Raw genomic sequence first — 288,358 nt, 5'->3', positions numbered from 1 at the left:
TAATTTCTAAGAGCAGAAATAAAAAACCTATTTGTAAAAACTAGGAACCCTGGGAGAATTACTTTAATTACTTTATAACTTCCCAATTAAAATATATAAGAATGAGATGAAGCTCAAATATGGATGGTTGAGATACCTTTAGTATCTAGAAATCCTTTAAAATATTTTCTTTTGGTCTACTACTCTGTATTTTGAATTCAGAAATTTATCTGTTTTTGTTCAGCCATTAGCTAAAAATGATAGGATTGCTCAAGTTCACAAAAAAGAAAAAGCCTAAGAAGAGTCAGAAAGGACAGATATTCACACAGGGAAGAATTCAGTTCTGTAACGCAGACTCAGGTGTGGCCTCTGAATCTGCTTTACTCTATTTGGATGAAGATAAATTGCTTCTTGACTTGAAGATGAAGAATTTAACTTTTGTTATGAGGACAGGACAGGTGCCCAGGGAGGTGTTGGGGTGACACTGAAGAAGCACACAAGCAACTAATCTTGTGTTGTTGAAGGTAATAGCAAATAGTTTCCCAGTGATTTTTTGGAGCCTGATTCCCGGTCCCATCTCCTACAGGTTAGAAATTAAACTGAGCACAGAAGCTTTAACAATGGCTTTTTAGAGTCCTCAAGAAGATGGAGAGGAATGGGTGCCACTTGGTCCCTAAAGCCAGGCGTGGCTTAGGTTGTGAGTACCAGTTGGGCACTGAATGTGGTTCAAGTTCAGCAATAACTTGTGACTGGTAGACACAGTCTGTTGCCTTTTTAATCAGGACAACTATCATGTCACCAAGGTTGCATTATCCAGGCTTGAGAATGTTGAGTGAATTTAGAGCAAATCAGAGGAACCACCAGCCCCTTTACATGATCTATAATGAAACCATGGAATGTCATCCCAAGAGGAAGAAATTGAAAGTATCCTTCTAAGAAGGATGTAGATAAATTCCAAATGATGGAGTTAAGTGTGTTCATCTGAGGAAAGAAAATATTTTGGGATGTGACTTTTGTTTTCTCTTCACACAGTGTTTCTTGGGCATGATAACCAATTGGTGCACATCATTCCATGAGCAGAGCATAAGGAATGGCCATCTGACCCACCAGCTCTGCCACCTGGCTGACAGTGAGGCTGTATATAGAATTATATAGAAATAGGCGGAAGGGTGCCTCCTATAGTCCCAGGGATCCCACAGCAACTTTTGCTGAGATGATCACAGGGCTCCAGTTTTTCTGTGGTATCTTTCCATGGAGGAGATATCTGTAGCATCTGAGCTCGGTTCTCCTAGAAGACTGTGACTGTGTCTGCTGACTAGCAAGAAGTCTCTCTAATAAGGGCTAGTGGAGTTGAGGGACCCAAGTGAGGAGGGCAGTAACTGTTGTCTAGTTCTCCTGTGGCATTCTTCCCATTCACCTTAAACTTCACCAGAGGCATGGACCTACCTCCCTATTCCCCTGTTGAGATGTTTAGAACTGAGCTGCCACAACTGAGAACAATGTGTTCTTCCCTCCCTTTCCTTAAACATGAGTTTTAAATGATCAAACCCTGACTTTACCAGTATCCCTCTTGTAAACAGAGGGACATAGGACTTTACCAATGTCCCTCTGTTCAGAACCCTATTCTGGGGACGGTTGGAGGAAATGAGTGACTAGAAACCTCAGAATAGGCTTTGTAGCACTGCTGGAAGGAGAGCAAAGGCAGCAAGCAGAGCCACCACTGGACTCTGGGTAACTTGTCTTTATTCGAGGTTTCTGGAACACTAAAATGTAAAAATTTTCCAAAACAGGATTCCAAATATGGCAGCACATTTGGGTTACATCAGAGAAAACAAATAATGCTTTTAAGATCAGAAATCTTACAAAACCCTATGTAATATTTCATTTGGAGAAAAGGTTAAAAGTTTACTTTTGGGCCCCCTGGCAAGAGTGATGCCTGAGCTAATTGGCCTAGCTCCTCTTGTGATAAGCCTGGGCAGTAGACAGTTGGGCTGAGCCTGAATCTTTTGTGAACATATGGAAGAAGGATCAGTGAAGATTTGGAGTGTTGGCTGAAAAAAAAAAAAAGATACCCAAAATAACATTTTAAACAAGATAGTTTATGTTTCTCTTACATAAAAGAAACAGAGATAAGGCAACCCAGGGTTGGTATGGCAGGAGCAACGTCAAGCAACTTCACATATTTTTCTGTATTCTGTGTGTGTCTTCTGTCCTCAAAGCCACCTCACAGTCTACAATGGCTACTTGGTTCTAGCCATTATATTGCCATTTCAAGCAGCAAGGTGCCGGAAGGTGAGAGAAGAAATGTACCCTTGCCTTACAAAAAGATTCCTTGAACTTAGCACAAAACACCTCGTCATTCAGCTCATTAGCCCAAACTAGTTATGTCCTAAGTTGACTGAAAGGGAAGCTGGGACATGTCATCTTTTAGCTGGATTACAAGGTGTCCTGCTTAAAATCAGTTCAGGGTTCTTTTACAAGTAGTGGGGAACAGCTTGCGGGAGGCGACTAACAGTGTCTGCCACAACCAGCTAACCTTCATGCTCTGCTGTGTCACAAGTTCGTGGATGAAAGTTCTCTTTAATTTTTAGTTTCTGAGTTTATGGAATCAAAAGTACCCACATCAAATATGACTTTCTTTATTCCAGTCTCACATTCACTTTCTCTCCTTCCCTGGGCATGGGTCATATCTCATTTCTGTTTTTCTCTGAGTTTCTCTAAACCATTGTTTGTTGCTTATCTGATAGTCAGGTTACAGGTAGAATCCTATCCAAAAGCCTGGTATCTTAGAAATGGGATGTTATAATATAACAACTCTATGTGCCCATTCTCTTAGGGAAATCAACTTCTAGTGTTCTTTAAGGACCCTGCCTCAGAGATCTTACCTAGCACCAGTAGCTAAAGTGGTCTCACTAGGAGAAAAAATGTTTTAATTTTTTTCTGCCTTACTTTGATGCTTCCTGAAACCAGTTTGTTGTGTTGTGGATGATGTCTGACTGATCTTTGCTTTATTCATAGACATAGTCCATCTGGCACTAATCACCTCGTGCAATTCAGAGGCTGCCAACTAGGAAAGCAGGGTGATACATTGTATAGTCAATTAATGTTTCATAGTAAAATTGTATTGGTGGAATGTGTAGTTCTTCAGGTCCCTGCATTTTTTTAGTCTCTATTCATTTTAAGTGAATTAATGTAATCACATAGTCCTACCAGGGGACTATGTTAGAAAGAAAAAAGTGCCATGTGAAATGAGTACAGAGTCAAGGTCAAAGGACCTTGGAGGAGAGAGAAAGACTGACTGCCCAAGTACAGATTGTCTGCAGGTTGTGGGGGTGGGATAACCACCTGGTAACCAGTTTCCAGGTATACAACTGAGCCTCGAGTCCAGAACATTTGGAACTCTTGCTTGGTCTGTGCCTGTACCTCAGTCACCCATTTGCTGTCCAATGTAATTTCTTTGATGGGAGAGGGAAAAAAAAGTAGAATTTTAGGTGTGCTTCTGGAAATATCACAAAAACTTGAGTATGCCCAGGGGATATTATCGGAATATTATCTGTCAATGCCACATTAAAAAAAGAATCATGGGATTGAAGAATTATAGTAATCTCTATTTGGGCTTCATCAAGGTCCTTGACAAGTTTACACATGATATTCTTGAGGATAAGAAAAACTGTAGCATATTTGAACCTGATTGAATTAGCATATCCAATGGGTGCTGATTAATGGAGGTGGGTGTCTAATGGGTGTCAGTAGTCTCTGTCCTTGCCTAATGAAGATATAGAAAGTATGCTAATAAGGTTTTCAGATAACACTAAATTGGTAGGTGATAGCTAATATGCTAGAGAATACGTTAGAGAATCAGGATCCAAAAACATCTCAGCAATCTGAAATGATAAACTGAACCTAATGACATGAAGGTTAGGATGCGGGATAAAAGTAATATCCTCTCTGAAATCCAAAGTGCCACAATTAAAAGTACATACTGAGGAAACATAACTTAGGTGCACCATGACTGAGCAGGATTTTGACTGCTGTTATTTCATTCCTTCAATCATTTGTTCGACAATCATTTTTCAAGTTCATTCTTTGTTCAGTCCTGGGGTTTTAATGAGGAACAATAGAGAAATAATTTCTTTCCTTGTGGAAACAATTAAGTAAGAAATAACAATAAAGGAGGACAGACACATGCAATGGTAGACTAAAATCAGTATCCTATGGAATATGTCACTTTGACATTCAGGGATGCTCACCTTGAGAAAGTGACATCAAAGTTGAAATCTGAAGGGTGAGTAGGAGTGAGCTCACTAGGCAATGGGGAGAGGAAGGAATGTGTCAGTAAGAGGGAGCAGCATGAAGGCCTGGAGGTAGGACGACCTAGAACACTGAGGGAATGGGAGGACATTCGCTAACACTGTGGTGTAAGGGGTGTGGGGTAATTAACAAGGGCTGAAGTTGAAGAGGGAGGACTAGGGCAGATGTCAAAGGGTTTTGCAATTCACTTAAAGAGCTTGGATATTATTTTTGTGGGATGGGAAAAACCAGGAAGTGACTTAATCAGATTTTCATTTTGGAAGGTCCCCAACAACATCACTCCAGAGTAGGTGGGCAAAATTTGGTGACCTCGTTAAGAAGCAATTATAGCCATTTCAGATGAGAAGTTGGTTTCCACCAGTGACAGTTCAGATGGGAAGTGGGCAGAGATGAAAATGACAGAAGAGGAATGAAGGACTTGGTGGATTTGGACATGGGGACAGGAGGAAGATTTAAGGTGACTCTCCAACTTCTGCCTTGAGACTACTAAGTGGACAATGAAGCCACCTTCTGATTCTGGAGAATAGCAGGAGAGGAGCAGATTTGGAAGAGAAGATGATGTATTCAGCGTTGGATATATTGAGTTGGAGGCAGTTAGGAGTTGTCTAAGTGATTGATGTCTAGTGAGTTGTTGGATGTAAGAACCTAGGATGCAAGAGAGAGAGGTGTGGGCTGAAGATACAGATTTGGGAACAAATTCTGTGAGCCACAAAAAGAGCAAACTTGGTCTTCATCCATATTCATAAAAGTAGGGAAGTGATACTTCTGGATTCGGATGCAAGGTAGCACAGGGGTCAAAAGTTCTGCCCTGATCAATCCTGGCTCTGTTCCATACAGGCCACACGAACCTAATGGTAGCGACTTACATCTTTGAGTTTCAGTTTCTTCATCTGTGTATTGGGAGTATTAAAAGTGTTCCATGAGACTGTTTTTTTAAGAGTGAAGTAAGATGATGAATGTGAAATGCATAGCAGAGTGCATGGTACATAGTGAGTGCTCAGGAAATAACAAGCACAATTATTTTTGTTGCTGTGATTGTATTTTACCTATTGTTTGGGTGAAGGGCAGTGAGACTGTTTAATTCAGAGGAGGGACTGAAACTTAGTCACAGGCAGAGTGGTTAGGGAGACTGGGGCAGGTCAGCTTGAGGTACAGGAGGTTTGGATATAACTGTTTTCAAATACACAGAGGACTCTAGAAGAAAAAGGAGCTAGAATTACCTTGTGGGACCCCAGAGGGAGAAATAGGATGAACTGATAGGAATCTGGGAGAGACTGACCTTAGCTGAATGAGATGGGAACCATCTAAAAGTTAGCAGTCTCTAAAGATGGAATAGTTTGGTTTTTAAAGTTGATTTTTTATTTGTTTATTTATTTGTTTTAGGAAGCAGGGACTTCTTTATCTCTTCACTAGAGACTCTAGGATTGCAACTGGAAGAGTTATCCTTGTTATTGGGTTTGCAGGTACCCTTACTGCAGAACCAAGTGTGAGTAGGGTATTTACTTAGGGCCTGGCATCCTCAACAAGTTCATTAAAATTTATGAATATTACATTATAACATTCATCCCCACATTTATTCTCTAACCATAAAAGAGATTACTTCTTCACTGAGTAGGGTAGGGGCTAAGATGTCTTAGAAACACCTCCCTCACATGGGACTGTGTTCTACAATTGCCGGGTTTCCCTTTCCCAAAGGCATAGGATGCAGCATTGTGTGTAAAGAGCACCCACTGTCCAGGAGAGCCACATGAGGGTTTGCTTTCTGTTAACCCCTCTTGCTCCTGAATGCATCCTTATCCTCCCACAGCCCAGCTGAGGAGTCTCCTCCCCTCTCAGCCTTCTCTTCAGGGTACAGCTTCAGGGAATACACAATGCTAAGTAATAAATTAGAAGAGGGCAAGATTTAAAATTTCACTGCCTTGGGTTTACTTTCTGATAGTAAAATGGAAGGAAAATGGAGTGAAACCTCTATGAATTATGGGCTCCCTTCCCTTCGGAGGTTTTCCAGTTGCATCTTTGTGCAATGCTTGACATTATGATATAAGGTATTAATATCGGGAAAGAAGAGCTGCTCGTGCTAATTATTCAGACCTGCTCTGACAGTGAACGGGTGAGCAACACTCATATGTCAGATCCCATCTATGCATTAAGTCCTTCACTTAAAATAGGTGGGAATTATGAGGCACTATGGGCTTTAGCTGTATAGATTTCACAGAAAGTCTGTGGGATGTATTAGTAAATCAACCATGATAGGGTTGCTGAAAAACAAGTCAATACCTGTCTGATAAATAGAATCCTCAGGAAAGTCTTTGAATCAAGAAGTGTGCCAGAGACATGAAAATAATATGAGGGAGGGAAAATGCAAATGATGGAACTAAATTTTCTTAATTCGGAAAGGAAAATGCTTGCCTCCTCTTCCAATTCTTCAGGTTGTCAGATTTGCCTTGTTTCTAGAAGCTATTTGTAATATTAATCATTTTAACAGTATCAAACAGACTGGGTTTTTACACTTGATAAATTTTTGATGTTAAACCTTTGAAAAATGCAGTGGTATGATTTTTTTTTTCTCAAGAGTTTCTCCCCAGAAGCCAGTTAATTTGCAGATGACAACATATGACTAATAGTTTTATCTCAAAAGATTAATACACATTAAATTAACATAGGACTGAGGCCTCATGACTGTAGAGCCTTTTGTCACGAGGGAGTCTGGATTGTGTGAGTCTGATAGACATGTTGGCAGTGATGTCCTCATGAGGGATGGTGGTTGTTTAATTAATTGGTCAGTCAGTCAGCCTGGTGACCCTGTTATTGCCTACCCTATAGTCAATTCCCTATTTTTCCTTGTCAAAGAACAAGGGCTTTGTTCAGGGAATAATGTGATGTGATTGTTATACATTGATTATAGTGATCTAAATTCTCTTTGCCTGTGACTGGTCTAGGGGAAAAGAGGTGACCTAACTCTGGCCAATAAAATGTAATAAAAGGGAGGGATTTGAATAGGTTGGATTAGGAAGGGATGGTGACTTTCAAAAAAGAAATGAAAGAAGATAATGATGCCAGAGTTAGTCTTTTTTGTCTCTGCCATTTTCCTTCCTGATATTAGATATGGTTGTGCAAAAACTGATACCTGGAACCAGCAGCCATTTGGATCACGCCTGGAGATCCTCACCAGCACTTGGGAGGCAGAGCAAAACAATGGAAAGAGCCTGGGTCCTCAATGATGTCATCATGTCATCAGTTTATCCCAAATCACTAATTGTCTTACATTTTTCTTGTTGAGAGTAGAGAGTTCTTCATCATATCACTAAGACCATCAGTTTATTAATCATACTATTTGTTGAATGAACATTTTCTTAGATGATATTATAGTAGCCCCATCTTATCCACAGCCTCACTTTCCACAGTTTTAGTTCTCTATAATCAACTGTGGTCTGAAAATATTAAATAAAAAAATTCCCAAAATAAACAATTCATAAACTAATTGCATGCCATTCTGAGTAGTGTGATGGATTCTCATGCTGTTCCATGCTATCCCACCTGGGACGTGACTTGTCCCTTTTTCCAGTGAATCTATGTTAAATATATTTATATTTTAGTAGCTGTCCTGGCAGATGAATTGTTGTGGAAACATAGTGCTTGTGTTCAATGTAACTCTTATACTGAATAATGGCCCCCAAACACAAGAATAGTGATGTTGGCAGTAAAGATAAGCCAGAGAACCTGTAAAGTGCTTCCTTTAGGTGAAAAGGTAAAAATAATACTTTTATTATTGTATAATAGAATAGAACATAAGTGTTCTATTCTATTATTAGTTGTTAATCTCTTACTGTACCTAATTTATAAGTTAAACTTTACCTTAGGTATGTATGTATGGGGGAAAAAATCCCCTACATATAGGGTTTGGTACTGTCTGCAGATTTTGGCATTCAGTGGGATTTTAGAACTTATCCCTCATGAATAAGTGGGAACTACTGTATTTTCTTAGGTGTCTAACTTTCTACTCCAATTTGGTCCATACAATGTTCATGCAGAGGTGTAGAAAGATACTGGTTTGATCTTCCAACAATATTGGAGATGAGAAGTTTGATGTCAATTTCATTTTAATATGTCTTTAATTATTTTTCCTGATGCTTTTTAGCTTTCATGCTTTTTAAGTGTTCAATTCTATAAAAATGGTCTGGGGACTGAGAATCTATGTATTTACTTTCATCATACTCTTCTTAATCTTATTATTTTTTTGCATTTCTGAAAATTTCTTTTTACCATTTCTTTTTTAAAAAAATTCATATCTAATGCGTAGAAATTATAATTCATACTTTTGAAGCATACAATTAAATGGTTTTTGTATATTTGTAAATCTCTGCAACCATCACCAGTATCTAGCTTCAGAGCATTTTCATCACTCCACAAAGAAGCCTCATACCCATTAGCAGTCGCTCATTCCCCATTCCCTTTTTCCCCAGACCCTGGCAAGTCACTAATCTACTCTTTGTCCCTATGACTTTGTCTCTTCTGGATATTTCATATAAATGGAGTCATATAATATGTGGCTTTTGTGTCTGGTTTCCTCCACTTAGCACGTTTCCAATGTTCCTCCATGTTGTTGCATGTATCGGTACTTTGTTCCTTTTTATGGATGGATGATATTTCATTATATGCATATACTATAATGCACATTTTACTTATCCATTCTTCAACGCCTGCCTATTTCTTTAATGATTTTCTCCTGTATATTTTTTTCAGTTCTTTCCCTTTGGCATTTCTGTTAGGTGGAAGTAGGAGTTCTATTGATTCTCTATGATTTTTACTTTTCTTTCATGCATTTGATTTTTTCCCCCTTTTTCTTTTCTTTGCTCATCATTTTGGTAGATTTCCTTGACTTTATTTTTTGGTCTTTCTGTTGCAGGTAATGTTTTTAAGCAGCCATATTTTTAATTTTCAGTAACTCTTTCTTGTTTTCTGGTTGTTCCTTTTATTTTTTTCTTAATAAGAAGACTCTTCCTTTTTACTTTTATTTTCATATTATTTAGTTTATATTTATTGGGCACTTATTCTAGATGTTTTAGGTTGATGTAAGACATCCCAAATTGTCCTACCCTGGGAGATGAGAGATGTTTCACTAGGTAGATGCTTCCACTGTACTGAATTAAATAAAATAAAGTCCTTCAGAATACCTGGCCTGGTGTGTTCTTGGTATAGTCAGTGTTCTGTCTTCCTCCTGCTCTGAGTCAGCCCAATAAGCCTAATGCCCTGGCTAAGGTGAACCAGCCTTTCCATTCACCACTCCTCTGTGCTATCAGAAAAGCAAAATCTCCAGGGCTGCTGCAAACCATGATGGATGTCAAGAACTTAACTTCTTTATCCTCTCATGCTTTCTGCTTCTTTTCTGAAGTTCAGGTTTATTGAAGTAAAATTTATAGACAGTAAAATTTACCCTTTTAGGGTGTTCAGTTTGATGATTTTTGATAAATGCGGTTATAGCTTGGATCTGAAATGTTTCCCAAAAGCTCATATATTGAGGGTGTGGTATCCACAATGCAGCTGCATTCAGAGGTGGAATCTTTGGGAAGATGACTGAATCATTAGGGCTCTGACATCATCAATGGACTCATCCATTGATGGATTCATAATTTGATGACATTATTGGGAGGGGGTGGACTGCGGGAGGTGGAACCTCGTTGGAAGAAGTAGGCCACTGGATGTGTGCCCTGAAAGGGTATTTCTTGTCCCTGGCCCCTTCTACTTGCTCTCTCTCTCTCTCTCTCTCCATCCTCACTGTCATGAGGTGAGTAGCATTCTTCAGCCACACCATTCCACTATGATATTTTTGCCTCACTTCGGGCCAAAAGCAATGGAACCAGCTGACCATGAACTAAAACCTCTGAAATCTTGAGCCAAAATATATCTTTCCCCTTCTAAGTTGTTTTTCTCAGGTTATTTGTCAGGATGGAAAGCTGTATAGAAGTACATACCTAAGGTAAAGTTGACTAACATAAATGCACATAGTCATTTTACTACTACCATAACCAACATAATGAATGGTTTCATCAATCCCAGGAGTTCCCTTGGGTCCCTTCTCTAATCTCTCACCTTGACTGTGGATATCTTTAAGTGTTTAGAGATCAATTCTATGAACACTGTCATGGGCTTCCCCTGCTCTTGTGTTTTCTTACAAGCATCTCAGTTGACCTTCAGAGCTGAGAGGTCTGACTGTGAGCTCTCTGTGGGTGGGACATGATTTTCTTCAGGACATGTGAGTGTGGAGTAGGAAGGCAGCTGTTCTGCTGCTCAAATTCCACAGTCCCTAATTGCTTTGATGCAAGGAGAAAGGAATGCAGTGGGAAGGACTGCCTGGACCAGGTATTTCATAAATAGTCCTTTAATTAATTGCATTGATTACTGCTTTCCATTCTACTTTTGATTCTTCTTTTTTTTTTTTTTTGCCATCTACAGATTTAAGTTCTGCAAGGACTTTGTCATAAAAATTGACTGTTACCTGGGTTGTAGCCTTCTTCCAAATTGTATTCTGGGCCTCAACTTCTTTTGCTTTGGTTTATCCAATAATGTGGTTCTCCTGACTTCTTTCTTGCTGCCAAGAAATTCTTCAAAATATATTCCTCAAGAGTGCTCTTTCTCCAATGCAAATCAAAACCACCCTAAGATTCCATCTCACCCCAATCAGAATGGCGATTATCAAGAATACAAGCAACAACAGGTGTTGGCGAGGATGTGGGGAGAAAGGTACACTCATACATTGCTGGTGGGGCTGCAAATTAGTGCAGCCACTCTGGAAAGCAGTGTGGAGACTCCTTAGAAAACTTGGAATGGAACCACCATTTGACCCAGCTATCCCACTCCTTGGCCTATTCCCAAAGGACTTAAAATCAGCATATTACAGAGATACAGCCACATCAATGTTCATAGTTGCTCAATTCACAATAGCCAGATTGTGGAACCAACCTAGATGTCCTTCAATTGATGAATGGATAAAGAAACTGTAGTATATATATACAATGGAATATTACTCAGCCATAAAGAATGATAAAATTATGGCATTTGCAGGCAAATGGATGAAACTGGAGAATATCATGCTAAGTGAGATAAGCCAATCTCAAAAAACCAAAGGACGAATGATATCGCTAATAAGTGGATGATGACACATAATGGGGGGTGGGAGGGGTTAGTGATAGGGTTAGAGTTAGGGTTAGGGAGGGGGGCAAGAATGGAGGAAGGAAGGACTGTATAGAGGGAAAAGAGGGGTGGGAGGGGTGGGGGGAAGGAAAAAATAACAGAATGAATCAAACAACATTACCCTATGTAAATTTATGATTACACAAATGGTATGCCTTTACACCATGTACAGAGAGACAACATGTATCCTATTTGTTTACAATAAAAAAAAAATCATAGAAAAAAAAAAAGAGTACTCTTTCTCCTATTCACAATGGTGTCCTCCACTATTCTTATTTCTTTACTTTAAATGCCATGTGACTTTTGAGGGAGCCATCTTGAAGTGTGTCTTAAGGATTCTCCTCATAGGAATCTGTGGTTCATCCAGGAGGTCAGCAAGTGGCCATACTACTTAGTGTCTTTTCAGATGAAACATTTCTTCAGAAAAAGGAAGTGCGATCTCTACCTGCGAGTGAGTTCCTTGACTCATGCTACGTTGACATGCACTTTGGCTCTTTGCACTTAAATTAATTTTTTTTCCCCCTTCAGTACAATAAAGTCCAAATTAAAAGAAAAATAGACTCCTATAGGTAATTTAAGGACGTGTCCTACAGACACTTAATTATGGGCATTAGATATTAAGAGAAGTTTAGTTTAGTTTTGGCCATTCTACAAAATGGCCTGATAGGTTACCTCCCTAACTTCATATAACATTTGTGATGTGGATGGAAGCTACAATTTCATTTTTACCAAAGTGAATGCTGGAAGAGGGCAGCTTGACATGGGTCATAGATAAATTCTAAAAGGAGTCAAAACATTATATTAAAATTGACTAAAGCAGGTGTCAGTTGAGTCATTGCCCATGCTTTGCATGCTCCTCACTTCCTGCCCTACTGTGCCTGTGGGATGGCCCACAAGCTGATATTCTACTATGACAAGTACTGTAAGTACTAGCATTTCACATTACCCAGAGAATTTCCAGTTAAGTACCCCAAACCCATCTGATATCTGAAGAAGGCGAAGGAGATTTATTGTCCAAAAGAGTCTTGACTGGGTTCTTGAATTAGACCTGCCTGGTCTTCTCTTGAAACAACCTCTTCCACAAGATGAACAAAAGTGAAGTATACCTGGGAATTATCAATTAAATCTTTTTCAACGTTAATGTATATGTGTATATAAGGTAGTATTCAGTGAATACTTGAAAATGTACAAATCATTCATCCACCTGTGCATGAACTGTACTCTTCACAGCAGCAGAGCTTTGTTAACGCAGGGGGGGTTCTTATAAGACATGTAAGATAAAATTTCTTCTAGTCAGTTTTTCTCTTAAGTATCTGTTTGACTTTACCTGTTACTTCACCTGTCTTTATGTTGCATTAAAAATCTACTAAAGTAGGTATAAAAATATAGAACACACATTGATTCACTTTGACTCTTACCAAATTTTTTGAGAGAAATTTTTTAGAAAGGAGAATTCTCTTAAAAACAAAACTATAACACTTGTTTCTCATTCCAAACCATACATTATCAACAAGATAGCTTTCATATTTGGTCTTTTCTTCTCTTCCTTAAAAATTCAAGGGGGATTGGAGGTTCTATTTTTAAAAATCTGTATTTGAGTTGCAAAGAGAAGAGTTTCCTGTGGGCAGAAATTTTGGGCAAGTAGGCTGCAGCCTTTTCCTCACGAGCTCTGGCAGTTACAGTATTCTGGCTGTAAGGACTCAACCCATGGGGAGAGAGAGGACTATATCACATTTTTCAAATGTAAGGTATGTAAGATAAAGGGCTGTGCCCAGTGGGTCTGCAGTGTGACAGCGGTGAAACCCTCACATTCAGTGTCCTTTGTTTTTTTCTGGCCTCAGCTGTGATCTCCTTCCTTGCTCCTCCCTTGTAGCACCTGGACATACTGAGTGGCCTCAGTAAGGGCTCTATAGTATTTGAGGTGATGAGTAATCTGACCTCCATCTTGCCAAGTTCCTGCTAGGTGATTTTATATAGGTCAGTTGTGTTTGGGCAAACTTGTCACCCCAGCTCTGACATTAATGTCTGCAATTTGAGCAAGCTGCTTGACCTTCCAGTGGGCTCAGTGTTACCACCTCAGGGTATCCATAATACATTCCTGCACGAAGTAACAGGTAAGCCAGTATATTCTGAGTGAGGTTTAGGAAGCACAATGTTCTCTGTAAATGTTAAGGTGATGTTATTGTTGCTTCTCTCACCCTGGTTCTAGTTCCACACCTGGCCCTGCCCACCAAAACCAGCTGTTCCTGTTTCTCCTGTGACCCTTAGTGTCATCTTGGGCACTCGTGCCTTGGGCTCCGTGGTTCATTCGTCAATTATCTCCTCCCTGCCTGTGGTGCTTGGCAGTCCTCCAGCAGCCAGCCTCTCTGGAATTAGGCTCTGCTGGTGTGGTCAACCTTGTTATTGTACACCAAGCCCTAAGAGCGAGTCACCTCTTCCAGCCAGGGCCACAAGACCTGAGGGGCCAGTACAGGGTGGAGAGGTAGAAAGAGTCCACAGGCCTGTCAGCATGACCTTCAGGGAGGTGCCCAGTGAGTTTGTGCGTAAACTTGAAAGGGTGAGGCTGACATGAGCTCACAAGTGAAGAATTTGAAGAACTGGGTGTAGGGAGAGGATGTGCAGCAGGTCGAGGGAAGGTGAGGTTGCTGGGGACGAGCGTGAAGGCAACTACTACTGTTTAAGTCAGGAGGAAGCAAAAAGGCCAGAAAGGCGGTGTGTGACCTAAGTGGTGCTTGTTTCTCTTCAAGTCCCTCCTTCCCTCTGCTGCTCTGGCACATGGTTATCTCCCCCACATCCCCATTGTGTCTTCCCCCTCTGCCCTTAGCTGGGAGGGCACCAGAGGCAGTGTGTGAGGCTAAGGGAGGGTGGAGAGACTTGCACTGCCCTCTAGCTACCAGAGCAGAAACCACAGGGGTTTCTGGCTGGGTAGCAGAAATGTTTAAAAACTTTTTGTTGGACACTTGGAGAACTCTATTATTGGGAAACTCTTCCTGGGTGGGTGGGGGGAATGGATTAGTGAGATAAATGAAAAAGAGAGGCGTAAATGAAAAACGTGAATCATTGATTACTTAACTTTCAGTTTTGGGTAACTAAATGTGATGGATGCAGGAGCAGATAAGATCGTAATATCCCTTGTTGTGGTTTGTCTACCTTGTTCCTCTAAGTGTCAGACAACATGGTCATCAGCAGCAAAAAGACATATTCCAGGGGATGAGATCCTTTCCCTCACCAGGAGCTCAAGGTCTTCCTTCCCTTTTTCTTCTCAGGTGGAGTTCTTGCTGTTTGCGTTCTCCCTTCTCAGACCCATTGAACAGGGAGAGGTGTAGAAATCGAAGTTAAGCTTGAATGTCGAATACCTAGTGTTGATAACTTACTGTCCCTAGGCTTGATGCTGCCTGTGTTGCCTCATCCTGCAATACTTAGCATCCAGTTGAGATGACTGAGAGGTCCAGAGAGACCATCGCAGGGAGGAAGGGACACAGGAAAACTGTGCTCTGGGAGTCCTCAAGAGAAATTACTGAATCAGGCTGTACAAAGTGAAGTGAATGAAAGAAGAGAAGAAATAAAGCTGAGTCTGTCAGAAGGAGAATGTGTGATTAACTGTGCCATTATATTCCAGGGGCCTTACAGAATTATATAACTTATTCCTCTCAGCAGCCCAGTGAGGCAGGCCTCTTTGATGATTCCATTTTGCAGCTGAGGAGACTGAGGTGAATAAAATCAATGTGTCACAAGGCTTCATGGAGCTTTTATTTGAATCCCAGCTTCTGTCATTCCAAAGCTTGTGCTGTTTTCCTAAAGGAAAGCAAGGAAAACATAGTTAAGCCCTAATATTTGGTAAAAGTGTTATGTTTTAGTGCTGAAACATTGTCTTGGTTTATCCCATTTCTCTCAAAAACTTCATTTCAAATTTGAACAAGCCAAATTGCCTAATGTTAAACAAGACAGGTTTGGAATGTTTTCCTATGTTAGTAAAGGGCACAGCCATCCACACAGTCTTCCAGCCAACATCTGGTGCCATCTTGGTGATTCCATCTGAAAGTCCTACAAATTCCAACTTCAAAGAATTGAATTTTCCCCTCTTCTCTCTCTGAATTTATGTAGTGGTCTCTTAATTGCTATTTCTAATTCTACTATCTACCTAGTAATCATAGATATACTTTAAAAATTAAATAGCTTCATGCCTCTGCTTAAACCACATCAAATGCATTCTCTACTCTTAGATAAAAGTCTAACTCCTCAGCATGACTCCTAGGTCCTCCATGAGCTAATCCATTTCTGTTGACCTAACCAGGTCCTTCTCTCTATCCTGCTCCTAGTTCTTGCCACACTGGCCTTTTTTCTGTGTCTTGAGCCCATTAAGGATGAGATGCCTGAAATGATCTTCCTTGGAATTATCACCTTTCCATTCATCGGGTCTTTCCTTAAATATCAAAAAAGTTTCCCCTCACAGCCACAGTCCAAGTGCCCCTCTACAATGACTATCACATCACCCCATTTATTTCTTTCATAGCTTCTGTCTATAATCTCCTCAATCGGCTATGTACTTATTCATTATCCTCTTTGATGAGATGCAAGCTCCTGTGAGCAGACATTTGACCATCTTATTCATGACTGTTTTACAGAGCTTAGATCAATGCCAGACACATAACTAATGGTCAGAAATATTTGCTAAATGAATAAACAACCAAATTAGCTCAGGTGTCTTAATTGCAGGCCCCATCAGTTTACTGGCTCACTGTGAGATAAGATGTGTGACATACCTGGGAGATTGAAAACAGAAAGGGTGCTCTCAAAGGCAAGTAGTCAGCAGAATGATGAACTGGAGAGCAAGAGCCCGCACACAGGCTGAGAAGAGGGAGATCAGGAATTCTGTCTCTACTGTGGCCTGTGCCAAGATCTCCAGTGTTGTTTGTTTCTTTTTAAAGTTTTTTAGTTGTAAATGGGCACAGTACATGTATTTTATTCATTTGCTTTTATGTGGTGATGAGGATGGAGACCAGTGCCCCTCACGTGCCAGTCGAGCGCTCTACCACCGAGCCACACCCCCAGCCCCCAGTAAGTGTTTCCTGGTTCATCCGCAAACATTTATACAGGATCTTGTTTCACATAACAGTGAATTCCAAAGCAGTAGTAATTTCAGAAAAGAATTAAAGGTTAAGGAAGCAAACACTGGGAAGGGAAAGTGACTTTTGGAGAACAGTTCCTTCATTTCAGCATTTTCTGTGAATTTCAAGTAAGTTGCAATGTTTTTATTTTGCACATTTGCTTTGTAAATAAAAATGATGTATTTTCAAAATGGAAATGGTGAAACCGCACTTTTAAGTTTTCATGCTATTTTATTGTGCTCGTAAGTATAATAATGTTTGTAAGTGAAGCATCTAAAAGCTCCCTCCTCAACTCAATTATCTTCTCCATTCGGCTTAAATTTCCCTACGAGTAACTGAATGAAGCTTTAAAATGGTAGCAATTAATATGGATAAGTACTCACTGAGAATTTACTATTTACAAGCCTGTGAGCCTTGAGCATAATCTATAGACTTCTAGAATCTTAAGGACAGATTCCATGTTCTGTTCATTTTATGTTCCAGGATCCAGAATACAGATTCTTATGAAATATTTGCTAGATAAATAAACTGGAAAACAGTCAATGTCTTTAGGGTACATAGCAGATGCTCACTGAATTTTTAAAAAGGTATATATAGGCCAGGTGTGGTGGTGTACTCCTGTAATCCCAGTGACTTGGGAGGTTGAGGCAGAAGGATTGCAAGTTTGAGGCTAGACTCAAAAAAAAAAAAAAAAAAAAAAAAGACTGGAATGCTGAGGATGTAGCTCAGTGGTAGAATGCCCCTGGGTTCTATTCCCAGTACCAATACACACACACACACACACACACACACACAAGCACACGTGCGCGTGTGTGCATGCACAATGAGGGAGGAGATAGAAGATTATCATATTGTTAAGAAAAATGAAACATTTTCACCTTATTCTTTCATCAGGTTAAACTTTATCTTTCATTAGGTTAATGAAGAGAAAGAATGGAAAGCAAAAAGAAAATGTGGCAGAGGATGCTGGCTGGTGGGCACACTCTTACTGGAACTCATTTATCACAGCCTGATAATCTGGATGCCAGCCTTCTTTATCCCCACAGTTTCTTTAATCAAAGACTGAAATAGGAGGCCTTACTAGCAACATTGAGAGGTTTCCTGTTGCATCTAGGTGGGAATCAACTCTTCCATTTTTCCTGGATATTATGTTAACTACAGGGAGTTTTTACTTGAGACTATTTTCAAATAGGGCTTCTATGTGGGTAGAAATTTACCAAAACCTCAAGAAATAGAAACCCAGAAAAAAGTGAGTTAAGAAATTAGGGGTTTTTTATTCTTATTTATGTCTGGAAGCAGGAAGTCCAGGGTTAACACTGAGGCTTCATGAAGTCCCTAAGATCCTCCTATGTCTGCATTCAGTAATTCTTACCATGTTCTTGGGGTGATCACAGTATATTTACTCTAACAACACCACTGTGTTTCTGGGCAGGAAAAAGGGCAAGAGCAAAGCATTCAGTTAGCTAAATCCATACGTGCCTTTTCAGTAGCTATCCCCAAAGTGCCAGCCACTGACTTTTGCTCCTATTTGCATTGGTCAGAACAGTGTCAAATGGCCATTCACAGGTACAACAGGAACTGGGAATTGACGTTTTTGGCTTGGCACATTGCCACCCTGAGAAAAATTAAGGTTCTTTTAATAAAGAAGGGGGAACAGATATGTAACAAGAAACCAGCAGTGACTGCCACATTCCATACTACTTTTATTCAAGTTAGTGTGCCTTCTGGGAGGGCAAACCAAATTTTGGAGAACAGAATATATAAACCCTTCTCTCCTCCATTCATCCACAAAGATATGTATATGATTTTTGCATTGGTATTTAATATTACACACATTATAAACTCCCTTTATTAATATAGATCATCTTGAATTTATTTTGTCTGTAGATGCATACATTCAGTTATTGATACAGCTTCCTCTAATAACCAGCTTTTTACTGTGTCCTTCAGTGATTTCTTCTTTCTTCTTTCATTTTGTACTTCTTAATTTGGACCATCATCTTATCAATATGAAGTGGTTCAACCACCACTCTTTTCCAACTCCCAAATCTTTATATCTGAACCAGATCAGGACTGAATAGACCTATATACCCAACTTTATTCAGAATTATTCAGAATTATTTGGTTTCACAGATTCTTTAAATTTGCTATGCCCAGCTGATCTTATTGATTTTCTCTCCTAAACTTCTACCTCCTCTGTGTTTGCTCACCTCAGTGAACATACTTGTCCAGGATAGAAACCTGGAATTGTTCCTGAATCCTCCCTCACATTCCTTGCAACCCACAATAATTTGATGTTTGAGTTTTGTCCAGATAGTGTTCTGAATATTCTCAAATATGTCCCCTTCTCTCTAATCCATTGCCACTTAGGTTCATAGTTTTTAACTGAGTTGTTGTACCACCAGTATCTGACTCATAGATTTCTTCAGTAACATCTTTGAAGATCTTGGTGGTAATTTTAAAGTTCTTATGTTTCCATTTGAATGACATTTAAAAAAAAATATAAGCAATTGTGGATTACCTGAGACCTGTCTTAGAACTGAGTACTGACAATTGATTTCAGTACCTGTATATACATGTGTGTTTTCCTTGTATCAATGGGAAATCTAATATGCAAATTTTCATAATCGTAAGAGCTATAAGCATAAGATGCTTCCACCTAGCTGTAAGTTTGTATATATCTATGTAACAGCATGCTAAAAATATCTAAGTGGCACTTTAGGTCTATGAAAACTTTTAATTAACTTTTCCTGGGTTGGATACATTTCATTGTTAAAATTAACATTTATTGCTTGGGAAATATTAAGGCTGGTCATCTAATTGTGAAGATCAAATGTTTTTGCCACCCAAACTAGTTCTCATTATTTGATGGTGTTAGTGATTTTATATAAACATTGACATTTTATCATATTGTATTTCTATCAAGGTCCAAACTTGAGACAGTAGCTTTTATAAAGAAGGTCTATGGTCTTCCTTTAGTCAACATGGAGTTTTGGAGACCTTCACTAGAAACATTGCTATCACCAATATCACACCATTGATAGCTCATTATGTGCTGGACATTGCACACCTAGCAACTCAATGCTCATGCCAACCATGTGCGTTCTATGATTACCTATGTTGCTGACATGGAAAAAGATACAGAAAGGCTAAGAAGCTGCTCCATATCACATAGGTTTAGCAGAAGGACCAGGATGTCCACCTGGTAGTCTGGCTCCTGAGGCCGTGCACCTCATCTTCACATTTCACTCCTCTCAGGATTCTATTTCCCAGGCGAGCTGATTTCTCCTAATTGTTGCAGAATATTCAACCCCTAGGGGTGTCAATTTATGATCTATATCCTCCTTTCCTGAATAAAACTAATAAAGCTCTGTCTGTATAAATGACCTGTGTAAATGTCTCTTGGCATGATGGCTCATGAGGAAATAGAAATTATATTTTGCAGTCCTTGTCTGGTTTCCTCGGTAATGGATTATGTCTACAGGATATGAATTCAATCGGTTGAAAAAGTGAAAGAATCATCATTAATAATGATACAACTGACATCATATGGTTCCTGATGTGATACATTGAGGACACAGCATCACCTATGTGATAGTACTGCTAAAAATGTTTCATCTGAATGTAATCATGAGGAAACAATCAGACACTCTTCAAAGGACATTCTACAGAGCAACTGGCTGGACCCATCAGATGCATCAATGTCATGAAAGACAAAAAGGCTGAGGAACTCTTAAGATTAATGCAAACAACAGGCACAGAACAGCAAAATGCAATGCATGATCTTTGTTTTAATCCTGAATAGGGGGAAAAACAGATGTAAAGGACATTTTGGGGACAAATGGGAAATTTTGAATATATGCTGTATGTTAGATAATGTTAAATTTCTGGAGTGATAATTATATCATAGTTTTATACAAGACTGTCTTTTCTCTTAGGAAATAAATTATGAAATAAACAAATAATATATGCTTGTCATACACACATATTTGCATAATACAAAGTTAGCAAAATGTTAGCAATTACTAAACATAGATAAACTATAAATGAGTGATTATTGTACTCTTTTCCCAACTTTTCTGAAAGTTTGAGATACCTCTTTATCAATCTCCATGATAAAAATCAATCAAGATTAATTCAGTGTTGGCTGTTACTGAATCTTCACGTCTAGTATATAGGAATTCATTATATCATTCTGCTTTTTAGATGTTCAAGATTTTCCCCAATAATAGGCTCTAAAAAAGAGAATGATTTGGATTTCACGATGCTGATTTTCAATAAATGTTCCATAGGAAAGATAGATGGTTTCTCTTTCTGTATCTTATAACCACTTACATTACTCCTACTCAGATCCAGCTACCATTTTCCCTTGATTAGATCCTGACCCCGCCCCACTTCATTTCCAAACTGGAGGCCAAAGTGATTTTTTAAAAATGCAAAATTGATCATTCCAGGCCCTGCCCCCAAACTCTTCAGGGTCTGCCCATTGTGTTAGGAGGAAACTTTTTACCACCAAGCTCAGCCTGGGTCCTCCACACTCTCCAGCTTCTTTCACTGGATTCCCAGCTCGTGACTCCTTAGTGCTTCTTCTTTAATTATTACCACCTCTCATGAGTTCCTTCCCTGACTTATCTGCCTAGGGTGAGGCCCCAGTATGGGCTTTTATGGCACGGAAAAATTTCTCTGGTAATATTCCAATGGGAATTATAATTCTCTAGGATTGAATTAATGCTTTGCTCTCACTGGGTTGTCTGATATATCTATTTTGCTCACCATTGTGTCTGTAGTAGGTACTCAATGCATATTTTTATTAATAATTTTTTTCACTAAAAATCTTTAGAATTTTCATCTTTATAGTGTTCCATGTTGTTTTCTTAAAAAGGATAGAAGATGACCTCTTGAGGTTTAATTTCAGTTCTTAAATTTATGTGGTTCCCTCTCACAAAATAGAGACATTATTGTCATAATGCTCCTTGAAAAATTGGTTTAGTCACTTGGCTTCTGTTTCCCTTCACAATTGATATGACTTCATGCAAAATGATGCAGCCGTTCACATCATTCTGTCATCCCCCATCAAGGAAATATTGTTTTCCAAAATTAAAATTGTGAATCAACTCACAGGAGGATGTTGTCAAATAAACAAAGAATCATCACTTATATTGCACTGCCAAATTTTTGATAAGCTTAATTCCTCTAAATGCATTTAACTTTAATGAAGAGTAATACAATTTAATAACAACATAAAATGGAATCATTTATCTTCCTGATTCTAGACATTGGGCAGATGTCTTCTGCTTAATACATTGTTTCAAGATGCAAAAGTTTACTCCTTCTTCAGATTTGTCTCTCCTTATTTCTACATATGTAGCTTGGGAAGTGATCTGTATGTACATGCTTAATTAAATCACTTATCAGGCTATAGTATTTATGGTTGGAAATCTCTGGGATTTGTTGTTTCAAATTCCTGAGGCAAAGATATTTACATAACCCAATAAAATTTGAGTAATTATTAGTATATTATTCAGGATTATTTCATTTGCAAGTGACATAAAACCAAATTCAAATTGACTTAAGCAAAAAGGGGAATTTACTAGAACATGTTGCTGGGGAAAACTAAGGTGGATGCTGGTTCCAGGGGCTCAGATGAGGGAACAGGGGCCTCTCTTCAGCTCCTGACTTGCTTTTCACTTTGCTAGTGTCATTCTCAAGTAAGCTCTATCCTTATAGGTAACAAGAAAATGTTCATTAAGCAACACATAAGTGTTGATATAGGGTGACTTTTGGATGTTTACGAGTGAGGCAAGGGGTTTCAGCTGAACCTAAACTGGGATTTAGAATGTGCCTGGATGTCTATTTTGTGATATACTTTATTTTCTCTTTTATTTATATATATATTTATTTATTTAGCTTATGAAGAGATTTTGTTAAAAGGCTTCTGGGAAGAGAGCAAAGTGGGAACTATGTCTCTCGTGTGGTCTAGGGTCTAGGTAGAAAATAGGGTTATAAGAGGGTGAAATAATTGTTTTTTATCAAGAACTTCATAAATTATGAAGAGAATGTAGCACGATCTGGGTGCCTTAAAGGTGTGATAACTTTGCACGCCGGGAGGCAACGTCAGTGAAAGACAACACAGTCTCTCACAGAGAAACACTGATGAGTGTAAAGGCTATAGTTTCTTCCTTGAACATCCACTGGAGACTCCCAGAGATGTTTGGGTTCCTGGGGTTCAGCGCCAGAGTGATTATAGAAACAGTAACTTATCCCTTTATTTTAAGGAGAGTGTTTTAATTAGTTTTAAGGGATAAACTGCTAGACCCCAAAAGGTTTCTTACTGGGAGAAAAACAATGCAGAGAACATTGTCAGCATTGAGTCAGGGTAAGCGAATGAAAAGATCGAAGAAAACAGGGTATTGTATGTTGGCAAATATTTCAATTTGATGAAACACTAAAACAGGCAACTTATGTAGAAAGTCAGTGACATCATCACAGGATGTTTCTCATTTACTGCCTATCAGCAAGCCAAACGATTGCTCTGTATGGGCTTCCAAAGACAGCACCAGTACTAGAGCCATTTTACAACTGTTGGAAATAATTGAGCAATATTAAGATTCCTCACATTGAGAATCAGACACTACTTTCCCACGTGCATATGTGAATACACCACCAATGTAGTTCTATATCATGTACAATAAGAAGAATGGGAAGTTGCACTCCACATATGTATAATATGTCAAAATACAGTCTACTGTCATGTATAACTAATAAGAACAACAACAAAACGATTCCTCACATTGAGAACACTCTTCTTATATAAGCTTTTCTCAGGTTAAAAGTATTTGAAAGTTTTAAGAAACATATAAAATGGGATTGCAGGGACTTATACATTCAAATCAGTCATGTTGTCTGCAAAAGTTAACTGTAAATTGTTATCTAGGTAAAAACCTCTATTACTTTTGTTTGTGTAAGCTCAGATTCTGAATAAAACTGCTGCTAGCAGAATGCTCATTAAAGTGGATTTAAATTCCAAATGAAAAGTTATTGATTTCAAAAAGAGCAAACATAGCTAAGCTCCTGGAATCATCTGAAGTTATTAAATTACCAATTTAGCTACCATTATCATTTTTAAAATATTTTGCTTGTTTATCAAGTAAACTGTATAAAGTATAATGCTGGAAATGAAACTGAGAGAGATCAGCCAATAGCTACTTTCCACAGACATTTAAAAATTAATGGTCTGCTGAAAAATGGTGATGAGTTTTGGTTTCCTTTGCCCCAAATTCCTGGCCTTCATAAAAAAAATATAGCCTACTTCATGTCTCTGGGAAGGAAGGATTAAGATGGAGATCAGATGATAAATTTTTAGCCATCAGTATCTGGCCAAAGAGCCTAACTTAGCCCTATCACATTTCCCATGTATATTTATGTACTGTACCATTTGGGTATTATAATAAAAATTTTTTATCTGTCCCTGGAGGCAAAATTGAGTTATATATTAAATGGCTATTTTCTTTGTTTTCTGCTTAGGTATGCATGTAATGTGGTAGCATAATATATATTCCACACTTGTTTCATTCCGGCAGAGAGATAATATTTTTCCAGCTGACAGAGTAAAGACATCCTGTGCTCCCAGCACAAGAGAGAACATATTGGCAGGATAAAATACAGATGTTCCCAGTGTTTTTTCTACCTCATGGTTGTTTTCAGCAGAGGTTAACTTTCATGGGCATATTTCCCTGTCCTTGTTTGGGTAGTTGGACACAAAAATCTACAGTAAATTCAAGATTGTAAAAGATGGTTTCAAGGAAAGTATTTCAAAATGTTTTTAGTGGGGGAAGTAACTTAAAAATTCATCCCTTCCAAAACTATCTCTTTCATAAGAGTGTTGAAATAAAAATAGCTTTCCTACATCTCTATAAGGAAGGAATTTGAAGTATATCCAATTTTTCTTTTAAGGAATTTTGTTTCTCATAAGTTAGGAACAAATACAAAATTTCTGTTTTCACAATCTAGGAAAAATAAATGGAAACTTCTGTGCCAAAGATGGTATTCTAATTACATGTTTGATGCTTTCATTTTTTCTGTTCCAGAAAAGAAAACAGGCCATGAAACATAAAAAGGGTATAGCAAGACTGAGTATCATCATCAAAAAGTTCTCATCTTATCCATGAAACTGAGGAGTTTTGATTGGAAATGGTGGAGGTGGGAGTGACTGAGGGGGGCACTGACCAGCCATTTTTCACATTTTGGCTGTTCATGTAGGAAAAACTAATTCTTCCTCTGTAATGATAGGAGAAAAACTGCCAGATAAATTAAGAAATTCAGTGATTCAAATGAGGTGGATCAAATGTGTGTACTCAGATTAAATAACATCTATTAAACAGAGTTGCCATTAAATATGAACTTGGGAGGGGAGCTAATTTTCTTATATTCAAAAGGCTCCTATATTAATTTTTATAATTAAAAATTTCTATAAAAAAGTAAAAATCTAGCAGAAGTAGATCTTGGAAGTAAAAATGAAGAATATCTATGGAATATTATTCCAGAATACTGAGTATAAACTCCAAGGGTTGGAAATTTAAAAGAAAAGATTGAAAGAGGAGAAGCAGTACTGCCACCATAGGCGTTCCAGAAGGAGAAAACAGTAGAAATGGCTGAAAGGCAATAATAGAAGAAATGAAAGAACACAATTTCTCTGAGTTGAAGGTTTCAGTCTTCTCTTGGAGAAGTGTTATCAAAGACCAGGTGAGTGTAATAGAAAAGGAATCATATTCATAAGATTTACCATATCTTTGATAAAGAGCGAATGCTGGAAGCGGACAACTGGGGAAAATCTGTCCCCTGCCCCCTGCCCACATCTGAATGGCATTAGACTTCTTACTGGCAACACTAATGCTAGAAGATCTCACAGGAAACTTCTGAAAGGAAAGCATTGTACTCTAAGACTTATAGACCAAGCCAAATTATTATCTAAATGCAAAGGTAAATAAAAACCAGATTTGAATTCCAGAATTGGAATAAGATTTCAGAAGCTACATGATTCATGTAAGCTTTCTGGAAAAAAGAAGACACTTGAATAAAAACTATCTAAAATAATGGATTTAAGAAAGGCAAGGTCATATTTTATAAAAGTATAGGTGAGCAATAAAAACTTAGATTTAAGTCTGAAGGAGTGTTTGTAAGGTGGCTATGAAATGAAGTACAATTTATAACAAAACAGTTTTAGATCTATATAAAACTTATAATATTACAAAAGACCTAAAGTTCCCTAATCATGTAGGGTGAGGAGAGATGGGGGGAAAGAGCAAGTAAAGTGAGATAAAATTATTATCTCAAACCAGGAGAGTCCATATATATAACCATGTTCTTGACATCAGTGAAGAATAAGTTAAAACATATTTTTAAAAAATTTAAACAAAATGAATTAATGAGACTATTAGAGACTACTATATAAGAAAGAAGAAAAAGAAATACAGCTCCACATCATGTACAACCACAAGAATGGGAAATTATACTCCATGTATGCATGATATGTCAAAATACATTCTACTGTCATGTATAATTAAAAAGAACAAATAAAAAATAACAAATAATACAGACATTATTATTATTCCAAAGGACAGCAAAGTGTGTGCGTGTGTGTGTTGTGGGGGTTCAACAAGAAAAAGTGATTAGAAGAATGCATGAAGTGCCAGGCACGGTGGAGCATGCCTGTAATCCCAGCAGCTCAGGAGGCTGAGGCAGGAGAATCCTGAGTTCAAAGTCAGCCTCAGTGAGGCACTAAGCAACTCAGTGAGTTGGGCTGGGGAGATAGCTCAGCTGGTAGAGTCCTTGCCTCGCAAGCATCAAGGCCCTGAGTTTGATCCCCAGTACCGCAACAAAAAAAAAAAAAAAAAAAAAAAGAGACCCCATCTCTAAATAAAATACAAAATAGGAATGGGGATGTGGCTCAGTGGTTGAGCGCCCCTGAGTTCAATCCCCGGTACCCACCCCCCCCAAAAAAAAAAGAATTCATGAAGTAAGATGGAAGGAATAAAAAATGTATCAACTAGGTTTCTCTAATTTTACTTCCAGGCCATAATACAGTAACTGCTGTTGCATTTATCCACCCACTATGAAACTAAAATAAATATGTTGAGGTAACTATTTTTAGCATTGGAAAATGGGCAGTGTAGGCATTTTTTGAGACAGAAAATACAAGAGTTGGACTCTACATCCAATCTCCTTTATTGTCCGGGGGCACTTTCCTGAATGTGACACATAAAGGTGGATTCCAAGTGAACATGACCCTCTTTTAGTGCTGAGAAGGCAGATGTTGAAACACAGGACTGAAGAGGTAGCTGGGTTTTCAGGATGGGATTCCAGAGAAGAGGGAGCTGTACAGAAGGAGAGTGCAGGATCTTTGTGGAAATTCTTCTTGGCTCTTTGGATGAGAGCTGGTCAGAGTTTTGCATGTGCAGGTTGAGATTCTGCAAGATGTCAAGATTTCACAAGGCAGGGGCTGCTATAATGCATGAATGGAAATGCCAGAGGTCTGCAGTAGTAAGAGATATTGGAATTTTGATCCAAGTATTGTGAAAGAATTTATCAAGTACATCAGTCATTCAATTGAGACTTTAGAAAGGGCACTCTTTAGGGAGAAAAAAGTAAGATCTTACCTGAAGACTAAGATAAAAACAACCTATATAATTCAGCCCAAACAAAGTATATGATGAAGTCTGAAGGATCAAGCATGAATTGATTGTGTATTAATTGGCCAGAAGAAAACTCTCCATTTTTGAAAGAAAGGTGACACAAGCAGACAATCAAATTATGACATATGCAAAGAAACAGAAAAATGTGACCTATAATCTTGTTTTTTAAAGTAAGCAATAGAAAAATCCCAAGATGGTTCAGATTTGAGTTATCACACTTTTTTTTTTTAGTTCTTTATAGTTATACATAACATTAGGATTCATTTTGATATAACTATAAAAGCATGGAATATAATTTGCTCTACTTCCATCCCCAGTACTTTCCCTTTCCCTTTCCTCCTCCCTTCCCTCTATTATACTGATCTTTCTGCTATTTACTTATATATGTATTTTTAATTAGTGCCTTGTGGATATACATAAAGGTGGGATTCACTAGATTGCACCATTTTAAAAGCAATGAATATAAACATGTTTGAGGATTTAAAGAAAAACATGAACATAATCAACAGGAAGGAAATCTCAAAAAGAAATACAAGATATAAAAATAACTGATTAAAAACAGAAGTTATAATTTTTCTGAATGGCTAAAGAGGAGAATGAACACTTCTGCAAAAAAGGTCAGAAAGCTTGAAAACACATCAATAGAAAACGTCAAAACTGAAAATCAGAGTGATAATAGACATTTAAAAATTAACAGAACCTCAGTATTTTGTGCAGATGACATCAATTGTCCCACATGTAATCTACATCTCAGAAGAAAAAGAAAAGAGAGTGGGTCAGAACTATTTCAAGAAACAATAACAAAAATTAAAAACTGGGTGAAAAAAGTCAATTTTTGGTTTTAAGAAACCCATACAAACCAAAACAGTATCTCTTTCAAAATATTCTTCAAGACTAAAGGTTAAAAAATATTTTCAGATGACCATAAGTTGAAGGAATTTGTCTACAGTACTCATGCCACTAGACTGGATGTTGCAGAAAGTTCTGAGGGCTTTCCATAGGAAAGAATGAAGATCATTAGACATAGTGTATATGTAGAAAAACATAAATGAATTTTGTCTTCTCATCTTTAAATTTTTTTAAAAGATAAGGTATTGGTCCAAGTAAAAGTAATAACAATGTGTTGTGGCATTACTACCATAGCAATACTAGAATATGACAATATCACTAAAATTTGATGGGGTAAATGGAATTCTGCCTTTGAAATTTCTTAAATTTGATGTGAAATGTAACAATATCCATTAAAAATAGATTGTGATAAGTTAAGGATTTATACAGTAATTTCTAGAGTAATCATTAATACACACGTGTGTACACACATGCACACTCAGTGTGCAAGAGCAAGATAATGGGTGCAAACTCCATAAAATGGAGCATTAAGAAATACTTTATTAACCCAAGAAGGCAGAAAAGGACCACCAAAGAAACAAATGTGAGATGAGACAAATAGAACAAATTGCAAGATGGAAGAATTAAAGGCAACCATATTAATAACTATTCAACATAAAATGTACCAAATATAGAATTAAAAGCAGAGATTATTAGACTGGTTTCAATAATAGAAGCCAACTAAATGCTATCTATAAGAAGCACTCTTCAAATAATATCATGAAGATCGGTTGAAAGACATGAAAAATATATATAAATAGTAACCATAAAGTAATTTGTGACTGTATTAATATCAGATGAAGTAGATTTTAAGATGAGGATTATTACTACTACATAAAAAATTCATAATAGAAAAAAGTCAGTTCATCCAGGGGAATCAGTAAGCTTAAATGTCTATTTACCTATAACTGTTGAATATAGACCATGGCACATAGTAAGAATACATTGAGGGTAGCTATTACTAATGCAAAGATGACTCAACACTAGGAAATCCTTCAATGTAATTTACTAAATAAATAGATCAAAAGAATGAAAAATGCATGACCTACCAATATGGGCAAAAATTCATTTGCTAAAATTTGATAATCACTCCTTACTTGTTTTTAACGAGTAAACAATCAGTCTTGATAAGCTGGCAATAGAGGAAACTTCCTTACACAACAAAGATTAGCATAAACTGAGAGCAAAGATAATATTTGATGTAAAATACTGAGGTATTCCTACTAAGCTTAGAAGATGGATTTCTTCCCAGTATTGTCACCTTTTAACTTGCAATGGAGGGTCTTACTTTAAACAATGCAATAAGACAAAAAACAATAACATGACATGAATAGTATAAAGGAAAAATGTAGGTATAATTATTTACAAATGAAAATTTTCTTTGAAAAATCCAAGAAATTGCTTGAAAAAAATTATTAGAATTAATAGTCAAATATAAAGATAATATTTTGAAATATCAGTCCTTCCTAAGTCATGCAATACTAGAAATGTCATGCAATACTAGTCATTATTTGCAAAATGTAATAAGATGATCCTATAGGTCAAATGGTAGAGAAAATAACAATTCCAGCCTGGAAATTCTGGGAGGAAAAAAATGGGGAACTTCTCTTCAGAAATTAAAACACACTCAAAAAGATGATTGTAAAGGTGAAGGTTAGTGCAGGTATAGGCAGAGATATTGGTTAATAAGATTTAATACAATCTAGAAAAAGTAAAATGCACATCACAATCCAGTCAGGTCACGTAGTAACTATGCATTCCTGGACAAGTTACTGTCTTGCCTTAGTTTCTTTATATATAGGATGGGGATCATGATACTACCTACACCTTGTGGTTGTTGTAAATTTTAAATAAGCTAGTATACCTAAAGTGCTTAGAAGAGTGGGTGGAATATAGTCAGAACCATATGAGGGTAATTGCTATTAAGAATAAAGGTGGCAAATCAGTAGGAAGATGATGAAATTAGTCCTCTAATTAAGGTGAAGTTCGGTTGTCCATTTTGAAAGAAATAGAGGTGATTGATTTAAACACAGTTTTATATATATATATATATATACTTTAAGTCATACCCAAAGAGCTACACATAAAACTGTATGAAAACTAGATAAACTGACATAAAACTGAATGGAACTATAGGAAAAAAATATATTCATAAGCTTGGGATGAAGAAGCCTACCTAAGTAAAAAATAAAATGTTAAAGCCATAAAGGAAAAGAATCACTTATTTAAATACATTAAAAACTAAAAAAGATATTTCTGTATTTAAAAAAAAACAATGTACAATGTCAATGGACAACCTACATCTGGAAATGTGTTTACATTATATTAGCAAAGGATTGATATAAATATGAGTCAACAGGAAAAAGGCAAACACTAAAATGTAAAAATGAGAGAAAATATTAAAAAGTAATTTATATAAAAAGAAATACGAATGATCAGAAAACCCTACAAAAATGCTAAACTTTATTGGCAATCCTAGAAATGTAAATTTATGGGATAACACTTTAATCATTTTTTTACTCATCTAATCAGTTACAATACAAAAGCTTGAAAATACTCAGGATTGGTAAGGATGTGCAAATGGGCCCATTGATAACCTGTTGGTAGGAAGATAAAGAAAAAAGTTTCCAAATAATTCATCCATTTATTAGTTTGCACGTGTATGCGTGCACGCACACACATGAATGATGTGTTTATCTGTAAGTATGTGAGGGCATTAGAAAAATATTGGAAAGAAAGTACTAAACTGTTAACCCTGGTTAACTCTGGGGAAGGGTAGGAATGGGGAAGGGGAGGTAACCCTCATATTTTTAGTCTTCACACTTAGTTATGGTTTTAACTTTTTATAATGAAAACCTGCTGATGCATATTGTGTATTATAAAGGTCAATGAAACAGAATATTTATTGAAGAAGTTGAAGCAGCACTGTGAGGTAGACTATTTTCTTGGCAAATGCTCTTAACTTCACAGCTAATTCCTAGGACTAGAGTTGCTGCAGAGCAAAGACATGCAATATTTTAACTCATTAGTATGTTAACATAATGCTGAAACAGAACCTGACAGAGGTAACACAAAACATGGTTCATACTTGTAAACACAGAGGCAAGCATTTAAAATGAAGTACTAGAAAATCCCATTAATAACGAAGTGATACTTATTCCCCAAATGAAAAAATTGCTTAATACTATGACAAATACTAATGCTTTTCATAGGTTAACAGAGACAAAGCACCTGACCATCTAGAGGTGACTTCTAGTCATTGATCCATTCATTCAACACCTTTTTTATCGGGCCAGGGATTATTCTTAGTTCTGGTGTAAAACCAAACACTAATAAGTTAAAATATAAGGAATGTTTAGGTAAGAGAAGTCCTATAAATAGAGTAAATAGAAGATTAATATTCTACCAGATATTAATACAAAAAATTGCATGTTGGGGAAAACCAGTGTTCTCATTCAAGTTGGGAGCAATACAACACAATGTCCCCATTATTAAAGCTGTATTCTAACTAAGTTCTAACTAATACAACAGAATAAGTAATGAGTGATATATATTGGATAGGAAAATGATAAGACGCTATTATAATTACTTGCACATTATTGTAATTATCTACCTAGAAAATGGAAGACAATCAGTTGAAAAAATATTAAGAGATAAGCATTCAGTAAAGTGGGGTTCAATCCCCAGCCCATTTTTATATTTTATTTAGAGACAGGGTCTTGCTAAGTTGCTTAAAGTCTCACTAATTTATTGAAGCTGGCTTTGAATTCACAATCCTCCTGCCTCAGCCTCTTGGAGCCTCTGGGATTACAGGCGTGTGTCGACATGCCCAACTATATATTGTGTTTTGATCACCTCAAGTTACTTAGGTTATCCATCATCTTAAGCATTCATCATTTCTTTATGATGAGAATAAATCTTTATTTTTGTCAAAGATACAAATATCCACTTTAAATATGTTGAATTCTGCTAGCTTATAACAACAATCCTTAGCTTTAGTCTTTCCAGCTACTGATACCCACTTCCAAAGTCAACAATTTCCAACACTTTAAGCATTTTTTACTGGTATTTACATCTGTATTTTTAAACAGGTGGATTTTTCAGCTACTTAAGTTTCATTTTTCTCTTTTGGTTTTGAATGTTATCTATTGATTTCCTAATGTGGAAGATAGATTTGATTTTCTTACCCTCTTCTCAAACCCCAAGCTGTCTCTCTTCTACCATTCAAACATACCACACAAAGCCACAGGCATTTCATCTTCTTCTCTTCCCACTCTAATAATATTTTTGGTTCCATGCATATCCAATGTTAAAATTAGAATGTCCATTAAATATTATTCCCAGGTGAGTGCTGCAGCATCTTACAATTTTCTTTCATATGTAACTTGCTTTTCCAGGACTCAAAATTGTTCACTTTAATAAAAATGACACATAATAATTGTATATATTTATTGGGTACAAAGTGATGATCTCATATTGTTCACATAACAAGATGTAACTAGCATAACCATAACTTTGTACAGTTATCATTTCTTTGCAATGAGAGCATTTGAAAACCTTTCTAGTTTGGAATATACAATATATACAGTTAACTGCAGTCATCCTACTGTACTAAAGACCAGTAGTGCTTATTCCTCTCATCAACTTGTAACTGTACCTATTGTTAATTTGTTAATCATCTAGTTTTTGAACTTGCTTTATTATTGTTGGGGATAGGGAGTACTAGAAAGAGTGAGGAGGAGGGAGAGAGAGAGAATATGAATCTCTCAATAAATTCTCTCAATGCAGTTAAGCACTTGAGGAAAATCTAAGAATTTCATTTCGTTTTTAAATTTTTTTTTTAGTTGTAGATGGACACAATACCTTTATTTTATTTCTTTATTTTTCTGTGGTACTGAAGACTGAGCCCAGTACCTCACACATGCGAGGTAAGCACTGCACCACTGAGCTACAACACGAGCCCAAGAATTCCAGTGTTTGAGAACCTGCATTCTGGATCCATCCTTCCACTCCATAATGGAGTGCTCACTCTCTAGACTTGTTGCCTGTGTGCATGTCAGACCTCCCCTTAATTGTCATACTGGGCGCAGAACTTTTCCTTTTTTGATGTTGGAATTCCCATTCGCTGGGTTCTGTGTCTTCCTCTTTTATGAATTCTACTCTTGAACGTGGGAAGCACTTTATTCATCAGCATCCAGGGGACTGGGTGACAGAATTGGCTTCTTGTCCTACTAGGCAGACTGTTGTCACTCTGCCTCTTCCATCTCAGACGTACCACTGGTATCCTCTGGGGAACCGTGCTCCCGTCACTCCCCTGCAGAACCCAGAAGCCTCTGCAGCCATCTGTTCCTGCATGTCTGGAACTATATTTTAAAATTAATCTGTTAGGCCTTTTTCTTTAAATGCATCCTTATAATTTATGTTTCTAAATGTTAAAACATGTTAATGTTAAGAAAATCTCCTCCAGTCTTTTCACGTAAGTTGAAATAATTTGAGCTCAATCAGATGATATCCCAGTGGGTTAGTTGTAAATTGGTGGGTAAAACCACCTATTATGACAAACCCAGTTTAATATACACAGTTTTTTAAAAACAATAATCATTTCAATAAATGTAGTGGTAGACTCTCCTGTGACTGAAACAGTCAGGCTACTCTGCTGGACTAGGTTTGACCCTGGGCTTCCTTCCTCGTCCTTGAAGAATCCAGCATGAGTAAGAATCCTGCTAAGTCAGTTTGGAGAAAACCCTCCATTCTTGGTATCTGACCACCTTTGATATCACCCTGTTGCTCTTCCAGCAATAATCCTATCAAATCAGTTTAACAAGAAAACCATGCTCCTTAGTTTAAAGTCCTGTTTGAGTAGAATTGAGTCCAGTCTCACTCCTCTACTATGAGACTCTGATGCACAGGTACATATAGTGATAGTCCTGGCCTCCTTCCTTTGAATGAAATCTGCCTTGGTATCTTTAACAAGTGTCACTGATAATTTGTTAAAAATGTTAGCCAGTGACACATGGTATAAGTACATGTTTGGAATCAGCATTCTATATAAATATTAAAAATAAATGGGGCTGGGGTTGTAGTTCAGTGATAGAGAGCTTGCCTCGCATGTGTGAAGTTTGATTCTCAGCACCACATATAAAGAAATTAAAGGTCCATTGACAACTAAAAAGGCATTTAAAAAAATAAACATTTGAAGGTAAGTAAGCTCTGTCTTTAGGAAGCTAAGAAGAAACTCAGCTTTTTGGTGGAAAGTTACAGAATAAATAAAATTTTCATTTAAATTTCTTGGTAATGGGTATGTACATAATAGTTAACAGTTACTTAACTTGCTTATGAAGTTGTGAGAGCTAGCACAAAGAATAAGCTAATTTTTTCAAAATTTTTACAAAAATTAATATTTGTTTCTATGGTTTCAGGAACATTACCTACCAAGTATTCAACTAAAGAATATTTTTAACAGAGTGATTAAAGATGAAATTATTTTAATAATTTAAATTTAAATTTCTTTATTAGAAGTTTTTTATTTAATTTAATTTTGTTTTATTTTAGTAGTACTGGGGATTGAACCAAAGGGTGCTCTTTCACTGATCCACACTCCCAGTCCTTTTTATTTTTTATTTTGAGATAGGGTCTCACTAACTTGCCCAGACTGGTCTCAAACTTACAATCCTCTTGCCTCAGCCTCCCAAGTAGCTGGGATTATAGGCGTGGGACACAGCACCTGGCTTAAAGAGAAGTTTGAAAATAGGAATCAGATAGCAACCCATCAATATGATGTTTAGTTTTACTTTTCCAATTGAGTTTAGTATTCTTGTTCTCACAGCAAATTCTCTTCCTTGTGGAATAAAAACATGGAAAACATTTCCTCTCAGAATTGAGATATTTGTGTTAGCATCAGGTTGTCTCTCCTTAGGAACATTGAGAAAATGGGATTGGCTTTAAGGTGTTACTACACATAAATGAGGAAAGTAAAAGTTAAGAACTAAGGAATTACATGATGACAACAGTTGTTTCAAGACACTTAAATTGTACAATATTAACTAGGGAAAATAGTTGTAGGTGCTTTCATGTTCCGAATTAGACCAACTTTGAGTTGAATATTATGCATCAGTAGTTATGTAAAATGTATTCTTTACATCAGTTTTGGACCTCTATGACTTTGGAAGACATATAAGGAAAACACAAGATTGCAGAATAGAATTTATGGGCATTGCTCTCAATTTCTCTTACCTAGTGCTATGGATTGAATGTCCTCTCTGAAGTTCAAGCTGACTTTTAACTCCCACGTGACATTAGTGGGAGGGGGATCTCTAAGGGGTGTTTAGGTTCTCAGAGCTCCCCCCTCATGAATGAACCAGGACCATTATTGAGGAAGTGAGCTCACCCCACTCCTCTCTTTTCTCTCTTGTCCTCTCTTTGCCCTTGTGCCTCGTGATGCTCCTGCCAAGCATGATGCAGCAAAAAGGCCCTCGAAAAATGTCAGACTTCCCAGCCCCAAACCATGAGAAATACATTTCTGGTTATTATAAACCACCCAGTGGCAACACAAAATAAACTAAGGCACCTAGTTATGCAGCCATCTTTTGATCAAGAAGCCAGTGGTGGTGAGGGTTATTGGAGAGTGGCCAAGGGGCCATTCTATAAGCCCTGTGACCAGGGCCTATTTTGCAACATCAATTCTGTTGGTGAGACGGTCTGACCTTGAAGTCTGAAGAGTTCCAGATGAGAACAGGCAGCGAGGGAGGATGCAGTGAGGCTGACTGTGATTCTCCGTGAGGGTAGGTATAATTGGTAAAAAGAGAGTGGGGTGGGAGCTATTACAGATGACCAAGATAACGATGACTCCCCGCCATCCACCGACCACAGAATGAGTTCTGCCTAATTGCGATATATACTTCTAGGGTGTTAATTTCTCAACCTATAACTTTGTTTATTTTCTATGATCTAACAATCACTATTTTTAGCTTCCATTCAATTCATGATCCTTCCAAGGTTTGAGGATGGGGGCAGAGGTCTGGAGTTGCACCGACATGTCAAATGGAGAGAGTGTGGCCCAGGATATCATCTGTCCTGATTGCATTTGCCACGGTGTGGGCAACACCTGGTTCCTGGTCATTATCCTCTGTTGTGGAGTCGATTGTGATGCCCATATTCCTATAAGGTCTCTGGTTCTCTGTGATTTGTGCTGGGTTTGTCCCCTCATCATGGCTATGAGGGTTCTGCAGGACCAGCCCTCTCTCAACTATGTTGGTCAGCCTTTGGGGTTAACTTTTAGATGATATCTTGTGCCACTCTGGGACTGTGGGAAACTGGGGAGTTTTCTCAACCACCCTCTGCATGGAGAGGCTTCTAAACCATGGTGATTCAAAGTATCTGGTAAGATGTTTCCAGCTTTGAAAAACAGGAGACTCATCTCTACTGCCTTCAGGCAAGTTACTAGCTCATATAGGTCAAAAAGTGAGGTGGGCTTTAGGCAGTGTTGTTCCTATAGTTCAATAATGCACTTAAATGCCTAGGTTCTCTCTGATTTTCTGCCCTGCCACCATTCTGTCACTGTCATTCAAAAATCAAGCTCCTGTTTTGATTGTATTATAGCTGTCAGCAGAAATTAGGGTTTTCTCTTTTATGTCTAGTTGGTTTCTCGTGATCCTTACTTAAAAATGAAGAGCGTTCCCAGAAGTCTCTGGCAAAGACCCCTCTTCTTTCATTGAAATAGCCCAGCCACATGCCCTTTTCTGAAACAACTTCTAGTCAGAGAAATGACATTATCCTTTGACCAAAACCAGGCCAAATCCCGAAGCTGAGGGTGGAGTCACTGTCTTATAAGATCCTTGCGGGGGGGGGGGGGGGGGGGGGGTGGCGCGGGGAAATGAGGACCGAACAAATAATGTATTAGGCAGAGAAGAAGGAGAATGGAGGCTCTCTAGGCAATAATATCAATCAGAATCTAGTTAGGAAAACAGACCACTCTAGAGATTTCAATGAGAGTGGGATTTAGCACAGGGAATTAAGTGCAAAATCACTGGAGAGGATGAGGAGAAAAAAGGGAGGGGGTAAGAAGGTGATGTTACTCCACATTCATGAACTTGGGGAAGCTACTATTGCTGCTGCAGGAACCACACTTGTCTAATCCCAAATTTCTCCAGGCTTGTGCTCTTTGTCCCTTCAGAGCCAGTGCCGTTCCTCCAGGGGCATGCTGCTGCCAGAGCCAGGATGACAGCATGTGGTTCTGCCTTCTTTCTCCCTTGTAATCTGTGTGCTTAGCACGCACAAGGCCCTGTGTTCAATCTCTAGCAGCCCCTTTCCCCAAATTCCTACTGCTTTAAGAAATACATATGTCACAAGAGAGAGCTTTGAAGAGTGGGAACCAAAACACAGTCTCCAGCACATAATTAACATAAATACCGGGACTCTGTGGGAGCTTGCCAGCTCTTGGGTATCAAGACGGAAAGCAGCCAACAAGCCTCCTTTTATTCAAAGGTCCAGCCATCACTCTCAAGGATCACTTTATCACTGCAAGATCTTGGGAGGGGCACAGATGTAGTGCCCAACTTAATTATTCCATTTCTATCATCTCTGTTCCTTTCCCACTCTAGTCCAGAGAATTCTAAAATTGAGTCTAAGAAAAATTATCATATATCTTCCTAGATATTTCTGTCTAACGTGCTTTTGTTTTCTAGCTCTATCTCTTTCCTCTCCTAAATTGGATCCTTAAGTGAAATTGCCTGGACTGAAAAGGAAAGCCTTGGAAGAGATGAAGAAAATTTTATATCAATTAATACTTTGAAGTTTTATCCTGACATTCATGGGTAGAAGTAGAGACGAGATGGGTACAGGGTTAGTCAAATTCTTATGGTGCAGAAAGTAACAATAAGGACCATGCTAAGATAAAACAATAATAAGAAAAAATCCTACTGCTGGGTTAGGAGTGTAGCTCAGTGGTAAATGTGTGCTTAGCATGCGCGAGGCTATGGGTTCAATCCTTAGCACAACCCCCACCCTAATTCCTACTGCTTTGAAATATATGAGGAAGTCGGTGTTGCTTACCTTTAAAGACATATTGCATTGCTTTTCTTAATTTTGAAATATACTATGGTAAACTTTTAAAAGAATGAAAGAAAATCTTAAAGGTACAAGAAATTATTTTAGATATATTATTAGGCAATAGAAAGCAGCCCTTTGCCTGATAGATTGGGTAGATAGTTTCATGAATGTGGTATGATGTGTCAGAGCCAGGGATGAGACTTTGGGAAAAGGAGAATAACTGTCTAATAATTTTAGACAAGGAGCTAAAATGAACAGGTGAGCAGGGTATTCATGCCTTTGCTAGGGATTTCCAGTTATGACTAAGCAGGTATTAGGGGTGATTTAGCAATGATTTTACAACTGTATTTTTTAATGAACCACAGCATACTAATATATACCGAACTGTTTAAACATCTTGGAGACTTTAATTTATTCAGCTTAAGAGCTTAGTTGGAGCAAAAAATAAGGTAAAGTAAGCTATAGGATTGCTTTTCCTGAATTCTAAATTTAGTTTAAATATATTTCTAATCCTTTATGCCAGGGAGATTTTCTTAAAAAAGCGTTTGAATTCTATAATCTGATCACCTTTATTAACACTGGGATTTAGTTGGGCAGGAGCAAGCTTACTGTATTTTACTGTGTCAGTTTTTAGCCTAGGTAATCCTGTAAATGATTAGTTAATTCTATTCAGTCTGATTATTAAGCTACTTAACTTACATCTAGTATGATCATAAAAAGCAAGTAAATCTTCAGTGCTAATAAAGGAGATTCACAGACAGTTTCGTTTGAGAGGGCAAAAGGAATTGTATCATGTGACCAGAGCCTGCACAATACAATCCCCTTCAGACTGATGGCAGAAATCAAAATGGAAGAGACTGTGGGAAGATCACCATGAGTCCACAGTCACCATTTGGGGTTTGTATGACTCAAAGAAAATATCATTGCTCCCTAAACTGGTTCTCTGAGAAAGTAGGTGGGAAACATTCTGTTGCCAGTTGTTTGAAAAGTTCTTCTCCGTTTTTAATTTGGGCCCAGATGATCTCACATTTCCTATGGGTATAAACAGAGAAATTTTTAATGAGCAACAGAAAAAGAAAACAGTATGTGAGAGCTCAAGGATTTAGTATCAACATAACTCTCAAGGGAACTTCAAAAGGGGAGCTAGCATATTCGAAGCATCTCCAAAGTGCAGAGCATACCATCTCGTGTAGTCTTTATGACAAAGCCTAGGCCATCGTTATCTCTACATGTGGAAACTAGATCTGGAATTCATTAGAATCCAGTTTGTCTCATTCTAAATTCTGTGATCTTTTGTTTGCTACATTTTGACAGCACTCTTTCAGGTGCCAAAGATGGAAACACAATTCAAATTAGTTTAGGAAATATAAGATATTTATTGGTTTATAAATAAATATAGAAAAGGGTAGACATGATCTTCCTTAGTTTACATTATGGGATGCAGGCATGGTTGGATCCAGAGGATAAAAAGGAACTTTTTTTTTTTTCCCCTGTGTCTTACTTCTGCTTTCCTCTATGTTGTATTCTCTATCAGGTACTTGCAGGGGGTTCTGGCTTCAATATTTCCAGCCTCACTCTCAAAGAAAAAGAGAATCCTCTTTCTAAATTGGAATAAATGTTTCAGTATTGAATCTCACTGTTTTGGCTTGTTCGAAGTAGTTCTAACACCAGGCTATAAAGCAATTTGAAAGAAAAATGAACACACAGGAAATGTGTGTTTCAGAAAATGTGAATTTTAATCCATAAGTTTTATATACATGTGTTAAAGATATAGAATGCAAGTTGGGCATGGTGGCACACACCTATAATTCCAGCTAAAGGAAGTCTGAAGCAAGAGGATCACAAGTTCAAGGCTGGCTTCAGCAACTTAACTAGACTGTCTCAAAATGAAAAATATAAAGGGGTGGGGATACAGCTCAGTGGTAGAGCACCCTTGGGTTCAATCTCCAGTACTGGAAAAAGTATAAATATTTATCTGTCTATCTTCCACACAGTTATAGCAATTGATGCCAATCATGAAGATTCCTAAATAAAACAGATGCCCTTTGCTTGTCCTATTGAAAAGATCTTAATCACACAACAAAATCAAGCACACAGCTTTATTTGAAAATACAGGATAATATATTTTATAGTACACTTTCTTTAAAATTTATTTGGGAGGCAGAAGAGCTAACATTTATCTAATACCTACTTAAGTAAAGCAAAGTGTAGGTACTTTAAATTCATTTTTATATTACCCAAATGATTCAGCAGGCACTAGCCACATGTGACTATTTAAGTTTTAAAATTAAATCAATTAAAATTCAATTCAATTAAAACCTAGTTCTTGGTCACATAAGCTATGCTTCACGTGCTGAAGAGTTATGTGACTAGTGGCCACCATGGTGAACCACATCGATAGGAACTATTTTCACCACAACAGACAGTTCATTGAACCGCTCTGGATGTCTGCATCAATTCTTTCCCCTTGTTTAGAATGGACTTAGCAGTCTAAATCATGTTAAATAACAGCATGAAGAAATGATCAATCCAGAATGTGGTATTTTCTATAAGAAAAACTGATCTGAGCTTAGAAAAGTAAATGTCCTAAGAAAAAGTGGAAGTAGAGGAGACTATTCCAGATCTTAAAAGGTTTAAGAGAGATAACAATCAAATGTAATGCTCAATGCTGGTCTTGACAGAAACAATTACTATGTATTTTTTTTTATTTTGAAGAGGAGATTAAAAGTGAACCAGACATAGACGATGTTTTGTGATCAGTTTCATTAGGTGACAACGATATCATAATTTTGTAAGAGTATATTCTAGGTTTTTGGAGATCCATGCTGAAAAATTTGGGAATGATATATCATAATATTTTAAATTTGCTTTGGCATGATAAAACAAAAATACAGAGAGGGACAGACTGACTATGGCACAATGCAAATGATTTTTAAATCTAGGTGGTAGGTACTGTTGCTTCTAATTCTGATATTTTAAGATGTCCAAATTGAAAATATGTTTTTAAAAAAACCCTATCTTTAAAAAGTGGGTTTTGTGTTTAGCATCATAAAGTGTTCTCTCAAATAAGCACTTTAAAAGCAGTCACTGAGATTATCTTCTAGTATTTTATGGGTTGTGTCTTTTACCACTTAAATTTTTTATTTACCAATTTGGTTTGGAGTAATGTGTGAGATAAGATTACTTTTAGCTCAGTGCACTGGCACACACTTGTGATCCCAGTGGCTCAGGAAACTGAGGCAGGAGGACTGAATGTTCAAAGCCAGCCTCAGTAAAAGCAAGGTGCTAAGCAACTCAGTGAGACCCTATCTCTAACTAAAATACAAAACAGGGCTGGGGATGTGGCTCAGTGGTTGAGTGCCCCTGAGTTTGATCCTTGGTACCTGCCTCTCTCTCCAAAAACGATTACTTTTATTTTATTCAGTTTGGTGGGAGTGAATGTTTTGTTTGCTTCTTTAAGTTCATTTGCTCCCCCTCTTTTTTTAATTCATTTTTATTGTAAACAAATGGGATACATCTTGTTTCTCTGTTTGTACATGAAGTAGAGGCATACCATTTGTGTTATCATACATTTACCTAGGGTAATAGTTTTTGATTCATTCCGTTATTTTTTTTCTCCCCTCCCTTATCCTTCTACAGAGTCCCTCCTTCCTCCATTCTTGCCCCCTTCCCACCCCCTATATGTGTCATCATCCGCTTATCAGTGAGATCATTTGTCCTTTGGTTTTTTGAGATTGGCTTATCTCACTTAGCATGATATTCTCCAACTGCATCCATTTGCCTGCAAATGCCATAATTTTATTATTCTTTATGGCTGAGTAATATTCCATGGTATATATGTGCCACAGTTTCTTTATCCATTCATCGATTGAGGGGCATCTAGGTTGGTTCCACAATCTGGCTATGGTGAATTGAGCAGCTATGAACATTGATGTGGCTTTATCTCTGTAGTATGCTGATTTTAAGTCCTGGGTATAGGCCAAGGAGTGGGATAGCTGGGTCAAATGGTGGTTCCATTCCAAGTTTTCTAAGGAATCTCCACACTGCTTTCCAGAGTGGCTGCACTAATTTGCAGACCCACAAGCAATGTATAAGTGTACCTTTTTCCCCACATCCTCTCCAACACCTATTGTTGCTTGTATTCTTGATAATCGCCATTCTAATTGGGGTGAGATGGAATCTTAGGGTAGTTTTGATTTGCATTTCTCTTATTACTAAAGATGTTGAACATTTCTTCATATGTTTGTTGATTGCTTGTAGATCTTCTGTGAAGTGCCTGTTCATATCCTTGGCCCTTTGTTGATTGGGTTATTTGTATTCTTGGTGTACAGTTTTTTGAGTTCTTTATATATTCTGGAAATTAGTGCTCTATCCAAAGTACGAGTGGCATAGATTTTCTCCCACTCTGTAGGCTCTCTCTTCACATTGCTGACAGTTTCTGTTGCTGAGAGAAAGCTATTTAGTTTGAATCTGTCCCAGTTATTGATTCTTGCTTTTATTTCTTGTGCTACGGGAGTCCTGTTAAGGAAGTCTGATCCTAAGCCAACAAGTTGAAGATTTGGACCTACTTTTTCTTCTATAAGATGAAGGGTCTCTGGTCTGATTCCAAGGTCCTTGATCCATTGTGAGTTGATTTTTGTGCAGGGTGAGAGGGGTTTAGTTTCATTCTGTTGCGTATGAATTTCCAGTTTTCCCAGCACCATTTGTTGAAGAGGCTATCTTTTCTCCATTGCATATTTTTGGCACCTTTGTCTAGTATGAGAAAATTGTATTTATTTGGGTTTGTGTCCGTGTCCTCTATTCTGTACCATTGATCTACCTATCTATTTTGGTGGCAATCCCATGCCGTTTTTGTTACTATTGCTTTGTAGTATAATTGAAGTTCTGGTATTGTGACACCCCCAATTTTATTCTTCCTGCTAAGGATTGCTTTAGCTATTCTGGGTTTCTTATTCTTCCAGATGAATTTCATGATTGCTTGTTCTTTTTCTGTAAGGTACGTCATTGGGATTTTAATTGGAATTGCATTTAATCTGTATAGCACTTTTGGTAGTATGGCCATTTTGACAATATTAATTCTGCCTATCCAAGAACATGGGAGATCTTTCCATCTTCTAAGGTTTTCTTTAATTTCTTTCTTTAGTGCTCTGTAGTTCTCATTGTAGAGATCTTTTACCTCTTTGGTTAGATTGATTCCCAAGTATTTTATTCTTTTTGAAGCTATTGTGAACGGGGTAGTTTTCCTAACTTCTCTTTCTGAAGATTCATCACTTATGTATAAAAATGCATTGAATTTATGAGCATTAATCTTATATCCTGCTACTTTACTGAGTTCACTTATGAATTCTAAAAGTTTTCTGGTGGAATTTTCTGGTTCCTCTAAATATATAATCATGTCATCAGCAAATAGGGATAGTTTGAGTTCTTCTTTTCCTATTTGTATCCCTTTAATTTCCTTGGTCTGTCTAATTGCTCTGGCTAGAGTTTTGAGGACAATGTTGAATAGAAGTGGTGAAAGAGGGCATCCCTGCCTTGTTCCAGTTTTTAGGGGGAATGCTTTCAGTTTTTCACCATTTAGAATGATATTGGCCATGGGCTTAGCATAGATGGCCTTTACAATGTTAAGGAATGTTCCCACTATCCCTATTTTTTCTAGTGTTTTGAGTATGAAGGGATGCTGTATTTTATCAAATGCTTTTTCTGCATCTATCGAAATAATCATGTGATTCTTGACTTTAAGTCTATTGATATGTTGAATTACATTTATTGATTTCCGGATGTTGAACCAACCTTACATCCCTGGGATAAAAACCACTTGATCGTGGTGCACTATCTTTTAAATATATTTTTGTATGTGATTTGCTAAGATTTTGTTGAGAATTTTTGCATCAATGTTCATTATGGATATTGTTCTGAAATTTTCTTTCCTTGATGTGTCTCTGTCTGGTTTAGGTATCAGGGTGATATTGGCTTCATAGAATGAGTTTGGGAGGATTCCCTTCTCTCTTCTATTTCATGAAATATTTTGAGAAGTATTGGAATGAGCTCTTCTTTAAAGGTTTTGTAGAACTCGGCTGAGAACCCATCTGGTCCTGGACTTTTCTTTGTTGGTAGGCTTTTGATGACTTCTATTTCATTACTTGAAATTGATCTATTTAAATTGTGTATGTCCTCCTCGTTCAGTTTAGGTAATTCCTATGTCTCTAGAAACCTGTTGATGTCTTCGAGATTTTCTATTTTGTTGGAGTATAGATTTTCAAAAGAGCTTCTAATTATGTTTTGTATTTCAATCGTGTCTGTTGTGATATTTCCTTGTTCATCCAAATTTTAGTAATTTGGGTTTCTTTCTTTTTCTCTTTGTTAGTGTGGTTAAGGGTTTATCAATTTTATTTTTTCAAAGAACCAACTATTTATTTTGTCAATTTTTTCAATTATTTCTTTTGTTTCAATTTCGTTGATTTCAGCTCTGATTTTAACTATTTCTTATATTCTACTACTTTTAGTGTTGCTCTGTTCTTCTTTTTCTAAGGCTTTGAGCCGTAGTGTTAGGTCGTTTATTTGTTGATTGCTTCTTCTTTTATTGAATGCACTCCATGAAATAAATTTTCCTCTAAGAACTGCTTTCATAGTGTACCAGAGATTTTGATATGTTGTTTCTTTGTTCTCATTTACCTCTAAGAATTTTTTAAATTTCCTTCCTGATATCTTCTGTTATCCATTCATCATACAATAGCATATTATTTAATCTCCAGGTGTTGGAGTAGTTTCTGTTTTTTACTCTGTCATTTATTTCTAATTTCCATCCATTATGATTTGATAGAATACAAGGTAGTATCGCTATCTTCTTGTATTTTCTAACAGTAGCTTTGTGGCATAATATATGGTCTATTTTAGAGAAGGATCCATGTGCTGCTAAGAAGAAAGTGTATTCACTCTTGGTTAGATGGTATATTCTATAAATGTCCGTGAAGTCTAAATTATTGATTGTGTTTTTGAGATCTATGGTTTCTTTTTCAATTTTTGTTTCGAGGATCTGTCCAGTGGTGAGAGAGGTGTGTTAAAATCACCTACTATTATTGTGTTGTGATCTATTTGATTTCTGGCATTGAGAAGGATTTGTTTGACGTATATGGATGAGCCACTGTTTGGGGCATAGATATTTATGATTGTTATGTCTTGCTGATTTATGCTTCCCTTAAGCAGTATGAAATGTCCCTCTTTATCCCTTCTGACTAACTTTGGCTTGAAGTCCACATTTTCTGATACGAGGATGGATACTCTGGCTTTTTTGCTGTGTCCTTGTGCATGGTGTGCTTTCCCCCATCCTTTTATCTTTAGTCTGTGGGTATCTCTTTCTATGAGATGAGTCTCTTGCAGGCAGCAAATTGTTGGATCTTTCTTTTTAATCCAATCTGCCAGTCTATGTCTTTTGATTGATGAGTTCAGGCCATTAACATTCAGGGTTATTATTGAGATATGATTTGTATTCCTGGTCATTTGGCTCATTTTTTTTTTTTTTTTTTTTTGACACGACTTGATTTCTCCTTTATTTGGTTGTTCCTTTAGGGTAGTTCCTCCCTTTGCTGAGTTACATCTCTTCTTCATGGAATATTTTGTTGAGAATGTTCTGTAATGCTGACTTTCTTTTTGTAAATTCTTTGAGCTTTTGTTTATCATGGAAGGATTTTATTTCATCGTCAAATTTGAAGGTAAGTTTTGCTGGGTATAAGATTCTTGTTTGGCATCCATTTTCTTTCAGGGCTTGAAAAATGTTGTTGTAGGCCCTTCTAGCTTTTGGGGTCTGGATTGAAAAAACCTGCTGATATCTGTATTGGTTTCCCCCTGAATGTAATTTGGTTCTTTTCTCTCACAGCCTTTAAAATTCTGTCATTTTGTATGTTAGGTATTTTCATTATAATGTGCCTTGGTGTGGGTCTGTTGTAATTTTGTGTATTTGGAGTTCTATAAGCCTCTTGAACTTGATTTTCCATTTCATTCTTCAGATTTGGGAAATTTTCTGATATTATTTCATTGAATGGATTGTTCATTCCTTTGGTTTGTTTCTCTAAGCCTTCCTCAATCCCAATAATTCTTAAATTTGGCCTTTTCATGATATCCCGTAGTTCTTGTAGATTCTGTTCATGATTTCTTACCATTTTCTCTGTTTGTTCAACTTTGTTTTCAAGATTAAATATTTTGTCTTCAATATCTGTGGTTCTGTCTTCCAGGTGTTCTATCCTATGGGTTATGCTTTCTATGGAGTTTTTAATTTGGTTTATTGTTTCCTTCATTTCAAGGATTTCCGTTTGTTTTTTTTCAATATCTCTAACTCTTTATTGAAATGATCTTTTGCTTCCTGTATTTGCTCTTTTAACTGTTGATTGGTGCGATCATTTAATACCTGCATTTGCCCTTTCATCTCATCCTTCAATGCCTGCATTTGCTCTTCCATCTCCTTGTTTGCTTCCCTGATCGTTTTGATTATGTACATTCTGAACTCCCTTTCTGACATTTCTTCTGCCATGCTGTCATTGTATTTTATTGCTATACCATCTATGTTTGTTTGGGACATTTTCTTCCCTTGTTTTCTCATATTGTTCAGGTATCTACCCCTCTAATAGTGAAATTCTGGGATATCGCAGATTTCCTCTATTGACTAATATTGTCTCTGTAGATTTCCAATAACTCACCTCTTAGCCTTCGGTAGCCTGAAGTCTTGGAGGAACTTGATAATGTGGTGCTCCACTAGGAAGCTGGCCTTCTAGGGGTGGTGGCCTTCAGGTGGGGTATATTCTCCGGTGGCTCTGAGTTGGTCCCGAGTCTCTCAATACCTCCTCTTCTTGGCTCCTGGGTCTTGTCAATGGTCCTCTAGCTCCTGTAGGTGTCTCAGGAAGGGAGTTGCCCTTTCAGTGATGATGGCCATGCCCTCAGGAGTAATTCAAAATGCCTGCACCAGCCTATAAAGAAGCCTCTGGCTAGCTCCATGATGGCGACAAACCTCAGTGTGGTGGTCAGGCGGGGTTGTTCAGTGATGGCGTCTGTCTTTGGCCTGGTGGTTGGGTGGGTTTTCTACCCGCTGCCCAGCTCCGCAAGGCAGGCAGTTGGGTGCCTGCCAGCTACCTCCGCGATGCAAGTGGCCTGACTCTCGCTTAGTTATGACGTCTGTCCTTGGCCTGCTGGCTGGGCGAGTTAGCTGCCCACTGCCTACCTCCGCGATTTAGGTGGCCTGGCTCACCTGCCTGCTCACTCCGCAACTGCCCCCCTTTTTATTTTTTAAATAGAAAGAGCCCTTGATTTTCATCTAGGTACTCACACCCTCTTGTTTTCTGGTTATGTTTTTTGGGTAGTACAACACAATTATGAACTTAAAACACTTTAATTTGTCTTTGGCCAAGAAATAACTGGGGCAGAAGCCATAGCCCTTTTTGGTGGTTTAAAAGAAAATGTAAAGAATGAGAGTCTGCTAAGACATGAACAGGCAGCCCTGTGCTAGCCACTCCATCCTGTTAAACAGATAGGATAGAGCTTGGGAGTAATCAGCATGGGGCAACATGTTACCATGAAGTGAAAGGTAAAGGCATTTGTTTATGATTGCCTTACATCAAAAAAGTGGGGTCTCTATGTCAGTTTCCAAGAAGGGAAGAAGGTTTAGACTGGAACAAGAAAAGCACTGTAGGTATTTGAAGCAGAGGATTTAATACAAGACCTCAGGTGATTAGGTGATCAAGGGCAGAAGGAGGGTGAGTCAGGTGTCTACCACTAGCTTCTAGGTGCACCTCTGTTTCCCAGGGTCTGGAACATGCAGAGCTTCTATTTCTCTCATGGGACTTGCTCCAGAATAGGTGGAATGACTGGAAACAGAAGTCATTGTGGAGACTCATATCTGGAGCCTGGCCTGTGCCTTCCGCTGTGACCAGAGAAAGAAGAAAAATGATCTCTTTCTTCTGCTACCTTTCAAATAGCAAGTGAATTTATCTATAAGATGCAGTGTAGCAATGCATCCAGGACCGCGCTGACTGGAGCATTAGAGAAAGAAAATACTTATTGGGCTTGCTGCCTCTGAAATATAAAGGAGAGAGAAGAATTTATGAAGCAGAATGGGGGTCAATAGACAAATCCAATAGAGAAGGTGAAGAACTTTCCTATGATATTCAAATGTTAATTTTAAAAAATTCAAAGGATTTATACTGGAAACTTTGAGAATAGAATGTGTTTGTTACAAGAAAATATATTTGTAAGACTATCAAGGATGAAAGTAATTTGAAGTTGTTAAATCAGGTTTGTCACAGAGGACTGGATTCACCCACCATTTGAGAATTAACTTGCTCTGACATCCTCTGATCTCACAGGGCTTGCCAACTGATAGGTCAACCAGCCTGAGGGCTGCCAGTGGCTGCAGAGTAGGCTGGGTGACCAGAGACCCTTGCCCAAGGCTTCAATTCCTTGTTCACCCCACCACACCATACAAGCACAACTATCCTTTTCTTAGTGTGTTATGGGAAGGACTGCAAAACACTGAATTTTAGTAAAATAATCTGTCATTTTGATGCCAATAATATTCCAAAGTGTGAAGGTTCTAAAGTGAATTAACGTACAAGTCCTGTAAGAAGAGACTTTTCTAGGGAACTCACTGTTTGCCTTTTGTACATGTTGTAGCCATAGAAGACTGTAAATCACAGGATTTAATATTAATATTCCAGAGGATAATGTTAGGTAAATAACAGAGCAGGCTGATAGGAATTCCCTGGTTTCCAGAAAAGTTAAAGCCTTGATTAATTAATTCTTTGTCTGCAGCTCCTCCTCCTTTTCTTTGCTTTAATAGCAGAGTGAGATAATGATTATAATCTGAGAGATAAACCTGCCTCTACTGAGAGCTGTATTTTGGGCAACTCTGTGGATTGGGCAAATGTATTAAGTGAATTAAATAAATTCAATTTCAGAAGACTCTGATCTTAAAAATAATTTCCTACTTAAAAAAGATAATTTCCAAGTGGAAAATAAAAATCCTCTACTGAGTTGTAAAATTTTCATTTGAAATATGTTCATTATATTTGAGAATTACTATGCACCAGGACACCTCTTGGTGCTTGAGAATATCAGTAAACAAAATAGATAAAGATCCTTTCCCTTGAGAAGCTTATGTTCTAGTGGGGAAAGACGGATACCAAACAATACTTACAGTGAACAGGTAAATTATACAGGATATTATAAGGTGAAAAGGGATACCAAAAGAAAAACTAGAGTGTGGAAAAGGAGATCAGGTGGGTGGGGGAAGCCAGGGTAGGCGGTAATACTGAACAGGAAGTCTCAAGGAGAACTGGCATGCAGGAGGTCAAGGAGTAAACTGCACAGTCCAGGCAGAGAACAGCAAGGGCTGTAGGAGGAAACCAGTCTAGTGTGATTGAAGAAAAGTCAGAAGATCAAAGTCCCTGGAGCACAGAGCAACAGAAGAGCAGTAGGAGATAAAATTGAGAGGGCAGGCTACATCCCCCAACTCTTCCATGAATGGGATTAAAAATTAGATACCTTTGCCTCAACTCAAGACCACTCAGAAGGACCCATTGTTAACTGGTATTATTTTGGATGTGAGGCATCCCCCAAAAGCTCACGTGTGAGACAATGCAGGAAGGTTCAGAGGAGAAATGATTGGGTCATAGGCTTAACCTAATCAGTGAATTAATCCCTGATGGGATTAACTGAGCGGTAACTGGGGTGTGGCTGGAGGAGGTTGTTCATTGGGGGCATGGCTCTGGGGTATATATTTTGTATCTGGAGAGTGGAGTCTCTCTCTCTCTCTCTCTCTCTCTCTCACTCTCTCTCTCTCTCTTTTCTGATCATCATGTGAGTTACTTCCCTCTGCCACACTCTTCCACCATGGTGTTTTGCCTCATCTCGAGCCCTGAGGAATGGAGCCTACTGTCTATGAATTGAGACCTCTAAACTGTGAGCTCCTGAATAAACTTTTCCTCCTTTAAAATTGTTCTGGTCAGGTCCTTTCATCACAGCAGTGAAAAAGCTGACTAAAATAACTGTATTGCTGTTCACTGTTCCTTCTGCCCAGTTCTGCTTTGTTTGCCCACTTAAAGTTGCTGCTCCTTTCATTCTGTTGTAAACTCTCTCCAAATAGACTTTCAACCCTCCACTCCATTGTAGAAACTTTACAGACATAGCATCTGAATAGTCAACCAATCCAGAAGCATTGAGTGTGTAATATATGCACAATAGAATTGATCTATGAAGGGCAATGTTATGCACAAATCATTTAATTGAGTCAAATCTACTTTTCCCCATGATTAGTCAATAGGAAAAGATCTGATCAATCTGCTTGTCTTTTCTATTCCTATTTTTTTCAGAATAAAAACAGTAATAAGCACTAACTTATTACTGTTTAAATTAATAATACATATGTAGGTAAATGAGTTTATATGTTGATTATTATGTAGTAGTAAATAATTTCTGCCTTTTTCTTTCATAGTTGACAAAATTATTGTAATAATTGGGAACAAATGAATATTAATTTTAGCAAGTAAATATAAAAATTTTCCATCAATCTTTTTGGGAAAATTATTTTCCAATTCAGCAAGGGAGTTGATGTAAATCTTAACATATGCACCCTTAAACCTTTACTGGTTCCAAGTAACTCTGTGTGCTGATTCAGATGTTCCTACCCTCTCTTAATACCACTGATGCCGAGGTTTCAAGATGGCGGACTAGGGGGCGGCTGCATTTCACGTTGCTCCAGGACGCAGGATTCAAAAGAGGAGATAGTGAGAGACTTGGGACCAACTCAAAGCCGCTGGGTGAGTCTCTCCCATTGGGGAGGCGTCCCGGATGGGGCGGTAGCCCCGGAACGCAGGGAACTTTGTGAAGTAGAGTTGCTCGGCGAGACGCCCCTCCCCCCGCTGGAGCGGTAAACACGGACAACTGGGATCATTTTAGAGGAGGCAGCTCAGCACAGCGCTTGGACTCGGAGCAACCATTGGGGCTCCGGGCGGCTGCCTGAGGAGGAGTTGCGTGGCGAGCTGTTTAGACCCAGAACAACTGCTTCTGAACACCAGGGGATTGCCCGGAGGAAGAGGAGAAGCGCGGAGGGTCGCTTGGTCTAGGAGTGACTGCATCAGAGCCACAGGCGGTTACCAGAGGAGGAGTTGCGTGGTGAGGTGTTTGAACTCAGAACGACCGCTCCAGAACACTGGTGGCCTGCCTGGAGGAGGAGCGAGGGGGGTTGCTTGGTCTAGGAGTGACTGCCTCAGAGCCACAGGCGGTTGCCAGAGGAGGAGGCGAGTGGTGAGTTGATTGGACTAAAAGTGACCGCTCCTGAACACCGGTGGCCTGCCTGGAGGAGGAGCGTGGTGGGTCACTTGGTCTCGGAGCCACCGCTCCTGAACACCCGGGGGCTACCCCGAGGAGGAGGAGGAGGAACGGGGGGGATCACTTGGACTTGGAGTGACTGCCTAGGGCTACGGGTGGTTGGCGGGAGGAGGAGACCCGAAGTGAGTTGTTTGGACTCCTGGTGACTGCGTCAGAAACCCGGCCGCTGTCCGGAGGAGGAGGTGTGCGGCGGGTCTCTGGGTATCGGAGCTATTGTACGGGGCTCCAGGTGGTGGCTCAGAGGAGGGGCCGCATAGCCAGGCGATTAGGTACAGAGCAGGGTCCCAGGAGCTAGGTGGCTTCTTGCTGGAAGAGCCACACAGAGACACGCCTAGAGGCGGAGCGAAGTTTCCAGGACTGCGGGCAGATTCTCTGGGAGAGGCAGCCTAAGGAGACTTGCCTGCGAAGGGTGAGGCTCCCAGGCCCAGGAGGTAGGTCCGGGCCCCTGGGAACGTTGCAGAGGAAGACAGCCCAGCCCAGGCGGTAGTTGTAGATTGAGGGGAACCTCTAGGAGAGGAACTGATCAGCAAGACGTCCCCACCAAGTGAGTCTTCCCTGCCGGTGAGGTTTTCCCACAGGGACGGTAAAACCAGAGACACAGGCACAAACAGGACTTGCCTCAGCCCGCAGCCTAGTTCCCCGTTGGATGACCATTGGCAACAAGTGGAGGCACCTCTGCCCACTAGCAGGGAATATACACCACCTGAGGGTCACCACCCCTAGAGAGGCAGCTTCTTCATGGAGCTCCGCATTATCAACTTCCTCCAAGACTTCAGGCTACTGAAGGATAAGAGGGGATATACTAGCAATCTTCAGGGACATTATAAGTCGATAGAGGAAATCTGCAATATCTTAATGACCCACTGATTCCTGAACAATATGAGAAAACAAGGGAAGAAAATGCCCCAAACAAATCTAGATGTTACATCAATAAAATCCAACGACAGCATGGCAGAAGAAATGACAGAAAGGGAGTTCAGAATGTACATAATTAAAATGATTAGGGAAGCAAACGATGAGATGAAAGACAAATGCAGGCATTGAATGATGAGATGAAAGAGCAAATGCAGGCATTGAATGATAGCACCAATCGACAGTTAAAAGAGCAAATACAGGAAGCAAAAGATCATTTCAATAAAGAGTTAGAGATATTGAAAAAAAACCAAACAGAAATCCTTGAAATGAAGGAAACAATAAACCAAATTAAGAACTCCATAGAAAGCATAACCCATAGGATAGAACACCTGGAAGACAGAACTTCAGATATTGAAGACAAAATATTTAACCTCGAAAGCAAAGTTGAACAAACAGAGAAGATGGTAAGAAATCATGAACAGAATCTGCAAGAACTATGGGATATCATGAAAAGGCCAAATTTGAGAATTATTGGGATTGAGGAAGGCTTAGAGAAACAAACCAAAGGAATGAATAATCTATTCAATGAAATAATATCAGAAAATTTCCCAAATCTGAAGAAGGAAATGGAAAATCAAGTCCAATAGGCTTATAGGACTCCAAATACACAAAATTACAACAGACCCACACCAAGGCACATTAAAATGAAAATACCTAACTTACAAAATAAAGACAGAATTTTAAAGGCTGTGAGAGAAAAGAACCAAATTACATTCAGGGGGAAACCAATACGGATATCAGCAGATTTTTCAATCTAGACCCTAAAAGCTAGAAGGGCCTGGAACAACATTTTTCAAGCCCTGAAAGAAAATGGATGCCAACCAAGAATCTTATACCCAGCAAAACTTACCTTCAAATTTGACGATGAAATAAAATCATTCCATGATACACAAAAGCTCAAAGAATTTACAAAAAGAAAGTCAGCATTACAGAACATTCTCAGCAAAATATTTCATGAGGAAGAGATAAAAAACAAAGAAGCATATCAGCAAAGGGAGGAATTACCCTAAAGGAACTGTCAAATAAAGGAGGAACCAAGATGTGTCAAAAAATAAATAAATAAATAAATAAATAAAATTTTAAATATGAACCAAATGACCGGGAATACAAATCATATCTCAATAATAACCCTGAATGTTAATGGCCTGAATTCATCAATCAAAAGACATAGACTGGCAGATTGGATTAAAAAGAAAGATCCAACAATATGTTGCCTGCAAGAGACTCACCTCATAGAAAGAGATACCCATAGACTAAAGGTGAAAGGATGGGGGAAAACATACCATGCACATGGACTCAGCAAAAAAGCTGGAGTATCCATCCTCATTTCAGATAATGTGGACTTCAAGCCAATGTTAGTCAGAAGGGATAAAGAAAGACATTTCATACTGCTTAAGGGAACCATAAATCAGCAAGATATAACAATCATAAACATCTATGCCCCAAACAGTGGCTCATCCATGTATGTCAAACAAATCCTTCTCAATTTTAGAAACCAAATAGACCATAACACAATAATACTAGGTGATTTTAACACGCCTCTCTCACCACTGGACAGATCTTCCAAACAAAAATTGAACAAAGAAACCATAGATCTCAATCACAAAATCAATAATTTAGACTTAACAGACATTTATAGAATATACCATCCAACCAAGAGCGAATACACTTTCTTCTCAGCAGCACATGAATCCTTCTCTAAAATAGACCATATATTATGCCACAAAGCTAATGTCAGCAAATACAAGAAGATAGAGACACTACCTTGTATTCTATCAGATCATAATGGATTGAAGTTAGAAATAAATGAAAGAGTAAAAAACAGAAACTACTCCAACACCTGGAGATTAAACAATATGCTATTATATGATGAATGGATAACAGAAGATATTAGGAAGGAAATTAAAAAATTCTTAAAGGTAAATGAGAACAAAGAAACATCATATGAAAATCTCTGGGACACTATGAAAGCAGTACTTAGAGGAAGATTTATTTCATGGAGCGCATTTAATAAAAGAAGTAAAACTCAAAAAATAAACGACCTAACACTACAGCTCAAAGCCCTAGAAAAAGAAGAACAGACCAACACCAAAAGTAGTAGAAGACAGGAAATAGTTAAACTGAGAGCTGAAATCAATGAAATTGAAACAAAAGAAACAATACAAAAAATTGACAAAATAAATAGTTGGTTCTTCGAAAAAATAAACAAAATTGATAAACCTTTAGCCACACTAACAAAGAGAAGATGAGAGAAAACCCAAATCACTAAAATTCGGAATGAACAAGGAAATATCACAACAGACACGACTGAAATACAAAACATAATTAGAAGCTATTTTGAAAATCTATACTCCAACAAAATAGAAAATTTTGAAGACATCAACAGGTTTCTAGAGACATATGAATTGCCTAAACTGAACGAGGAGGACATACAGAATTTAAATAGACCAATTTCAAGTAATGAAATAGAAGAAGTCATCAAAAGCCTACCAACAAAGAAAAGTCCAGTACCAGATGGGTTCTTAGCCGAGTTCTACAAAACCTTTTAAGAAGAGCTCATTCCAATACTTCTCAAAGTATTCCATAAAATAGAAGAGGAGGGAACCCTCCCAAACTCATTCTATGAAGCCAATATTACCCTGATACCTAAACCAGACAGAGACACATTGAGGAAAGAAAATTTCAGACCAATATCCTTAATGAACATCGACGCAAAAATTCTCAACAAAATTTTAGCAAATCGCATACAAAAACATATTAAAAAGATAGTGCACCATGATCAAGTGGGTTTCATCCCAGGGATGCAAGGTTGGTTCAACATCAGGAAATCAATAAATGTAATTAACCATATCAATAGACTTAAAGTCAAGAATCACATGATTATTTTGATAGATGCAGAAAAAGCATTTGATAAAATACAGCATCCCTTCATGCTCAAAACACTAGAAAAAATAGGGATAGTGGGAACATTCCTTAACATTGTAAAGGCCATCTACGCTAAGCCCATGGCTAATATCATTCTAAATGGTGAAAAACTGAAAGCATTCCCTCTAAAAACTGGAACAAGGCAGGGATGCCCTCTTTCACCACTTCTATTCAATATCGTCCTTGAAACTCTAGCCAGAGCAATTAGACAGACCAAAGAAATTAAAGGGATACAAATAGGAAAAGAAGAACTGAAACTATCCCTATTTGCTGATGATATGATTGTATACTTAGAGGAACCAGGAAATTCCACCAGAAAACTTTTAGATCTCATAAGTGAATTCAGTAAAGTAGCGGGATATAAGATCAATGCACATAAATCTAAGGCATTTTTATACATAAGCGATGAATCTTCAGAAAGAGAAATTAGGAAAACTACCCCATTCACAATAGCTTCGAAAAAAATAAAATACTTGGGAATCAATCTCACAAAAGAGGTGAAAGACCTCTACAATGAGAACTACAGAACACTAAAGAAAGAAATTAAAGAAAACCTTAGAAGATGGAAAGATCTCCCATGTTCTTGGATAGGAAGAATTAATATTGTCAAAATGGCCATACTACCAAAAGTGCTATACAGATTCAATGCAATTCCAATGAAAATCCCAATGATGTACCTTACAGAAATAGAGCAAGAAATTATGAAATTCATCTGGAAGAATAAAAAACCCAGAATAGCTAAAGCAATCCTTGGCAGAAAGAGTGAAGCAGGGGGTATCGCAATACCAGATCTTCAACTCTACTACAAAGCAATAGTAACAAAAACGGCATGGTATTGGTACCAAAATAGAAAGGTGGATCAATGGCACAGAATAGAGGACACGGACACAAACCCAAATAAATACAATTTTCTCATACTAGACAAAGGGGCCAAAAATATGCAATGGAGAAAAGATAGCCTCTTCAACAAATGGTGTTGGGAGAATTGGAAATCCATATGCAACAGAATGAAATTAAACCCATATCTCTCACCATGCATGAAACTAAACTCAAAATGGATTAAGGATCTTGGAATCAGACCAGAGACCTTGCATCTTATAGAAGAAAAAGTAGGTCCAGAGCTTCAACATGTCGGCTTAGGACCAGACTTCCTCAACAGGACTCCCATAGCACAAGAAATAAAAACAAGAATCAATAACTGGGATAGATTCAAACTAAAAAGCTTTCTCTCAGCAAAGGAAACTGTCAGCAATGCGAAGAAAGAGCCTACAGAGTGGGAGAAAATCTTTGCCAATCATACTTCAGATAGAGCGCTAATCTCCAGAATCTATAAAGAACTCAAAAAACTCTACACCAAGAATGCAAATAATCCAATTGACAAATGGGCTAAGGAAATGAATAGACACTTCACAGAAGAAGATCTACAAGCAATCAACAAACATATGGAAAAATGTTCAACATCTCTAGTAATAAGAGAAATGCAAATCAAAACCACCCTAAGATTCCATCTCACCCCAATTAGAATGGCGATTATCAAGAATACAAGCAACAACAGGTGTTGGCGAGGATGTGGGGAGAAAGGTACACTCTTACATTGCTGGTGGGGCTGCAAATTAGTGCAGCCACTCTGGAAAGCAGTGTGGAGACTCCTTAGAAAACTCGGAATGGAACCACCATTTGACCCAGCTATCCCACTCCTTGGCCTATACCCAAAGGACTTAAAATCAGCATATTACAGAGATACAGCCACATCAATGTTCATAGCTGCTCAGTTCACAATAGCCAGAATGTGGAACCAACCTAGATGTCCTTCAATTGATGAATGGATAAAGAAACTGTGGTATATATATACAATGGAATATTACTCAGCCATAAAGAATGATAAAATTATGGCATTTGCAGGCAAATGGATGAAACTGGAGAATATCATGCTAAGTGAGATAAGCCAATCTCAAAAAACCAAAGGACAAATGATATCGCTAATAAGTGGATGATGACACATAATGGGGGGTGGGAGGAGTTAGTGTTAGGGTTAGAGTTAGGGTTAGGGAGGGGGGCAAGAATGGAGGAAGGAAGGACTGTATAGAGGGAAAAGAGGGGTGGGAGGGGTGTGGGGGAAGGGGAAAAAAATAACAGAATGAATCAAACAACATTACCCTATGTAAATTTATGATTACACAAATGGTATGCCTTTACGCCATGTACAAACAGAGAAACAACATGTATCCCATTTGTTTACAATAATAAAAAAAAAATACCACTGATGCCTTCATTCATCAGGGGCCAAATTCCATATATAATGCCAAGACAGATTCACCTCATGATGGTGGTTTAGTTTCACCTAGTGTGTGAAAATCCAATTTTTGCCAGGATTTGCTCACTTGCTTTGCTTCCTAACAGCATTTCTCTACTGTTCTTCACCAAGCTGCATGCTCATCATCTGTATTTGTCCCTGAGCTCGATGCTTCCCTCGGCTGTTACCTCAGTTGCACTACCTTTAGAGTTTGAGAAGTGTTCACCTTATTAGTGTTCACTTTGTGCATGGGGCACAGGCTCCCGGCAGAGAGAGAAGTGGGGCTGTAGTCAGACATGTTTTTCCCCCATACCTTGACAATAGCCTGTAACCACTGCAAGAAGGGAAGACTTGCTAATTTTGCTAACAAAGATGTATATTATTCTTATTTTGGACAATATACCAATCCTGCTTATGAAACTTGATGAGAGGAGACTTCCTTTCAGAAAAGAAACACCAAAAGGACAAACACTTGCTTCTTCAGACTCCTTTGCAACAGGGTCTTGGGCATGTGACTGGAACCTAATCAGGTGTATCTACCATAGACTTTGAATTCGGATCCTGGACAATGGAGAATTCTTTCTGGCAGCTCACAGGAGGCAACAACCCCCTATTCCTCAGAGTTGGTGTCTAGGGCTCGCGGTGTTGATGCTGACAACTCCAGTATCTGGCATTTGGTGATGGAACAGGGATTCCCAAGACCAATTTCAATGTGTGATTTTAGCTCTGGATGCAGAGCTGCTTTGTGTCCCTGTGCACCTAGTTCTTAAGCCTTCCACATTTTATATTGAGCTCCAGTGGCATCTCAATAAATTATTTTACTTATTGATTTTTTTTTGCCAAACTACTCAAAGTCACTTTCTTGTGCTGTATAGCCAGTTCCTCAGAGAGTTTGAACTCAGTGGGAGCTAGCAAGAAGTCCTTTTATTTTATTTCTCTATATTATGTTCAGGCATACTTTAATGTAGAGTTTTCTGTCCCCTCACATCATCCTGGGAAGCTCCTGCAGCATTCCAGGTACTTTCAGACTTTAAACAATCAAGGCTTTGACCAATGTTGCAGATGGCCCCACAGTGGGGAATTGTGTGTACTTTGCTTCTCTCCTCCTCGGTTTTCCTTCTCTTTCTTCATCTCTTGGGTCCATCTTTCTGCCTCTGAACACAGTATTGAGGTCCTGGAGGAGGAATGAGGGGAGAGACTGACATCTCCTGCTTGGCCACTGCTGCTGTAGGCCACAGTGGGGATCAATCCTGCCTGTGGCATATGTCTAGACACTGTCAAGGGCAGTGCATGGGTGGGCTCTTCAGAAGACCCTGGGGCCTAGTTGCACAGACCTTTGATGTGGGCGACACCACAGCCTGGGTTCTGCATTCTGCCCTGTCAGCTCCTGCTTCTCTACAACTAGCAACAAGATTAGACAGGGCAACAACAAGATTGCTTAAACCTGGATCCCTCCAGTGGCATCCATGTGGCCCTACGAACACTTAAGCTCTTGCCTCTTTAAACAGTGGGAACAGAAGCTTCCCATTGTTGTCTCTTTGCAATTCTTCTCCTGTTCAAATGAGAGAGATCTGCCTGCTTTATGTACTCAATAGAAGGCTGACTGGGGTGAAGGTGCCAGCTTTCACCTCTTCCTAGCACTCTTCTCCTGATTGTTTCTCTTGCTTCCTCTCCCTCCTTACCCTTTACAGAGAGGGAAGAAATACTGTCCTTGCCTCTCATATTGGGAAGGAAAATGTGACCAGTTGGGCAATGAGTTCTCATGGCTGAAATTCTGACAACTCTTCTAGAATTTCAGTTTTTTTTTTTCCCTCTGGGAGTAAAATAATAGGGTTGGGTTTTGTGGGAATAGGTGGCAGTGGTTGCTGGTGCTCTCAGAGCTGGTTTTCTGATGCCTTTTATTAAGTCCTGTAAAGTTTGGATTCACTCATTAGAATAGGGTCACTGACCCCATCCCCTTGGCTCTGACAGTAGCCACTGGAAAATCCCAATCATCACCATTACACCAGTGGTAAGAGCCCTGACTGAGTCACAGTGCTGTGTCCAGTATAGTCTACTGATGGCTGAGCATCCATTGCCTCTTTTCAATGGCAGCTTAATTACTTTGGGCATATTTCATCTCGCTTTCCTGTGCTCTTGGATGAATCATCTCTCAGATACCTTCCCACTATGGAAGTTTGAAGGGTCAAATTCTTTCCGTTTTCCCAGGACAGCCAGGAAGGAAGGTGAAACATAACTTCAACCAAGTGGATTCTTTCTCCTGTGACTTTGATCTCGAGAGCATGATGTGAAGATCAAGGAAAGAAATGGTTCAAGTTCATTAATCTTTGAGAGGGCAGACTGCCTAGGCTGCTCTGCTCTGAGACCATGGACCATGGATTTGATTCTTCCCTTCCAGTGTTCTAGAGGGGTTCTTGCTCATTTTCAACTTTGATTCCACAGCAGCCTACTACTCTTCTGGAATCCCTCAATAACTTTCCCCAGTTCTGTTTTTATTAGGTTAATCACAGTTGACCTCTGTTACTTGAAAACAAGGACCCTGACACAGGAAGCATTCATATTGCAGATGAAATATGAATTCTGTGGCCTCAGAATTTTTTTTCCTGATATGTATGTCATTGTCACAGTCACCTTCAATCATCTCCTGTGAACTTTGTTTCATTTACACAAGAGTCCTCATCATGCAGAATACTTACATTTATTTATTCCAAATCTTAAGAGATTTTTAAATTGTGTCAAATGTTGCAATTAAAAAAAATATCAAAAAGATATCCTTCTTTTTACCTCTATCATCTTTGTTCTTGGTATATGATACCAATCTACAGGAAGTCTACTTTTACAAGAACTTTCCAGAGAGGCATGTTGTCAACCTCAGAGCTGCTCCAAGCATGGTGTCACACCAGGAAATACACCAGCAATGCTTTTACAATCTGACAATACACATACATTTCAAAGTCATAAAAGTAATTTAGCATTTATATAAATTTAAATAGAACTTTGCTACTCAAGGTGATGTCCCAGAAAGAGAAACTTTCACCTCAGAGTTTGATAACTGCAAGCCCCACCCCAGATTGTGAATCAGAATCTCATGTTTAACAAATTCCCTAGCTGATTAATGTGCACATGAACACTCAAGAAGCACTGGTACAGAAACCATCAGAGAACATTGTGTATAGTAAGTGTTGTTTCATGAAACTTGCTTTAATCATATACATATGATATGAATTTGGTCATGATGATAGATAAATTCTCACTGTGGATCACAGTTAAAAAATTAAAGAAGAAAACACCGAACTAGGGAATGAATGCATATGGAGTCGCTTTGTTGCCTGCCATTCTTCATAAGACTACCAGGGTACCTTTTATCTGTGGAGATGTACTACATAAAGGAGAAAGAAAATTACCCACAGCTCCTGTTACAGGATCAAGTGCCACAAATATTATTTCCTTATCCTTTGCCCTCTCCTCCCTTTTTTTTATCCAATACCTTTAAAAGAGAGTGGTTTTGTTTGATTGTTTGGTTTTGATTTTTTATTTTTGGTGGTACTGGGGATTGAACAAGCACTTTATCACTGAGATACATCCCCAAGAGCGTGATCTTTTTAAAAAGCTGGACAAGCATCATCCTTGAGAAGGGAATGTTAAGAAAATCTAGAAGAGGAAGGAGGGGGTCAGAACTCTACTTTTCCAATTCTCCCTATCTGTGATTAAAGATACGACCTGGCTTAGTCTTGCCAGCGTTTGTATCATGAGGAGAGATGAAGCTGTGTTTACCCAAGAGCTCCTAACTCTCCTGAGCAAAGATTCTCTCTAAGAAAAATCAAACTCTACAAAGCAGATTTTCAATTTCCACAGGGAAAAATATATAGACATAGCACACGGGTGAACCATGGTGGGCAATCAGAAGACCAGAATAGATCAAGGTAGTTCTGAGGGAAGTGAAGTGGTGGAGACAGCCTAACCTTTAAAATCAGCTGGGATCAGACCTGCCTCTGTCTTTTACTAGCTTTGTGAATAGGGATAAATTAATTGATCTCCCTGAGCCTTTGATTCCTTATCTCTGAAAAAGAAATAAGGATACATACCTCTTGTCTTTATTAGGATTGAAAGAAGTAAAAAAAAAAGTTAACCATCAGTCATATTTATAAGCTTAACATTCTGCAATGGCCTCTCCTATTTTTATTTATTTGTATTTTAAAATTTGGTTTGCTAAAATTTTATTCAGGATTGTTGTGTCTATGTTTAGGAAGAATATTGGTTTGTATTTTTATTTTCTTTACTTGGGTAGAAATTCATCCATTTTTTTTTTCACCTATTCAAAGTATCAGTCTTTAGTTTCAAAAAAGGCATAATGCGCATTGACCTAGTAGACTTTAATACAATTAATAATCAATTCAATAAAGGTTACCAATTAATTCAACCAACGCAAAAAAGAGAGAAATAATAAAATAATTTTAATATATGCAGAAAAACATTTGACAAAATTTGAAAATTATTCATGGTAAAATAAGCAACTTTTAATGAAATAGTCAATAAAGGGTGTTTATGAAACATACAACATGCTAATGATAAGAGACTGCTTTTGACCTAAGATGAATAACAGTGCTAAGATAGTAACTCTTACCATGCTCTGATAGTGCTCTTGTGCAGCACTATACTGAGTATCCTACCCACTGCAGTAAGGCAAGAAAAATAAATAAAATAAGTAAAACTGGCTGGACATGGTAAAGCATACCTGTTTTCCCAGCTACTGAGGAGGCTGAGGCAGGAGGGTTGCAAATAAATTAGAGTAATTTAGTGAGATGCTGTCTCAAAATAAATTTTAAAAAGGGACTGGGAAGTAACTCAGTGGTAGAATGTTCACCTCGCATACATGAAGCCCTGGTTCAACCAGGGCAGTGCAGGGAGGTAAGACTATTTATTTACATGTGGAAAATCCTAAGAATTCTTTAAAAACTACAGGAACTAAGTAAATTTAGCCAAGTGTAGTTATACTTTGCTAAGTATGACTACTATATAAAAATCCATGGTATTTCTCTATACAAGCATTGCAAAATTGGAAACTAAGATTTAAAAATAATTCCAATTACAGTAGCATCAAATATAAAACAATGGTATAACTTTCAAGTATTTGAAAAATTGCTAAGCTAGAATTTATAAAATATTGCTGAGGTAAGTTAAAGAATATATAAATCAGTGGAGGTACATAGCATGTTAATGGATTGAAGGAGTCAATATTGTTCACATGTCACTGCTCCTTAAATTGGTCAGTAGGAAAAAAAAAGTGAGCAAACTAACAGAAGGAAAATAAAATTGTCAATTGATCCAAAAGCACTCCCAATTTCAAAAGTGAGTTTTTTAAAACACTGACAAATTAATTCTGAAAATCATATGGAAGACATAAGTCGAACCAAGGTAACGACAGAGTAGACGAGCTAAACAAATTTAGGAAAAAAGAGGAGCAAAGTCAGAAGACTTATTTACATCAAAGTTGGAGTTTTATTATAATAATCAAGACAATAGGGTATTTGTACAAGAATATAAATATATATCAAATGAAAGGAATAATAGGACCAGAAATAAACACACTCACATATGGTCAATTGATTTTTACTAAAGGTACCAAAGTCATTCAATGGGAAAAAGATAATCTTATCAACAAATAGTGCTGAAACAACTGCATATGCATATTAACAATAATGAACCTCTGCTTTTACCTTGTATCATGCACAAAAATTGACTCCAAAATCATCATAGACTTATATGTATCAGTTCATGACCTTGTGGTAAGCAAAGATTATTCAGATAACAAAACAAGCACAGCCACAAAAGAGAAAAATTAATAAATTGGATTTTATCAAAACACAAAACTACTGCTTGAAAGACAACTTTAAGAAAGACACTGTATAGATATATGTATCATATATCACATATCATATATAAATATACTATCACATATCTCATATATATATATATATATATATATATACACACACACACATATATAAACTCTGACAAACACCTGGTATTTGAACTAAAGAATTCCACAACCCAATAATAAGAATATGAATGACTCAACTAAAATTTGAGCAAAAATTTGGACACTTTATTAAAGAACAAATGGCACTAAAGCACATGAAATGGTAGTAAACATATTTTGATGCTCTCCATTATTACCATTAAGGAAATGCAGATTTAAACTACAATGAAATATCTGTACGTAGTCAAGAGAATAACTAAATAAAAAGAGCAAATACTAAGTTTTTGCTGAGGATGTGGAACAACTCTCATGCATTGCTGGTGGGAATGTCAATTGATAACAACCACTTTGGAAAACTGTTCAACAGTCTATTCTACAGTTAAATACTTGTGTATGAACTATTAATTTCACTCCTATGAGAGAAGAGAAACAACATCATATATCCACAGAAGAACTTGTATAAGAATGTTCCTAGCAGCTTTATTCATAATAACCCTACAGTGGAAACAACCCCAATGTCCATCAACATTTGGTAAATGTGCAAATTATGTATACCCATACGATGGAGTACAACTCAGCAATAAAAAGGATCAAACACTGGATACAAGCAAAACAACAGTATGAATTTCAAGAAAATGCTGAATGAAGGGATTTGCATTACATTATTTTATTCATATGAAATGCTAGAAAAGACAAATGTGTAGTTATAAAAACAACTCAGTGGACCTAAGGTGGGGTGAGGTGGAGGACTGACTTCAAACAGTGCCTTAGGGGGAGATGGAATTGTTCATTATCTTGATTGGGGTACTGGTCACAGGTGTGTACATTGTTTGAAACTCATCAGAGGATGCACTTAATATGAGGGCAATATATTGAATGTAAATTCTGTTGCAATAAAGTCAATTAAAGCATTCAAAGGAAAGCAGAGAACAAATTTCATAAAGCATAAAGCGGGATGACTTTGGGTAATAAGTGGTATGAACTACTTGCAGATATCCTTAGAAAACAGCCATATGGATCAATCAGCCTTAGGTTTATCTCTTTGGCTTTTCTGATCAACTTTCAGGTTTCAGGCAGAGAGGGCCTGAGGTGCCTAGTTTAGGTGAGGTGCCCACTTCTGAGCAGGGCAAAATCTGACCATCCTAAATGCCCTTCCCACCTGGACTGTACTGTGTGGCAGATGTGTTATCCCAAAGACAAATGGAGGTACTGTTACCAGAGAACCGGCAATGACGTCTCCTAAACCAACCATCTCACCGCCAGAAACGGTTTTCCCCAGTGTGTTTCCAGGGGAGAGCCAGGAGGATACGGATAGGCTTCAAACATGTTCATTTTTGTTAAAACGATGAATATGCTCATTCATTCCTGATATGCATTCAAACGTAATTTGGAGTGCGGACTCTTTTCCAGGAGCGGTTACTGAGTAGGGACACTTATGTACTTGAGGTCTTTCTATAAAGAAAGAGAGAGGAAGAGAAGCCTGGGAGGAGAGGATTATTTGGTATAAATATGGGGCCCAAGCCAGTTTGGGGTTTTGTTTGGGAGTGTGTATAATTAGCATAAGAAATAATAAGAAAGAATTTTCTAGCAGTTAAGCTTGTATCTTTCTGGGTCGTCTAGACTCGAAGAAATTCGTTAGTCTGGAAGCAGATTCCTGTCCAACCCACTGAGTAAATAAAGCGTATGCACGATGTGAACATTCCGTCACTGGGTCTCCCGGGACCTCCTCGCCGAGTCGGCAGAGGGAGCCATTCCCCAAGAAATCAACGCGCGAGGCCTCGCAGTGGGCCTGGGGGATTTTCTGGTGCGTCCCAGGAGTAGTCTTCCCCGCCCGCCTCTGTAAAGCGGGCGCTCTCCTCCTCCGCCCTCCATCCCCACCTCCCTGACCTAGGTTCACAACCACTTTGCTGCTGCGTAGCGCACGGTGGCACCGCGTGGCCACCCACCCCATCTCAGTCTCTTACTTGAGCTTCCTCCCTGACACTATTGGGGACGCGCCCGTCCACTTCAGTTGACCGCTCGGGCACTGGCCCTGTCCCCCAAATCCTTAGAGAGTGTATAGAACACCTCCCCGAGACTTTGACGAGGGGTTCGAAATCAAAGTGGGTCAGGACGAAGACCAGAACCACACTCCGCCACCAGTTCGTTCAACCCTTGCGGCGACCCCAAGGTTTGCCAACTTTGTGACCCGGCCATTGGCGGGGTCACCCCAAGCTGTGGAAGCTGTTCAGGGAGGGGAGACCTGCGATCCGGGTGAAGAAGTTCAGCCAGAAGGATTCTGTCGATTGCAATAGGGACCGAGAGCGGCGCCAAACGACACCCCCTGAGCGGCCACTGCCCCGGCGGCAGCAGCTGCAGCAGCCGCAACTGCTCGCATCCCGGCCCCGGCTCGGGTTACTCCCCTCCTCCTCCAGCATCTCGGGCCAGACAGGGAAGACCTTATTCAAGTTTGTAGCGAGTACTTTCTCCGGTGCGCAATACCGGGTCTGGAAACGCTTTGCGACCTACCTCTTTCCCGCGTCTCCATCTCTGCTCCTAAGGGAAGACTCCCAAGCATTGCTTTCTTCTGGGACGTTGCTTGGAGGTTAACTGCGCTGTTTGGAACAGATTTTCTATCTTGGCTGGCGTTGAGCGAAGACAGGGGGAAAAGGTTGCGCTGAGAATCTCAAGATCTCGGACCTGGGTAAGAGTTAGGCAAACTCAACTCTGGAGGCCTTTGGACCTGGCCGGACGCTGGGAGGCTTCTTATGGGCAGTAGGCACCTATCTCTCAGCCAGGGTACCCTGGTGCAGTGTGAAAAGGGGTTAGTTGGACTCAGTCAGGGTTGTTTATGTGTGTCTCACCGATTTGTTGTTATGGTATGCATTTGATTTTATTACTTGGGACAGTGTAGGGAGTTCTTGGAGTATTTTTCCTGGGAAGACATCTCCATTATGCATTTTACTTTGCATACTCTGCCTTTATATTGCCTAGCTTGTATTTGTGCCATGTTGACCTGTGCCATAACTGGATGTAGGGAGACTGGGGGGAGGGGGTGGAATCCTGGAATGAAAAGAGGTTTCAACTGGGCCCTTCTTTTTAGATCTGCTTCACTTCTCTGGGATCTTGACTTGTTTTCTAAACTTTTCTTTCTTTAGTACTTGATATTCAGGTTGTGCAGTTAACTCATCAGACTTGCAGGATGCTCCCTGTTCCTGCGTCTCAGCATTCTTTGGGGTGTCAGAGTTCCAGGCTGGGTAACTTGTACCAGGGGGTCCTTGTCGGAATGCTTGGCTCCTCAGGGAGTGCTGGAAGGACAGTTCTTCAAGTCATAGTTACTTTTTGAAAACATTTATCCTGTGTTGGTCTTTTTCTTTTAAATTCCTTTGATCTAGGACTTTAATCCCTGATTTAGGAAGCTTTTTTATCTATTTTCTTTCTGGAAATATTTTTCTTAACGACATCATGGAGTAAATGAAATATGGTGATATTTGCTGCTTCTTTTGAAAGTGTCTTCATATTGAAGATTCACATTCTTTTTTAAAAAGTATTTTTTAGTTGTAGGTGGACACAATTTTATTTTTATGTAGTGCTGAGGATCGAACCCAGTGTTCTGCACGTGTGAGACAAGCGCTCTACCTCTGAGCCCCAGCCCCGACCCCAGTCCAAGATCCACATTCTTTAAGGGGGAGTCAAAGTTTGGGATTTTATTAGCTTAAAATGGTCATTATTGCTATGTTTTCTATTAAGTTATTTTTTTTAGTTGTAGATGAACTTTTATTTATTTTTTATGTGGTGCTGAGGATTGAACCCAGTGCCTCACTGTGCTAGGGAAGCGCTCTATCCCTGAGCCACAACCCCAGTCCTCATTATTGCTGTTCTTAGGCAGTGATAACCTTGCTGGGCCAATGCAGATAATGACAGCCCTTCTTGGTTCTTCTTGCCTTATTTTGTTGTATCCTGGCTCTCACTTTATGTACAGTCTTCCCAAGTTAAAAAATCGCTTAATTCCTTATGGATGAAAAGACCAGGGCCAAATTTCATTATCCAGAAATGCCATCTTCCTGACGTGAGTGCTCCAAGGGCTCAGCTTGCAGGCTGATTTTTGTTTTCCCACAGAGAGGTCATAGAGTTTGGTTGGTAAACTCTCCACTCTGCCACTTTCCAAGTGTGTGGTTTTGTGTTACTTAACTTCTCTAGGCACATCTATAAAATAATAATAATAGCAGTGCTTACTCCAGAGGGTTGTTGCAAGGATTTTTTTGTGGGGGCATATTCTGGGATTGAACCAAGGGCATTTGACCACTTGAGCCACATCCCCAGCCCTATTTTGTATTTTCTTTAGAGATAGGGTCTCACTGAGTTGCTTAGCACCTTGCTTTTGCTGAGGCTGGCTTTGAACTCAGGATCCTCCTGCCTCAGCCTCCCAGGAGGCTGGGATTACAGGTGTGCGCCACTGCTCCCAGCATGTTGCAGGGATTAAATGAGTTAATGTACACAAAGCCCTGACAAACCGAACATGAAGAAGGCAAATACTAGCTATTATTTTAGTTTTGAGCTAGCACTAACTGTTGGTGTATTGCTATCACATAACTTTATGAGCCATCAGTAAGTGTTAGTTATTATTTCTATTTGGATGGACTTTAAAGACTGCTCCTCTGTGAGCTTCACTATCACCAAGGATATGATGGACACTAAAGGGTACTTGGAACAGGTGAGGAGGTGGGAAATCTACACTCAGTTCATATCCTGAACTGTTCCTTAGAAATGCTTTGCATTAATATACTTCCTTTAACCTATTTTTTAGAGGTCAGCCATTCATTTGATAGGTATTTATTAAGCATTTATTATATTCCAAGCACTGTTCTAGATTTTGTATTATTTAAGTTCTTTGGTTGATTTTAAAAATGGATGCACATAAATATTTGCCTTAATGACTATCTCCACCTCATTTCAAGTACGTTAGGGCTTCCTTTATGTGATGCTAGCACTCTTTAAGTTAAATCTCAGATACTTCTTAGCTATGATGATTTGAAAAGCTTTTACTTTTATTTATTTCTTGGTACTGGGAATTGAACCCAGGAGTACTAAGTCCCCAGCCCTTGTTATTTTTTATTTTGAGAGAGGGTCTCACTTAGTTTCCAAGGCTGACCTTGAACTTGTGATTCTCCTGCCTCTACCTCCCGAGGCATTGGGTTTACAGGTATGGGCCACAGTGCCTGTCTCAATAGCTTTTAAAATGCACATGAAAGTAATCTTGTTGAAGAACTGAATAAAATATTTGGTATGACTGTAAACCATGTTGCTTCTCCATTTAGACACAGGTTTCCTCAAGTGTAAACTTGTGTTGGGAGGTAGGGAAAGAGTAGAATAATCTCCAGTGTTCCTTCTTACTCTCAAATCTTAAATTGGTTGCCTTACCTCTTTAGTAGCTGTTTTTGGCCCCTCCCCCATTTCTTTTAAACATCTTAGTTACATTAATTATGAAACTTCCATCTTGGCACATTAATCATTGTGAGTAATGACAGTGGTAATTAATAAAAAGTGGAAAGCATTTAGCTTTGCTTGTATTTCACAGCTACGTTCAGACATTGATGTGTATCAGAAACATGGGGATGAGAAGTTGTTAAAATATTGGATTGAAATATGAGAAATTGCCAAAACTTGATCATTTTTGAGCTAAAAAACATGATTTCATGTGGTTCAGTCTAATATAAATCCTAGCCCCTTCCACCTTGCTTCACATGCAGTGGGTTTGGGTGAGTTGTGAAAAGTCTACATTTTTACAAGTTCCCCAGGTGGTCCTAATGCAAAGCCAAGCCTCAAGCTCACTTAGCAGCAATGGATCTGCCTTCTTCAAGACCATCTGCTTTGTCCAGAAGCATATTTTTAAAATACAAATCTGACTCCATTATGCCCTCATTTAAAAATCTCTGGTAACTCTCTCGATCATGAACGTTAGTGTTGTCCAGGTGCTTCTTGAAAATACTGATCCCAGGGCTTCATCCCAGATGTAAGGGCCAGAAATCAGCATTTCCAATCCATCTCCAGGTGAATCTGGTAGACATGACCAGAGATCACATTTTGACTTATAGCATAAGGCCCACCCTCTCTATTGTGGTACATGAGACCTTTGAACTCTCTTCTGAGGGATGTTTCTCTATAATCCTCTCTAGCCCTCCAGCCCACACAGATCTTGATCTTGTTAGTTTCCCAAATATATTGTGCATGTTCACTCCTCCGTGACCTAGGTATGCTGCTCTCTCTGCTGGAAATGTCTTTGCCCTTTTCTGTCTAACCAACTACCTACGTAGCTTCCAATATTCAGTTTAAATCAGATTTCCCCTCTGGAGCTTTTCCTAGTTTTTTCACATTAAGTCACTGGTATCTCATACGAGTCCCATTCCTCTTTGTGGATTGCTTTCATATAGCATCTATCACCTTGTTATTTGAATGTTTATCCCTGAAAGATTGGTGAATTCCTTGTTCTTTATTAAAAGCCCTTATCCAAGTGACTGACATATGGTGGTTACATAATAAATGCCCAGAGAATGTGGGAGAAGAATGAATAAGTGAATGACAGTTGATATTTTCTTAGCACACAAAGTGTTTGGGGCAGTCACTAGTACCTATGAAGTGTTGTGGAGAAACCGGTAGAGAATCTGCAGTTTGGCCAGAGGAAATGTCCCTTGACAGTCTGGTTAGGAGTCTCAGTGGGGAAGTGGCAGCATCAGTGACTAGTCAGAATCCAGACTGTTGGACCTAACACGGTCCTCTTAAGGACTGCCTGTACTCAGGTTCTCAAGGGTGTGTGTGCTGTAGTTTTAAAAATGAGCTGAGTTTTAAGAATTAACAGGATTCATTGAGTTCTGCCGATTTGTCTTTCTGCTTCCAAAATGAACTTTTTCTAGCTTAGTGTAAGTTCGTATCATTTTCTGCCTGGACTTTTGCATGATTTTTAACTGGTTTCCTAACCCACCCCTTTCTCCTTTCTTCCCTCTCTCCCTCCCTCCATTCCTTCCTTCCTTCTCTGTATCTGAATTTCCCCAAATTTTATATTTATCTCTTAACCTCTCTTTACCTTTTAAGTGTATTTTTCACTATGATCATTATTTCTCTTTTTAAACATAGTTATTATAGTGGATTAATTCAGGGGACTTAATAAAAGGATTTCTCATACTATGAAGAAAACTATTATTTGTATCTTATTAGATACAAAGCAGTGTTACCTTACCTTGAAGGACTTCATTTGTAGAACTACAAGTCACCATGTTTGATGCTGCATACTCTGTATCATTAGCCACCCTGAAAGTATGAATGTGATAATATATCCTGTTATTATCACCGTTTATTTCTACCAATTTCCTCTCTGGTTTCATTTCTAGGAATTTATTCTCCTAGATAAAAAAACTATGCAAAGCATTTTAACCACCTCAGTTTCCTGCACACAGGGTAATAAATTGTATCCCTCCCTACTTCTTAGACAAAGAAAATGGAATTTCAGTATGGAAAGCCTCATCTTTATAGGTTCTTTGCAGGATAGTAGCATCTGTTAAAAACATTTTATCTTTGGGAGGGAGAAGGCCCTATTGTAGGGAACCACCAAGTGCCTTGACATTTACATTATGTCTGATGCAGATGAGTTGTACAGATTTGGCTGGTTCTAAAACATAGCCATAGGTGGTAGTTCCTGTGGTAGATCTTTTAAATACTTTCTGGTAAAGACTCATGTTTGTCTTATAAAAAATTATGTGTTTGGTACTAGAGATGAAACCAGGGACTCCTGCGTGCTAACCATGTACTCTACCACTGAGCTATACCCCTGGCCCCTTAAAAAAATAATTGTTGATGACGAATTGAAAGCCAAAAGACACAAATTTAACTTGTTTCTTAGAGAATGAAATAGAACTATGACACCTTTCTTTGAGCCCTACAGACTAATTCTTTAATTAAAACAAAAATTTAAGAATCCATCTCATTGATATCTTGAGGAGGGTACCCTCTCAAATTTTGGATGAGAACTTGATGACAAGATTTGACTTTGGTTCTTGAAGAAATTAATTGGTTTGAGTTTTTCCCCCTCCATCAGATATTTATTAGGCTAAATATAGGGCACAGGGGTAAATGCTATGTGTAATTACCAAGAAGTTCTTGCCTTCAAAAAGAAAAATCTAGGTTAAAAAATACACCTGACCAGGGCTGGGGAGATAGCTCAGTTGGTAGAGTGCTTGCCTAGCAAGCACAAGGCCTTGGGTTCAGTCCCCAGCACTGCAAAAAAAAAAAAAAAAAATATATATATATATATATAAAATATATATATACACACCTGACCAGGTAAGGCTGGGTGCAGTAGGTGTCAGGTGGGAAGTTCTGAGAGTTACTCAGAAGTTCACTCCAGGGAGAGGGCTCTGTGTGCTCATCAGTTTTCCTGGCAGTGTGGGAGAGAGGATTTCAATGTATAGAGCTTCTTAGGCAGGGGAATGGACTTAGCCAACATATGGTAGCAGAAATTTGCAAGCCAACTCCAATTAACAGTGAGTGCTGTTCCACAGGAGTGCTGAGTTAACAGTTGAGAATCATTTTATGAAAACTACTTATGGGGTCCTACAACTGGATTCCCCCAGCCTTAGCACTATATGCATAAAGAAACCCTTCAGGTTTTACTGCTGTTATTTATTATATAAACTAGAGATGGTTTGGGACACCCTATTGAGATTGAAGCAAAATTTTTCTACAGGTTCCCCACCCCATTTCATGACAGGTTGTGAAATGGGAAACTGATTTTCCTTTCAACTGCTATGGGAATTCTTAGGGGCAGGGATGGGGACAGAGCTCTTGTTTTTTCTAGTGTCATTAGGATCTGAATTTATATTTGTCCTTAGGAAGTTTAAAGGTTTTCTTGCCACGTGACCGTACTGTCTCTTTTGGCATGAAGCCTCCCGCCCAACGACGAATGTCACTCTGATTCCTTCACTTCATAAAATGCCACCAAACATGGGGCTTGGGAGTTTACTTTTAAGGTTTGCAACTGTGGGAAAAGTTCATATCTTAAAACTTAGAATATTAAGCATTTATTTTTAAGTTCATCCTGCCATTGGAACTTTCTCAGTGTCCCTTCCTCTCTGTAGCCCTCCGCCTCCACCAGGTTGCTCAGCGCCCTCCCTCTCCTCTCCCTGCCCCTCCCCTTCTCTTCTGAATTGAGGACCCACCTTCCAAACCCTATTATCTTCTGAACAGCCGTTAGTATTTTAAAAATGTCCCTGTCTCCACATTCCTTGGTGCTCTTCTTTCCAGGTTGTGTTTTTTTTTTTTTTATTTTTTTTTGCCTCCCACACTAAGATTTGATAACCTTGGTATAATGTACTCATGTGCAAAGCCCTTTCACTATCCTCCCTACCTCTGGTTTGTCCCTTAAACAGATGTGCAACGTAAGGCCATTAATGAAGTTAGAAATGCTAGAGGTACCTATTTGGTCCAAGTTCTCAAACTTCCGAGGCATGAGAATCACCTACAAATACTGGTGTCTCTAGGTTTTGATTCAGTAGGTGTGCATTGGGGGACAGGGCAGGGATGTGTATTTTTAACCAGGTGAACTGATGCAGATAGTCCAGGAGTGCACCAGAATCCTGGTCCAGGGTTATCGTGCCCCATTGGAAAGGCATGCCTTTTTTTCCCCCATTTTTTTTTTTTTTTTCTTTCAAATTTTAGTAACTTGTCCAGAGGGATCAAGGAGAATAGTTGGTCTGTGAGAACCCGTGCCTCTCTTCCTTACTTGGAGGGACAATGACTGTAACACAACGCTGTTCATGTGACAGCCAGAGAAAGGGACCCATTGTTCCGGGGTTGGCTGATGCTCTACTCCTCTCTGTCCAGCCGTCCGGCTGTCCAACTGAGCTTGGTAGTCCCAAGGAAACAGACACACTTGATTCAGAGAGACAAAGAAAGGAGGTCAAGGCCTTCCGCAGTTAAACTACTTCAGCAATGTGTCAGAGGTAGGATTTGGGAAGGGAAAAAGGAACTGTAGAAGCCTCATTAATCTGCTGGGTTTGGAAACGCTGACATGGTGTTAGGGAGGCACAAGGCTGTTAGAACTCCAGTCAGTCTTTGGCCAAGGAAGGATTGTTTTCAGCCATGTCCACTGACATATTTGATTACAATTTTACTTTGATTTTTAAAGTAAAAATATTTTTATCTATGATAGGCATGGGTACACTTTTAACCTCTTTAACCCAGGCTTACTGAAGACAGGAGTCTGATCTGAGGGCTCACCTAAATCAATTCCTTTGACCTTAGAGGAAGATTCTTTGCTCTGGGTAATGGTCACTGCATGTATGAAGTATTATAAATTCCCTTACAAGTCTAGATTTGAAGAGCAGTCTTAAAACTGAGAATTTTTTGAGTTCAAAATACAATGAAATCTATTGATATGTTATTGATATGTTTGGATAGTTATGAGGTTGGGAGACTCACCAGATGCCATTTAGATACTACTCCTCACCCCCAATTTCCAAATTGGATTCCAGCCTGGAGGGAGAGTTGCAAACTTCCTGTGAAGATCTAATCCTGAGCTCAACAATTGGATACATTCTTTGTGTCAGAAGATTCAAATTCAAGGTCACAGCCTTTGCAAAGGTCGCAGACTTTTTGAACAGGATGGTTCTTTGAGCCTGATTACTCCCTTTATGAAAAAAGTATGTCATTCATTTAATTTGCCTTTGGGTTTCCTTCAAAGGGAGACTTAGTCCCTAGTTCCTGTGGGCATTTCTAGGTGGTGTTCCTTTTCATTTCTCCTCTTCCCCTCCCCTCCCCTTCCCTCCCCTCCCCTCTGCTCCCCTCCCCTCCTTTTCCCTTCCTTCCTTCCTTCCTTCCTACCCTCCTTCCTTCCTTCCCTCCTTCCCTTCCCTATTTTATCTTTCTTTTGCACAGAATATAGACTTAGGTTGGGCAGATTGGGGAAGGCCTTTCCTGGATGTAATGGAATCTGGAGAGCCCATTTATATGGAGTGTTGGGGCAGCTGGTGCTCATGGGCCAGTAGGAATTCTTTTGTCTCTGAGATAAAAGGTTTCCTGACTGGAAGTATTTGGCTTAAGTAGGTCTGTACCCAGGAGAGGGCAATATATGATTTGTTTGAGGTCACTTAGAGCCCTTATAATTAAGTCTGTTCTTGTACCTTGATTATAGATTATCATTGTAAATCCATTAAGGAAAGAAAAGCAAGTGACTTGCTAAGGGGCAAATGCCTTTGTTTTTCTCCTTATCTTCTCAATCCCCAACCCCTTGCAGTTTGTTTATCCCTTACTAAATGGATATTTGGTTTTTCCAATGATATAGATGCCTTTGAAGTGGAGAATGGGAAGCTGAGGCTTCACAGGTGGTCAAAGAATTGTGTTAAACAGTACCTTGATTAGTTAATTTTCAATTCATTGTAATTAGGCTTTTCATTTGGCTGTTTGTGTGATTTCTAGAGGGTATCTCTCAATGCTCTGAGGGATGATCACTATGCTATACTTGAAATTCTGCTTTGGTACAGCACTTGTTGAAAAAATAGGAACATTATATGGGTCTTTTTTTCTTGTTGTTTTTCATTTTTCTGTGTAGGGTCTCTAGGCTGCTGATAATATTATGTGCAATTGGGTGCTAATGGTATGGGTGTGTTTAGTTTATGAAAGATGGTTGAGCAGTCCAATTTTAATTGTGTCTCTTTTTGTATGTATCTCATACTTTAGTAAAAAGTTTAAAAATTAAAGCCCATGTTCAGTGTAGCTGTGGTGGGAAATGGTAAACTGGGAACCCCATCTGCCACATAATCTGGATTCTGTTGGGACTGGGTGGGTCTAGAGCTTTAGATACCCATGGTTCACCCATAGCCAGAAGAGCCAAGCGTCAGAGAGCACTGGGCCAGGGCTTTCATCGGCAATGGTCATACTCTTCCAGTCAGCAAATTTGGTGACTCAGAGGTCAAGAGTGTCAGAGGAACCCCACTAGAATCTATGTAAAGCACCCCTCCAAGTTGGCCAAGCTGTAAATCTCCTTCTCTGCCCTCTTCCATTCATTGTTTTCAGGTGCTTGGGACAGTGAGAGATGGGGAGTGAATGATGGATATTTAGTTTCCTTTCAGAGAGCTGGAAATGTTCTGGAATTAGGCAGTAATAGGTAATGACAATGGTTGTATATATAACATGCTACCATGATGAATTGTAGGTTATGTGAATTTTATCTTAATGAAAAAATATTTTAACCTCTATTTTAGATGTTTTGCATTTAGACAAGATGTACCTGCACTGTTCAGTTGCTCTGTGTTCATTATGCGTCTGCTGTAAGGCAAGACTTCACAGCATATTGGGGAGAATACTACAAATAACAGGACATGGTCATTCATTCCCTTTAGCACATTACCAGTCTGTTTATGAAGATAGGGAAGGATGAGCAACAGGTAGTATGTTCTGGGTGAACCCCTCTCAAAAAAAGGAGATCACTGGATTTGGTCACCAGAGAAGGCTTCTTGGAAGAGATGGTACTTTGAAAGATAAATGAGCTTCATGTGATGAAAGAAGAGGAACTGGTAGAAATGAATGTGGCTGGGGTAGGGATGGGGGTTGGCAAAGGCAGGAGCAGGCAGGGTTGGGCACAGAGGAATGTCTGTATAATGGAATATTAAGAAGTAAGGTTGGAAGTGTGTTTGGAGCCAAGAAGGGAAATCCTTGGAAGCTGTCTGCCAGTGCTTAAATTAGCCATCCGTAGGTAGCAGAGGTTTTACCATTGATGATAAGAATACAAAATGAAATAAAAATGTGGAAGAAAATGAGGAGACTATTGTAGTAATTTCACTAAATTTAATCTAGTCCATCATTTATTTAGTCAATAAATATTCAGCACTTACTATGTTTCGTGTGATTTTAAATGCTATAGGACTAGGGTAATATGTAAACAGGTTCTCTGTCTTCTGGGATGTGCATTCTAATATAGATTTCAAGCCTTGGCTTCTACTTTCAGAGGAAAAATGTAGTTGCAAAGTTAAGGCATGGATGTGCCATAGGGTAATGGTTTAGAGTGTTGGTTCTAGAACCAGATTTTCTCATTTGAGATCCTGGCTTACTTGCTTATTTATTATAATGTATGTCGTTAAGCCAGTTAAATATCCTATACTTCAGTTTCTTCATCATTTAGATGGGGATAGTGACTGTTGCTCCTTTATAGAGTTGCTATGAGGATTAATTGAGATTATAAGTGAAAAGGACTTAGTACCTGGCATGTAGCAGGTGCTCAGTAAATTTTATTTGTTCGTCACTGACTAATTTCTACCAAAGAATTTATTTAGGTCACTTCTGTTTTTAATTCAGTGAGTCTATTCAATAATCCTTGTATTTGTCAGGTCTAAGCTCTCTTTAATATGCCGTGCTATGTTGGCTATGAACTTGTTGAATTAATTAGCATACAAACCCTGCCTTTATAATTCAGGCAAACAGCAAAGTTCCTGTAATAAGCCAAAGTCTTGATCTTGGCTAGGGCAGAAGCCTCCAGATAATGCTCCCTTTACACTCTAAATCAAGAAGTCTTATGAAACATCCTGGCCTGGGAGTTACTACCCTTTCAGTGTTAGGAGTCTGAGGATCAGGAATGTGGTGGATGCCCTGGACCTTAGCACAGCTGACTTCCCTCTGGAAACACAGTCACAGTTTGAATGTAATGTCTTTGTGTTCCTTTATCAAAGGTGCCACAGGCTACTTCAGGACTCTGTGTTCCTTTCCACAAATGGGGTGAATAACGATACCGCAGCAGAAGATCCATTGTTGGGGTGCATCTAGAAGAAATCTTAGAGCTTGAGGAACAAACCGCATAAACCTCAAAGGCTCATCTATCTTTAACATAAATCGACCCTAGAATATAAGTTTCTTGGGCACAGGGAATCTATCATATTTTTCTTTCTGAATGGTGAAGCATAGTACTACAGACTGAATTGTGTCCCCCCTCAAATTCATATATTGAAGATCTAACTCCTGGTGTTATTATGGAGCTGGGGCCTTCCGAGAAACTGAGGCAGCGTGAAAACCCCCTCCTCAAACCCAGATTCCTGCCATCAAGTCAGAAAGATTTCAGACATGTTGCTCAGAGTAGAGGAATGAGTTTATTGAAGGGGTGGGAAAAAGGGAAAGGGGACACTCTGAAGGGAGAAAGTGGGTCCGCTCAGAGAGGAGAGGGACAACGTGCCTCTCCTGCACTCCAGTTTTGTAGGGGATCCCAGAGAAGTTTCCAGCGAGCCCTGATCAGGTCCACCTACTGACTTTTGACTGACAGCAGGTGACATCAGATTCTTAAGTCCCCACTGCCATGGCAACTCTAGGTCACCTTAGTCCATGCTGACTGGTTCTAAATGGATTCTTAGCCATATGTTCTTACAGATTTTTATGGTTAGGAGGAACTATCCTTATCTCCCAGAGATTTAGGATCTGGTTCACGAAAGTCTCCTGGGTTCCTCCCATCGATATCATCTTGGGCCTGCATTTCTCCTGTAGTTAACAGATAGTTTGCTGAGGAAGGTGACTATCCTGCCAGGCCTAAGTGGACAGGATAATCCACTTAGTGTGGGGGCTTAAAAATCCTTTCCATTATAAGAAGAGGAAGAGAGCAGAACCCTTTCTCTCTCTGCCTTATGAGGACACAGTGGGAAGGAAGCCATCTACAGGCCAGGGAGAAAGCCCTCACCAGACACCAAGTCAGCGGGACTTTGATTCCCAACTTCCAGCCACCAGAACTCGGAGAAATGAATTTCCATTGTTTAAGCCAGTCCATGGTATTTCACTGTAGCAGCTCTAGAGGCCAACCCAAATAGATCAAAACATTTAAAAAATATTTGTGGACTGGACTACTTTCAAGATTGTTCAGAACTGTGATGACTTATGAATAACTTGAAAAACTGGACCTAACCCATAGTCCTAATACTTAACTGCCCAATGCTGAAATGCTGACCATCTCCTGCGACAACCCAGGTGAGACTAAAAACTTGCATCATGGCTTGATTAAAACTCCCCCAGCCTGCCTTTTTGCTAGTAGAGGTGCTAATGCACAGGGACACAGTCAGAAGCTAATGTGCACTGTCCTTAGGAGGAACTAAGTAAGGAGAAGCCTGGACATGGAATATGCAGGACCCTTAGTGTTTGAACATGGCTTTATAGCTGTTCTTTCATCGGATGCAGCCAGACTGGCAGCAGTGAGGGAGGGTGAATAGCTAAGCAGCCATAGCCAGGGAGGCAGCACTTCACCTGGCCAGGAGAGGGGAGGTGGCTCTTGGCATCTCCTTCGAGGAGGGGGATGGCTGCACCTGGCCCAGCCAAGGGTTGGGGGAAGGGCCTTCCTCAGTACAGTAGAGTTCAAAGGTTTCCTGTATTATGGTGAAGACCAACCTGGAGCCAAGCCACTGCTCTTCTGCCATTAAGAAAACAATAAAACCAAAACAAAAAGGCTTGTGATATGGAGCTCTGCCAAGCTCCGGCTGGAAAAAAACTGCCTTGCCTTTCTTTCCAGGCAGTATGTAAATGATGCTTTGAAGTTCTATTGGTGCAGTCCCTGGGGATGGTTCAGAGGGCCTCTCTGCAACCCAGCACTGCTGTGGAGTTTGCTTTTATGATCGTGATGATCCTAGAAGCTAACCCTCTATTTCCAGTGTCACCTCTCAGCACTGCTGTCTGTGGTTGAGGGTACTGTATTGTTATGAAGTCTAAAGACCTTCTGAAAGCTAGTGTAACCTGGAATTTTAAGCTTGTGCATGTGTGTAGGCCTCTCCCTATAGGACAGGATTCTGATCTTTCTGGATTTTTCTGGTGTGACAGGCAGACAGTAACTCTCTCTATCCAAGGAGGATTTCTTGTAGCTTCACCTCAGGAGTACCTTGCCAAACTGGAGAATTTGGAAGAGCATTTTTCATTTCTTGGCTAGGTTGTACCATTTGTGAAAATGAGGCCATGCAATTAGGGCCACAATGGCATGTGGATTCACTCACTGGCACTAGGGGAGACCATGGTGTTTTTGTGGGTATGTGGCTGTGTCCTTCTACTTCCTTTGGTGGTAAATATGCCATTGCTGTGAAGGATGGCAACCGAGTTCCGACAGGTAGTTTTTCAGAACACTGTGTTAGGAAATAGAGTAAGGGCTGTTAGAAGCTGGGCACGCTTTGTCACTGAGTTCTAAGGATCACCTCTTTCAAAATACGAGAGGCTTCCCAACATCTGTCCATCAAGAGTAAAACTCAGGGAGAGCAAAATTCTGAGGGTATACTGGGATCCCCTGTGTGGCTCCACCCATGGTGTGCTCTCTCAAACCTGAGGAGGTGACTGGGTCTTACTGTCTGGCTCTGGTTGCTATGTCCAAGGAAAAAATAAAAAAATAAAAGGCTGTGGCCATACTGTCCATCCATCTGGGCCCAGCAGTGTTGGCCTCTGGGCACCCGGGGAAACAAAAGTACTCATGGTGGTGGTTAGCGCCACGTCTCAGATTCACTACTGAAGGTCCAGTGGAGAACTCACAGAGGAAAGAAGTCCAGATGAAGCTAAGCTCCTTAAGAAGAGGTTCGCTTTTAGGAAGTGTTACTTCATTGACTCAGTGCAAGGTTTATCTTAAATGTAGTTGATACTGAGTTGTGTGTGTGTGGCGGGGGGCGGTGCTGGAATCATCTGAGTTTTAAATTCCAGTGTTCCTCATGAGCATAGCTGCCAACTTTAGAATTGCATCAGTTTGAGGTAATGCTTTGTTTTCTAACCCTGGTACAATGAAAAGCATTGACTGTGATGCGGATCTCAAGGACTATGTCACCAATTCATTATTTTTGTTTTGTTTTGTTTTGTTTTGTTTTGGCACGACCTTGAGTGAAGTAAGAAAATGCTTCTAGAGTAAAGGAAACACATTTTCCCCTAGAGCTCCTTTGGAAAGCCCAAAGTAGTGGAAAGAGTACTGTACCGGGGACCCAAGGAGCTTGCCTTGAGTCCTAGCTCTGGCCCACTGTTTGATCTTAGGCACCTAAACAAGTGCTGCTGTGCTTCAGTTTATTTATGAGACCAAGAGATCAGGAAGGCCCTCCTCAACCCCATAAAAGTGACTAGGGAGTCCCAGGGCCTGTGTCCATGTTGTGGGGTACAGCTGAGCAGACTGCGGTTGCAGGTGAGGGCTCCCTACTGGCAGCACCTAGAGGAGAGCTGCCTTTGCCTGAGAGAGTGGTTTGCTTGACCCTGAAGCTGGACACCAAATGGAAGAGGGTCAACTGTGAGCCTTACAGAACCATTCCTTCTGCCCCTTCTGTGCTGTGGAGAAGCTGAGATGAGTTATAGGCAGCTGTTTTCTTAGGCTTTCCTGTGTGTCGCCTCATGGTTAGGGCACAGCCTAAACATGTCTGTGGAACCCCTTCCTGTGAAAGTGTACCTTTCACTGAGTCTCAAAACTTAGCTAGCTTCAGACTAAATCCAAATCTTTTGTCTGTGACAGACACAATTTCTTCTACTCCACCATGACGGTTCTTGGGGAAAAATGTATGAAAATGAATGTGTTCTCTCTTTTTTTGAATTTATACACACATTTTTCAAAAAAGAAATTGTTGCATTTAAAAAAGTTTTTAATGCCTGATATCTGCTTCTGTTCCCCAAGAGACCCTGAAGGGTGCCAGGTGATGGCAGAGAGCCTCGGTTCCTGAGCACTGCGTGTAGATCCAGTCCAGCTCCACCGGGTAATAGAGCCCAGGACTCTAATCCATGCCACATGTCGTGACCTGAGTAGACCCTGCAGAAAAACAGAAGTCTTACTGTCTCTTCACAGAGCAGTTGCTCAGAATCTCTTGTACAGCTGTGGCCTGCTTTGTTGGAAAGTGCAGTGTGACCTGATCTTTTAAGCTCTTTTCTCCCTATAGGTATTATAAATGACAACTGGTCTGTGGGAGTACCTGCCAGAAGGGCTTGACATTTGTATTCTATACTCAAAAAGCACTGTTTTCTATAATCCTAGCTTCGTTAGCAATTACCAGAGAGGAAGAACATGAAATCTGAAAGCAAAACTGCTTTGTTATGACCCAGAAAATCTGAAGTGAGGAATTAAGAATTGAAATTGAGAAAGAACAATTTCCTTTTAAATCTTAAATTCATTAGAACTTTTCTGTGACAATAGGGAGAGCAAACAGGTCCAGATTCCTAAGGATTTTCAAGTTCAACAATCAAGTCAAAGTTTGAATTCAGGAAGGCAGTGGTTTGGAGCTGGAGTTGCCTATGGAGCTGGAGTTTCATATCATGGCTTCATATGAAAACCGAGAGGGTTGATTCCCTCTTAGTTTCCATTTACTTGAAGTTAAGAGAAAGTTACATCACTCTTTTGGCTTCTGTGTCTGGGTTCTGAAGAGATTGCCATCTGTTCTAGAACTTTCTAGAAGCAGAGATCATTGAGACCCAATGTCATGAGCAGTGAGAGGAATCGAGTTTGGTTCCAACAAGTGTATTTTAAATTCATGCAATACATACTCAACTTACCATTACCAATAATAGCAAGTCGACTTAACATTTGTAATAATAGCAAGTAACAAATACATTAAAGAGTCACCCTCTTATTCACCTAGAGTCCAATCCCCACGAACTTACTCAATGCAACATCTCTTAGCCAAGAAGTCAGTCAATAAGACCAAAGGGATTCTTCTCAGCCTTAGCCTTTCTCAACTCTTCAGATGTCCTCTGATGTCCTCAGATTGTCCGATGAGTTGGCAGCTGGATGTTTGGGATGGCAGTCATTATCACTGGAGCAGTGGTTAGTTGTCCAGGCTCAGTGACAACAGTTGATCGGCAATCAGCGATGGTGTGGACAGCAGACGGGGCAGTCAAGTGACAGAGCGACATGGAGTCTTCTGGTTGCGGTACTGCTGACCATTTGCTCCAAAAATACAGGGATTTAAGTAGTGATTTTTAGCCTAGTCATGTTCTTATCTCATAGATAAAGGTTCATACCGACATTGGTCAGGAGTATCAACCTGCCACACACCTGCCATACTTGCTCCATACAGCAAGTGTGTAATGAGTTGACAAGGCACCTGGGTACGTTTTATAATTTTAACTTACAAGTCCAGGCAAATGCCAAATACAGCTTATTATCACTACATAACACACGACTTTAGTAATTCCTATTATTTTCCTTGTCTTGTTACACCCCTCCGACCCATTGACTGCTGCTAGGTTTTCCCTCCTTTCACTAAGGTTCTTGCAGCTGGATTGCCAGTCCCTGTGTGATCTCTGTGGTCCATGGAAGAATTCATGAGTGTCTGTCTTAATTATGCAGATGGACAGTGAAAAGAAGTGAACAAGGAGTCTCAACCTTTGAGGCAGATGTCTACTACTTATTCCTTAGAATTTGGCTTGCTTTTAGGTTTTGTTTTGTATTGTGATAAAATACATGTGCCATAAAATTCACCACTTGAAAGTGGACTGCATTTTAAGGCCGTTCCCGTTGTTCTGCAGCCATCACCATCATCCATCTCTAGAACACTTTCGTTATCCTGAACTGAAACTCTGTACCTATCAGACAGCAACTTCCCGTTCCCCTCTCCCTAGCCTCTGGCAACCACCATTCTATTTTCTGTCAACATGACTGACTGCTGTAGCTTCTGTGTAAGTGTAATCGTACAGTATCTGTTCTTTTGTGATTTGGCTTATATGTGTACCTCAGGGTTCATCAAGGATGAAAATTATTGCATTGTATGTACTTGCTACATTTTGCTTATCCATTCGTTCATTCATGGACATTGGTTTCATTTCCACCTTTTGAATGTTACAGATAATCCTATTGTGAACATTGGTGTATAAATATTCGTTCAAGTTCCTGCTTTCACTCCTTTGGGAATGTGTACCAAGAGGTGGAATTATCTCATTGTATGACAATACCACGATTTGTTTTTCTTATTTTAAGGAACTGACATCCTGTTCACAGCAGCTCCTCCATTTTACATTCCTACTCGCAGTGTACAAGGGCTCCAATCTCTCTGTATCCTCACCAACACTTAATGTTTTGGATTTTTTCCTTGGACTGGGTGGTGTGTGTGTGGCGGGGTTGTGCATAGCTATTCTAATGAGTTGAAGTGGTAACTCATTGTGGTTTTGATTTGTACTTCCCTAATGATGAGTGGCCTTAAGCATCTTTTCATGTGCATATTAGTCTTTAGTATATCTACTTTAAGGAATAACTGTGTAAAATGATAGCTATTGATATTTAAAAATAATTCCTTTTAAATGACATAAGTTATGTACATTTTGAGGCATAATTGACAAAGTCGGATCTAGTTAAAGTGTACACTGTGATGATTTCACAGTGTGAAATGATTACCAGATTCAAGTTAGTTAGCCACATCCATCACTTCACATGGTTGCTTTTTTTTTTCTGATGAGAATATTTAAGATCTCCCTTAGCAAATTTCAAGTATATGATACAGTGTGATTAACTATACTTGCTACACTGTACCTTGGATCTTCAGATTGACTCATCTTCTGTCTGAAAGTTCACATCTTTGACTGTTATCTCTCCATCCCCCCAACTCCCCTCCTCCAGCCCATCCCTGGCAGCCACCCCACAAACAACAATAACACCACTGAACTGAAGGAAATTGCACATTGCACAGAAGAGAGAGTTATACAGATTGGAACTTTGCTTTTAATTTTGAAGCTTTTTCTTTGAAAATATATAATAAGGAAATGAATTATAATGTATGGATGAAATGTTATGTACTAAAATTCCTGTGAAGTTTTAAAAAAACAAAACCTGGCAATAAAAAGTCTATGTAAGTCCTTTGCCCATTTTTAAATTAGGTTTTTTCTTGCATTTGTTGAATTGTAAGAGTTTTTATTCTGGATTCCGGTTCTGACTTACGAATGTTTTCTGCCATTTTGTGGGTTGTCTTTTCATTCTGAGGATGGTGTCCTTTGATGAAAAAAGTTTTTAATTTTGAGAAGTCCAGTTTATCTGTGTTTTGTTTCATTAGCAGTGCTTTCAATATGATGTCCCAGGGATCATTGCCAAATTGATTTTAGATTCTTTAAAAGTATAACTCCCTTCTCTGTAATACCACAAAAAGCCATTGTTTGTAAAAATTCATGGCTCTTCTTCCTCCTCCTCCTCCTCCTCCTCCTCCTTCTTGAACTGGGGATTGAACTCAGGGGCACTGGACAACTGAGGCCCAGCCCTATTTTATATGTTATTTAGAGACAGGGTGTCACAGAGTTGCTTAGTGCCTCACTTTTGCTAAGGCTGGCTTTGAACTCTCAGTCCTCCTGCCTCTGCCTCCCGAGCCACTGGGATTACAGGCATGTGCCACTGCGCCCAGCGAGATGGCTCTTCTTTGTTTGGAGAATGGCCTTTATGTGACTTTGGGATTGGTTGGTTTCATTTTTGCCATGCTCTATTATCTTCCCTCTTCTCAGTAGGATCCCAAGGGTTCCTTTATGAGTAAAGAGGAAAGGCTTAGTTTGAAAATAGCCTCAATTCTTTTTATTACAGGTGCCTAGGATAGAAAGGGCAGATTTCAGAAAGTCTGAAGAATATGGAGGACTCTTCACAATTTTACCCTGCTGGAAGTAGATGGCTCCAAACTAGGTGCCATTTGCCTGAAAAGACTGATACCCACTTCCTGAATCCCACTTCCCTACCATGCTCAGTTTGGATAGATTGTTAGAAGTAGTCAGTCCTTAGAGCACATCTCTAGGGACTGTCCCTCAGTTCCCATCCCAAAAGAGAGTTATTCCGTATTTGAATCTTCTCAAAGTGTATAGCCCATTAACTTTATAAGTGCTTATACCTTTTAATAAAGCACTGTATATTCCTTTTATTAAGTGTTGCGAAGATTCTTCTAAATAGAAAACCCTTTCCCTACTTGTCAATTTCTCCCACCTGAATTGCCATTATTTTTGAATTATCTTCTGTGTACAAAGTCACCATTAATAGCAGCCACACATCCAAAACACTATAGATATTGCTTGGGTTTGAAAAAGTAACTGGGGAGCACATCATAAATTTATATAGTCTCATTTCTAAGAGCAAATTAAAAACAGAGAACACTTGAAGGACATTTCTCTTTACACCTGATGGTTCCATTGGAATACATTTAAATGGTGTATATGTTTTAGTCTTTGCTCATTGCTTCTGCCGCATACCTTTAGACATCCAGGGTTGAGTTAGGTGAGTGGTTGGGTATTTCTCTACCCAGCATGTGTGCAGTTAGGAGGTTGCTTACTGTAGCTTTAATGCTGATGTGTCTGGTTGGAAGAGTGATTTTGTGTACCAGTAAAGTCCCTCTGCTTCTACCTACGCAGGAACTTGATTTAGGGATGCAGAGAGATGTGGGTGCCCAGATTTTTGTATTAAAAAAATTTAAATGATGGCAATCTTTTGCAAATGAACTGCAGTTTAATTAGTAAATTTCCCACTTGCCAGAATAACATACTTGGAGGAATCATTGAATAGTTTTACTGAGGACAAGAAACGATGGCAATAACTTTCTCTAATATGCAGACATTACATTCCTGAAATCTCATTTGGTTGTTGGTTTTCAGAAATAATCATCTTTGTTCATAGGGCCTAAGGCCTCTGAGGGATTAGGTATCCAGAGAAGCTGACTTCTTGATGTCATGTGAATGTTTTAAAGTCCTAATTACCTCAGGAGCTGGGAAATGCTTTAAATCTGCAGTATCCATCCTAATTCATACTTTTAAAGTCCACACACAGGCATCGTAACAAAACGGTAGCTCAGCCCATCCTGGTCTCACCTTGCTTCTTTGTAAGGTGCAACTTTTTATCATGGACTTCAGGAATGCGGGGTGAACACAAGTGTCGGAGGGAAGCTGAAGAGGGACAGAAGTCAGAGCAAGCAGCCCAGGCTCTGCTTCCTTCTTAACTGGCACTAGGATAAAGTGCCTTCAGCTGGCATGGGGGCTGTGGGCAGCAGGCTTTGCTTGTTTGCCTTGGAAATTCTGTATGTAACAGAGACTGATGCCATTCAGGCAGTGAGTGGGAAGTTGCTTTAATGGAGGCTTTTTGGCACTGTGTCTGACATACACTCCAGTCAATCATGGTAAAGTGCCTAATAACAGATGTGGATGTGCTAATTAAGCCTGAAGAACTCTGTCTCTATTTTTTCGTTTTTATTTCAGAGAAAAACAAACTGCCTCATCAGACCTCCGATCACACTGAATTTTGAGTTGGGCATACCAGTGTCATCAAAAATTACATCTGTGCAAAGGCTTCCTTGTGAAGTCTTTGTCAGTCAAGGATTTTGCCAGAGGAAGGTTGGACCTTGTGCTCTTCCTGGGCTTCCTTTTGCACTCCAATACCAAACCATGTACAGATTCCTGAGCACAAACTGATCTCTCTGAGAATGTTGGATATAAATAAATGGTTTTAGCTTTTATGTTTTTGGGTGGCTATAAAATGTTCATATATAAAATGCTTTTAGGTTCCTACAATCCTGTTGTAGCAAGAAGTTAACTTTAGCTTTCAATCTTAGAAAGGTCTCAGATAACCTGCAACCACAGTAAATTACCATATTTTAATAAGATAAATTATCTTGGAGAAAAGTTAATTACATCTGAAAAGGCCTGTCTTTGATTGTGGCAGTTTCTAAAGCAAATGTCTTCATTAAGGTTGTTTTCTTTCTTTTTTAAATGAATGTGAATCTGGCTCATCATTAAAGGAAATTGATCTAAGAATTTAATGACTTGGGACAGGTAGAAAGTGCACGTCCTCAGTACTAAGAGCACGTGCCATAAAACTTTCTGTTGAACTCTTCCTGGACTGTGAAGAGCTGGGACTATGTCTGTGGAGCTCTTGGTAAAGAGAGTCAAGTGCTCTGCCCATTTCTGATATGGCTCTACCTGGCTCTGTTGGATAGTGGAGATTTGGAAACCATATTTATATTATGGAGATAACTTTTTGGGATTTTTTTTTGTTCCTAATCCAGTTCATGCATCCATTTCATAAAATTATTCATTACTTATCTCTAAATGTAATTTTGAGTTTTCAGCATATTCCCCAAATAATTTATAGTTGACTAGATTCTTAATTTTATTTTTAAAGAGATGACTCAACAGAATTAAGGTTTAATTTAATTTTGATACTTGAATAATACAGCATAAACTTAACCAGCTCCTCCAGTTTGCTTGAAGGAGTCATTGTTGTGTATTTTGCATTTGTACACACACATATAAAGGCAGGATCAACCTTGATGGCATTTCATGTTTGTTTACTCATGGATTATAAACCTAATATTTATAACTCTCTTTTTACCATTGTTATCCATCAAAGCAATATTTTCTTCCATTATTGCCAAACACCAAGGCTGAATGTTCTCTCGGATATATGGATCCTAACATACAATTGGGAGTGGGACGGAGAATAGCAGTACTTTGGATTGGACAAAGGGTAATGAAGGGAAGGAACAGGGGGCTGGGAATAGTAAAGATAGTAGATGGAATTAGACATGATTTTCCTATGTTCATTTATGAATACACAACCAGTGTAACTCCACATCATGTACAACCACAAAAATGGGAAGTTATACTCCATGAATGTATAATATGTCAGAATATACTTTACTGTCAAGTATATCTAAAAATAACAAATTAAAAAATGTGGAAAAAAGAAACTATTCTTAAATACAGCATTAATCTAGAAGTGGAAACTCTTAGGTAAAGTAGGAAAGACTTATGGTTCAGGTGAAGATACTCCTCAGCACCATTGGGTTGCTGAAAAAGCAAAGCTTTTTTAAAAAAATAAGATTTAGAATAGTATCCTTATGTTTTTCCTAAGAATGGCAAGATGTTCTGAGCTGACACAGTTTGCATTCTAGTTTCAGTTCCAGTTCCAGTTGGGGGAAATATTTCTGTGAGTTCAGGAGATGCTTTTAAGATAAAGGGGACACTTGGTCAACCAAGAGCAGCCCTGAGTTCAAGTGCCACCTCTTGACAGAAGAGGTCACATCTGGAGTTGTTTCCTAAAGTCTTTAGCTCCCAGTTGAGGCATTTGTTTTCTCAGAGTGGATCCCACTCTCAGTTATTTATCTCTCACCTCCTCCCTCTGGACTCATAAGAATTGACTATGACTCACAGGATATGATCCCCTGACTGCCTGCAGCCTCTCAGCTCCCTGTCCAATAAGTTAATGTTTTGTGATCTCATAGCTCCTAGTTTCGATCTAACCCAGCAACCATTTATGCATCTGTTATATTTTTACAGACGGGGGAGACAAGTACAAATCAGGGAGGAGTGGAATGGGAGACAGGAAAAAACCATAGGCTTTGTTCCAAGGAGCTTAGAGTCTAGTTAAGGAGGTGGGATTGGTTATATCAAAGGATGACCAGCAGAACCATTGATTTGGGAAGCCAGCTGCAGGGATCTGGGGAAATAGCAGTAGGATGTGATTTTGAGCGGGAGCAACACCTGAGTCAGAAGCAGTGGGTTGCAGGGGACCCACCGATACTTCACCAGCACAGATAGCTGTGACTCCATAATTTCTCACTGCTCTTAAAGGTAGCAGCACAAATAAATCTGGAGTAAATCTTTGCCTGGAGCTCTGACTTCTGCCCTGAGCACCTTGGTGGAGAGGAAATTATTTTTTATTAATACTTTTTTGTTGTTGTTTTTCATTTGTGTGTATAGTTTTGTTTTCTTTAAAAAGTCCTTTGATACTTAATATTTTTATTTTCTTTTTCATCCCTTTCTGTTTTTTCGTTTTCTTACCTTTCTCCTGCTTTCCTCTTCTCCCTTTAATTTAAAAAATTTTCTTCTTTTCCACTTTTCTTCCTTTTGAATTTTTATTTTTAAAAATTATTTTTATTTTTATTACTCTTTTTAATTTTTTAGCTTATGCTATATTTTTTTTGTCCTTTGTTTTCTATCATTGGTGTGTTGTGATTGTTTTCATTTGATTTCTACTTGATTCCTTTTTCTGTTTTTGTTGTGATATTGTCATTTGGTTTCTTCTTTCTAATCAGTGTTAGGGAACGAGGATACACTTCTACTTACCTATACTCTCAGTTCAGCTCACAGAAACTTCATCTTACTCCATTCATGACTTAGCCCTTTTTGAACCTTGGGAGAAACTTCAACTTAAAGAATAGGGGAGATAAACAAACAAACAACAACAATGACAACAACAACAACAACAACAAAAACCGGCTGTTGATTCAGCCCAAGTACTCATAACTGGGAGGAGTGCTAAAATCCTGCTTCTGAACATTCACCCCCATAACAACAGCAGAGAGAAGTAATACAATGGTTGTGGACAATGCATCTACAAGATACCCCAGCATAAGTCACTCCTGTACCCTACACTGTGATGTACAATTGGAATTAATCTCAACACCTGATATCCCTGGGCACATCAGGGATAGAGAAGGCTGCTTACTAAGAAGGCTTTTGCACAGAGGTAGAAGAAACATATACCCCAACAGTTGGGTAAATTTCTATTTATAAACACAAGAAATGTGAAAAAAAAATCAAAGCAACATGACAATTCCTAAAGTTTGTAACTCTTCAGTAACTGATTTCAAAGGTATCAAAGTGAATGAAATGCTAAAGAATTCAAAAGGATGAGTTCTAATAAACTCAGTGAATTCCAAGCATATACCAATAAACGGCTAAGTGAATTGAGGAAGACAATGCAGGACATGAATGAACAATCCAATAAAAAGAGATTTGGGAGAAAAATGAACAAGCAGAAATCTTGGCAATGTAATAAAGTTAAATGGCCAGGTTAAAAACTGCTCAAAGCCTGTACAAGAAACTAGATCAAGTGGAAGAAAGATATAAGGGCCTGAATATAAGATTAAGGAATTATCACATTCAAACAGTAATTAGGAAAAAATAAGAAAGAATGAACAGAACATAAAAAATCTCTTGAACACCATTAAAAGACCAAGCTGATGCATAATTATAGTAAATGTGGGAGAAGAGCTATAAACTGAAAGCATAGAAAACTGTCCAGTGAAATTATAGCAGAAAATTTCCCAAATCTTGGGAAAGATGTGCACATCCGGATACAAGATACATTTAGAGCCCTAGGTAGACATAACCAGCAAAGAAACTATCCACAGCACATAAATTGCCAAAGAACAGAATGAAGAAAGAAAATTAAAAGTGCAGGAGAGGATCACCAAGTCACATTTAAAGGCAAAGTCATCCAAATAATGGCAGACTTATCAAGAATTTCTAAAGGCCAGGAGAGTAAGCAATGAAGTATTTCAAGTTCTGAAAGAAAAAAATACTTCCAATCTAGACTACTATACCCAGAACAGTTATCTTTCAGAATTGATTAAGAAATAAAGACCTGCTATGATAAGCATAAACTAAAAAAATTCATGACCACTCAACCAGCAGTATAGAAGACACTTGAGAAAAATTCTACACCCAGAAGAAGAAGAAAGACAAACACAATCATGAAAGAATGGGAAAGAATAAACCTCATTAGAAGAGTATACAAGCAAATGAGAATTAGGAAAGAACCAAACATAATTAATTCAGAAAACCATAGCCTCTGAGATGAATAAGAGAAATGAACACTGAATATTCAAAACAGCCAAAAGAAAAACAACAAAATGACAAGAAGTTCATATCATTCAACAATAATTCTGAATGTAAATGGTCCCAATTATTCCATTAAAAGAGGCAGACTGGCTGATTGGAATAAAACATAAGACCTGAAAATTTGCTGCCTGCAAGAAATTCACCTCACTGGCAAAGACATACACAGACTGAAAAGATAGAAATGATATTCCAAGCAAATGGAATCCAAAAACAGAAGTCTCTATACTTATATCCAGTAAAATAGATTTCAAGCCAAAATTGGTCAGAAAGACAAAGAAGATCAGTACATATGGACAAAAGGAACAATTCATCAAGAGGATATACTGGTTATAAATACATATGCATTGAATGCTGGAATACCTGATTTTATAAAACACTAATGGAGAGATGGCCACAATACAACAATAGTGGGTGACTTCATTACCCCTCTTTTACTGACAGATCATCTAGACAAAAAAGTCAGCAAAGATACATCAGAGTTCAATTACACTGTAGATCAAATGGATTTAAAAGACATACATCTACGGAATAGTCCATTCAATAGCTATAGAACACATGTTCTTTTCATCAGCACATGGAACCTTTTCCAAAATAGATCATATATTAGGCCATAAAGCAATTGTTAAGTTAAAAAAAGTGAAATAATTTCTTGCATCTTATCAGATCACAATAGAATGAAGCTAGAAATCAACAGTGGGAAACTACAGAAATGAAACAAACGCATGGAGATTGAACAATATCCTTTTGAATGCACAGTAGATCATTGAAGAAATCAGAAGGAACATTCAAAAATTCCTAAAATCAAATGAAAATGGAAACATAACATACCAGAATCTGTGGGTACAGGAAAAGAAGTACCAAGAGGGAAATTTAAGTTATGATTGTCTACATTAAAAAACAAAAACAAAACAGATCTCAAGTAAATAACCTAAGGATGTATCTGAAGGTCTTAGAAAAACAGGAACAAACCAAACCCTAAATCAGTAGAAGGAAAGAAATAATAAAAGTCAGGGCAGATATAAATAGAATAGAGAGTATAAGAACAACACAAAGGATCAATAGCTCTTGCAAAAAATAAAGTTGACAAACCCTTAGCAAAACTAACCAAAAGAAAGAGAAGATCCAAATGAGATTAGAAATGAAAAAAGGGATATTGTAATCTACATATACCACTGAAATTTATTAGATAACTAGGGAATATTTTGAAAAACTATATGCTAATAAACTGGAAGTCTAGAAGAAACGGACAAACTTCTGGACACATATGACCTACTAAAATAGAACGAAGGGAATAGAAAACCTAAATAGACCATTGATGAGCAATGAGATTGAAGCAATAATAAGCCTTCCAACAAAGAAAAGCCCAGGACCAGATGAATTCATTGCTGAATATTATTAGACTTCTAAAGACCTAATGCTAATGCTCCTCAAGCTATTCCATAAAACAGAAAGGAAAGAGACTCATTCTGTGAAGCCAGGATTAGCTTATTACCAAACATGATAGGGACACAACAACAACAATGACAACAGCAGCAAAAGAAAACTATATCCCCATATCCTTGATGAACATACCCACAAAAATCCCCAATAAAATGCTTACTAATTGAATTTAATGGCACATTATAAAGATCACACACCGTGATTGGGTTGTTTTTATTTCAGGGATGTTCACCCTACACAAATTAATAATAAACATGATTTAGTACATATATAGAATAAAGGATAAAAGCTACATGATCTTTTCAATGATGCAGAAAAATCCTTTGATAAAATTCAACTCCCTTTCATGATAAAAGCCCTGAATAGATTATGTCTAGAAGGATCATACCTCTACATAATAAAGGCTACATACAACAAACCCATAGCCAACATCATGTTGAATAGAAAAAAATGACAGGATTTCTTTTAAAATCAGGAAGGAGACAAGGCTGTCCACTGTCGCTACTCTTATTTCACATAGCCAGAGCAATTAGACAAGAGGAAGAAGTAAGAGGGATACAAGTAGAAAAGGAAGAAATCAAATTATCTTTCTTTTCAGATGATATGATTCTATACTTAGAAACCCTTAAGATTCCACCAAAGGACTTTGAGAACTGATAAACAAACTTAACAAAGTAGGATGATACACAATCAACTTACAAAAATAAAAACTTTTTTCTACACCAATAATGAACTTGCTGAGAAAGAAATTGGGAAAACAGTCCATTCACAATAGCTTCAAAACAAACAAAACAACCTAGGATAAACCTAACAAAGGAGGTGGAAGACCTTTACAATAAAAATCACAAAATAGTGAGGAAAGAAATTGAAGAATACACTAGAAGATAGAAAAATCTTTCATTTCCACAGATTAGGAGAATTAATACTGTTAAAATGGCCATACTACCAAAAAGATCTAGACTCAATGCAATCCCTATTAAAATACCAATAACATTCTTCATAGATTTACAAAAGTAATCCTAAAAATCATATGGAAGCATATTAGATCCCAAGTAGCCGAAACAATTGTGAGCAAAAAGAGCTATGCCAGAGGCATCACAATAACTGACTTCAAATTATACTACAGAGCTACGGTAACAGAAACAGCATGGTATTGGCATAAAACAGACATGTAGACCAATGGAATAGAGTAAAGAACCAGAAATAAATGCACACAGCTATCACCAATTGATTCTTGACAAGGTTGCCAAAAAGATACATTGGAGAAAAGACTGCCTCTTCAATAAATAGTGTTCAGAAAACTGATTATCCACATACTGAAGGCTGAAATTAGACCTCTGTCTTTCACCCTGTAGAAAAATCAATTCAGAATGGATCAAAGACCTCAATATAAGATCTGAAACTTTGAAACTTAGGGTTTCCACTCATTAAGATATTGGTCCAGGCAACATTTTCCTGAGTAGAACTTCATAAGCTCAGGAATTAATAAATGAATTATATCTGATTAGCCTCCACATGGCAAGGGAAACAATTCATAAAGTAAAATGAGAGACAATCTTTGCCAGCTATTCATCTGACAGGGAATTAATATCCAAAATATATGAAGAAGTCAAAAAACTAAACAACAAAAGAACAAGTAATCCAATCAAAATGGCTAAATTATTTGAATAGATACTTCTCGAAAGAAGAAGTTGAGCCAGGCATGATGGTGCATGCCTGAATCCCAGTGACCTGGGAGGCTATGGCTGGAGGATCTGAAGTTCAAGGCCAGCTTCAGCAACTTAGTGAGATCCTCAACAATTTATTGAGACCCTGTCTCAAAATAAAATAAAATGGATTGGGGCTGCATCTCAGTGGCAGAGCGCCCCTGGGTTTAATCCCCAGTACTGGAAAAAATAAAAAAAATAAAAGAAGTACAAATGACCAATAAATATATGAAAAAAATGCTCGATATCTTTATCCATTAGGGAAATGCAAATCAAAACTATTGAGATTCTATCTCATAATGACTATAATAAAAAAAATTGCTGGCAAGGATATGGAGAAAAAGGAACTCTTCTATACTGTTGGTGGGAATGTAAATTAGTATAGTCACTATGAAAAACAGTGTGGAGGTTCCTCAAAAAACTAAAACTAGAACTACTATATGAGCCAGCTATACCACTCCTGGATATTTATCTCAAGGAAACGAAATCAGCATACCAAAGAAATACCTGTGTACCCATGTTTATTATAGCACTATTCTCAATAACTAAGATATGAAGTCAGCTGGGATGCATGTAAAGATGAATGGATAAGGAAAATATATATATATAATATATATATATATATAATGATGGAGTATTATTCAAACAAAGAAGAAAATCATGTCATTTACAGAAAAATGGATGGAACTATAAGACATTATGATTAAGTAAGCAAAATAAGTCAGAAGGAGAAAGACAAGTATCACATTCTTTTTCTCATGTGGAACTAAAATAAATCTGGAAGTAGAAAAGGGACTTTGGGACTATTAGGGGAAGAAAGAGGGGAGGGGAGGAGGGGGATGAAGGGAGTGCAAGAGACAGTAGAAGATAGGTGGACGTGATGAAAGCATGATATCATATGCATATATGGAAATGGCACAGTGAAACCCATCAATTTGCATACTTTAAATGTGTTAATAAAGATAATAATAAAGAGAAGATGACCAGCAGCCCCAAATAACATGCAGGTATCAGATATTAGATGAAGGATGTGGAAAGTTGGTTCCATTAGAGATTTCTATGTAGTTTCTAGTAAAAAGTCTAAGGCACATTTTTACTTGTGTAAGGAATATTTTTACTTGTGCCTTGAACACATGATTAACTAGATATGGAATGAGAGAATAAATTATTGCAAAGAGAGAAAGAAGTTGACATGGAGCTTATATGATGGTTTGCATTTCAAACAATTAGGGATGCCTATGTGTTGACCTGAGGGAGTCACAGAAATGAACCCTAGACTGTGTCAAATTAGCAAGGTAGGAAAAGATATATTTCAGGCTGAACACTATTTCCATCCTCCATAGATCCTTTAATTGAGATAGTCTTTGTGTATAATTTAAACCCATTAGATTTTATTTCCCCTTTTAAGTTAAATGATTGGGAAGTTTAAAACCTTGACAAATCACAGTAATCTAGTTTATGGGGGCTGCTTTTCCATAAGAAGGAAATGAATGTACCCAGTGTGATGGGGTCCCTTTTTGGGCTACCTGTAGTTTCCAATATGTACAATAAAGTGAAGATGTTGCCATTAGAGATTTAGAAATAAAAATATATAGTAGGTGAGGAAGAGCATTCATAATAAAGGCAAAGGGGACAGGACATTTGGTAAGGACAAGAATGGAAGAAAAGAGATCAAGGAAAATGTCAATGGTTGCAAGGTCTGTGTGCCCTTGGCAAGTTCAGAACTCACAGCTTCAGTTCACAGAGCTTCAGCTGCCTTGGTTCAGATTGGCCTTTCAGAGATAGTAGGAACCTGCCTCAGAGTCAGTGTTTTTCCCCCATGGAAACTAATTATTTTGATATTAACACTACAGTTTATTTCTTTGTTGTTAATATTATACTTGGTATGCATTTATACCTACCTGTGCTTGAAGGAAATCCTTGCTTTCCTTGGGTAATGTCCAAATGCTTTCATACATTTGGGGTCCATTAAAACATTCTTTTACTTTCAGTCAGAGACCATCATATACCTTATCCACGTCTCAGAATTAAGCCTTACAAATATATGAATTCTTGTCTTTCCTTTTAGTCTTTATTTCAAGCATAGGTTTTAAATCACTTTGTAATAAAATGCTTCCTTTTTCTAAACTGTGTATGTACTAGACTGTATTGATACTTCATGAACACTTTGAAGCTGACTGCAGTCCTTTGTTGGTGTAGACTATCATAATCTGCTAATTCTTGAAGGTTCATTCTGGGTTCTCTCAGACATTGCTATACTGATGAAGTTTGTTGAAATGGTGTCTCTACCAGGTCACTCAGGCAGATCCCAGGAATCATGCTTTATAGCAATGGAGATGCAACATGTCAAAAAGTTCCTAGCACAGCAAAAGACTGCCTCTCTTAGCTGGTCTTTGTTGCTTCCTGCTGTCTGCTATTTCCTCACTGGCAGCACTCCCACTGGATGCTCCTTTAGCTGCTCTAAAATGTGTGCTCATCGTCACTTTCTCTTGCCCCCAACTGAGACAAATGCCAAGCCCCCAAGAATCATGACCAAAGGCAACAGAGCCACTTACTAAGAGTAGAGGAATGTCAATAAGAAGACATGCTTCAGCTTTTTAAATGAATTTGTAGAATAAATAGTAATTAAGCCCTAAAAGAGTCTAAAGGTTTTCTTCAGAGACTACATAATTTTTTCTCCAGCTAAAACAAATTTTTTAAGCAAAATGCTGATTGTTTTTTATATGTTTATAATCACGAGTATTGCAATCATTTTGTTTCAACTCTAGAATTTTTCACTGCAATTCTGTAGTTTAGCCATCAAATGGGATAATCTTGACTTTCCATTTCTTCCCTTTTTTATATTGGGAAAAATATTTTAATGCAGAACTTATTTGTATATTTATTTTTCCTATGTGTCCTTCATCACTCATTCATTAGAAGTGAAGAAATATTATTGAGCTTTCCATGTGAGCCAAGAGCAGGTAGAGATGAACAGTGTGCTATTCAGACATTAAGGAGTGAACCAGCTAGTGGACTGATGAATGCGAAAATGATGAACGAGATGGTGTGCGCTGCTACTCTGACAAACAATGCATCATCTACACTCGGGATGTTCCAGGGTGATATGGGAGCAAAGAAGGATGTCATGTCAGCCTGGGAGCCGTGCTAAGAGGAAGTGACATTTGACCTTTGAAGGATGAGTGACAACCACGTTGACCAGATAGTTGAGGGCATTCCAAAGCAGAAGGGATAGAGTGGGCAAAAACAGAGGAGTGAAAACCTAAAATATGTAAGGAAATTCAAGTACCTGAGAACCGCTCAAGTGAGGGTCCATGTGAGTTTGCTGCATTATGAGGCAGACTCAGATTATCTTGATCTTCAATGTCAGTTTGAACATGACCTCAGAGGCAAACTTTCAAAAGCTTCTTCTTTTTTCCTCTCTCTTTAATTGTGGTACTAAGTATTGAAGTATTGAACCCAGGGACATGTAACCACTGAGCCACAATCGCAGCCTGTTTCATTTTTTTATTTTGAGACAGCTAAGTTGCTTAGGGTCTTGCTAAGTTGCCGAAGTTGACTTTGAGCTTGTGATACTCCTGCCTCAGCCTTCCAAGTTGCCGTGGTTACAGATATGCACGACTGTGCCCAGCTCAAAAACTTGGAAGCAGGGGAGTGTGATGCTGTGATTTTTGACAAATTGGTGGTAATGTTGAGGATGGTTTGGAATTTGATTGATAAAAAGAATGAATTGATCAAACTGAGAAACTAGTCAACGTTAGTATTTCTAACCACTGGTTTTTAAAACCGTGCTGTTGGTAAAGGAATCAGTAAATGGAATTGGAGATCCCAGAGGACTACTTGAGGACACAGCCACATACCATCTAGGAAACAGGAAACAGGTCCTCACCAGACATCGAATGTGCTAGTATGTTGATCTTGGATTTTCCAAGCTACAGATCTCTGAGAAAAAAAAAATTTCAGTTGTGTCTAAGCCACCTAGTTTATGATGTTTTGATATAGTAGTTCAGGCTGACTAGGATTCCAGCTTTATCTTTACAATGAAAAAAAATCAAACTAAGGGATAAAAAATTCATGACTTTTTCAGGAATACCCAACCAAACTAAGGGAATTTTTTGTTTAAATATAAAAGTGTTGAACAGTTTAAAATGATGAGACCATGCTAAGTAGGCACCGAACTTCAGAAAAGAGATGAAATTGCCAAATGATTTGTTTAAAAAATTTGTAAGATCATCTTAGAACATACAAAGCTTATAAATACATGAAGTAAGCAACAGTTTTGCCATTGGAAAATTGACTTGAAAGTGCTTTCATTAAACATGAAAAATAAGCTAACAAAAATATTTCCAGTAAGCAGATCAAACATAACTGACTAACAATGATAAAGGAAAAAATAAAATGCCCCTAAAACTTGAAAAATTATTCCCAATTTAAAATGAACAAACAAACTCAGAGTCCTCCCCCAGAATTACTAAAAGACAAAAAAAGAAATGCATTTTTAAAGTATATAAGGGATACACAGTTGCATCATGGTACATAGAAATTACCATTCCTAAAAAGTCTGTGATTTGAAATGTACATTTACAATAATTTGTCCAATTCATTAATTCCAAATCTTGTCCCCAAATCCTTTTCTTCTGTTGTTTTTCTCATATCCTTTGTTCAAGTCCACATACTTCTCTATGCTTTTTGTTTTATAGATTAATTCCTTCATTTGCTGACTTCTCTGTCAGGTGCTGTTCTAGGTATTGAGATTACTGCCGAGAACTGAAATGGCAGCATTACTCTGAGGAAAATGGGTAGTGTCAGTTTCCCTTCCATCAACTCATTCACGTGGCTATTAGCAAAACTACTTCCATGCCTGTCTTATTTGCTCCTTTGAACATAGATTGGGTAGACATAATTCACTGCAAACTCCTCATTTTAGTAATGAAAAGGAGCATTCATAAGTTGCCTTATTAAAGTCTTTGGCCATCTAAGCAATTTTTCAGTGTTCAACTTTTATAAGCACTCCAGGGCTTATTATTTCTATATTTATACTCTATTTAAGGAGCTGCATCAGCCACAGAAAAAAAGTGATTGTTTATTTATTATCTTTGTGTGTAATAATTCATATTATTGGGCAAGACAAACTGACAGGATCTTAAATTTTGGCCCAGTGTCAGGATAAGAAAAAGTTCTTTAGGAAATGACTTTGTGACCTTGTACATACACTGAATCTCTAGATCACAGTATCATCATCTGTTAGAGTATCAGACCAACTTCCTGCTAAAGGTAATTTCACATAAAGTCAACGAATTTTAGGCATTGCATTCTAGGCTTAATAAAAAAGGCAAAGGGAAAACATAACTCTCATTAAAAGTTTACTTGCCATTGAAGCTGCTTTCCTGGCTGATGTTTCTGATAGAAAAATAATGTAGAGAGGGAGCAAGTGATCTGACAAAGATCAGTTTGATGCTGAGCCAGACCAGAATTTACCACCATCATTGCACCCTCCTGCTCCATGGTATCCAGTTCCTGAATTTCACTAGAGATGGAAAAGGAGGATACTCCAGGAGTCAGAGGGCAATTAGAAGAGAGAATTATGGATAATGTAAATGAAGGAAGTAGAATGGAGAATTGCTCTCAATTTCCCCATCAATATGAGGTTGTTTTCCAACTATTACTTGGAGTCAGACAGGGTCAATTCTTGAATGAAAGATCTGTCTAGATACCACAGGAAGTGGTGCTGCTAATTCAGCATGTGGCATTTATCTACAAAAACAAAGCCCTATTTTAAGGGTCATAAAGTTGGGGTTTGGTTGTGGCTCTTTATATTTGCATATATATGTGTTTAGTAAGGAAGCAGAGATGGGAGAAGAGGCTGCCTAAGCATTTTCTGTTGAATGTCCTAACCAAATTCAGCTTTGAATAATTATGCTCTTTTGCCTATGTACACTTTCTCAGCACTTTCCTTACATTTTGCCTCAAATCTTCAAAGCTTTTCACCATGTGGGCTTCAAACCACAAGGATAAAAATGTTCAGATTCCTTTTTGGCAATGCCTGCTGTAAGAGATACCTGTGGTTGCTCTATATCCTGGTCTAGATTAGTGGTTCAACAGTGTCCACTGGGAAGAATGGCAGCTGAATCACCAGTCAGTGATTACTTGAGACATCTGTGCAGTATAAATGTGGAAATACTTTATAACTCATATTTTCAGTTCTGACCAGTAAGTAGCTTAGTCCTTGGAGAATCTAACTTTTAATGAATTTATATTTCAAGAAACAGTTGTTATTATAGTACACAGAGGGACTCTTATTTTAGAAGGGCAATGACTGTTTTATCTTATGGCGAGTTGATTTGAGTGGAAGTGAATAGACCTGAGTTCTGTGTTCTAGTGTTGGACCACCCACAAACTAACTCTGTGATCGTGATCTATCGTCTTCACATGGAACTTCTGTTATTTCATCCAGAGACACTATTTGCAAATATTTTCTCCCATCTGTAGGTTGCCTCTATACTCTGTTGATTGTTCACTTTGCTATGCAGAAGATTTTTGGTTTGATGCAATCTCATTGGTCTATTTTGGCTTTTGTTTCCTGTGTTTTGGGACTTGTCCAAAAAATTCTTGCCCATCCTAACATCCTGAAACATTTCTGTCTGTATTCTTCTAGTAGTTTCATAGCTTCAGGTCTTACACTTAAGTCTTTAATTCATTTTTACTTGATTTTTGTTACTGATGAGTGAGTAGGGGTATAGTTTCATTATTCTGCACATGGATATTCAATTTTCCCAGCACCAATTATTGAAAAGTCTGTCCTTTCTCTGGTAAAATTTCTTAGCACTTTGTTGAAACTTTGCTATAGATGCATGGGCTTACTTCTTGGCTTTATTCTGTTCCATTGGTGGATATGTCTGCTTTTATGTCAGTACCATGCTTTTTTGATTATTATAGTCTTGTAGTTTGTTTTGAAGTCAGGTAGTATAGTGCCTCCTGCTTTGTCTTTATGCTAAGATGACTTTGACTATTGGATTTATTTATTTTTTCTTTTGGTTACATACATATTTTAAATTGTTTTCCCAAGTTTAATTCTGTGAAAAATGTCACTAGCATTTTGATAGGGATTATAGCAAATCTGTAAATAGCTTTGGGTAATAAGGGCATTTTAATAATATTGATTCTTCCAATCTATGAACATGGAATGCTTTCCATTTCTTGGAGACATCTTCAATTTCTTTCATCAATATTTTATTATTTTTATTGTAGAGATCTTTAATTTCTTTTAAATTTATTAGTAGGTATTTTATCTTACTTTTTTTCGACTATTGTAAATAGAGTTGCTTTCTTGATTTCTATTTTAGATAATTGGCTATTATAGCAATGTGACTGATTTGTGTATTGATTTTGTATTCTGCGAATTGGCTGAATTTGTTAATTAAATCTAATGGTTTTTGGTGGAGTCTTTGGGGGATTTCTATAGAAGATCATGTCATCTGCAAACAATGACAATTTGACTTCCTCCTTTCTGATACAGATGCCCTTTTATTTCTTTCCATTATTTGCTTGATTGCTCTGGCTGGTACTTCCAGTGCTACATTCAATAAAAGAAACTAAAGTGGACATTTTGGTCTTCTAGATCTTAAGCGAGAAAACCTTTACCTTTCCCCCTTTCCAGTAAGATGTTAGCTATTGACTCATTATATGTGGTCTTTATTATGTCCTCCAATATCTAATTGTCTAGAATTTTCACCACAAAGGTATGTTGCATTTTATCAAGTGCCTTTTCTATTACTACTGAGATGATAATACGGTTTTGTTCTTCCTCTTGATGTATATTTCTGTAGCGTATCACATTTACTGATTTGCGTATTTTGAAAACCCTTGTATCTTTTGAATGAATCTCACTTGATCATAATGAATAATCTTTTTAATGTGCTATTGGATTTGATTTGCTACTGTTTTGTTGAGAATTTTTGCATTTCTGTTCATCAGGGATATTGGCCTGTAGCTTTCTTTCTTTGTTGTGTCTTTGTTTGCTTTGGTATTAGGGCAATGCTGTCTTCATAAAGTGAGTTTGGAAGAATTCCCTCCTTTTCAATTTTTGGATCATTTAAGAATTGACATTAGTGCTTTTTTTTAAGCTTTTGGTAGAATTCAGTAATGAAGTTTTCTGGACCTGGACTTTTCTTTGATGGGAGAATTTTAATTATTGATTCAATCTCATTCTGCATTATTAGTCTATCTAGGTTTTCTATTTCTTCATGTCTCAATCTTGGTAAAATGTGTCCAGTAATTTTTCTATTTCTTCTAGGTTATCAAATTTGTTGCCATATAGTGGTTCATAATAATTTCTTATAATCCTTTGTATTTCTATGATGTCAATTGTATTGACGTCTTTTTCATTTCCAATTCAAATTTTCTTTTTTTCCCCCTAGTCTAGTTAAGATTTTGTCAATTTTGTTTACTTTTTTGAAGAACCAGCTCTCCATTTTGTTGTATTTTCAACTGTTTTTTTTTTTTTGTCTCTATTTCATTTATTTCTCTTCTGATCTTTATTATTTCTTTTCTTCTACTAATTTTGGATTTGGTTTGCTTTTGTTTTTCTAGTTACTTGAGGTACAGTGATATGTTGTTTGAGATCTTACACTTTTTAAATAATTTTTTTATTTTTACAGACTGCAATTTGATTCATTGTACACAAATGGGGTACCACTTTTCGTTTCTGATTGTATACAATATAGATTCACACCATTAGTGTAATCATACCTGTACATAGGGTAATGATGTCTGTTTCAGTCCACTATTGTACACTTTTTTTGATGTTAACATTGATTGCTGTAAATTTTTCTCTCAGTACTGCTTTTACTGTTTTCCATAAGCAACATGTACAATAGCAGATGTACATTCTGTTTCTGATTTCATTTGGTTCAAGATATTTTTCCATTTCCTTCTTAATCTTTTTCTTGACCCACTGATTATTTTAGAGTACGCTTTTAAAATTTCCATGTATTTGCATAGGTTCCAAAGTTTTTCTTATTTTTTGGTTCCTGGATTTACTACATTGTGTCCAGAAAATATATAATTTCAATTTAAAAAAAAAATTTTTGTGCTGATAATCACACGTAGGGCCTAAGTTTGTGTGTGTGCTAGGCAAGCACTCTACCACTTTGCTCTATCCCTGTGGCCTGATTTAAATTTAAAAAAAATTTTTTTTGAGATTGTTTTGTGGCCTAATATATTATCTGTCGTGGAGAATGTTCCATGTGCTATTAAGAACATCTATTCTTTAAGTGTTGGGTGGATTGTTCTATAGATGTGTGTTAGATTCATTTGGTATAGGATGCAGTTTAACTCTGCCATTTCTTTGTTGACTTTTTGGTCTGGATGACCTGCCCAACTCTGAAAGTGGGGTATCAAAGGCCCTTACTATTAAAAGTTTTGTATTTTTTAATCAGGGATAATCATAGAAAACTACTTCAAATGCAGGCAGATAAAAGGAACATTTATTAGTAGATGAAAAAGTAACTCAGAGTAGCTTGGAATCAATTATTTAATGTTCTATAAATAATCTGTAGCACAAAGTACATGATTAACTCTCCAAGTTATTATAAGGTAGGTCAGTTCTTGTGAACAGACACATGCTAAATGGTTAAGGATAAATGGCAGAACAATGTAGGCCAGTGCTTTGTGTGAAAAAAACAGCAGATGTGCCTCAAACACAGGCATTGATGAGGTCATGCCTCTAGGCACAAAATAACAAACTGTAATTAGAAGATGATGGGCTCTTGCCAGGATTTAGAATGTCAGGAAAAGACCAGAATCATCACAGGTGGTCTCCTCTGTGTAAAACTACTGACGATGCCAACAAAATGGCGGGCATTATTGGATGATATGTTGGAAGTAAAACAAAGTAATTTGGTATATAGGTATATTGCTATATCCTATTGCTACGTAACATTACCTCAAAATTTAGTGGCTTAAGACAATAACCATTTTTTACCTCACAGTTTCTGTGGGCTAGAAATTTGGTAGTAGTCTAGCTGGTGATTCGGGGTCTCATGAGGTTGTATTCAGTATATGGGCAGGAACTAACCTTGTCTAAGGACTTTACAGAGGCTGGAGGATCTGCTTCCAAAGTGGATCACTCATATGGCTATTGGCAGGAGGTCTCAGTTCCTCCCCATGTGACTCTTTCACTAGAACTGCTTGAAATGGTAGATGACTTCCCATAGAAAGGAAGTCTAGTTACAGAAACTAGTGTCTTTATGACCTAGTCTTTGAAGTTCTACTCTGTCATTTCTGCAATGTCTTATCAGTTACTCAAGTCTAGTCAATGTGGGGAGAGTTACATAATGCAGGGACCATTGGAGGCCATCTTGGAGACTGGCTACAATAATAGGGTATAGTTACTGTTAGTAGTAGAGCATAGTTTAAGAACAGAAGGAGAGAATGAGCAAACTTTACAAAAGGGCTATTTTTCCTTTTCTACTTTTCTTTTTCTTTCTTACTTTCTTTCTTTCTTTCTTTCTTTTTTTCTTTTGTCTAGTAAGAGATAGACTGAAACCAGAAAATAAAATTGGGATTCAGAAAAGTTTAACCCAAAACAGCTCATCTGATAGAAACTCTAATTGCTATTATTTCTCCCAGTTCTGCTAATTCTTTCTTTTATTGATTTCTCATATACTTCCTAATCCTTAGGCTATCAGCCTAGGAAGGTTGTTCTACTTCATACCTAAGTGCAGTCCCCTCTATCCGGTCTTTGTCTCTTAAGAATTTGATTCCTTGGTGAGGTTTTAAACACATTCTCTGTTTATTTCTCCAAAACAACAACCACCACCACTACCACCACTACTACTGCTATTTCTCCTCCTCCTCCTCCTCTTCCTCCTTCTTCTTCTTCTTCTGTTTCCTCTTCTTCTTCCTCCTCTTTCTCCGCTTCTTCTCCATCTCCCTTTTCCCCTCTTCCTGCTCCTCTTCCTCCTCCTCCTCCATCTTCCCCTACTCAAAGACTTCAAGTAAATTCCACTGCAGACAGGATAAATTACTCTTAAGCCTGATGTTTAAGACCTTCCATCACTGAGCACTACCTACTTTTCTAACATTGTTTTTCATAATCCCTAACAAAATCTTTTGCTCTCCACCCCCAAGCCTTGGTTCATAACCTGTTTTCTTTGCCTTGTGACCCCTACTGGGATCTCTTCCTTTTATCCAGTTGGAGGTTGAGGAGAGGTCACAGATGTTGCAGCCATCAGACAGGCTTGTTCAAATCTCTGCTTTGTCCTAATTGTCTGATTTCAGGTGAGACGTTTAATCTCAGTGCTCTCCCATGGCTATTGAGATTACATGTGTGAGGTGCTACTCAAGAATTTCTAGTTCCTTTTCTTTTTAAAGCCTGGGTTCAAGCTTGATCTTTTTCATGAGTCTTCATAACTCATGTTGATTTTGTTCCTTTTAAAGTCCTGACAAGTCATTTCTAAGTTGACTCATTTTGTAAATAAAATAATCATATTTTATCATTTTTTGTCTCCCCAGTAGATTTTGAATTATTAAGGGCAGAGACCATGCTTATATGTCATAATAGTCCCCTTAGTTTCTTGCATTTAGATCTTTAGTGAGTACTGTTTGTGGATTTTTCCCCCCATAGCTGTGAGTGATGGATTCATAGGGTCATTTCTAAAGTTGATAATAAATGGATCACCAGGGTCTTCTTCAGCCAGTCAGGGGTTGGCTGATTACGTAGATAAGCTTTATCTTTATCTTCCTGTGGTGGCCGATTTTGGTCTTAGTCACAGTATGTATCATGCTGAATTGAAACAGTCAGTTTGTAGCTGTCTTCAGTATGGGGTTGTGAGTCCTCTCAAGGTAGCTCAATGCCTGGCATCACCAGCACCTTGCCTGGGTTTTGCTTGATGGTTCTAGAACCACTCTTTAACACTCGCTTCATGTTAATGTGTAGGGATTTGGGGAGTCTTGTTTATACAGTTATATAATCACATTACTAGTAATGCTTGGGCAATGAAATGTACTGTTAGAACAACTAGTCTCATACTATAGTTTAGATCTTAAATGTCCCAAAAGGTGCATATATTAAAGGCTGCTCCCCAGTGTGGTACTGTTAAGAGGTGGTGGAAATGTCAAGAGGTGGGACCTAGAGGGAGGTTTTGGGTCACTGGAGGTGTGCTCTTGGAGGGGATAGTGGGACCTCATGCCTTCCTCTCTCACACCTGGCCATAAGACAAATGGGCCTCCTCCACCTGCACCCTGCACTCCTGCCACTTTGGGCCCAAAGCGAAAGGCCAATTGGTTTGACAGAAACCTCCCAAAGTGTAAGATAAAATAAAACTTTTTTTTTTTAGGTTGATTAACACAAAGCTGAGTAACACACCTTGAGTGGTGAAAATACAAATCATGACCGTGACTCAAGGATTTCCTTTATCAGCAAAGTCATATTTCCATAGATGCCGTCATCTGAGGATGTTCTCAGGGCAATCAGTAAAAGTTAATCATCAATGCACCGAAGCTGAACTGTGGACACCATTTCCACAGGCTCCAAGCCCCAGGAAGAACCGCATATTGCCTTCTGCCCCACCTGGGCAGCTTGTCTGAGTGGTTTGAGGAGAACCAAGTAGCACATCCTTTCTAGGCAGCCTGATAGAGTGACCGAGTGGAATAGATGACTCTGGGTACCCAGGGTCAAAAACTGATTGTGGGAAAGTGGTTATTCTTAATTAAGAAATTGGGTTTAATCTAGAGTACCGAGAGAAGATCTTAGGGATAGATAACAAGCTTGAGAAAAAACTGGATGTGGGGACTCCAGTTATTTCTATGTGTACACTTAATGGTTCTACAAAGGTAATAGATTTTAGAGCCCAAAAGAAATTGCCTAGAATCATTTAGTCCTCCGTTGTTGCAAAATAAATTAGTAAGTTGACACCCCATTATTTATTTCTCCTTAACATACCGATAAAGAAAATACTGCTTATTATTAGTACCCAGACTCCTGCATTGTAAGGATTTTATTCAACTTGATTATGGAGCCTTTTGTGGTAGGATAAGCAAAGCCTGTCTTTCGAGCAGAGCTGCCAGGCAGGAAGAGTTAACTCTGCAGGCTGTGTCTTCTCTTCTAATAGGAGCACTTTAGCAATGCTAATCAGATGCACTGATTTTCTGTTTTGATTTTTCCATAATAATTAAGTGAATGATCTGGGATGCAATCAAGTTTGGCACTAGGGGGTTCATGCAAATGACTTATATTTTTTACATTTAAATTTTTGTTAAATGGAATCATAAGGAGAGTTATTTGAAGATGAAGACCAGTGGGTGAGGGTATCTTAGCACTCAATTAGAGTATTTAATATATTCAAAATATCTCTTTTTTGGGAGTGGGGTACTAAGGATTGAACTCAGGGGTACTTGACCACCGAGCCACATACCTAGCCCCTATTTTGTATTTTATTTAGAGACAGGGTCTCACTGAGTTGCTTAGCATCTTGCTTTTGCTGAGGCTGGCTTTGAACTCTGGATCTTCCTGTCTCAGCCTCCGGAGCGCTGGGATTACAGGCATGCGTCACTGTGCCCATTTCAAAATATCTCTTTTTAATGAAGCACATCACTACTGTGTTGCTTTTTTCCAACTGGAATACGATTTTTGAAAAATTGTATTTTGTTTTTATTTTCACTCTAAAGTAAGAAATTATAGTATAAGAAAACAAAGAAGACAGAAATAGGGCAAAATGTACTGAACTTTTCCTCTGCCAGAATAGGCATAAAGGAAAAAGCATGCTCACATTTACTCCCTAAAACCTATAGAAGACAACAAATAAAATATATAAAATACAATGTAATGCTGTTAATTGTTGGATTGCATATCAGAGCCTTCATTAAATAATATGGAACAAAAGTATAATTCACATTTCCTAATGTAGTGGAATGTTGTGTTTCTATAGTTATAATTTATTAGCATATTTGTGAGATGTCTTCTTTCCTCAATGTTTATAACATTTGCATTTTTTTCTCAGTTTTAACTATCTTATGTGAGTTTGCATGATCCCTGTATCTTGATCTAGCAATTTCTTTTACTTTTGCCATTTTATTCTCTAACATAGATTGTTCTAGAATTCAGTTAATTTTCTGATTTTAATTAACAAACTGCTTTGGGATGAAGAGACCAAATTCATATAGATGATCACACACATGCATATCTTTTAACGTATTGATCTTTTCCCTTCCACAAATTCCACCTGCGACTTTGCAATGCAGTTTAACATTTCTGCATGCTGAATTTTAAAATCAATGAGGAGGTGACCAAATTCTGATTTTATCCTGTCACCCACCTTCACAGGCATTGCATCAGGTGCAAAGCAAAGAAGAGACACTAGGAACCTACTGTCACAGTTTTTACATTGGAAGATCACAAAAAAAGATTTGTTTTTCTCCACAGTTTAATTTGCTTGAGGGCAATTTCTAACTTTACAGACTAAACATTTCTAATTGGTAAATGGATGGTTTGATTTGAGATGGTGACTCAGGAAATAAACTTCTCAATTTGGGGTAATTGTTTATGAGAAGGTGGCAGATTACTGCTCACTAACCTTCATTTTGTCTTTGAAGAAAGAATGAAAGTTAATATATGTATTTCACACTTCATTGAAACAAAATGCTTATCCTGGCAAAGAAAAGCTATGACACAAAGAGATATTTGCTCTACTTATTTGTTACAACCAAGTAAATTAAAGGTCTTCTTTTTCTGATGGATGAGGGAAGCACTAGCTGTATATTACATGTCTTCAACTGTAAAACGAGAACAATAAAACCCCTACTTCTTGGGCAAGCTGTGAGGATTAAATAGACAGTTCACATGAAGAGCTCAGTACTGTGTCTAGCACACAATAATGAGTCAGGAAATGTTAGCCATTATTTATTATCATCATCATCACCATCATCATTTTTAATTTATTCCAGTTATATGGAATAGCTTTTTTAGTTACATAATGTTAAGCTTCAGATTTTACAACTTCCTAATATGAGCCTGTGAGAAATATCAATAACTGCATTTATTTTATAAGTCCTGTTTTGGCTAATTATGCTTTATGTATTGGTATTAGAATATCCTTCCTAAAGATTTCACAACTTCTTTTAATGACTGACTATGTTTAAATTGTCCTACAAACTCATGATACTCCTTCTTTATTCCAGTTCACTCTTTTTTACTTTAGTATTTGTGGAGTCAGACATAAATAATCTGTCATAATGTATTTAAAATACTTGCCCTTCTCTGCAGTCTTGATCTTGGAGAATTTGTTTAATATTTCCTTGTTTAATCTGTCACCCTGAATTTGAAAGCTAAATGACATCCTAAGTTACTTTTCTTCTGTCATTTTCATTTATTATTAATTTATTCTTATCTTTTCAAGTCAAAAAAATCATTATTCAATACATTTGATTCTCAAATACTGAGAACTGTTAACTTCATGGTATGGAAAATTAGTATAAAGTCTCAAAATGCTCTCACCCAGGAAATGATAGCGTTGGTCAAATAATCTGCCTCATTGTTACTAGTTTCATAACAGGCAGGTTGATGCTTATTTTTTTTTTTTTTTTCTGTAATTTAGTGACTAGGTCAGCTATTTCTAATTTGATGTCCATTTTTACGATGACATAGTATGACAATTAAACTTTTCCTTCTAAGCGTTAATTTCTAAGAGGTGAAGAAATGTGTGTGATTCCCAGGTGCATGACATTATAATTGTTACATGCATGTGCCTGGCAAATACGAGGTATTCAATAAATGCCTGTAGGGGGCTTCACTCAAATACCTCACAGGAACCTTAAACTTGATTCATCTGATGCTGAACTTAAAGCTTCCCCTCCCCAGAGGAGGAGGCTTTTGTGCTCCCCATGTCAATGAAGAACTGACCATTTCCCCCAGGGCTAAACCAGAAGTCTTTCTTTTCCCTTAGTGCTATACTTAGTAGACAAATCCTGTGGATTCCACCTGCTAAAGAGCTTCCAGAGTCACTCAACTCCCTGCTAGCCCAGTGCTGCTGCTTCCAGTTCACCACACTGGCATCTGACCTGGCCTCCCTTTAACAGTCTTCCCCTGCATTCCAGTGTCACTTAGTATCTTTTACCAGCTCCCTGTTATCCTGGGATGAAGTTCCATATTTTACAATGGCTTATAAAACCTACTGTGGTATACCCCAAGTCTCTTTCTCCAGTTATCCCCTTTCTCTTGCTATGAATTTATTTGAGTTCCCCGGATGCACCTGGCCCTCCCTCACCCCTGGATGTTTCTTTTTTCCTCTCTTTTCCCAGCTTACCAGTTTTCCAGGCTTCTAAATATGTTGCCATTTGTTTTTTCCTTTTCTTTAGCCTCATTTTCTCCCACAAGGACCTCTAAACAGCTTTACACTTTTTTTTCTATCTATTTTTCAGAAACCACTATAACATAGTTTCTGTTCAGCAGACAGAGAAACCGGAGCACTATGTTTAAGAAATTTTTGTCACAATTAATAAATTATAAGGATCTTAATGGATAGGGAAGGGGAATAGTTTTATATTTTATGTCCAGTTTCTCATGGCACCTAATATTCGGTAGGCATTCAGTTCATTTTGAAAGAATTATTGAATGAATCTCAGCTTGAGTCAGAGGTGCCTTTCCTTGGAGTCAAAGGAGCTTCTGTTTCAACATTTATTCTCTAGGACAAATGAGGCCAGATTCCTCTGTGGGCCTTCTTCTTCCAGAAGGGAATATGCCTGGTAAGAGAATCTGGAAGCCTGTGCTGTTTTGAGTTGTTCTGGTGGATTCCTTTAATAATCAGCTGGCATGGATGAGAAGGGCTTTTGTGATGGTGGTAATTAACGATGATTTGCACATTTTAGTGATTTACAAATTGGTAGGCACCCTGCACAAAATAAGAAACACCTCTCTTTTCTGAACCATAAAATCTAGTGCCCTGGCTATTTAAATACATGTCCTGTTATGCATGTGTCAGCCCTAGAGACAACTGGTTCTGAGTGATTGCTCTACTGAAAAGAATTCTGTTTGGGTGATTTTAATGCAGTTCTTTTTTCCTTTCTTTTTTTTTTTTTTTTTTTTTGCAGGTTGTTCTTCAGGAAGAAAATGGTCATTTCTTTGAATTCATGCTTGAGCTTTATCTGCTTATTGCTGTGCCACTGGATTAAGACAGCATTGCCTCTGAATCTTGAAGACCCTAATGTGTGCAGCCATTGGGAAAGGTAACCATTCTCAAATCAGCCTGAGGAATAATAGCCCAGAAGTTCCTCTGTATATTATCATTACTACTCCAATGTACAAAATTAGAATTCAAGAAGACTGTGAAATTGCTTTTCTGTAAAAATCATTAGGCATATCTAATAGGTTGAGTAGTATTACTCACTTTGGTCTTATATAATATATATTATGTAGAAAAAAACCCTTGATATGTCTGATTCTAACACAGGTGCAATTGAAGACCTGGGGAGAACATTAATAACTCAATTAGAATGAAGTCCCTAAGGTCTTTCCTGCTCTGAATCTATTTGCAGTAATTTTGGAGAGCTGGGCCTATGCTTGGGAACAATAAATGAGCAGTGGGAGGCAGCAGGGAACAATACACTAAGGTGTTGAAATGTACTAGATAAAAAAAAAAAAATTGTGCCTTTGGTGGCTTGAAAAGAGAGACCCCACTTTCGGAGGATCGGGTAAGGCTTCGGGAACCCTGAGATGGTTCTTGACGAGCTGAAGATGAGTGGATAGCATTGGTCGGGAGAGTTCTAGGAATCGAAGGTAGCTTGAAACCAGTGGCTGTGGACCACTGAGGACTGTGCCCAGAGCAAGCACAGTGCTGGAGGAGGGGAAATGGATGCATTACGGAAGAGCAGGTGATGTAGTGTACACATCTGTGCAGTTTGCAGTAGGAAACACAGAAGTGCAAAAAACAAAACAATAACAAACAAGCCAAAAACGAGTCAACCTCAGGGATCTTTTGGAACACAAAAATAATGCAAGTGATTGATGATATGTAGTGCAAACATGATTGGTAGCATAGATCGAGTCCGCTCTGTTCTAAGGTGCTACTTGCATTCCCAAGAAATTATCTTTATTCAAAAATAACAATGTAAATGCAGGCATTTCAAACAAATTGAAGGTGGTGAGTACTAAAGAGTAATATGTATTGGACTAGCTGGAGGTACATTTACATCAAACTCTTGGTCTGGTTTTCATGTTACCCTTGGTACCATGATTAGCAAACCAGCGTTCACATTCTAATACCTGTTGTTACGCTGTTAGGAAGCACAGAGCCCAAAGGCTCCTTTTGCACCTCAGTGGTGTTCTTCAGGTTCTCTGTTCGTTCCTCATAGCATTACTTTTTGGTGAAGGCTGGTATTCCTCTCATTGGCAGTATTACAACAAAAATAAAATTACTCAATCCATTGAAGAAGTTATATATCACTATGAAATGTTAAGCTGTAAATAGGCATATAACACATTATATATATATATAACATATTTTATATATATTTATATATATACTTAAATATATGAAATTTGTGGTATTAACTGTATCAGGTAGAACTGAAGAGGAGAGACAGCCTATTAATTATCTTTATAAACTTTACAGAACCTCCCCTAAGATGTTTCACCAAGAAAGTATGTATTAATATTAAAATAATAGAAATGAGTTTATTAATACATGAAAGGGTACATATCAAATTTAGAAAAAGGAAAGACGACTGGTTGTTTAACTTTGTAGAGGAGAATAGGTTGGATGGCAGGAAAAGTCAAGTTTGTGAGATGCTGAGAAATAAGAATCAACAGATCAAAAAAAAAAAAAAAAAAGAATCAACAGATCTGGTAACTGACTACAGGATATGCAAGAGGTCTGCCAGAATTTAGCACCTACTGTGTAAAAGAATAGAGGTTTATTACACATACAGAAAAATAAAAGGAGAGTGTATTTGAGAGGGAAGAGGATTAGAGAGTTTTTGCCATATTGTGTTCATAAAAAATAGCTTGAATCATGGGCCTGGAAGTGTTTGGGACAGTAGATTTGGGAGCAGCCAACATGGTGAGATATGAACAAATGGAAAGAGTATTGGAGGAAAAAAAAATCCAGGACTTCAAATAATCCAACCCACTCATAGGTACAGATTTTGTCCTGATATCTTGCTCAACATTTGCCCAAAGCTGTCAATACATACTGTGTTGTTCTATTCACCATGAATCCTTCCTTCTCTCTGGAACACGGCCGTGCATGTGGCATGGGCTCAGCTGATAATTATCAAGTGAGTGAGCCCATTTCCTGATAGTGAATGAGATGACCAAATACAGACATCCCTTGGGATGGGCTGTGGAGATTGTGACCCACAGACGAGGGGCACAGTAATCCCTAAATCTTGTAATTCTGCAGTTGCACAACTAAGCCATATACTCACTCACGGGGAGGGAATTTGAGTGGGGACAAATAGGGAAATGAGTTTTTTAAATGACTGCTAGAAAGGATTGAAGTTGTAGTCTTCTTATTGATAAGATTTCTGTTTTAAGGCTAATGATGTTGAGAAAAGGTAAAAGAAAGTGAAATTGTTTCTAAAGGAATGGAAAAGGTGTAGCAAGGTAAATTAAAATGATCAAATAAAGGTGCAGGTGATAGGTTCTGTATTTTCAAAATGGGCTTGAATTAAAATGAGGAGAGAAAATTAGCTCTAAGAACACAATTCTTGGTAGTAGGCTCTCTTTATACTGAAAGTCACCTGTACCCCACGGTTCAGAGCCATGGAATCACCTGGAGCCTCGCTTCTCAGTGTGATCTGTTGAGCTGGGTCCTGAGCTCCTGAGAAGCTCACCCTGGGCCCCACCCCAGCCCCATGGAGTCACAGTCTGCATTTTAACAAGGTCCCCTGGGGATTTGTCTGCACATTGAGTTTGAGAAGCACCAAACAAAAGTGCTTCTATCAGTGCCCTTTAGCTGCACCCCCACTGATATCTGAATATTTATTGTGAAATAAAGTTGTGCCTTGTTTTAATGCGGCAATTGTGATTCTAAGAAATTGTGCATAAAGTGAAATGGAAGAAAATTAAATCATTAAATATATACAGGGATGTTTGTGATTAAAAGAATTCTGCACAACATTTTTTTGGAAAATGAATAATTGTGTAAAATCCTCTGTTCCTCCTCCCCATCCCATTTTTCTATTCTGTGAGTTGGAACTCATCTATCTAGTGAGGATTCTTCTCAAGAAGGCACTAAGGAAGAGAAACCACTCTTTGCCCAAACCTTCAATTACTAATACAGAAGTGGTAATAATCGAATCAGCAGTCCTGAAGTGAGCTAAGAAATGATGATTATTACCATATCTGATTAAAGTAACAAGATAAATTAAGCAGATAGAATGTAATTAACCACTTTGGAATGTGTCCAAGTGATGATGGCTTCTCCCCACCTCCGTTCTTTGACCTTAAATTAAATCTTGCTGGGGTTTCTCCCGGATAATACTTAATAGGTTAAAGTCATGATGATGATGTTTTCAGTGTGTTTGAGAAGATTCAACAAACAACCAGGAAATAAGGAGTTTTGCATCCTAATGCTGAAAATAGTGCTGAACTGGGGTCAGATTCCTTTTGCACGGCAGTTTGCTCTGCACTGTCTGCTTTTTTATTTCACCCTCTCCCTCTCTTCATTTTTAAGGGTATTATAAATCTTACTGTAAAATTCGGAAAAAAATTTTAAGAGGCACAGAATTCTACAACCTTTAGATAACCACCAATAGTGTTTTTCTTTGCTTCTTTGCAGTCTCTAGGGTTTTTCTGTTTTGAGTTTGAGGGGTTTAAATTTTTTCCATATTGTAATCATGCCTTGCCTATACTTTTGAAACTTGGCTACATCATAAGCATTTTTCACGTTAAGTAAATAGTCTTCAAATTATGATTGCCAAATGTTCTGTAAGTGACTTTACCTAATTTGCTCAATACCCACTTATCATTAGGCAATTAGGTTGTCACTTTTCAGTGGGCTCACTTGCTGGAGGCCATAGTTTGCAGAATGAAGGAAAATGTCTTTGACACAGTCCTACCTTCTCTGATCATCACTGCTGCCCTGGCCAGTGCCCAGCTACTGTTTGAACTTAATTAGCTCTTCTGCTGACAGTCAGGGAACTCCACATTCAGCAGCAGCTGCTCTTCAAGCCATAGAGTGGGAAGACACCTTCCCACTGTCTAGTCCACTCTGGTTTTCGTGGCAAATGAACAACACTGAGCTCGCAGTGCTAGTGAGTCAGCCTAGATTCAGCACTAACACCAGGACACCCAGACACCATCTTATCCCTGTTCCCTCTCAAATGTCACCATATAAAACACAAGTTGTCCAATGAGCATTTGTTGAATTGGAATCCTAAATACTTCCACCACTTTTTAAAAAAAATTTTTTAGTTGTAGATGGACGCAGTATCTTTATCTATTTTTTTAATGTGGTGCTGAGAATTGAATCCAGTGATGTGCTAGGCAAGTGCTCTACCACTGAGCTACAACCCCAACCCTTGACCACTTTTTATAGAAAAGAGCTTTCCATGACCTACACCAGACAGGCATCCTATAAAATGTGTGTTGTTAGTGAGCAACAAGTGACAAGTTGAGAAATTCATGTACTTGAATATTTCCTCTTATTTAAGGAATCTTCCTGGCTGGTAGAAATGAAATATTTTTCATGTTTGATTATGGAATCAGTTTCTCCACCCATCTCAAATGGAAGTGGCCAGGATGCATTTGTTAATGATCACTTTTGCTCTCCAAGGCATATAGACCTGAACATCACAATATAGTCTTTAGAATTTTGTGGGAACCCTGTATCTGGTCTAGATCTAACAAACTGATTTAGTTCAGCTCAGTTTGTACTGCACAGCCTGGTTCATTCAGATGGTGGGAAGTAGCTCTCTCTTGCTGGTGGAACTGTACCTATACATTAGGTTCAGACAGAGAGGACCTTTGTTCACTTCACTCACTACTACAAATGCAAAAGTGGTTAATGCAACAAGTCTCAAGATTCAGTTATCTATAAGAAGCTGGTGAGGCAGGAAAAAATACTGACATGCAAGGCTTAGAATTGCACCAACCTGAACCTCAGGATACTGCTTGGGATCTGAACAAAATATTAATAGCTTCCTGTGAGAAGCCATTCCAAGAACATTAACATTTTTAGCAGAGGCCTCCTGTTTTACCCCAAATGAGTTATATCAAGGTATACAGATAGATGCATAATCTATTCTCATGGGAACTTATGTTTACAGGTAGCAACAAGTATCTTCTGCTGGGGAAGAAGTACAAAATGTATGTTAGAAATTCAGGATGCCAAATGGGAAGGGATCTTCAACACTGTCTCTGACCCCCTTATGTCAAGATGAGATAATTAAGACCGAGGGAAGTGAGGTTATCTGATGAAGGTCATCCAGTTCCTAGTGTCAGATCGGATTATGACCTCACCTTCTAAGTCAGTGAGCTTTTTAATAAGATCTCTTTCTTCTGCCTAACATTTGTGAAATATTGATAAATTTACCTTGAAATCAAATTGCATTATCCCAAAGAATGAAATATATAAAAAGGTGTATAGTATGATTACTTCATATATCTCCTATTAAAGACTAACTAACTATATAATGACTACTAGAAACCAGCTGCAGAAAGAAGACCCATTGTTTGTGAGGCTAGCACCACAGAGCTTTTCAAATTGCAGGTTTCTGCCCTGTGTCTAACCTGAACTTTTCATGCTGAAATCTCAACCTCGTTCCCTCCATATCTTCTCTAGTGGATAGTTTTATTAATGAACTTGAGCTATTGATTTGCTGCAAGTAGGTCAGTAATTATGGCCCATTTTGTTTGTTAGTGTGAAGATTTTAATGGAAATCTTTAAGAAACTTAAAGCAAATAGAATAAATTGTTTAGAAAAGAAAATTCTCTAGGTTTTCTTGTAGGCAGACAGTAAGCTCTTGAGTACATAATCAACTTTAAAATTAAGAAGTATGGGACCAAGTATTGAATGTTCTTTGTATTTCATGGAAATATTCCACCCACATTTTTGGACTGACATGCCTGTATGTTTTTAACAAGAAGCTATTAGTGAAAATATGTCAGAAAACAATGTTTAAATAGCAATCATAGATTATTGGTATGATTATTTCAGGCTGATTGTCTCAGACATATGTTTAGAGCGGAGTTTAAAATTTTTTTTGTAGTTTTTGTTTAGATGTTGTATATTTTCTTCCACATCCTGAGAAGTAGAAGTAGGACAGGAACATGAAAGCAAATTATTCCAAATTCCCATTGGAGAAAAATGTTCTTTCTGATTTTTCAGATTCAGTAGCAAATGTACTCAGTTATGAATACTTGAATTGTCTCTTTGCTGATTAACCTTATTATCTGCATGTAGATGTAGATTGAAACTTTTTTTGTGAAAAGTCTTTGCTATCCCTGGAGCCCTAGTACAGGAGGAGGGAATTAAAGTACAGAAAAATACAGTGAAATGTTTTAAATTGGTGAATATTAGGATTTATAGTGAGTAGTGAAAGTTGATTTCCTTTGAAATTTATAGCATAAAGCTTGTCATTTAAAGATATTGTTGATATTGGTCTTTGAGGGCCTCTAGTTCCAATAAAAACCTGTGAAAATATGGAGATTCTCTGTTAAAAGTCAATATGGAGTTGCAAATAGAGACAATTTAGCCTATAATTGTTTTTTAGTGTGGTTTATATCATTAATGTAAAAAGGAAAAATACGGATTCTTTATTTTCCTTGTTTTTTTTTTTTTTTCAGCTATTCAGTGACTGTGCAAGAGTCATACCCGCACCCTTTTGATCAGATTTACTACACCAGCTGCACTGACATCCTAAACTGGTTTAAATGCACACGGCACAGGTAATAGAGGCTCAGATATGCTCATGAGTTTGGCTACCTGGCAAGGGAGTCCCATACCATCAGAGATATCAGTTATTTGAGAACGTGCAGCAGTGCATTCAGTGACTAGTTATGGAGGGCTTACTACTTCCCTAGCCTTGCTGCAGATCCCAGGAGATACAGGAAGGCAGAGAGGTGGGCCATGCCTGGGAGCTGACAGTCCACCAAAGAGGAATTGCCTGCTGTTCACCATCATTTGTTCAGCAAGAATTCACCTAGCTTATGTATTTGCATGAGCAGAGGAGACCCTCTTAAACATGCACATGACCAGAGAGCTAGAGATTCATGTTTCAGCATGTTTCTAATTGAACATCTGACTCAATTTACACTTAAATTTGACCCTTAAGTAAAATGGACTTTTTATTTTGTTCTATCAATGTGAATGTAGAAACAAAACCAAATTATTATTAGATGTTATTATTAGTTTTTATAAAGAAGGGAACCCTGATACCATAATTTTGTTGGTAAAATATTTATAGTAGTGTGAGTTATGGGTTGAGTGTTGGCACCTGCTGTCTTACACTGCACTAAATGATGTTATGTCCGATGTCATTTCTTCACACAAGCTGTCCTTGACTACTCTTTCCTTCCTGTCAAATTCTGTTCCCTGACTTCATATTTAATTAGTATGAGCCATTTTATGACCCAATTATTTGTTTAATATAAGTCTTTATTAAACAAATTCTACCAGATTTCTCTTATCCAGTAATTGTAAGTTTCCTGAGAGTCAGGATTTTATATTGTTTTGCTCATTGCTACTTCCTCAGCGCCTAGAATAGTACCTGGAATATAGTCAGTGCTTAATAAACACGTGTCATATATATGAATCAGTGAATGAATGCTGCTTTAGTTAAATAGAAAGGTATCTGTTAGTCATCTGTTTATAGTGGGATAAGACTGTATAGAGATTTTTAAAAGAAATTCTCTGAGTGCTTTCTTTCAAACATATGTAAGTGAATGATGCTTAGATAGGTGTCATATGTGAAATTGATCAATATTTTTCAAGTTATTTCAAGATAAATGAAGCAGGGAAACCATGAAACTTCTAATGTCTTGAAATAAAGTATAGGTTGACTTGGGGAATCACAACATAACCTCAGTAGAAAAATTTAGGAGTCTGTAAAAAATTGGTTACAACATATTTTCTATGTTTCTTCTTATTTTTTGAAAGTACTTTTTGCATACTTTTATTATAGTTAATAGCTCTTTTTTTAATTAAAATAGAAATGATTTCTGACCAAATTGTGGGCCAAAAGAACTAACATATGATTCTTTCTCTTTATATAGAATCAGTTATCGGACTGCCTATCGACATGGGGAAAAAACTATGTATAGGCGCAAGTCCCAGTGTTGTCCTGGATTTTATGAAAGCAGGGACATGTGTGTCCGTAAGTAAGACTTTCAGCCCTTTGAGAGGCCCTTGCTTTTCTCAGTGCTGGTTTACTCTGTCTGTGACTGTGAGGTGGAGGCCTGGGGAGATGGGGCATCTTGGAATATTCCCTTTTACTCTTGAATGCTACTTTCTTGGCTGCTCTATGGAGTGAAGCATTAACTGTGTCCCCCTGTCCTTTCGAAAGTCTCCAAATAAATATTGCTTTAAGAGAAAACGTCTCTTGCAGAAAGATGATTCAAGGCTGGATGTGACCTTGTAGTTCTTCGATAAATGTTTCTTTGGAAATTGGTCAGGAGTCACTGCACTTAGGTCACAGAAGAGAACGGGGACTTAACTTTCCTGCTGCTGACCCCAGTTAACTTCTGGGAGGCTGGCATATGATTTTCTGGTGCATAGAATGATGAGGGTTATAAAATGTAGCGGAATTTTCACATTAAGAAATGTCGCAGGATGGGTCACACAGTACAACCTCATTTTTATTGTCATTTCCCCTCATTCCTCCACTTTGCCTCTCACCAATTCATTCTGAGGTGTCCTGAGAGAAGTTTGGTATTTTATGACATTCAGAAAATCCTAGAAGATTATATGGGATGTAGTTTGCAGTTGAGGTTTCTTATTATTATGCACAGGTCTCGTAGAGATCCTCAAGAACTATTTTACTCAAGTATTTTGACTTGACAGATGGCTAGAGGGGTACCTCCATTTTCTGAGTAGAGACACTGATGTTGATTAGCATAGAGACAAGGTTCTGCTGTAATTTGGAGGCAACAGGAATGTCTGGACACATCTGAGTTTGTGGCACTAGCTCTGCAACCACTCAGCTGAGTGACCTCAGATAAATCATTTGCTGTCTTACAGAGGACTTGGGTTCAGTCCATATCTCAATTTCCTTCCAACCTTTAGATTCTATTCTTTGTACAGATAGGGGAAGCTCCTCAATTTTGGTTAAGAACCAGAGCTGCACATGATAATAAGTATACAAAACAACAACTACCCCCCCCCCCAAAAAAAAACCCAGAATATGTAATTTGATAAAAAGAAGAAAATTAAAAAATACATTGTGATTGGCTTTCTGGGTCAGAAAATGTACTTTTGAAATGTATTGCAAATGTCAGTATATTATTGCATTATAGATACTTACTTATCTCAACAGTTGAATATTTATATAATTTCTAAGTTAGACCTATTATGAACTATTCCAAAAACCATCATTGTGGTTATATAATTGTTCATGTCCTTAATTGAGGAGGCTAAATTCCTGTAAGGAAAATTGCTGGGTCAGAGGTGTACACATTTCTAAGACTTTTGGAGTGTTTCCAATTTATATACACACTGGCAGCAAATGAAAATGCCTTTTAGCTTTCACCCAGTGCCAATTTTCCCTGTGCAATTTTTTCTTAATTTGCATGTCTTTGATTAATAATGATGCTGAATAAGAAAAATTATATGTTTATAATCAAACATCTTAGAGAATAATCATGAATTGATCTCAGTGGCCCCAGGCTTATGTGAAACTTTGAAAAGAAGCAACACTGAGCACACAGTGCTGAGGCAGGGAGACCTGGCTGGTTAGGCCAGCCCTTTTCTAGAATCCTCCAGTACCATTGTTTTGAGCACAATTGTCAACACAAAGAGAGAGTACTTTTGTCTCCCAGGAAGCATTTCTATTAACTCAGATCACAGGACCTATACAGAAAGCCAAGATGCTGTCACACCTTACACAGACTTGGAGAGGTGTTCTTCCCTCTGGTCCTGCATCCTCTCCTTGAAGGCAGGCAGGTGGGAAGCTAGATTTTACTGGCCAGCTGTTGCAGGGAGTGTGGATCCAAGCAAGGTCAGTTAGAGTTTCAGAGTTTCATGGCCAGAGCCTTCCATATCTCAGCTTGTCTGTTTGATTCAATAGTGCAGCCATTCTTGGAAAGTTAGGGCAGTTCACACAGTCCCTGGAATTTTATTGGTCAAAATAAATCTTTGTCTTCCACCAGACAGATTGCAAAGTGACCCGTAGACTACTTGGATGGACACCTTTGGCATTTTCCACTGAAATTCTCCTTTTCCTAGGCCTTCCAGCTGACCAGCTGCCCCTGGAGACTGAAACATTTTCCCTTTAGATATGTTAATATATTTAATCAGCTTACCCTCTCTTCTCACTGGCCTGGGAGCTCCTTGGTCTCTTTAAGGGTATTTTGCATCTCTGGACTGTGATATCTTGATTTCATTACTGAATCCCCAGAGACAGACTGCATGCTTCTCTCACTTCCCTGTTCTTGGGGATGACTTGCAGTCACTATTCTGTGCTCTGACAGCTGGCACTAGTGAGGCGCCCTTGTGAGAAGGAAGAGTGAACACAGGATTTTGGGTCCTGTTTTCATTAGCTCTTTTTCAACCAGGTTTTACTGCCGGGCAGACAGCACAGTGACCATTTTTAACTGTTTCCAGTTACCAAAGAAATGGAAGTTCCAGAGTCAGTTCTTGTTGTGGTTTAATGTTTACTCAGTTTACCTGGAAGGCAAAAAAAGATGCTTTCCTACAAATAAAGACCTGTATTTGAAAAGTTTCTTTTGTGTAGCTTAAGTAGCCCCTTTAGGAGAGCCGGTTCCCATCCTCCTGTCCCTCAACACAGCCTGGGCACAGTAGATGGCATTGCTGAGGGCCATTCTGGAGGCTTGACCTGGGCTCACCAGTTGCCCTGCCCTCCTTCTGCCCCTTCCTGTGGGGAACTGGCTTGTCCTCCCAGCTCTACTGTTAGCAACCTGTACTTTTGGTTCTTACACTTCCCAACCCTCCTTCCCTACTCCAAAGGTTAGAAAGCTTCACAAATATTACAACTAGATGGGAATGGAAAGACAGTAGAATGAATCAGACATAACTTTCCTATGTTCATATATGAATACACAACCAGTGTAACTCCTCATTATGCACAACCACAAGAATGGGAAGTTATATTCCATGTAGGTATAATATGTCAAAATACATATTCTACTGTCCTGTATAACTAAAATAAATAAATAAATAAATATGCTATGTACTTGGGAAAAAAAAAAAAACAACAAAACCCTGCTCTCCATCAGGAAATTGTTAAGGACATGTATGCTAAAGTGTCATCTTCTCTAGTCCTCAGAGATCTTTCTGGACAGTTGCCTGCCAGTTTAGAGTTGGCCACTGTTACAGGGCAGAGACCTGCTATGAAAGTGAGGCTTCGTGGAGACCCCTTCTTCATACAGGGATTCTTACAGTCATGCCAGAAAAATTTCAGACATGTTGCTCAGAGTAACAGGTACAAGTGTGTTGAAAGGATAGCAGAGGGGAAAGGGAGGGCGCTCTCAAAGGGGAGAATGGGTTCTCTCAGAGGGGAGAGGGACAGCGTGCCCTTTCTCCCCTCCAGTTTTATTGGGGGTCCCAGGGAAGTTTGGAGAGAGTCCTTTCCAGTTGTACCTCTTGACTTTCAGGCTGATTGCAGACTTTCAAGTCCCCACTGCACATGACAATTCTAAGTCAGTTTGGTTCACGCTGACTGGTTCTAATTCGAACCTGTTCTTACAGATTTTGTGGTTAGGGGAAATCACTCTTATCAGGCAAGGCTGCAGGTGAACTGCCTTTTTAAGCTGGGTGTGGCAGCACATGTTTGCAATTCCAGCAGTTTGGGAGGCTGAAGCAGAAGGATTGTGAATTCAAAGACAGCTTCAGCAACTTAAATTGCCTTTTTTAAAAATGAAAGCATGTAGGCGCCAGCACAGTGGGCCCTGTTAATAGAATTATTCCCTTAACCTCATGTTCCCACCACTCAATTCTATCTGTTCTCTATCAGCTGAAAATAGGGAGGGGTGGCCTCAGGGAACACCTAGCCAGGCTCACCTTGCGAAGGGGTCTGTGAATAGTGCCCATCTCAGAACGGTGAGGATAGTGTGCAGAGTCCACAGAGGAGGCTGCTAGGGCCATGCAGTTTAGTGCACCTTCTACTTTTCCATGTAAGAGAATTCATTGTTTCTTAAAACAAGTCATTTCTTCTTTTTCTTCATGGGGTAAATCAGATTCAGCACAGTGGATTCAATTCAATCAAATTTGACATGCATCGATTGGGTACACCTATAATGTAAAAACCAATGGACTGGGCTCTAGAAATTATAAAGGTATCTGAGACAGGCATACTTCTTGATCCTAAAGTGCTTCCCTTAAGCACTTTTAAAATATATTTAAGGCAACAACAAAGTTATAGTTAACCCTGTTGAGTGCTTCCTGTGGGCCAGGTACACATATTTTTTTTCTTTTTTTTTTTTCTGTTTCAATCAGTTTTTTTTTTTTTTATTGTAAACAAATGGGATAGATGTTGTTTCTCTGTTTGTACATGGCGTAAAGGCATACCATTTGTGTAATCATAAATTTACACAGGGTAATGTTGTTTGATTCATTCTGTTATTTTTTCCCTTCCCCCCACCCCTCCCACCCCTCTTTTCCCTCTAAACAGTCCTTCCTTCCTCCATTCTTGCCCCCCTCCCTAACACTAACTCTAACCCTAACACTAACCCCTCCCACGCCCCATTATGTGTCATTATCCACTTATTAGCGGTATCATTCGTCCTTTGGTTTTTTGAGTTTGGCTTATCTCACTTAGCATGATATTCTCCAATTTCATCCATTTGCCTGCAAATGCCATAATTTTATCATTCTTTATGGTGGAGTAATATTCCATTGTTTATATATATATATATATATATATATATATATATATATATATATACCACAGTGTCTTTATCCATTCATCAATTGAAGGACATCTAGCTTGGTTCCACAATCTGGCTATTGTGAATTGAGCAGCTATGAACATTGATGTGGGTGTACCTCTGTAGTATGCTGATTTTAAGTCCTTTGGGTATAGGCCAAGGAGTGGGATAGCTGGGTCAAATGGTAGGTCCATTCCAAGTTTTCTAAGGAATCTCCACACTGCTTTCCAGAGTGGCTGCACTAATTTGCAGACCCACAAGCAATGTATGAGTGTACCTTTCTCCCCACATCCTCGCCAACACCTGTTGTTGCTTGTGTTCTTGATAATCGCCATAATCTTCAGGGACATTGTAAGTCAATAGAGGAAATCTGCAATATCTCAGCGATCAACTGATACCTGAACATTATGAGAAAACAGGGGAAGAAAATGCCCCAAACAAATCTAGATGTTACATCAATAAAATCCAACGACAGCATGGCAGAAGAAATGACAGAAAGGGAGTTCAGAATGTACATAATTAAAATGATCAGAGAAGCAAACGATGAGATGAAAGAGCAAATGCAGGCATTGAATGATGAGATGAAAAAGCAAATGCAGGCACTGAACGATTGCACCAATCGACAGTTAAAAGAGCAAATACAGGAAGCAAAAGATCATTTCAATAAAGAGTTAGAAATATTGAAAAAAAAACCAAACAGAGATCCTTGAAATGAAGGAAACAATAAACCAAATTAAGAACTCCATAGAAAGCATAACCAATAGGATAGAACATCTGGAAGACAGAACCTCAGATATTGAAGACAAAATATTTAACCTAGAAAACAAAGTTGACCAAACAGAGAAGATGGTAAGAAATCATGAACAGAATCTCCAAGAACTATGGGATATCATGAAAAGGCCAAATTTAAGAATTATTGGGATTGAGGAAGGCTTAGAGAAACAAACCAAAGGAATGAACAATCTATTCAATGAAATAATATCAGAAAATTTCCCAAATCTGAAGAATGAAATGGAAAATCAAGTTCAAGAGGCTTATAGGACTCCAAATACACAAAATTACAACAGACCCACACCAAGGCACATTATAATGAAAATACCTAACTTACAAAATAAAGACAGAATTTTAAAGGCTGTGAGAGAAAAGAACCAAATTACATTCAGGGGGAAACCAATACAGATATCAGCAGATTTTTCAATCTAGACCCTAAAAGCTAGAAGGGCCTGGAACAACATTTTTCAAGCCCTGAAAGAAAATGGATGCCAACCAAGAATCTTATACCCAGCAAAACTTACCTTCAAATTTGACGATGAAATAAAATCATTCCATGATACACAAAAGCTAAAAGAATTTACAAAAAGAAAGCCAGCATTACAGAACATTCTCAGCAAAATATTCCATGGGGAAGAGATGAAAAACAAAGAAGCAAATCAGCAAAGGGAGGAATTATCCTAAAGAAATTGTCAAATAAAGGAGGAACCAAGTTGTGTCAAAAAAATAAATAAATAAATAAAATAAAAAAATGAACCAAATGACCGGGAATACAAATCATATCTCAATAATAACCCTGAATGTTAATGGCATGAATTCATCAATCAAAAGACATAGACTGGCAGATTGGATTAAAAAGAAAGATCCAAGTACACATATTATCTTATTAAATTCCTGAAAGATCACTGTGAGGCAGATATAATTATACTCATTTTATAGGTAGGAAACTGAGCCTTTAAAACATTAAATAACTTTTCCAGTTTGATCAACTGGTGGTGAATGGTGGGGGATGGTGCTAATATTCTGTTCTAAATGGAAAATGAGATGCTTTACCTAAACAGAAGAAATGGAAGTGATGGAATATTTCATGAATCAAAGATTATCTAACATCTGTCCATATCATATTTTGTCAATAATTTCTTAGCTCCATTATGGTTACCTGACTTCACAGATTAAAAAAAAAAAAATGTTATTAGTTATTTTTGTCTCTGAAAAACAGTAAAGAAATTTAGTTATTAACAAATTTAATTATGTGTTCTCCATGTTCAGTTCTTTCTTTTTTGATGTGGGATGCACATCTTTGAAAAAACTTTTTATGTTTTTATAGTGAGTTATAGTTATACATAATAGTAAGACTCATTTTGACATACTCATAAATACATGTAACGTAATTTGCAATGCATGTAACATAATTTGCTCGGTTTCAATCCTCACAACTTCTCCTTTTCCTTCCCTCTTTTTTCTTGATTCCCTTTTTGTACTCCATTGTTCTCCCATTGATTTTCTGCTTATTGACTCTTCTCCCAGGCGCCGGGGATTTGAACCCAGGTCCATGCACATGCTGGGAGAGCGCTCTACAGGATGAGCTATTTGTCCACTTCTCCCACTGATTTTCATGAGATCCCCTTTTTTTCTCTTTAGCTTCTGTATATGAGAAAAAACCTGTGTCCCTTGATTTTTCTGAATCTGTTTTATTTCACTCAGCATGATGAGCTCCAGTTTGAGCCCTTTACCAGCAAATGACATAATTTCATTCTTTTTGACTGAGTGAACTCCACAGTGTACATATACCACATTCTCCTTATCCAGTTCTGTTGTTGGGCACCTACACCAGTTCTATAACTAGACTATTGTGAATTGTGCTGTCATAAACATTGGTGTGTATGTATCCTATAGTATGCTGATTTTAGTTCTTTTGAATAGAAACCCAGGGGTAAGATGGTGGGATCATTTGGTAGTTTCATTCCTAGTCTTTTGAGGAGCTTCCATAGTGGAAGCTTTCCAGAGTGGTTGCACTAATTTGCAGCCCCACCAACAGTGTATGAATGTACCTTTTCTCCCACATCCTCACCAGCAATCATTGTTATTTGTATTCTTGTTTTTCTTTTTAAAGTAACCAATGAAATAGTTTTCTTTTGAAATTGGATTTTTTAAAGGTCTCTAAAAACAAAGAACTTTAGAGAAACTAACAGATCACAAACATGTTGATTGAGGCCAATTGACCAGGAGACTGTGTGCACTAACCTCATGGTGTACTTGGTGGGTCTTCAGGGTAGTGCTTACTGCTACATAATCATCTTCCAGAAATCTAGCAGGGGAACTGAAGAAGGGTAGCTCAGAAAGATATTGAAAATTCTTCACTCACACTTTCATGGCTGGGGTGCCCTGGGTGAGTCCTTTGTGTGGACTCACATGGAAACCGCCTCAGGATGTGACTGTCTTTGCATGTTCACATACAACTGGCAGCTGGTGCCCACTGAAGAGGCAGTTCATTTCATCCACTGTGGGGTTTCTTCGAGAAAACCCTAGCTTTCTTATGTATGGAACACAATGAAGGGACTGGCTCTGCTTCTGCCTGGAATGTGCAGGCGGAGTATCTGGGGCTGTTAAAATTCAGGTTCTGATTCTGTAGGTCTTGGCTGGGGCCCAGATGCATGTATTTCCCCTGAATTCTCAGGCTTGTATAAGCTGCTGGTCCATGGAGCACACTTTGAGGAACAGGCTTTTTGTCCCACAGATGAATGCCTGTCATCAGGCACGAAGAACCAAAAAAAAAAAAAAAAAGAAAAAAAGAGAGAGTGGTGAACGGCAAGGCAAGAAGCCTTTTCTAAGAGTCTGCTTGAAAAAGAGAATGGGTCGGAAAAGTTTTTATAAAGAAAATATTACTAGGACATGAAGAAATCTGTGATTCCTTAAGGAGATTTTACTCTGGTAATACATTTAATTAAACTCTTAACTTTGTTCATCCTTGATTAGTACTCTTGCCAAATATGTGTTAAGAAACATTATGGATGTGTTTTATTTATTTTTGATTTGGAGAATGTTAAGTATTAATGAAGAAATGGTTTTAATGAATATGTGTATGTGTACATACATACATGTGTGTTTTCATATACATGCATTGGTGTGTATATATGTGGTTTTTAATGTCACAGAAATTACTTCATAGAAAAGTGCTACTGATTAAAGTCTCAGGTACCTAAATAAATGTTGACTCAGACACATTTCAGCATATTTTTATTAACATAAATCAGTTTTATAATAAATATGTCATATACATGGCTATTTTCTGTTGTTCTTCATGAGATGACTGAGAGTTAACCAATACTTTTTGTTGCATACGTAGATCCTAATGAATATATAGAGCTACAGTTTAGGAGATAGGGAAGTTAGAAGTATGATAGTTTAAAAGTTTGTGGTTGAGAAGCCTCTGGGTGCTGTTCTCCTCTTCCCATATACCATCATCTGACTATAAATGTACATACAGGCACCCTAAGTATCATATGCATGGTCACATATAGTTTTCCAAGAAAAACTGTTACATTTATCACCTCATCTTTCTGGCTTCCTAGAAGAAACTGTCCAGATTCTCAACATAGAATGGAAGAAACAGGAAAATTAACCATAGAACAAATCCCAAAGCTACCCTATATATACAGTATTCTTGAACACTAGATTTAACTTTGATGAACATTACATTCTTATGTGTAAGATGTGTTTTAATAGCTATTAGTCACATGGGCTTGCTGTTAGGATCAAATTAGACATGAAAGTGCTTTGAACAGTGTGAGAGACGTGCATGTACAGTATCACTAACTGAAAGTGAGGGTTCTTGATTTGGTTTTAATAAGTGTTTGGATTTCAGTTAAAAATACTCTGGAATTATTCTACTGTAACTCTAAGATTTTCATGAAATTAAATAATTTATGACATTTATTTATTTATTTATTATTATTATTATTTTCAGTACTGGATTGAATCCAGGGCCTTGCACTTGCTAGGCAAGTAATCTACCACTGAGCTACATCCCAGTCCTATTTTATTTTATTTTGAGACAGGGTGTCACTAAGTTGCACAGGCTGACCTGGAACTTGTGATTCTCTTGCCTCAACCTCCCAAGCCCAAATTACAGGCATGTGCTACTGTGCCCAACTTCACATCAATTCTTAACATGAATATCAAGCTGACTTACCAAAACTTGAACAGTGCATCTCGATTAATTAATTTCCATGTGTTTGTGATTACTGTGATTAGAAATAATTAATATAATCTGTTCCTTTCTAGTCATACAAAATGTATATTCATTTGCTTTTTCTCTGAACAGAGTGTTCTTGAAGTAAAAAAGCCCGTTTTTTAAATTCTAGATCTGTAATACACAAAACCATTTTAAATTTGAAGTGCAATCAAGTTTAAACGTGGAATTAGTTTTTATATCAGAAATACTTTTAAAAATTTTGCCTCACCCTATAAAGGCAATGACTTCTTGGTACAATAAGCCAGATCATTCAGGTTTTCTAATGTCTATTTAATATTTGTTAAATGTTTAGTATGTGGTGCCTCTGTGTGTGTGTGTGTGTGTGTGTGTGTGTGTGTGTATGTGTGCACGCGTGCTGATGTGCCTGTGTACAAGAGTATGTGCAAATAGGAAAACCTACCTAGAGATTCATTTTGAATTTGTAATTAATATTTGACCTTTTATCATTATACATCCAAAAATCTAGTTGCTTTTTATGCAAAATTCAGCTTTCAGATGTTTCATCCATCAGTCTAACAAATTTTAGTGAAACATTGAGGCCTTTGACTACTGCTTTACAAAGTTAAACACCTTGAAGTTTTAAAAATAGAACTTACACATTTAATAAGTTTGATTTTCATTTTAATTAACTAAACTTCCAAGCTGACAGAACTTCCTGTGTATTTAAATGAATTTTTATAAATCGTATAAGCTTAATTGTAAATAAGATGAAATCTTAGTTTCTTTTAAATGTTTTAATATTGTATTGGTAAGATTCAACTCTAAAACAGCATTCTACATCAGTTATTTTACCATGGGTTTAAAAACTGAAATTAGAAGACTGATCTTTTATTCTATAGACTCATGTTCTTAAATATTACAAATATTTTCTTCAAAGTAAAACTGAACACTATAGATTTCAATTTTGTATTTAAGTACATTTATGTACTTAATTCAAAATCTTAACAAGGTTAAAAGATAGTTATCCTTTAAGCAAATAAATAATTATGCCATCTTATGTTTTCTAAAATAATTTTGGCAATCTCCTTTGTACTTGTTGACTTTTTCTTGATACTTATTTTTATTGTAATGTAATTACAATTACAATGTATTGTAATAGTAAAAAATGACATTAAACTTACCATCTTAATCATCCTAAGTGTACAATCTAGTAGTGGTACTGTATTCACATTGTTGTGCAACAGATCTCTGGAACTTTTTCAATCTTGCAAAACTGAAATTCTGTACCCATTTAATTCTTCCTCCCTCTCTTCCCCCAGCTGTTGGCATCTACCCTTTCTACTTTCTATGAATCTGACATTTTAAATACTTCATGAGTATCATATGGTATTATCCTTTGGTGACTGGCATATTTCACTCAGCATAAAGCCCTTGAAGTTCATCCATATTGTTGCATGTGTCAGTATTTCCTGCTTTCTTAAGGCTGTATGATATTCCTTTGTATTGTTGCTGAGTTCTTAAAGAATGTGTCCTTGATTACTGTCTGCATTCAGAGCCCATCTATTCCAGATGGTCTATCTTGTATTCCTTAGATTGAAGACGTTATTTCTTAGTATGTTTCAAGTTTGGTAAGAATGCTCAACCCAATTGGCTACCTTAGTTGATTGACTTTTGCATCTTTGCTTGTTAAAATATTTAAATGTACTTTTTTTTTTTTTTGCCTAGCTACCGTGATAGCCGATAGTCATGTATTCTTTTCATATAATTCTTACCTTTTATGATCACATTTCTCTTGTAAATGTTAAATAATATCCATTGCACTTTGCAAATCTCAGTTATTTTGGAAGTGAAATCACAACCTCTCAGGTCATCGCGTCTTCTGCCCTTTCCATCTTGCCTTTTGGCTCATCCCACTTATCGTCTGAAGTTACGAGAGTTGCAACTGTGTGGCTCTTTCTGCAGGGTATTAATTTCCTCTTTGAATATCAGTCATATCTTATCTTCTCATTGTCCTCATTCCGCATTTTGCCCAAGATTCCACAGAGTTGTCTAATTTAGAATTTTGATTGTGTTCCTATCATGAAAAGAGGCGAGGCACAAAGAGGCCTAAATGTAGTGTGTTCCAAAATCTGTGGCATCTGTTCTGTCCTCCCTCTTGCCTCACGTCCCTTTCGGGTTTTCTTCCTTCATCCTTCCTTCCTCATTCTCTCTCCTTTCTCCCTTCTTTCCTCCTATCCTCAGGCCCCCTTCTCCCTCTTCCAGTTCTGTCCCTTTCTTATCTCCCCTCTCTTTCCAAGCAGAAGGTACATCAGAGGCTGAAGAATGAGCAGATCACTGTTGCTGTTCTTCAGGGCTCAGTCTATACTGAAGGAAAGAGTGAAACAGACCACAGAAGGAAGGGAAAGACCCTCTGACCCCTTCCTCTCAACTGTGTCACTTTGTTTATTAGAAATAAAATACCTAGTCCACTTTTAAAAAGACAGGAACTTGTATCTTTTAAAAAATTTCTTAAAATAATTTTCACAGGGAAACCATTTTTTTTTTCTTTTTGTTTGGTCCATGTAAAAAAAATGGAAAACAGATGGGAAAAATAATTAACTCATCGTCTTGTCATTTTGGTGTATAGCATTATAGATTATTTTTCCATTTCTTTAAATCCAAGACAAATTTGTAGATTTGTGTCATACATACTTACTTTTTTTGGCAAACTATTTAATTCATTTGTCCTTATATTATGAATGTATTTCCTTATAAACAAATTATATCTGATAAACTAATTCTTAATTTACAGGACTAATAAATTAATCATTTTGTGGCTGAATATTACTATGTCGATGTATCTTAATGTTAGTCACTTAAACAGTTTAGTGGTTACAGTGAGCATCATTTCATATATCTCTTTGCACATATGAGTGATTCACAAGATATATTATTTTAAGTAGAACTTCTGGGACAAGGGTATAGTAGTCTGTTTTGTGTTACAATAATGAAATACCTGAGGCAGTCTAACTTTATAAAGAATAGAGGTTCATTTAACTCACAGTTCCAGTGATTTATGGGCACAGCTATCACTGGTATTGGCTCAGCTCTAACTTGCATCACATGATGGTGGGAGTATGAGTTGGGAATAAGAGATCACATCATCAGACAGGAAGCCAGAGAGATTGGGTAGGGCCAGGCTCAGGCTTTTATAACTACCCTTTTATGAGAACTAGCCAGGGTCCCAGGAGAACTTACCTCAACTCCTTTCAAGAGCATACTACCACCAATCTAAAACCTCGCATTAGACCCCATTTCTTAAAGGCTTATACCACTTCCTAACACCATTGTCCTGGGGACCATGCCTCCAATATATGACCCCTTTTTGGGGGGACACATTAACCAAAACCAAATTAGTGGGAGGACCAAACCACAGCAAAGAATGTGCACACTGAATGACATAGGATTAGATTTGATATAGGTGCCCAGAGGTGGGTGAGCCAAGGACATGGGCAGTTTCTAAATTATCTGTTACACCATCTCTAGGTCTTTATTTTCATATACCAGTATTGACCTTCACGCTTCAATCTAGGTCCCAAGTAGCAGATGGAAGAGGTGGGAGAAGGAAGCAAGTGGCAATTCCAGCTAAGGAAGGTTCCTAGAAGTGATCACATGCTGTTTCCTCTTATATCACATGACCAGAACTTAGTCACATGCAAGAGCATCTGTATAACATATTTCTGTGGGAAGGGGATATTGGATGTTGGGAGACAAGAACAACCCTAGCCACATATTAATGTGTTTTGATACAAATTCCTAAATTGCTGTCCAGATAGGTTGTAGCAATTTACCTACCCCTGCAGAAGGCACCCGTTTCCCCACATCCCTGTCAGCACTGGGTATTATTGCTTCCAACTTCTTGGGTGAGAAAAATAGTATCTTGTTTTATTTTGAATTCCTTTAATTACTAGTGATGCTGTTCCTCTTTAAAAATTTGTTTATTAGCCATTTGTATTTGGCTTAAAGATAGGAGCAGGGCAGGAGGAAAAAAGGAAACTACTTGTCCTTTAGAAAGCCACAGAAAGGCTTAAGGAGAAACAACAGGTGAGAGTGCAAAAGGAAAACAAAAGCAAAAACCCTGTGTCAGGGCTGGAAAAGAGATAGTTCAAGACTGAGACTTGATTTACAGATGCCCCAGGGTCCAAACCAGCAGGTCCAAGCCAAACCCCTTACCCTCAGCAACATCAGGGGTGAGCATTCTCTCCTTCTTTCCAAGTTCCACGGGGCCTCCTTTCCCAAGATTTCAACTGTTTGCAGGCCCAGGGAAACTTGGGAGCCAGAGAGGTCTCATCATCTTTCGCTGTCCCCAACCACAAGCACCAAGGGGAGAGGAGTAAGCTCTCATCCCATGGCAAGGAGGGGAGCTCTTGACCAAACTGAAATGCACTTGTGCTGACCCGTGGGGAGGAGTTGAGAGTCGTGATCCCCACAGGCCTGTAGTTCATTCAGGAGCATCCTGGAGTAAATGAGCTTTTGAGGCTGCTTAGGGATCTCACCATCACTGACAACATTATAATATGCTTGGAGGTACAGACACATCTTTGGAACCTGACTTTTACCAAGTTGGAGATTGCCCAGAGATTTGGTTACATGGGACTTGGAAAAGCTCACAGGAAAAGCAGCGGAGTGGGAAGTTGGCAACTACCCCTCTGTGGGAAGGATTGGTAAATCCAGACACAAAGCCAGCCATACATTCTCACTTGGATGTCCTTGGCTTGTCTTGGCTGATGTCAGACAAAGCAGATCATTGTAAGCAGGGCTGCCTGTAGCAGAATCATGAATGGACAAAGGACATGGTCAGGGGTCCCTTCTCCAGTTCAGCTCCTATTCTCTTTGCCCCAGAGGCCTTGTCTTCCCCTGCTGGATGCTGCTGTGAAGGAAGGGACCATTCTGATGATTGTTTCCTTTGGGGTAGATGTAAGCATGTTACCCTATTTTTTATTTAATGGAAGTCAAATGGCCACTCAGAATTAAAACTCTAATGGTGCATTCAGAATATGTGGCTTGCAAGGAAGACTGAGGGAAGAGGTTTAGGAACTGGGTCAGCCTCTCTACTGCCTTGCAGGCTATCTCTAATGGTGAAAGATCAGTTCCCATGGAAGTGCCCGGCCTGTCTTTGGCACTCGTTAAGAGAACTTTGGGACCGTAAATAAGAAGCCTTAACTCCCACACACTGAACTCTATATGATTTCCTGTTCTTAGCAGAGAGGAGTGTGACAATTGATTACCAGAGCAGTGAATAAATATTCACAGCTGATTATTAACTTGGCCAACTTTATGCAAAACTGAACTGGCTGTAGGCAAAGAAGAAGCTGGAACTGTGGTTGGTGTTTATATGAAAAGTTGTTCTGCAGATGAACTCTGCTCTTGTTTGAATGTCATGGTTCAGATAGCAATGAATTTAAACCCAAATGCTGGGGAGAGGGCTTACAAACACCTGCAACTCACTTCCCAGGCTTCCTTTCCTTCTTGGAGATAGATACGCCACACATTAGGCTATTTGCCATATAACCCATACCTCTTGCCCTATTTCTTCTTTTATAGTGAAATATTAAGTTATATTAGACTGGAATTAACAACAACAACAACAAAACAACCTTTCTTTTTGGGAGAGCCACTCTTGGAAGTGGTTTCCTGAACATTGTGTTTAAAGAATTCTGGGGCCATGTCTGGGTTAAGAGAGGAAGCACAGAGGGATGCAGAGAGATCCACAGTGGCGGTGGGTGACTGAGTGCCCCACATACCTGGAGTGTCATCCCTGTAAGGACTGTCTGGCATTCTGTGGCATTTTGGACCTCCAGAATCATGGAGATAGGAATTGTGGCTCCTAAATCACTTGCCTATTGTACTTAGCTTTGTAATTTAATGGAAGTCATATTTACTCTTCTGCTAATGTTCCCAGGAAAAATAAACTTCCTCTTTGTGAGCTCCAATATTTGTTAAACTAACTGTTGCCCACAATTTTGATTGGGGATGGAAAGTCAATAGTCACAGGCATCAGCCACAGCGGGAGTCTGTTTAGGAGGAGGATGGGCACACTTGAACAATTGGCCAATCGGGCAAGGCTGCCCTGAGATCCTTTCTTCCCCACCTGGAGATGATGTAAGGACACATTTCACTCTTTATCCAGGCTTTGTGCATTTTGGACTTTTCCTGATAAAAATCTTTGGGCCCAGATTTGGAGTTGTTGAATGCCAGGCAAGATCCCTGTTTTGAGCCATGAAAATTCAGCCTATGGCAGAGGGTTGTTTAAGGGAAAGCTGGTGGATTGATTTAGGGAGCCAGGTGAGGGCTGAAGGAAAGGAGAAGTCCTTCTCTTTCAAGTTCAAGGCAGGCAGGACCTTCTGTTCTGGGTTTGTTTGATTCTCACAGGCTTGTTTAATAATAAAGTTGTTATCTTATCAAATATTCCCAAAATCTTGAGTGTATAGACTCTTTTAAGCAGACCCTTTTAAGTATAGATAAAAGTGAGACAATCCTGTTAGCCCAGCCAGAGACCCTGAAGTGACAATAATCAGATGGCATGTCCCTCAGTGTACCTACCCATGATGCCCTTCCTGCCACTGGCAGTGGATTTTTTCATGTTTCCATAGGGACCCTGCACTCTGTTGCTATGGAGTCCGACTTGGTTCAGAGGAACCTACCAGTAAACGCAGGGAAGGGCCCTTTGTCCACAAAGTGCACCAGGCAGAAATTCCAATTTTCCCACACATCTACTGAAACTTAAACTTATGTTTTTTATGGTTTGGGTTGTAAGACTCTGCTCGTAATGAAGATAGGATCTAATAAATAATGCAGAAAACCTTTGTTGTTTTACTGATTGCCAACACTTGCTTGCTACTTAAAATTTTATATATAGAAGCTATGAATTTAATTTAAAAAATCCTCTATGACTTCAAGATAGCCTCAGTTTAATCAGATGGAAATAAAGTCTGCTGCCTGTTTTTTCCTAAAGCAAGCCTGACTATAGAGTTCCATGAAGACTGGACAAAGGGAAACAATGAAAAATCCTGCTTTATCTCTGGAAAGTGAGTTCCTGAAATTGCAGTCTTTGTAGGACAGGTAGAATTTTTACAGGCTTAATAATTTATGCAATATCCTTGCAGGGACAGATAATAGCTAATATAAAAGCCCAGAACTGAGAAGCAATTTTTATTGTACTATGGTTCAATCTTTTTAGGGCAAAGTAATTTAAAAATAATGGGAAAAAAACACATTTTTATCTAAGTGAACCACCACAAAGCATTGACATGACCAGGTGGTGACAGACTTGCATTTTTTTAGTCTGGGATAGCGACTGCCAGCATTTTTACAGATAATCCAGTGGTAAACCTAGGGCATCCATCTGGGCCACACACAGAGATGCCAAGGGGAGTGAGAAGCTGATGTGCTGATAGAATCAATGCTACACGGATGCTGCTCTTTTCTCAGCTGTAGTTATATCGTAAGGTCCAGAACTATTTTTGTTTTCTTGATAAATAATTCTACAAATAAGCCTTGAGGGAAATCAGCTAGAGTGCTTAGAGAATGAAAAGAGACTTCCTTTTTAGGTCGCAGAGGGCGGCATCATCTGGAGGTGGGCCTCTCTGATCATCTGGATACATCGGAGTGACAAAGGCAGTTACAGCTAATTTAAAGATACTGCAGTCAAACTAATGGCTGTGCAAGCTTAAAAACAATAACTAAGTTAGTTTATTGCTTAGCATGGAACTGAGGGACTTAAAAGGAAACGTGTCCCCCACCAGATAAAACCTGTTTGCTGATCCCAGGAGGAACATAGTTTCCCAGAAAGCTGGAACCTGGGCATTGCCTATAGTTTCTTGTCCCTGGCATGAACTATGGGATACTCATCCTGCAGCGTTCACTGTTGCATTATTCAGTGAGGTTGTAAAGTGCCACGTGACTTCAGTTCTTGGAGATTACTTTTACCTGTTAAAGGCTCCCAGAATGCCTGCAGCAAAGGCGTGTCTCAAATTTATTTGACCATGAAATTCTTCTCTCCTTCCTCCCCCTTTTCTCCTAAGAGTCTGATGGAACAACCAGTCCTCAGAATCTACTTATTTGCAAAACATTGCTCTAAGGGATTTAGTTTTCCTTTCTATAAACTTATAAATATAAAAATTTACATTTCACTAGAAATTCTTTCCTTGGCTCTTTAATTTCTTCTAAGGACAATCATCTGTTTTAACAATCCAAAAAAGAGAAGATGGTAGTAAATCATGAGAGAGTATAGCAGACACTTCCTTACTTTGCTGTGGCATGGAGGAGGTGCCTGTTTTACTTTCTCCTCACTGATGGGGTCAATATCAGCTGGACTGCACCTCCAAATTTTGAACTATTATCAACAGAGGTATTTCATGGCCAACTATTCATCAGAAATAAAGTCGTCAATATGTATGGTATAAAGTGACTTTTGATGTCAAATTTAGAATAGCTATATAAATGACAGATCTGGCAGGGTCAAACACTAAAATCAAGAAAAAAGGACAGTTAAATTTAAAATATGACCTTGGAAGAACTTAAGAGCCCTTTATTACTTGTTCTTTTAGGAACTTCCCTAATATTTTTGTAAAGTAACTAAGTCTGTGTTTCAGTTTCCCAACTAGCATCTAAATGATCTGACTTATAAACATGTTTTAGATTTTTTCTTTGTTTTTGATACAGGTTCTTGCTATGTTGCCCAGGCTGACCTTGAACTCCTGGGCTTAAACAATCTTCCTGCCTCAGCCTCCTGAATAGCTGGGACTATGGGTGCTTACCATCATGTCCAGCTTATGATGTATGATCATATTTTTCTTGGTCCATACAATGTCTTTTATTTTAACACATTTTACTGTAAAATTCGAAACTTTCATGTTCCACGGAGGAATCAGGCCATTGGTACATTGGCTTTGATGGTCCCATGCAGCGCTAGACAGAAGACTGAGGACAGCTGTGGATTTAAATGAGTAAGCTCTGTAAGTTTTCCTGGGTCCCACTGACTTTGAGTACTCCCTGATTCATCCATCCCTCTGGTTCCTAAAGGCACTTGAATTTGTATTCCCTGGATTTTGGTAGGGCACCCTAGTAGCAAAAGCACTGTGGCCTACTTTTAAAAAAAAATTTTTTTTTAGTTATAGATAGACACAATAACTTTATTTGTTTATTTTTGTGTAGTGCTGAGGGTTGAACCCAGAGTACCTCACACATGCCAGGCTACCGCTCTACCACTGAGCCACAACCCCAGCCCTGCGGCCTGCTTTTGCTCTTCTTTTTGGAGAAAATCTACGGCTTAACTAATACATTTGGCTTAAACTTCCTATACTGAAAAGCAAAGGTTTTGGATGAGAGAAATAATGTTAGCTATTATTATTAAGAAGCAGGAAGACTCCATTTATTCTCAAACTTGTGTCGACATGAAAGGAGAGTGGAAAGAAAAGGAGAAGTCCACAAGGAAATGTTCAAAGACCACCACAGAGGTGAGAGTTAGGAAGGACACCAAGTGGGAAAAATGGTAGCTCCAAGGGGACATCACTGCCCTCTTAGCTCTCCGTAACGCTGGCCTTTTTTATTAACATGTGATTCGGATGTATTGAGCAAAGTGTCTGGGGACAAGTTCCAGCAAGATGAAGTAGACCAGATCAGGGGAAATGCCATGTGGCAGAAAACATACTGTGGGAAAGGATATTTCTGAAAGAATTCCATGCCTCCACAGAGAGCGGTCAGACCAAGAGAAATGCCATTCTAAAATCAGAAGTGCCTGCTGTGGTACTTCCTGTAGGATTCTCATGCATTTCTTACACATAGGACAGGCCAAGCAGGGAATAATTTGTCCCAAATTTAAGCCCTTTCATTCTGGTGTCTTTTCTAAGCTGTATGTGGACGATTTTTAAATCCTTCTCAAATCGAATTGATTTGCAGTTGTGTCATCAGACCTGTTGTAGGCTGAGTTGTTAGTAATTTCTACTAAGCAAACTAGAGCCTATTCCAGTGCTTGTCACCATTTTGAAGCTGTGGTTCATTAGGATCATGTTACTTATGTTACTTAAATCTGATTCAACTCAGAGAGACCCAGTGTGAGAGTTGTGGCCAAAATAGATAATGCCTACGTAAGAGTGGAATTAGACAAAAAAATCTTTCCATTTTCAAATAAATGAATAGGATTATGTGCTCCACAGATGGAATTTCAGTCCCGTTGTGTGGGATTCATTACAAGTCTATTTCAACACAAACTTTTTTTTTTTTCTAGTACAAGTCATTTAATTTGTAGAGGAAAAGTTTGGTAGGATATCACATTGTGATTTTTTTCTTTTTTAGTATTAGATTTCCCCAAACATATTTCTTAAGAGAGTCCCAAGTCAGTGCCTCATAGGTCTTTGAAGAGTGTACACCACCACAACATAGACTCTTAATGAAATTGCAGTGTGTGCAGCATTTAATGTTAGCTTAGGGTTCCCCCCTCCCTGACAATTTTCCTATACAGAGAGAACTCTTTGCTCCTCTCTGGAAGTTCTACTTGCACTCTAGTTACTAAAAAAATAAAACAAAAAACCAAGCAGTTTCATTGAGATAAAATTTACATAAAATAAAGTGCTCACAGCAAAGTGTACGGCTTGCTAAGTATTGACATACATACACAACTGTGAGCTCTTAGTCACGATAGTGAACCTGTTTCCTCACAACCTCTTTGTAATTCTTTCGGTCCACTCCTCCCTTTCCCATCTTCCTTAGGTAACCATTGATCTGCTTTCTGTCCACTCTAGATTAATGTGTATTATGTAAATTGAATAATATGGTATGTTCTCTTTTGTGCCTTGTCTCTTTCACTCAACATAGTCACCTTGAGATTCATCCATACTGCCTGAGCATTATTAGTTCATTCCTTTTTATCTCCAAGTAGTTCATCATGGATATACCATCATTTATTTATCCTTTCATATATTTATGCACATTTTGGGGGGTGCTGGTAATTGAACACTGGGGCACTTTACCACTGAGCTACATCTGCAGCCCTTTTTATTATTATTACTTTTTAAAATTTTTGAGACAAGGTCTTGCTAAGTTGCTTTGTGCCTTACTAAGTTGCTGAGGCTAACCTTGAGCTTGCAATCCTCCTGCTTCATCCTTCAGAGTTACTGGGATTACAGGTGTGTACCACTACACACAGCTTGCACATTTGAATAGTTTCCCATTTTTGATAATTACAAAAGAACTGTTCTGAAAATTTAATACAAGTCTTTGTATGGACATATGTTTTCATTTCTCTTGAGTGATACCTGGGGTAGAATGACTGAATCACTTAGTGTTTGAACACAGGTGTTCAGAGCTGCTTTATTTGTGACAGCCAAAACCTGGAGACAACCCAAATGTCTATCAGTTTTTTAAGAAACTACCAAACTTTTCCAAGGTGGTTGTTCATTTTACATTTTCACTAGCCTTGTGTGAGAGTTCAAGTTTCTCAGCATCCTTTTCAACACTTGATACACAATCTTTTTCATTACCATTATTCAAGTACATATCTGTTAATGTCTTGCTATGGTTTTAATTTGTACCACTATAGTGACTAAGGATGTTGAGCATCTTTTCATGAGCTTTACTTATCCTTAGTGTATCTTCTTTAGTGAAAGGACAAATCCTTTGCCCATTTACTTATTGTTTTGTTAACAGACTTAACATTTTTTTCTTAATTGTTCTTTATATATTCTGGATACAAGTTCTTTATCATATATATATATACATATATATATTATTATATATTATATATATATTTGAAAATACTTTCTCCAATCTGTCACTTATATTTTCATTCTCTTAGTGGTGTTTTTTGAAGAGCAAAAGTCTTTTGATAAATAAATTTATTAGTCTTTTGCAGATTGTGTTTTTGGTGCTATAGGTGAGAATTCTTTAGTCAACTCAAGATCACAAAGGTTTTCTGCTCTGTTTTGTTTTAGAGATTTTAAAAATCTCATGTTCTTTATTTAAATCTTTGATTCACTTTGAGTTAATTTTTGTATCTCTCATAGATTGTGTATTCAAGTTTATTTGTACTTTCAATTTCCCCAGCATTGTTGAAAAGACTTCTTTCTTCCGTGAATTGCCTATGTGCTTTTGTCAAAAGGCAATTGTCTAAATTTGTGTGGACTTATTTCTGGATTCCCTATTCTGTTCCATTGATTTATTTATCTGTATTTATATCAACATCACACTGTCTTGATAATGGTAGCTTTGTAACAAATCTTTAGATCTGGTGATGTTTGTCCTTCAGTTGTTTTTGGTTTTTCCTTTTCCATAGTCATTTTCACTACCCTAATTCACATTTACATAGGAATCTTAAAATCAGTTTGTCAGTTTCTAAAAAAAAATGTTTCTGGTATTTTGGTTGGTATTATTTTCAATCTATAGATCTATTTGGGGAAAAATTGTTATCTTAATAATATCGAGTCATCTGACTAATAAGCAAGGTCTACCTCACTATTTAAGATAATATGCATAGTCTGCTGTTGGGTGGAGTTTTCTATAAATATCAAATAGGCCAAATTGATTGATAATTTTGTTTTATTCTTTAATTTTTCACAGTGCTGTTGTTGTTTTTTAATGTGCAGATCTTTCATGTCTTTGGTTAGGTTCATCCCTAAGTATTGCATATATTTGATGTTATTATGAATGCTTTTAAAAGTTCATTTTTTGATGATTTATTGCTAGCATAAAGAATGTAAGTTTTTATATATTAATTTTTATTTGCAACCTTGTTAAAATTCTCTAGTTATTCTCAGTACTTTTGTTGATTCCATCAGATTTTCTTAATAAACACAGATATTTACATAGTCTATAAATTAAGAAGGAAATTACTTCTTCCTTCTCAATGTGGCTAACTTTTATTTCTTTTTCTTGCCTTATTATGCTTGCTGAATTCTTCAGTCTAGTATTGAATACTATAAGAGCAGATATTTTTGTCTTTTTTTCCCTAATCTTAGGGGAAAGCATTCATTCTTTTATCCCTGTGTATAATATTAGTAGAAAGTTTTTTGTATTTGTCCTTTGTCAGGTTGAGGAAACTCCCTTCTGTTCCTAATTTGCAGAGAATTTTCACATTTGTTTGTAGTTTTCTTTAACTGTAAATGCCTTTGTTTTTGCTAGTTGAGAAATATTCCCTCTTCTGCAATTTTATAAAAGAAGTTTTGTAGTATGGGTATTATTTCTTTTTTAATGTTTGGTAAACTTCACCATTAAAGCCATCTGGAACTTGGGTTTTCTTTATGGGAAGGTTTTCAACTATAGTTTAATTATTTTAAGATATATAAATTCATTCATATTATTTATTTTCACTACAGTAAACTTTTGTAGTTTCTCCATTTCATCTAGGTTATCAAATCTATTGGCACAAAAGTGCTAATAACATCCCTTTATTGTCTTTTAATATCTGTAGATTCTATAATGATACCACTTCTCTCATTTCTGATATTGATAGTATATGTATTTTCTCTTTTTTTAACTGATAAGTCTGTCTGGAAGTCAATCCATTTTACTGATATTCAAGTATCAGATTTTGATTTTATAAATTTTTTTCTGCCTCTTTTTTAAATTTCATCCATTTCTGCTGTGATTTTTATAAATTTCTTTCTTCCTAAAGAAATAAACCCTTCATTTGTGTTTAGCTTGGTCTTCATTTTCTAGTTTCTTAAAGTAAATATAATTGATATATCTTGCACCTGAACAATTTAAATTATACCATTTAATTGGTTTTAGTGTATTCACAGAGTTGTACAATCATTGCATGATCAGTTTTTAAAATTTTCATCATATAAAACCAATAATTAATTTGATAACTTTCTTTTTTCGTGATGTAGGCATTTAATTCTTTAAAAATTTCCCCAAGTGCTGCTTTGTTAGTATTTCACAAATTTTGACATGTGATTTCATATTCATTCACTTCAAAATATGTTCTCATTTCCTTTTTGATTTCTTCAGTGACTTATGAGTTACTTAGAAGCTTGTTGTTTAGTTTTCAGATATTTCAGGGATTTCTCAGATATCTGTTATTGATTTCTAGATTACATTGTGATCAGAAAGCATTTTTATGCCTTAATTTTTAAAATATTTATTGAGACTTGTTTTATTCCTCAGAATATGATATAACCAGGTAAATGTTCTCTATGTACTTGAAAAGAATATGTATTTTGCTGTCATTGGGTGAAGTGATAGTTATGTGCAAATCTAATATATCTTTTTTGATTTTCTGTCTAGTTGTTTTATCAATTACTGTGACTAGTTATAGGTTTCCCAGTTTAATTTTGTCTATTTCTAATTGAAGTTTTCAAAAGTATGTTACTAGATGGACAAATGCTTAGGTTTATTATCTTATTTTGATGAATTAAACATTTTATAATTATGAAGTAGCTTGCATTCTCTCTGATAATAGTCTTTATTCTAAAAATTTTCTTTGATACTAATTTAACTACTCCAGCTTTTTGGTTAGTGTTAGTATGATATATCTTTTTAAATCATTTTACATTTAACTTGTTTGTGTTTTTATATCTAAAGCATACTTTTTATAAGTAGCATATCTTGAATCATGATTTTTAAAAAATTCCAATATGATAATCTCTTTTCTTTAAGTGAGGTGTTTAGGCCATTTACAATTAATGTTGTTATCGATGTAGTTAAGTTTGTTTTCTGCTTTTCCATCTGTATTTTGTCCTCATTTTTCTTTTTTATAACTTCTTTTAAGTTGAATATTATTTATGATTCTATTTATCTTTGTTGGTTTATTAGCTGTAACTTAGTTTTGTTGTTTCTGTCATTGTTTTAGGGTTTATAGTATGCTTATTTAACTCTTCTCACATTGTAATTTGGGTCAAATGGTGTTTCAGGGAAAAGATAGGATACATGTCTAATAGTAGGATTTTTAATTCTTCTCTCATTTTTCATCAATCCCACTTGGACTTAGGTTTTGACACTTTTTCTGCAAAGGTTTGGTAGAAGTTCTGAATTCTTGTATCTTCTCCTCAGAGAGATGGGTCTTCAATTCATTCTCTAGTATAGGTGCTTATTTAGTTTAGTAATGGATTCTCCTGAAAGATCTCCCAAAGGAGCAGTGTATAAGTTAGGAATTATGTTTGGCTACAAGAAATAGATATCCAAAACAGAAATCTCTACACACTAGGGTTTATTATCTTCATGTAAGGAGAAGTCTGGAAGTGGGTTGTTTATGGCATTCATTCATTCATGGAAAGAATTCAAGGTAAAGAGTTCCATGGTTCTCTTGTTCCTTTTCTAAGGGTCATCTGATGCATTTTTAAATTCAGCTATTTGCCCATATACCAGGCATCAGAAAGGGGGAAAAGTAGGGGAACTGGAATTACCAACTGAATCTTTTATCCTCCACCGTTTTCCACGTGGACACTTCAGTCTAAAAAGAGAGCCAAGAAATGTAGTTCATTGCTGGTCACATTGTCATCGCTGGTAAAAGTGGTAATCTGTTAATAAGGATAGAGGGAACATTGGATGGACAATTAGCAATGTCTGCCAAAGACACAGCTAATATGAGTCCTTTGTATTTGTCCTTAAGAGACATAGAAGCCTTATAAGGAATGGACAGAAAAGGGATTCTAGATATAGAATTTTTTCATTACTTTTACTACATGTAAAAGTCTAGACTTCTAGTGTTCTCTTCCTCTCTCCATCACTGATTCTTCATCTGCATACAATCAACCACTAGTAGCCAAGAGGTAGGAGCCCTGACCCTAAGCAATGTTATGCAACTTTGGAAGGGTACTGGAGGATGAAGTGTGAAGCAGGCCACTCTTCCCTGAAACTTTGTTATAAAGGCGTGCACTTTCTCAGCTCACATGTTCTCTTTCATGTGATCCTCCTCGATCTCATCCCAATTGGAACTAATTATTCCCTTCCATCAACTCCCACAGTATTTTTATGACAATTAAAAAATATATAATTGACACATCTTGCACCTGAACAATTTAAATTACACCGTTTAGTGGATTTTAGTGTATTCACAGAGTTGTGCAATCATTGCATGATCAGTTTTTAAACATTTTCATCATATAAAACTGAAACCAAAAACCCCTGTACCCATCAGCTATTATTCCACTTTTTCCTCATTTACCAAACCCTAGATAACCAACTAATACATTTTCTGTCTATATAGAGTTGCCTATTTGGCCATTTCATACCGGTGGAATCATTCACTATATTCCCACATTATTTTGCTCATATCTCTGTTATTACCCCTGCATTCTGTCTGTGTTTGATGGATTTGGTGGTCCTACATTTGATTTCCTCTGCAGACTAAGAGTTCCTACATTGCCATCTTTTCATCCACAGCAGCGCTAAGCAATGTGCCTGGTACATCAGTAAATATTAAGCGGAATAAAGAGAATTCGCATCCAAACACAATAGTGTAGGCTGTAATATTATGTTTGGAAATATGAAAACAAAATGATTCCCATCTGTGCTGAACCTTATAGTAGCAATGAGATTATGTAAAGACTTTGCACCTGACTGACCTCTAACAAAAGTGGTAGGCGATGAAGTTTACCTTGGGAGTCAACTTTCTTTGCTTTCTCACTCTTTCTCCTTTGAACCTTCTGACTCCTGGCCCTTAGCCATGTGGTATACCTGTTTTAGTAGCTGGTCCAGCACACCCTCTACCATCTTTTTACCCCTGCCCCGCTCCCACTACCATTAAAACCATCATCAGGTTTTGGACTCCTGGGAATCAGAGATCCAGGTTTAATCCTACTTCTTTTTTAAACACCAGCTACAAATATTGAGAAAATTATTTCACTTTCCCAGTCTGAAAAATACAAGGATGATGTTCAGTAAAGGCACCTTTAACTCTAAAAATTTATGTTCTTTTATAGCAACTCACAGGATAAATTCATAAAATAAGATTTGTGACTCATATTCTTTATTCATAACATCAGAGTGAACGGAACTTATGAGAAAAGATAGATTAGTTGGAAGGTTTGTGTCTATTGGATAGTGACTTTCAGGAGATGCTTTAACCTTAGAAACACTTTCCAGATTAATGTAAATGAATTTATTACATCATATCCTTTAGGACAGTGGCATGTATTTTCTTTAGAGATATACTTAGGTTATAAAGGAGTCTTTATTCTGCTTACTCCTCCTTTCACCTTTATTCCATTCCTAGGTGTAAATCCAAAGAAAAATATATTTGGGAGAGGAAAAAACCAAATGACTACAGTTAATGGCTCTCAGTAGTAAAGCCAAGTATTTACAAGTGAAAGCAATGAGGTCCATGGCATTGGCAATGGGATTTAGATGGATTTAGGAACTAAGGCTGAAACAGGAGCCTAATTAGAGAAGATTCCAGGGTCATCATGTCAGTCCTCACCTGTCCACCAAGCAGACAGACTGTCCACAGCTTTCACTTCAAAGACATGGCCTGCTCTTCTCATTAGTGCCTGTTGCCTCCCAGTTCTTGAGGGAGAAGAGACCTTTTGCCTTTGCAGTTTGATGTGTCTATAGCAGGGTACTAAGTGTGGGTGGAGATTCAGCTTCTATCTGGCCTCAAAAACAAAAAAGTCATTGAAAACTTACTATAAAATATTTAGTGATTTTCTTAAAGAGAAGTAAGAAAAAGAAATTGTATTGTATAGAACATCTTTAAAAATAAAAAAGAAAGGAAGGGCATGCATAAAGAATCTCCCAGGCATGGGAAGATCACAATTATGATGGGTCTTTTGTATCTATGCTTGACAGCCAAGCTATTGAACATTTGCTGAGGTGGACATCTGTTTCCTGTGTTTTTTCCTAGTCCCCTTTTGGTATGTCACATGACTTTGTGTCTGTAGCCTGCCTTGATTTTCCATGTGGAGTCTGTTGGAAGCTCAGCACCTAGAATAGGTGGCATCTAAAACTGAATAAGGAAGTAAAGATGAAACTGGGGTGGGATCTAACTCGGCTGAGTTCCAGAGGTGTTCAGGGTTATTGTATATTTCACAGTGTTTCTGTAGCTTGGTGAGTTGTGACATCAGAGAACATCGAGTTCCATGGCTCTCTTCTCCTTCTTGTTTCCCTTTTCTTCCGACCATTTTTTGGGTACTTGGTAAGGGCTATTGTGGATATAGACAATCCAGAGATGATAGAAAAAGAATAGGGGGCAGAGATGGCACTTGAATGACAGAATCTAAAACCGCATGAAGCTGCTATATCACAGAAGTAGAATTTTGTGTTCTTTTCTTTTAGAGTGCATTCCAACAGTCTTTCCCACCATTTAGGCCATTATTTGACTACAGGATTCAATTCTCAAAAGTGATTCCATTTACTTGAGCTTTAGCTGAGAAAAAGAAAATCACTAGGAAAGCAAATTCCCCCTTCCAATTCCTAAGTAACTTTCAGCAAATTTGTTTTCTGCTAATGACCCACACACATTGTGTTTCAGATTTTGCCCAATTGTTAGTCCAGATTTTTATAAAAATAACCCAGGTTCTTATAAAAATAGTCTGTATTTTTAAAATATCAGCATTTTTTTCATTTATTGTACATAACTGAACTTCCTTCAAATTCCTTTCATAAAAACACCAAATTTGCACTTTTGAGGAACATAAGAACTTTTATATAATTATCCAACAATCTAAAAGCATTTCAAAGCAGGTCCCCTTTAATTCTGTATATAAAAATATACTTATTATCCTTTTTCAGAATTAAAACAATAAGAACAACAAAAAACAATGGATTGAGATCCAAGCATATGCAATTCTGATTCCTAGCTCTCTAGAACATATGCTTAATTATACATTTATTTACCCATTTTAATAAAGGTTATCTTGAAACTGGAGCAGAAGTGCTAGCTAGGCATTCTTGTTCAATCTTTCTTACTAATTCTTACCCTTACTTTTTAAACCAATCTTACCTTTCATGTGGTATAAGGGAAATCATTTGGGGTCACCCTGGGGTTAAGACCCAACACAACTACAATGGAAATCAAATTTTAATCTGAAGCCTCATGGTAACTATGCAGATCAAAGAAATAGTTGGTGGAGAGAGAAAGATAAGAGTAGAAAATGAAAAAGAGGATAAAGAAAGAAAAAAAATGAAAGACTGGAAAAGAAAGGGAGAGCAGAAATTGAGGCCAGTCTATAGAATGTGTGGAACATCTTCCTTTCATAGCCAGTCCCTTCCCCAATACATGTGAAACTGGGTGGTTCCTATCAAATCCAGCTTTGTGGGAACCCAGAGATTTTCAGATTTTCAAGCGCTAGAATTAATTTTGTGGTGATGATATCTTATATGAATTTCCAAGATGTAAACACAAATAAAGGAAAATTTTACCAATATAAATTTATCGTGAAGATTAACTTTATAAAATTCCCTTAGTAAAAGATTAATTATAGAGAACTACACTATTAAACAGACACAAAGATTTGAACTTTGAAGATTTGGATGGCACTGTTTTCTTTTCTTTTCTTTCTTTTTTTTTGTCAGTCCATTATGCCATATTCATACAAGCACAAAACAAAATTTGAGTAATCTCATTCCCCAGTACTTCCCCTGTCCCTCCCCTCCTCACTCCCCACTCACATGTGTACACACACTCACACATACACACACACACTCACACATGCACATGTGGTTCATTGTGGCATATCTGTACATGGACATAGTGGAATTTGGCAGATTTCATTCCCCAGTACTTTCCCATGTCCTCCTTCTCTTCCTCCCTCTCAATCCCCTTCCTCTACTCTATTGGTTTCCCTTCTATTTTCTTGAGACCTCCCTCCCCTCCCCCGCCTTTTTTTTTTGCCTTTCCTTTGGATCTCTTCATGTCAAAGATCAAGATTTTAGAAGTGATCATTGTAGATATAGCTATGTATGTATTGCTATATATATTTTTTATATATACATATTTTATGTGTATACAATACACACTATATGTATACTATATATACACTAGTGAATAAAATGTATAAAAGAATATATCATGACATGGAAATATTTTTCCTATTATATCGAGAAAAAAAGCAATTTGAAAATTTTTTTATTTTTATTTTTATTTTTTTCTAGGAAGAAAAATAGGGAGAACAATTCCTGAAGGGTTCTCCATCCACAAGAAAGTTACTAGTTTGTGGAACTAAGATGAGGTTTCTTTTCCTTATCGGTACTTTGTATTTGGGCAGGAAACCTGTTTTCCTTTTTAATAAGACATACATTAATGAAACACATCTAGAGCACAGAGCTTTACCCCATCCTTAAATAACATTTTGAACTATCTGAACCCCAAATTCTTCCAAGTTGCTCTCACAATTGCTCATATACTCAGATATTTTGGAAAGTGTCTAACCAATATGAGAGGGACTACGATGGAAGATAAGGTCAGTGTATTTTGATCCTTTTCCTGTCATCCAGCTGAACTCTGCTTTTGTAAATCAGTTCTCAGACCATTCACTCATGTTTGCAGTGATATCCCCTTGCCTTCAAGTGCTAGATCATGGCTGAGACAGTTACTATTGAAAGAGAGTTGAGATTTAATATTTTCTGAAGACCTGGATGACATTTGTCTAGTATTTTCCTCAACAGATAAAGACTATGCAGTTCTCCTGTGTCATAGTTGTGAACAGTGTCTTCACAAAGAAAGGTGACTTTTTTTTTTGTGGTGGATGCATTACATGAAGGGAATCACCTCTTGGTCTGCTCTGCTGGTATCTTGCTTTGTGGTTTGTTTCTACACATATGCTCCTCCCCAAACAGGATATATTTGGTGCTCTTTGATAATTTTCTCTTTTAAAAAAGTGGATTAGGCAATTTTCCTTGAAACTTCTTTCCTAATGTAGCATGAAGTAGAATTAAGCAAGGAGAACTGGAGGAATTTATTTGGAGATATCAAAATAAAAAGGGAAATTGTTTAGTTGTACAGCAGACTGTAAGAGGACTGAGGAATGGATTGAAGAAAATTATCAAGTATGCATGTTGTTTTTAAGTGACACTTGAGCCTAGGATGTGCAACAGCTGTGTTGTTGGCTTTTTTTTTTTTTTTTTCTTGTGCCAACTTTCTTTATTTGATTGATTTTCTCTCTGACAGCTCACTGTGCTGATAAATGTGTCCATGGGCGTTGCATTGCTCCAAACACCTGTCAGTGCGAGCCTGGCTGGGGTGGGACCAACTGCTCCAGTGGTAAGTTTCCACCTGTTGTTGTCTGTCTTGGGGATGTTTTTACTCTATGGGCCCCTTGTCTGCAGATTACCCAGAGCTATGGTTTCCCTCTTCATCCCAAACAGAGCATGGTGTGCATTCCAAATCCAATTCATTCATATGCGTTCCTTTTAAATACATTCATGTAGTACATACAGAACTGTTGTTAATTAGGAACAATGGTACTTGGAAAAAGATATTTTAATAATCTGATACTCATACTTTCATGAATATGAATGTGTTTTCTAGAGTAGGGTCCAAAATTTAGATTCTTTACTTTAGGAAGGTAATGTTGGGTAATACAGCTATTGTATTCTTTTGTTTTTAACTTCGTTTATCTAAGACACTTTCTTAGTGACTAAAATTTATCACCTGTTGGTTTTAACTCAGAAGTAAAATTGGTATTTTTGATACTAATATATCAATTTGTATTGGAAATAATGAACATATGTTCAGTAAAGTTTGGGGAGATAAATTTGTAATAAATGAAAATTCAAGAATGTTTTGATACTTAACTAAATAAAATCATAACATGGTGTCCAATCTTTCTTTGTTATGCTAGAGTTGTAATTCTAAAATGATACAGGCAGGCTGTACCTAAAATCCTGTATTTATTATTATGCAGATTAAATGATGGAATGTCATAGAATACAGTTGTTTTCCTAAATTTCATAGTTAAAATTTAAGTCTTCTAGCTAACTCATTCTGCCTACATAATCACGTCCACTTCCTGCTCTTCCTTTTTGGCCTTGAAAAATGTAAGAGGAAAGTGAAGTGCAACTAAACTGTACTGCACAAAGCATTACATACATAAAAAGGAAATAATAGTTTTTTTAAAATTAGCATGTTCCCATGATAGCACCAATTTTTCTTCATTGCTACCAAATAATTTTCTGAGATTAGTCTGAAAGGACTTTAAGCTGTCTAGATAAACTGGTTTTAAGAATTTTGCTTGCTTACTGTGGAGTATGGGGGTTTACTCTTGACCTTGTTAGGACTGCTCGTTTTGAACTTGTGCTCTCTTGGCTTTCCCTGAAGCAGCATCTCCAGGGGAAGCCCTTGTGCTGTCTGTGCACAGAACTCTTGGTGTGAAAGAGCCCTTTTATTGTACCTTGGACAGGGACAGGGAGTGTATGTGTGAGTGTGTGTATGTGCGTGTGTGTCTTTCTGCTCCTGACAAGCTTCTCAATTCCAGTGGGTAACTGCCTTGCAGGGTTTTGTTTTGCTTCTGTTGGAAAGCAGGAGGAGAGTGGGCATTTTGTTCACATGCCATTGAGGCAGAATGTTTGGGATGTGGGATTTGGCTCATGTCCATCTTTCTGGCCTCAAATGCAATATTGCTTTCATTAACTTTTCCAACTTAAAAATCAGTTGAGCCCAGACGTTTTAGAGAAAAATAACATTATTATAAAGCAGTGGGATAGGAGAGAGTACATGTATTCTTTGTTTGAAAAGTGAGGTTTGTTACTAATTCCAGAGCAAAGAATGCTGTGGAATAATTTCAGTCGTACTCATACTTTGTTTGCTAAAAATTGTAGCCTACCTCAAGCTCAGAGATCAGACTGAAGAGTGTTTGTGTGGAAAACAAAAGCCTACATTGGTTTTGGACTCTAGAACTGATTTGGGCCTTCTAGTAAAAAAAACAAAACCAAAAACAAAATCAAAAACAAAACACATTGCTTTATTTTAGAGTTTACTGACTTTTGAATGAAGACTCCAGAGTTCTGAGAACATATGCTCTTTTAATACTGGAATATGGTAATTAAACTACTTGTAGTGTATTCTCTACAACTCATGTTTTGGCTTTATAATGAACAAAAGCATAAATAAGCGTGAACAGATGTCTAAAGTCTTTAAAGAGGTTCAGAGAAAATCATTTTTGACACCTTCTTTAAGCACAAGAGAATGCTGTTCTGAGCTGAACCACTACTGGGTTTTGTTACCTGGATTTTTGTCTATGGAAGTTACCCCTATCTCAGAAAATGTGCTAGGTCATTTACTCTTGGCCAGGTAACTCTGGAACAAAATGTATGTTCTAGTCACTGACGATATATCAGAGTTAAAACTGCCTAATTTCTAATAATTCTATTTCTATTTTTCCTTCTCCATGGTTACTCCTCTGCATAACTTGATGATGTATGTTAGATCCATAAAATGACTGCTTTTATAATTAGTCCCACTCTTGGTATCTATTAAGGTCCAATCAGGCACAGAAACTGCAGTCTTTTTTTTTTTTTTGAGTAAAGTTTTTATTTTGAAACAATTTTAGATTACAGCATTGTTGCAAAGATAGTACAGAGAGTTTCTATATCTCTATACCCGATCCCGATGTCCCCTATTGTTAACCTCTTAAATTTCCATCAGTTTGTCAAAACTGAGAAACTGACATTAGCACATTGGTAGTAAATAAGTTCCAGAAGTTGTTTGAATCTCATCAGTTTTTCCACTAATGTCCTCTTTCTGTTCCAGATTCCCACCTAGAGTACCATATTATGTCCTATGGTACATCTCCCCAGTCTCCTCTCTCTGTGACAGTTTCTCAGTCTTCCCTTGTTTTTCATGATCTTGACACTGTAGATGAGGGCAGGGCAGGTGTCCTGTGCAGTCCCCAATATGTGCTTCTCTGGAGGGGGATGAGTTCTGAAAAGTACTTTGAGAATTAAGTGTCCTTCTCATCACATGGAATCAGGATAGTCACATGAGATCCACCCATGATGCATCACCTGGTTACCTTCACCGCTTGGTGACGTTGTGTTTGTGAGGTTTCTCCACATTAACATAGGACTTTTCCCTATGCTATTCTGTGAAAGCAAGTCACATAATCTACCCTCAGGGGTGAAGAGCCCCCTTCCATTTATTGAGGAAGGAACCTCTTCCTATAGTGTTTGGAATTCTTCTTAAAAAAAAAAAAGACATGTTTCTTTTCCTCCATTTACTTAATAATTTATATCAGTTTGGACTATGTAAATTTATTTGAAATTTTGGGTTATATGACAATATTACATTTTTTATTTTGTTGCTCAAATTGTTTCAGTCTTGGCCCATTGTGTCCTTTGGACATGCCTGTCCTTGTGAATTTGAGCACTGCTTTCCTTTCTGTTACTATAAGATATTCCAGATTCATGATGTATTTTTCCTGCCTTAGTCCTGGAATGGGCCATTTCTGAAAGGATCCCTGGTTCTTTTTATTGGAGAATGGTATTTTCAAACCAAGATCTGGGTGCTGGGTGTGCCCATTGCAACTGAGACACACAGTAAGTTGAAAGGAGAAAGTTTGATTAAAAAAAATTATTAACTATAAAATGCGATTGGAATAATGAGGGATTGAATGATGAGGTAGATTGAGCTATAAAATTCAGAAATAGCAGATATAAGGAATAGCCACCACCCCTACAGTTCAGATGGACTGGCCAAAAAGGAAGTCCCAGAGAGATGTGGTGTAGACCTCATTGAAGAGGACACAGCCACAGCTCACTGGCAGGGAGGCTGTTGCGGTACAGCTCTAGCAGAACTTGCTGGAAATCTGCCCTAAAGGATGCTTGAGAAAGCTCTTCATGGAGTGGTGTCTCACCAGGAGCACTCTTTTAAAAAAGAAAAAAATGCCATAGGGGAGAGGGAGGGCAGGTGTTGACTGATGGATGCTGCTGGCCATTGTACTGCAGGATCTGGATGCTAGAGAAGCTTGTCCATGTTTCAAGATCTTGGTGCTGGAGCAAACCCTGTGCTGCAGAAACAGAGCACCGGAAAAGCTGTAGGTGCTGGGGAGCAGGTCTCAGAGAAGCCTTTGACATTGTACTTAGACAACAGGAGTTGGCTGCTGAGCAAGCACACTTGGACCAGGATGGAAAACTCCTTCCTTCTGCAGTGTCTCTCCAGCGCCCTCTGCTGAAAATGCTTAACGTTCAACCAGCAGGCCAAGAAAAAAAGATTTAAAGGGCCCATATACACTTTTGTAGAACAGGCAATGAAGGATAAATTTAGAGCTAGAAGGCGACAAATCGATAGCTGTTGCAGGCTGCACGTTTGGTTACTTGGCTTCTGTATGTGTTATTCTATACGCATTTGAATTCCTATACACCAACAAAACAACTCTGTATTCCCACTTGAAATAGTTACTAATTTTATAAGTGAACATGTTATTATTGTCTTCTCAATATAAGGTGATGCAAATCCCATTAGTTGTACCCATTACTAGATACATTAATGTTTTTTCAAATCCAGTCACAGTTGACTGAATATTCTGTTTCCTAGATACTAAAGTTAACTTGCAACAACATGTATATAAAATGAAATGAAAAGGGAAAGATAGAGAAAATAGAAAATAAAATAAATACATATGCATAATAAGCCATGAAAAAATATTAAAAGATACTATTCACCTCTTCTCTGCAGTAAGTAACTCAAGCTATAACTATGGTTTCTATGGCTTCCTTCTTCTACTCTCCTTCTTCTATTCAGTATTTCCCCTGTACTCATCTAGAACCTTGGAAACTTGAAGTTCTTTACCTGGTGGATTGGCCAAAGCTTCTTCCAGAAAGGTTTGAGTTTCCACTTGTCCTGATTTTTTTTTGGTTGTTGATGTTTTCTATTAATCTCAACTACTGGGTATGGAAGCATTAGGGTACTCCACAGGATCCCTGGGGTCCAATATGTAGACCTTATGTACAGCAGCAACCCAATTTCCCCTTGGTGATCAGGATCATTCAGTCTGCCAGAAGAGTGACCCAGTTATTGACATTAAGAATCAAAAATGGTCAGATGACAATAAATTAATAACTATCACACTATTTTCCTTCTAAAATACATGGAAGACTGAGAGATTGGAAAACATTTTCAAAGTTTCAGTTTTATAAAGGCTTCCATTTGAGACTTTACCATGTCGATGGAAAAAGGTTTCCTGTCTGTGAGATAGTTGGTGTTCCCAGGTCTCAGTGTATTCTCTGTATAAAAAAACCAGATGTGCCAGAGAGCTGTACAAAGTTTGTTCTCCTGGAATGAAACCATGATTTACTTGACTATAGTCAGACATATTGCCTCTTTTTAAATTTAATTAAAATTATTTTTTGAAAAAGCACACACATATTTTTACTTTTATTGGCATCCTAATGTGTACCCTCACCTATATGAATGAATGACATTAATCTATCTTACCTCTCTCCTTCTTCCCTCCCCCTCTTTCCCTCCCTCTCTCTGTTTTTTACCTCATCAATCTATCTGTCCAAGCATCAACATCAACCTTCCATTCCTCTTCCTCCCTCACAGAATGATAAACAACTCCAGGAGGGCAGGGGCCATGTGTTATTAATCTCTTTAGCCTCCATCATGCCTGGCATATGGTTAGAGCATAAAAATGTTTGTTCCATTTAATTAGATTGTGATTCTGTACAATTCAGAGGTCATTCATGTGTTCATTTTGTGAACTTCCATTGAGTGATTGCTGTGTTCAGCGTATCATGTTGGATGCTGGAGATGAAGGAGCAAATGAGGGATAGTTCCTGGTCCTACAGAGCCCATACCTTGGGAGAAAGGTAAAAAGTGTGAGGAAGAGAATGGCCCCCATTGAAGAGGTAGATTGAGGAAAAATTAAATGGAGTTGGGTAATGAAGCCAGAGGTTTTGTGAGGCAACAAGAGCAAGAAGGACTTAGTATAATACTGGGAGGGAAAACCAGATTACTATGGGGTGGGAGGCAATGAAAAGAGGATGATAAAGTGTCAACTACCACTCCAGAAACTTCTCTGAGAAGCCACAAAAAGGGAGCAAAGAAATAAAGAAGTAAATGTAAGAAGTAAGAAGTAGATGTAAAGTCAAGAAAAATTTTTTGTTTCCTTTTATTCGTGTTTTAAGATGAAAATGACTTAGAGAATGAGAAGATGGTGAAAGAAAAAAGGGAGAGACTGGAGACTCCTTTGATAGAGGGGGTCATTTAATAAGGGAACAAATCTCCTGAGAAGACAGCTGGGAGATGGGTCTGGACCCTGGCAGTGATGGAGGCGTTAGCAAGGAGCACTTCCTGTTCCCCGGCAGAAGGAGGAAGGGAACAGTAACTGGAGTGGACGAAGATCGGTTCCTGGGTGTCTGGGGTGTGGGGGCAATGGAGAAGAGGACCTGAGGGAGTTTGTATTCGATAACTTTTCTTTTCTTGGTAAACTGGTAGGAGAGGTCATCTGTCGACACCTAGGATGTAGAAGTTGGGTCACATCGATGGTTTTGGAAATGGAAGTTCATCTTTACTGAGCATTTGGTGTTGGCCAAGCATCATTGTAGGAGTACAGGAGTACCTCATTTAATGCTCACAACATACTGTGAGATGGTTAGAATTATAGTTCCTAGTCTATAGCTGAGGAAATGCGGGCGTGCAGAAAAATTGACCTACCTGGGTTTATATATCTAGCAAATGGTGGAGCCAGACTCACATCTCATGCAGAGCCACTAACTTTAACACAGTGGTACACTGTCTTCCAAGTTGGAGAGGAGGTTTAGTGAAAGCAACCAGAGTCAGCAACCAATCACAAGTGGAATAAGAGCAGGAGGCGGGGGTGGACAACACCAGACAAGTATTAAAATTAACCTCCTGAGAGACACTAGAGATGATGAACCAATATTAGCACCAATCTGGGCTTCCCTCATTTATAATATCAAGAATGTTGAGCCAGATTACAATCACGATATGTTTCAAGGAAGTGGTTTTATGTGTGACTTACTTTAATGAATATGTATATGTAATTCCTGAGACCTTTATTTGTTTTGGAAACCCTTTGGACCTTTCGTATGAGTAGTAATAACATATTTGTTTTCTTAACCTATATAATCCTACTTATAATGTTCTAAGTGTCTATAGAGAAATTTATTTCTCCTCTGGCTATAGGGCACGAATGGGGGAGTCCTAAATCAACCAGCAGTCAGCAGTCAGCAGCCAGCAAGTAGTTTTCAAATGCTTATTCCCCAGGCGCTTTGTTTTTGACATTAGTACCAAATAGAGGAAAAGATGGGAATTAATTTTGGTCTAGAAAATCCAAGCTGGGGTTTTATTTGGTCACTAACTGCATTTCTGGTCCTTCTAAGTGGTGAAAATATGCCTCGGAGGCAAGACTATCTCCAGCTTTTTCAGGTACAACCTCAGAAACACTGATAACCTTTTGTATAAAGAAGGCAAGCTGTGTGTTGTGGAGGCAGTAATAAGACTTTGCCTGCAGGGTATTTGGGTGGAGGAATCCATTTGAAATGTATTACAAGTCAGAAATTGTAAGGCACAAAGAGTTGACATTCCTCAGCAAGGTCTGCCTATAGATCTAGTGCCTGGACACAATAGTGGGATCGATGTTGTCTGAGGAGAGAAGACCCTGGAAGTCCTGTCCTCACAGCCAACCTTTAACATGCCCATCGCCCTGTCAGAATGACTTTAGAAATCAGCTTGATGGAGCAGCAAGAGTTGGAAATTGTTTGGGTTCTCTCGTGTGGTGGGGAGGGGACAGACACTGATGATAGGTTTGGAAGGACAGAGCTTAGAATGGTTCATCAGAACAGCCCTGAAGGTAATTTTATTGATGGATTGTCCAAACGGTTTGATAAAAGTCATAGACAGAAAGTTCCGGCTTTGCCTTTCTACCACCTGGAGTGACTGAGAATCCCTACCCCATTCCTCCAACCCTGTCTTGGAATGAATGCTGCCTTCCTTTCTGTGATATTACTGTACTTCCCTTCCCACATGCTTAAAATAAGAATAAGAGGGGCTGGGGAGATAGCTCAGTTGGTAGAGTGCTTGCCTTGCAAGCACAAGGCCCTGGGTTTGATTCCCAGCACCCAAAAAAAAAAAAAAAAAGAGAGAGAGAATAAGACATCGTTGTGGACATCTCTTCTTCTGCAGGAAACACTCACCCTTAGCTGGCACTTCTTTGTCCACAATTGCTTGCCAGGAGGTTCTCCAGACAGAAATGTTTTTTTTTTTTTTTTTTTTTTTTCCTTTTTTCATTATTTCCAACCTCTGATCATGGATGTCCAAGCCAGATGAATTCATGTCTGGTTTATACTGCTTCTGGTACAGTGAAAATACTATAGACGTTTACATTACTCATGCTAGTGACTTTGTATGCAGCAGTTGGACTATCAAGCTATTTAACTGCACTCCACATCATTTATTGATTTTTTTTAACTTTGTACAATATTTGTTTATCAGAACATCCTGTTGGTTTAACTCTAAAATCTAACGAAATCTAACCTCTTCTCTCCACGTCTACTGCTGCCATTCCAACCAAACCATCTTTTCACTGGTGATGAGAGTGGTCTCCTTGCTGGGTTCCCTACTTCTTCCTCAGACTCCACTAGAGTCAGCTTTCTGTATTGAGACCTGAGTGAGCTTGTACAAATGTGCTCCAGAGCACATTGCTTTCCTTCCCCGAACTCCCCAGTGTTTCCCATAAGGTTAGAATAATCTCCATGATCCACCAAGCCCTGCATGATCTGTCCCACTCTATTACCCGACTCCTCCCCATCCTGCTACCTTGGAGGTTGTCACACTGCCTGCACAGCTTCTGCCTTCCTCCTCTGGAACATGCAAGTTTCATTCCTGCCTTTGTTCTTGATCTTTCCTCTGCCTGAAATGCTCTTTTCCCTGGAGTCTTACATGACTTTGTTTGGTCAATTCCATCTCAGCCTAAGGTTCACCTTGATAGACTTCTCTAACTTCTGTTTATAAAGAGCATCCCATGACTCTCTATCACATCTCCTTTTAACTTGTTTTAAATGGCTCTCTGAAAATATTTGACTTGTTTCTTTTTGGTCTGTCTTCCCCTTCAGGATGTAAGCCACATAAAAACATGGCTTTTTGTCTATTTTATTCACTGCTGTCTAGCTATCACTTAAGTCTAGCACAGTGCAAGGCATGCAATAATGTTCAGTAAATATTTGTGGGTGGAAGGAATGAAAGTATAAATGTGCCAGGAGCAGTAATGGACATAAAAATGAGATATGAGAGATGAGTAAGACTGCTTCTTCTTTCAAGGTGCTTTCAGCGTAATCGAGAAGCTGAAGGTTGTAAAACTGGCCAAACTCCTGCAGAAGTCCTGGACCAAGTGGCCCAAGGTCTTCTAGAGAATGGGCAGGAGAGATGAAGTCTTTCATCAGTGGTTTTAGGAAGCACAGGCTCCTGCTTCTAGGATTCATCCTGGTTCTATGCAAAATAGGCTTCGGGACTTAGTGGAAAATTTTTTGCCTTTAAACTGGCAGCTGAAATAAAACTTTAGAAGCTAAGCAAGATGTAACAGATGGTTTTTATGAATGTGGAGGAAATTGTGGAATCAGGAGCCCCTCACACGCAGGAGAGAAAACAGGGTAATGTAAACATGAAGAGTATTACTCATGCAGAGCATGACTTCTGAAATGGGGACTCCATGGTGAAGAAGTTTATTTGAAAGTCAGCCATTATGTGAATGGAGAAGGCTTAATAGTTTTGCCATCTAAACTTTTGCATATTCCTTTTCAAGATGAAGATTCTGTGTGACAATATAGACCCTTGTTGTTCGTTTGTACCCCAATGGAGTATGAACAGTAAAAAATTAGGCAAGGAAATCCAGACTACAAATTATTCCAAATCACATAGCAATGAGTAGAATTTCATTAACCTTTTTTAGACTCTCCTTTTTATCAAATAAATAGCAGGGAATAACTTGGCCCAGTTTTTAAAAAATGTATATGCAAGGAACAGAAATATTAGATCATAAATCTTAATAATTTCTTGCATATAAACACATAAGAACCATTTTCTGACTGTGGTAATGTGCTCCCTGGCTCCTCTGCTCAGGGTGAGATAATGATGTACTTTGGATGTTCCTGTGGACCCTCTTGTTACCGTCTCATATTGTTTAGGCTACAACTGATTCTAATAGATCCACGTTTATCTTGCCATAGTGGTTTATGTTGTCAACTGGCTGAAATTAAATTTTCTAGGTTATTCGTAATTCACTCCTTTTTTCATGAATATGGCTGATATCTTATTATTTGTGATTGTGTCAAAGAATGTTTTTTAATATTTGAAAATTTCCTTAGAGGCAATTTGTTGTTGTTGTTGTTTAAAAAACTAAGCGCTCTCTATTCTTCTCCAGTCAAGGCATCTTCTAATTCATAGAAAACCTACTTGATTTCAAAGAGTTTGAACATTTGTGCCTGGAGCCTGGAGCAAATTAAATATACTTAAGATGCATGAAACTAATAAAGGATAGAAAGTAATAAAATGGCAATGCTTAATCTTATTTATAAAGACTATTCCATTAGGTTAAATGGTAGAGATTATACCTCTTGGCCCATGAACTAATGCTATCATCTTAAAATTGGGCGAAAACTGCAAGATTTTTGTCACATATTACCATTGCACAAAACTAGTGGAGGGAACTTTCAAAGACAGTTCACATTCTAATGGAATTGGTTTGAACTCTAGGCTACATATACCTTAAAATTCTGTTCATACATTCAAGAAAATCAGCCACTTAGAAGAAAGAAACTACCTTTGTAAAATTAGTACTATAAACAGATTTATTCATGTTATAAATTAGTTCTTAGAATATTTAGACCACATCAAATTTTAAAATTTCTTTAAAAAGGATTTTTTTTTTAAAGATAGACGCAAGAGACTGGGAGTAGAATTTTGCACCATATAAAATAGCTGACTGGTATATAGAATATGTGAAAAAAATTCTGCAAATTAATAAGAAAAAATCCCTTTAATTTTAGAATAGGCCAAGGAAACAAAGTAATTCAGAGGCAAGAAAACCTGATTAGCTAATAATCATATATATGCTTGTCTTTGTAATAACCAAGGAAATGTGAATTATCGGAACAGATACCATTTCTTACCACCTAATTGACAATATCAAGAGTTTGTGAAAGGACGTTTCCATATAGCACTCCCATGAGAGTAGGTTGTCTGAGGAACTTTAGATGTCAGTTTGGCTTTCTTCTGAGTAAATTTTAGTATATGTGCACCATATAATCCAGCAATTTTATTTCTAACTCTTTATAATTCTTATATATACCCTGGGGAAGTCCTTGCCTCCATGTATGGAGGAGGATATATTCTTTGCATGTTTGTAACAGGGAAGACTTAGAAACAACACCGCCAAGTATGTGGGACAGCTAGATGCATTGTGAGACTGTTAATCTGGTGGCATGCTGTAGAGCAAACAGTGCACGGTTACGGAGCAGAGGGAGAGAGCGCTTCCCAGAGGAGGTGGGGTTCAGGTGAGTATGGAGGGATAAGTATCTAGCGCCGCCATCATGCAAAATGCTTACTATCTTTATTTCGGACACGAGAGACCTTAAACAATTTGCCAAAAATCCCACAGTAAGAAAACAAGGCCTGGAAACCTCAATGCTAACTGGATGATTTGAAAATTTTAATGTATACTCCATTATAATAAACTATCTAATGTTCTACTGCATTAGTAGATGTGTCAATATTGGGAGATGTTAGTATCATATTATTGAGTGAAAAAAACAAGATGCATGGTGATGTTATGTATTTTGTGTAAAACTAATAAATACATAAGCAATTCAGGTAATTTTTCTAAAAAAAAAATTAAAAGCATCAAATCACCCTTTTAGCATTGAGGGCCTCCTTTTCTTACTGTGGAATTTTAGGCAAATGATTTAAGGTCTCTGCCCCCTAGTCTCTCGTGTCTGAAATGAAGGTGGTAAGTATTTGCACCATGGTATTCCTGAATTCTTATCCCACAATACTCATCTCAAGTCCCACCTCCTCTGAAAGCCCTCTCTCCCTTTCCTCTTTCTCCTCTACCCAAGGGTGCTGTAGACATAGGTCCTCTGTGTTCTTCAACATCCTGGGCACTCAAACCCTGAGCACATTATTAAATGATAGATCTCACTGTAGAAATCCTAACTATAGTTTATGTTAGCGATAAGTAGTATATGCTCAATAAGTATGATTAGTAGTCAGAGGAGATGCTTAACAATAATAAGAGAATAAACAAACACAAGAATACAGATAGAATAAGACTTCATAAAACAAGTCATCCTGTAATGACTCCCAAGGTTGTTATTATTCTTTTGATGTCAGTGAGTAAATGTAATCTCTCCAAATCCTTACTTAATCTTAGCTTATAATTTATATCCTTGAGATTTTCTACACCACAAGTAGGGTGTAGGGTCATCAATATGCTCTCATAGAGAGATATTCATGTTTATATTTAGGTGCTTTAAACTACAAACATTTATATCCTTTTTTTTTCTGGTTCAAAATTTGAACTAAACCTACACTGATGTTATAAAATGACAGTTCATGCTTTGAAAATTCATTTAACAAACATTTTTCAAGAAGAATAAAGATTCTCTTTCAACCACTGAATGAAATTAACCCGAACGGCACTGTGTGGTTGTCCGTGGTGATTGCTGGCACTCTGTCAGCTCTTGGAGGGTTTTTGACATGTGAAGGACACGGGGTTTTAGTGCTTTCAGGGGATCTGGAAAATACATTTTTATTGTTCTTCTTCATGGATGGAGAAGCTTTACAAAGTTGTTTTATTTTTAAAGCTCTTGATGTTTTGAATGAGGATCTTTTCTTCTGCGTTAACAAAGGAAAGGATACACCACAGCCTTGTTAGCCTGAAGCACAAGGAATGAAATCATAGGGAGATAAAAGACCCTGAGGACCAAGGCTTAAGAAGAAAGGATGTGTGTTTCAGGAAGAACCCCAGTTTTCTATCTTCTGAGACAGCAGAAAATTATTTTGTTCTCTTGTAAAAAAAAAAAAAAAAAAAGTCCTTGTTCTATAGAGGTATTTTTAAAGTGCTTTGCCTAGATTTAGGAGATTAAGGATTAAATTTTCTCTCCTATTAATTTCTCTTATAGTCGTGGATTTTCCCATTAAAGTCAATGGAGAGCATCCATGGTCAAACTTCATGTAAAGATTTTTCAAGTCAGTATGCAGACTTTGATGTGCCCCGAGAGATACTTGACATTTGCATGTTAAGGGCATTCACGGCGGGTCAAACAGCAACCCTGATGAGGTTAGTCATACATCGTAAGCTGACATCTCTTTCTCCAGATGAGCTTGAGTTCTAAGATTCAATATGCCATCCTCCTGTAAGGTTCTGGTAAAAATGTATCCCCAAGGTTGCTGACCCCCATGTAATTTTACAATTAGGCTTAGATTCCAGAATTACTAAATCCTGACCTGTTCAGTTCATCTAGGTTTGTTGAGATCTGACACAACCACACAGAACTGGGAACTTTTTTTGCTCTCTGTAATTCAGAACCAGTTACTTGAATGAAGCATCTTATAGTTCAAAACATGTTTCAAGTTTGCTTCTGAGGCCTTACTTGGTGAACCAGGGCATAGAAAAACTGAGGCAAAATCAAGGCAGGTTGAAGTTTGGTGCATACTAATTTGGTAAGATTTTCCAGATTTTACTTACGACAACCTATTTCTTATGCTAAGATGGTGGTTAATAAGAAATTCTTGTGTTTGTTTCTTTTGCCTTTTACATTTTTGGACCCCATGTTCCAGCCTATACTGCTGGACATATAGTCATCAGCAACTGGAATATTTCCAAATCCAATTTTTAATTGGCATTTATAAAAAGGATGTGAGGTAGTGCTAAGTTTCATCGCAGGTTTGAGCTTTTTCTAGCTGTCTTTATAAAAGTGAATGAGGGGTTGCTTTTTAGATTTACTGAGTAATTTTATTTTTTGAAATTTACATTGTGAGAAATAAGTTATCCTTTTTGGCATGAATGATTGATGCAAGACAACAAATAATAAAAACAAAGGTCAGGCATGTTATTCCAGCTTCATCTACAGCTGGTAGAAATTGTCCTAGGAGTGGGATGTTTCAATATGCAAACCATGGAATAAAATTTCTGCTACTAGTAGATTGGTGCTGTGTCACACACAACAACAGGGGCATTTTGTATCGTTAGTAAGTTCCATCATTTTTATTTTATAAAAAATAAAATTAGGTATAACAAGAGTCAGAGCCTTGCCCATATTTCCACAGTTGTGAAGTGGATGTGGCCTGGCCTGCCCAAGGTCTGTCTGATGTTCAATGGTTATACCCTCTCCTTGAACCAGAGAGTGACAGGGATTTTGTAACAAGGTGAACTTGGTGGTAGACATCATCTAAGGCCAGAATGATTTCATTCCCTGCAGCTGAAGGAATTCTTGAATGATGAGACAATGCATTAACATGCCCTTATTCCTTCCTCCAAAGCACCTCTCAGTGTGGCATTTCTGTTTATCTCTTCTTATAATCCTTCCATTTGCCCTTTGTCTACAAGAAGGCAAAAGACTTAATAGATTATTTCCATGTGTTCAAAGACTTTACTTAATACCTGTTTTTGTTTGTTTTTATGTCAATATGTGATTGTGGCCTTGTTGGTATATATATATTTTTTATCATACCTATTCTCATTAGCCTACCTTAAAGCCTGAGACGTGTCATTTTAGTCAAACAAGTAGTGTGTCTCAGCTGTGAGACTTTTGTTCTGGAATCTTCCCCTTTGAAAATCAGCAGAAACTGTCCATCTGTACTGGTTTTAGTTTTGTAATTGCTGACCACCACTTGTTTGGGATGGCCAGCATGGTGTGGGGGCAGATTGCAGCTTTGGAGGCACTACACTGATAGGATTGGGTTGAACTCTTGCTTTGCCACTTGAACACTAAGTGACTTTGAGCAGACCTGAATCCATTTTGCAATGGAAATACTGTGATACCTATCCCATTGAGTTGTTGTAAGATTTAAATAACAGCATTATAGCATCTCCAGTAATGCTTGGTGTATGTTAGAAACTCAATATCTCTTAGAAATTCTCCCCCCAGCTTATACATCTCCACATGCTGCCCCTCCCATCTTCATACATGGATATTGGGCTAAAGGTTTGAGTTAGATTAGGAGAAAGTACACCTGGAATATTTATAATGGTGTTATGAATTTCTCTGCTTAGAAAAGTTGTAGTTCTCTACATTCACAATCACTTTTATTCATTTACCAAATATTTCTTGAGTGCTGACCATGTGCCAGATGCTACATGGGCCTAGTTTTCAGGTCTGTATGCTCCTTAAAGCTAATAGCATCAGTAATATTTCATAGTGTACTTTCTAGCTTTTTTTGTTGTTCGCATAAAATTCTTACCAACTTAAAGAAGCTCTGCAGATATGGCCATATTCTGAATCTTATTTTTTCTTCGAAAATGTTCTATGTTCTCACTTCTGAGGTAACTTTCTATTCTCAGTTCGTCTAAATATCAAGTCAGTTGTTAATCACAAAGGCTCGCTCAGTAAATATAATTTACTGCTTTGCCTTAATGGATCATGTTGGGCAAAAACCTAATTGTAAAATATTCTGTTTACCCAAAACATAATTTCAGTATTCCCTTGTAGAACAGTCTCATGAAAAGTACTTATTATTTTGTGAGTAGAAGGTTTTGGGTTTGGATACTGACACTACTTTCAAGTTGGACATTTTTGGACATTTTATCTAAATGTTCTAATCTTAAGTATTCTCTTTGTGCTATATGTGCTGAGGATTCTCACCTTGCTCTGTCAGGAGGACTGGAAAGAGGCGTGTAAAGCATAGAGCACAGATCAAGATATACATGCACATCACAGAATCATTTGAAAAAAAAAAAAAAAAACTTCTTGATGGCTGTTATGGTTTGAGTATTAAATGTCCTAAGGGAAGGAGTCAGATCTCTGGGTGCATGCCCTTGACATCGATATTGTTACCCTGGCCTTTCTTCCTTCCTCTCTCCTTTGGCTGCCATGCGGTGAGCATCTTTCCTCTGCCTCACATTTCTGCCATGATGCTCTGCTACAGTCACAAAAGCAACAGGTCAGTGACCGTAGACCGAAACCTCTGAAACTCTGCCAGAAGTAAATCTTTCCTCCTTTTAAGTTGTTTGTCTCAGGTAACTTGTCAAAGTGATGGAAAGCTGACTAGTACAGTTGCTTTTCTTCTACATGCTGATTGTAGAACATTTAGAGAGAGTTAAACTAAATCAATGAAAGCAAAAGCATGCATAATCCCAAGACCCAGAGATATCCAGAGGTGCCATTTTACTGTGAAAATGTTCAGTGTCCCTGTTTCCCCGTCTTAATCATTCTTTCCCTTTTCCCCCATCCTCCAGATATCTGGTCCAACCATATGTAATTGCTGCATTTTGCCATTTTTAACCTAAATTAGTGACAGTTTTATCTGGCTCATTCTAACATATTGCTAAAATTGAATATTTTCCATACTATTTTCATCTACTTCGGACAATTATGATGTTACAAACATTCCTCCAGGTCATTAAATATTCTTCCATAATATCACTTTTAATTGTGTAAAGTATTCTGCTGCATGAGTATATAATTTTTTTCAATAGTTCCCTATTACTAAAAAATTAAGTTGTTTTCTGGTTTGTTATTTTTAAAAATTTATTAAAATTTATGGTATGTTCTAATTAATTACACATGACAGCAGAATGCATTTTGGTTCATTGTACACAAATGGAACACAACTATTCATTTCTCTGGTTGTATATGATGTAGAGTCCATAGCATTTGTGCAATCACACAAGTACCTAGGTTGATGTCAATCTCATTCCACCATCTTTCCCCTCTCCTGTCCTCTTCCCTCCTCTCACTCCCCTCTGCCCAATCCAAAGTTCTTCCATGTTTTTTTGTTGTTAAGTGCTGAGACAGACATCCTTACAGCTTCAGAGGGAGTGAAACACAGTAGCTTCATTCATAGACTCTGGAGACAAGAGGTTTGTGTGTAGTCTTTTGTTATCTGTAAAACTTTGAGCAAGTCTCCTAGTTCTTGATTTTGTCATCTGACACAAGGAGAACAATGGTACCTCCTCCACGTATACCCCTCAGTTATTTTATCTCAAGTGCTCAGAATAGGGTCTGTGGGAACACTTCAGTATTATTAATGAGTTAGATATTTAGCTGTTATGAGTTGTTATTGTCTTTATATATGTATGTGCTCATTTCTTTTACAAAAATTCCCCACAGGGGAATTTCTGGACAGAGGGCTTTCAAACTACTTTGCCAGAGTAATCTCTAAAAAGGATGTGGTAATTTACTCTCCTATAGTACTGTTTAAGAGTGCTGGTTTCTACCCAGTGGGAAAGGGTTAGCATTATCACTGTATTGGTCTCATCATCATTATTATCCTACTCATGATTCAGGTTGCATGGATTTACACAGTTTAACATCCTTGAAGTCAGAAGACATTCAACCATCATTGTCAACCAGGTGATTTTCACGATGTGTTTGTACAAAACCTTCTACTGATAACTGCTAAGATCAAGAAAGAGTGTTAGTGTGTCTTAACATCTATGGGATTCAGTTTCATTGAGGAGATATGAAACAGGCAAAAATAAATTAAAATCATGATCTAAGTACAAAGTAAGTAAGGGAAAATATATAATGTTACTTGTATCATATATTGCATCTTAAATTAGATCTCAAAAATGTACCTGAAGGACAGAGGTTGCTGAACTGTGTTTGGAAGACTGGGAAGGATTGACAGAGGGAGAGGACAGGTCTACTGTCTCTACCTGATATCTTTTCTACTTCTTTCTTTTTGTTACACATACAGGTAAGAAAGATGATAATGTCCTACTGCAATTGCATAGAAGCCTGTGATGATATTCATGGACTTTTGGCTGTTGTATGCATCATTTTCTCTGAATGTAATACCTCCAGCAGACCCTGCCCCCTCGCACCCCTACTTCCTGTTTAGAATTCCTCTATCCTTTACCTAAACATGGCACATTTGGACTTTAGTTCTCAGCTTAGGCATCATTTTAGCTGGGAAACCTTTCCTGACACACCAACACTGGTTAAGTATTATTGCTGTGTTTCTCATTGTATCTCGTCCATACCCATCCCTTACTAATTATTACACGGTATTATTACACCTGCCAATTTAATGTCTGTTCCATTAAACTGAAAGCTTCTAAAGAGGTGTATTGTATTGTTTTCCTTTGAACCATAGGTGAAGCTCTGTATCTGGCACATTGCAGGTACTTAATAGATTTCAACTGAATGACTTCCAGCTCAGTCAATGAATGTGACCTGTGTTTTCTGGGGTCTTTGGAAGTTGCAGCCCTAAGTGTTCCAGTGTGAGTTCATTGTTTTGCCAGGATCCAATGCTTTACCACTTTTCACGAAGGTTTGGATCATGGATTATGTACTTCTGATACTACACAGTAGTTTAAAATTCCTTTTATTTCTGACCTATTATGAGAGCTTATTAGAGCAAGCTGTCTGTGCCTGTCTGAGACCCTCATTAAGTTGTCTCTAGAAACATCTGCATGAATCTGGGCATATTGCATCTGAGAGCCCATTTCCAGCTGTTAGCACAGCAAGAACTGAAACCAGAAGCTGAAAATGAGTCATTATTCGCTAGCATTTAGGTTCCTTTCAACTTAATGTGAAACAAAATTTTGTTCTTTTACTTCTTTTTCCTTGTAGGATCTTCAAGCTCTTTCCTTGTTATCTAAGTTTTTCTAGTTGTCTGAGAGTAACAATCCAGTCACTTTCTCTTGTGGAGTGCAGAAGAAGATCTTGCCCCTTGAGATTAAAGTCTTAACTAAAAGCTGTCAGATTGCTTGAATTTAGACTTTCTCTAAACTGTCTGTTCAAACATTGTGCTTGAACTGAGAATAATTGGCCAAATTCTGAACTCACATAAAGAGCAAATTCTGCTTTTTGTCTAGACAAAGTCAGCATACCCTGGAACTCTTAGGAATTAGGGAAGAAAGCTGGCTTTTTGTGTTGTAGACTGTGAAATTCACTGGAATACATTTAAGAATGTGTGTTTTGGGGTAGTTAACTACAACAAATGAAGAAAGGAAAGGAAGTCACAGAGATGCCTGAATCCAACCCAGGCTTCTATGTCCTCCCTACTCTACTTCCTATTTGTCTACAAACTTCTCCGTGTGGATTTTCGTCCTCAGAATAGCCCATATTGATGTACAGTATTCACATTGTGAGGTCAATGTATCAGTGACTTTTCAGGAAAACACAGCCCAAAGCAGGGAAGCTGTCACTTCAAAGCATGCCAGAGTGCTTAGATATAGCCAGGAAATTAACCATGTCCATGTGATAATATTTCTTTAAAAGACCCGAACTCTTTTTTCTAGGCTGATAATTATCAATTTCTCCTATAAACTCATTTCTATTATGAAGACATGTCTTAAGGAGTTTTTTTTTTTTTTTTTTTTTTTTTTTTCTTTTCTGGGAAATTGTTGAATGGGATGTAGAAAAGGGTCATGAAGCAGAGTAGAGATAAGACCTGACCCCTCACTGCTTCTTCTACCACTCTCCTGCTGTAAAACACAGTCTGTAAAATGTGTATGTCCAGAGCTCACTCTTATCGTATTGCCACAGTGGGAAATAGCTACACTCAACTAATACAGGTTTTTAAAGTGCTTTTGACATGATATTGGTATTCTTACCAAGGTAATTTTATTGGCTAACATTGCCTTTTATGTCAATGAGCATGGGAAACGGTTGGGTATTTAATTCATATCTCAGTCTCTAGAACTTGTAATATGGGATATGGGCTCCTTGGGAAGGATTTAGCACAGAACATGAGCAAAAATAAAATAAAATAAACTTTTGGAAAAGAAGTAGAAGTACTAGAGTAACAGTGTTTACTCTAGAAAAGAACAGGATCAAGGTTACATGCATGCAGTAGGAATAAGATCCTTTATGATACACCCATTGGTGTTGAACTGGGTCACCTCTACTGTGAGGAAGACAGGGGAAAAAGATTGTATGATGGGATAATAGATTTGTCTTACATGGAAGGAAGATTTTCCCCATACTCTCAAGGATTGACAAACCAGGAATGGGTTACAAAGAACTGTGGAATTTACTGTGGAGGACCTTAAGCACAGGATAAACTTTTCTCTACTTGGGAAATCTAAGAGGACCTAAAGGAACATGCCATGTAACTTTTTAAAATATAATTTTTTTCTTTTAAGATCTTAGCTTAAAAGTGGTACAATTTGAAAACCAAGTTCTGCTTCCCTATCCAGAGGCAATAAAAGAAACAACTGATATGAATGACAATGGGCTTAAAGCTCATTTTGGAATTATTACCTAATCTTATTTAGTGAAAGAAGATTGTGAGTTCTTAGGTAATTGCTTTCTTGATCTGCTTTAGGTTCAATAATTCTCTCTCATTGTTTCAAATTGTGTTAAAGTGTGTTTATTAAAATACTAATGAGACCAAAGCCATACTGATTAAAAACAGAATTATTCATTTAAACTCTTTGATATTATGAAATCAAAGATGTAATCTGGTATTGGAAGATGGATCCTGCACTTGCTGTGTACCTAGAGTTATTTTTTTTAAAATAATAGTTCATTCTAGATCTGTTGAAGTTACAAAAATTTTATGGAATGAAACTGCTTTTTAAATCATGAAAACAATTTATCCTAATAACTCTAGGTAGGGTGCCTCGCTCCTAGTGATTTTTATAGCATCTAATTAATAAATAAATGCAGCACTGGCTGATCAATACATGTTGAATAGGTTTGTTATCAACTCCCTTTGTAATTTTTTAGAATATTTGCCACTGAGGCTTTTCCCTTTCCTGATCCTCCTTTTGTGTTCATTGACTTTTGTCTTGTAGACTGTGTCTTATCTGTTTTTATTTTTGTTTGCTGTTCATGTTCAGCTTCAGATTTGTCCTCATTTTTTATAGGTCAGTATATTTAAAGATATTAGTCCATTATTTTTCTTTCTTTGGTGGGTAGTTGGTATCACCCAGTCACACATTTGTTGACTGATATCTCGAAAGCAGATTGGCGTTTGCCTCCTTAGAGAACCCAGACTGCAGCAGGGTCAGTCTGCTCCCAAGTAGCTGCCCTTGGTCCCCTTTCCCTCTTCACTGTCACCATACGGGATCAGGCTCCCTCACTGATTGAACTATTGTAGTTCTTCCTCCTCCATCTGTCTGCCTTTCTTTGTTAGTCCCTTCCTGTCCTTTCTCCCATTTAGTAGGAGTCATATTGTACCATCTCTCCTTGTTTAAAATCTTTCATTACTGGTTGCTTGTCCAACCCAATCCACATCCCTTAACCTGCATAAAAGCCACCATCTAAGATCAGTCCCAGCTGCCTGGCCTCTCCCTGCTGCAACACTGGTAACCTCAGCTCATTCATTCATTACTCTAGCCACATCAAACTCCATGTTCTGGGCATAGGAAGCAGCCTGGGCAAAGACATGGAACTGGAAAATGTGACGATCCTTAAGCAATGGATGATAGGTTGTGGCCCAGTTGGTGCTAGGCATGTTTGTGCAACTTTGTCATGAGTTGGTGCTGGGGCTCTGATGCCAACTAAGGAATGGTGACGAGGGGTCAGCCAGTCATTCTCTCTAAGGAAAGGAAACTGTCCGCAGAGCTTGTCATGATTCACATCTGTACTCTAATGCCCTCCTCTGTTTTTCTCCCAACCCCAGCCTGTGACGGTGATCACTGGGGGCCTCACTGCAGCAGCCGGTGCCAATGCAAAAACAAGGCACTGTGCAACCCCATCACTGGGGCCTGCCACTGTGCTGCAGGCTTCCGGGGCTGGCGCTGTGAGGACCGCTGTGAGCAAGGCACCTATGGTAATGACTGTCACCAGAGATGCCAGTGCCAGAATGGAGCCACCTGCGACCATGTCACTGGGGAATGCCGTTGCCCACCGGGATACACTGGAGCCTTGTAAGTGACACAATGCTGAGCAGTGTGGCAGACCCACCCACCCTCTCCATTCCTGCTGTGCCACCATCATATTCCTTGTGCCTGGCTTCTGTTGCTGCCTGAATAGCTACTGACCGGTCTGGACTTCAGGCCTGGATAAGGAGATAACCTCTAGGTAATCCTGCTGTTTGGCTTTCAGTGTCAGAGCTTAGCTAAAATCCTGCGGCCAGTTTCCCACCTTCCCTTTGGTGAGGTGAAGTAGGGTGTCATTAGAATGGCAATATTTGTGAAAGGTTGCTGCAGATTCGCATTTCTGCTCTGAATCTATCATAGTTGCATTCACTTTATACTGGTAGCTGTTTAGTGGTTCAGGTTCTGCTCTTTGTGTCAATAAATTAGCTGGATAAAGCTGGGTGGATTCATCATCCTAGCCAAGAGGAAAGGAGGACTTTATTTTACAAATAGTCCAAAATACAAAATTAACTTGTTTATTTAATACCCATGGAAACATGTTGCTTTGTGGATATAAAGATATATGTATCCCATCCGTGTAGAATAAGTGCACACAAATACTTTAATTTTTTTCTGGAGAACATTGAAAAAACTACTTAATCTCCATTACTTTCTTTATTTTGTGGGAAGGGCATTTTTCAGTTTGCTTCTATTAGCAAATAGAATAAGAGAATTTATCAGAAAAAACAAGAAAAATCTTGTTCCCTTACTGAGAAAATTACACTTGTAAATCACCAAACTAAAACTTGGAAAAAATGTAGCTGATTACGTAAATACTTCCTGCCAGGAGTGGTAATATCTATGAAACAGAACTAAAGAAAAAAACTGCAATATCCTAGAAAGCCCTGATTTTCAGAAGAATGGATGATCAGTTCAAACTACTTAATTGGTAACATTACTTTTATGGGTTTTCATCCAGGTCACAGTTGAATAGGGATGTGTGAAACTTGGAGTGGCTTCACAGGAGAGCAAAAAATGACAAAGGCTTAGAGAAGAAGGTTCTTATGACATAGGGGATTAAAGGAATGGACGCTGGTCAGTCTGGAGAAGAGAATGTTGAAAATTGATTATGAACAATATGTGCACAAACTGGGTGATGTGCAAATGTTTCTATGATCTTTGAGATTAGAACAAACACACTAACAAAAGTAGTACAAGTTCTTTGTAAGAGTTTCTGGGACAGTTCCTATTGCCAATGCATGTTTGGCCATTTTACTTCTGGGTACTCTCAGGTAGGACAGATTTCTCTCAAACTGAACAGGTTTCATTAGAAAGTACCCCCCAAACATAGGGAAGGACTGGATGACCTCTCAAAGATATTGCCAGCCAATATGATTAATGTATTAATGAATTCTTGGTATTAATTAATGAATAATTATTGAATGGAGAAGTTTGTTGATTTTAGGGTCCTGGGTGCTGTTAGGTCTATGAACCTGAGGATGATGTGGTTGGGCAAATAATGGTGTCTTCTGTCACACTTTAATCCCTCAGCTGTGAAGATCTCTGTCCTCCTGGCAAACATGGCGCACAGTGTGAGCAGAGATGCCCCTGTCAAAATGGAGGAGTGTGCCATCACGTCACTGGAGAATGCTCTTGCCCTTCTGGATGGATGGTGAGCTTCCTTTCAACCCCCACACCACTCCCCAAAGTCACCTGATTCAGGACATTCAAGCGACACCATGTGGAGGACATTAGTGCAAAGGAATGTAGCAATGATGGTTAAAGGTTCCAGAATTGGAAATACTTAGCCATTTAAATACTGAAATCCTTCAGTTCAGAGAAGGCAGAAGGTGATTTAGTCCTGGACTTGAAGTACATTAAGGATCCTCAGGGGAAAAATAGCAGCCATCTGTCCTGCATTTCCCTAAGGATAACAAAGAGACAAATATCTGATCTCACACATGATAGCTAGAACTGATAAACACTGGAGTTATTTAATAGTCATTTCCATAATTAAGTTCATGGATTGCTCTTGTTCTTTGAGAATATTATTCTGTTACATGAAAAAAGTGATTCAGTTACATAAGTCTGGAGACCCAGCGGTAAAGCAAGGAACCATGTACTGTAGAATTCTCAGGGCCCTTGGTGTAATCATATAAGTGAAAGCTATGCTTCACCACTCTTCCCAAACTTTGACCATGACCTGATTTTTACATAGCAATTTCACAGGCTTAGTGCCAGGTAGAAGGCACAATGCTAGAGCACTGCCAATTAGACTCATCTGAGATCAGGAATGACACTGGTTCTCATCTCTCTGGGGTGGTTTGTGCATATATCTGCTCGAAGGCAGACGTGTGAATGACCAATGTCTGTTTCCTTCATTAATCATTGAGTAAAAAGAGCACTTGGCTTCCCTTTCACCCTGTTGCCATGAGTGTTCAGAAGATGTTCTTGCAAAGATCTCAAGTGACTTCTTAATTGCCAGATCCACTGAGGACTCTTCTGCTCTCACTCTGCCTCACTTCTTCAGAGCTTTGACTCTGTGGGTCCTACACCTTTCTTCCTTAACCTCTACACCCTCCTCTTCCTACTTCTCTTGCTAATGATCTCTTATCCTAGTTCCCCTTCTTTTATATGCCACTTCTTTATGGCATTTCCTAGATTTCAGTCTTATCTTTCTTCTTTTTTCTTACTATAAGCCCTCTCCAGGAATCTCATAGACCCAAAACTTTAAAAATCAGCCACGGATTTCCCCAAATCTTGATCTCCCCTGCCCTGAGCCCAGATGTGTATTTGTCACTCTCCTGTTAGACACCTCTGCCTTGATAATTGGAAATTTTTTTTTGTTGCGGGCATAGAGCAGAGGAGAACTGGCAATTCACTCCTAAGGAAGGTCTCGGGGAGTAAGGGAGAGAGTTCAAGATGTCAAGACCACTGGGGCAAGTGTACGTGGATATCAGACGCAAGGTGGGGTCAAGTAATGGTGAGTGGGCCAGACTAAGTCTGATTCTAGAAGCACAGCATGGAGAAACTTCATAAGGCAATGGAGTCAGAAAAAAGGGGGCTTTAACTGAGAACCTGAGGATGAGGTGAAGAGGGGAGTATGGAGCTTGTTCCAGCAGGCCCAGCAAAGGTAATGAAAATAAACCCGAACTGGTCATGGGCCCTCTAAGCCTTCCTTAAGGCTACTCCACTTCTACTTTTTTTTTTTTTTTTTTTTTTTTAAATCCGAGTGAAACCCACCACTTCTCTCTGAGTTGTCCAAGGTAGATAAGGTGCATCATCTTGGACTCCTTCTCTTCCTTCATCTCCTGTATTTGGCCTTTTGCCAACACTGGTTCTTGGCGAGGGAAGGATTTTGCAGGCGGGACAGTGTCTAACGAGCTCTGTGCTATTCAGATGAGGAACTGCCAGCACTCTGCTCCTAGGACTTCTGCGTAAATACGCTTCCTGGAGTTGCATCAGCTTGAGGTTGGAGCTTTTTCTTCTCAGCTGGGGTGGTCTTGATGTGGGATAGTGGTAACCACAGTCTTGTACTATGTCCCACAGGTGAACAGGTGGGTCCTCTCTCAGGGTCCCCTCTAGCCTGCCCTCCGCCACTTCCTCTATATTCTGGCTACCTCCCTTAACAACTTTCTTACTGAACTCCTCTGTGTGTAGTTGGACTTCCAACTTATGCTTCTCCTTTACATTTTATTTGTACTATCATTTTAGGTATTTTTCAAAGGCGAGCATATACTCCTGTTATCCCTACATACACATATATTTCAACTAATAAAAATAATGTCCCTCAAAGGTACTGGCTCACATTAGTCCTTATTCATAAACAACATTTCAACAGCATCCCTGGAGCTTATGTGGGATGGTGATGGGTAGTGAGGATCAGGCCCAAGAGAGGGAGGATTTGCACCAGGATCCCCGATCACACTGTGCCAACCCTTGACACTTGGCATGTTCCTTCAGTAATGTTTCCATCTTATGCTAAGTATAGTGTGTGTGTTGGAATAAAGGGATTAGAATGAACTAATTACGGGTTGTGACCTTATCTTTGATTCTTGGTGCTTAGCACTATGCTGGGCACACAGATGATTCTCAGTTAAAAGCTAATTTGAATCATCTCTCAAAGGTTTTTTTTGGTTCCAAGTGTCTGTAGAAGAACTTTCCCTGTTTGTAGATAGCTAGAAACCACCAGAGGAGACTTAATTAGCACACCAACTGCCTTTGTGGGTAGCCAGTAGTTAGAGGAAATGTATTTTCTTATGCTATCCAGAATAAACATTTACAAAACCATCTGGTGTTTGCTAGCCTCCAATTTCAGAGCATTCACAGTCTGCCTTTTTTTTTTTTTTTTAAAGAGAAAGGACAAAGCAGCTCTGACCGTTAAAACCACTGAAAAATTCCTGTCATGTGGAAGATGATATCAGCTCTAATTATGACTCCAATAAATACTTTCACTCACTCAGTAAATTAGGAGCTACAAGCCCAAGTTATGTAGCTAACTGAAGTATAAAATTAGAGTATTTCATTGACCTCTTGGTATAGTATCTTACTCTTATCCACACAGAATTGGAATAAATACAAGACTGTACTTGACAAGATGAACATTCTCTAGAGTGAGGAGAAATGTCCAAGTTACTCTCTTGATTTTTCTTCCCAGGAATAGGCTTTCCTATTGATCTTGGCTCAGAAATCTCATTGAACCTACCTAAAATGAAAGCTTTTTTTTCTTCTGAAATAAATGCCAAGGTTCATTACTGTGGAAGTATTTCTTATGTATTGTTGCTGTTAATTCAGGTACATAAAATTTCAATCTCGAGTTTTGTTAGACTTTAAGAAATACAGCCGGTGAGAATGTGTATTTTCTGTGGAACATATGGTAAAGCATTTGGATATTCCATTTGCACCAGATGTTGCCTTTTATGTAACGGATGCTCAATAAGTATTGTTGACTTATTGTGCATGTAAGACACAAGGAAGAACACTTAAGAGGATTTATAAATTCCTTAGGTTGCCATAATCATTTGATGTAACTTTATCTGAGGCTTCAGTTTTAAATATGGATTTTTCTTAGGATTACTAGTCTGCTGTCTTTCAGTGTATCTTGAGATTTGAGCTTACTAAGTAAATAAGCCCTTTTGAAATTTCTAACATTTATAAGATGATGAACAGTTTATGTGTTCTAAAATTCTTTATCTCATTTTCTTGCAGCCCTGTTCCTATTTCCCTTCTTCCCTTTTTGTTTCCTCTCTTTCCTTCTCCCTCCTTCCGTCCTTCTCTGGCTGGAAGCCCATTTAATTTTCCAAGTCTCTTTGAATGCAGGGCACAGTGTGTGGTCAACCTTGCCCTGAGGGTCGCTTTGGAAAGAACTGCTCCCAAGAATGTCAGTGCCACAACGGAGGGACATGTGATGCTACCACAGGCCAATGTCATTGCAGTCCAGGATACACAGGGGAACGGTAAGGGATACTCTTGTATTTCTCCAACCATTCATAATGGCATGGGAGGAAAGTTTGGAGTGTCCAGAAGCATCTTCAGTACCATGTGTCTATAACTGTTACATAAGATTCCAGAAGCATGTGGAGAGTATTTGTGTGTTTGAAAGATTCTATTCTAATTCAATGTAGGTAAACTGAATCACAGTTACTGAACTGCAGATAATGGACAAGCTGGGCCTGGTGGCTCATGCCTGTAATCCCAGTGACTCAGGAGGCTGAGAGAGGATGATCACAATCAACCTCATCAACTTAGGGAGACCCTGTCTCAGAATAAAATATAAAAATAAAAATGTAGCTCAGTGGTGAAGCACCCCTGGGTTCAAGCTCTAGTACAAAACAAAACAACAACAAAATCCAGAGAGAGATATCATGGAGAAAACATTAAAAAAAATCATAAAATATCAGTTATTCAGGACTCAAGATGAATGTGTTATTCTGAAAAAAATGAGTGCTTAGGATGCCACTTACATTTTAAGAATTTTTGGATAAATTGATTTAAAAAAGGAATGTGTATTTGGGTACTTTTAAAAAGCATAAAGTTACCTTCCTATGATGTTATCGTTCTGTTAAGAATATTAGTCATCATATTATGTGATGCCGTGTGGTGGTGACAGAGTAAGACCTCCGGGACTCCAGGGTTCTCTGACCCACGTGAAATAGGAGCAAGGGCTGTCTCAGGTGGTTCTTGCACCAGTGGTTTGTCATTTCCTGTAGAAATGTTAAACTATATAGATGTTAAGCTGTTACTGCTCACCCAACTTCTGATTTGCTCTTGATCTATTTTGTCCTGAAAGACTGGCTCGCTGGCTGTGTGTGGAAATTGGAAAGAATACTGGAGAGTCAGAAGAGTATAATGATTAAGAACAAAAGGTTATGGAACCTGGGTTCAGGCCAATGTGTCCTTGGAAATGACTCTATTTGTAATGTTCAAGTAATAATCATACTTTACCCTAAGGGCGTGTGTGATAAGAATGAAATTAGAAGTTAGTTCATTAAAGCCTTCAGGACAGTCCTACAGTTGATACATACAGTTATTGTTATAATTGAGTGATGTCTGTGAACTGTGTAAAATTAGCTATCACTGGTTTTGTGATGCCCATGAATTAAAAATCCCTTTTCCCTCCCCAACCCCACCCTTTTTTTCCCCCTGACATTCTATTTATTTCATGACTTTTTTAATGAGTAGGGTTATTTGTTTTTTCTTTCCCACATAGACCTTGACATTTCTGATTAAATTAACTTCTAAGAACTTCATAATTTTTAAAAATTCCAATTCAGTTTCTAATCAAATATTTCTAGATAAAGAAAAATGTACTTGTGAATGTTTACTTTTTAATTTAGTCACCATGCCCAACTTTTAAATTAATTTTAATGTTACTTTTAGTAAACACTAAAATTATTTAATGGTACAATTCTGTCATCTACAGATTAAGATAAATTGTCCTTTTTCAATACTTATGATGATTATCTCATTTTCTGGAATTATTGCATTAATTTGAACCTCTGAATTAGCATTGATAAATAGGGGTCAACTTGGGAATTCTCCTTTCCTTCCTAATTTTACTGGAAATTGGCCTTGGTATAATTTCATGTTTGCTATTGGTTATTAGTAAATTGTCTTCTTTGTGCTTATATAGTTTTTTCTTTTAGTCCTTGTTTTTGTTAAGGATTTTTGCTAGTAGTACAAACAATTTTATTAAAGGACTTTTTAAAAATCTTTTGTTAATATAATTATGTTTCCTTTAATTATTTGATGTTATAAATTATTGACACCTAGTACATCACTTTTATGTTTTTTTATAGCATGTAATTGGTCTACTTAGGATGTTTTCGTGACTGACAGGCTAGTTTGAGGAAATATTTTAGATGAAGTTGTTAGGTAGTTTCTGGATCTGGGTAGCATCTTACTATAGAAAAATGAGGGAGGACATGAGACCAAGGCATTAAAAATTTCAATATAATTGTTTTATTGTCCTTTAGGGATTTACATTTAAAATTAAAGACATGCAAAATTAATAAGCAGTGGACTGGAATTGTGGCTCAGTGGTAGAGCGTTTGCCTAGCATGTGTGAGGCACTGGGTTCAATTCTCAGCACCACATATAAATAAATGAATAAAATAAAGGTCTATCAACATCTAAAAAAATAATAAGAAGAATACGAGGCCAGTGAGCTCATATTCATTTGGAATATAGGGCAAGGAAGTAACAACTAATTTTCAGGTAAATTTTAGAAGCAAGAAAGACAAAAGCTAAAGAGAGAGAGAAAAGAATAAAGACAGAGCTTGCTTCTTGAATTATTACTCTTATAACTACTTTTATCAGAGGCACCAAGGGCGATGACGATGCAATCCCTGTTTTCAATGGCTATCCCCATCTGGGTTCTAGAGTGAACACACAGACCCACCACAATGGCAACAAACACATTGTCACTGTGAAAGAAAAACAATGAGTGGCTATGGGGCAGTTTGTGGCAGGAGGTGAGGGGGAGGAAAGCTCAGGAGCTGGGGACTGACTTGCCATTACCCTTGCCTTGAGAAGTCTACTTGACCACTGAGGTTAGGACAGATGGCTGCTGCTCCAGGGGCAGATCCCACTATAGGCAGCGGCCAGCAGAGCATTCTCAGGATGTGGGGACAGGCTCCCAGCCACAGGGAAGCAAAACACCGCCAAACAGGCACCTGGCAGTTGGCAGAGCTGCCCAGGGGATACCCAAATGGAGGCTTTGGGGTTTGTGGAAAGGCCGAGAGGATATTGTGGTGAGGGATTCTAATGTGGGGGAGTCAAGTAAGAGTGAAGGAAAGGATGTTTCCAGATCCTCTCAGAGGTTTTTCTGAAGATGTCAAGAAAGTGTGCCTACCGTTAATGGTGTTGTCACAGAACTTCTCTGGGGTCTTTGAGGCCCTAGCACTCACATAGGCACATAGTGGGTATTTAGTAAGTGTTGGATGGATGAAGGAATCCGTGATTCAATAATGGACTCTGCTAAGGTGAATCCCCCAGATGGTCCTGCCAAGCCTGTTCCATATGATCCTAAACATGAAGATAAATGTGGATGAAAGGAGGTAGTCAGAAATGGAAGCTAGACATCAGGAATGCAGCTTTAGTCTTCAGTGGAGGAACTCTTTCCTGTCACTATAACTATGGAAAAGTTGGCTCCTTCCCAGGGCTTTTGATGTTCTCCAGGAGCAGGGGTTCCGGATGCCAGAAAGGCACCCAGCTGACCCTTTGAGTCTAGTTTAATGAGGAACATGATTCTTTCACACTATTGGCCCAACTATTCTGGTCACTCTAGGTAGGAGTGTACTCAGAAGGACAAGGGAAAAAGAAGGATCTGCCATCCTTCACACTCTAACTCACTTCCTTTCCCTTAAGTTACAATGAGATGGGACATAATAATCAAAATGGCATTGAAAGAAGTCTGTGACTCCACTGGTTTGGGAACACTGGTGTCATGTTTTATTAGTATATCTCTACTAAGTGTTTATCCATCCTTTTTCAATTCCAGGGCATCATTTGAGATTAAGAAAAATAGATATCAAAAATTTCCATATTTCGGTTGTGGTCAGTATTTTTATTGCTTCTCTTTCATTTCTCTTAAGAAAATGTATTTCCCTGAGATAATTTTTCCTTGTTCCATTTGGGGTCACAGAAGCAGAATGAAGGCCTTCAAATATGTTGGAAAACAGTGCTTAAGTTAAAGGAACCACTCAGAAAAGTGGCTCCATGATTATGTTTATTTTCATAATGGAAAAAGTCCTATATACATGTATAGGATTATTGTACTGTACCCTATGAATTTGTGCAATTAAAATAGCAATTTTTAAAAAGATAGAAAGTGTCTACTTCTAGAAAGACCTCCTGCCATCTTGGTGTGGTAGATGGAAATAGACGTGAATGTTACTAACAGATGCCCTCACAAGTACAACGCTGACAAAAAAGAACCAAGTTGACATGATGGCTGCTTTTGAAAGTAAAATTGAAATGGCTTTGTTTTGTATTTATAATGCAAACTAGTAGGGTGCTTAATTACAGAATGCAAATGTAAATATGGGTCAGGACCTGTATTTTGTTTTCCCAAAGAAAAGGAAGTCTCTGCCAAGATATGATAAAATATATGCACTGGTTCCCTGTAATTTGGTGGCAGAAACTTTTCAGGCTTCCCATCTTTACCGCTTTCAACCACTTCTAGAACTGTGTGTGTGTGTGTGTGTGTGTGTGTGTGTGTGTGTGTGTTTAACTAAGCTGGAGCCATGCAGATAATCCAAAGCTTAATATTTTGGATTGTCTTCAAATCCATGTAAGAAAGAGAAAGCAATATTATTTCACATTGTTTATCTTTCTCCTTTTGTTACTGACTTGCAAGGAAATCCAAACCAACAGGTTGTCAAGTTGTTTTTGCCAGCTTTCAGTAGAAGCCATGATGGGGTCACAGCACTGAACCCCAGTATTCCTTTCTTTGAAGTTTATATCTTTAAGGAATAAACTAGACGACTCAGCTTATTAAAATTTCCTAACAGGTTAAAAATAATGAGAACCTTTTGAAAATATGCTGGTCTAGCCTGGTGCAGTGGCACATTCCTGTAATCCCAGCAGCTTGGGAGACTGAGACAGGAGGATGGCAAGTTCAAAGCCAGCCTCAGCAATTTAGTGAGGCCCTTAGCAACTCAGGGAGACCCTGTCTCTAGTTAAAAAATAAAAAGGACTGGGGATATGGTTCAGCGGTTGAGCACCCTGGGTTCAATCCCCAGTATAAGAAAACAAAAACAACTCTGGTCTAAAAATACATGTACTCATGTGTAACTCTAAAGCATACATTGGATTGTATGCTAAGTGTTAGCTCAGTTTCTCCAGAACTTCTCTAAGGATGTAGGATTGAAGACTAACTACTGTCAGATGTACCTGAAGATGTCTAGAACTGACAAAGCCAAACTCACAGGAGGAGGCTCTTTTCCTTGTCTCCATCACATTCAATATAGGAAAGCAAGAGGTAACCAGAGAATTCCCAGGATTTGTCCTCTGCACTGAGAACCCTGGTTCCAGCGGTCATCATACCCTGTTCAGAATATGCAAAACCCTGTAGAAAGACTGTTTTGAGAATGTTTCTTTGCTGATTCTTTTCAGCGTTCTTTAATTTGTTATCATGCCCTGTTGCTCGCATTATCTGAAAAATGCAATGCTGACCTACATTTTTGACTCCAGGTCTGGCATGACTTGAGAGCCACATGGAAAGTGACTGCTGAGACAAAGTGTACCCTCCTTGTGGTGAATGCTCAGCTAGACGAAACCCTGTCTCCCTCTCCCTTGGCAGAAAGCTCTCCTTCTGCTGTGGAGAGCCCCGTCGCCGTCACCTCACCTCGCCAAAAAGGAAACTTGGCTAACCCAAGAGCCGTTGGCACTGTCTGTGGAGCAGTGATGGATAATTTTTTTCTTTTCTGTCATGATTTCCTCCACCTACTCAGCTTCCCACCTCACTCACCTTACCTACAGCATGTCCTTCCACTGGGAAGGAACTCTAATGCCATTTTTTTAAAAACCAATGAAGTAAAAGTTTTGAGGTCTGATATTTTTCCTTGCCATTTGGCAGACCTTCATCATAACAAAGGACAATATCCCACTTGCCAAAAATATTGTGTTAGGAAACTCCAAGCCTCCCTATGATCTCTTGGTTGGGCTTCCCAGGTTGGAATAGAAGACACCTGATTTCAGTAGCTCAGAATTCCCCAAACCTAAAAAAGGCTTACTCATTAGTTACATAGCTTTCTAAATGAGAAGCAGTGATTCAGCTTTGAAGAGAGTAGAGACATGGTTCAGATTAAAAATTAATTTCTTATTTTTTCCACATGGAAAGGCAAGAGAATTAAAATTTACCGTCAAATTTGCCTCCAAGTTGTTCTTTTTCTTGGGAATGGGGGCAACATGCTTTTAAATTTCCTAATTATGATATGAACTGGGACTAATGTTTGGGGGATTTCTTTTCTCCTTTTCTTGGTACGTACTAAAGTGCTGTGTATGCCTTTGGCAAGCATTAAGTGTGAAACCTGCTTCATGTTCTGAGCTCATCATTTTATTTTGTTTTTGTTTTTGTTTTATTTCTTCCTTCAAGAGTCATACTGCTGTTACTACTGTGTGGCCAGAATAATTCACCTCAATGCTTTTCTACCTATAATGGGAGAATCACTATATAATATGCAGTTTAAAAAGCAATTTCGATTTTGACATTATAAAGTCATTTTGAATGGACATCCCCTGGCCCCCACTGACCCCAGTACTGGGGAATCAAACCCAGAGGCACTGTACCACTACATTCCCAGTGCATTTTAAAATTTTTATTTTGAGACAGGGTCTCACTCAGTTGCTGAGGCTGGCCTTGAACTTGGAATCCTTCTGCCTCAGCCTCCAAAGTCACTGGGATTACAGCGGTGTGCTGCTGCGTTGAGCCGACTCTTCTGTTTTCACGTGGCACCTGACTATCTATCTACTGTCCCTGGTTCTTACTTGATAGGTGCCAGGACGAGTGTCCTGTTGGAACCTACGGGGTACGCTGTGCTGAGACCTGCCGGTGCGTCAATGGAGGGAAGTGTTACCACGTGAGTGGTGCATGCCTCTGTGAAGCCGGCTTTGCTGGTGAGCTCTGTGAGGCGCGCCTGTGTCCAGAGGGGCTCTACGGCATCAAGTGTGACAAGCGATGCCCCTGCCATCTGGACAACACTCACAGGTGAGTGTTGGCTGCCCTGGAAGAACATGTCCTCTCAAAGTTTTAGATTTGATGTCCAGGATTTGGAAACAGGGATTGACAGAGAATTTGACACCCTAAGACTCTTCCTGCCTCTGAGCTGTCCTGGGCAGGAATTAACAAGTCCAAGGAGAATTTTTTCACTTAGTGATTGATGGCCCATGTCAGAAATGCTAAAATTGTTAAATGATCATTGGTAGACATTAAATTCTTCTCTCTATTAATGGGCACTGGCAAAAATTAAATTTGCCTAGATTAGTAAAACTATTCCCTAAGAGAGGGATTCTGTGACATGCCCTTAGAAGCAAAGATTCAGTGGAGAGACAAGGGCTTCTGCCAAGGTTAGTATGTAAAAGATCATAAAACGATTGTCAGTGCAACATGTTTTACTTGACAACAAATCTGTGCATGCAAAAGAGGCTACAGAGAGGAAGTGGGCAGGTTGAGGTTTTGTGCTAGTGCTTCACATGTGGCTGTCACATGGGAAATACCTTTCCAGGATTGATTACTTTGACACAGAACCCACAGGGGTCTGTTAGCTCAAAAATCTCTTGAAGAATTTGAGAACAGGAAACCACAAACCCACCCACCCTACTGTACCTTGTCTGCCTCTGAAAATATCTTCCCACCAGCTCTTTATTCCCCTCCTCTAAGGACCAAAAACATAACTTAGAATTCTGGGCCTTGTTTGCAGACTTCTGGAAAAGCTGCATTTGACAAGAATATAGCACATTATATAGAAGTTCAATGTTTCTAGAATTACTTTTATTTGCATTCAGCACAAATGTTGCTTCATTTATACTCCTGAAGATAACTCATGGCTGCATCAAATCCCAAATGCACAGAAGTTAAAAGTAAACAGAAATATGTGGATGGTCTCTTCTTTAATTCATTGTCAGGAACCAAGAAAACAAAAACAAACAAAACAAAAACAAAAACAAAAAATAAACCTTGTATGTGTGTGTGTGTGTGTGTGTGTGTGTGTGTGTTTGTAATATATTTAAATGGGACATATCAATTGTATTCTTAATCTGATTCAAGTAACTTTTAAGCCACTTTAGTCACATTTTTGGTTTTGCTCATTGGAAAATGTTGCCATTCTTTACATGACAGGGTTAGAATAACATTTAGGAGGGTAAAGGGAATAATCTCTGCAGGGTTTTGTTTTCCAACTCTAATATTTAAGGAGTTGGTAGAATTAGAGACAAGTCAGAAGTTTACCTTCCTTTCTGCAGTACAAGATTTGTTGCAATGAGAGATGAGTATCATGTAGCAATAGCCAAGAGCATTCTCCAGTGTGCTTCGCTGTATGTAGATGTAGTTGAAGCAAATAGAACAATCAACCTGTAGAAAGGAAGAGCTCTACTACAAGAAAAGTTGAAGCCGAGAGAATGTTGATTTTGGCAAGATGTAGTAGAGAGTTATTTGATGCCACTCTTGTGATAACTGTAACACAGGTCATGTGTAACTAAGTATGTATGCTTTAACAAAGTGCATGAGATTGGCTACAATCACATAGATCAAATAACATGAAAATCTGTCTAATAATGTATATCAAATAGTCAGAAGACTTAAAAAGTCTATTATGTCCCTAAATCATGAAAGGTATTTTTAAAGATTAGCTTCTACAAATGTCTACTAAAACACATTGAATATTGATTATATGATTCTTTTTGAACTCACATTCGGAGCCATTCATTAATTCTTATATCTTGACTATCCATTAATTCTTTTTCTTATGGTTTGGGATTGAACACAATACCTCACACTGTGCTAGGCAAGCACTCATACCACAGAGTTGTATCTCAATCCCCCTTTAGTTCTTATATCTTGAACTTCCTTTTAAAATTCTTGGAAACACAAGGTCCCTTCAAACCAAAAGGCATGGAATACTTGTTTTAATTGAAAGTCTAACTTGTTCACTTACCACTTAAGCAAGTGGATCTGTGCTGTTACATAATTCGTGATATATATTTGTCCTAAAACCTTTCATTATAATTAATAAGATAACTAATGCAATTTAAGTTAATGGTTTACATTGTCTTTAGGTAAATTTTGAGATCTGTGAATGTACATATTGACATATATCGTGGCCATATATTTGGGTAGGGGTTTGTATTGATGAACTTTTTCTGCATCATAAAAAAGCACACTCCCTAAACTTAGTAGCACAAAACAACCTTTGTTTAGTAGGTGATGATTTTTTGATTGACCGTTTGGACTGGGCTCAGCTTAGTGGTTCTTCTGCTGGTCCCACTTGTGTTTAGCTGGCAGGTTGACTGGAGGCTGATTGGTCCTGGATATTCTCACTCACATATCAGGCATTTGGCTGGGTGATGGCAGCGGCTGATCCACACATCTCCAGCAACTAACAGGCTAGCTTGGGCTTTTCTGCATCATGACTGGCTTCTAAAAACAGCACTAGACAGGGCAAGTGCCAACATGCAAACATATTTCAAGCCTCTGGTTTCGTCATGTTTGCTAATGTTTATTTGTAAGACAAAGCAAGTCCAAGTTCAGTATGCTCCACTTCTTGATGGGAGGAGTTACAAAGAATTTGTAGCTATTTTTGTTTTGCAATCAGTTATAAAATTTGAAATGCCTTTGAATGTATTTATGACTAATAAATACATTGCTACTTTGAAGTTTAGCACTATTATTGAACATAAAGATTTTTCACTGTGACTTTTCAACATAAAACTGACTTTTATGGTGGAAATGATTTTGAACAATAAAATAAAATTTGATATTTAATCAAATTCCTTGTGGAATATGTATATTATCTCTTGTTAATAAGGACATTTCATAGCCATTGGCAATCAGGATGTGCCTCTTAGTAAATGCCACCTAATTGCCATTGCCTTTGAGCATTAATAACATCTAAGGAAGTGAATTAAAGGAAGTTCGGTGACTCATTCTGTTTTAGCCAGTATTATGCAGTCTAGGACTCTTGCTATAATTTAGCTATTAAATTGAAAAATTACTAGAAAATGTGTATTAAGTTATATGTGTATATGAAATGACAAATATTCCCCTATGTGTATAATCCTATTTTTATATACACGAAGCAATCTGTTCTTTAAATGGAAAACAGATATTGAGTATATCACCCTTCAACCTCCAATCTGCTGCTCCTACATAAACACGTAAATCTCATTACCAATTAAGCTGCCTGCATGAGAACACATCAAATGCCTCCAAAGTGCTCTGACTTCCTACATCTAATTACAAATTGCAGAATACTAATTTTGGTGTCAATCAATCTGAGAACCAGTGTGCTGCATTACTACTCACTGGGGGGCATTGAATATCAATTTCTCTGTCTGCCTCTCAGTTCAATTCTCTGTCCCCAGATTATCTATTTTGTTTAATATTTATGTCTACATAATGACTGTAAAACAATGTTTCCTACCAAAAATTCCCTTTTTTATAGTGTAAGATAAACTACCTAATCCATCACTTGAAATATTTTCTGTTCCTTCTCTCAAATGTAGGGCCTTATTGAAGTAAATTTAAATTTGTTTGTGTTTGCTTACGTGGTCTGATGACCTCTTATCTGTGCAAAAGCCTGAATTTTAGGTATTTTCTTTCATATCTAGTTCCCCTTGCAGGCTGATAGTGAACTTATTTTCTTTGGTATAAAAACAGACAAACCTGATTTAAATTTGAGACTGAACAAATCTTACACTTTCTAGGCCTCTGTTTCCTTGTTTATAAAATGGGATCATGCATACCACTTTAGGATGCTTATGTCCCGAGAGAAAAGATGTCTCTGAAGGAGTGTCCAAGGAGTTCCTGGAAAGGAGGAGGAACTTGACTCAGGGCCAATGGGACTCTTGGCATTCCTGACAGGAGAGACTTTCAACGTGGTCCAGTCAAAAGCATAGACAGAGCTTTATTTAGGCAAGTAGATACACATTTAAGGGAGAATGGGAGCAATCTCAAGAGAAGCCTTTGGGGTAATGCAAGGAATACACATTCAAGGGAGAATGCAGGCCATCTCTAGGGGGAAAGACTGCAACCCGTTGGTGTGAGTGTTCATATTTATAAAGGGAAAGTTGCTAGGGGCTGGTTTAGAGGTGAGGCCAGAGCAGACCTACACAATTTCACACAGGTTTTCCCTATTTTTGCAGATTGCCCTCATATTACAAGAGCCGTCACTTAGGAGCTGCAGTTGTTTATAGGTCCTATCTGCATTTCAGTGGTTCATGGACACTTCCGTTGAGACCCAGTCTCTTTTTCTCTCCTTTTATTCCCAAATTCTTATTTCAGTTATGAGGACGAAATTAAATAACGCATATGGAGTGTTTAGTGGGGTGACACCCGTTCAGTGCTCCATAAATACCAGCTGCTCATCTGTGCATTCACATACAGTATCATCACAGACATCACAGCAGTGAGTGTGTCCTGCAATTAGTGTTCATTCCTTTTAATACCAAGTTCAGGGGAAGTCCTGTCTTTATATACAGATATGTTGATGTTACTTAGCATTGCTCAATGGCAGAGATGTCAGGGAGAAGCAGATCCATGTTTGAAAGTTAGCTCTGGAGTCAGATCTGTTACACATCAACTGTCATTTTCATTTATTAACTCAGACTTTATGGTATGATGAGGACGGGGAGCAAAATAGACTGAATACTTGCCCTCACAGAGGGAAAGGAAGATGTAAAAGTAAACATAGGGCTACAATTTGTGAAAAGGAAGAGGAAGAGGAAGATCAGGGTGCAATGAAAGAGAAGAACCACAGAGACCTAATTAAAATTTGGGGTGGGGGTGGTGTTGATTGGAGAAGGCCTCTCTGAAAAAGAGTTGTTTAAACTGAGACTGGAAGGACAAGATGGAGAGAGATAGGCAAAGAGTAAGGACATTGCCTTTCAGCAAAATGGACTAGCCCAAGGAAGGCCCTTAAATTGATAATACTTGATGCTTTTACAAACTAAAAGAAATCCAGTATGGCCAGACATAGTAATAAAGAGGGAACAGTGTTGAAAGTAGAGGTGGAGAAAAGACTGGCCTGATGCTGAGTGTTGTGGGCTATATTTAGTGGACCATGTATCTGTTTTCACAAGATGGGGTGTAAGGGTGAGCTGGCTATTCACTCTTTAGAATGTCCTGGTTAAAGCAATAATTAAATAGTCACACTAGCTGTATTAAACCATATGAATCTCGTTCTGAGTGAAACCTTGAAAGCGTTTTCCAGGAGAATGTTGTTTTACTCTTTAGGAGATGAGCCTGTGTGCAGAAAGGGAGAAAGGGTGCTGGGCTGATCCGGAGTTTGGGAGGTCTGGCACTGGCATGGAGTAGGATAGTGTCAGTAAAGATGAAGAAATGAGGGCAGATTCAAAATCCGTTTTGGAGTTGGAATGGTAAAGTCCCAATGATGCATTTCTTTTCTATTCCCAAGAAAGCATCTCAATTATAGAATTGAATTTGAATGTTTCTTTAGACCATATGTTGTGAGGATGTTTATGGTGGATGCCCAGGTTTATGCCTATGGGCCTTCAGTTGTGAAGAGGTCTAAATGGGAATTTAAATAAATTTCTGAAATTTGGGATGAAACCATCCAACCTATAGGCTTTTTCTGAAGAAGGAGAAGGAAAAGGAGAAGGGAAAAAACTAAAAGTGGAACATGAGATTATGGGGTGTGACTGAGACCCTTACTTGACAGAAGAGGTCATTGGGCCAGGGGAGGTTATGTGCCTTCACTGGGTTACTGAGGCAGTGTGAGAAGTGGAATTACATCTTCAGTCTTCAGTCCTCCTAGGCCATCATTCTTTCCAAGAGTAGAACGTCTATGAGCAATGCTGTGATGAGAGGTCATTTAGCAAATGTCCGGATGCCACAGGGGACTTTGTTGTTTGCCCTAGTTAAGGGAAAGGCTTGAGCTCCGTTGGGGGAGGAAGATCATCTTTGAACAGGCTTCCAGTTGTCCACGGAGCTAGTTGGACTGTTTAGCTTTTCCTGTGGGGGGAAGCACATGTTTTTGGTACAGTGTGCCACAGAGTGCCCTATTGTGTCAGCTCACTTCCATGTGCATCGTAGCACAGCTGATGTGTCCATTTGCTCTGGAGCAGCAGCTGGCCCCTTGGCCCGGCAATGTGGCTGCTGTTTCAGGTAGCAACAGCTGCTCTGCTGCCAGGTAGAGGGAGCTGAGAGGAAAAACAGATCACCAGGGCACGGCTTCTTGGACTTCACACCGGTTAACTGATGAGATATTGTCATTGGGATGGAGTCCTTTAGTGTTTCCCATAGAGATAACTCCTTATTGAATTAGTGCCTTTGATTTAAGAAAGAATTTCAGACAAATGGATGGAGTTATAATAGTCATTCTTCTAGAGCATGATGCTGATTTCACACATTTCTGCAGTATCAATTAGGTTTCAGCCAATTAATTACATCACACAAGCCTGGGAATGAAGTTTAAATTAGTGTGCATGGAATTACCCACACATCATTTAGTGATCATGGCTAAAGTAACATTTGCATGGGCCTTGGGTGTCATGTTTACCCCAGAGTGACTCGTTTCTTTCATCCACGTCTCTCAGCTGTCACCCCATGTCTGGAGAGTGTGCCTGCAAGCCCGGCTGGTCGGGACTCTACTGTAATGAGACATGCTCTCCTGGATTCTACGGGGAAGCTTGCCAACAAATCTGCAGCTGCCAAAATGGGGCTGACTGTGACAGTGTGACTGGAAAGTGCACCTGTGCCCCAGGATTCAAAGTGAGTGACTTGGGCTCTGGAGGCAGGAGAAGAGAGATACGGAGCATATCAACAACATGATTTGTATGATCTGCTGTAAAGTACAGTGAATGTGCTCCAGTCATTCACATCATGAATAAGAAGAGAATAAGGATAAAGTATGAACAGAGACATAAGTAACGACCTTGGAATGATGATGGGAAAGCTGGCAAAACTCACAACGTGTGATTAATATTTAATATAAGAATATGCCAGGAAGTATGATGTATTGTAATTATTCCTCAAGTAATTATTTTGCTATCCTTTTATAGACCACAAAGAAGTTACTCTTCCAAGTAGGTTAGTTATTATTGTTGACAGTTATTCTTTTAATTCGATGAAATTTGAAAATACATCATACATCAAGTTATCATTTATTATGTATTTACACTCTTTAGTTAGTTGCACATAGTTTTTAGGTTCCTTTGGGAACCAAGACCCTACAAATATACCTGTATGCCAACACAACATAATTTTGCCTAAAGTTTCTCAGGTTTCCTACCTATAGGTTAGGAATCTTTGTTTTAAAGGAAAACATGTTGTTTGGAATTATTTCCTCCCATCTTAAAGAAGGTAACATGGGACTGTGAGGAATGTTAATGGTATTCCTGAGCTCACATAGAACTGGCAGGTCATACAGTCACAGAACTGAAAAGATCTTTTTAGGGTTTGCTAATCTATGTCCCAGTTATTTGGCTGAGCCCTTAAATTAGCTTTAAGAATCCCTCCTTTTTTTTTTTTTTTTTTTTTTTTTCTTTTAAAGATACGCCCTCCAGTCACCTTTGGTAGTAAGCCAATTCTGTGTTTAATGCTGTTGGATAAATTGAATTGCACTGCTGGCTGACTGTGTTCCATTGCGTTGTTTCACCCACCACTAACATTACACATTATACAAGCATGTCTAGGAAGCATTGGGAACTAATGTATAGTTCATATTTACGCTTGTATATTTATTGGTGGTAATTTTACAGCTACAATTTGCTTTTATGTATCGACTTGTCTGACCAAGGACAAAAGGTTTATTTTTTAGTTCTGCTCTGAAGGCAAATCTCATGAAGGCAGCAGGTTTTTGGATCCCATTTAATATTCTATCTTAGACATAGCCCCACTAGTATTACCCATGAATCTCTAAAATTTATACAGTGGTGACATTATAGCAACTTTTTAAAAATATAATGTGTTAAAATTAGAAAGAAGCATAATTAGCATCACCATGATATATTTTTGTTTATTTGTGTTGTCCTGATTTCAGTCAGCAAAATTGCCTGCCTTTTGCTATTTGTGCCTGTCTAGGGAGGTGACTGCTCCACCCCATGCCGTCAGGGCACCTATGGGATAAACTGTTCCTCTCGCTGTGGCTGTAAGAATGATGCTGCCTGTTCTCCTGTGGACGGGTCTTGTACTTGCAAGGCAGGTAAGAGTGGGCGGATTAGTCTTTTATTTGATACGGGTCCTGTTATCATCTAAAGTCATAGGATAGAAGTCTTGATCAGGGTTCTAGCTGTAGCTGCATCAAAATTCAGTGCCTGACCTCAGCAAGCCCCTCATCCCATGTGGGCTCTAAAGCCTTCATGAGTCAATGAAAAGAGGCTCACATTAGATGGTCTCTGAAGTTGCTGCCAGCTTTAAAAGTCTGTGAGTCTCTGCTTTGGGCAAGAGTAAACAAGCAGACGTGTGTCTGTGTCCCGAAATTGACTGACCTGGAGTCATGACAAGAAACGCGGCCAAGCACAGATTCTATGTGAGGCCCAAAACGTGTCCATTCGTAGATGCAGCCAGGATCTTGGATACACATTGTCCATGGTTAAAGGGATCCGCTTCAAAGATGGGGCTGTTTTTTTTCAAGCACAGACGTTCCTCTTCACCCATAAAGTTTCTGATCTGAATGGAATTCAGCCTTCCACAGCGCGCATCACTGCATGTCAAAGGTGCTCCACTCCTGTGCTCTTCTCCAGTGGCTCAGTGGTGCTCCTCAGCATTGGCATGCTTGACAAGTCACACGGCACATGTGGCTGTTTGGGTCCTCGGGATGCCTTTTGTTTGTTTCTGATGGAGGACTTCTGTGGCAGAGCCAAGGCTCTGTGCTGCAGGGGCTGGGGCGGAGAGGCATTGTGGTGCATCTCCAAGATGTTTCTGGAGGGAAACTTGGCTTGGAAAGGCTCACCACAAGTCCCTGCTGCCTTTGTTCCCTCATTGCTCCGGCTTTCTTGTTGTGCAGGCTGGCACGGGGTGGACTGCTCCATCCGCTGTCCCAGTGGCACCTGGGGCTTTGGCTGTAACTTAACATGCCAGTGTCTCAACGGGGGAGCCTGTAACACCCTGGATGGGACCTGCACGTGTGCACCTGGATGGCACGGAGAGAAATGTGAACTTCCCTGTCAGGTAGGGCGGCTCTGCCTGGGAACTCCTGGGAGAGGCTGATGCCAGAGGGTTGGCTTCTTTCTGCAGTTTTCCTGATTTAAATCGGCTGAATGTGAACCGAACTTCAGTAATTATTAGAAGAATCGAGGTGTTTGCATTCAAAATGGACATAGGATTGGAAAAGGGGTAGGCGTGGCAATCGGTTAGGTAGGTTATGTGAGACTTCTTCCTTCTTTCCCCTTTTCTCCACCCTGCTTCCCTACCCCTACTCAAATAATTTTCTGTTTCTTAAAACACTCATCTTGTGGTAGCAGCCAGTTAGCAGCACTGGTCAAACACCCAGTGTATGCTTGTCATTCTCCAAATATTTTGTTTGCATTATAATGGAAATCCCCTAGCCTTTGGGGTGAGAAGTGACCTGGCAACTGAAAAGGGGTGGTGACTGGTTTCACAGAAATGCTCATTGAAGTGACGAAAGAAGGCTTTGAAAAGACATAGTTTAATGTAAATATCTGTAGTTGCAAGAATCTCCTAAGATTTTCCAAGTTCAACACTCACTCCATTCTATTCCCTTGACCTACTTTGGAGATGTGCATCATTAGAAATTATATCTACCCTGGCTGACAGAGGGTGCAGATGGGAGGTGTATTCTGAAGTAACCTGCCGATTTCTTTCTTTCCAAAGCACTTGGCTGATTCCTTTCCCTCACTTCCATCACTCTTTCTTCCTGTCACAATTCTTTTCTCCTGAGCCATTAAGCATTCTCTCAGTGGTGTGTGTTCTCTGCCTCCAGGACATCATCAGATGACAAGATAACAATGTGACCCCTTGAACTGGGCCCCTCCAGAAGGGACTTCCATGGAGGCTCTTCTCTCTCTCTCTCTCTGGGCTTCCTCCTCATTAAGTCCAATCCATTTCCCAGAGTAGAGAGGATTCCCACCCTGGGCTTTTCCATGCCCTACAAACCCCCAGGACAGAGTTAAGTTAGCTTTGCTGACTCTCAGACCAATAAACACATTATCAGTACTTGGAAACAGACTGGAAGGTCACCCTTCACTCCCTGTTGGTTTGTGGACAAAGCAAAGCCCCAGGCACAACCTTGTCCTTTTTTTTTTTTTTTTTTTTTTTTGTATGTTAGATGAGTAGTAAATCAAAGAAGGCTGATGATTTTGTGGTTCATAACACGGTAGAGTTAAATCTTGTGTAACTCTTATCAAATATTAGTAGGGCCTAAAAAAGGGCTTAATTGGTTTTACTAGTTTTACCAGTTTTAAACAAATGATTATGCCATCTAACACCCACTGTCTGTTCATGCTGGTTCTTGTGCCCCTCTGGTGATAGTGCATGCCCCCTGTTTTCCTTAGTACCTGGGTGGTATGGGGAGGTTTGTAGCACCTTCCCTCAACTCCCAGAATCTGAAGTGAAAGAGTAAGGTTTTCCCTGCAAATGCAGAGCTTTCCATTTTTCACCCATAATGAAATAATCATATCCACCAAGAGTCTCATCTCTGTTGGGATGCCCATTCTGACACACATGTACAAACCTAACCGTCCGCGAGGGGAAGAGGAGGAGGGTGTGCCAGCACATACTTAGAAGTTTAAATCAGAATATTTCATGTGGTTTCAACTTTTTATTGGAAAGGAGGGGATATTACAAAAAAGTAACAAAAGCTTTTCATTTTTCTATGTTTTTTATACCTTGTATTTCACTGACAACTTAGGGAAATAAATGTAATGCAATTAGAACAATAATTATTTTTAATGTTAGAGCTTATTTATGTGGGCCAGGGTTCTCCTTTTCTACTAAAGAAATGAATGCATTATAGGGAACACCGCACTATGTTATAAAAATTTTTTTAGGAACAAAAATATATTTTTATGAGTCGTAACTTATGATGTTTTTAAAAATTAACCCGTATATTTACATATATTGCATATATGCACACCAACATATTGTAAATTTGGTTTTATCATCCATCTGTCCCAACCATTATGTCAGTTATCAGCCAGTTTGAACAGTTTTGGAACACTGATGTTCTGGAGTCTACATGATAGGGACCAAGAAGACCTGGGAAGAGGTGACTGTAATATGTACCCCTGAGAGGTGTAGGGGAGCAGGGTACTGTATCTGAAATGTCTGGCCGTCGCCCTGTTGCCTCCAGGTTCTCATTGCTGTCTTTGGTACTATCTTCTGTGTAGGATGGCACATATGGACTCAACTGTGCTGAGCGCTGTGACTGCAGTCATGCAGATGGCTGCCACCCCACTACGGGCCATTGCCGTTGCCTCCCTGGATGGTCAGGTGAGAGACCAGAGTCATTACTTGAAAGGGGAAACCAGCTAACTTAATGTCCTGTTCTACTCTTTCAGAGAACTACACAAGTCAACATTTCAGAAAAAAAATGAAAATAGAGAAAAATCTTCAATAAACCAACACATGTACCCATGAAATGTAATCACTACGTGTAATTAATATGCAACCCACGAATTTTTTTTATTATCATTGGTCTGTGCCAGGGTCAATTCTCTTGAGAGAGAGAATCCAGTTGCTGGAATTTAGACAATAAGATGGGAGAATGTGAGTTACTGTGAAGAGCTCAGAATGAACTCTATGGTATAATTGAGCTTTGAGGGGAAGAAAGGTTGAAATAAACCCTAAGAATATAACTAGGTCAATTTAGTGAGATGAAACTATTAAATACTAATATTAATATGGCTAATATGCAAATACTTAAATATTCTTTCCTAGAAATAAAAGTTTTAAACTTCCTTTTTTCTCACAATTATGTTGGAGTCATGACAAATTTATAATATGGTTGAGTACAAATTTTCTAACCACAGCTTGGGAATTTCTCTTTATTTATGTGGCTTCATGATTTTAGCCAGGAAGTTTATCAAGCTAACAGTGGTCCCAGAAGAAGGATGATGATTTTGCTCATGATCTACAGACTTGCTTGGACATTTAGTGCCATCTTCCAAGTCTGTAAATCATGAGCAAAAACACCATTCTTCTTCCAGGACTACTTTATTTCCCACCAGCAGTGAATGAGGGGTCCAGCTTTTCCACAACCTTATCACATCTGTCTTTTCTATTATAGCCACGCAGGCATGTGTGCAGAGGTATCTCATTGTGGTTTACTTCTGTGTTTCCCTGATGACTAATGATGTTGAGGATCTTTCCATGCATGTTTTGGCTATCTTTGCAGAAATATTTATTTACATAATTTGCTCATTTTTAATTGATTTATTTTATTTTTATTATTGAGTTGTGATAATTCTTATATATTTTAGATTAATGTTCTTTACTGTATATGATTTGAAAGTGTTTTCTCCTATGAGTTTTTGTTTGTTTTACTTTCTCGATGGTGTCCTTTGTTTAAAAAAGTTTTTAGTCTGAGAAAATCTACTTTACTTCTTTGATAAATTTTGTTGCTTGTGCTTTAGTGTATCAAATATAAGAATTAAAAGGTTGGTGACTTTTTTGTAAAAAATTTGTAGTTGTAGCTTTGGATTCATTTGAGTTAGTTTTTTTTCTTTTTAATGAGATAGGATAAGGGGGGTCAAACTGTATTCTTCTGCATGTGGATATCCAGTTGTCCAAGCACCATTTATCCATTGAATCTTCTTCACATCTTTTGTCAAAAATCTAATAGAAAGCCCATAAATATGAGAAGAGTTTTTCTGGAATCTCTATTCTATCCCATTGGTCTATATACTCATTCTTATGCCAGTACCACACTGTTTTGATTACTGTAGCTCTTTAGGAAGTTTTTAAAATTGAGAAATGTGAGTCCTCCAGCTTTGTTCTTTTTCAGGATTGTTTTGACTGTTCTGGTTCCTTTGAATTTACATATGAATTTTAGGATCAATATGTCAGTTCTACAGAGGAACAAGATGGAAATTTAACAGGAATTCAACCTATCTATCAATTTGGGGAGTATTGCCAACTTACCCATAATCAGACTTCAGATGCATAAGCGTGGGATGTCACCTGCAGCCTTTTCAGTGTTGTCTGTCAGTCCCTTAGAATTTGTTGAGAGTTTCTTTGCTTTCTGATGAACTGTCATGAGCTTGATTTCTACTGTCTGAGAGCCACTTGGGAAAGAAGTCAAGGCTTGTGCAGTAGACTTCATTTTCTGTTAGTAGGAGCCACCCACAGACAGAAGACTTCCTGACCCTATAGTTCCTTCTTGACTTGCAAAACTTTACAATATGAAAATTCTACCTTCACAGTTTTCTATTGACTCTCTATTACCAAATTTTAAAATGAATCACACCAGGGGTTTAAACTGAGTTTTGTTACCAGGGTTCTTGAAATTCTCAAATGGACTGACTAGTATTAATTTCTCATTGACCACTGTTAAGCAAAACATCATTTCAAACCTTCTGGCAAATTCCGAAGACTTCTAACAGAGAAGCCACATCATTTGTTTTGGGTCATATGCTATCAAATCTACTTTTGTCTTGTGAATATATAGAAATGTGAGGTATCCTGGAATACCTCATTAGTACTCATGTGTCTGCCTGCTTTGATTTAGAACCAGCCTGTGAAAGACACACACTAGTAGACATGGGAGAAGCAAGAGATGATTTGGTCTGAAGCCAGCCGGAAAATGTGTTGGTTGCATTCCACAGTCTGGGTCATGGGGTAAGACAAATGATCCCATCTGGCCTTAGACCTATCAAGCTCCTACGGGAATGCAGAGGCTTTGTCACACAATGTAATCTTGTAATCCTCTGCCCATCTGTGACTGGCTTGCTTCTCCAAAAGGCACAGGGCTCTATCTCTTACTGCCCACTGTGTCTTTGCTTCCTGGCCTGTGTGTCTTTATTGTTGCTAGGCCAGCTCAGTTGTCCCAATGCCTCATTTCTTTGGGTCCTCTGTGTGGGCTGTTGATGTGAAAACATCTGTCAGTATCTAAGCCTGCGTGAGTTTGTCTGCCACACTCACAGAACACTGTCGGTATAAGCAAACATATGTAGAGGAAAAGAGAGTTCCAGAAGCTTCAGAAACACCTGCAATTGGACCAAGTTTTGACTTATTTTTTCTAAGAGGACAGAGCAGATTCTGTGGACTATTTACACAGGACATCATTTCATTGTTGACACTGGACAGACTTATGATCTTTCATCAATAAAATTGTCTCAAGTAATTTCCTTGTTAGGAACTTAGTCAGTGTAAAGAAGCCTTTGCTTTTCATCTAGGCACCAGATTGGGGCCACACTGTTAACAGAAGTCCAAGGAAGTAAATGGTTCTACTTCCTCTCCTCTCACTGCCAAGATGACTTTAGATGACACATTGAACATCTCTGTAGAGGGAGGCAGTATGGTGTGTAGCAGCCAGGCTTCTTGAAGAAGTCAGTGAAATCCAGCACGGGGCTTGAGCTCTGCCATGGGCCAAGTCCAGATGGTGTGAAGTGTTTGTCCCATGATCAACTGGTTTGGTGCCAGAGGTAAGGGTAAGAGAAATCGATAGGCCTACTCTGAGGAAGTTGTGCGCTAGCCCGATGCACTAGGAAGTCTTGCCTGTGTCTAAACACGTGATCATTGCCATTCACAGCTTCACCCTGTCATCCACTGGCTGTCTTTCTCCTCAAGGACAGTGACCAGAGTTTTGTTTTTATTTCACTATAATTGATAGTCTTTAGTCATAAAAATTCTTCAAAATATGTATTATGAAAATAACCAAAACAAAAACTTCATGATACCCCAGCAACTGTTTCCAAAAGAAGATTGCCATTTTTCAAAAGAAAGGATGTGCACTTTTATTACATATGGTTATTTGAGAACTTAATTTATTAACATTTTTAGCCAATGGGCTATTTTTTATTGATTTTTATTTATTTATTTTTTGGTACTGGGGATTGAACCCAGGGACACTTTACCATGGAGCTACATCCCTGGTCCTTTTTATTTTTCATTTTAAGACAGGGTCTTACTGAGTCACTGAGGGCCTCACTAAGTTGCACAGACTGACCTTGAACTTGTGATTCTCCTGCCTCAGCCTCCTGAGCCACTGGGGTTACAGGCCTGTGCTCATGCACCTGGCCCCAAAAGTCTATTTTTTCAAAATGGGGCAGACTGCAGTAGAAAAACAGGGAAAAGGAAATAACATCAAGGACATATCCTGAATTCTTCCTACACCTTTCTCCCCCCCCACACACACACACATACCCTCCACATACACACATACACATAACTTACCCATGTGTAAGCACACATACATATACACTGCTATAAAATGAGACTGGCTTTTTCAAAGTCATTGTAAAATTCCAGGTGTCAATAAGATATAATTACTTTTATATAGATAGATATATAAATGGATATGTGTATTCCCAGAGTAGTGGAGTGATATGCTCTATAAAGTATTTCCTGAAAGTGATACGAATGCATTCAGTCAACAGAACACCTATTTGCTGAGTATTACAGCTAATCGCAATTTCATTCCAGCTGTCTGGGGATGTGTGCAGGCTGCAACCTGGTCTCTAGTCCTGGCTAAGATCACCATCAGCTGGGAACTCTTTTCACTTGCATATTCCCAGTCGCCACCTCACACCTACTGAGTGAGAATTTGGGGAGTGGGAGAGGAGAAGATAAAAGATGAGGAGGATGGAGCCCCCGCAGGTCCACTTTTGTACAAATTTGGAAACAACTTGGAAATCCCTTAGGATGCACTCTTTGGCACAGGGAGTGAGAGCTGGATGTCTGCCTGACTTAGCTCTTGGATCGGCTCTTCTGCTGCGTACAACCTGCGCAGCAGCCTTACTCGACAGTCCCATCTGTGGTGTTAAAAGTCACCCAGTAGCCCAGGTAGTACTGTTACCTTGTGTGCATAGTGGATTTGTTACACCTTGTTACTAAAATTATTGAAGAATTTGGGGTGCAGGGGGGCATTTTTTTGACAGAAGCATAACCAATGGCAAGAGAGAAGTCTTAAGAATGCATTTATACTAGAATAAAAAATTGAATGCTGAACTGTTAGTAAAGGGGTCAGGACGCCAAAGCTACCTCTTGGCCTCTTGGGAGAGAAAGACTAGAGGGGCAGGGTATCATGGTAAGGAGAGGAAAGGAGACTAGAAGAAGCGTGAGGTGCTCGAGTCCAGTCAGGAAGGGGAGAATTGGGAGCAGTAGCCGAGAGGGCAGTTGATGAGAAGAATCCAGCTTCCTCACTTCCCAGGAAGCAGAACAAAGCTCGCAGCAGTCCAGTCCTTCTTTGTAGCCCTCCTTTCCAAGTGTCTCCAAACACCACATGTGACTAACAAAGTGAACTTCTGCTTCGGGGACTGGTTTGTCCCAAAGATCTCCCATGAGGCTGGTGATGCCTGAATTGTTACAATAAGGGAAGACCTCCCTTCCTCTGTCCAGTGACACATACCTGCAGATCCAAGTTGGAGACAGTAACCTGTCAAGGGTTAATGAGCAGGCACACACCCATCAGCCACAGTGAAAATGACTCACTCTTTGACCCTTCTGGGCATCCAGTGGTGAAGAGTACGTCTGCAGGTATCTGTCTGTCTGTCTGTGTGATTTTGGGGGAGTGAGTCATACAAAAGCAGAAGTTTGAGTCTTTGAAGTGAGGATGGAAGGAGATGCTCATCTTCTGCCCCCCACTACTGCAAAGAAAAGAGACTGCAGAAAAAATCCAAAGCTCCCTGATGGCTCCATTTGTTAGCCATCCATTCTGTCTGGGCCATTTTATCTGGGCCCAGACGTAGGCAGGCAGTTCTCTCTTGTACCCACTATTCCCTTAGCCCAGACCAGCCCTTTGGTCTTGTATCTACACATGCAGATATCTCTAACTTGTATGATCAGGATTTTTTCTCAACTTAGTTACTTATATGAAGAGATTCTCTTTTTAGTGGATCTTTAAAATCCTTAGTATCCAAATAGGAAGATTAAACAACCATCTGCCAATCGTCTTCAAGTTCTCTGCCACCATACTGCTTTGGGGGCTGGGAATGGAAGGTAGATGTTGTCAACCCCCTTCCTGCAGAAGCTCACCTTCTCCCAGAGCGGACACTAGGGACAGAGGTGGAGACAGAGTGAATCGCTTCTCACGCCACCCTGTACTTTGCTGCCACTTTGTCGGTTGGAGGATTATGAAAGGCAGAAAAAATATTATGTCTAAATGCTATATATAGTTCTTCCCTCCTACAATCATCAAGCTCAATTATTATTAACAAATATCTCCTTTTATTTTAATATACCTTTAAAAGTTTGTTGACCAGGATCAAGTCATTGAATTGAAATCATTTCCTTTATTCACTAACACCCCAAATATTTCAACACTGGCCTAGGGAATATAAACAATTAAGCCAGACAAGGACTGGGGGGTTATATCTCTGAGAGGTGAAATAATGACACCCCAGATGATCTATTTATTGCATTCATACCATAAGCAATGCCTGCTGAATGCTGGTTTCACATTGAGGCCTCCAGCGAAATGCATCAGGCATTAAATGCACGAACATTTCTTTAGAGCTGCTTAGCTGAAGTTTATCACGATCACTCAGTCATCGCCTAGCAACTCATGAGGGCTATCAAAGAGCTCTTTGTCCTCAGTCCTGGCAAAAACAGTCCCTCACAGATCTCCTTATCAGCATTGGAACATTTATCAGAAAAAAAAAAAAATACTTCCATTGAACCAGAGATCTCTGTAAATTTAAAGCTACCCCCTTCCCATTTTGCACCCCCTTTCCAAATACTTTGGGAAGCTATTTCCTGAGGTAATTAGTATTAATGCTTTTAATCTGTTATTTCAAAACTATTTCAAGGAAATTTCTTTAAGGTGTCTCACAATTCTTTTGTTGCTCTGTAATCTGTGTCAACATTAAAAGCCCACAGATCTGAGCTCTTAGAAGTTTATCTTCTCAAAAACAAGGAGGTCAGCCATTTCCACCCCGCATAGCTGGAAAGGGCCCCACTTAGGTACTTATCCTGAAAGATGTTGGGCTTCCTGATTTGAATAAAAACTTCTTCGGGAAAGTGAAGAATGCTGTGGTTACTCCCTCCAATTGAAAAGTAGTCCTGAGTATCATGTAGAGAAGAGGATCTGGGCTTACTGATGGATTCAAATATTTATGTAACGCAATACACATACAGGCACCATCTTTCTTATGGAGCAACCAAAATTAATAAATCACTTTGGGTGGGGAAAGGAACATGAGGGTTCTTCATCTGTAGTTTTTCCTTATCTTTCCAGAGGTTATCTTTCCCTGCACCCCTCTTGCCATTGCTTTGCTTCAGTGACTTGTCATTTTTATCATTTTTCTCCTGGGTAACCCCAAAAGGTCACCTGGCTTATTTTCATTCTTCCATATCACCTCTTCACACTATCTTCTGCCCTCCTATAAAACACACACGTAGTTATGCTCTATCCTTCTTAAAAATTGTTCTTTTGGTCCCCGTTAACACCAGGAGCTGACTCTCATTCCACAGCATGGTGTTTCTAGCTCCCCTCAATGTGGCTGCTGCCTGGCTGCCTGCCCCCCTCACCTGTTCTTCCCAGCCCCTGAGTTTCAGCAGTAATATGCAATTCCTAAGGGATGGACACATCCTTCTTTGGACCTCTGAGCCTTGTACCCACTATTCCCTCAGTCCAGAGCTCTCTTCCCACCTCCACAAGCCACTTCCTCCCCTGGTCATGGTCCCCAGACAGAGCTAGGTGTGTCTGATCTGTGGCCATTATTGCCCTGGAGTTATCATTCCTAAAGAACATCTCACTGTCAAGCCAGCATCTGGTTGGACTTCTTGAATATTTAACTTAATCTATCCTCCATCTTTGATAATCAAGGAAATAAAAAGATGTGTTATAAGACTCTAGCAAAATTGACCAAAAATAAGATGAGACCAACAGAAACAATTAAGGAATAACAGACACATACACACACACAACGAACATTTTATGGTTAAAACAGACTTGCAACTCTAACTCTTTATCCTGGAGTTCATGTCACTGCAGGATTATCCTGACATGGAGGTCAATCAGCAGCCTTATACCTAGGTGTGATGTAGAACAGCACTTACCTACTACTCCCACCATGAGCCTTATGGCAGGAAATTCCACAATTAGATATTTATTCCTTAGGCTCCTAAAATGTGTGCTCTTTTAAAATACTAATATTCTTCAGAGCAGGTATACCTCAGCCATTATAGATTTATCTTTCCTTCCCTGACCATAGGATGGAAGGTAAGGTGGCAGAAGGCAGGGAGGGGCCGAGGGGAAGGAGTAGCAGTGGGAGAAAGGATGCAGGAGGAAGACGGCTTTCCATCTTCTGCTGGACTTGACCCCTGGTGAAACACACTTGATATTTGTTTTCAATGAGATTAAGCACTAATATCTGAAAAATGATAACTCATTTTTACTGATGCTAGATTAAAAGGGCTTGAATTTTTAAGAATCGTTTGCTAATAAAATGTTTATAATTTACATCCAAAGGAAAGACTTCTTTGCAGTCCAAAAATAAAAGTTATTTAAAAGTCAGCTTGACTCTCCTGAAATCTGCTGATATGATTGGAGGCTGAAGGTTGATAGATGAACCCTAGAATTGAGTCTCTGGAAAGGAAATGATGGGTGAATATGTTGAGACCAACTTACCTTTGCAATAGGTCTCATTGCTTTGTGGCTTATATGAAAATTACCTTGATAAAGTTGATTATGACTGATGATTGTGCTAAGCAGCGGGATGGACCTCTTAAGGGAAGAGGAATCAGATATGAAATAAAGCATCACTTTATTCAGATTGCCAATCTGGCCTGTTGTCATTTTTCTTAACATGTTGATTGAGAGTATGCTGAGCTTATATGAATCATGATACCTTTAATGTAAAAGAGCAGCATAGCCTTTTGACCAGCCGTGTAATCCATCCCATAAGAACTAAATTGAAGTGTGATGTGAAGAAGTGATTTCGCAAGTAGTGGATAACCAAATAACTAAATGCCAATCCCTCAAACTCCACTCCACAAAAAATACATCAAAAATCAGGACTAATTTTTAAGATTATTATCAGATTAACCAGATAATCACTTAACTTCTAATTCTTCAGACTTTTTTAAAAAAAATTTTATTTGTTCTTTTTAGATATGCATGATAGTAGAATGTATTTGGACATATCATACATACATGGAGTATAACTTCCCATTTTTGTAACTACGTGATGTGGAGTTACACTGGTCGTATATTCGTATAAGAACATAGGAAAGTAATGTACGATTCAGTCTACTGTCTTTTCCTATTCCCATCCCCCCCAACCCTGGCTTATTGTGAGTTAACATCCCCATATCAGATAAAACATTTGGACTTCTGGTTTTTGGGATTGGCTTATTTCACTTAGCACGACAGTCTCCAGTTCCATCCATTTACTGGCAAATGCTGTAATTTCATCTTTCTTTATGCATTGGTAATATTCCATTGTGTATATGTACCACATTTTCTTGTTGAAGGGCACCTAGGTTGGTTCCATAGTTTGGCTATTGTGAATTGAGCTGCTCTAAACATTGATGTGAATGTGTCACTATACTTCTTCAAACTTTTTATTAAGATTTTCCCTAGTGGTTACAGACTAAAATGCCCATGGCTGTCTGCATCTCTGTGACACAGTTGTCCCCATCTTACCTGCTGTTAAACAGGAGCCCTGGTTACAGTCAGAGCTTAGGATCTGAATTCCTGGAATTGAAAGTGAAGCCCAGAACAGGTTAAACCTGTTGGTACTTTCTTTACATCCACAAAACAAAGTTTAAGTGTGTAGCTTCCTTTGATGTGAACTATCACTCAGTATGTCTGATGCTTCTGCTAGTATGGGCTAAGAGCCCAGTGCTGGTCTATCACATTTGTAGAGGGTAGAGTTTGCAGTTCCTCACAGTTTTCTAAAAGAGACTTGAAAGATAATGCATTTGTGAACATGAGGGGGAAAAAAACCCACAGTGGGCCCAGAGCCCATATTTTATTTTATGGGGAACATTTAAATCCCAATCAGCTTTATAAAGGGACCCGGTCTCCTTTCTTCAGCCAGCAATCCAAGCTGAAATAAAAGTCTATTGTTGATTCAAGTTAGACACAACGAGGTCTGTGCGCTTTCATGCCTACTTAACAGCCTTTACCACGTGGGAGACTTTCAGAAGGAGCAAAGCAGGAACAGTAAAAAGTGGAAAATTATTATGCAGAAGAAATGGCTGTGTACCAACTAGTAGCACCCATGTTGGAGTGTTGGAGGGCTTCATGTTAAAGTGCAGGTCACAATGACTTTTCTCCTCATTACTTTCGAAGCAAAAACCAGAATGCAAAACATGGCCTGCTCAGCATCCTTGGAGCCGGTGGTTGTTCATGTTCTGGAATCCTGGAGGGTGTGTGTGCTTGTTCTTACGTGTTTCCGTTTGGTCTGAGGCCAGCAGTTGCCAGTTCACCACTAATTGTAACTCATTGCCTTTCAATGTGAAGGGAATTTCTTTGAGTTGTGAAGAATTCTGACTTAAAAAAAAAAAAAAAAAAAGAGGTCCCAATTTTAATTCAAATGCAATCTTCTGAGAAACTCCCACGTATTTCAAATAAAACCGGTTTTATTCTCCTTTTGCAGTCTTGGTTTTCCTTGATATTTCCTTTGGACATCTATTTAATCATTCATGACTGATCCTAAAGTTTTTCTACTTCCAAAATAAGAGTTAAACACCTGCAACCGTTTCATAATTATCAATAGCTTGGGCAATAGCTATAAATAATTATTGTGAAAATGTGATACTTTGCCTCTGTCTGTCCAATGTGAGATTAGACTTTTAAAGTGGAATTTGGTGACAAGTGTTAGTGTATTTTTTGGTTCTGCACAGTGTATCAGCAAAATATTTTAAGACTGTGTTTACTCCACGATAGTGTTTTCTTGACGTTGAACAATTTAGCTACTATGTGCTGTGCCTTATCATTGTACACTTTGTTCATTCCTCTGTGAAAACAAAGAATGGGGGAAAGAAGGAAATCAATAGTATTTTTGATAAATTTTACCTTCAATAGAGCCCTGGGCTTCCCTGTTTCTCCTTCCTATTAAAGAAGAAAAAATCAATATAGCAAAGGTGTTTTATTCCTTCCTTGTGACTGCATAGAAATTCTGAGTGTTATTTTAACTTTGGGATGATTCTGTATTTCGATGTTGATAAGATGATAATCTGTTGCCCAGGATACTCGGTTTTAACTGTGTGCTTAGCCCTCCTCTTCAACTAGCATCTGCAGAAGCTCCCACAGGGCTCCCCTCTCAGCCCTGCCTGGGTGTGTTGTTTCAGGTGTACACTGTGACAGCGTGTGTGCTGAGGGACGCTGGGGTCCCAACTGCTCCCTGCCTTGCTACTGTAAAAATGGGGCTTCGTGCTCCCCGGACGATGGCATCTGTGAATGTGCGCCAGGATTCCGAGGTACCACTTGTCAGCGAAGTAAGTGTCTCATTAGGCCGTAATTTCCATCTGCCCTTCCCTCGGCACTAGGTACAAAATAATGATCTCTCTTCCTCCCCTCAGTGTATAGTGATGTTCTGTCACAGTCAAGGACAGAGGAGGGTGTAACAGTCCCTTGTCCTTTGCAGACGTGTCCCCAATAAAACTTCCCCCACAACTTTATTCTTTTCACCCTTCAGGACTAACCTAACAGATGGGACTTTAACCATTTCTTCCCAGTCACAATTTCATTGCCACATTGGCACCAGAAACCGGATATGATTCTTGATTTTTTTCCTTAGAGCTTGCAAATGGTGTTCCAGAAATCCACTGACCTGTAAATATTTTATTCAGCAATTTGGCATTGGCCTTACCTCAATTACCAGAAGTCAACATCAGCCAAACCTTGAGGCAAATCATACATCTGCTAGTAATCTTAACGTCAGTGCTATGGGGAAAAGAGAATTGCAAAGTTAAAAATCAGGACTGTTGACTTTAGTTGATGGAGTTTTTGAGTTAGGAAATGATCTATAACATTTTACTACATTTACTAATTTTTGAGTTAGGAATTAATCTATATTTAACTACATTTTTAGTAAATGTTATCAGGAAAGAATCTGTGACGAATTAGAAGTTACACTTATCTAACCTTTTAAGTTGCTTCTTTTGTTCCCATTAAGAGCTCCATGTAGTCATCCTCTGTCCCAATCTGAATAATCTCAGGAATCACCCAAGCCTGTAGCATTTTGCTTCCTTGATTTCCAATGTGATCATGAACCTGAACCGTTCTGAGAAGGAAAGATCTAAATTTGACTGTAGATCTATTTATTGACAATACTGATTCCTAAAAAATAAAAGAGTCAGCAACTTATTTAGGACTTACTAGTATGCAATTTTTTTCATTTCTTTATTTGTTCAACACACAAAAATTATTTGCATCCCTGCTCCATGACCAGCCTCAAGTTAATGATAGAAAATAAATAGAAAAATAAAGAGAACTAAGACATTTCCTTGCCCTGGATCAATTCAGTTTAGTGGCTTCTTTTCCTTACTAAAAAGTGCCATTGTTCTTGTCCTTGTTCTTATTTTATGCTTGGAAAATTCTCAGTATCATTGTTTTATTAAAGTTTTTAAACATCAAAATCTTTAACTAGATCCTGATGTGGAATATGAGATAAATGCATCTCAGAAATGTAACTATTCTCATTGTGTTTTCAGTTTGCTCCCCTGGTTTTTATGGGCATCGCTGCAGCCAGACATGTCCCCAGTGTGTCCATAGTAGTGGGCCATGCCACCACATCACAGGCCTGTGTGACTGCCTGCCTGGCTTCACGGGTGCCCTCTGCAATGAAGGTGAGGCATGTGCGTTTTGGAAAGAGGTGTGTGGACATGAGCAGGCCCCATGCTCTGTTCTGAGACTTCCCAAAGGATGCAGTTGCAGCTGCCAGTCATTGAAGTCTTCCAGTATGCTGTGTCTGCAGCTTCTGAAATGCCTTGGAGCTTTGGAAACATGGGCTGCCATACCAGCCAAATATCTTTATTCTCTGAACTGTGCTACTCTTCAGTTTTAATTGGAAACATCCTCCCATGAAAAATCAATATGAGGAAGGATGTTGACTCCCTGAGCAAGAAGCCATGAAGTCAGATTTCTAGAAATGAGATGAGGTCTCCTGGTTTGTGATGCCTTAATGAGGGTCTTTGGCTTAATGTGTTTGTAAAAATGAGCCCATTCAAGATGAGGGATGCTGGGCAGCAGAGACAGCTACTAAATGGGCAGCTGAGTTCGTGACCTTTGAAGCCGTAGTTTGTCCTAAGGGCTTTGGGTTCTGTGAGATGGGTTGTGATGTGAGTTATTAACATATGACTTTTTCACAGTGTGTCCCAGTGGCAGATTTGGGAAGAATTGTGCAGGGATTTGTACTTGCACCAACAACGGTACCTGTAACCCCATTGACAGGTCCTGTCAGTGCTACCCGGGTTGGATCGGCAGTGATTGCTCTCAACGTAAGTCTTGTTGGAGAACAACTGATTACCCGTTGTTTGTTTTCAGGTGCCTTAGGGTTTATGTATGAGTGATTATAGAATCAAAAAAGAATATGTGACCAGTTATAAAATGCATTCTAATTTTTGAATTCCTTTCTTCCCATTAAGAACCCTCTGCAGCCAGCTGTCCTTTATCTAAATCCAAATGATGTCTTGGGAAAAACCTCAATGTGTAATAATTTACCTATTTGCTTTTCAATGACTCACCATCCATTGATTTTTTTAAAAGTGTGTTCAGAAGTCTATTTTGTTTTCATATGGAGAGTTTTGTACAGACACATGAAGAAGAAGAAATGAGGTGAACCGTAGAAACCTGCTGAGTTCTACAGCATACTACCCACCACATTACAGCTCATATGCTCAACTCCACCTATGCTTCCCCTAGCCCCCCTCCCACCCTGTACCACTGTATTTCAGACAGAGGTTGTGTGACCCTATGAGGAACTGTGTAGAGACTTTTAGATCACTAATATCATGAAAATGTGCCATTGACCATAAATCAATGGTTAATGCTTTGAAAGCATCAGGGCAACTTTCAGTTCTCAACTTTTGACGAAGGATAGCATATGTGCCCGTGTACTCTGGTTCCATTCACTATAAATTTCATAGCACATACTCAATCTATGTGCACTCATCATGCACATAAAGTAAATCAAACAATGACTGGGTACTGATTTTACATGGGTACTGATTTTACTGGGTACTGATTTTACATGGTAATTTATTGGTAACTTAATTCAGATTCCAGTTATAATTTGAAAATATTAATTGATGAGCCATATATTTTGCCTGAAGATTTTTTTCTTAATGTTGTTTTTGTTTCCCTGAGTAGGACAGGCTGTACCCTGTATCTAAGGGACAAGGAGGCAGAGTTAATTGTAGCTCTTGGTGAAGTGTTATTAGATATAACTCCTTGGTGTGTGCTTCACTCTGTTTTGGGGGCATCACTTCAGCAGTAACAGCAGGCTATTCAAATCTACATTTTAAATCTACAGTCAGTTGGAGGAATTCTTTTCAGAATGACATAGAGACAGGTAGAGGAATAGATATTGAAACTGAATGACACAGTTAGGGAGAAAAACAAGCCCCAATATCATTGCCATTACATGATGGCTATACTTTGCTCCATTTAAAGTACTCTTTATTTTGGAAGTTGGTCACTTCCTCATTTGGAAGGAGGAATGTGCTGGAGGGAACAAAAATGGGAACACCACTATGAATGGAGACAATAGTGTCGCCTGTTCCCATAATCACTCTAGAGGATGCTGATTTATTTGGCAAAAGCCTTTGCTTCTCATGGGGATCATTGACTTCATTGATTCCCTTATGGACTCTGTGGAACCATCTAATATTTCTTCTTGGCTGATTGTCAGCCTGTCTTGAAAGAGAAAAGTCCACACAGTGAAAATGGAGACTTTGAAAAATTAAAGGGGTGCATTTAAAAGGGTAAGCGTCCTTGTAAAATGACTTTTTTCAAACCCCATCTCTCCATTTACTCTTTAAAATATAAAAATTCAATGCTTCCTATTCCTATTCTCTGATCATAACCACTATAGGAAGTAAAACCTAATACAAGTAGTTTACCTTAGGAAAACATCTATTATGAACATTAAAGGGTTTACAAAAATGTACTCAGTATCATCTAAGGAATCAGTTGTTTCAGGTAAAGCATGCTGCATCCAACATCAGATGAACTGGAGGCTTAATCATTTCCACCCTGAATTTTACTGTGGCCTTAGAAGAAAGGAACTATACTAACCAAACAAGTAGTGAATATTATTATTAATCTGTGTGACCTTCAATAAGTCACTACTAACTTTTATTAGACCTTGGCCTAATCGTCTTTAAAATGAGGGTGTTGTCCTAAAAAATCTTCTCTAGTATTCCCTCTAGATCTTGAGCATTAGCTATTATTTTTTCCCTTACTCTTGAACACAAATGATTTACACAATTATGGAGGGTTTATTCATTTTTAAAAATTACTTCAGATTTATTTATTGTTTTTATTGGTCCATATTCCCTATGGGGTAACCTCATGTAAATCACACGTAGTCCTTGTAAAGAATTATGTTCCTGAAGCATTTGTATGAATAAAAATTTGGGAGAGTAAATCAAATTATTTCACCTCATGATCTTATATTATCTGACTTACTGATTGCTGTTCCATTGTCAGTGACCCCTAATGATTCAGAGTTATTATTTTCTGCTTCTTCCAAATAAGAGTTTAATTGGTACCTTTGTGTGTAAAACGAGCCTTAGCCCAACCCTGGAGTACAGTGACACGGGCGGAACTTAGATGTCAGAGACAGGTGTTGCATGACCTGGGGTCTCCAAGTCAAATATTCCCCTTCTGATTTCTGCTGGAATGGCCACTCCTCAGAGAGGCTTCCATTAGAGAAGTAGCTCCCATCATTGTTTTCCTCCTTATCATTTTATTTTCTTCATAGCGCTTTATCATCATTGTTTTTTCAGTTGGTTGGCTGATGGGTTGGTTGGCCTACCTCCCCTACAAAAATATAAGCATCCAGAGGGTGGTTTGCCTTGGACTTGGTCTTGTGCTCTGCTATCTTCCTGTGTCCAGAACAGTGTTGGGTGCATAATAGATATGGAATGGGTGTTTGTTTAATAACTGAATCTGTAAATTTGCCATCACCTCACTCTATACTTTTTAAATGAATGTGTATGTCAGTAATGATGGTCATTGCTGTGGTCAGCATTGCCTTGGGAGTTTTAGTGCAGAATTTGGGCTTTCTGCACTAAATTGGGAGGGTTTTTTTTTTTTTTTTTTTGATTGGGGAGCAGCACTGGAGAGTGAACCCAGGGTGCTTTACCTCTGAACCACATCCCCAGGTCTTTTTATTTTTTATTTTGAGGCAGTTTCTTACTAAGTTGCTAAGGCTGACCTTGTACTTTTGATCCCCCTACCTCAGTCTCCCAAGTTACTGGGATTACAGGCATGAGCCACCACGTGCAGCTAAATTGTGACTTTAACATGTTTCTTAGTCTTCCTGTATTCTGCTAACTTTCACATGCAAGGAACTGTGCTTTGGGGAATGGCATTCCATCCGCTTGGTGCTGGTCTCAACTCTAACATGGCTCTCCATGCTTGTTATGGTTTTAGCATGTCCACCTGCCCACTGGGGCCCAAACTGCATCCACACTTGCAACTGCCACAATGGAGCCTTCTGCAGTGCCTACGATGGGGAATGTAAATGCACTCCTGGCTGGACGGGGCTCTACTGCACTCAGAGTAAGCAATGAGCCTTCTGAGGCTCACTAAGGGGAGCCATATCCAAGAAGAAACGGCCTCACCTTTTGTACCATCTGAACTCACCAAAGATTCCTTCATGGAATACTTCATTTACCCAATGACTGCTAAACATCTGAATTTCTCTAAGTGGTTATAGAGTTACTGCTTTCCAAGTACTTTGTCTTTAGGTTATATCAGGACATCAAGGTGGAATAATGCTATGTGTAATGGTATATAATTTCTTTCTCTATTCTCCTTCAGCCAGACCCTATTTATATCATTCAAATTCCCTATCATTTATTCTAAAAGCACTTGCATTAGGATAAATAAGAGATTGAAAAGGTAGGGAAGGCAAGAAGCCTCACCGCCTTACTTTGTGCTGTTGGAGAAGAGGGAGTTTAGTGGTTCTCAAACTTTAGCGAAATTCACAATTGCTCAGAAGAGTGGACAAACAGCATGCTGGTCTAGCCCCCAGAGTGAGTGATTCAGAAGGTCTGGGCTGGGACCTGAGAATTTGCATTCTGCCAACTGGAGTGCCACTATAGGACCATGCTTTGAGGACACTGATCTCGTTTTTTTGCACATTTTGTATCCCATACTGTCCTAGCCATTTTTTTTCTTCCATGAGACTTTTAGCATCTGTTTTAGTGAGCTTTGTGTTGCTGTGACCAAAATACCTGATAAGAACACCTTAGAAGAGGAAAAGTTTATTTTGGCTCACAGTTTCAGAGGTTCAATCTATGGTTGGCCAACTCCATAGCTCTGGGCCCGAGGTAAGGCAGAATATCCTGGCTGAAGGACATGGTAGAGGAAAGCAACTCAGGACATGGCTACCAGGAAAAAGAAAGAGCTCCACTCATCAGGGATAAAATATATACCCCAAAGATACACTTCTAATGACCTATGTCTTCATACCCTACCTGCCTATAGTTACTACCCAATTAATCAACATCAATGGATTAATTCACTGATTAGTCACTACACTCATAATCTAATTATTTTGCCTCTGAATTTCATTGTCTTACACATGAACTTTTGGAGGACACCACATATCCAAACCATAACAGCTTTGGTTGTACGATACTGTGCAAAGTGTTCCACAGCTGAGAATCATTGGGAAAATTTTTTTTGCCCTATTGTTTTTAATGGAGTGAAGGAGACAAGACAGGAATATTATTTTTTATATTTATAGTTTTATAATTATTATTAATAGCATATAATTTAAAATTCCAACAATGAACTGAGCAGGAAAGATGGGTCAGAAATTTGGTGATTTCATTTAATACTAATTAGTGAACATAATTAGACAATAGTCTGAACAAGACTTTTCAAATTTTCTAGAAGAGACGGTAGCCATTGAACCAAGATTTGAAAGGGAGAAATGGCAAGGAAAGAGGTTGACCTAAACATATTTTCCAGAGATTGTACATCTGTATTTTGACCTCCTTAAGTACTTATAAGCTATTATTTATAATTCTAAAATTTGGAGCTTCAAACAGAGTACCTTTTGAAGTGGACAAAGCATGATATATTGGGAGCCCTGTGGGGTCTAGAGACAGACCTCCCTATGTTTGTATCTTAGTCCTGCCCTTTTGCCATTTGCTACCTACATGACAGTGTACTTGGGACTTTGTTCCTTTTGTAAAATGGGAACATTGTCCCTACATTTCTGGGCTGCTGTAAACATTAAATGAGAGAATGTGTGAAAAGAATCTGGTGCATAGTAGGTGCTAGTAAACATACAGCCCTGGGGAAAGTCTGTGTGCTGCCTCTGTTCTTAAAAGTCAGGCTTTCATTAAGTCTCACCATAAGAAAACAGGACAATAAATGCAGATGTAATGTTTGGGAAACAGCCACTGGATCAGCCTGTATTGAAGCTTTTTATGTGTCAGAGAGCCCCCAAACAGGGCAGCTGCTGACCCATGTGAACCAATAGAGCGTGTGTGTCTTCAGCTCAAGGGTCCTGGTGTACTAAGCCTTGGAAATTGTGGGGCAATGTGAAGACTTACTGCTTTTTTCAAAGTACCTATGAAGCACAGTTGTTTTTACAGTTAAGCAATTAACTACACATCTTTGGTGAAGATGATAACATTCTCTAAGTTAATTATAGATACAGTGGACAGGACTAGTAGCAGAATTGGAGGCTTTCTGTACCACAAGAAAAAACATGGAGATAATTTTAATATAATTTAAATAATCATAGTATTAGTTATTAGTTATATATCATTAATACAATCAGTCCATGGGATTCGAGTCCAGGATTCCAGTTGTTGAGTGAAGAATGAAAAGAAATGCCCTGTAATTCACATAAGTCACATAGCTAGTATGTAGAATGTGTCACAATGCCAATGCACAGGCTTTGAGGGGTGCTATTAGAAGACACAAGTCTTGCATTCAGGGGTACTAGTGGTGGTCACACTGACGGGTATAGAACTCTTTTTGCCTCTTGTTTGTGAATTACAACCTCACAAGACCCCTTCACAAGACCCCTTCTTAGAACTTCTAAGAAGCCCCGTGACAAGCTGACATATGCAATACTGTCTTTATTCTCGAATGGTTCAGTAGCTTTGAAGTTTAAACTCAAATATGTTGGAGGCAGAATCTGTGTTTCTTCTCAGCAGCCTTCTGACCCCAGCTGTCCTCCCTCCTTGCACAGGATGTCCTCTGGGGTTTTATGGCAAGGACTGTGCACTGATATGCCAGTGTCAAAATGGAGCTGACTGCGACCACATCTCCGGACAGTGCACCTGCCGCACGGGATTCATGGGAAGGCACTGTGAGCAGAGTGAGTATGAGAGTGTGATGTCACTAGACAGGAATTGTTACTCCTGGAATCAATTTTCCTACATGCTTGGAAATATTAAAGTGCAGAATTATTCCAATTTTTATGTGGTTTAAGCTAATAGCTGGTTACTTACCAGCACAGGTGACTTCCCCTCCCTGCGATCCTTGCTGCTATCTTTCCCTGCAAATGCTTCTTCTGAACAAATTACTCAGCACTCTGGGTGGAGGAGGTGTGACCACAAGAATAAGGACAGAATTCAAATTTTCCATTCTATTCTTTCTGGCTCTCCGGCCTCTCTTCTGCTCCCTTTTATTTTTGGAATGTGGCTGCTCAGAGGCAGTCAGGCTTGCTTCATGGCAGAGGCAAGGGCAGGCTTTCATTGGAAGTCAGGGCATTAGATGGCGAGGGGGGCTGAGGGCTCAGCACCAGCCCCAGTAGCTGGTGCAGGAACAAAGCCATGCAAATGTTGCACCCTTTTGACTGCTTTTTCTGGATGGTTCTTTTATACGGTTTCCACTAACAACTTCTCATCTTAGTCTTAACCTTCAAGACAACATTTGCCTTAATTGTTTTTTTTTTTTTTAATCTCACTTAGGGAGAATATATTCTGTTGGAATTCCTTACCCTTGTTTTTCCATTTCTACCCCCCAGCTATGCATCTGCTCACAGGGTTAGTCTTGAACTGAGTATTTCAAATGAGCCTATCATTCCTTTCCTCTGTAACTTTCATTTGGTATTCAAAATGAATAAATAAGGACCGAGAGCTATATGGGGCACACTAATTTATGGTACAAGCCCTAGGAGGTAGGAAGAGGTGCAGGAGAATTCCTACTCACAAGAGTACACTCTTGGTGTACTTGGTTGGAAGGAAGACATGATTATAGGGGCAGTGGGACCTGGAGAGATGGATCAGCAGAGCAGGACTTTCCCCTCCACTCCCCAGCACCTCACATCCCATGAGCAGTCAGGTGGTCTCAGTCACATGTGCTTAATCCCAGTCATCTTTGCATACCCTCCCTCAAGCAAATGCCACAGGAGTGACATAAGGGTTCAGCTCAAGACAGTAAGAGACCCTTTTTAGTTTTGCATTGCTGTTTCATTTAATCATAAAGCAGATACTGAGTCACAGTGGCATGTACACCCCTCTTTGTGTATATAAATATTGTGTGTATATGCATAAATTTCTAAACATAGTCATAGAAACCAGAATGGGCTCTAAACTGACCATCACTTGAATGCCAGATGACTGATTAGGATCTAATTAATAAAAGGTTCTTAAGTGCTTCCATGATGACTCTGAACATCAATTTAAAATGTGTGTATTTTTGAAGATGTGTTCCAGTGTTCTTTTGTAAATACAATCCCTGTGTTTGTCAGAGACCTCTGCTAATAATAACACATTGCCCCCTGCTGCTCACTTTATGAAAAACACCAGTATTTTGTCATGAAGATTTTTAGGTTTAACATTATCTATGCTATTCTTTGAAATGTATTGTCCAATTCTTATTATACCACATGTGCATAAGTATCTACTATTTTAGTCTGACTGCAACCTGCAGAGCCAAAGTCTGAACCAACCACTCTATGACAAATGAAGTTCTCACTTAGAAAATTAACACCCACCCCCCAAACACACACTTCTACTTGCGCTAATCCAAATGAGTATGTGTCTTAAGAAGGATCCCTAAGTCTCCAGTAAAATATGTATGTTCTTAAGGAAGCTTCTCTGGTTGGCACTTCTTAGTCTAGGCCCCTTCCAACCCACAATTTTCCTGCTAGAATCATCTCAAATTTCTCTTCATGATTTCTTTATCTGTTTCATGGAGTTTCACAGATTCTTTCTGTATGCATCAGCAGAAGTTTCAGGAGCTGTAGTGTTGAGCAGCTCAGTCTCTAGCCCTGTATGGCCTGGGCTGTTAGACTCACTACAACTCAGGGCCTGCTGTCCAGCTCTGGGACACTCCAGACAGTACAAGTCTGCCTGAACAGGAAGCCCCTGAAAGGGCTTACCTCCTAATATGCATGGGCATTCAGCAAGAAACAGTCTTGCTTCAGATCCCCAAGACTGGGGAGCCACATTGATTTTTGTCTTCTTCAGAGTGTCCTGCAGGAACATATGGCTATGGCTGTCGCCAGATATGTGACTGTCTGAATAACTCCACCTGCGACCACATCACTGGTACCTGTTACTGCAGCCCAGGATGGAAGGGAGCACGATGTGATCAAGGTAAGGATACTAGTAAATAATAACTGTCATCTCCTATTGCGTGACCACCAGGGACATACACTTGTGATCCAGTGTAATTCTCATTACAGCTTTGCATTGCATAACTAGTTATGTATGTAGTTGTCGGGTCGATGCTGTATTGTTGATGTCCTACAGGTAAAGAAACTAAAGCTTAAAAGGGTTGAGTAATTTCCCCAGGGACACATAACTGGTATGTAGAAAATGTCACAGTTTTGATGCCAGGTTGTCTTATTCCATGAATATTCTATTGTTGGGGCTATGATTTTTTTTTCCGTTTTATTGAGGTATAATTAATATATCAAAAGACACATATATGTAAGGCATACAATTTGATAAAATCGACAACATGTGTATACCCATGAAACCATCACCATAATAATGAGAAGTTCCATCACTTAATAAGTTTCTTCGCGCTCCTTCCTGCCACTAGTTCTTGATCCCCAGGTAATCACTAATCTACTCTTTATTACTCCAAATGAGTTGGCATTTTCTAGAATTTTATATAAATGGAATCATACTGTACTCTATGTTTTTTTTTGTTTTTGTCAGCATAACTCTTTCCAAACTGACCCATGTTGTTTTATTTTCCAGTAATTCCATTCTTTTTGTTGTCAAGTAGTATTTCATTGTGTGGATAGACCATAATTTGGTGACCATTCACCTGTTGATAGACATTTGTTTATTGTTTATATTTGTTGATTGTTTCTAGTTTGGGGGCTATTACAGATAAAGTTGCTGTGAACAACAGTGTACCAGTCTTTGTATGGAACTTCATTTCTCTTGGATGAATAGCTAGGAATAGAATGATTTAGTCACTGTAGGCATATGGCGAACAGTTGAAGAAACTTGTGTCTGTGGTTTTTAGCTAGGGTGTGTATCATAGTCACCAGGGACTATACATAGTCTCACCTGGGCAGTTATTACCCTGGGGTGGACGGGGCCTCTAAGAAGTTGCTTCTGACAGTTCCGAAGCTGCCTCCCAGGGGACCTTAGCTCCTACGCACAGTGTTCTTCCCTAGTAATAAGCAGGTGGGTGGTAAAAAGCTGCAAACATGGACCATGTCCAGGTGGTCCTCTTAAACTACAGACCATGTAAGTTCCCATATTTGAAAATTCTAATTTCTTTCATAAAATAATGTATACATGTTCACAATTTACCTTTGTAATCACAACTGGATGTTATATTTCATTATCCTATCATTATTACAAATACACTGTAATCTCACTAGAATGACCTTAGTATGTTTCAGGGAAAATGGTTTTATCTGGAGGTTCTCTGGTGTTAAGAATCATAAAGTCATAGAAGCATTTATCAAAGTGGAAAGTAGCTACACAAAAGCCACTTTTCTCATTTTAGATGATGAAACTGTGGCCTAGGAGCTAAAGGGAAAGTTCCTAACATCTGGATCACTTTTTCAGATGTCCAATTTCTTGACTCTCAAAGCTGAAGCCTTAACTTTTTCACTTGATGGAAGAACTAAGTAAAACTGAATTTTGAGCTTAATGAGTAAGGGTGTAGGGCGATGTTATCAGGTTTTATCAGGAGACATCTTAATGTCATGGAAAATAACTTTTCACAGAATGATCTCTTCTGAGGTAAAAGGCTCTGGAATTAGATCTTGGACTAGATTTATAATGGAGTTATGCTTGCTTGAAAGGAGAATTACTCTTAAAAACACCAAGGATAAATTTAAGATTAAGTTAGAAAGTTGGGCATTTGTGATTTAGCCCTGTATAAGGTCAGTACTGGACAATAAGTAAAACAAAGTAGCAATTAGATAAATTATTGTTCCAAGTTAATCACCAGCCTAAATGTTTAATTTGAAATAAATGAGAAGCTCCCAAACCCTACTGCTGAATCTTGGGGTTAACTCCTGTCTTTTTGAGGTTTCGAGCAGCCCTTCTCTGGGAACAGACAAACCAACAACATCTGAAAATGAAGAGAGTTTGTTTTTCTTTTCCTGCTCTGTTCACAGAAATTTCCAAATTAACATTTCATGAACTGAAAATATCCAGGTATTTGCACAGTAGGAGATTTGTGTAAAGAGAGATCAAGCGCTTATCCTGCACACTGTCGTCCTTACCTGAGTCTCTCTTCTCTTTTCTCCTAGCTGGTGTTATCATTGTGGGAAATCTGAACAGCCTCAGCCGAACCAGCACGGCCCTCCCTGCTGACTCCTACCAGATCGGGGCCATCGCGGGCATCATCGTTCTCGTCCTCATTGTTCTTTTCCTCCTGGCATTGTTCATTATTTATAGACACAAGCAGAAGGGGAAGGAGTCAAGCATGCCGGCGGTGACCTACACCCCTGCCATGCGGGTCATCAACGCAGATTACACCATTTCAGGCAAGACTGGAATCTTGAGAGGCCTTTCACTTCTTGCAAAGTTAGGCTTCATCCCGGTTCTTTGAAGCTGGGTATTTGGTTGTTCATTGTGTCCATCCATTCTCTCTGGGAGAACTGTGTGTTCAAACAGGTGTAAATTGTTAGAGATGTGTTTCACATCTCAAGAGTGGTGAAATCACCACCCTGTCATTTTCTGTGAGACCTTTTAAGTTGGGCTCATGGTGTGGTTGCTTTAGATTTAGGGACTTAAGGCTTTGCCGGGCACCCAGTCCCAAGCTCTTGTCATGTGTGAGAAGGGAAAGAAGGAGCCAGGAGCCAAGTCTACCAAGGTCACGGAGCAGCTCAGGGGAATGGACCAGGTCTTTTGTCTCCGGCCTTGGATCCTTTCTACTATGCCTTCCAGTCTTTCCCTGGGCCCACATGAGCCATTAATGAAAACAAACAAACAAACAAAAACCAAGTTATAGCTGAAATCATGTTTGGTATTAGCAATAACCAAGGCAGTGCTTTAGAACGCTCTTCTGAATCTTCCTTTCTGTCACAAGTCACCATGAAAGAAAAAAATATATACGTATAGATATTATATATATATATATTCACACATATATGTAATTGACACATTCAATCATCAAAAGAAGTCACCACTTAAACTGAGGAATTTGAAAATGCAAAATTCTTATTAATTTTGGAGCAATTAATGAAGAATTTCAGGCTGGTTACAGGCTGGTTAACATATTTATAAATATGATTCTGGGGGAATATGTAAAGTAGCTGATTTACATAGTAGTGCATTTTCAGTACAAAATGATTATATCAATTATCAAGTGTTTAATGGAATTGACCAGCATATGTTAGGTGCATGTACATCAGAATGAATCCTACCCATAATGCCTCAATTAAAAAAAAGAAAGTGTTTAAAAAATAAGTGGACAGAGTAGAAGTAGCTTCAAATGATGCTGTCCCAGCTCTTATAGGCCCCAGAGCTAGAAGCCACTCTCTGTGGATGCTTTCACACTTTGCGCAGAGGCAGTAGGAAGACAGACACCTGTTTCACCTAGGACCCTTGCCGAGTGAGCTGGGAAGGCAGGGGTGCTGCCCAGCTTTCCCGTGGAAGTAGTCCAAACATTTGCTCTGTCGTTTTGGTTCTGTTTTCTCTACACAGATGGAGGGGATCATTCCATCTTTACCATTTCTTTCTCTTGCAGAAACCCTGCCCCACAGTAATGGTGGAAATGCCAACAGCCACTACTTCACCAATCCAAGTTACCACACCCTTACCCAGTGTGCCACATCCCCTCATGTCAACAACAGGGACAGGATGACCATTGCCAAGGTAAGGGAAAGTGGGTCAAGTTGGAAGGCGGGCAGGGAGAGAGGAAAGGAGTGGGCATTTAGTAAGGGCTGTTGTCTGCCAGATACTGCTCTAGGTACTTTACATACATTGTCCATTCCTTTAAACAGCCCTCTGAGTGTGTCATGGCATCTCAGGTTTACTGACGAAATCCTAAGTAACCGAGTTGTAGGCCAGTTGTAGGCTGCCCAGCTAGTGGGTGAGGCAGCTGCTATGTGAATCAGTCTCCCTGTCTGTACCATTTCCATTACACCTTCTTGAAAAAATATTTCCAATTTTACATGAGATTTTAAAATAATGTCTCATGATGACATTAATAAAATCATGAAGACCTATAGCAAAATCAAGCCTGGGTAAAATCACCAGCATTTTTTTTCCAACCAACTCTGTCTTTCAGTACCCTTTTCTAGCCCTCTTGTACTTTCAAAACAGCAACAGCAATATGCATTTTCTTGGGTGGAATTGTGTGGAATTGCTAATTTTGTGGGTCAAAAACAGTCACATAGTAACAAGCTAATACTACGTGCCAAGCATTTCTAACCACTTTACAAATATAAACTCAGTTAGTCTTCACACCAGTCCTATAAATCAAGAGTGATTATTATCCCCATTTTATAGAAGAGGAAACTCATATACGGAGAGGCTGTAGCCCCAGAACACCCCTGAATGCTTCTAACCTCAAACATTTCTCCCGTGGGTTCTAGGCTTGTTTTTCCTCAGACAGGTAACACTGTGCTGTGCTGTATTATAACATCTCTTTAAATCTTTTATTGTTTGCGTTTGTAACAGTCAAAAAACAATCAGTTGTTTGTGAATCTTAAAAATGTGAATCCTGGGAAGAGAGGCCCGGTGGTGGACTGCACAGGGACCCTGCCCGCGGACTGGAAGCACGGTGGCTACCTCAATGAGCTCGGTGCGTTCTCCTCATGCCCCTGGCAAGCTCCTTTAGCTTCTGTCACCTGAAACAGTCACACAGTGTCTATTCCACAGTGATGTTTAGAAACACATCAGAGAAACAACAGAATTATGCCTAGCACCTATATAGGACTTACTATCATCCTAAGTCTTCTCTTTGTTCAACAAAGTTTATTGAGTTCCTACTGTGTGCCAGAATTGATAAAGAGACAAGGATATGCCTGCTAGTGGCTCACATCCCAGCTCTACACAGACTAACTTACTTAATTCTCACAAGTACTCCGACAGGTACTCTGGTAACAAGTACTGGTAGTTGTTAGATGACAGTGTTATCATCTCCATGTGGCAGTTGAGAAACTGAGTCATAAAGGGAGTGAGGAACTTGCACAAGGTCTGGTGACCTGTTAAAAAGTCAGAGCTGGTTTTTGAATACTGTTACCTTGGTGCCAGGTCATGTGCTCCTCTTTGTTCTCTTTTAATATTGGGCATCATGCTCAGTATCCCTTCCCCTTCGAGGTAAGGAAATAGACACATCAACAAGAAGAGAATCAGAAGTCTTCAAATTTCTGGAATCAGGATCCCTTTATATTCTTAAAGATTACTGAGAACCCCCAAGTGCTTCTATTGTTATGGGCAGTCCATGGTTGACAAGATCCATTGCAGTGGGTGTAAGATAAGGCTGAACATCATGGTGGAAGGGTGGTGGCAGGAGCAAGCTGCTCAGCTCATGGCAGCCAGGAATGGAGTGAGAGAGAGAGAGAGAGAGAGAGAGAGAGAGAGAGAAAGAAGGAGGAGAGAGAAGCCAGGGACAAAGACAAGATACAGTCCAAGGCCATTCCTTCAATGACCTACTTCCTCTAACCACACCCCACCTGCCTATAGTTACCACCCAATAATCCATTCAAATTTTTAATCCATCAAAGGGTTTAACCCATTGATAGCTCTCATAATCTAATCATTTCACCTGTGAACATTCCTGCATTGCCTAAAATGAGCTTTACAGGACACATTAAAGATCTATACCATAACATTAACTTATTTAAAATAATAATATCTCTTGTGATTACATAAAACATGTTTTTACGAAAAAGAGCATTTTCAACCCCCCCCCAAATTAGAACAATTACACCTTTTTTTAAATTTTTATAACTCTCCTTAATGTCTGTTGAAAAATGCCTAGATTCTCAGATCATCTTCTACATTTGGTCAGCTGTGGTCTCACACCTTGTGTAGCTTCTGGAAAACTCCATTGTATACTTGAAAGAGAATTAGAGTTAAAAAGGCAAATAAGATCATTTTTTATTATGAAAATCATTTTCATCAAGTGGAAACTTACATCAAGATTTCATCATCTGCAAAGGAGTTGGGAGTGTCTGCTTCACACTTTAAGAATCATGGTACACCATTGGCTATGTGGTATAGTTTCCAGTATGTGCATGCATGCCTTATTGGTGACAAACCTTTTCTTGAATATTTATTTGGTGGTAGGGTTGCCACATAAAACCCAGTTCAATCTGAATTTCAGATAAACAAATTTTTTTAGGACAAATACATCATAAATATTGCATGAATCATGCTTGTTGTTTTGTCAAAACTAAAATTTAACTGACTTTTCTGTATTTTTGTTTGCCAAATCTTGCAATCTTACTGGGTATATGCTCCCCAAATCTTGTTCTAAAGATGCATAAATTGGGAAGCACAGAGAGGTTGACTCTACTGTCCAAAATTTCAAAGAAGGGAAGGAGGAAAGCTAGGGCTCAGAGTTGGTCTTTGGACTGCTGCCTTTTGCAGCCACATATGGCAAATTCCTGAGCTGGATGTAGGAACTAATCCCCGTGGGCTCCAGAATGCCTCTTGCTGCAGAAATAGAAATGTTTCAGTAGAAAGTGAGCGTAAATTCTTAACTTTCATCTACATTCTATACCAATATTATCAATAGGTTTGTATGTCTAGACACTGTAAAAATTATACATATACCACATTCATACAATGCTTATTGGTAAAATCATTTAACATTAAAAAAGATTTTTAAATGTCTAAATTATAATTTACCTCAAAGAAGTATATGAATTAATGTGCAGTAAGATGCCAACCAAAGGCAATGAGGAAAAGGTCCTTTTGTTCTATTTAATTACTGTAATAACTGCACTGATCCTATAAACATCTCTCCTTTCTGTCTCAGTGACACCCTTGGGACTAATTGTTGGGAACATATTGTCTTCACTGAAAATTCTGAATCTCTGGAGCACTCATCTGTGGAATTGGTACATGTAGGAGTTTATGAGGAAGCCCACCTGCTCCACTGTAGAATAGCTCCAAGGTCATACAAGTCAGTGGAGAGAGAATCTGGCTGGGTGACTGGTCTCATAGCTTCAACTTATTCCCTTGTTTTCTGTCCACCACATGCTGCTCTTCTGCCTCACTCCTCAGGAAAGTCTAACCACTGCACAGATAAGACCAAGACGGACAGCTAGTAAGACTTTCCATAGCTTGGAAATGGTCAAGGGTATGAGGGAAAGAGTAACATAGAGCTCCCTGATATGGCAGATTTCAGAGGCCACAGGCCTTGCCCACTCCATGGGGTCTTTCTACAAAGACTGGAAGTCCCCAAGACCACCCTATTTCTGACTCCAGCTGCAAATTTAAAGGTCATCAAGTTCACCCTTTAGATGAATAATTTGCTAGAAGAATTCACAGAACTCACTGAATGGTCTTATAGTTTATCACAGCAAAAGGATATGGATTAAAATCAGCCAAGGGAAGAGATACCTGTGGGAGAGTCCAGGAAAGGTCAAAGCATGATGCTTTCATTTATTCTTTCCCAGAGAAGTCATAGACTGTGCCACCTTTTCCTGGCAACAATTTGTGATCACACACACAGAGTATTGCCAACCAGGGATTCTCACCCCAGCCCTGGTATCCAGAGATTTTGGGGGGCTTGGTCCCATGAATATGATTGACTGCCCTCGTGGCTGATCTTTAGTTTGCACCCCTCAAGAGGTCAAGCTGATGTCACCTGACCCAACCACATATCACTTTGTTAGGCAGTCTAGTGTAATCCCCATGTAAGCAGAGACACCTTTAATGGGCAGAATAATCCAAAGACATAGGGGTTGCCTCCCAGGAGGTGAGGGCAAAGGTCAGACTTCTCTTTTGATGAGGTTAATTCTTTATTATAAATCCTTCTAAATTACCTTCCTATATAACCCTGTAAATATCCCATCAACCGGGAGCTTAACTAGGCTCTTCACAACCTAGACCAAAACCAGTGTGCCTGAGAAAGGAAAACGTTCCCCTGCCTGTCGCACAGTGGTTGATATTAGACACACCCTTTCCCGTGAGGGGAGCCTCTCTCTTTCTCTGCAGAAGTGCATGCCTTGCATAGTGGCCATTGCCATCAGAACCTGAGTTTAACATCACTCTAAGAGGTAGGTGCACAACGGTGGAGCATCATTTCCTTAACACTCTCAATACTTAGGTGTAATGCTCATCACAAGTCATTACTCTCTGCTTTTAACCTATGTCCATAACATTCTTTAAAAGATTATAGTGTAGGGGATAATGTAACTGAATACTGGTTACTGGGAAAACAATTTGAAAACTATCAGAGCCTTGAAAGAGCTGCCCTTGGAAGTGATTGCTCAAGTTTTAGTCTTGGCTGTGCCTCTACTATGCAACCTTGAATCAAGAATACTGGATCATCTCTGTGCCTCAGACTCTATGCTGAATCAATCAACTTTTCCTTAAGTCCTTATAAATAAATAGATGAATGTCAGATATATGTGCATACCCTGCACCTCGTGTTTGGAATATTAGATGGGTTTTCTCTTCTTTTCAGTGTTTTTTTTTTTTTTTTCTCCTTCCTTCACCATAGGTGCTTTTGGACTTGACAGAAGCTATATGGGAAAATCCTTAAAAGGTACAGTATACATTGGGAAATTTTTTATATATATATATACATGTATGTATGTGTATATATAATATATATATATAAATATGAACTACAATTTAAAACACTTATCTCAAAGACTAAAATAGTTTTCTAAACAAGAAAAAGTACCAGTGTAAAGATAATCTAGGACTGTCACTGTGGTAAATTATTACACCAACTGTTTTAGTCAGTTTTGCATCACTCTGACCAGAACACCTGACAAGAACAACATAAAGAGGATAAGCTTATTTTGGCTTATGGTTTCAGAGGTCACAGTTCACAGATGGCCAACTTCATAGCTCTGGACCCAAGGTGAACATCATGGCAGAAGGGCGTGGTGGCAGAAAGTAGCTCAGGACATGGCCACCAGGAAGCAGAGAGCAAGCTTAGCTCAGCAGGGACAAAGTGTGAACCCCAAAAGCACACCCTAACCACACCCTATCTAGAGTTACCACCCACTTAATCCGAATCAGTGGATCAATTCACTGACTAGGTTACAGCTCTAATTATCTAATCATTTGGCCTCTGAATGTTCCTGTATCATCTCACATATGAGTGTTTGGGGGCCACCTCATATCTAAGCAATATTGTCCACATACAACATGTCTGAGTGACATCAAAAGGTGACAATAGGTGAATCTTAATAAGTCTTGGGGAACAAAGTTTTCAGTTTGCTGAGAAAATACTCATTTTTCCTTTGAAAGAAATATGGGTGATTGGGAGAGAGATGTAAAATAGGAAATATCCAGGAAAATAAGCAATGAAACATCTGAAAGGGAAATGAGGAAAACAACTCCATTCAAAAAAAATAAATACTTGGGAATCAATCTAACCAAAGAGGTGAAAGATCTCTACAATGAAAACTACAGAATATTAAAGAAAGAAATTGAAGAAGACCTTAGATGATGGAAAGATCTCCCATGTTCTTGGATAGGCAGAATCAATATTATCAAAATGGCCATACTTTCAAAGGTGCTATACAGATTTAATGCAGTTTCAATAAAATCCCAATGACATTTCTCATAGAAATAGAGAAAGCAATCATGAAATTCATCTGGAAGAACAAAAGACCCAGAATAGCCAAAGCAATCCTGGACAGGAAGAGTAATGAAGGAGCGATAAAGAGTGATACCAGACTTTAAACTCTACTATAGAGCAATAGTAACAAAAATGGCGTGGTATTGGCACCAAAATAGACAAGTAAACTAATGGTACAGGACAGAAGACACAGAGACATACCCACATAAGTAGAGTTATCTCATACTAGACAAAGGTGTCAAATATATACATTAGAGAAAAGATAGCCTGTTGAACAAATGGTGCTGACAAAACTGGAAATCCATATGCAGTAAATTGAAATTAAGCCCCTATCTTTCACCCTGTGCAAAACTCAACTCAGTATCTGTAGAGCTGTAGAAAAACAGTAGGATAGAATTAGAAAACCCAGGTCTAATCTCCAGCACTCTCGGTCTTGGGTACTTTACTTAATATCACATCAGTACCCTCATCTTTGAAATGGTACTATGCTAAGAACTCTTAGTCAGAATTGTTGATGGGGATCAGGTGAAGTAATATTTGACATAGTCTTAAGCAAAACTATGAGCTCTGGACAGGTGCCAGTTATCATCTTCGTTCTTCCATTGCAACTACAGTACTGAATGCTGGGTGGTCTCCATTACCTGGGGTTTACCAGATGTGTGTGTCCCCCTTCTATCCACCCCCCCCAGGATTTATTGTGTTTAAGGAATTGATGGATCTGCCTAATATCCCTGTTTGAAGATGATGTAGTCACAGCCTATGAGGTTTTGTGAGCCAGTGAAGAATGGTTTAATGGTTCAATTAGTTCCTTGAGGAGACACACAGTGCTTGAGATATGCCAAATAAGCAGCATGTGAGGGAAAAAAAAAAAAAAAAAAGAAGGAGAGATCAGCATGGTTATGTGTTGAGTAAGATCTGCTCTTCAGGATGAGCTTGAGGGATATGGTGCCCAGTACTGAAGTCTTCACATCACAAATCCCTTTCTCATCATGACAACAGAACCTTCTCATACTTCTATGGTCATTGATAGCTGGTTTCTAGGTTGAAGTTTTTGAAAATTCCCTTTGAAAATTCAAAGGCTTTAATTAGTAAAATTTTCTCGTAGTGAATCAGAATGGAATTGATAATACTTAATTGTGATCATCAAAATGAAATCAGATCCATGGCATTTTTATTGGTACTCCCCTTAAAGATGAACCAAAATTTATAGATGGATAATGTTATAACACTTATCTCCAAAACGAGTGGAAAATTTACAACATTATTTTCAGTAGATACAATTTTAGAAACCTCACCTTAAAAAAAAAAACTTGCCCAAGTAAATTATCACCTAGAAATGATGTTACCCATAAAACAGAATTTGCTTTTTTCTTTTCATCTCTCTTCACAGATCTGGGGAAAAATTCTGAATATAATTCAAGTAACTGCTCCCTAAGCAGTTCTGAAAACCCTTATGCCACTATTAAAGACCCACCTGTACTTCTCCCTAAAAACTCCGAGTGTGGCTATGTGGAGATGAAGTCACCAGCACGAAGAGATTCCCCATATGCAGAGATCAACAACTCAACTTCAGCCAATAAGAATGTCTATGAAGTTGGTGAGTTCTCCCAACCATTGAAAGAACTGAGTGCATAAGAATTTGGGAAATAGTTGTAAGTGGCCCATATTTTAGATGTCTGCAATGATCATATTAATTGATGTCAAATGAATCTTTCTGGGAAAATACCATTTAGCACATTTAAACCAAATTTTCTTATCTTCCAACTGGTCATCCATATTTTGTTTTGTAACCATGGTAAATATTTTACCACATATGTGGAATAGCATATGTATCATATTAACAAAATATGATAACTAAAAACACATGGTTTGAATGGATTAGATAGGTGGTTGCATTTCCTGGTTGTATTAATTATATCAATACAATGCTTTTAGCAGGATTGGAACATTTTATTTTAAACTTGTCTGATTGATCAATAATATTCTCATATGTGACTCTGATACAAATTAATAGGAATTCAATTTAAAATTATAAGTTATTTGAATCTCCCTTTGTGAATTCCATTGGGAAAAGATAAAATACTGGCTAAACAGTAGGGCTATATATTTTAATTTCTCTTCTCTCTCTCTCTTTCCCTCTTTTTCTTGGTATTTATAACTTTTAAGTAATTCTATATTACTTGTAAATGAATTGGCCAATTTAAGACTATTAATTGATTTTATGTCATAGATATATCATCAGAAAAACCAATTTGTTTTTAAATAATAGCACATTTTAAAATAGAAACTAATGAACTGAATGTATTTTTAAGTCAATAATAATTCCCCTTAAAATGATCTCAAAAGCCCACCATAGTGGGCTAGGAACTCATCTCAGAGGTTAAGTTTTGAGGTCTAAAGTTGTAAATATGTTGACTGTTTCCTAAACTCTAAGGACCTTGAGCTTCTTACCTGTGGAATCAGGAGTTTGAACTAGATTATTCTCAAGGTCAGTTTTCAGACAATGGTTCACCCAAGATTTCTGTGTATTCTCTCACTGTCTCACCCCAACCATGTGCTCATCCTTTTGTTCTGAACACCATTTGTATTATTTATTTATTTATTTTTAAAAAATTTTAAATTTTTTCTAATTAGTTGTACATGATAGAACACATTTATATATTTTGATAGATCATACATAAATGGAGTGTAATCTCTCATTTTTCTGATTATACATATTGTAGGATCCAACAACTGCAGAGCTGCTACCCTATGTGATTATAAAAGATTCAGGTTTTTTAAACTAGTATTGCCTCATAATTTTACAAAAGTATCTTATGTGTTTGACATTTGTAAGAAGTGCCATATTTTTTAAATGTCCCTTGCTAATAAATTGTGTTATCGCAGAACCCACAGTGAGTGTTGTCCAAGGAATATTCAGCAATAATGGGCCTCTCACCCAGGATCCATATGATCTCCCAAAGAACAGTCACATCCCTTGCCATTATGACCTGTTACCAGTCCGGGACAGTTCATCTTCTCCCAAGCAAGAGGACAGTGGCAGCAGCAGCAGCAGCAGCAGCAGTGAATGACACCAAAGGACCACTGAGCAACTGCTGAAACCCTTTCCAGAACTGCAGTTCAATTCTCCATCCTCAAGTTTGCCACCTTAGGCACGTGTTAATCAACTTGGTAGGCAGTTGTTGGACATGAACCAGAAAGCTCAAAGCTGAGGCTGATACTGATTGTAGGTGCTGTTTGTACAGGTGGCTTGGAAGGAGATAGTGACATGATTTCCCATTGCTGTTAGTTTTAGAACTGCACCCATGAGGCATGGACTATTGTAAGATGTTGGCTAAGAGCATGAACTTACAGAACTCCTGTGGACACATAGGTTGCAATGGACATTTGTATTATTGCTTGGAAATTTTAAATTTAAATATTTTTTCTCATTTGCATTATAGAGCTGTACCTAGGATTGTGCAGTTTATCATGAATTTACTTCAGAAAAGTGGGAATCACTAAATATACAGAAGACAAGGGGCATATTATTGAGTCTTATTGCTTAATTTTTTCTGCTGGACTCAGAATTGTAGGGATTGTATGAATGAACTAGGAAAGCTCTGTCATGTGGCAGGACTGTGTACACTTTGAACACTAGAAGTGGATAGCAAATTTAAATATGAAAGCTTTAGCTTTTTTGGAATGAGAATTATTTTAGAAAAATTAGAAATATTATAGAAGTCAACACACAGATGTGCCAGGCAGAAGTGGTCTTTCTGTTTGACCCTTGACCCACTTTAGACCCATGACATTATTCTGATCACTCTCCCCAGCACACATAGTCACCACCTGGGATTCATAACATATCAGTAATTATTACATAAACGTAGGAATGAAATAATTTTATCTTTGACAGACTGGATTGAATGAGTGTGTAATGATTGGTAAAGGTTGTAAATTTTAAGTGTAAGAAGATGCTTAAGTTTTGTAAACCATTAGTAATACATGCTGTAATATAGAATTAGCAGAAAGTTTTGATTAATTTTCCCCTAGAAGTGACCGAAATATTTTTGTGCATATTTGAAAAAAGGGCACTTTCCTTTTATTAATTTTTGATTTAGATAAACTATGCTTAAGCTGGTCTTTTGCATTGCTAATGTGACATGTACCCCATTTTCATTAATTTGTGTTTTCATTAAGTTGTATATTCCATGTTTTGTAGTGTTTGGATTGTTAATGAAAAAACTATTATATGTTCATTGTATTTTGTATCATTGCCATTCATCTTTTGCTTGATAAAATGCATTGCTTTTTTCTTTTGAAGGAAGGAAATGACAATATATAATTTCAATCTATTAAAGCTGGTCATTACTAAAAGTACAGTAAACTTAGGTGAATGGCTTATAATGGAAATAGAGAAGCTTTTTAATATTACATGTGGAATTCCTTTTGACCTGTTGGTTCCATGAGTCTTAGTTAAACCAGGGGGAAGGGGAGCAGACTGATCTTACTAAAGACCTTCATTGTGGTCATCATATAATTGACTGTCCAAACTGGGACACTCCAGAGGAAATTAAGGCATTATTAATAATTATTCTGCATTAGGCTTAAATCTGAAATGTTCCAGTTAAATCAGAAACTCGGTAACATTTTCACTCCAAGGTAGTTGTCTTATAAGAATGCTTATATGATGCAGGAAATCCAGTCTCTTTTTCATTGACCTACATGAGTAAGTAGGTGGGCTGAAAGGCTTAATGAGGAAGCAACTTCATAAGAGAAAATGGTGCAGCTTACAATCTTTTAAAGGCATGGCATTCTGTCTGAGTCAGTTGATAATTATATATTATGCACCTGCTCTGCCGGTAGTGTCCTTAGGCATTGTCCCTGGCAGTTTTGGAGTTGGAATATCAGCCATTGCACATCACACACCTGCACCTGTGACGGTAGTTTGGTCCGATAGACAACACAACAAACACACTTAGGACACTCACTCCTTTGGTGGCTGTTTCCTTTAAGGAGCCCCGAACTTAATTCATGGAAATAAGAAATTCCCTGGAACATGCCTTAGAAACAATTGATTTGTTCCAATAGTTTACCACTGGCAGATCTTTGATTCTGGGGATAGGCATCTAATAGAAACGTGTAGGTTAATAGCCACAAGAAATCCTTTTTTGGTAAATAAAAATTAAAATATTTCCCCTTTCTTTTATTTAAGGATTGTTGTCTTCAGAGCTGTAACTATCAGTTTCCTATTATTCCCTGGAGATAGGTAAAACAAAACACCTACTTCTTTTCTCATTCCACTACTAAGAAAGGAAAGCTTCATGTGCAAAGGTAATAGCAACTCAAGCAGAGACTGAACAGGTGTGGACTCTGCAGGGCTGGTGCCTGAAATGTACCTGCTGCAGTTCTCATTCATCAGAATTCACTCAACGTTTCAAACATCAGAACAAATTAGCACTTTGGATATTATAAAACTACATATTTTATTTGGAGAGATCTGGTTGGGAATTAAACTTCTAGATATTTTAATATACTTTCTCTCCTATATTCTGTGGCAGTTAAAGCACTGAGTAAATTTGGGGGGATACCTTGAGAAGGCCTACAGTATAAGAAGGTGAACCAAACTATTATTCTTTCCCTAGAAGTTGATGTCTCAGACAATTTATAAATTATTTATATGTACTATAAATACTCATATGCTTTCTTTTTTTTTTGGGGGGGGAGTACCAGGAATTGAACTAAAGGGCACTTGACCACCGAACTACATCCTCAGTAGTTTGTATTTTATTTAGAGACAGGGTCTCACTGAGTTGCTTAGTGCCTCACTTTTGCTGAAGCTGACTTTGAACTCACAATCCTCCTGCCTCAGCCTCCATGCTTTCTTTAATAAGGAAAATATGTTATTTGTGGTTAATTTTATGATGATAAGGAAAATTTCATACTTATTTACATTGACATTAATCCCTCTCTCATGACATAGTAGTTATGTTAACAAGAGTTTAATATGTTTAGCATTTTCTTTATGGAATCTATATTCACAAATTTTAGGCAAACCAACCATATGCTTTTATAATAGTATAACCTGTCTTACCTAAATCCATGAGTGGTATGCATCCTGTGAGAAATGTAAAAAACTTGATGAAAACGTGGTCATTTGACCTCAACGACCACAGTAGTAGTTATGGGGATTTGTTTTTTTGTGTGTGGGGGAGTACTGGAGATTGAGCTCAGAGTCACTCAACCACTGAGCCACATCCCCAGTCCTATTTTGTATTTTATTTAGAGACAGGGTCTCCCTGAGTTGCTTAACCTCGCCATTGCTGAGGCTGACTTTGAATTCATGATCCTCCTGACTCAGCCTCTCAAGTCACTGGGATTATAGGCATGCTCCACCATCCTCGGCAGTTATTGGAATTTTTTAACCTTAAACATTGCAAAAGTTGAACAAGAGTATTGTATTTATAATTACTACGTATTACAAGTCCTCGTAGACTTACAAGACAAAATAATTTTAAAAGTTGTGTTTTAGGGTTGTATTATTTAAAATAGCAAATTTTCAGTCTCTGGGTAATGTGTCCATGTCCATTATTCAAGTAAATATTCAAGAGATATTTGGGTCATAAAGGCTTTATGTCTTGGAAGTGTACATAGATGTGCAAGTGTGAATCATATGGTGTGATGGATGTCTGTTTATTAACTGAAGATGAACAGGAAGCTGCCCTTTTAGAGTCCCCTTGTTATTGGTATCTTAACACTGGGTCTGCTTATTCTAGTTCTGTATTTAGGTTAGGCTTCTTTTTGATATGACCAAATTATAATATGTATTTTTAAAAGGAACAAAACAAAAATACATTAGAATTTACTTGGTTACAGTAAACAAAAATGCTTTCAGTATTGAAATATCTCTATTTTCCAAAGATAAACTTTCATCAAAATTAGTCTATATCATCATATATATCACCAAATGAGTTTATAGATCAATGCAATAAACTTTCTATAAAAAAACTGTAAAGTAGTGTTTATTTCTCTATATAATTCTACTGTTGATTAATGAGAGGAGAAGATTTATGATCTTACTGGAAAATTAATATTTTTTTCATGTGGGCACTTTACATATTTATTTAAAAAAATAGTAATGTTTTATTGCATTTAATTTCTAATGTATATGCTTTTCCTTTAGATTGCTTGTTCTTTAAGGACAGAAATAATTTTTTATTAATCTGTGGATCCCTGGTTAGTGACTGAGTCAGGTCTTTTGTAATAAGCTTTAAGTTATCTTATGTGAATTTACTTTCTAAATCTCAATGCCTATCAATGCTTTCATTAATAATTAAAATGCTTTTGATGGATTCACTTACAGCATTGTGTTGTAGGGAACAAGTGTGGATAAAACATTGTTTCTTCTCTGAAGAGCTATTTATTTACTGGAGACCAGAGTGCTAAGCACATTTGAAGATTCAGAGAGGTATGTAGGAGCTATTTTTAAGCCATTCATTATTCAGTCAGGAAAACAGAGCATCATGACTAGCCTCATGACTTTGATAAGTTACTTAACTTCTGAAGGCCTTAGTTCTATATGATAATATATTGCAAATAGTAGTACCTATTTCATAGGGTTTTGTGAGGATTCAATAAATTTGTACATTCAAAACACTCGTTTCAGTAACTTGCACAAAGGTGACACCTAGTAAATGTTAGCTAATATTACTTTTATGAAAAATTATCTAATAATATGAGCCATTTTGCCATAATTGGATGAATGATAAGGCTGTAAGTCAGAAGTGAGCATTTAATGAATATTATAAAATATATAATGTGTTCATATGACCCTATCCTGATCTATTTTTGTACTATTATGAAATTCCACACATATTTTATTTCTATAGAAGCAATAATAGTATGATTTCATCTTGTAGTAACAGGTTATCTTTTTAATGCTGTTAAAACATGTGGATATGGTTTCTGGGAAGATGGTGACCTGGATTCACATTCCTATCCTAGAGAATACAGCCATCAAGAAAAAGTTGAGGGCTGATCCTGGCAACCTGAAGTCTTTCCATATACAGCGAGACATCAAGTCCTTGAAAGAGGATGCAAGTGGGAAGTAAGAGAGTGCCCATTGCTTGTGGTTGATGGAGGGTAGATTATGGAGGCAGTACATGGGGAGAGCCAGTTGACTTGGGTGGAGAAAGTAAGGGAGAAATGTCTCTGCCATTTGTGTTCTGCAGCAATGAAGAGGCTAAACTGTCCATTGGGTGATCTTAGACATCTTAGGAGGGGTAATTCCCACCTTGGGCTGAGGTCAGCCTATCCTTACTTGGATTTGTAAATGGAGAAAACTTCTTCCACTTACACAGACAAAGGGACTAAACGGATCACTGGTTGCCCATGGAGGGAAAAATGCCTACCCTGATTGTCGATACATAAGAGTCAGAAGGATCCACAGAAAGGCTCAAATCCATAAGGCTGTCCCTATGAATAGGCCAAGAAGGATCACAAGACAATGTGAACATGGCAGCCTAGACACAAGAAGAAAAAACCAAAATGGAAAACTAGAAAGGGCCTCTATTATGGAACTAATGTAGAAAATGGAAGAAAATCTCGATTAAATGTTAAAACTCTAATAAAGGGATTTAATTATAGGACCAGAGTTTCCTGGAATTAAAGTGTAATGATTTCCCAGTTTAAAAAGTCATTAACAAAAATGTGTTAATTACTGAGACTGAATTTGTGTTTTAGAAGATGAAATGTAATCAGGAGTTAACTTTCAAAAATGGAAATCATAGGTGGAAAGAAAGACTGGTTCAAGAGTACCCATATACAAATAGTTGCTGGTGAAGAAAAAGGGAACCATGGAGTAGTAATGAAGTAAAAATAGAAGAAAACTGTCCTTATGTGCATCTCAGACTTCCAGATATGAAAGGATCTACTAGGTTAATGAAACAGAATTAATGAAAGATATGAAAGAAGGACACATCTTGGTGAAATATCTAAATGCTAAGGATAGAAACACTTAAAATAATTCAAGCAGAATCAGCATATTTCTTAAAAAGGAAGAAAAGATCAAATAGAGAAAGTATAGGGTTGGAGCAGGAATGGGGAGGAGACCTGGCCATTCTGTCCAGTAGGGCAGTGACTGCCTGAAAAATTGAGTGGTTGCTCTTCCCCTTTCATCAGCTGTCCCTCTTCCCAGGACACCTGGCCTCCTGTCAGTAGGGGTTTAACAGCCACCATTCAGTTTTGATTCAAATCTTTGACCAGGAAGAGGCCATGACCATAGGAAGAGGAAAAGGAGCCAGTGAGGTGAACTGGCATAGGATTGCTATCAGGGAAACAGCAAAAAGAAAATAAATTCAAGCAAAAAATTGGTGGAAGTCTTGCACAGCTCTTGGCTTATGATATGTTACATTTCCTCCTGTCTTGATAACCTGGACTTCTGACTGGCCATTATGCAACAGAAAAATCAAATAGTCAACAAAGTAGCCACTCTGTCAGGGAATATTTGATGATTAGGATATGATACTCAGGTCCTATAGGACTAGTGATCTTTATCCATTAACATCTTATAACCTCCATAGACCACTCTATAACCAGAGAACATACACTCACCTATCATTGAGCCTCTCTATTTCTTAACCTTCTAGCTAGCTGCACTGATCAGTTTTGCTTTAGCTGCATCTTGGACATTAAGACAATTAGAAGAAGTGACAGGAACATGTCCTCTCTCAAGGTCCAACCATGATCAGGGTCTTGAGATACTGCTTCCCAACTGTTTAGAAGAAAACTATAGGGCCATGTTGAAATTCAGGTGAAGAATTGGGAGACTTTAGACTACAGTCAGTCAGATTCCATGGACAGACACAATATTCATTACACATAATGTGCAGGTTTGGAAGCTCAGCACTCGCTTCCATGCTTAAGTGCTGCCAATCATGGTACAGCACAGAGGCCTCTAAAGAAAGCAGAGCGAGAACTTGTCATCACATCCCTATGTTGGGAGTCATGTTGTAAGACTGATTTGATTGTTAATGGGAAAGAGATCATCTTTCTTAATACCTTTTCTGTGTGGATGGCTGATAAACCTGGCATGAAGTCTGTTTTGTAGCTCAGTGGTAGAGCTCTTGTCTAGTATGTGAGAGGCCTTGTGAAAGCAGAACAAAACCAACCCAAAAAGAAACCTGGCTTGACAATAGTAAGACTAAATACAATAATGAAATCAGCATATGGACATACAAACAGAGAAGAAAGGTGAAAGTATTAAGTATTTGCCTTAGAGTTAAAACTTCAGTTTCCTGTGTTAACAAAAAAAAAAAAAAAAAAAAAAAAAAAAAAAAAAAAGGGTTTGGGTCTTTCAGGACCCTAATGTTTTATATATTAACAAATACCCAAAATTGATTAGAATTTAATAATTCAACATAATTCTTGAGTTGTACACATCTAAAGGTACAAGAACTTTTTATTTTTCACATTTATAATTTGAAGGAGAAATATAAAATAACTACTATTGTTTTTAAAATAAAAAGTAAAAAAAAAAAAGAAAAGAAAAAACTATCCCCATGCCTTGCTTACACAATCATGGGAATTCTATTTATTATCATTTAAAACATTTTATTTTATTGTCTCCCAAAATATTGGGAGAATTTTTTAAATGAACACCTTTGAAGCTAAGAAACTAGTAGAAATCAGTACACTTCAATGTGTATATCTACAACCTATGAACTCTGGAGCAGGTAGTGAGCAGAGAATAGGGTCACTATAAAGTAAAGGTGGGGGCAGTTGCTGCTCAGTTGGTAGTTGAACTATAGTCTTTAAAATGAAAAAGGAAAGTGTCAATCTTGGATTGTGCTTTATCGTCACTTCTTGAGAAGTCTTCCCTGACCACTTGTGTGGTATAAACACCCTCCTTTATTACCTACTTGATCGTCTTCACAAGCTTAGTATCTTTAGTCAAATTTTTTCATTATTTTATGCTTCTATTGTTTGTCTTGACAACTAGACTAAAAACCCCATGAGGGAAAGATCTTTTTTGTGTGGCTCACTGCTGTTCCACCAGAGAACTCACTGGTGTCTGGCACATCAGTTACTCATTAAATGCTGATTGAATGAATGAAAAGTGGCTTCCGTTAGCTTCAGCAATGCCAAGTTGGCTTTGTTCTTCCTCAGGATTCTCAAGTGACTTGAAAACGGTGTTCCTTCCTGCTTGTCCTACAGCTGTGGTAATTCATGATGACAGCAGCAAGTGCAGGAAACTGGTGATCTAAGAGGATGTAGGATAACAAGAATCAGACTGTCTAAGCAAAATGTTTTCTTCTTTTACTTCAAAGCTTAAGTCAGGTCTTTGATACTTATCTACAAAATAAACATTTATTTACTAAGAAAAGATGATAGGAACTAGATCCCTCTTTCTTCTTTTTCTCCCTTATGTAACAGTATGCTTTTCTTTTTTCTTTTATTTATTTATGAGATTCTCAGACCAATTATTTGGCCCTGGAGGAGTCCTCCTGTTTAGTGGCTTTCCTGAAAAACACTGAATTGGAGGGTGACTTTATTCAAGGTCCCTAGGCTGCATTTAATTTATAAAAACTCTTAGCACAAGAATTTTGAATTTCCATTCAGAAAAAAATGCACTTATGCACAAAACTATTTAATCATGTCATTGTTTATAACTATACACAGTGTTCCTTAACTTTGTAATGGTACCCACTTGAGACATTTCCAGGATAGATGCCCAATTATTAGAGGTCATTAAAAATAGATGACAGTGTATCAAGAGTTAGACCCACTGCTTGTTTCTTTCCTAATATACTACTCTTAAAAGATTCACTTTAATCCTTCTACTCACTAATTAGCTGGGTATTAATAAATAGCAAAGGCTGGTCATTATCCTTGATTATAACTTTATTTAAAGTAAAATAAAAATGTCCTGAGTACTTTATTTGAATTGCAGGTAGATTTTATTTCAGATAGAAAGCAGACTAGAGCTAAGTCATGCACCAAAGATGATTTTAAAACACTAGAATGAAAGGCAAGACTTTTCTTACTAGCCTGAGATGTTGAAGGAGAACTTTGTCAGGTTAAAATGAAATGTTCATCCTCAGAAACAATATATTATTTAAAAAGTGGAGAAGAGGAGGAAAAGAAGAAAAAAAAGATGCAGAGGCTCAACTTATTGCTCCTTTCCTCTTAGAGAAAAATACAAGACAATTGTCAATGGATATCCTTAAACCTAGAATGAAGAACTACCTAGCTGTATTAATTACTAGAAAATGCCTTTTGGTTATTGAAAGAGTGCTCTACCCTTAGTAGGGTAACTGATTATTCTCTGAGCTCAGCATCTGGTACATATAAATAAGTTCCCATTAAATGTTTCTGATTGAATGAACAAATATAAGAATATTATGGTTGGGCATTGTGGCACACACCTATAATCCCAGCTACTTGGGAGGCAGAGGGAGGAGGATTGCTAATTTGAGTATAACAGTATAAGCAACATAATGAGATCTTTTTTCAAAAATAATAGTAGTAATAATAACAATTGTTAATAAATAAAACTAAAATAAAATAAAGAAGGACATTGTGTATGTCATTAAATGCTTTAGGTACTTCTACTGCAAAAGTCAGTATTAGATACCATGACTATTAAAAAGGCCCAGTGCCACTAAAAAAAGCTTAAAAACTAAACAATCTATTAAAACATTGTCACGCAACTCTGTCTATTGCATAATATAGGACAAAATTCTTTTATAACAGATTTTGGTAGGCAAAGATCTCTTAGATTAATTGTTACCACCCAAGATGTTGACTTCAAGGAAAGTTGTAGCTTGGCTGTTTACATCTTAAATTATTCATTTTTTAAAACCAGATTCACTACTTTTATGGTCAGAGTTTACATTGTTAGAAATTGCCTCAGAGGCTAAGGGAGAAGCAACTCTCCAAGGGAACCTCAGGGGAATCTAAGAAAGATAGCAGTGTGTGTGGGGACACTTCATCCAATGACAGAGCTGGCTGGAGAACTTGGCCCCTTTGGGGCTGGTCAGCCAGCACCCAAATGCTCTGTTTACCATGGGTTTCTTCTTGACGTTTTTACTCAGTTGTTCTCAGTGTCTCATCACCTACAAGCATGAAAAGTGGAGAATGAAACTTGTACACAGCCATTACTTGCCAATCAGAGCAGGCCGTGCATGGCATTCCTAAGAAGGATGTCAAGATGATGATTTGACTTCGCTCTCCTTGTCTACAGAGCAGCATTTCATCCTCTCTTGAACTCCTTCCATCCTACCACACAGGGACCACACACCTCTTCCAAATAACATTGCATTTGATGAAGAGATTTTGCCATTTTTAAACATTTTTTTAGTTGTCAATGAATCTTTTTTATTTTATTTATTTACATGTGCTAAGTATTGAACCCAGGGACCGGCACATGCCAGGCAAGTGCTCTACCACTGAGCCACAACTCCAGCCCAGATTTTGCCATTTTATTTAAAGAATTCTCATCTCAGTGTAATGGTTAGTCACAGTCATTAAGCCTTCATATTTATTGATTTTATCTTTTCTATTTTTGTAGTACTGTAGAAGTGACTTTTATTCCATCTAGTTAAATTTTTTCTAGGATTAAGAGGTATATACTCTAAATTGATAAGTATTGTTGAGGATGATAGAAATAGGAGGGAATGTAGGGTTTGAAGAATTGTTGACAGATTTCCACTTTTGACACCTTGTGTGATCTTGATCAAGATAAATCATCTTATTTTACTGAGATATTCACCTGAAATGAAAATGATGCTATTCTTCCTCATAGAAAAGGCATGATGTATAAGGTGTATAATGTCTTAAAACTCCAAATGAATGTGCTACCTACTAAAAAGTAATATAAAATAGCTTTAAGAAATACTCTGAGATTTTCTGTTAAAGCTACCAGCTATCAAATTTATCATTAGAGAATGATGAAGAAAGAAAAGACAAATGTTATTTTCTAGAATTAAAAGAATGGTATAAAGGAGATTACAGAGCTGACTTGTCACTTGGTAGATTCTGACAGCACAGAGTCAAGGGTGTAAGCCTGCAAAGGTTAAGATTAGTATTCCCCCATCCTGATTTAACCTCCTCAGCTCTAAGATGAAGTTTATGGTAGCTCTGTTTAGACAACTTTTCCTTTTACTTTACTGGTTACAACTAGTGTTTATAGCAGCCAATCACATCAGAGAAATATGGATGGAAAAGCTGAATGTCTGTGAATAATTCTGGAAAGATTCCAACATTTGTGGAAAAATACTTCTATAAAAACAGTGAATATTATTTTTAATTCAAAGATGATCTTATGTAAGTGAAGCACTATTTTGAAATAAATCAATGAATTTTAATATTTAAAGTTTTAGGCTCACAGCAAAAATTGAATTGAAAGTAGAGTTCCCATACAACTATTCTGTCCCTACACAGGCACAGTCTTCCCCATGTTGACATCCCCCTCCAGAGCGACACATTATATATAATAAGCTAATCTACACTGGCACATAATTATCACCCAGAGTTCATAGTTCATATGAAAGTTCCCTTTTGTTGTGGTCCATTCTCTGGGTTTTGAGAAATGTATAAAACAAATGCATCCATGATGGTAGTATCACACAGAATAGTTCCACTGCTTTAAAAAACTCCTCTGTACTTCATCTATTTATCCCTCCTCTTCCCCCAAACACCTGATCCTTTTCTGGCTCCATGCCTTTTCCAGAATGATGTGTAGATGGAATCATACAGTCTATATCCTTTTCACTTTAAGTCAACTCCATATTTTCATGGCTTGAGAGCCCATTTCCTTTTAGTGCTGAATAATATTCCATTGCCTGCATGTACCATAGTTCACTTACTCATCCAACTGCCAAAGGACATTTCAATTGCTTCCATGTTTCAGCAATTATAAAGCTGCTGCAAACATCTGTGTACATGTTTTTGTGTGAACATAAGTTTCCCACTCATTTGGGAGAATACAAAGAAGTATGTTGGTTCCTTACGTGCCAGACCAGAAACTGGACATCTGAAATATGGCTTTGCAGTCAAATAAATAATGACATTCTAAGATGGTGTTATAAAATTGCTTTGCAGAATAAATGCCACATTTGTTCTTCTTGAATATGCAAAGGCCCTTGTTCTTTAGTTCAATACTAGAAATAATAGGACCTATTTTGTATTACTGGAAATTTTCAATGATTAACATTTCAGTTGTCTTTTTCTTTAAATAAGAATAAATTTGGGGGAGTTTCAAGATGGCGGCCTAGAGGGCGACTGCATTTCACGTTGCTCCAGGACACAGGATTCAAAAGAGGAGATAGTGAGAGACTTGGGACCAACTCAAAGCCACTGGGTGAGTCTCTCCCATTGGGGAGGCGTCCCGGATGGGGCGGTAGCCCCGGAACGCAGGGAATTTGTGAAGTGGAGTTGCTCGGCGAGACGCCCCTCCCCCCGCTGGAGCGGTAAACACGGACAACTGGGATCATCGTAGAGGAGGCGGCTCAGCACAGCACTTGGACTTGGAGCAACCACTGGGGCTCCGGGCGGCTGCCTGAGGAGGAGCTGCGTGGTGAGCTGTTTAGACTCAGAGTAATCGCTTCTGAACACCGGGGGGTTGCCCTGAGAAAGAGGAGGAGCACAGCGGGTCGCTTGGTCTAGGAGTGACTGCATCAGAGCCACAGGCAGTTGCCAGAGGAGGAGCTGCGGGGTGAGCTGTTTGGACTCAGAACAACCGCTTCTGAACACCCGGGGGGTTGCCCGGAGGAAGAGGAGAAGCACGGTGGGTCGCTTGATCTAGGAGTGACTGCATCAGAGCCACAGGCGGTTGCCAGAGGAGGAGGTGAGTGGTGAGTTGATTGCACTCAAAGCGACCACTCCTGAACACCGGTGGCCTGCCTGGAGGAGGAGCGCGGTGGGTCACTTGGTCTCGGAGCCACCGCCCCTGAACACCCGGGGGGCTACCCCGAGGAGGAGGAGGAGGAACAGGGCAGGTCACTTGGGCTTGGAGTGACTGCCTAGGGCTACGGGAGGTTGGCGGGAGGAGGAGATGAGAAGTGAGTTGCTTGGACTCCTAGTGACTGTGTCGGAAACCGGGCTGCTGTCCGGTGGAGGAGGTGTGTGGCGGGTCTCTGGGTATCGGAGCTATTGTACAGGGCTCCAGGTGGCGGCTCAGAGGAGGGTCCGCATAGCCAGGCGATTAGGTGCAGAGTAGGGTCCCAGGAGCTAGGTGGCTTCTTGCTGGAAGAGCCGCACAGAGACACGCCTAGGGGCGGAGCGAAGTTTCCAGGACTGCGGGCAGATTCTCTGGGAGAGGCAGCCTAAGGAGACTCGCCTGCGGAGGGTGAGGCTCCCCGGCCCAGGAGGTAGGTCCGGGCCCCTGGGAATGTTGCAGAGGAAGGCAGCCCAGCCCAGGCGGTAGTTGTAGATTGAGGGGAACCTTTAGGAGGGGAACTGACCAGCGAGACGATCCCACCGAGTGAGTCTTCCCTACCGGGAGAGGTTTTCCCACAGGGACGGTAAAACCAGAGACACAGGCACAAACAGGACTTGCCTCAGCCCGCAGCCTAGTTCCCCTTTGGATGACCATTGGTCAACAAGTGGAGACACCTCTGAACACTAGCAGGGAATATACGCCACCTGAGGGTCACCACCCTAGAGAGGCAGCTTCTTTGTGGAGCTCCGCATTATCAACTTCCTCCAAGACTTCAGGCTACTGAAGGATAAGAGGGGATATACTAGCAATCTTCAGGGACATTATAAGTCGATAGAGGAAATCTGCAATATCTTAATGACCCACTGATTCCTGAACAATATGAGAAAACGGAAGAAAATGCCCCAAACAAATCTAGATGTTACATCAATAAAATCCAACGACAGCATGGCAGAAGGAATGACAGAAAGGGAGTTCAGAATGTACATAATTAAAATGATTAGGGAAGCAAACGATGAGATGAAAGAGCAAATGCAGGCATTGAATGATGAGATGAAAGAACAAATGCAGGCATTGAATGAACGCACCAATCGACAGTTAACAGAGCAAATTCAGGAAGCAAAAGATCATTTCAATAAAGAGTTAGAGATATTGAAAAAAAACCAAACTGAAATCCTTGAAATGAAGGAAACAATAAACCAAATTAAGAACTCCATAGAAAGCATAACCAATAGGATAGAACACCTGGAAGACAGAACTTCAGATATTGAAGACAAAATATTTAACCTCGAAAACAAAGTTGAACAAACAGAGAAGATGGTAAGAAATCATGAACAGAATCTGCAAGAATTATGGGATATCATGAAAAGGCCAAATTTGAGAATTATTGGGATTGAGGAAGGCTTACAGAAACAAACCAAAGGAATGAACAATCTATTCAATGAAATAATATCAGAAAATTTCCCAAATCTGAAGAATGAAATGGAAAATCAAGTCCAAGAGGCTTATAGGACTCCAAATACACAAAATTACAACAGACCCACACCAAGGCACATTATAATGAAAATACCTAACATACAAAATAAAGACAGAATTTTAAAGGCTGTGAGAGAAAAGAACCAAATTACATTCAGGGGGAAACCAATACGGATATCAGCAGATTTTTCAATCCAAACCCTAAAAGCTAGAAGGGCCTGGAACAACATTTTTCAAGCTCTGAAAGAAAATGGATGCCAACCAAGAATCTTATACCCAGCAAAACTTACCTTCAAATTTGAGGATGAAATAAAATCATTCCATGATAAACAAAAGCTAAAAGAATTTACAAAAAGAAAGCCAGCATTATAGAACATTCTCGGCAAAATATTTCATGAGAAAGAAATAAAAAACAAAGAAGCAAATCAGCAAAGGGAGGAATTATCCTAAAGGAACTGTCAAATAAAGGAGGAACCAAGATGTGTCAAAAAATAAATAAATAAATAAATAAAATTTTAAATATGAACCAAATGACTGGGAATACAAATCATATCTCAATAATAACCCTGAGTGTTAATGGCCTGAATTCATCAATCAAAAGTCATAGACTGGCGGATTGGATTAAAAAGAAAGATCCAACAATATGTTGCCTGCAAGAGACTCACCTCATAGAAAGAGATACCCATAGACTAAAGGTGAAAGGATGGGGAAAAACATACCATGCACATGGACTCAGCAAAAAAGCTGGAGTATCCATCCTCATTTCAGATAATGTGGACTTCAAACCAATGTTAGTCAGAAGGGATAAAGAAGGACATTTCATACTGCTTAAGGGAACCATAAATCAGCAAGATATAACAATCATAAACATCTATGCCCCAAACAGTGGCTCATCCATGTATGTCAAACAAATCCTTCTCAATTTTAGAAACCAAATAGACCATAACACAATAATACTAGGTGATTTTAACACGCCTCTCTCACCACTGGACAGATCTTCCAAACAAAAATTGAACAAAGAAACCATAGATCTCAATCACAAAATCAATAATTTAGACTTAACAGACATTTATAGAATATACCATCCAACCAAGAGCGAATACACTTTCTTCTCAGCAGCACATGAATCCTTCTCTAAAATAGACCATATATTATGCCACAAAGCTAATGTCAGCAAATACAAGAAGATAGAGACACTACCTTGTATTCTATCAAATCATAATGGATTGAAGTTAGAGATAAATGAAAGAGTAAAAATCAGAAACTACTCCAACACCTGGAGATTAAACAATATGCTATTATATGATGAATGGATAACAAAAGATATTAGGAGGGAAATTAAAAAATTCTTAGATGTAAACGAGAACAAAGAAACATCATATCAAAATCTCTGGGACACTCTGAAAGTAGTACTTAGAGGAAGATTTATTTCATGGAGCGCATTTAATAAAAGAAGTAAAACTCAAAAAATAAACGACCTAACACTACAGCTCAAAGCCCTAGAAAAAGAAGAACAGACCAACACCAAAAGTAGTAGAAGACAGGAAATAGTCAAACTCAGAGCTGAAATCAACGAAATTGAAACAAAAGAAACAATACAAAAAATTGACAAAATAAATAGTTGGTTCTTCGAAAAAATAAACAAAATTGATAAACCTTTAGCCACATTAACAAAGAGAAGACGAGAGAAAACCCAAATCACTAAAATTAGGAATGAACAAGGAAATATCACAACAGACACGACTGAAATACAAAACATAATTAGAAGCTATTTTGAAAATCTATACTCCAACAAAATAGAAAATTTCAAAGACATCAACAGGTTTCTAGAGACATATGAATTGCCTAAACTGAACGAGGAGGACATACACAATTTAAATAGACCAATTTCAAGTAATGAAATAGAAGAAGTCATCAAAAGCCTACCAACAAAGAAAAGTCCAGTACCAGATGGGTTCTCAGCCGAGTTCTACAAAACTTTTAAAGAAGAGCTCATTCCAATACTTCTCAAAGTATTCCATAAAATAGAAGAGGAGGGAACCCTCCCAAACTCATTCTATGAAGCCAATATTACCCTGATACCTAAACCAGACAGAGACACATTGAGGAAAGAAAATTTCAGACCAATATCCTTAATGAACATCGATGCAAAAATTCTCAACAAAATTTTAGCAAATCGCATACAAAAACATATTAAAAAGATAGTGCACCATGATCAAGTGGGTTTCATCCCAGGGATGCAAAGTTGGTTCAACATCAGGAAATCAATAAATGTAATTCACCATATCAATAGACTTAAAGTCAAGAATCACATGATTATTTCAATAGATGGCAGAAAAAGCATTTGATAAAATACAGCATCCCTTCATGCTCAAAACACTAGAAAAAATAGGGATAGTGGGAACATTCCTTAACATTGTAAAGGCCATCTACGCTAAGCCCATGGCTAATATCATTCTAAATGGTGAAAAACTGAAAGCATTCCCTCTAAAAACTGGAACAAGGCAGGGATGCCCTCTTTCACCACTTCTATTCAATATCGTCCTTGAAACTCTAGCCAGAGCAATTAGAGAGACCAAAGAAATTAAAGGGATACGAATAGGAAAAGAAGAACTCAAACTATCCCTATTTGCTGATGATATGATTGTATACTTAGAGAGAGGAGGAAATTCCACCAGAGAACTCTTAGATCTCATAAGTGAATTCAGTAAAGTAGTGGGATATAAGATCAATGCACATAAATCTAAGGCATTTCTATACATGAGCGATGAATCTTCAGAAAGAGAAATTAGGAAAACTACCCCATTCACAATAGCTTCGAAAAAAATAAAATACTTGGGAATCAATCTCACAAAAGAGGTGAAAGACCTCTACAATGAGAACTACAGAACACTAAAGAAAGAAATTAAAGAAAACCTCAGAAGATGGAAAGATCTCCCATGTTCTTGGATAGGAAGAATTAATATTGTCAAAATGGCCATACTACCAAAAGTGCTATACAGATTCAATGCAATTCCAATGAAAATCCCAATGATGTACCTTACAGAAATAGAGCAAGCAATTATGAAATTCATCTGGAAGAATAAAAAACCCAGAATAGCTAAAGCAATCCTTGCCAGAAAGGGTGAAGCAGGGGGTATCGCAATACCAGATCTTCAACTCTACTACAAAGCAATAGTAACAAAAACGGCATGGTATTGGTACCAAAATAGAAAGGTGGATCAATGGTACAGAATAGAGGACACGGACACAAACCCAAATGAATACAATTTTCTCATACTAGACAAAGGAGCCAAAAATATGCAATGGAGAAAAGATAGCCTCTTCAACAAATGGTGCTGGGAGAATTGGAAATTCATATGCAACAGAATGAAACTAAACCCATATCTCTCACCATGCAGGAAACTAAACTCAAAATGGATTAAGGATCTTGGAATCAGACCAGAGACCTTGCATCTTATAGAAGAAAAAGTAGGTCCAGAGCTTCAACATGTCGGCTTAGGACCAGACTTCCTCAACAGGACTCCCATAGCACAAGAAATAAAAACAAGAATCAATAACTGGGATAGATTCAAACTAAAAAGCTTTCTCTCAGCAAAGGAAACTATCAGCAATGCAAAGAAAGAGCCTACAGAGTGGGAGAAAATCTTTGCCAATCATACTTCAGATAGAGCACTAATCTCCAGAATCTATAAAGAACGAAAAAAAACTCTACACCAAGAATGCAAGTAATCCAATCGACAAATGGGCTAAGGAAATGAATAGACACTTCACAGAAGAAGATCTACAAGCAATCAACAAACATATGGAAAAATGTTCAACATCTCTAGTAATAAGAGAAATGCAAATCAAAACCACCCTAAGATTCCATCTCACCCCAATTAGAATGGCGATTATCAAGAATACAAGCAACAACAGGTGTTGGTGAGGATGTGGGGAGAAAGGTACACTCTTACATTGCTGGTGGGGCTGCAAATTAGTGCAGCCACTCTGGAAAGCAGTGTGGAGACTCCTTAGAAAACTTGGAATGGAACCACCATTTGACCCAGCTATCCCACTCCTTGGCCTATACCCAAAGGATTTAAAGTCAGCATATTACAGAGATACAGCCACATCAATGTTTATAGCTGCTCAGTTCACAATAGCCAGATTGTGGAACCAACCTAGATGTCCTTCAATTGATGAATGGATAAAGAAACTGTGGTATATATATACAATGGAATATTACTCAGCCATAAAGAATGATAAAATTATGGCATTTGCAGGCAAATGGATGAAACTGGAGAATATCATGCTAAGTGAGATAAGCCAATCTCAAAAAACCAAAGGAAGAATGATATCGCTAATAAGTGGATGAGGACACATAATGGGGGGTGGGAAGAGTTAGTGTTAGGGTTAGAGTTAGGTTTAGGGAGGGGGGCAAGAATGGATGAAAGAAGGACTGTATAGAGGGAAAAGAGGGGTGGGAGGGGTGGGGGGAAGGGAAAAAAATAACAGAATGAATCAAACATTACCCTATGTAAATTTATGATTACACAAATGGTATGCCTTTACGCCATGTACAAATAGAGAAACAACATGTATCCCATTTGTGTACAATAAAAAAAAAAAAAAAGAATAAATTTGTATTTTGGAAAGTTTCATTTTTATCATTTCATGTAGTGGTTTTCATACATACAGAGCTGTTTGGAATACTGTATGTAAATTACCTTACTTTATATTGTATGTCACTATATATATATTACTTTATATATGTATAATATTATACATATATTATATATATAATATCTTACCTTATATATATATATATATACACCTTATATATACACCTTACCTAATATATATCATATATATATACATACATACATATATATATATGTATATATATATATTACCTTACCTTACCTTTGTGGAGCCACTACTGGAAATTGAATTCTCTTCCCCTTTTGCAACAACCATTCTTCCTGGTGTATGATGATGAAGCCAGGAGAAAAAATGTTAATGTTCTTCATCTATCCTAGATATTCGCTAGTCTCACATTTCATTAAAAGTTCTAAAATATTAAAATGCAACTTATGCAGCCTAATAGTAAGACTTGTGATATTTATTCAAATAGTCATTAAAACAAATGTACAGATGGATTCTTCACTGCCTAAGTCAGACTGTTGCTTACTTGCTTTAAAGAGTCTAAAAATCAAACTGGCCAACTCTCCATTTTTTTTCCCCTTCTGGAATAATGGCTGAAACCTTTCATGTCAAGATATTTCTGGGCAATAAATCACTTTCTATTTTAAGCAATAAGTGATTTCATTTATCTCTGATCAAAGCATTCAAATAGTTGCTTAAACTGGTAAGACAAACCCAAGAGAAAAAAAGGGTTGGATACTCCTGTTAACCTTTTATTTCTTTGCAATTATTTTCAAATACTTTGTTCAATGGCCTCATTACTTTTTAATACTTGCTATCACCTCTGCTTCTACTATCAAAGAATGTTTTACACAAATTTAGCATCATATATGACCTATCCTGAGTTGTTCTTTTAAATGTATTTCCATGGCTTAAATTAAAATGGAGTACAGTCATTTATCACTTTTGAAAGCTGAAGATTTTTTCACAATCCTTCAGCACATCAATGAAAAGGGGATAGGTTTCTTCACAGTTATTCCACAGTTGAAAACTTACACCAGAGCACAATGCATTATGTCCACATAGACACATTGCCCTGTGGTTTGGCTGTTTGTTTGTTTGTTTGTTTTTTGCATCATAAAGCTCATATAAGATGCAGAAACTTCAAGTTTCTGATAAGTTGGTAATTTCTGCTGGTTGAAGATACACTCAGAAACCATTGGGTTTTTGCAAAAGGTGAACTTCTATCTCTGAACAAACCCAGGAAGAAAAGATATCCTTCAAGGTTGGAATGAAGAACTAAAGCTCTTGCCAGAGATTTATGTTCAATCAGAAGATAAACTAATCACAGATTAATAACCCAATTTAGAGTTATCCCATGAACATTGGTTGAATGCTCTCTGATCCAGCAGAGGTTCATTTGTGGACATCCAAGTGAGAGAAGATTCAAAAGCTAAATGACAGTTTGATTTGAGCCTTAGCTCCTAACACCAAGAGCACAGTTTAATTTTGGCCTAGCTACAAGTATGAATGTCTCAACTGGAATGTGTTATAAATACTTGAATCTGAAGAATTTCTTAGACTTTGGCCTTGTGATATTTGCAATTGTTTAATAAAGGGTAATCGATTTGAAAGATTCCAACACTTTTTAGAAACCAGGTTGGAGCAACTGTATGTCAATGGGAATATAAAAATTAACTTTCATCTCTAAACCTACAAAACTATTCTTATCATCAGGGAAATAACCCATTTGGCCTGAATGGAGGTTCTGTAAAAAGGTCTCAGAGACATTCATTTTATGGGTTTGACAAAGAATTTAATTCAACTCTCAAGAAGACAATTATAGGGTCAAATGAAAATGGAATCTTACGCCATTGAGCTAGAGTTAATAGTTCTCAAGAGCTTACATGAAATGGGTTCTGTACTCCCATAACATTAAAACTAAGGATGCTTCCTAGGAGTTATGGTTTAGAGCACACAATCCCAAATCAATTGCTGTAGGACTGCTAAACATTTGTTGGGGGTGATAAACTGGTAAAAACAAAATCAGAGACAATAATTTGCCTATGCTTAGGATATGTTATTAGCCCAACTCATTCATCTTATCTATTAATTTAAAAATATTTTAGTTACTTTATTCTTATTTACTAATTTATTGTGAATTCCTTTTATTCAGAAAAAGAAAATTAAATCACCTTTCAGAGATAGGTACTATTAACATTTTGTTCTTAAACACACAACACAAAAAATCATACTGTACATGTTTTAAATCTTTTTTCATTGAATATTTTTTATCACTAAGTGTAACTAATATTCTTCTGTAGTATATTTTAATAGTTTTTGTAAGTTTGTTCTATTTATTCAATATTATAATTTAATTATTTATCTTTGTACATTTATGCTATTTCTAGTTTTTTAGTTTAATAAGACAGTATTATAACACACATCTCTTTGGTCTTAACTATTGCCTAAGGAAAATGTTTAAAAGTGGAATTTCTGGATCAAGGGACACATAAAAGCCTAAAGCAAATCATGCTAAATTAATCTCTGGAAGAAGTAGCAATAATCCATTCATGTTTTAGCAAAACAACAACAACAACGACAAAACAAGTTGTAGAAAATTCCCATCCCAATCAATGAAAAAATGCCTTGTTTTCTTATTTGGAAAGTTCAAATAATGATACAAGATTAAGCAGAACAGTTTAAATGTCTTATAGCAGACATCAACATGTAGGCAATATGGTTAATGAAAGGTACCAGTTTCTCTCTCTCTCTCTCTCTCACTCTCTCTCTCCCCCCTCCTTTCCTCCCTCTTATTTTTCCCTCAACAAGAGTATAAATGAATGAGAGAGATTACCTGACTAGCAAGACAATACCTAAATCTAAATCACCTACCAAGTCTCTTGCTAGTGTCTAGGAACATAAGAAATTAATGATATCTGTGTGGGAGTGTGTGTGTTAATTAACAAAGTAGAATAATAATAAGGAAAAAAGCATGTATAAGAGGTCTAGAGTAGAAAAATAAGAGTGGTGCCCTTCAGATTCAAAAGACCATTTTGTTGATCCACTCTTGTCAAGACCACGTGTGACTAAAGGGCTAGATATATTAAGGGAAAAAAAAATAGAAGGAAATATGTCTGTGTGTAGGGGTGGAGATGAAAGATATGTGGGAATTGGGTGCTTAAATTGCAAAACAAATATAAAAATAAACAAAACTATTTTAAATAAGTTCTTCCCTGTGTTACTACAATTTTCTAAGTCTTTGAAATGGTTGTTAATGTATCATAAACCATGACCTTAATTTCATAACTAAGGTTGTAGGAAAGATAATTTAAAAAAAAATTATTTTCTTACATTTATTCTTTCCTTAACCAAGAAGTTTTTATCATGTCAAATCAATGTTATTTAATTTGCCACAAATTTTGATCTGAACTTAAAGCTATAAGAAAGATAATTTCAGAAACAACATTATGAGTTCTGGGTACAAAGCAATGGACATTTACTGTAATAAGAGCAAATGTAGAAATTACTTATTTGCAAATATATTTTAGAATATAAATAAGCCCCTTTATAAAAATCTCTACAAATAATTCCTCCTGTTCTTAATTTAACAAATATTGACTAAGAATTAACCTTGTGTCAGGCACCAAAAGTAGACAAATAAATAGACTGGGTAAGTTCTAATTTCACCTGATGTACTTAGACAACAGCTATAACCCAGGTCTTCCATCTGTGGGGAAGTGTTGATGAGAGTAGTGAAAACTGTCCATGATCAAGGAAGGAAGTAAAGAGAATAGATTTTTCTTCTGATCATTTCATGCAATGAGTTCACCAAAACCCAGATTTCCCCAAAGATGAGTTTAGTTTCCTAGAAAGCCTACTAATAACTTCTTGTTTGGAAAAGCAAAACAAATTTGAATGGGTGTGGGAGCTGACAGATCATCCTGTATCCCACTGACACCATCTAAGGGCAAGTGAGATGGTTACATTCAGATATGCTATCTTTGCAAGAAGCCAGTGAGAATCCACCTCACAAGATGATAATCTAGGTCACTAATTACATGAAAACCAAAGACATGTTCAAATATACAACAATTCAGAAAGATACCAGGAAGATATTTTCTAATACTGAAAAACTCTTTAGAAAATGAACTTAAAAATAAAATATAGCCATTCAATATGAATAAAAAAGAGTTGACTATTAAAGTAACTTCAGAATAAAATAAACACAAAGTAAAAGTTACAATTAAAGCTTTTAAATAGAATATAAATTTACATACCACCACTACATGCATGTAACAATGTAACAACAAAATCAGACTGATGGAATTAGAAGCTAAAGATGAGACATAACAAACTTAACTGTAAGGATGGGCACATCTTTCACAGTGGGAGCACATTAAGAAGATACTTTCTCAAGGTAATAGTTTAAGAAAGAAGTATTACAATATTTTAGTTAAAAATATGACTAGGAAGAACTAAAAATAATAATGCATCAGCAAAGATTCCTTGCAGTTGAGTGACTGACTGCTGTATCTGAGTGAAGTTGAGAAATTATATGATAGTTCTTCAATTTTACAATGTAAGTGAATAGATGCTGTTCACAGGTGATAAATCAAATAACAAGAGTTTAAGTAAATAAAATCAAGTTGTAGTTGTTATAATTCACTGATAGAAAAGCAAATTTCCAAATAATTAGAAGGAAAAAACAGACATATTAAAGTTTAAAAAAACATATTTCATAGAGTAAAAGATGAAAATCTGAAGACAAAGGAATAAAACAAAATCAAAGAGACAAGATCAAGCATATATGTTATATACAAATATAAATATATAAACCTAAAAATATAAGTACTACGTGGATAATGTAAGTGGCATACAGATAAAAATAAATTTCGACTGTATTTGATATACAAAATACCTACCAACAATAAAGTGATTAAATATTACAAATTAAGTGCTGAGCAAAATATACTAGTAAAATATTATAAAAATTGGGAATTTTGATGTTAATATTAGACAATGCTAAATGCAGTATATAGTTAAATAAGAAAAGAAGACAATTTATATCAATAAGTGTTTCAACAAACTGTCAGAATATACCATCAGAATTCATAGATCAAAGCAAGAAATACAAGAAGAAAAGGGGAAGAACACAATAGTAGTGGAAAACTTTGATTCTTACAGTTTGTGATAGACAAAATAGACAAGGATAGAGAGGACTTAAAGAATTTAATTAATAAGTTATCCTGAACCTTATATTCTAGAAGTAGAGAGTGCACCCTGGCATTTTATCCTTGATATATTTTACAAATTATAACCACACTTATCCTACAAAATGTCTTAAAATATAAGTAATATAAATACTTGTTTTTATTTTTATTTATTTTTTTTAATTGTAAACAAATGGGATACATGTTGTTAATACTTGTTTTTAAATGCTCAGATTCCTTTATTAACTTAAAATGCACCAGTTTGGACAATATGCCATCTTTTGCCATCATAGACATATAAAAGTTTAAAAAACACACTTCATAGAGTGAAAGATGAAAATCTTTTTGGAAAAGGTCATTGGGTTTGGTAGACCCAGAATTGTCAAGGGTGTGGGAATAATATATACTGTTGATGAAAGGAAAGTTTAGTGAGTCCCTTCATAGTATGGTTCAGAGATGTCTTCCAGAATTTAAAAGTCATTTTAATCTAGAAATTCTATTTTACATATTAAAATATTCTCAAATATGAACACAACAGTAAGTAGAATGTCAAGATGTTGTTTCTAACAAAAGCAACTGGAAATTATCCAAATATATGTTCACAAGGGAACAGTTAAATAAATAAATATTTCATATCCTTAAGAAGGAATGCCAAACCATTATTCAGAAAGAAGAGGTAGATCATAGGGTCAAAAGAAAAACTTTAGAAAATAAACTATTAAAGAAAAATAAACAATGCTCAGAACAGATTTGGTATCATGCTTCCAAGATATGATTCAAGTTATATAGTTCCCCACTTAATCCACTTTCCACAGTTTCATGTTTTAAATGGAACACTATCCTGAGTAATATGGTGAAATCGTGAGTCATGAACCATCATGAATCATGAATGGACATGAATCATCTCTGTCCCACGTATTCATGCTGTACATATTACATGTCTGTTATTCACTTAGTAGCCATCTTGGTTTCCAGTTTATTGTGAGATTAGTGCTTATGTTCAAGTAACCCTTAGCCTAACACAATGCCTATGCTATTCACCTCACTTTATCTCTTCATACAGGCTTCCTTGTCATCTCCTATCATTACTAGCAGAAGGGAGACAGTACAATAAAATTATTACAGAGAGAAAGAGATCACATTCATGTAATTTTTAGATGTATATTGTTATAATAGTTCTACTTTATACTTGGTTATCATCTCCTATGGTTACTAATTGATATACTAAGCTTTGTCATATGTACATATGTGTATGGGAAGAAACACAGCATATATAAAGTTTCCCACTACTCTCTGTGGTTTCAGGCATCCATCGGGGGGTCTTGGAATGTATCTCCCATAGAAAAAGGAGGACTAATAATAAATATTAGTATATGTGCACAGAAAAATTCTTGAGAAATATGTACACAAAAAAAAAAAAAACAATGGCAGTTACTTCTAATGGCACAATAGCCATTCTAGAGTGGGAGTGTTTTCCATTGTAAGTACATCTGTACTGATTTTTGTTAACCATGGCAAATACTGGATTTGCCAACTTTTTTTTGAGTGCAAAACAATGGATAAGAGAGATATCATACATGCCATGAGGAGCTTGCAGGATAATGAAGTACACAAGCATTTACATAAAAAATTGCAATGCAGTACAAGAAAAATAAAAAAGATTTGTGCAGATGGAGTGCAGAGGAAGTGCCTTGCTGCAATAGTTATTTTCTTATAAAAGTGGGAGAAAGTGCTTCATAATGGTGCTCTCTTTTTATTCTTCCTACTGTTAGCATTCAGTGTTTTAGAAAATGAACCTCATGTACTAATTTAAAACACCAAATTCAGTTCTGCCTAAAACTGACAGATTCTCATGAAGGAAAGCATAGGCAAGCAAAAGCCCAAGAGGAATTGTTTCTAAATAGAATATGCCATTCTCGCTGTGGGGAAGCAGAGTTCTTTAGCAGAGTCTTGTCTGATGATTTTTGCCCATTCTACCCTTTTATTTCTAGTCATCTTTCATGCAGGGGTGAGAATCAGGTTCATGATTTTCTTCTATCAATAATTAAAGTAAATAATTTCCATGAATAAGGTCATGGACTGGATTTGCATGTTAAGTGAATTCTCCCGTCCAGGGTGATGGTCTGGTCCAATAGCTCTGCACCATCGGTGGCACTGGCTTTCCTGCTCATGGGACACAATGGTGACTGTGCCATGGCAGTCAAGCTGAAGGCCATTTGCACAGTGTGACATGCCTCCTTGCTTTGTGCACTTCCAGTGGCTTTGATGATGTGATCATCAAGCAGTCCATTGTTAGAAACAAGAGACCACTTCATCCTGACATGGACAAAGGGGTGAGTTACTGAAAAGCTCGAAGGAGTTAAGTTTCTCACAATAAATAAACAGTCTGGGAAGCATTGGCAGCAATCTAATCCTTTAGAAACACATTGATCTTTTGGTTTCTGTGCATTGTCTGCTGGAATTCTGAATTCCACGCTTCTGCTAGAAAAAATAATGGAATGTTTAAATGTACGAAACATAATAGCTTATTATAAGGGTGAAAGTACTGTGTTAGTAGGTCTCCATTTGACAGATTTTCCTCAAAAGTTTCAGAAATCTCATGTTGGGCTTTGATGCCTTTAATTCTAAAAGGTACTTGAACTCCAACATCATTGCTTTCCTGCACTTTCACAGAAAGATTCTTGGTTGAATTTGGTGTCTCTCCACACTTCATTACTTTTTTTTTTCCTTTGCAGTCTATTGTTTAATATCATGAGAAATACTGAAAATGAATTTAATTTCTATATTTAGAATCCGTGGTTATTAAGAAAATTAATCCATGAATTAATATAGGAAAAAATCTAGTTATTAAATGAATTCTCTGGTGACTGCTTTAAGTTTCTAGTTGGTAATTATGGAAAATACCTATGCAGGCAATCACATAATGTTTCACTATTAATTCAAGCTAGTTGCAACAAAAGCCAAAGGAAAAAGGGAATTAAAATAGCTAAGATAAATAGGGATCTGTAAAATCTTCTGAAAGAAGAACAGAATTCAACCAACATTAAATTCTATATTTCCAAAAACATTTTTAATTAAATAAAGGTTATAAAAATGGCAAATAAGCTAGGTATGGTGGTACATGCCTGTATCCCAGTCACTCAGGAGGCTTAGGTAGGAAAACCAAATATCAAGTTCAAGGCCAGCCTATGCAACTAAGCAAGACCCTGTCTTAAAATAAAAAATAAGAAGTTGTCATGGTAGAGTGCTTGCCATGCTTATTATGTGTAAGGCCCTGGGTTCAATTCCCAGTACTGAAAAGAAAGAAAGAGGAAGAAAGGAAGGAAGGAAGGAAGGAAGGAAGGAAGGAAGGAAGGAAGGAAGGAAGAATTTAGTTTAATATAATGATAGAACAGTGCTTAGATTTTAACCCTTCTTTCCCAATAAAAAATTATTTTATAGTGATGTTAAATTGCTGTTTTGTTCGAGATTTCACGAATATTACTGTATTATATATCTTGTGAATTATCTGCAACCAAATAATGATTCAGCTTGGCTTTCCCCCACTAAGTTGTGCTTTATTTTATCCCACCATGGACTATTGTCTTCATAAAATAAAAAAAACATTTTAATATTGACTTTAGTAAGGCACACTAAGACAAACTGACCCCTGGATGATAATATCTTTTTTTTCAAAGTTGAATAGAAATGAATTTCAGGTCATCTTCTGTTTGTGATTATCTGCTCCACTGTTCCTTTCATTACTACCTGTAATAAGAAAACTACCTGTAATAAGAACTGAGTCTACTTTCCCTTAAATGCATCAAAAACAATTTGATGGTTTACATCAAGGTTCTTGCCAAGTTTAATTGTTCTCTGTTCCTACCTAACCATTAGTTTACACTCTTTGAAGAATGGTTATTTAGCTTCAGATAAATTTCCTATCTTTCTATTCTAAGAACTCTATTCAGTATTCCTAGCACCAAACCCAGTGCCTTCCCAGTAGTAAATGTACAGATGGCCTTTTGTATCCATTGGTTCTACATCCACAGAGTCAACCAAAGCTGCACTGGTGAAAAGTGTTTGAAATAAAGTGTATCCATACTGAATATGTATAGACCTTTTTTCTTCTTATTCTCTAAACAATAAAGTATCACAACTATTTATAGTGTTTACATAGTATTATTTATTATAAGTAATCTAGAGATGATTTAAAGTATACAGGAGTGTATGCATAAGTTATATGAAAATATTAAGCCATATTATATAAGGGACTTGAGCATTCACAGATTTTTGTATCCACAGGGGTCCTGGAACCAATTCTTGGTGAACACAGACAGGGACGACTATATATCTGTTTACTACTGGTACACAATACCAGATGATAGCCTAAGCCCTACATGTATTAATTCATTTAAACAATGATGAATATTAATGTTAAAATCTGTTGTTATCCCCAATTTACACATAACAAAACAAGTTAAATAACTTGTCCAAGGTTGCATAGTCAGTAAGTGGAGCATCAGTCATTAATCCAGGTGGTCTGGGTTCTTAACTACTAAGCTATGCATACTCAGAAAATAATAATTTTATATAACACACAGATTTTTCTTAGATATTTTCACAGATACTATGATCAAAATACTGAAGAGGGGAGGAAACATGCTTGGCTCATGAAATAAGATAATGAAACATGTGGCAACTAGGTTATTCTCTTATCTTCTGATTGGTTCTGTGCACCTTTACATATAAAGAAATTTTTGTATGTGTGTAAAATATCCTCACTTTATGAGTTCTAAAATGTTATGTGCATTTTGGATTTGCTATTTTCATCATTTAAGTTTATTTCTCTTTAAATGAAGCAGTCATTTTCATGAGCATGCAAGTCACATCCACTCCAAATGTTCTTCTCTGCATTTCCATGGAATAACAAAAGTCTTATCTTTTCAAGAATTTTAGGGGATCAACAAACGATGGAATGTGAAATAATAATCTTAGGCTTCCATAATTTGCTGAAATTAATAAAATTTTCTATATAAACAGTTTCTGAATTTTTATCTCCCTCCAATTCTACAAGATAAGTAGAGTAGATATGGTCATCATTTTATGGAAAACTGAAGTGAAAAAAAGGCACTTAACAGGTGTGTGATACTATTTTAGTCAGGTATTTCTCTGGGTGACTTAGAGACCCAACCAGAACAACCATAGAGGAAGAAAAGTTTATTTGAGGGCTCATGGTTTCAGAGGTTATAGTCCATAGGAGGCTGGCTCCAGTCCTTGGGCTTGAGGTGAGGCTGAACATCATGGTGGGAGAGGAGAGAGAGAGAGAGAGAGAGAGAGAGAGAGAGAGAGAGAGAGAGAGAGAGGAAGAGAGGGGGAGAGGGAGAGGGTGAGGGGGGAGAAGGAGGGAGAGGGAGGTAGAGGGAGGGGGAGAGGGGTGGAGAAGGAGGGGGGGAGAAGGAGAGGGGGGGAGAAGGAGGGGGAGAGAGAGAGGAAGAGAGAGGGAGAGGGGAGAGGGAGGGAGAGAGACTCTACTCTCCAGATATAAAATACATACCTCCATAGCCATGCCCCCAATTAACCACTCCCTCCAGGCACACCACACCTGCCTCCAGTTACCACTCAATTAATCCCACCCAGGATTAATTCACTGATTAGGTTAAGACTCTCACAACCCAATCATTTCTTCTCTGAACCTTCTTGCATTGTGAGCTTTTGGGAGACACCTCACACTCAAACCATAACAGATACTTAATGCAGCAGTTTTTCTACCACACTGTGTGGTTATAGCTAATACTGTGTTAGGTGCTTAGCTCTGGGTACTGTCCTGTTTTTGACTTCAACTGTAGGTAATCCAAAGCTATTATGAAAGGGAATCAAGCCATGACCTAGATGGATATTAAATAATGAAATATTATTGTTCAGAGAAGAGGATGATTATTTCTGGCTGAGGAGTTTATGGGAAGCAAGACCCAGAACAACAACAGCTCCCAAGATGGGTATCAAAAGATGAGTAGAACATGGACTTATAGATTAGAAGCATGCAATCATTCCAGGTAGAAGAAATAATCAAAGCAGGACTTATTTGGTTCCTAAAATATGGTTGACTCAGCTAACACATACATCTTTCTCTTGCTACATATATCTGAAAATTCTGGAGAAAACATGAGAAAAAATTAATGTAAATGCAGGGTAAATTTTGGAGATAAAAAAATAAAGAGGTGAGTAGAGACACTTTTGGGGTCAGAAAAAGTGAATTGAAAGTCAGAGGAGAAGTAGAGACTAATAATAATGCTGCAAACTGGAGGTAGTAGATTAACCACAAAATGTAATAAAATGAATGGGATTTAAAAAACTACCCCAATACTAGGTCATAAAAATGTGAAATATAAATAGAGAGTTAAATCATTCTATGGAACTTATATTATTCAGGAAGAGGGTAGATAGATTTGAGTAAAGTTATCCTTTTAAAATCAAGTAGGCATGTTAAAAATATAAAGGTAGAATTTCTTATCAACTTGCCAGATTGAACAAATGAGTTTCTTACCATATATTCCCAAAATCTCATTAAAATGAAAGTGAATGAATGAATATGAAATAATTAAGCCTAGAATTAAAAAGCAGCAGAAGAGGAAATGATGGCAGACAGCATGTGTTAAAAACATTGGCTAGAATTAAGTTTATGAACTAGAAGAAGAGCAGAAAAAAAAATGGAACGAAGGGGTCTGTCCTAAGTGAAATCAATAAGAAACAATCTGATTCGTGGTACAAAAACCAGCAAAAGCTAAAGAATGAGAAGCAACAGGTATTTCTAAAGTTGGGGGTTAAGATAGAAGAATTGATGAAAGTGTAAAAAACAGTGCACACCTTGAACCTCCTCCTCCATGCCCACAAACACAGCGCCTGCCCTTCTTCCACATAGCATGATGTAAAAAGCGTATCCCAGAAGGAGTTGAACAAAACTATGATGCTGGACATACTTAAGAGCAGAGGTGAGGTGGTAAACTAAACAGAAGGAGCTAAGTGAAAGTCTGCAAACTCATTCAGACTTCTGTTTCTTGAATTCCAGAATGCTAGAAGTCAGCCTTATTCTCTCAGACAGAAGAAGAAACTGACCAGCCCAAGAGAAACAAACAAACAAACAAACAAACAAAAAACAGAACAGCTAGGGATCCTCTCACTTTGGGATGTCAGCAACTGAAAGAAAGTTGCTGTCATTAGGTTAATATAACAAAATTGATTAGAAGGCAAAGATTTTCTAGGGACAACAAAGTTCTTAAATGTGACTGAAATAATTTACCTGGAGACCATAATTCTGAATCCATGTGAATCTGATGAGGTAGTCTCAAACTACATAAAGAAAAAATTGGGGCAAGTTCAATAAAAATGTAAAATGTCAAAAATTAGGAAAAGAATAGCATGTTTTAAAATGTAATTAACAATCTTGCTCTAGCATTTGTGTTTGTAGTGACATAGATATAATGCAATTACAACAATAAATATGGATATGGGAAATGTATTACAATAAATTTGTTTGTGTCTATATGTAGTGTACTGAACTATCAAGTTGGCTGTTGTAAAAGGCAAGGAGAAACTATCTTTTTTTGGTTTCTAGTAACTTTGCTCTTAAATAAAATTTTAGTAAGGTTTACAGTTCTAATCACTTTGAGGTAGGAAAAACCTAGTCAAATCCAATATAAACACCCCTGCATTCTCATCCAATTTTAGATGTTTCTCCCTTCCCACCTCAGCTAATGTGGATTTAAAAGCCTTCAACAAGGAAGCAGGATTTTTCCCTCTTCCTTGGAACACTCCTTCTTCACTTTCCTAGATGTATTTTTGGCTAATGAGGTACAAAAAAGGGGACTAAAGAGAGAACAATCTGGTAAGAAGCTTTGCTTTGTATTCCATACCCAAATTCTAGTTCTTTAAGAGGCACTCTGTGTAATTTTTAAGAAGGTCCTTACTATTGTTTATGAATACAGCTTACAAATTCTCAACCTAACTACTGGCGTCTAGCAACCTACCTTTCTGTTGTGTTCACTTTGTCCCTGGTGAGCCATGCTCTTGGAGGAGGTCTCCCTTCCACGTATTCACAAAATCTTTAGAGAGCTATGCATCCACTTTTGCTCTAACAGACTCTGGAAGTGTAGTCCCCACCTTGGCAGACCATGTTCACCAACCTCTCAGCTTCAGGATGTTTATGAGTCAGGTACCAATTAACTGTGTTCCCAAATTTTAGGTAGTATCTGTCTAACCCTCTGATTTTTTTTCCCCCCTCTCAAATGTGTTCCCTTGCTTTGATTAAACGAAGGGAGCATTAGCGCCACACCTGGACGGAAAAGAGAAATGCCATGGTTCTCCAATTTTCTCGTTAAGGAAATACTTCTTTTGGTCAGGCTTGGGGGTTCCTGCTTGTAATCCCAGGGACTTGGGAGGCAGAGACAGGATGATTGCAAGTTGTAGGCCAGACTCAGCAATTTATTGAGACCCTGTTTCAAAATAAAAAATAAAAAGGGTTGGGGATGTGACTCAGCACCCCTGGGTTTAATCCCAGTTATTAAAATAATAAAAACAAAAGCAAAAAAAAAAAAAAAACAAAAAACTTTTTTGACCACTTCATCATCCCATAACCAATTCCTAGCCTGGTCTCATACTGTTTTGAACTGAGTGATGGTCAAAGGGTTGTAAAATCATTACATTCTCTTAGAACACCCAATGAAAATGCACATTGGCAAGCTAGGAGATGGTGGCTGAAACTTAGAGACAACAAAATCACAGTTAACACCTTGTTTCTCTCTTTTTCTCTCTCTCTCACCTCTCTGCACCTGCAAACTGAACCCTGAAAAAATTACAATGCAAGTATCAACACATATCAAAAAATTGACATGATGCAGACTGTTCTTATATCTCAATTCAATAAAATTATAAATCAATAAATAAAAAGATAAAATCCTCATATTATATAATTGGAAAGTATAAAACAATTTTAAATATCATATGTCAAAGAAGAATAATGCAAATAAAAAGAGAATGGAATTTTTTTAAAAAATCCCTATATATCAAAACTTATGCACCTACAATTTAATGCAAAGGAAAATTAAATGTGTATACTAGCAAAAATTTACCTGTATAGAATAAGAATTTTAACCTTTACTAAATTTCACTAGATTGTTGTTTATAGAATTTTGTATTAGATCATGCAGTCTTCATGACGTCTTATAAAAATGATTCTTTTCTTAATTTTAGTTTTTGAGGCTCTCTTAAAATAATTCTTATTCTTTGCATGATTAAAATGAAAGCAAATTATTCCCTGAATACTGAAATAAAATATTTCATATTGTTAAAGTAAGAAATTATTTAAAAGCATTAGTCAGGTAGAAGTTACAGAAAGGTTTCCTGCATTTCAACTGATCTTTAAAAACGGTCTAGGAAAATTCAATTTCCTAAGAATAAAGAGTCAGCAATGGCAATCAAATGCTGAAATCCAGAGGAAAAGAGAGAAAAAGGGAAGCTTTGAGCTCCCTCTACCGGTCCAAAGGAAAAATTCCCAGGGATAATATAAAACAACTTCAATTAAGTAATAAATCTCCAATAAAGATGTTAAAATATTCTCAGAAGTGTTCAGAGTGCTGTTTAAGTGGAAGGTCCACAGCGGTGAAGAACTGAGTGTACCCCTGATGCTGCAGGCATGTCCTGTCCTTTCCACCTGCTTTACTGAGATACACAATCTGTCCCCCTAGTGGATGTTTACAAAAATTACACAGAATATTTCCAAACTTATCACCACAGAATTTAGATAGCATTGTCTGTCATTTGAACTTGAGGAAATACAACAAATCTACTGAGGCAACAAGAGAATGTCTTCTTAACGTCTATGTGTTGATATTTAATATTAAAAACTCCTTTATGTTTCCAAATTCGTTTAGATTGCTGATTTAATGTGTACACATTTTATTAATAAATGATTTCTATCTTCCTTTTAATGTTCTTGTGAAGTGTGTAATTATTGGTAAACTCTCATGATCTCATTCAATTTAAATCAGCTAATATTTATTGAGCACTTGGACTCTTGGGTTGTAACAGTAAATAAAATCTCTGTGCTTTTGGAGTTTACAGTCTAATGGAGAGAGACATCAATTTATTTTTTAATTCCATGAAAACCAAGAGTGAAAATGAAGAATGGTATTTCACAGTGAGTATGTCAGTAATGCTTCCCTTATCAATAACTTGATTGTGACAAGAGGTTACCAGAGCAGGATTTGATTGAAGTCTAGTGACAGCAATATATGTAGATCTGGGAAACTTACTCCTACTCTTTGTGTCTTAGGTACTAATTCTGAAAAGTGGGGATAAATAATAATATTTACTTCAGAAAGTCACTGTGGCAAGAATATAAGCTAGACAAAATTTTTACTTAGATCAGTATCTAGGAATTAGTATACAACTGCTATAAATTGTAGCTATAATAAAATTGGGATTGGATTGTTCATAACACTATGCAAACTCACAGAATCTTTATTAATGACTTAAATAAGGACAGAAAAATAAGAACTATACCTGTTTAAGGCAGCCAGATTTGGTGTAGAAAAAGAGTCTGGGCTATGGCCTAATAAGTAAGGAGCTTGGAAGTTGTCACTTGTACCTTCACAACAAGAAAAAGGTTGAACAAATTAAAACTCAACAACTCCTCTTAGATCAAAGAGTTGAAGTCACTATTTTTAGGACAAATGGTTACCCCAAAAATTGAAGAGAAAAGACAATACAAAGTATCACAGCTCACCAGAATCAGAAACCCACCCGTACAGAATGAGTTCTGCAAGGAAATCATGCTGTCATTGATGAATTGCTGGAGGCTCAGTGTGAAAAATCTTGATATGTAAGAACTCCAGTTGTGGAGGGAGTCCCAGTCTTAGCTTCCTCTACTCTCCATTCATGGGTTTAACCTCTATGAGTTCTGCCAAATTCTCTGGGTGAGGATTAGAGAAAAAATCCCCCATTCTTCCAGCAGGGTGCAGGAAAAAGTAACCATTTTGAAATAAGCCAGAGCATTTCTAGTCTCCTTAACAAAAGCCTGCCCTCCGAAGAAACTATTTTCTAGAAGTCTAACCACTTTGGGTTTTACCAGAGCCTGACTGATTTGGGAAAAGGGGTACACCCAACTCCAGCCCCTCCAGCCTTCCTCTCTCACCAAGGTGGAGAGGTATAAAATACAACTGAGAAATACTTGTATAGGTCCATGTCCAGAGGCACAAAAGCCAAGACCAAATTTTAGAACTGTGGAATATTTCCCTTCCCCTCACATCTTATCTCTACATGATTAGGGCTCCTATTGCTATCTCAGGGATTACAATGGAAAGAACTGCCAGTCTCAGACCTTATTTAAGAAGTCTCGAGGGAACCCCAAAGACAATGGAGGAGACAAAAATAAGTAAACTGGAGAAAACCTTAGCCTTTGACACCTGCAGCTACTGTAACAGTAAAGACAGTCGAACTGCCTGTTGAATAGACACAGAATTTCACGCTGAAGAAATGTGTACTCAGTTCTTCTACCTGGTACTTCATGTCTGGCTTTCAACAAAAAAATGGCAAGGCATGGTAAAAGGTGAACCACAGTCTTCAGGGGCAGAGAAAGCAACAGAGCCAGACTCACATGGTAGAGATCTGGGAGTTCTCAGACTGGGAATTCAAAGCAACTCTTATTAATATGCTGAGGGTTCTAGTGGAAAAAGTGGGTGGCCTGCAAGAACAGACTGGTGGCATAAACAGAGATGTAAACTCTAAGAGAGAAACAAAAGGAACTGCTAGAAATCAAAACCCCACACCAGAAAGAGGGAAGGTCTGGTGGTGGTTTTTTTTTTTTTTGTTTTTTTTGTTTTTGTTTTTGTTTTTTTTTTGGTACCAGGGATTGAACACAGGCATGCTTAACCACTGAGCCATATCCCCAGTCCATTTTCTGTTTTGTTGTTTTGCTTGTTTTTAATTTTGCTGAGGGCCTCACTAAATTGTTGAGTTGGCTTTGAACTTGCAATTCTCCTGCCACAGCCTCCCAAGCTGTGACATAGTACCCAGCAAGAATGTCTTTGATGGGTTTAATAGTAGAATGGACTTGGCCAAGAAGAGAATCAGTGAGATTAAAGATATATCTATAAAACCCTCTCACACTGACATTCAAAGAGAAAAAGAGAATTTGTGAAACAAGAACAGAACATCCAGGAATTGTGGGACAATTATTGAAGCTATAACATATTTCATGTGTAATGTACTAGAAGATGAAAGAGAAAGGAACTGATGTAACATTTGAAACAATAATAACAGAATTTCCTTAAATTAAATGAGAGAAGCCAAACCACAAATCCAGCTCAGAGAACATACAGCAGGATAAATTCCCCCCATATACATACTACTATACCTAGCTACACATTAAAACTACTTAAAATCAATGACAGAGAAAAATCTTAAAGAAAGGCAGAAGGAAAAATCACCTTAACTATCAAAGAGCAAAGATTAGAATTACATCAGGCTTTTCGTTAGAAACCAAGCAAGCAAGAAGAGAGTGTTACAAAATATTTGAAGCCTTGAAACAAAAAACCCCCATCAAGCTAAAATTCTACACAGAGGAAAGCTGTCTTTCAAAAATGAAGAAGAACTAGGAATGTTGATGCAAACCTGTAATCCCAGGTGCTTGGGAAACTAAGGCAGAAGGACTGCAAGTTCAAAATAACCTGGGCTACTTAGCAAGGCTGTCTCGAAACAAAAAGTAAAAAAGGACTGGGGGGATAGCTCAGTGGTACAGCACCTCTGGCTTCAATCTCAAGTACCTCAAAAAGATAATTAAATAAATAAATACTTCCTCCACAAACAAAAATTGAGGGAATTTGTATTTAGTTGACTTTCTAGCAAGAAATGTTGAAAGTTAATCAGAAATAAAATATAGTTCTGTAATTTTGAATAACATTAAAAAGGAAGAGCCCTACAGAAGGAATAAATTTAAGTCGTCTTTTATTTTTCTTACTCTTAATTGATCTAACAGATAAGAGTCTGTCCAAAAGAATAATGGAAAGAATATATTCTGTAATTTTAACTGGTAGATAGAAAAAATGAAAAACAGCAGTGTTGTGAGGAATTTGCTTTACTTTGTGAAGCAGCATAATGTTATGTGACAGTGCACTTGGATTAGCTATAAATGTAAATTGCTAATTCTAGGGCAACTGCTAAATTTTCTTTTGAAATAATAAAGTTATAGAAGAGTTTCAAGATGGCAGAATGGAGAAGGTTGCTTTTCCTGCCTTTCAGGAAACTGAGAAAGCCGATAGGCAGCTTCTAAGCAAGGTGGATAAACAAAAAAAGATGGGGAACTTTACTGGAATTTAATACTGGACATTCAAAGCAGGTTGGGGGCTGAGGAGGTTGGATATAATAAAATAGGGAAGAAATCCCTAGGACCACAACCGCTGCCATGGCTGGAGGCACCAGTCAGAGCAGTCTCTCCATGAGCAAAGTGGAGGGAAAGGGGAATTAAAAGAACATGCATTTGTAGGAGGACTGAGGTGGGCTGGGTATGTAGAGTTTAGAGATCAAGGATACTGCCTGACTAAACTGAAAGGCATTCTGCACAATATCCTTGTACAGGAAAGAAGCTGCCATCTCTCCAGCATGCCTGCAAAGGACAGGGGAAGGAACTATTTTGCAGGCATGGCATAGGGGCCAGCAGCTAAGGGAGTCGATTCCTGGCAAACTGATTTTGGCCAGAAATATAGACCTGGCAAATCCATACTGCATGACATGGAGAGTGCCTAAGTGACCAGGAGAAAGTCAAACAAGGAGAGAGGTTTACACAGGGGCCGACTGGTCATGGAAGCTCACCTGGTTCTCCTCCTCGTCCTCTAATCCAGCAGTTTGCATGACCTGTGGGGAGAGACATGCCTGGCTGAGATTTCAAAAGGGTGGGGGCAGGAGAGATTGAGTTCAGAGACCGAATCTGAGACCAGGAAACATGGGGTCTGCAGGTGACAGAGGGGACTAAGAATTGGCTTCTCAACCACACAAGTAGAACCTAGGGGAGATCCATGCGGTGCAGTCTTTCAGTGTGGACCAGCAATTACTGGGCCCTGGAGGGACACCGATTTAAAATATTCAGACCAACTGGCAACCCCAGCAACCCCACCTAACACTTCTGAGAAGGGAAGCTGAGAATCTTTTGAACTCCAATGGACACATCCTTTAACTTTTCATTGAATTTTTTTTTCTTTTTCCTCTTCTTTATGTAATTGTGACTTAAATGGTTCATGTACATTTATATATATTTGTATTTTTTTCTCATTTCTAGCATTTTTAAACCAGTTATTTTTCATAGATCAGTATTTGGAGGACTAGGATGTTTGGTTAGTATATTTCAGTTTTGTTTCATATTTTTTATTTTTATTTTTAATTTTTTACTTTATATGTATTTTCTCTCACTTATCTGTTTCCCCTAACTCTCTCTCTTTTCTTCTAGCAGTCAATCTCTGTTGTTCTTTTACTCTTCCCTTAATTTTTTATTTCTATATTCTTACCTCCTCCCTCATAATCATCACATCCTACATCGCTCTATTCTCTTTCTGTCCACCATTTGAAATTATAAACTCCTTTGCACACTTATTGTTTTCACTGTGGGCAATTACTGATCACATCATTTCTCTTTATTGTAACAATTAACATTGTAGATGTCATAGTAGGAACTATTTGGTCTAATACTGTATATTGTTTGCAATGGTTGTTATTATTATTTGTCTCCCCCTAAATGGTGAGGTGCTGGAAACTTTTAGGGACACTGTAAATCCACAAGGTAAAAATTCTACTCCTCAGATTCATACTGTTAGATAGGTAGATATACAAACATGAAAAAGCAAGGGAATGAACTGCTCTAAACAAACCAAGTTACTTCAATAACAAAATTCATTGACACAACTGTGAAAGAAACATCAGAGAAGGAATTTAGAATGTACATTGTTAAACTGATCTGTGAGGTAAAGGATGATATAAGGAGTGAAATCAGAGAAAATACAGTGAAAGAACACATTAGAGATTCTGAAAAAAAATCAAACAGAAAACCTCAAAATGAAGAAATCAATAAACCAAATTAAAAATTCAGTGGAAAGAATCATCAACAGACTACACCAACAGATTATACCACTTGGAAGACAGAGTTTCAGGCAAGAAAACAAAATATATAATCTTGAAAATAAAGATTATATATGGAAAAAGATGTTAACAGATCATGAAAAGAACTTCCAAGAAATATGGGATAACCTGAAAAGATCAAATTTAAGATTTATTGGGATAGATGAAGGCTCTGAGATACAAACCAAAGGAATGCACAATCTTTTCAATAAAATAATATCAGAAAATTTCTAAACCTAAAGAAGGGAATGGAAAATCAGATACAGGAGACTTACAGGACCCCAAATATACAAAATTACAACAGACCCACACCAAGGCACATTATTATGAATATGCCTAACATACAGAATAAGGATAAAATTTAAAGGCTCTCAAAGAAAAATGACAAGTAACATTCAGAGGGAAACTAATCTGGATCTCAGTTGATTGCTCCACTCAGACACTCAAAGCTAAGAGGTCTTGGAATAATATATATCAAACTCTGAAAGAAAATGAATGCCAGTCAAGAATACTATATACCCAGAAAAGTTAAGCTTCAAAACTGACAATGAAATAAAAACCTTCCATGACAAAAAAATAGTTAAAAAATTCACAATTAGAAAGCTCGCTGTACAAAATATACTCAATAAAATATTTCATGAAGCAGAAATGAAAAATAAAAGTGAAAACCAACAAAGGGAAAAACTACACTAGAAGAATAGTCAATCAAAGGAGAAACTAATTCAAAGTAAAAACCAGACATAAATCAAAATGATGGCAAATAAAAATATTTTTTCAATAATGTAAATTGAATGTAAATGACCTAAACTCATCAATCAAAAGATACAGACTGGCAGATTGGATTAAAAACAAGACCCATCAATATGCTTTCTCCAAGAGACTCATCTCATAGGTAAAGACATCCACAGACTGAAGGTAAAGGATGGGAAAAAACGTAGCACTCACATGGATCTAATAAACAAGCAGGGGTTCCTATCCTCATATTAGATAAAATGAACTTCAAGTCAAAGTTAATCAGAAGAGACAAAGAAGGACATGTTATACTGCTAAAGACATAACAATCTTAAGTATTTATTCCCTAAACAATGGTGCACCTATGCACATCAAAAACAAAACAATGCAACAACAACAACAACAACAACAATAAAACCCTTCTCAATTTCAAGAATCAAATAGATCACAATAATACTGGGTGACTTTAATACATCTCTCTCACTATTGGTTAGATCCTCCAAACAAAAACTACATAAAGAAGCTATAGAAGTAAAAAATACAGTTGATAATTTAGACTTAACATACATAATATAGAATATTTCATCTATCAATCACTGAATATACTTTATTCTCAGCAGCACAAGAATTCTTCTCTAAAATAGACCATATCTTATGCCACAAAGCAACTTTTAGCAAATTCAAAAAATAAAGATAATGCCTTGTATTCTATCAGATCATAATGGACTGAAGTTAGAAATCAATGATAAAATAAAAAATAGAAGCTACTCTAACACCTGGAGACTAAATAATACACTGTTGAATGACCAATATATAGTAGAAGAGATCAGGGATGAAATAATAAAGTTATAGTTTATATGCCAAGATAAGAGAGAAAATGGATTATATAAAACATTTTTTAAAATTACATTAGAGAGGAAAACAGGAAGACAGATTTTTTTTAAATTCAAGGGCAATAAATATAAATCAATAAAAATTATGGTTCATATTAATTCAATTAAATGTCATAGTCTAAATGCACAACTTAAAAGATAGAGTATCAGAGTAGATAGAAAACAAGACCGCACTCTGTGTTGTATATAAGAAATCTATTTTAAGCATAAAGATAAGAATAAATTAAACTATAGGCATACCTCATTTTTGTGTGTGTGTGTGTTGCTGGGGATGGAACCCAGAACTTTGCTTGTAATAGGCAAGTGTTCTACCACCGGGCCACAACCCCAGCCCCAGACACTACATATTTTTATAAATTGAAAGTTTGTGGCAAATCTTGCCTGAGTAAGTCTATAGGCACCATTTTTCCAATAGCATGTCTCTGAGTCACATTTACATAATTATTGTAATACTTCAAATTTTTTCACTATCATTATATCTGTTAATGGTGATTTGTGATCAGTGATCTTTGATGTTACTATTCTAATTGTTACAGGACACCATGAATCTTGTCTGTATAAGACAATGAACTGATTAACAAATGTGTGTGTTCTGTGTGCTCCACAAACCTGCCAATCCTCACTCTTACTCCCTCTCCTCCAGCCTCCCTATTCCTTTATATACAATGATATTGAAATTAGGCAACTTAATAACCGGAAGATGGCCTCTAAGTGTTTAAGAAAAAGGAAGAGTAGTGAGTCTCTCTCTCTCTTTTATTTTTTATTGTAAACAAATGGGATACATGTTGTTTCTCTGTAGATGGTGTAAAGGCATACCATTTGTGTAATCATAAATTTACATAGGGTAATGTTGTTTGATTCATTCTGTTATTTTTCCCCTTTTCCCCCACCCCTCCCACCACTCTTTCCCTCTTATACAGTCCTTCCTTCTTCCATTCTTGCCCCCCTCCCTAACCCTAACTCTAACCCTAATACTAACCCCTCCCACCCTCAACATTTTTCCATATGTTTGTTGATTGCTTGTAGATCTTCTTCTGTGAAGTGTCTATTCATTTCCTTAGCCCATTTGTCGACTGGATTATTTGCATTCTTGGTGTAGAGTCTTTTGAGTTCTTTATAGATTCTGGAGATTAGTGCTCTATCTGAAGTATGATTGGCAAAGATTTTCTCCCACTCTGTAGGCTCTTTCTTCGCATGCTGATAGTTTCCTTTGCTGAGAGAAAGCTTTTGAGTTTGAATCTATCCCAGTTATTGATTCTTGTTTTTATTTCTTGTGCTATGGGAGTCCTGTTGAGGAACTCTGGTCCTAAGCCGACATGTTGAAGCTCTGGACCTACTTTTTCTTCTATAAGATGCAAGGTCTCTGGTCTGATTCCGAGGTCCTTAATCCATTTTGAGTTTAGTTTCATGCATGGTGAGAGATATGGGTTTAGTTTCATTCTGTTGCATATGGATTTCCAACTCTCCCAGCACCATTTGTTGAAGAGGCTATCTTTTCTCCATTGCATATTTTTGGCCCCTTTGTCTAGTATGAGAAAATTGTATTTATTTGGGTTTGTGTCCATGTCCTCTATTCTGTACCATTGATCCACCTTTCTATTTTGGTACCAATACCATGCCGTTTTTTGATACTATGGCTTTGTAGTAGAGTTGAAGATCTGGTATTGCGATACCCCCTGCTTCACTCTTTCTGCCAAGGATTGCTTTAGCTATTCTGGGTTTTTTATTCTTCCAGATGAATTTCATAATTGCTTGCTCTATTTCTGTAAGGTACATCATTGGGATTTTAATTGGAATTGCATTGAATCTGTATAGCACTTTTGGTAGTATGGCCATTTTGACAATATTAATTCTTCCTATCCAAGAACATGGGAGATCTTTCCATCTTCTAAGGTTTTCTTTAATTTCATTCTTTAGTGTTCTGTAGTTCTCATTGTAGAGGCCTTTCACCTCTTTTGTGAGATTGATTCCCAAATATTTTATTTTTTTCGAGGATATTATGAATGGGGTAGTTTTCCTAATTTCTCTTTCTGTAGATTCATCACTTATGTATAAAAATGCATTAGATTTATGTGCATTGATCCTATATCCAGCTACTTTACTGAACTCACTTATGAGTTCTAAAAGTTTTCTGGTGGAATTTCCTAGTTCCTCTAAGTATATAATCATATCATCAGCAAATAGGGATAGTTTGAGTTCTTCTTTTCCTATTCGTATCCCTTTAATTTCTTTGGTCTCTCTAATTGCTCTGGCTAGAGTTTCAAGGACGATATTGAATAGAAGTGGTGAAAGAGGGCATCCCTGCCTTGTTCCAGTTTTTAGGGGGAATGCTTTCAGTTTTTCACCATTTAGAATGATGTTAGCCATGGGCTTAGCATAGATGGTCTTTACAAAGTTAAGGGATGCTCCCACTATGCCTATTTTTTCTAGTGTTTTGAGCATGAAGGGGTGCTGTATTTTATCAAATGCTTTTTCTGCATCTATTGAAATAATCATGTGATTCTTGACTTTAAGTCTATTGATATGGTGAATGACATTTATTGATTTCCTGATGTTGAACCAACCTTGCATCCCTGGGATGAAACCCACTTGATCATGGTGCACTATCTTTTTAATATGTTTTTGTATGCGATTTGCTAAAATTTTGTTGAGAATTTTTGCGTCGATGTTCATTAAGGATATTGGTCTGAAATTTTCTTTCCTCAATGTGTCTCTGTCTGGTTTAGGTATCAGGGTAATATTGGCTTCATAGAATGAGTTGGGAGGGTTCCCTCCTCTTCTATTTTATGGAATACTTTGAGAAGTATTGGAATGAGCTCTCTTTAAAGGTTTTGTAGAAGTCAGCTGAGAACCCATGATGGTCCTGGTCTTTGTTGGTAGGCTCTTGATGACTTCTTCTATTTCATTACTTGAAATTGGTCTATTTAAATTGTGTATGTCCTCCTCGTTCAGTTTAGGCAATTCATAAGTCTCTAGAAACCTGTTGACATTTTCAAAATTTTCTATTTTGTTGGAGTATAGATTTTCAAAATAGCTTCTAATTATGTTTTGTATTTCGGTCGTGTCTGTTGTGATATTTCCTTGTTCATTCCGAATTTTAGTGATTTGGGTTTTCTCTCGTCTTCTCTTTGTTAATGTGGCTAAAGGTTTATCAATTTTGTTTATTTTTTCGAAGAACCAACTATTTATTTTGTCAATTTTTTGTATTGTTTCTTTTGTTTCAATTTCATTGATATCAGCTCTGAGTTTAACTATTTCCTGTCTCTACTACTTTTGGTGTTGGTCTGTTCTTCTTTTTCTAGGGCTTTGAGCTGTAGTGTTAGGTCGTTTATTTTTTGAGTTTTACTTCTTTTATTAAATGCGCTCCATGAAATAAATCTTCCTCAAAGTACTGCTTTCAGAGTGTCCCAGAGATTTTGATATGATGTTTCTTTGTTCTCGTTTACATCTAAGAATTTTTTAATTTCCTTCCTAATATCTTCTGTTATCCATTCATCATATAATAGCATATTGTTAATCTCCAGGTGTTGGAGTAGTTTCTGTTTTTTACTCTTTCATTTATTTCTAATTTCAATCCATTATGATCTGATAGAATACAAGGTAGTGTCTCTATCTTCTTGTATTTGCTGACATTAGCTTTGTGGCATAATATATGGTCTATTTTAGAGAAGGATCCATGTGCTGCTGAGAAGAAAGTGTATTCGCTCTTGGTTGGATGGTATATTCTATAAATGTCTGTTAAGTCTAAATTATTGATTTTGTGATTGAGATCTATGGTTTCTTTGTTCAATTTTTGTTTGGAAGATCTGTCCAGTGGTGAGAGAGGCGTGTTAAAATCACCTAGTATTATTGTGTTATGGTCTATTTGGTTTCTGAAATTGAGAAGGATTTGTTTGACATACATGGATGAGCCACTGTTTGGGGCATAGATGTTTATGATTGTTATATCTTGCTGATTTATGCTTCCCTTAAGCAGTATGAAATGTCCTTCTTTATCCCTTCTAACTAACATTGGCTTGAAGTCCACATTATCTGAAATGAGGATGGATACTCCAGCTTTTTTGCTGAGTCCATGTGCATGGTATGTTTTTCCCCATCCTTTCACCTTTAGTCTGTGGGCATCTCTTTCTATGAGGTGAGTCTCTTGCAGGCAACATATTGTTGGATCTTCCTTTTTAATCCAATCTGCCAGTCTATGTCTTTTGACTGATGAATTCAGGCCATTAATATTCAGGGTTATTACTGAGATATGATTTGTATTCCTGGTCATTTGGTTCATTTTTAAAATTTTATTTATTCATTCATTTTTTTGGACACCACTTTGTTCCTCTTTTATTTGACAGTTCCTTTAGGATAATTCCTCCCTTTGCTGATTTGCTTCTTTGTTTTTTATTTCTTCCTCTGGAATATTTTGCTGAGAATGTTCTGTAATGCTGGCTTTCTTTTTGTAAATTCTTTTAGCTTTTCTTTATCATGGAATGATTTTATTTCATCGTCAAATTTGAAGGTAAGCTTTGCTGGGTATAAGATTCTTGGTTGGCATCCATTTCTTTCAGGGCTTGAAAAATGTTGTTCCAGGTCCTTCTAGCTTTTAGGGTCTGGATTGAAAAATCTGCTGATATCCGTATTGGTTTCCCCCTGAATGTAATTTGGTTCTTTTCTCTCACAGCCTTTAAAATTCTGTCTTTATTTTGTATGTTAGGTATTTTCATTATAATGTGCCTTGGTGTGGGTCTGTTGTAATTTTGTGTATTTGGAGTCCTATAAGCCTCTTGAACTTGATTTTCCATTTCATTCTTCAGATTTGGGAAATTTTCTGATATTATTTCATTGAATAGATTGTTCATTCCTTTGGTTTATTTCTCTAAGCCTTCCTCAATCCCAATAATTCTCAAATTTGGCCTTTTCATGATATCCCATAGTTCTTGCAGATTCTGTTCATGATTTCTTACCATCTTCTCTGTTTGTTCAACTTTGTTTTCAAGGTTAAATATTTTGTCTTCAATATCTGAGGTTCTGTCTTCCAGGTGTTCTATCCTATGGGTTATGCTTTCTATGGAGTTCTTAATTTGGTTTATTGTTTCCTTCATTTCAAGGATTTCAGTTTGGTTTTTTTTTCAATATCTCTAACTCTTTATTGAAATGATCTTTTGCTTCCTGTATTTACTCTTTTAACTGTTGATTGGTGGGATCATTCAATGCCTGCATTTGCTCTTTCATCTCATCATTCAATGCCTGCATTTGCTCTTTCATCTCATCGTTTGCTACCCTGATCATTTTAATTATGTACATTCTGAACTCCCTTTCTGTCATTTCTTCTGCCATTCTGTTGTTGGATTTTATTGATGTAACATCTAGATTTGTTTGGGGCATTTTCTTCCCTTGTTTTCTCATATTGTTCAGGAATCAGTGGGTCATTAAGATATTGCAGATTTCCTTTATTGACTTATAATGTCCCTGAAGATTGCTAGTATATCCCCTCTTAGCCTTCAGTAGCCTGCAGTCTTGGGGGAAGTTGATAATGCGGTGCTGCACAAGGAAGCTGCCTCTCTAGGGGTGGTGACCTTCAGGTGGGGTATATTCCCTGATAGTGGGCAGAGGTCCCTCCACATGTTTACCAATGGTCAACCAAAGGGGAACTAGGCTGCAGGCTGAAGCAAGGCCTGTTTGTGCCTGTGTCTCTGGTTTTACCGTCCTTGTGGGAAAACCTCACCCGGCGGGGAAGACTCACCCGGTGGAGAGGTCTCGCTGTTCAGTTCCCCTCCTAGAGGTTCCCCTCAATCTACAACTACCGCCTGGGCTGGGCTGCCTTCCTCTGCAACGTTCCCAGGGGCCCGGACCTACCTCCTGGGCCTGGGAACCTCACCCTTTACAGACGAGTCTCCTTAGGCTGCCTTTCCTCAGAGAATCTGCCCACTGTCCTGGAAACTTCACTCAGCCCCTAAGCGTGTCTCTGTGCGGCTCTTTCACCAAGAAGCCGCCTAGGTCCTGGGACCCTGCTCTGCACCTAATCGCCTGGCTATGCGGCCCCTCCTCTGAGCCACCTGGAGCCCCGTACAATAGCTCTGAGTCTCAGAGACCTGCCACACACCTCTCCTCCGGACAGACGCCCAGGGTTCCGACGTAGTCACTAGGAGTCCAAGCAACTCACTTCGCGTCTCCTCTTCCCCCCAACTGCCTGTAGCCCTAGGCAGTCACTCCGAGTCCAAGTGACCCGCCCTGTTCCTCCTCCTCCTCGGGGTAGCCACCCGGGTGTTCAGGAGCGGTCGCTCCGAGTCCAATTCACCACTCGCCTCCTCCTCTGAGCAGCCACCCGGAGCTCTGATGCAGTCACTCCTAGACCAAGCGACCCGCCGCTCTCCTCCTCTTCCTCCGGGCAGCCCCCCGATGTTCAGAGGCTGTCACTCTGAATCCAAACAGCTTGCCATGCAGCTCCTCCTCAGGCAGCCACCTGTAGCTCTGATGCAGTCACTCCTAGACCAAGTGACCCGCCACGTTCCTCCTCTTCCTCCGGGCAGCTCCCCGGTGTTCAGAAGTGGTCACTGTGAATCCAAACAGCTCACCATGCAGCTCCTCCTCAGGCAGCCGCCTGGAGCCCCAGTGGTTGCTTCGAGTCCAAGCGCTGTGCTGAGCAGCCACCTCTACGATGTTCCTAGTTGTCCGTGTTTACCGCTCCAGTGGGGGGAGGGGCATCTCGCCGAGCAACTCTACTTCACAAAGTTCCCTGCGTTCCGGGGCTACCGCCCTATCAGGGATGCCTCCCCAACAGGAGAGACTCACCCGGCAGCTTTGAGTTGGTCCCAAGTCTCTCACTATCTCCTCTTTTGAATCCTGCGTCCTGGAGCAACATGAAATGCAGCCACCCTCTAGTCCACCATCTTGAAACCCCCCCACAATTAATCTTTTAAAAATCTAATTCTCAAGAATCAACAGTGAGGCTGGACCCAATGGTGCTCACCTCTAATCCCAGACAATGAGGAGGGAGGATGGTGAGTTCAAAGCCAGTCTAAACAAATTAACAGGGCCCTAAGAAACTCAGTGAGATCCTATCTCTCAATAAAATATAAAAAGGGCTAGGGATGTGACTCCATGGTAAAGTGCCCTGGGTTCAATTCCTGGTACCAAAAAACAAACAAACAAACAAAAAAACAGTGAGAAAATAAGCAACCCAATTAAAACATGGATGACAAAAGATCTGAACAACTACATTACCAAAGAAGATGTACATATGCAAACAAACATATGAAACCATGCTCATCATTATATATTATTAGGGAACTACAAATTAAAACAATGATGAAATATCACTACATACTTCTTAGAAAGATGAGAATCCATGATAGTGATAACACTAAATGCTGATGAGAATGGAGAGCAATAAACCCTTGTTCATGTCTACTGGAAATGCAAAATGGCTCAGCCACTTTGGAAATGGTTTGGTAGTTTCTCATAAAGCTAAACATGCTCTTATCTTACAGCAATCATACTCTTTGGTATTTACCCAAACGGAAAAATTTATGTCTACACAAAATCATGTAGGTGAATGGTAAGCAGTTCTATGCATAATTACCAAAACTTGAAGCAACCAAGGTGTCCTTCAAAATGTGAATGCATAAACAAACTGTGGTACATCTACAGTGAACTATTTACCAGTGATGAAATGAGTCATCAAGATTCAAACAACATGGAAAAATCTAAAATATATTTTGCTAATCAAGATTCAAACAACATGGAAAAATCTAAAATATATTTTGCTAAGTGAAAGAAACAAATTTGAAAAGAATAATAGTATACAATTCCAACTATTTGACCTTTCAAAAAAGGCAAAACTTGTAGACAACAAAAATATCAGCGATTGCCAGGGGGTTTGGTTGTGAGAAATAGGGATAAATAGGTGGAGTACAGGGTAATTTGGTGGCAGTGATACTATTCTGTACAATACTATAATGGTGGATACATAGCATCATCCTTTGTAAAACCCCAGAGAACTGTAAAATACCAAGAGTGAACCTTAGTTTAAACTATGGACTTCAGTTAATAACAGTGCATCTATATGGGCTCCTCCACCGTAACAAAAGTACTACATAATACGAGATGTTAAAACTGTGGTTAGTGGGCAGTATTTGGGAACTCTACTGCCTGCTCAATTTTTCTATAAACCTAAAATGTCTCTCTAAAAAAGGGAGGGAGGGGAGAGAGACTCTAAAAAAATTTGGAAAATTGGCAATTTGGGAAACTAACAAAGATTTGAATCCTGGTATTTTCATTTATGATTTTTGTAGATCTGGGCTCTAACATTTTAGATATCAGTTTTTATTATCAAAAAATAAAGATGATAATGTTTACCTTTTACAATTTTGGGGTGTCTGACTGAGCTAACACATGAAGAGCCATAGAGAGAGCTACTACATACTAGGAATTCAGGGCTTATTAACACTTCTTGCTTTCATTTTCTTTATGAATACCACTACTTGATAGTTTCTAAGTAGTGTAGGACAAGATGGGGCAAGAAATTATCAAAAGCAGTAGCAGAAGGAAAAGTATAGTTATAGATGTGAGACATGATCTAATGAAAAGATCTCAATTCAGCAACACATAATGTAAATGACTTCCTTATAAGTATACTATCATTAGCTAATAATTAGAATATATTAAGCAAATGAAGCATTAAACCGGATTGGCACTTATAAATTAGATAGTATTTAGAAATGAACAGTAAGGTATGCTGTGAGCTGACACTATGTCCTTGAATTCTTCCTCCTCTTAGTATGTACTAGACAGTGTTCTCCAACAGAATATTGTAAAATGACAGAAATGTTCTTGTCTAAATGTTTTTGTCCTGTTCTATAAGGTATGTGTTAGCCAACTGTGACTGATTAGTATTTGAAATGTTCCTAGTATCTGAAATGTTTCCTAGTAAAGACTGAGGAAAAAATTTAAAGTTCTGTTATATTTTAATTTAAATTCAAGTAGCCTCATGTGGCTGGTGGCTACCAAATTGAACAGTGCAGTATTCCATAAAAAGACAAAAAAGTGGGCTAAATAAAAAAAATCATGAGATATTAAAAATTACTTTGAGAAGAATTAAAATGAAGACACAACACAATTTATGGGATGTAGCTAAAGCAATACTTAAGATATTATAGCTACAAATGCCTACATTAAGAAAGAAGAAAGCTCTCAAATCACAACTTAATATTCCACCTTCATACAGTAGAAAATAAGAACAAACTAAGTACAAGGCAAACAAGGAAGAACATAAGAAGGAGTAGATCAGAAAATAATGAGAGTAGGAAAAAAATTTAAAAATCAACAAAACCAGAAGCTGGTTCTTTGAAAGGACAGATGATATTAACCAATTGTTAGCTAGACTGATCAAGAAAAAAAAAAAGGTGGGGGGAAGGGGTAGGGAGGAGACAAGTTACAAATATCAGTAATCAAAGAGGAGCTATTACTACAGAAGTAAAAAGGATTAGGAGGGCATATTATGAACAGATAACAATATATGTAGTAAGGGTGTGGGGTGATTGGAACTCTCATACTGTTGGCAGGACTCTAAAATGGTGTAGCTACCTAAGAAAATAGTTTTAATAGGTACTTAAAAGGTTAAACACTGAGTTACCCTTTGACCCAGTGCCACGATTAGCAAAGCTATTAATTCAGAAAATCAGTGAGGGGCAATGGGGAATTAAGAAAAATACACAAATTTAGAGAAAAGGCAGGGATCAAGTGGGACACTGATCTCACCAGTGACCAGAGCTGTCTCTGCATGTTTATTATGTAGGGTCTCACAATCTGGAAGTTAAAGACTATAGAGGCATTGTTCTTTGTGCCCTAGAAAGTTATAAGACTAGAAACATTTTTGTAGCTATTCCACTGTTGCAATGCTAGAAGCTTCTTGTAGCATCCAGGAAGTCCATTTCAAAAGTATCTACTAAGCCCATAGGCTTGGAGGTTAAAGCACTTGTGGGTAGCCATCCATGACTTGTATGAGAACTGAGCGTAGTTGGAGCCATTAACCAGGAATATCTGGCCTCAGGAACTCACAGTTGGACTGCCATTCAAGAACACCTGAGTCATGTGGTTATCTTGCATTAGCTCACTGCCTAAGTTCAAATACAAGCATCGGATATGAGAGTGACCCACTAGAGCTAAATGGCTTGCTTACCCCTCTCCCCATCCTGTTTTTCTCAAAGAAGCTCCTACTGGTCCTCTTTGATCTGTACTACTATAAATAAAGCAAATACAGCCTTTGTTAGAGTCAGACCCTTCTGAACAGATCAACCGGTCATGCCCCTGCTCTTAAGATAATCTTGCCTTCTGTCTTTATTTCCGATAAATAAATTTTATAGTTTTTATTTTGCAGCCAGCCCATCCTATCCCAGGGAAACCTTTACCCTTCCCATGCGGGATGTGTGGGAGAGGCACTTGTGGAACATTGCAGTTATCTTGCTGTGCTCAGAATCTTCTATCCCTGGGAGCTGGTGTCTCTGAGATCTAGGACAAGACTGACACAGCTTCTGTGCTTTGCACAAGAGTCTTCATGGACAAGGCATCACCATAGCAACTGGGCAATCTTGACCCATACTTTTTGCACAGGAAGTTCCCAGCATTTGCAGGTGCCCCACAGTTATGAGACAATCAAAGATTCTGACCCAGATCACCACACTCCACAATCCAGTAATTCCAATCCTAGGTCTATAAACAAGAGAAATAAAAATATACATGTATACAACTTGTACATGAATGTTCATAACAGAATTATTCCTAATAGCCAAAAAGTGGAAACAACTAAGTATCCATCAACTGATGAATGGCTAAACAAAATGTGTGTATCTACACAATGGAATATTTTTCATCAGTAAAAAAAACAAAATCAAGCAATGATTCATGTTACAACATGGCTAAATCTTGAAAACACAGCCAGTGAAAGAGGTTAGAGAAAAGGGACCCCCATTTGTATGATTCTATTTATTCTTGGTAGGCAAATAGGGAAGGCGAATCTGTAGAGACAGAAGGTAGATGAATCGTTGCCTAGAACTGGCAGGATGAGGAAGGGTTAGGGGTGGGTGATGACTCAAGGGTGCAGGGATTCTTTTTTGAGGTAAGGAAAATGTTCTAAAACTGTTTTTTGTTGAAAGATACACAATTCTAAATATACTAAAATCATTGTACACTTTACATAAGGGTGAATAATATGGTATGTCAGCTGTTATCTCTTGGAGTCAATTTTAATGTGTATTTTTTAAATAAGCAAAATAGAAGGAATTATTGCTTTAGGACCTGAAGTTTAGCTTTAGCTGTACTTGTGCTTCATTCCTGGTGTTCCTCAGAAAACCTGTGCCATGAAAAGTTAACAGTGCAAAAATGAACATAGGGAACAGACACAGATCTGTGTCCTGACTGCTAGCTGTTCTTACTCTACCCTACCCGCAAAAGCTGTATTTAAAAGGAAGAGTGTTTTCACACACTACCGTGTAGTTACACTGAAGTCAGTGTTCTCCCCTACCATTTGTGTGTACTTCAGGGATAGCAGAGGGGTTTCCATTTTCATTTCTGTGATTTGGGTATTTATCTTTCCTATTCTCTATATTCTCCTGTATGAAAGGAATTAGTCTGTGTTAAGTCCCATCTCCCTCACATTTCTGAGGTCAATTTTAATTGACTTACACTAGGTAAACTGAATTTTATATGTGTGAAGAAAATGAAGTACTAAATTATCTCTGCAATAATATTTTTTATGACCAAACCAAAATTAGCCTTCTGGAAAGGATCGATAAGAGCATTCTGCAATATCTTCCACTGCAACACACGGAGGAAACTTTCTGATCCTCAGTACATTCACTGATTTATTCATTCATTTAACAAAGATTGGTTAAGTGCCAACCAAGTACTTGGGACTAATGCTGGGGATACAGAGGGAACAAAACAGAAAAAGTTGTCCTTGAGCTAATGAAACTAATATTCATAGTTCAGGAGATGGACAGTAAACAAATAGATTTATATTGTAATGTTTGGACGTGCTATGAAAACTAAACAGGGTGTTCAAAGAAGGCCCCTCTGGAACTTGAATTATAGGAAGAAGCAGCTAATATTCAGTGAGAAGGAGAAGATGCAAAGGGACCAAGGTGTGTTTGGATTAGATGCATCTGAGAAAGAGCAAGAGGTCAATATAGGGAAACAGAGTGAATGAGGATAGAGAAGTTCCAGGGGAAGGGCCATGTGGGCCTTGTGGGTCACATAAAGTTCTGTGGAAAAGTATTATGGAAAGCTCAGCATGGTGGTGCACACCTGTAATCTCAGTAACTTGGGAGGCTGAAGCAGGAGGGCCCAAGTTCAAGGCCAGTTACAGCAACTTAGTGAGTGAGGCCTAAGCAACTTAGTGAGATCCTGCCTCAAAATAAAAAATAAAAAGGGCTGGGGATGTAGCTCAGTAGTAGAGCACCCCTGGGTTCAATCCCTTGTACCCCACTTATACAAAAACAATACTGTAGCAAGGCAGAAGGGGAAGAAGGTGTGAGGTGACAAAGCCAGTGAGGATCTGCAAGAGAGAAGCATGGAGCCAGCCAGGTCAGGTGGTAGCAGTAAGTGGAGGGCTGGTGGTCAGATGATCCAAGACCTTTTCAAAACAACAACAATGGCAACGACTTATATTTAAAACAGTTTTGGATTTAATATGGAGAAGATAGTATAGAGAGTTCTGACACACCCCACATCCCACAACCAGTTTCCCCTATTAGTAACATCTTACATAGTGTGGTATACTAATTATAAGTAATGAACCAATGCTGTTATAAGATTATAAACTGAAGTCTACACTTTTATTCAGTTTCCTTAGTTTTTCCTAATGTCATTTTCCTGTGCCAGGATCTTAAATGAGGACCTGAGAAGTTGCATATATGAGTGGATAGTGGTCAGAGCATACATAAATAGAACCTTGACCACGATGTGCAGTGGCCAGTCCAGGAACCCAAGCAATAGCCTTATCGCAATTGGCCCCAAACAGTCAGAGTCTGATAAATAATGGATAGAGTCCCGAATGTTGGCCCCAGCTTCCAATTAGGACCATTTGAAGAAAGTCAATCATTCATCCCTAACCAATCACATAGGATGTCCTGCTCCTGATTAGCTGGTTGATAGCTCCCCGTGTGGACAGTCTCCAATCAGGGCACACCTGCAGCCTTCCCCTTTTTCTACCATAAAGCTCTCTCACTCTCTCTCACTGTCTTTGAGTCTCTGTTAAACCAAGCGATGCTGGTCCGTTCCTTACCACAGCAAGCTCAAAATAAATAATCTTCGTTTGTTCTCATTTGGGTAGTTATTGTTTCAATACCATATTACATTTAGCTGTCTCCTTAGGCTCCTCTTGGCTGTGACAGTTTCCCAGACTTCCCTTGTATTTTATGATCACTAGGAAAAAAAATAAAAAACCTTCTATGCTCAGTAATACATTATTGCATAGTTATCCTTGACCAGAAAACTGATTTAGTTGCATGGTTTCTTGTTCAAAGAAAAATTCAGATTTTTCAACAAAAACATATTCAGTCTGTCTATTTTTATAATATTTTCAGTGGTCATACATTTGAGGGATTAACATGATTATAAAGACCTTTGCAATGTGTGTACTGCATATCAATCTTAATAGAAAATTCCACTCAATTAAAAAATGTTCAGACTATACATGTAAAAACTTAAATGTAATGGGATTCTTTCTAGACACAGAGTTATTACCATCAGGAGCTCATAAACAAATAGGGAATATAAGCATGTAAAACCAACAATAATACAATGTGAAAAGATTTTATGGTAGAAGAAAACTTTAAGCTGGTTCTTGAAAAATGAGGAGTACCTATTAGAAGTTCAGAAGGGAAAATGTATTTCAGTTAAAGGGACTGGTAGGAACAAGGGTACATGGTTTCAGGTTGGGCAGGGAATGTCCTTATTGCTGGTCCCTGGGAAACAGGCTGCAGGAAGAAGGAGAAGAGTCTAGAAAGCAAGCATAAATTAAATTTTTAAAATTTTAAGCCAGGCACTATGGTGCATGCCTGTAATCCCAGAAACTCAGGAGACTGGGACAGGAGGATCACAAGTTTAAGATCAGCCTCAGCAATTTAGTGAGGCCCTCAGCAACTTTGTGAGACACTGTCTTAAAAATAAATTAATTAATAAAAAAGTGCTGGCGAAATGGCTCAGTGGTAAAGTGCCCTTGGGTTAAATTCCCAAAATAAAACACCACCACCAACAACAAAAACTACCAAGTGGGAAACAAGGGGCACGGAATATTTTTAAATATATATTTTATAAAGATAAGTTAGTTATTTTTAAAAAAAAATTAAAATGAACTCTAGTATTGTGAATACATGTGTGGGGGAAAGGGCAGGTTTTGAAATCTTCACACTGTAACTCAGAAATGCAAAAAGGGTAACTCCTTAATATCTCTTCAAGTAGGATAACCAAAAGACTGACTGTCAAATTGGAACACTTTTAAGAATAAAAGGGGGATACTTTTTATAATTATTCTGGGATGACTCTCAAGTGGAAGTGTCCTAGATAAGCTGAGAGGTATAGTCACCTCTTACATAACTAAGTTTTCTTTGATTGAGAACAAACAAGTATACAATTTGGAAACTACACCTCAGACTCAATTAAGTCTTGTTGGTTTAAATGTAATTTTCAGATGAATATTTAAGCAATTAAAAGCTCTAAGAATAAGGGCTAACACCGAGAGATCTAGGCACTGTTCTAAATATTCACACACATTAAGTCATTTAATCTTCAATTAAGAAATTATGAAGTAGGTATTAATAGGAATATTTGTCCCACTTTATAGTGAAGAAATGTAGAGTGTGTTAAAGTGACATGCCCAAAGCTGGCTGTTGATTGTGCTGGTGCTAGAGTCAGGACTCTGATCCAGGTTTTTGGTACCAGAGTTAAAGTCCCAGTCCATACTCTATTGCCATTTACACTTTAAGTCCTGCCTTGCTTGCCTCTTACATTTGAATTTCAGATGAATGATGGATAATATTTTACTACAAGTGTGTCCCATGTAATGTCTGAGATAACCTTTGCCATATCCTCTTAGCAAGGCATGAGCAGGAGGCCCCTGATGTCTACGTGTGGGCCAGTACCCCAGAGCACCTGCTGAAGTGCTCTACAGGTTGCAGAACTCTAGACTGTGCTCTCAGCAGAGCCCATCACCTTAAACCAGAATCTGCTCTACCTATACTGCTGGTTATGTAGCAGATGTTGAGTCTCAGCCTCATCCCCTGCTCAGCTGGAAAAACATGTTTGAATATTTATATGAGCATTGCAAACATTAAGAACTGCCTTCAGAATACTTAAGAATAAAATGTTAATTGAATTGAGCTAGGAAAAAAGTCTCAACTCAAGTGGAAAAAATTTTGTTTGCCTATATTTTTGAGCAAAAGGCAAAATTTCCACTGTCACACTGTTTCATTACAACTCACAAATGAACTCTAGTATATATTAGAATGTATTAGTGTGTATTAGAATTCATATAAAGAAAATCTTGATGAGCTCTTAGCAACACTTAAAAAGCTGAGCAGCCTTTGTTCTTCTATTATAACTGTCCTCATTGTCTGCCTCTAAGAACCCATCTTACCTCACCACTCGAAAAGCAGGGAAACAGCTGGAAGACCGTCTATAAATTCTGGGTTCCAATACCAGCTCTGTATGCACTTATCAGAGTCTTAGTTTCCATATTTCTAATATTGGAATGATGATAATATCTGCTACATAAAATTTCTTTGAAATTCAAATGAATAGTGGTAAGTAAAATATAAAATAACTGTAAATGTAATTCAAGTCTAAATATTCCAAAATCCATATTATAATCTTTAGTTGATTTCAGTCTCCATGTAGTGGACTGAATAGTGACCTCCAAAAAATATGTCCACCTGGAATGTGTGAATATGAACTTATTTAGAAATAGAGTCTTTGTAAGACTCTCAAGTATCTTGAAATGAGATCATTCTGGATCTAGATTGAACCCTAAATGCAATGATGAATATATTTATAAGAGAAGGACAGAGGAGACTCAAGACACAGGGGTATGGGAGAAGGCCTCATAAAGACAGAAACAGAGACTGGAGTTATTTTAGCATAAGCTAAGGAACATCAGGAGCCACCAAGAGCTAGAAGAAGCACAAAAGTATTCTTCCCTAGAGCTTCTGGAGAGGCCCTGCTGATTTTGGACTTCTGGCCTCCAGAACTGTGAAAGAATACATTTTTATTCATATAACTGAGTGGTTGTGATAATTTTTCATGGCAGTCTTAGAAAACCAATATAGCCCACATCTAATCCACCAAAAATCATGGCAACTCGATCTTCACATATGCACGGACATACACTACCTCCACCCCATCAATTACTCTAAGCCACTATGATCTCATTACTGGACATTGTCTTTAGTCCCTGAATAACCCAAGTCACTGCAATTGCAGTGTGATTTAAAACTGAAGTCAAATCTTGTCAGTTCTCTTCTGAAAACACTATGGGCACCCCATTCTCCCAGAATCTAACCCCAATGGCTTTATTGTGTCTAGAAGACTGGATACGATCTCCCCACTGCTCTCTCTGTCCTCTTATCACTCCACTTCCTGCACTTCCTTGCTGTTTTACCCTAGTGCCAAGCACATTCCTTCAAGTCTTTGCATGGTCTCCCTTATGCCAAATAACCACAACCTGCTTCATGGCAGGTGTCTGCTCAACACTCACCTCTTGAGACAAGTCTTGCCTGTTTGTCCTGTTCTAAGTGGCTTACCCCAATTACTCTATCCTAACACTCTATTGTCTTTCCTTGTTTATTTAGTGTTCAAAGTCTCTCTGTCATACTAGGACAGCAACCTAAGTGTCAAGACCTTGTCCTTCTTGTTCATTGCAGTGTTTCCATTACCAGTGCTCAACACATTGCAGCCACTAATAAATATTTGTTGAATGAATGAAGGAACCAACATACCTTGTTATAAAGGGTGTGAACCAAAGAGGATGGAGATGGTATCTACTTTCAGCACCACTCCAAACAGCACTTTCTTGAAAGTAATCTAGAAGGCCACCTACACACATTCTTAGTGAGTAAGAGGCACCACCAAAGGGACCAACCCATTGTAGTTACAAAGCCAGATAGGTATTCAGGGCATTTTAAAATAGTATTAGCTTTCAGTGGGGGTATTTTACAATGCTTATGGCTGTCAAGTCTAAGAGATATTTATGAATAGATTCCCGAAGGAAATTTGAGAACTATAAGAAGTTACAATTTTTCATTTGTTGAATGCAAAGTAGTTTAAAAAGTACTTTCAGCCAGGGATGGTGGCGCATGCTTATAATTGCAGCAGTTGGGGAAGCTGAGGCAGAAGGACTGCACATTTGAGGTCAGCCTCAGAAACTTAGTGAGGCCCTAAGCAATTTAGTGATACCCTGTCTCAAAATTA

General features: G+C 38.1%; 1 protein-coding gene across 4 annotated transcripts; it reads left to right on the top strand.

Moving 5' to 3' along the window:
• The first annotated feature begins 65,703 nt into the window (after positions 1-65,703).
• Megf10 (multiple EGF like domains 10) lies at positions 65,704-233,889 on the top strand. 4 transcript variants are annotated; one of them, XM_047556737.1, is made up of 26 exons: positions 73,596-73,670; positions 74,202-74,369; positions 111,492-111,626; positions 118,189-118,290; positions 119,617-119,717; positions 150,492-150,584; positions 172,077-172,323; positions 173,806-173,926; positions 177,574-177,710; positions 184,253-184,465; positions 191,029-191,203; positions 192,515-192,635; positions 193,440-193,603; positions 195,781-195,883; positions 206,852-206,998; positions 208,217-208,351; positions 208,874-209,002; positions 212,163-212,291; positions 214,948-215,076; positions 217,175-217,303; positions 219,436-219,672; positions 220,878-221,005; positions 221,813-221,936; positions 225,813-225,857; positions 228,298-228,504; positions 229,794-233,889. In XM_047556737.1, the coding sequence occupies exons 3-26, from the start codon at positions 111,511-111,513 to the stop codon at positions 229,976-229,978; spliced, it is 3,417 nt and encodes a 1,138-aa protein (XP_047412693.1). In that variant the 5' UTR covers positions 73,596-73,670; positions 74,202-74,369; positions 111,492-111,510; the 3' UTR covers positions 229,979-233,889. The 4 variants fall into 4 exon arrangements, with proteins under 4 accessions (XP_047412692.1, XP_047412691.1, XP_047412693.1 ...); XM_047556736.1 differs by lacking the exons at positions 73,596-73,670; positions 74,202-74,369 and adding an exon at positions 65,704-66,382; XM_047556735.1 differs by lacking the exon at positions 74,202-74,369 and having other exon boundaries at positions 73,585-73,670.
• The last annotated feature ends 54,469 nt before the right edge of the window (positions 233,890-288,358 follow it).

Source organism: Sciurus carolinensis, chromosome 6 (assembly GCF_902686445.1).
Source record: "Sciurus carolinensis chromosome 6, mSciCar1.2, whole genome shotgun sequence".
In the NCBI taxonomy this organism is placed as follows: Eukaryota; Metazoa; Chordata; class Mammalia; order Rodentia; family Sciuridae; genus Sciurus; species Sciurus carolinensis.
Note: the sequence above shows the minus strand (reverse complement) of the source record. Positions and strands in the feature narration are given on the sequence as shown.

Bases quoted from the DNA above. Each gene is read 5' to 3' on its own strand.
- Megf10 (XM_047556735.1), top strand. The intron at 209,003-212,162 runs GTAAGTCTTGTT...TTATGGTTTTAG, and splicing joins CGGCAGTGATTGCTCTCAAC to CATGTCCACCTGCCCACTGG. The intron at 228,505-229,793 runs GTGAGTTCTCCC...GTGTTATCGCAG, and splicing joins TAAGAATGTCTATGAAGTTG to AACCCACAGTGAGTGTTGTC.